The sequence below is a fragment of the Bos grunniens genome, chromosome 3, assembly GCF_055505025.1.
Source record: "Bos grunniens cultivar Pamir isolate PY7600 chromosome 3, Bosgru_T2T1.0, whole genome shotgun sequence".
Classification (NCBI taxonomy): domain Eukaryota; kingdom Metazoa; phylum Chordata; class Mammalia; order Artiodactyla; family Bovidae; genus Bos; species Bos grunniens.
The window spans coordinates 119,202,515-119,490,872 of NC_141167.1; the positions used below are offsets into that span (position 1 = coordinate 119,202,515).

At 43.4% G+C, this 288,358-nt stretch overlaps 3 protein-coding genes across 8 annotated transcripts; 2 read left to right on the forward strand and 1 right to left on the reverse strand.

Annotated features, from left to right (window-relative positions):
• Positions 1–24,657: 24,657 nt before the first annotated feature.
• FAM78B (family with sequence similarity 78 member B) lies at positions 24,658–118,673 on the reverse strand. Of its 3 annotated transcripts, XR_015161322.1 has the most exons (4): positions 118,044–118,673; positions 114,852–115,024; positions 96,139–105,623; positions 91,393–95,888 (listed from the first exon to the last, which is right to left on the reverse strand). XR_015161322.1 is itself a non-coding variant. In XM_086393860.1 (2 exons), the coding sequence occupies exons 1-2, from the start codon at positions 118,304–118,306 to the stop codon at positions 25,034–25,036; spliced, it is 786 nt and encodes a 261-aa protein (XP_086249986.1). In that variant the 5' UTR covers positions 118,307–118,673; the 3' UTR covers positions 24,658–25,033. The 3 variants fall into 3 exon arrangements, 1 of the variants encoding a protein (XP_086249986.1); XR_015161323.1 differs by lacking the exon at positions 114,852–115,024; XM_086393860.1 differs by lacking the exons at positions 91,393–95,888; positions 96,139–105,623; positions 114,852–115,024 and adding an exon at positions 24,658–25,556.
• On the forward strand, positions 117,980–211,318 carry LOC147377088 (uncharacterized). 4 transcript variants are annotated; one of them, XR_015161324.1, is made up of 7 exons: positions 117,980–118,112; positions 123,864–124,043; positions 124,486–124,602; positions 124,790–124,939; positions 125,516–125,634; positions 147,458–147,548; positions 162,046–162,236. XR_015161324.1 is itself a non-coding variant. In XM_086393862.1 (6 exons), exons 3-6 carry the CDS (start codon positions 124,564–124,566, stop codon positions 207,141–207,143), a joined length of 330 nt encoding a protein of 109 aa, XP_086249988.1. In that variant the 5' UTR covers positions 117,980–118,112; positions 123,864–124,043; positions 124,486–124,563; the 3' UTR covers positions 207,144–211,318. The 4 variants fall into 4 exon arrangements, 3 of the variants coding, with proteins under 3 accessions (XP_086249988.1, XP_086249987.1, XP_086249989.1); XM_086393862.1 differs by lacking the exons at positions 125,516–125,634; positions 162,046–162,236 and adding an exon at positions 207,094–211,318; XM_086393861.1 differs by lacking the exon at positions 125,516–125,634.
• A 59,985-nt stretch (positions 211,319–271,303) lies between these two features.
• Positions 271,304–272,510, forward strand: LOC147377089 (zinc finger protein 330-like). Its single transcript, XM_086394571.1, is given in 2 exon segments — positions 271,304–271,463; positions 271,534–272,510. Coding segments are annotated over 2 exon segments (972 nt in total). The 5' UTR covers positions 271,304–271,350; the 3' UTR covers positions 272,393–272,510.
• Positions 272,511–288,358: the final 15,848 nt, after the last annotated feature.

Consider the following 288,358-nt stretch of genomic DNA (forward strand, 5'->3'; position numbering starts at 1 on the left):
TTATCAACTTCGAGATTTTATACAGTGGAATGTACTTAGAAATCTCTGAATCTGGGAATGAGAGGAAACTGCAAGTCAGGGGGTATGTGAGACCTTAACCCTCTAGGAGCTAGTTCACTTCTCTCTCAGAATAAATGATAACTACAAATGGAAGGCAGCCCTGAAGTCACTCCTTATTTGACACTGAGGAGACATTTGAACACCGCTAAACACTCAAGAGAGTCAGATGACCTGAGGCCTCTTGACAACCTCAAATACAGCCTGGTCATGGGCACCCCAGAGTGCTTGGCTTTCCCCTGGGAGGTGGTTCTCCCACTGGAAGCAGGCTCTTTTAGAGAGCTGGCATTTGGGGCGTTCTTCAAGCCATCTGTTTACCACTGTGGTATTTGGAAGAAAGAGCCAGAGTCAACTCAGACTTGCCCAGAACAAACCCTCCAGTCTGCTGCATTTGCTGACGCTGTATGGACTCCTCTGTTTGGGATGGGAGAGGGATGTTAGGAAGAGAAGAAAAATTCTCCACCAGATATCACTTTTTACTCGCTCAGAATCTTAACAAGCTTCAGTTAGAGCCCATTTCTCTTTTTCTTTCCTCAGTGATAGGAAAATAATTGATCCCCATCATCTTCAATGTAGATAATCCCACTAGAGTGAACAGTTGCCACACCACAGATTGGGCTGTGGGGCTGAGGCAAAGTTTCCAGAATTTTGCAGATTGATTTGATGGACAGGGAGGCCTGGCATGCTGTGATTCATGGGGTCGCAAAGAGTCAGACGTGACTGAGCAACTGATCTGATCTGATCTGATCTGATGGTAGTTCTATTTCCAGATTTTTAAGGAATCTCCACACTGTTCTCCATAGTAGCTGTACTAGCTTGCATTCCCACCAACAGTGTAAGAGGGTTCCTTTTTCTCTGCACCCTCTCCAGCATTTATTGTTTGTAGACTTTTTGATAGCAGTCATTCTGACTAGCGTGAGATGGTGCCTCATTGTGGTTTTGATTTGCATTTCTCTGATAATGAGTGATGTTGAACACTTTTTCATGTGTTTGTTAGCCATTTGTATGCCTTCTTTGGAGAAATGTCTATTTAGTTCTTTGGTCCATTTTTTGATTGGGTCACTTATTTTTCTGGAATTGAGCTACAGGCATTGCTTGTATATTTTTGAGATTAATTCTTTGTCAGTTGCTTCATTTGCTGTTATTTTCTCCCATTCTGAAGGCTGTCTTTTCACCTTGCTTATAGTTTCCTTTGTTGTGCAAAGGCTTTTAAGTTTAATTAGGTCCTGTTTGTTTATTTTTTCTTTTATTTCCATTACTCTGGGAGGTGGGTCATAGAGGATCCTGTTGTGATTTATGTCAGAGAGTGTTTTGCCTATGTTTTCCTCTAGGAGGTTTATAGTTTCTGGTCTTACATTTAGATCTTTAATCCATTTTGAGTTTATTTTTGTGTATGGTGTTAGAAAGTGTTCTAGTTTCATTCTTTTACAAGTGGTTGACCAGTTTTCCCAGCACCACTTGTTAAAGAGATTGTCTTTTCTCCATTGTATATTCTTGCCTCCTTTGTCAAAGATAAGGTGTCCATATGTGTGTGGATTTATCTCTGGGCTTTCTATTTTGTTCCATTGATCTATATTTCTGTCTTTGTGCCAGTACCATACTGTCTTGATGACTGTAGCTTTGTAGTATAGCCTGAAGTCAGGCAGGTTGATCCCTCCAGTTCCATTGTTCTTTCTCAAGATTGCTTTGGCTATTTTTGTATTTCCATACAATGGCACCCAACTCCAGTACTCTTGCCTGGAAAATCCCATGGATGGAGGAGCCTGGTGGGCTGCAGTCCATGGGATCGTGAAGAGTCAGACACAACTGAGTGACTTCACTTTCACTTTTCACTCTCATGTGTTGGAGAAGGAAATGGCAACCCACTCCAGTGTTCTTGCCTGGAGAATCCCAGAGACAGAGGAGCCTGGTAGGCTGCCATCTCTGGGGTTGCACAGAATTGGACATGACTGAAGTGACTTAGCAGCAGTAGCAGTAGCATACAAATTGTGAAATTATTTGTTCTAGTTCTGTAAAAAATGCCATTGGTAGCTTGATAAGGATTGCACTGAATCTATAGATTGCTTTGGGTAGTATACTCATTTTCACTATATTGATTCTTCTGATCCATGAACACAGTATGTTTCTCCATCTATTTGTGTCATCTTTGATTTCTTTCATCAGTGTTTTATAGTTTTCTATATATAGGTCTTTTTTTTCTTTAGGTAGATATATTCCTAAGTATTTTATTCTTTTCATTGCAATGGTGAATGGAATTGTTTCCTTAATTTTGCTTTCTGTTTTCTCATTATTAGTGTCTATGAATGCAAGGGATTTATGCGTGTTAATTTTATATTTATTGATTAGCTCTAGTAATTTTCTGGTGGAGTCTTTAGGGTTTTCTATGTAGAGGATCACGTCATCTGCAAACAGTGAGAGTTTTACTTCTTCTTTTTCAATCTGGATTCCTTTTATTTCTTTTTCTGCTCTTATTGCTGTGGCCCAAACTTCCAAAATGCTGTTGAATAGCAGTGGTGAGAGTGGGCATCCTTGTCTTGTTCCTGACTTTAGGGGAAATGCTTTCAATTTTTCACCATTGAGGATAATGTTTGCTGTGGGTTTATTATATATGACTTTTATTATGTTGAGGTATATTCCTCTCATGCCTGCTTTCTGGAGGGTTTTTTTAAATCATAAATTGATGTTGAATTTTGTCAAAGGCTTTCTCTCCATCTATTGAGATAATTATGTGGTTTTTATCTTTTAGTTTGTTAATGTGGTGTATCACATTGATTGATTTGCAAATATTGAAGAATCCTTGCATCCCTGGGAAAAAGCCCACTTGGTCATGAAGTATGATCTTTTTAATATGTTGTTGGATTCTGTTTGCTAGAATTTTGTTAAGGATTTTTGCATCTATGTTCATCAGTGGTATTTGCCTGCAGTTTTCTTTTCTTTTTTTTTTGGTGGCATCTTTGTCTGGTTTTTGTATTAGGGTGATGATGACCTCATAGAATGAGTTTTGGAGTTTACCTTCCTCTGCAATTTTCTGGAAGCGTTTGAGTAGGATAGGTGTTAGCTCTTCTCTCAGTTTTTGGTGGAATTCAGCTGTGAAGCCGTCTGGTCCTGGGCTTTTGTTTGTTGGAAAGTTTCTGATTACAGTTTCAATTTCTGTGCTTGTGATGGGTCTGTTAAGATTTTCTATTTCTTCCTGGTTCAGTTTTGGAAAGTTATACTTTTCTAAGAATCTGTCCATTTCTTCCAAGTTGTCTATTTTATTGGCATATAGTTGCTGATAGTAGTCTTTTATGATCCTTTGTATTTCTGTGTTGTCTGTTGTGACCTCTCCATTTTCATTTCTAGTTTTGTTGATTTGATTCTTCTCCCTTTGTTTCTTGATGAGTCTGGCTAATGGTTTGTCAGTTTTATTTATCTTTTCAAGGAACCAGCTTTTAGCTTTGTTGATTTTTGCTATGGTCTCTTTTGCATTTATTTCTGCCCTAATTTTTGTTATTTCTTTCTTTCTACTAACCCTGGGAGTCTTCATTTCTTACTTTTCTAGTTGCTTTAAGTGTAGAGTTAGATTATTTATTTGATTTCTCTCCTGTTTCTTGACGTAGGCTTGTATTGGTATGAACCTTCCCCTTAGCACTGTTTTTACTGAATCCCACAGGTTTTGCATCCTTGTATTTTCATTTTCATTCATTTCTATGCATATTTTGATTTCTTCTGTGATTTGTTGGTTATTCAGAAGTGTGTTGTTTAGCCTTCATATGTTTGTATTTTAAATTTTTTTTTTTTTCCCTGCAGTTGACATCTAATCTTACCGCATTGTGATCAGAAAAGATGCTTGAGATGATTTCAATTTTTAAAAATTTACCAAGGTTAGATTTACAGCCCAGGATGTGATCTATCCTGGAGAAGGTTCCGTGTGCACTTGAGAAAAAGGTGAAAATCATTGTTTTAGGGTGAATTGTCCTATAGATATCAATTAGGTCTAACTGGTCCATTGTATCATTTAAAGTTTGTGTTTCCTTGCTAATTTTCTGTTTAGTTGATCTATCCATAGGTGTGAGTGGGGTATTAAAATCTCCCACTATTATTGTGTTATTGTTAATTTCCCCTTTCATATTTGTTAGCATTTGGGTTACATATTGTGGTGCTCCTATGTTCGGTGCATATATATTTATAATTGTTATATCTTCTTCTTGGATTGATCCTTTGACCATTATGTAGTGTCCTTCTTTGTGTCTTTTCACAGCCTTTATTTTAAAGTCTACTTTATCTGATATGAGTATTGCTACTCCTGCTTTCTTTTGGTCTCTATTTGCATGGATATCTTTTTCCAGCCCTTCACTTTCAGTCGTATGTGTCCCTTGTTTTGAGGTGGGTCTCTTGTAGACAGCATATATAAAAGTCTTGTTTCTACATCCATTCAACCAGTCTTTGTCTTTTGGTTGGGGCACTCAACCCATTTACATTTAAGGTAATTATTGATAAGCACGATCCCATTGCCATTTACTTTGTTGTTTTGGGTTTGAGTTTATAAACCTTTTCTGTCTTTCCTGTCTAGAGAAGATTCTTCAACATTTGTTGAAGAGTTGGTTTGGTGGTCTGGAATTCTCTGAGCTTTTGCTTGTCTGTAAAGCTTTTGATTTCTCCTTCATATTTGAATGAGATCCTGGCTGGATACAATGATCTGGGTTGTAAGTTTTTGTCTTTCATCAGTTTAAGTATGTCCTGCCATTCCCTTCAGGCTTGAAGAGTTTCTATCGAAAGATCAGATGTTATCCTTATGGGGATCCCCTTGTGGGTTATTTGTTGTTTTTCCCTTGCTGCTTTTAATATTTGGTCTTTGTTAAAATATTTTATCTTTGTTAATTTAATTAATATGTGTCTTGGGGTGTTTCACCTTGGATTTATCCTGTTTGGGACTCTCTGGGTTTCTTGGACTTGGGTGATTATTTCCTTCCCCATTTTAGGGAAGTTTTCAACTATTATCTCCTCAAGTATTTTCTCATGGCTTTTCTTTTTGTTTTCTTCTTCTGGGACTCCTATGATTCAAATGTTCGGGCATTTAACATTGTCCCAGAAGTCTCTGAGGTTGTCCTCATTTCTTTTAATTCTTTTTTCTTTTTCCCTCTCTGCTTCATTTATTTCTACCATTCCATCTTCTGCCTCACTTATCCTATCTTTTGTCTCAGTTATTCTACTGTTGGTTCCCTCCAGAGTGCTTTTAATCTCATTTATTGAATTATTCATCATTGATTGACTCTTTTTTATTTCTTCTAGGTCCTTGTTAAACTTTTCTTGCATCTTCTCAATCCTTGTCTCCAGACTATTTATCTGTAACTCCATTTTGTTTTCAAAATTTTGGATCATTTTTTACTATCATTATTCTGAATTTTTTTCATTTAGACTCCCTATCTCCTCCTCTTTTGTTTGGTTTGGTGGACTTTTATCATGTTCCTTTACTTGATGAATATTTCTCTTCTTTTTCATCTTGTTTAGGTTGCTGTGTTTCAGGTGCCTTTCTGTATGCTGGAAGTTTGTGGTTCCTCTTTATTGTGGAGGTTCCTCCCTGTTTGTGGGGTTGGACAAGTAGCTCGTCAAGGTTTCCTGGTTAGGGAAGATTGCATTGGTGTTCTGGTGGGTGGAGCTGGATCTCTTCTCTCTGGAGTGCAATGAAGTGTCCAGTGTGGGTTTTGAGGTGTCTATGGGTTTGGTGTGACTTTTGGCCACCTGTGTTTTAATGCTTAGGGTTATGTTCCTGCTTTGTTGGAGAATTAGCTTAGTATGTCTTGCTCTGAAACTTATTGGCTTTTGGGTGGAGCTTGGTTTCAGTGTAGGTATGGAGGCTTTTGGATGAGCTTTTTTGATTAATGGTCCCTGGAGTCAGTTTTCTGGTGTTCTCAAGTTTTGGATTTAGGCTTCCTGCCTCTGGCTTTCAGTCTTATTCTTACAGTAGCCTCAAGACTTCTCCATCCACACAGCACCAATGATAAAACATCTAGGTTAATGGTGAAAAGATTCTCCACAGTGAGGGACACCCAGAGAGGTTCACAGAGTTACATGAAGAAGAGAAGAGGGAGGAGGGAGATAGAGGTGACCAGGAGAAGAGGGGGAATCAAAAGGGGCGAGAGCAATCTAGTCAGGAATCAATTCCCTATTTGCTCTCCACAGTCTGGAACACTCAGAGAAGTTCACGGAGTTACAAAGAGAAGAGAAAAAGGGAGGAAGGAGATAGAGGTGACCAGGAGGAGAGGAGAGGGAGTCAAAAGGAGAGAGACCATTCTAGCCCATGGTCAGTTCCCTAAGTGTTCTCCACAGCCCAGAACACCCAAAGAGATTCACAGAGTTAAGTAGAGGAGAGAAGGGGGGAGGGAGGCGATAGAGGTGATCTGGGGGAGAAAAAGGAGAGTCAAAAGGGGAGACAGCAATCAAGCCAGTAATCACACTCCTAAGTAAAAATGAAGATTGGATTCTTAAAGGTACAGAATTGATAACAAATACTAAAAAGAAAAGATTAAAAATCTACAGTAGAGGTTAGACTCTCAAAAATACAATATTAAAAAAAAAACAAAATTGCAAAAGTTATTAAAAAAATATGAAATTTGCTTTAAAAATAGGGTCTTCTCCCCTCCATGGTAATAGGTTTTTGAAATGAAAATTTAAAAAGTAATAAAGAACTTTAAAAAATTTAAAAATGATAATAGTAAAATATATCTAGGAATTTCTCTGTAGCTCTTGAGGGTAGTGTGTGGTCAGTTCCATTTCAGATAGTTCCTTGTTCCATCTTATACTTCTTCTCAAGGTCTATAGGTCCCTTCCAATGTAGCCGGTGCTAACTACAGGGTTTTAATCTGTTGCACCTGCCACTTCCAGAGCCGTTCCCTCTTCTTTGTTTATTTTGGCTTCCTCTGTTTGCAAGTCTCTTCAGTATCTAACTTCTGCCCTGACACAAGGGGGCGAAGGTGGTCATTTATTTAGGCACACTTGTTCAATTGTACTGCGGGGAGGGAGGAACACTGCAAACAAATATCACTGGCGTGTGTGGGGAGTGCTTGCAGTGTCTGGGCCACAGTGGCTTTGCCCCTGCTCATGCTGTGTGTGCTTTCCTAGTTTACACTGCTCAGGCTCCAGTTTGCTCTGCTGGGGAACTGTCTGAGCTGGGCCCTGGGTTGCCTGCATTTCCCAGATCTATGCCGCTCAGGTTCAGGTTCTTGGGTACTCCACAAACGCACAGACTCGGTTGGACCTGTGGTTTGTGCCCTTCCCAGGTCTGAGCAGCTCAGGCGACCAGGTGCTTGGCAAGCACACTCTCCTCAGGTAGGCGGTACATCTTATCACCCTCCCGGTCCCAGCCGCTGGGTTTCCTGGGTGTACAGTGGGAGCGCCTTCTCAGGTGTGCCGTGTGTTTCCTCTGGAGAGCTGATCTCTGGCTGCGACCCTCCTGGCGGATGTCAACTGTCCAGGATCCCAGGAAGACTTGGTCAGGAACTGGAAGCCTGCTCACAGTTTGGTAGAGGATGCCGTCTCTGGGGCTGAGTTTGCCCCTTGCTTTCTGGCTCTGGCTGGCGCCCACCTGCCTTCCTGCCTCCAGTGGGGGATGGGCCGGTCTGCAGCTAGCTAGCTCTCCTCTGGTATTCGCTCAGTCCTCTGTTCTGTGAGCGGGCCCAGCAGTACCTTAGGTTGGAGTTTTTTTGTGGGGAAGTTCTTTCTCTCTCTCCTCTTTTTTTTCTCCTCTCTGGCTATCCCACAGTCTGGGTTGCTATCTTACATTGGCTCCCTCAGATTGCCCTTAGGGCATTCAGGCCCCGTCCCTACCCTAAGCAATGCAGCCCGCACCTCCTTATTCAGCCCCTGCTTGCTGGTGGTGGATGCGAGCATCTGGGCTACTTCTCCATTGGGAGTTGTTGTTAGGCACGTAATCTGCTTCTGCTAAGTCACTTCAGTCGTGTCTGACTCTGTGTGATCCCAGAGATGGCAGCCCACCAGGCTCCCCCGTCCCTGGGATTTTCCAGGCAAGAACACTGGAGTAGGTTGCCATTTCCTTCTCCAATGCATGAAGGTGAAAAGTGAAAGTGAAGTCGCTCAGTCATGTCCAACTCTTCATGACCCCATGGACTGTGGCCTACCAGGCTCCTCCATCCATGGGATTTTCCAGGGAAGAGTACTGGAGTGGGGTGCCATCGCCTTCTCTGACGTCATCTGTGGGTTTTGTTTATTTATTTTTTTCTCCTGGTTATGTTGCCCTCTGAGATTCCAAAACTCCCCCACAGTCCCGCTGGTAAGAGGGTTTCCTGGTGTTTGGAAACTTCTCTTCTTTTAAGACTCCCTTCCCAGGACGGGTATCCATCCCTACCTCTTTTGTCTCTATGTTTAATCTCTTATATTTCATCCTACTTCCTTTCAAAGACAATGGGCTGCCTTTCTGGGTGCCTGGTGTCCTCCGCCAGCGTTCAGAAGTTGTTCTGTGGTATTTGCTCAGCATTCAAATGATCTTTTGATGAATTTGTGGAGGAGAAAGTGGTCTCTCCATCCTATTCCTCCACCATCTTAGGACCGCCCCCACCCCCAACTTCTCTTGGAATCTTTATGGTAGGAGCAGCAGAAGTAGAGAACAGTTTTCATGCATCCTCCAAGCTGGCAGGGTGGATGAAGAGATTAGTCTTTCCTGGTTACTCAAGTCTCCTATACTGACCATGGGGAGAAGGGAGCAGACAACATTTGGCAGTTCTATAAACTGGAGAACTTTTAAATTTTTTCCCTGAAGGCAAGTATGTATGTCCCTTTATAGAAGCACAGGGATTGGACTGTTAGATTTAAGAACCATTTCAGAAAATAGAGTATGCCTCATGCATTAGTTTGGGCTGCTGTAACAAGAACACCATAAACTGGTCGCTTAGATAACAATGAAGATTTGTTTCTTACAATTCTGGAAGCTGGAAGCCCAAGATCAGGGTACTAGCATGATTGCATTTTAGTGAGGGCCCTCTTCTTGGTTTCTTCACATGGGGCAGGGGAGACGCCTGGGATCTTTTCATTAAAGGCACCAAACCCATTATTGAGGCTCCTCCCACACAGGCTTCCCTAGTGGCTCAGAGGGTAAAGAGTCTACCCACAATGCAAGAGACACTGGTTTGATTCCTGGGTTCAGGACAACCTCTTTCAAACCTAATTACCTCCCAAAGACTCCATGTCCAAATACTATCACTTTGAGGATTAAGGCTTCAACATATGAATTTGAGGAGTGTACAAACATTCAGTCCATAACACTTCTCCTCCTATAGTTTGTATCTTCTAAGCTTTCACGGAAACAAAATTCAGACTTATTTCTTAGCTTAGACTAGGAAATAGTACCAGACTAGGCTCAGTACAAGCTGCCTTTCATGTCAATGTGACATCTTTTTTTTTTTTTTAATTTACTGGTGGGGATTCCCCAATTGCTGAGATAACAAAGATAACAAAAATGATGAAGAGTCCTAGAAGAGAATAAGAAACACAACTAGTTGCTCACAGCCACAACTGTACCCTGGGATGTATCACAGGAATGTCTTTGTCTGCACTGATGCTCAGGAGCTCCTAACAAGGTCCACGTACCAGTGCTTCTTCAATACATTTAGTGTGATTATGCATGTGCAGTTACAGAACACCTTCAAAGCAGGCTTGCTTTGAGTCTCTTTGAATCAGATAATTAGTTTACAAACAGAAAATATTTACTGTTTTAATTTGTCCAACTTTAGTAAGAACTGCTTTGGGAGTTGTGTGCAGCGTGCTATAAAAATAACTCCTTTTAATTATATTTATTTTCTTAATGAATCACACAGATAGTAGGTGTGTGGAGTGTTGAGGCAGCCTGCAGAGTTGCCCCAAGGCATCATATTTGTACTGTGCCTTATGATTTATAATGTAATTTAAAATCTGGTCTTATCTTATGTTTGCAGGGAACTTTTCAAGGTTTCATACACCTAGTAAGACAATGCTGGGTCTCTGTTTTGGATTTTCTGGCTTCATATCTTGTGCTCTTTACAAATGCATTGAGAAAATCACACAGTGGAGTCAAGAGAGACTTATTGGAATTCTCACTGTGACACTTAGTAGCTATGTGACCTTGGGAAGGTCACTTAAACTCTCTCAGCTGCAATAAATTAAGTCCTCGTGGGTTAAGATAGGCGACAATAAACCTAAGACTGCTTTGGAATGTATAAACTGTAGATCTCAAGCTTTACATGGAAAAGGATGACTGTTAATGCGGAGATTAAATGGGGTATCTGGAGAGGCCATAATTATTTGTTGTTGTTATTAGTAAGTGCTTTTGACACTGTTTCTTGGTATATAGCCTACACAGAAAATCACCTGGAAGCAGATCTTCTAGAACTCTTGATCCCTCTTATCTATTCTTTTTCCCCCTCCCATAGTACTTCTTTCCATCTAACTACTGTACAATGTCCTTATTTATTGTATCTATTGTCTGTCTTTCCTCCTGCTAGAATGGAAGTACCAGGAGGGACAGATTTTCATCTGTTTGATTCACTGAGGAATGTTCAGCATCTAGAACAGAGCATCTGGCACATATTGGTCATTAATAAGTATCTGTTGAAATAAAAAATCTTTTTTTCTCTGGGGATCAATCCAGTGATCTCCTTCACTTATGCAAGAGCAGGCTTTCAGAGAGGGGGCATGGAAGAAACACATCAGCTTGCAAAGAGAACCTGGGCATTTACAAGGACTGAGAGCCAACTCCTCTACAGGCTAGAAGCTGAGATCTCTAAGGGGCCCCTACCCCGGCTCAGAGAAGGATGAGTTATGAGACTGCTGACCCAGGGAGGACAGGGCTCAGCTCCTTGACTTGGACATAAAGCAGAGGCATAGAGATTTGTGACTAGGGTGACTTTGGCATAAGGTAGGACTGATTCTGGAAGGTCACCTAGAGCAGTGAGAGTGGCCCTGCCAAGCTCCATCCCTAGGAACTAAGCTCTCAGCACCAAGCCTCCCTGGCTTTGAATTGTGTCTGTGAGCATCTGTGCTTTATCTAAATTTATTTGGTGCATCCGTTAGCAAGATGTGTCCTAAGGTACTTACTTCTTTGCTTTATGCCATTTTGATTAATGAAAGGTTTCATTGGATGCTCTGCTTTCGGATAGTGGGAGAGACCCTTATATATACATACATTCATACTTGGTGCATTCAGCCTTTGCCAGTGCATCGTTTATTTCTTAAAACGAATGATATAGAAAAACAGTGCAAATTGCCCTTTTTCAGAGACTATACCTCAGAATATGCTTTCTAGTGAAGAAGATGCAGAAATTCTTTCCTAAAATGTGTCCACAAAGCTGCTTCCCATGGAATTGAGGATGTGTGGCTTGGCTAACTTGTAAGGTTGTGGGGGGTTGTGTGTCTTTGATTAAGAATACATATGCTTAAAAATGTATTCCCCTCGCCTCGTGACATGTATGATAGAGAAATATTTTTTCCAGGAATGGAAACCACTATTTACTATTTTTATATCTGGGCTTCCTTTCTTGCTCTCCCTCTTTTGAGTGGTGGTGGTGGTGGTATGTGTGTATGTGTGTGTGTGTGTGAGAGAGACAGACACAGAGAGAGAGAGAGAGAGAGAGAGAGAGAAAGAATTAAAGAGAGATGGAACTAGTGACTCTTAGCCCTCTTAAAACTGCTGATCCCACAGAATGGTCACAGCTCATATTTAAAATAGCCACGACAGATTTAAATAAAAGTTGCAGTAGAGAGAAGAGCTGTTACTTGGATGACTCCAAGCTCTTACCATCCAGACACTGACTTCCAAAGCAGAAAAGCAGGTTCAGGGTTAGGTAATAGGGAGAGGCGGGGTGGGGCTGGGATCCTGATGGGCTGGGTCATCAATTCCTATTGTCTCCATTGGGTTTCAGAATCCAAGAGGTCCATCCCCACTACACCTTCCACTCTTGCCTAGCTGCCATCTGATCATCTGAAAATGCAATTCTGATGGAGAGAAGGCAATACCCCAGAAGGTTTAACTGCCTTCTTCCAAATATCTTGGTGTAGTCAGAACTTGAGTAGCAAGTGTTAAGCTAGAGGAAAATCATTTAGCAAAAGCAAAGCAGAAACTGGTCAAAGAGTGCTCCAGGGAAGTGAAGGTGGAGAGAGGATGGAAGAGCAAGGTTTGCCTTCTGTGTTTCTAGAATGTTCTCCTTCCCCTAATTTCATAGCACTGAGTCACAGACTAGGATAGAATATCATCAGGGAGAAGGATGAGGACACCTTTCTGTTCCTTATTCAATGTCATCCAGCTTCTTTCTCAACTGAGACTTGCCTTCTGGACCAATGATGGTCGCAGCACTCTGCCTTAGTCTGCCAGATCTCCTTGCTGAGCAGGGCATCTGCATCTGCCTCTGTATGTCCCAGGGTTGCTTATTCCTGGAGCCTTCCCTGGGCTTTATGGAAAACCCAGCACTGCATCTTTAAGGACCAAATTAAAGAGAAAAGATACGTTGTTGAATACATACTGTATTTAACATTTTTTTAATCCCAGAGAAGTGAAATGCAACATCTGTTTGAGTTTGTGTAACGTCCAAAGACTGACAATTCAGAATTTCCTAATTAAAGTCATTTTTAAGGCACTCTGCAGAGCCAGCTTTCATTCTCTTCCTTCATTGGGTTTTTCTCCAAACTGTAGCAGAATACCTGGGTTCTCTTTCTTCAAAGTGATACACACATGCTCATGCTTTGAACCTGCTCTTTGTCCTGACGACACAGAAAACAGCACAATTCCAATTGGGAAACAGGAAAGGAAGGAAATACATGTGGTGAGGTGGGTCAGAAGAACACAGAGAAGATGTACAAATCGATGAACTGACACAGTGGGAGCAGAAAAGAGAATGAGCAGAAGGGAAATGGGACAGGGCGGGGTGGGCCAGATGGCTGGCGGCCAGTGAAAAATAGGCTACATTTCCCAGTGAGGTTTCAATTAGTTTAGCTGGTTCCTTTTTTTAAGATGGGGCCAATATAAGGGAGGTGTCTCAAAATTATGGAAAGTGTGTACACAGTAAATGTGCCTGCTTGTGCTCATGCACTGAAGAGGGTTTGATTTTAGATACAGGTATGATTTAGGGGCTCTAAAAGGCCCCCTTCTGATAAAAAATAATATCCCTTACTGGCCCACCACTGTGCCTGAAATTCCCACCATGAGAGCCACGCTTTCAGATTAAGGCAAAATCTATAGCCCCTATTAAAACATAAGTGTCACCGGAGAGGGTAACACTCAACTCTTTAGCACCCACTGACTGAACTATCTGTCTCCTATCCAGAGTAGGACCCTGAGAGATGGGATGGAGGGGTGGGCACATTCTGACTGTTGGGGGAAGAAGGCTTGGTGATGTGGGATGCGGGAGGGGGACAGGTTGGGCAGCTGAGGGTGTGTGACATCGTATTAATAGTTACTCCAGGAAGTTACTCAGGGGCAAGAGAGTAACCCTTGAGGGATGGGGTAGCAAAAAAACCTCCTCCCACATCACAGGTTTCCTTAGTGTGTGTGTGTGTGGTATATCTAACAGTTTGTAAATATTACAACATTCTGGGTATATGCCCAATATATTGGGTTGGTCAAAAAAGTTCATTCAGGTTTTTCTGTAACATATTATGGAAAACCCAAATGAGCTTTTTGGCCAACCCAACAGAATTCACTTGGGCCTTTGAAGAACAGAACACATCTCTGTGCATCCCTATGGTGTGTATACAGTCTTTGCACATGTGTACACACACACCTGTCCTCATACTCCGCAGTAAGAGATCTTGTAAGCCATCTGGGATTTGGATGGGTCCAGTTCTTGGGGAAAGGACTGATTTGGGGCAACATGGCTCCTTTCTTCATTATCAGCAGATTTTCATTCAGTTCAGGTGGCTCTGCAGAAATGGCCTAAGGCTTGGGTTATAAACACTGGGCGTGGGCCTTTCCATCTGGACTGGGGTTTGGAGACATTCATGTGGACTTGGGGAGCCTGGGGGAGGGGCAAGTCGAGAGAGAATCTAGCAAAGGGTAGGTCTGAGATCAGCCCCCAGGCCGCGTGCATGAACCACTCTTGGGTACAGCGGGAAGGATCTGCCAGGTCTCCAGGGGTTTGCTCTGGTTGACTGACCTAATGGGGAAGAGTCAGAAATGGGGAAGGTTCAGAGCTGGAGGAGTGGGATGAGAACTCGTCAATCCTCAATGGCCTTTTCTTATTCTTGGCACAGAAGAAAACTTGGGAAATCACAGATGAAGAATGTGGGCGGGGGGAGGGGCAAAGGTGGGAAGACACTAGAAGAGCTTCTCAATCCTAGTCTTACATTAGGATCATCTGCATGACTTTCTAAAAACACCCATCCCAGGCCCCACCCCCAAAGATTCTGCTGGAATGAGTTGGGGCAGGGATCAGACATGGGTTTTCTGTAAGCTCCTTGGTGTCTCAAATGTACATGTGGCGTTAGTTGAGAAGACAGCACCAGAGCAAATGAGAAGTCTAGTTCTGAGAGGGCCAGGCTGGAGCTGACTGGTCAGGCCCCACCATCACATGAAGAAGGAGAAGAGATGGGTTGATATGAAGGGGGACAGTGGGGGACGGTTCTGAGAGCTTCTATTTGGACAGTCAAGCCTCTACTAGTTTGTTTGGCTTTACAGCCTGACTAGGTCTCTAACCCACTTCTGGTTTAAAATCTGTCTGAGGTGGAGGTGTCTGGGCACAGGGAGAGAAATTCCCCGCCCCCCCCCCCCCCCCCCGTTTCCTGTCACTTCAAAGAGGAATAATTCACTGTGCTGTATGGGGCCAAGAAGACAAATTCTGGGGCGAGATGGGAGTAGATTTTTCTGTTATATAATAAACACATGTTTCATAAATAAGTAAACAAACCAGTAAGCAAGGCAATAAACAAAAAAGTGCACACAGTTTTTGCTCTGTTAGAGTGATTCTCTCCTCATCCCATTGATCCTGGTGACATACACTTTGCCCTTGGTCACCTGAAGGTAACCAGCCCAGTGGTGTGGAGGAAGTAGGACTGCTTTGGCCCCGGCTCTGCAAGGATCAGAGAAATCTAGACAGAGTATTAACATCGGCCACCCATGTGGAGGAGGGAGAAAGAGAGGAGATATATATTCCCTCTTTTTTTCGCCCAAAAGTATAGGGAGGGAAGTTAGGGCTTGGGAACCAATGCTGGAACATTTTAAGTATCTGAAGTCCTTCATCCCAGCTTCACTTAGAGGTGTGGGAATGGACTTGAGATCTGGATGGACCCAATCTTTCCACACAAAAAGATACAGCAGGCACAACTCCCACTTCAACACAGCTCCCCAGGAGCCAACCAGCCAGCCTATGGAGAGTGCTGCATGGCATGTGGTGGGGTGGGAGGGGGGACAGGTCATGGGATGAGGGAATGGGAGGATGGCGAGGAGACAGATAGGATGGCACCCATTTTAATGGGAAGTCAGCTATCCAGGGCTTCAGCTTCTGGAGCCAGCAGCCATTGCTCACTTCCTCCTCTTTAGTCTCTGCCATGTGGTTCTGCTCCTGGGCGTGCCTTGTTCTACTAGGTGACCTGTATGTGGACATGGAGACATGTAAATAAAATGGGCATTAAGACAGTGGCCAAATAATGTTTTTCCTTAAAAGCAGATGTTTATAATCTGGGCTTCATAAATAGATTGCAAGGAGACAATGACCCTGAGATTTTTATGCAAAATTATGAGTACTTATTTACATATGCATTGCTCTGTCAAGACAGTCTATAGTATTTATGTGGTTTTTAAGCAAAAACAATATTAGATTCTAGATCGTCTATAAGTGTAACCCATTAGCAAGGCACAAAAGGGTCTACAGAAATGGGTGGGAATTCCAGACCCTCCATGGCTTTGGTTCTCAGCATCCAAAGGCACAAGGTAATTTGTAAGAATTGCTGATTCACCAGAACTCTATCTAGGGCCCTCCCAGTATACCTGTGCATGGGCATATATTCAAGCTCTGCTAAAACATTTTGAATGTGAATCTGTATTACTCAACTTAAAGTGTTGATCAATTTTTCTTTTTTTTTTTAAAGACTATTTTTGGGGAGTACTTGCATATATGGTAAGTTGTGGTCCTAAAGAAGAAGTGAACCGAATTTTTAAAATGAAAAGGGAATTTTTGAATGCATGAAAGGAGTTTCTTTGAGATAAATCCAAGCATTGGACATCCTCCTCTTGCTTTCCTGATCATTTGTTTATGCTTTGTATCATTGGATTGTTGATAGGCGGGGTTGGTTATAGCAATGTACTACTATAATGGCACAATGAGTTTTTGTGATTCCAAATGAACACTGTTGCATTCAGATTTTAGGCATGGTGTCAGTTTCAGAAAGAAAAAAAAAATCTCAAATTCTTATAGAGATGGTGCAATAAACCTGTTCCAACTGTTTGAAGTTTGCAGACAACCCCATTATATATACAAATAGGGACTTAATAGCCTAGAAGCCATTCTAGAAACTGTCCCTCCCTTCATCTTGTGCTCTGGAATAACTGCCATGCTCTAGCATCAATGAATGCCAGTTCCCCTTCCTGCAGTGAGAGACTGATTGTGCTGGGCTCTGCCAGCCTTTGATGTCACGCATGCCACAGAGTGACACATATGGTGCGTGATGGGGAAGAGTGGGGTACTGAGTGGATACAGGTGTGCAGAAGCTTGGAGACAACCTCAGAATCTGTCTACTGCTCATGGACCACAGTGGAGAGATACCTGTGTGTGAAAGTCACATCATCGTGATGACCACTTTATATGACTATTATATTTATTATCATATTCCTATTATAATAGTTATACAATAAGGATGCCTTTAGATTAGCATAATTTTTGCACAAAAATTTTTTTCAACTACATAGTTGAGTTTCATCTACCAATTTTCCCCAAGGCAAGGCACAAGAAGCTTAGAGTTCTCTGTCAATGTGCTCCCACAAACCTAAAAGCTTTAAAGGAGTGACTGTGGCACTGAGGACAGGTTTTCTTCCCATTTTATAGATGGAAAAGTGCAGGTGATCTGTATGAGAAGTCCTGCCTAATAAAGTCAATTCAATATCAGGCCAATGTCAGGTTTCTGCATCCAGAAGACCTCCTGAGCACTTGAAATAGGCTTGGGAAATGACTCTTTCTCTACTGAAGAGGAAAAGACAAGATTGTTCTGGCTGCAGAAAGTTTGGAATCCAACTGAGTTTAGAGTTGGTTATTCTCTCATACGGAGAAGGCAATGGCACCCCACTCCAGTGCTCTTGCCTGGAAAATCCAATGGACAGAGAAGCCTGGTGGGCTGCCGTCTCTGGGGTCACACAGAGCTGGACACGATTAAAGTGACTTAGCAGCATTCTCTCATAAGAAATGGCCCATTTCCTTTATGATAAACACACCCAAAGATAGCATTTCTCTTTGCTATTGTGAATGGCTTTTCAGAGGTGGTATTTTCTTGTTATTTCTTCAGGTGAGATAGTGAGTCTTTAGTCCCTGATGTGTGTGTGTGTGTGTGTGTGTGTGTGTGTGCATGTACGTACACTGTGTATATGAATAAGCACTGTGCATGGAGAGGTAGGTGGGATAGTGCCTTGGTCCCTGTTCATTGGATATGCACACACAGAGTCCTTCTTTCTTTCCTAATTAATTAGTAATAATAGCTTTCTATAGTTTCTGGTATGTGAGGGAATGAAGTGGGAAATAATCTAATTGGCTGTCTTGCTTTCTAAGCCCAGTTTAATGAAATAGTTCTCAGCCTGAAGTGCATGTATTATCTTTCCTGTTATTTTTCCAATTAATATTTCATTGGATCATGTCTGTGTGGAATATTCTAATTGGTTTGAAGAGGGGGGTGAGGGGATGAGAGCAGATGGAGAGATGACCAGCTGCTCCTCTCATCACCAGAGCCATGTATGCACTGATGCAGCTATAGGTTTTCCCCAATGCCTTTCCTTGGAAGAGCTCAAAGAGCTTGACAGAGTGCTGCCTTGTCACCTTAACCGTCCTCACCGATCTCTTGGGCCAGACAGACAAAGGGACCTCTTGCCAAGGTCCCTGGGTTTTCTGAGATGTGTGACTCCAAAGGGAAAATGAGTAGCTCCTAAAGTTTCCTGTGAATATTGTCTATCTGCAGACTCTGTTTAGCCTACAAGAGTGAACACCTCTTATAAATATTTGTTTTAAGAGTGAGTCTCCAGAAGGACCTCACAATACCTTCCCATATCTGCTCTTCCTGTGAAGAGAACAATGCATAGAAGAAGGCATGAAACAGGGCTGGGCCTGGGGTGAGCAATCGGGTGTCCAGGGCAGACACTGAAGGGGTCTCCCTCTCAGCAGATGCAGAACGAGTGTTTGCAAACAGGAGTGAGTGCCTTCTTAGATTTTCCAGGGCAGGCACCTTGGTTGGTTTATGTCTGGCCTGAAGCAAAGCATTCCATCCTCTCTCCTGTATCCTCCTTGCTCCCAGTGATGTGGGGTCTCAGCCAGTCTGAGCCCAGCCCCCATGCTTAGCCATCTCTCTATTCAGATGCTTCATGTGCACTATCAGAGCCCCTCACAATCCCCAGGGAGGTTTGCATGCAGCTAGGCTGTGTCTTGGCCTTCTCCCTTCTCCTATAAGTTGAACATCTATTTTCCCTTCTCTTGGGCATTTCTGACCCAGTATTCAGCTGTTTTAAGGGTCAGGCCACATTTTCTGGGTTAGTGAAGAACAGATAGGAGTGGGAGGCAAAGAAGAGCCTCCTTTGCATGGCCATGTGACCTGCTGCCCAAAGGCCTGACTTCATGTTTGTTTTGTTGAGAAAAGATAGTAGGTTCTCTTTGGGATCACTATCCAGCTGAGCAAAATTGCTTTTCATCCCAGAAATTCTGTGGTGCGGCCAACCTAGGAGTGAGGCACAGATTGGGATGTGGGAGCAGGGGGCCTTGGGAAGCAGCCCTGAAGCAAGCTCTGTGGCTGGTGCAGGGTGGGGCATGTGGAATAGGGCCTTAGCAGGCAGGGCAGGCAGAGAGAGGGGCCATAGCCAATTATATTTCCAGCATGGTGAGACAGCTTGGGGGTAGGGGGCAGTGTAGGAAGAAGCATTTCCTCCTTTTATGTGCACCCATGTGACCAAATCTGTAACGTTACAAACTTGGAGTCCCAGCCAAGATCTGGTGCATCTTGTAGAGATGGGAACTGTGTAGAGACAGACAGGCCAGTGAAGACCCACATAAAGATATGTATACATATAATAATAAGAATAATTTCCCCCTCTGTATTTGTTGCCTGAGCCCACGATAGGAAAAATGTAACTGTCCCTGGCTGGCTTCTGCAGGAGGTTTAAATAGGCAAATCATTTTGGGATTTCAAGTCTGGCCCAGATCTGATCAGCCTCTTTTCCTTTCTGAAAGATCTCTTTGAGTTCCAGCTATAAATTCTTCCCAGAGCTGCTTTCTACAGGGCTATGTAGAGACCTGCTTTCTTTCCTTGACTGCAAGGGTCCAGGCCTCACCAACAAGGTATCTGGGGGCAGGGTGAACTCGAGATCCCCACCATTCCCCACAAAGCCAGGCCTCCCCTGGCAGGGACAGTGGGCTTCTCTGAGATGGTCTTGGGCTTCCAATCTGATGGGGCTTGAGAGCCTGCAACTCTTCCTGGGCCCCATGATTCTACTGACACGACAAGACCTTACATCAGGCAGCACTTCAGACATTTTGGAGTGTTTCCAGACATCACATCACTGTGTCTTCCTGACTACGATGTTGGCTGGGCTGTGTTAGTGGCTCAGTTAGCAAAGGAGGAAACAGGCTGAGATGAATGACATGATTTGTTGACAGTCTAGTTCATCAGCTGGGTTTAGAAGATTTGGGTCATTCAGAGGTCCTGGGCTCTGGCCTCTGACCTCAGAGCACCCAAGTAGGCCTCCTTTCCAACAGGGAAGAAGAGAGAAGTCACTGAAAACACAGAGCCTAAGACCACTGAACCCAGATTCCTCAGGGGAGCTTACGCTGCTTGGTCAAAGTGCACCCAGAGATCAATTAGGGTGGCTGTGCACAGACTTCCCCTGCAAGTGAGTCACCCTTCCTGAGGAATAGCAGTGGAGAAAATGCTCCATGAGAGTGGAGGAAAGGTGAGGAGCCAGAAGACTGAAATTCAAATCTTAAGAGCATCATTGGTAGTAGTGTGACCTTGGATAGGCCACTTGACCTTCAAGTCTCTCATCTGTAAAAAGGGGATATAAATTAGACCGTACAAGATTGTTGAGAATCAAATCAAAAAGTATTTGTGTCTGTGTTATGCAAACTGCAACAAACTAATCAAATGGGAATTATTGTTGTTAATAAGAATATAAGGATTAGACCAATACTAAGAATTTCTATCTTGAATAGAGATGTTTTATACTCTATGTAAAGGGAAGAAAGCACCCTTTGTAAGCTGTAAAGTGCTGTAGACCTCAAAGGAATTGTTTGGAGGGCTGAGGTTAATTAGTAATGGGATCCATCATGGGAGGGAGCATGGCTAACCAAGGTAAGCAGCAGGACTCCATCTCTCCAGAGGCATTTTTATGAATGTTTAAAAATGGCCAAACAACCTTGGCTGTCCTCTAGTCACTGAGCTGGCAACTCTTCTGAAGGCCTTCCATAGGCAGATGTCCTAACTAAGAAACTGGAACCAGACGTACTCAAGATCTCAAAAGAAATTAATGGCAATAAGACTCTGGGGTAAAAATATCTCTGGGCACTGAGCTAGCTCACTCCACTCCCTTTCTATGTAAGGATCATTTAGGCTTAATTATAGAGTTCAGGCATTCATTGGGGTTTTGATTAATTTTCTTTTCAGCTTGAAGCATGTGTGAGTGTAGCAGGTCTGTGTGTGTGTGTGTGTGTGTGTGTTTACATCTTTTTTTGCAACTCAGTTGGGAGCTGGCTCTGGCAATGTTTAATTGTGCCCTCAGTTCTAACAAGAATAGTCAATGTGCCAACTGGAGCTTGGAAAGCCATTGTTTCCAGTGCCTCCGCCCCATGGGCTGCTCCTGCTGCATTGAGGGGTGGTGGGTGGCAGGGCCTTGCTCAGCTGCGACCTCAGCTGTGGGATGCTTGCTTTCCTTCCCCTTTTGTGCTCTTGGTGTTTCAGGGATTCTGAGACCAGGAGAGTAGATTTCCTACTCCACTGATTACCAGTACTGTGCTAAAAGCTGGTGAGTGACAGCCAGCTCACCCACACTGCAGCCCCTGGCAGGAATTTTTTCTGGGCAAATCTCCTTGTGGATTGCACAGTTTTCTGCATAAGAAAACAGTGTTACCTCTCTTAGTTTAATATGCCCACTTAGTTGACGGGTAGGGACTACATGACTGTGTAGGTGAAAGTGACCTGTTTTCTCCTTCCTTCTCTTCTGTGCTCTCCAGGCAGGGAACAACCCAGGAGGTGCCACAGTGTAGCGTCATGGTGAGAGATGTGGAGCCAAGTGGCTCAGTTTGAATCCCAACTCCCCACATTTTCTATTTGTGTGCCTATCCACTTAACCTCAGTGGATCTCAGTTTACTGTTACACTCCTAAGACTGTCTGGGGGTGAAAAAATGCATGTGGAAGCCTTTTGTAAACTACTTCATAAATCATAGTTCTTTTATTTTACTGCTCAGAATGACTGCTGAGAACATGATTTTGACCTGTGAGATATTCCTAGCTTCAGAAAAGAGAGAACTGCAAAAAGGCCCATGGAAAGGAAGACAGAGAAAGAACTAGCTTCCAACCTTCTTGGGTGCTGTGGACCAAAGCAACAAGCTGGGAATGTAAGATGCTGCAAAGACCCAGACTAAGAGTTCAAAACAGCTGGTATAGATAAAAGAGAATCAGGAACATTCATTTCTTGGACACAACTGTTCTTTAAAGGATGGATTTGATTGTCTCTAGTGCTAAGAGGGTGAATGGCTCAAGGACTGTGACAACGTTTTGCCTGGAGCCAAGAGGAGAACTACGGGTCTCAGGTAAGCGTGACCATGCTGTGATACGACATACAGGAACCCAGGTCTTCTCTTGGCTCTGCTGCTGATTATGACCCTGAGAATGATGTGACCCTGAATAGATGCGACCTCAATTTCCTTGAGATTATGGAATAAAAAAATCTCAAAGGAATCTATGAGGAATTTATGACTTAATAAAATGCTCTTTTCCACACAGGAATTAAGAACTCTTGTGCCACTAAGAGACTGTTGTGGTATGTATGTGTGTTTAGAATCCAAATATAGTACTAAGACTACCCAACTAAAACCTAATCGAGACACCGCACGAATCCCTTCAAACTGACAGCATCTGGTGTCAGACACAGGGACTGTCAGGGAAAGAAAGGCCTGGTGGGAGGATGGAGGTGACCCAAACAGAGATTTCAAGGTGAATTCACTCTTGTTGGAGAGCCTTTCCTTTGCCAAATCCGACTAAGCTGGAAGGTAATGACCTATGGATGACAGAAAAGACACTATTTCCTTGTAAAGCAACTCTAACTTCAAAATAATAGATTGCAGAGCAATAGAACATTCTGCCAGGTTGATTTCAGAACTGAGACACCCAACTAAGAGTTCACAGCACTATCACTGACAATAATCATAATGTATATTTGCACAGTACCTTTAATTTTATAAGTACCTTCCTATCTATTTCTCTCATTTTTGTTATTACCTAATTTTCCAGAAAACTTGCCCAGGGTAATTTCTTTTAAAACTCTAGAAAATGTGAGTTTTCAGTGGGAAAAACATCTAACTAAGTATGTAGCATTTATAAATACAGATATGCCCTGGAAAAAGTTATGCTATGTGTAAACATAATTGTGTAAATCATATCATATTCTCATGGGCAGAAATCTTGCGTAGCATTTTGTAATGTAAAAAAACCTTTCCTCTTTAACCTTCTGTTTGTTACAATTTTAGATTTTTAAATATCAGGTTTTCTTAAAGTAGGGCCATAAGGATTAGATTTCAGGATCAGTATCAACACTCCAGAATTCCATAAGGGTAACATCTAATTCAATCACAGGGACAGATTCCTATTTCTGATGTCAACATGGAAAATTAAGTAGCTTTGGAGCTACTTAAACCATGTTGCTCTTAAACTAAACCATGGAGCTCTCTCAGACTACTTCTCCCATAAAATAAGGAGAGATAGGAAAGGACAGGGAGATCCAAATGTAACAGTTGAACTGTTTCTAAATGGAATGTCTCCAGGTCTTCTGTGAGTCACTGATGTGTCATTAATGTGGTGTTATAAATAGCTCAGCTTGCCATCAATAACTAATCTATAAGAGAGGAGTTGGTGGTTAGGGTGTGAGGTTAAAATTTGGAGTGGATCTGTTAAACTTCTCATGTAAATAAGCACCTACTCCTGTGACCTGAAGTAACCTGAAGTAAATGAGACTACACTCCATTTTTAATAAAAGTAATAAACAAGTCTTCCTGCTTTTTATTCTCCATCTTCAAACTCAGATAAAAGATAGATCAGTGGAGCCAACCATGGGATTAGAATAATTGCACGAACCTTAACTCTCTCATCTCTGAAATCAGGCAATATCCACTCATAGAATCCACAATGGTATTGTGGGAGTTTTAGAATTATTTTGCATGGGGGGTTTTGAATGAGGATCTATCTATCTATCTATCAATCAAAATTAGCATTATCAAGAATAAAAGGAAAAGTTCTTTTGTAATGATTTAAAAGTTCTTTTTTGTGGTGATCCTTATGGCAAAGATTGGAAACCTTTAAAAACTTATATTGTGCTGACTAGAGGAAATATGGCCTCTCATCCTTATTGGTTGGATCTCACCAATACAGGTTTGTTTCCTGTGAGTAGCTAAGATTTTCATTAAGAGTCTGAAGTTAAGCATTATGAAGCACTTTCTCACAAATGCTCAAGCAGTTAAAGTTGAGCTTCTGTGAAACTGAGCTAAAATAAACATTCACAGATACACAGCATATGTACTGTGTGTGCATAAAGGCTATAAGCACACATGCAGATACAGCTAGAAGATTTGCTAGCAATCATGCTGGCATGTGTGTTTGCATGTGTGAATGTGTAACAGCAAAATACCATTCTTACTTGTTGAAATGGTCTCGAAACTCTGCATGGGTTCGTGCCTTAAAAACAATTATCTTTTTGTAAATTTAGGGCTGGTAATGGGAAGAGAAGCAGCAGCTGTAAACAAAATCACAATTTGGGTTTCAGTAAAAACATGGTGAAGGCCCCAAATATCACAGCTGTTGCAGAATTCAGAAACTATCTATCCAAATACTGTGACTGAGGATACTTTGAATAAACAGTTTTTGGAAAGATGTGGGTAGATGGAAATGCTGTCATCATCATCAACTAGAACCACCGTCAGCACCCTGGATAGTTCCTAGGAGGCTCTCCCTTGGAATGGAACCAACATATTTTGTTTTCTTAGCGTTTCTTTCATTTCAGTGAGTGTGTTGATGATCTGATGATTAACTAATACATGCACAGGTATTACTTTGCAGTAACAAAGTTATCCCCTCCTCTTTCCATTGCCCATTCACTTTCATTCCACCCCATTCCCCAGCACCCTCCAGTTAGACAATGGGACATATGTCTTACAAACACCTGATGTGGATGTTTTCACTCTCACTTCTAATTGGTTGGGAAGCAGCATTTGCCACAGGCACTGTTTAATTTTGTTTCCATCCCCTGCCTCTCACAGGAAAGAAATGGTCAATAGTTCAGATAAAAGAATCATCCTGGTCAGCTCCAAAATATGGCTACTTGCATGGTAATCACAGCAAGTCTTTCAGAGCAGCGATTTTCTTTATTCCTAAAAGGAAGGGACTTTCCCTAAGGATTATGGTTCTACCACCCAAGGAGCAGCTTTACTCTTCACAAGTGGCTGCAAAGGCTGGCAAACCATGAGGTCTGCTTTGGCTCAGAAATTCAGTTTGGCTCCTGCCACCCCTGGCAACCTCACTGCGTGTCTCAGTGGCATATGCTCCACACACAGTCAGGCCAGTCTGCTTCTACTTAGGAGGGATCACAACTAGAGGTGGCCCCCGCTTGGGCCTCCACATGAGGACCTGGGCATCGTTGGCATTGGGCTTCACTAGTGCGTTGGGGGGTATGGGTTCCATCCGGCTCAGGATCCGGGGCTGCTCCTGCTGAGTCCTGCCCACCAGCCGGGCTCGTTGCCCCAAAAGTTGAAGAGGGTCCACCTCAATGTCCACCCTCATCCTCCACTTGATGGTCTGCAGAATGATCTTCTCTTTTGTGGTTGTGTTCATGGCCACCAGCCAGGTAGTGAAACTTTGGTCCCTCTTGATCCGTGTGAGCAGCGGCACATTGCTGTCACTCACTGGCACCGCCCATGTCACACTGGGGTAGAAATTGTCATTCATGCTGACGGAGAACCTGGAGATCTTGTTGGTGGGGCCAACCAGGGTCACAGTTTCTGTGGTGTTCCCGTACCAAGGGTAGCTCACCCCATCTGAGTCACTGATGGCTTTTACTCTCCCTTCCCTCAAGTCAGGCAGTTCCCAGCTTGACCTGGCAAAGCAGAAGAGATGCACAAGAAAAGAAGAGGCTGAATGAATTTTTTAAAAGCTGGAGAGGTGCCCACCACTTACTAACAGTCAACTTGGGCAAAATGGGAAGTTTAGAGGGGGAATTCAGGTAAAAAATTTCTATGCTGTGCTGCTTCAGGATTAAATGAGAACAAATCAAAACAAAACAAAAATAAAATGCAACACCAGTACAAATTAAATTAAGCCATAAGTAGTTCAACAGAGAGCAAAAATCTCAAAGAAGCATTTGTGAGATCCACAAAGGCATCAACTTGCTGCAATAGTATAATCGTAATGAACTATCTAGGGGTATTCAACTGAATAAAAATACTTTCTCAGGAAGTGTGAGCTTATGTAAGGTTTGTTTGTTAAGAAAAGATGGTGGTTGAAATCTGACATACTTGTAAGGAAGTTGCAGGTGGAAAGGAGGGCAAAGAGAATTGGGGTTAAAGGTTATACTGATTTCATATGAAATCACAGTAGTAGAATTTCTACTCAACAAAGAAAAATGTTTAAATTCTAGTCATTGGCCAATCCAGTATTTAGAAAACCTGCACACAGAAACTTGTAACAGGAGATAAGGGTCACCTTTGGGAAACCACCTCAATGTGCAAGTTGTACCACAGACTGGCATACATAGTCTACTGTGCTGTTCTCCCATCACCTTTAAGTCCAGCCTGGAAGTTTAATTGCTTAGTTTAGCAAACACGCCATTCTGGGCATGTTGTTACTCCTCCTGGCTGCTTCTAACTTTGAACAGAAGGAAGGAGGAGATGATATGCCCATATTCTTAGCCCATGTTTCTCCCCCAATGCTATGGAATATTCTTCATCATCATCATAGCTGATACTTATTGAGTGCTTACTCTATTCCAGCCACTATGCTGAGTTTTTTATGTTATCTCAGTTAATGATCAAAATATCCCACAAGATAAATATATTTTTATTTCCATTTATACTTGAGAGGATGGACACTTAAAAATATTGAGGCACATGTCAAGAGTTCTACATGTTGTAAGGCATGGAGCTGGGAGTTGTCTGACTCCAAAGTCTATGCTTTTGACCACTAAGCAACAATGCCTTCTGAAGTGTCCTTGCATGATGCTGGAAGAAGCCAGAGTGGAGGGGATTCAGGCTGTCCCAGAGCAGCCATGGGAAGCTGGACTGGACCCTACTGGGGGCAGATATTTAGTCAGCAGAGTCTGGCTATGCAGCCTCCATATATCCTTTCTTGGGACCAAGAATAACTCAGTAATATTGTGTAAGAATTCAATAATTAAGGAAAGAAAGGAGACTGTGCCACTCATCAGCGAAGAGGTAGTCTTGTTTGATATAATGTTCTTCCTCTTATGAAGTGACAGAGATCCTGCAGGACTTTATACCAATGGCCTGAAAGGGAGCTATGTTGCCAGGTTAATACTGAACTGTCTCAGAATCCTTCATACAAGGATAACATAACTGCTGCCTCCTGCTGCCGCTGCCCCCTGCCCCAGCATTCCCTATGCTAGTCAGACCCAGCCTGAAGGTAAGGGAAGGCTGGATTGCCTGGAGAGGAGGTGAGCCCACAGCTTCAAGAACCTTTTATCTTGCCTCCATGCCCTTAATAACTGCTGGCAATAACTGCAGTGTATAATGGTTAGCAGAAACTAAGTAAGAGGAATTGACTTGATGCAGAAAGTTGGAGATTTTGTTACCATTTTGTTACCTGTGCTAGTTGTAGCTGGACCAAGAAGTAGCTGCCAGATAATTCTATAGCTGCTTCTTACTGTACAAAAGGGAATACGTGTTGTTTGAGTGGGATATAATCATACAAGGGTCAGGTCAAGTGAGAACTGAACTGCTTGCTGGGTTGATGAAACAACCACACTGGAGGTAGCTTTTTGTCCCAAGTCAAAGGATTGCTACAATTATTCAGTTGCAAGGCACTCATTTTCTGTGTTGCTCCAACCTGCTTCTTCACTGGTTACAGTGACCGGGCTCTGCTGGCCTGAGGTTTCCTCTGTGGGACTGGAGGACAAGTATTCTCAATAGTGTAAAACTGTACTTGCTCTCCTGTCCTAAACACTGGGCCGGCTGTGGTATGTTGTTTAGGGAATTTGGCTTGTTATAATGCTGTCCTTTTCTGGGCTGAATATCTTGTCATTAAATTATTTTTTTTCTATAGAGTATTTACAGTTCATACTTTGCCTCTATTTTCCTACACAAAATTATGTGAGCAGAGACTTGGGCCCAAAGCTTAGTTTGGTCCCAGATTTTCTGAAAACAGAGATAATAAAATAAAGTTGCACTCTTGTGCCTGTCTTGAAAGAGAAAAAAGATACCCTTGTCTTGGAAGATTCTCTGGAACAGAGAAATGAAACAGGCTTCTTAATCATCACAATGGTCATGAACTTGAGCAAATTCCAGGAGATAGTGAAAGACAGGAAGTCCAGAGTGCTGCAGTCCGTGGGTTCGCAAAGAGACATGACTTAGCAACTGAACAACAATCATCACATCAAAACAAAGGCATCTGGAACGTGTAGCCAGTGAATGTGGTGACCTTGGGAGGCTACACACTTGTTCATTCCACCCATTGCTGTGACTTTGCCCACTGCTCTATTGGAAATCCCTCAGGTCTGAGGTATGGTCTCTTTCACAGCCCCAGGTGCCCCAGGACTACAATGGTTAAGGAAGAGTTTGATTTTGGAAGCAGCCAAAACTCATTATGACTTAAGCCTAGTGATTGGGAGTAGGTTTCTTTTTGAAAAGTATCATATCATCTTTATTTCTTTTATGAAAAATAGCTATTAATGTGCATTCCAAGGTAGTGGATTTTTACAAAAAGAGTTATGCCTATAGAATACATAACTAGTTAATGCAGCTTTTGTAATAGTCTTCAAAGAGATCCCTGATAAGTTCCAAGAATAGGACCACTGGAGTCATTCTATAACTATTACAACTACTTTGAATGAGATGCCAGAATCACTTTAAATTCCACATGACCCAGACTAAATCCACCACATCCACCATAAACTTGGGCTTCCCTGATAGCTCAGTTGGTAAAATATCTGCCTGCAATGCAGGAGACCCCTGTTCAATTCCTGGGTTGGGAAGATCTGCTGGAGAAGGGCTAGGTTACTCACTCCAGTATTCTTGGGCTTCCCTTGCGGCTCAGCTGGTAAAGAATTCACCTGCAATGTGGGAGATGCCCTGGAGAAGGGAATGGCTACCCACTCCAGTATTCCAGCCTGGAGAATTTCATGAACAGTAAAGTCGATGGGGGTCACAAAGAGTTGGACACGACTGAGCAACCTTCACCATAAACTTGGTCCTTTCACCCTGTCTCTGCTGCAGGCATTGGTCCACTGCTCATCCCACCTTCCAGGCCAGAAGTGTGATCATTTTTGGCTCTTCCTCTGCCCTGTCCTAGACTGCTACAGCTACTGGTATTACTACATATTGTGAATTTTTTCCCATAAGTGATGCTTGACTTTATCTCCCTTTCTCCATCAAACTCTCACTGCCCTCATTTAATCCAAGCCCTCAGCATCTCTTACCTGGTCTACTATAATGGTCCACAACTGGTCTTTCTGCATCCAACTCTGATCCCTCTTAAATTCATCTTCCAGGCTGCACTGATGTTCAAATACGCAGATATGATTATGTCTTTTCTCTGCCTAAAACCCTTCATAGTCTCCTTTACATGGACATCACTGGTATCACCTACAGGAAAAGTTCAAGTTCCTTAACAGGACGTTTGTGGCCCTCTGTGGTCTGGCCTTCCTGTCCCTATAAACCATGCTGTTTCTCACCTCTGCCCTTTTGCTCATGCTGTGCCCTCTGCCTGCACTGCTCTTTCCTCTCCTAAAGTCTTACTGTGTGTAACTACCTAATATTTGAGAATCACTGCATGCACCATCTCCTCCAGGAAGCTTTCTTCTGCACTTCCATGGATATCTCCAGGTCTTTATAGGTCCTGGATTTTAATTATCAGGAAGGCTTGCCCCTTTGGCCCCATCATTCCTGGCAATCTTTCCTGATTGCCTGAATCTCAGTGCAATCTTTCCTGATCACCATATTTAAAATCAAAACTTCCTGCCCCAGCCCTCCCCATCCCCCATCTTTGCTTCATTTTTCTCTACAGCACTGTCTAATATAGTATATTAGATATATGCAGAGTACATATATTTAACTTATATGTTTATTTAACTTATACACAGGGTACATCATGCAAAATGCCAGTCTAGATGAATCAGAAGCTGGAATAAAGATAAGCAATAACCTCACATATGTAGATGACACTGCCCTAATGGCAGAAAGCAAAGAGGAACTAAAGAGACTCCTGATGAAGGTAAGAGAAGAGAGTGAAAAGGCTGGTTTAAAACTCAACATTAAGAAAACTAAGATCATGGCATCCAGTTCCATTGCTTCATGGCAAGTAGTTGGGGAAAAGATGGACAGTGACAGACTTTATTTTCTTGGGTTCCAAAATCACTATGGATGGTGACTGCAACCATGAAATTAAAAGATGTTTTCACCTTGGAAGAAAAGCTATGACAAACCTAGACAGTGTATTAAAAAGCAGAGACATCACTTTTCTGACAAAGGTCCATGTAGTCAAAGCTATGGTTTTTCCAGTGGTCATGTATGGATGTGAGAGTTAGAACATAAAGAAGACTGAGCGCTGAGGAATAGATGCTCTCAAAGGGTAGTGCTGGAGAAGACTCTTAAGAATCCCTTGGACTGCAAGGATATCAAACCAGTTAACTCTAAAGGAAATCAACCCTGAGTATTCACTGGAAGGACTGATGCTGAAGTTGAAGCTCCAATACTTGGGCTACCTGATGTGAAGAGCTGACTCATTGGAAAAGACCCTGATGCTGGGAAAGATTGAAAGTAAGAGAAGAAGGGGGTGAAAGAGGATGAGGTGGCTGGATGCCATCACTGACTCAATGGACATGAGTTTGAATAAACTCCAGAAGATAGGGAAGGACAGGGAAGCCTGGCATGGTGCAGTCCATGGGATTTCAAAGAGCCGGACATGACTTAGCGACTGAACAACAACAACAACAACAACAACATATTATATAACTTACTTATCCCTTGGAGAAGGGAATGGCAACCCACTCCAGTATTCTTGCCTGGAGAATCCTCTGGACAGAGGAACCTGGTGGGCTACAGTCCACAGGGTTGCAAAGAGTCAGACATGACTGAAGTGACTGAGCACAGCACAAGGAACAGAGATGGGACAGGGTTAGAGAGAAAGGAAACAAACAGCCACAGGACCCTTGCATGCGCAAGCACTTGGCAGCAACTCTAAGAGGCAGAGACGATTATGCGGTGTCCTTCCATGAGGAAAGGGGGAGGAAATGGCAAGCCACTCCAGTAGTTTTGCCTGGAACATCCCATGGGCAGAGGAGCCCGGGAGGTTACAGTCCACGTGGTCACAAAAGTGCTGGGCATGACTTAGCGACTGAGCATGGATAAGGAAAAGAGAATGATGCAAAGTCATATAGACGGGAAGGGGTGGCGCCAGGATTTAAAGCCGAATCTCCTTGACCTCAAACTCTGCCTTTTCTACTGCACCACACTTGTGGGAACAGCTCCTTTGAGTTTTATGTCTCACCTTTCCTTCCTTGAAGTCTTTGGTGTGATGGATGGAGGAAGCACCAGCACTGCCCTCAGGAGTCTTGGATGTCAGTCCCAAGGTGGCTGCTGGCTGACCTTAGCAAGTCAGCCTCAGGCTGCTCATGTGCAAAATGGGAAGAAAAATAAGCCCACCTCCTTAATCTCAGGGCTATTCCAAGGATCAGAAGAAGTGATGTGATGTGTGAACAACTGCTTTGTAAACTGTAACACACTAGGTCAGTGTTAATCCTTATCATCTCATTCCCCTCCTTCTCCAAAAACCCTTCTCTTCACTGTGATATACACAGTGTTTTTGTTTTAGACAATCAGCCATTGACCCGAAGCTCACAGCTAATGGACTCGCCAATGGAGCTGATAATGAAAACATCGATTACTGCAACCTTCATGCTTTCTGAATCCCGTTTCTAGAATAAAGAGGCAAATCTCAATCAAACAAGCTTATGTGAAGCATTTCATTCAAATAACCAGTCCCTGGGTTTAAGTACAGGCCTCCACCCAGACCCAGGCAGTTTTCCTGGTGTCCATGAGGGCCAGAGCAACCTCTCTGAAGGAGCCTTGCTTCGCTCTCATGGAAGCCCTGTGGTCACCAAGTGGATGTGGGCTGGGGCAGCAGCATTCTTGAAGGCAGGGAGTGGGCAGGTGTGCAGGGCATGGTTGATACTAACATCTTCTGATGGAGACTGGAATGGGAATCAGAGAGCCACACACGAGAGGACGGATGATTTCAAGCCTGTATAACTGCCAGGGAAGGCTCTGAGATCCTGGATGGTTCTACCCACCAAGCCTAGGTAAGAACAGCCCCTGCCTGGCCCTACACTTTAAAGAGACCCACTCTAGTATCTCCTGGCCATGCCTTTACATGGTGGGCAGGGAGTCTGTGGGGCCAAGAGGGCATGCCCACCTATAACCGGGGCCCCTCCTTCAAGATACTCCTCTGGGTATCTGCTCAGATGGCCCCAAACTTGCCTTCAAGATTTATATAGGCATTTTTCCTGGTCTATTTTCCTAAGGGTAGTCCACTCCACCTGTGCGTGTACCCCTGGAACCAAGGTGTTTGTACTCATGGAGTTTGGACATATATACACTAAATGTCCACATGCCTCTGTGTGATGATCCATATCTTGATGTGATACAGAGCGAGGGAAAGGAAGAGCCATGGAACTAGGTCCTGAGGGTTGGGTATGATACAGAGCAAGGGGAAGGAAGAGCCATGGAACTAGGTCCTGAGGGTTGGGTATGATACAGAGCAAGGGGAAGGAAGAGCCATGGAACTAGGTCCTGAGGGTCAGGCATGATACAGAGCAAGGGGAAGGAAGAGCCATGGAACTAGGTCCTGAGGGTCGAGTATGATACAGAGTGAGGGCAAGGAAGAGCCATGGAACTAGGTCCTGAGGGTCAAGTATGATACAAAGCCAGGGGAAGGAAGAGCCATGGAACTAGGTCCTGAGGGTCGGGTATGATACAGAGCGAGGGGAAGGAAGAACCATGGAACTAGGTCCTGAAGGTCAGTATGATACAGAGCCAGGGCAAGGAAGAGCCATGGAACTAGGTCCTGAGGGTTGAGTATGATACAGAGCCAGGGCAAGGAAGAGCCATGGAACTAGGTCCTAAGGGTCGGGTATGATACAGAGTGAGGGGAAGGAAGAGCCATGGAACTAGGTCCTGAAGGTTGGTATGATACAGAGTGAGGGGAAGGAAGAGCCATGGAACTAGGTCCTGAAGGTCGGTATGATACAGAGCCAGGGGAAGGAAGAGCCATGGAACTAGGTCCTGAGGGTCAAGTATGATACAGAGCCAGGGGAAGGAAGAGCCATGGAACTAGGTCCTGAAGGTCGGTATGATACAGAGCCAGGGGAAGGAAGAGCCATGGAACTAGGTCCTGAGGGTCGGGTATGATACAGAGCGAGGGGAAGGAAGAGCCATGGAACTAGGTCCACATAGGTACACCTATGTGGCTATATCTGGCACAGAATTTTGGGAGCTTAAATATTCTAAAGCTGAACCTGGCTCTCCAGGTTGTTAAAAAGATACCTCTGTTAAGGTCAGAGGATAGAAGTTAGCATTCTGTTAGTATGACTTTAACATTTAGCATTGTTAGTTTGACTTAAAATTAATATTCAAAAATATGGTATGTGGGCCTTCATGCTTCTCTTGGACCATGAAAATATTAGGGGTGGGTAGGAGGTGGGACTCATTGGAAAAGATCTTGATGCTGGGAAAGATTGAAGGCAGGAGGAGAAAGGGATGACAGAGGATGAGATGGTTGGATGGCATCATTGAATCAATGGACATGAGTTTGAGCAAACTCCAAGAGATGGACAGGGAAGCCTGGTGTGCTGCAGTCCACGGGGTCGCAAAGAGTTGAACAAGACCGAGTGACTGAACAACAACAACAAGAGGTGGGAGATCTCTATCCACAACTCTGGAACCATAAAGTGAAGTGAAGTCGCTCAGTCGTCTCCGACTCTTTGCAACTCTGTGGACTATAGTCCACCAGGCTCCTCCATCCATGGGATTCTCCAGGCAAGAGTACTGGAGTGGGTTGCCATTTCCTTCTCCAAGGAACCATGAAGAGTTCCAATTCTGAATTTTCTCTGGGTATGTGAGTTTTATTCACATCCACTTAGTCTTAACTCTTGGAAATAGCATTGCATCTACCTCTTATGTCGATTGCATGAGGTGGACATCATTCCACTTTCCATTATAATAATAAGAAACCCACTCAAGGTCATACAGCTAGTGCTGGGCAGAATTGAGTTGCGAACACAAGATCTTATTCTAAATTCCGTACACTGACTCTAGTATTAAATGAGTGCTCCAAAGGCTCTGAAAAATAACAGTCATGGATGATAATGGCTGGCACACACTGCTATCAGCATACCCCTTGTTAAAATATTAAAACATTTTTGAAACAATTACTAAACTGACTCCCCTCTCCCTAAGAGCACCCTCCCAGGCTACCCAGGTTCTTCCTTGGGCTCTGGTTCTGCCCAACAATTAAGTGTTAGCGTAGGCATGGCAGAGGACAAGTTCTGCCATCGAGTCTCAGTCCTGGTCATGTCACAGGCCCTGTTCTGAGAGTCTGTGGCCTAACCACCATCACAAGCCTGCTCTTAAAGGAAGTCTGACTGCTGTGTAAACTTTACTGCATTTAGATGGTGGAAAAGAGGCCCCTACCTTTTCTTTATGTCATGGTTTGAACCTATGCAGTTTCCACTCAGGAATGTGGAAAGTTTAAAGAGCACACCAGGTTTTCTGAGAATTCAGCTTTTCTTCTCCCGACTGTGTTAAGGGCCCTGTGCCCATGTCCCAGGAAACCTCCTGCTCTGCATCACTTCTGGCAGATGCAGCACCCAGCATCTTTCCTCCCCACAACCCACTGCAGAAGAGGCTCTGGAAGCAGCAGTCCAAGGCAGGTGGGGAGGTTGAGAGGGAGAAGATGGAGATACGCCCCTTTGGAAAGAGTTGGTGGGGATGGGGCTCACAACTGGGAGAGGGCTGAGGTGGGGGTGAAACCAACACCCTGTGTTCCCCAGGGGAGTTACGAAGTCCATGGCCCCTCGGCTCGCTCAGGCACCAGTCCCAGCCCGGGTGCTGGCACATGTCCTGATTCTCAGATGGTCTGCACCATGATTACAGACTAAGTCTTAAAATTAGGTTTTTCCTCATTCTGCTCTGTTTATGTCAGACTCTTGAGAAGCCTGTAAATACCACCCTCCCACCTCCCCCTCCGCCCTCTTCCTTCCTGACCACATCCTTTTCTTTCTGGCACACAGGGAGGCATTTTTTCCCCCACAGCAGAAAGGACAATTTCCAGTGTTTTTAGAGTCATCAGTGTTGGGCAAGACTCCATGTTTAAGTGAAAGGCTTCTTTGGTCAGTCACTCTCATGTTCTGTTTAGACTGGGTTTCTCTACCACTGGAGACACGTTTTAGTATGTACTTATCCATCACCACTTGGAGGTCAGTTACCATCTCGAAGCCCCTGTCTCAGAGGGCCTCTGCTGGGCTGTCTTATTTGATAGCCTTGAGGTCTTGGATCAGTGGCCAGTTTTCTGGGTCATGTCTGGGGATGGTTTGTCTCTGACTCCAGTTCTGAGTTTCTTGGAGCAAAGTCCTTCCCCCGCAGAGCGAGAGCGAGCTACAGGCTGGGGTAGATTTAGCCATGGAGCATCCTCATGTATGCCTGTGGGGTGGGAATGAGGAGCTATGTCTCCTACAGAGCTGACCAGGCCCTGGCACATGAGGGTCTATATCTACCCTCAGAGAGCTGAGGTGACAGACCACACCTCCTGATGAGTTGGAGACCAGAATTCACCTTTTCTCTTTGTGTGCGTGGCCCCCATCCTGTTCCTCATCACTTCTCCTCTCACTGGGATGCTGCAATGACCTCCTTGCTGGGCCCCAGATCTAAGCTTGCCCTACCCTCACAAGCCACAAACGAGGTTTTTAAGAAATGTAAGTCAGGTCATGCCTCACTTCTCTGAAAACTCCTATGATGGTTTCTCTTGCACTTAACATCCACAATGCATTATTTGTGGAGAACTCTGTCAGTTCTCCAGCCTCATCTCCACTGCCTCGCCCAGCTCCTTACACTCCACCAGCACTGGCCGTCTTCACCCTGGAACAAGACACCTTCCCACCTCTGGGCCTTGGGACTTTCTGTTCTCTTTGCCCAGAGCTCCCTTCTCCCAGTTCTTTCAATGCTTGACTCCTTTTCATCCTCAATTTGCAGTTACAATTTCACCTCCTGAGAGGGGCTGCCCAACAGCCTGTGAACTTCGGTGTGCTGCATCTGCAGCAGAGGGGATGAGATGAGGAAGGCTTTTCAAGAGACCAGGAAGACAGGCTGGATATGACAGCCAAAGGAATGCAAAGGGATTGGATGAAGACTCATTGGGACAAATGGCCTGGGGCTTCTGGCTTGGTGCTGAGTGCCCTCCTGACAGTGAGCACTGCCCATGGGCCCGGCTCCCCAGGCGGTGGGAGAGGCCATAGGAGACGGGTGGTGGGGGTGCACAATTCCGGCATGGCATCTCTTGAAGCAGACAGATAGTGGACAAAATAAGATGGAAAGTGGACATGTGTTTTTTTTTCTTCTTATTTTGGAATTCTGCTACTACAGGTAGAATCTTAGTTAAAATTTAAAAAAGATATTGTTGGGTGGAGACCATCAAAATGTTAAAAGTATGATGATAAGATTATGGGTATTCCCTTTTATTTTTATTTTGTATGTCTTCTCATATAAAAGGGAGCTTCCCTGGTAGCTCAGTTGGTAAAGAAACTGCCTGCAGTGCAGGAGACCTGGGTTTGATCCCTGGGTTGGCAAGATCCCCTGGAGAAGGAAATGGCAACCCACTCTAGTGTCCTTACCTGGAAAATCCCATGGATAGAGGAGTCTGGCAGGCTGCAGTCCATGGGTCGCAAAAAGTTGGGCATGACAGAGTGACTAACACTGGGTCACTGGGCTTACATAAAAAATAATTAATGTGTATCTATTCTGCAATCAAAAGTGATGAGATGCTTCACAGGATTGCATATCATGAGCATGATGCATTTGGGGAAAAAAAGAGGAAGAGGAGTGGCAACATAATGTAAGATGAATTGAGCTGGGTAGGCGAGTGGCAACTGGAGGTGACATGGGGAGGCAGCAGGTGCGGCTGACGCTGACCTGTGTGTAGCTCTGGACAGCGCTTCGTAACGCACCACACAGCCTTGGGCAAACAGCTAGGCTTCTCGGGTTTTCAGTTTCCAACAAGGATGGGAATAATAATAAAACCTATCTTACAGGTTGCTTTTAGAAATAAATGAGACAGCTTTGCAAAGCAATCTCTTTAGTGCCTGGCACAGAGTAGGTGCTTCATGAATGGGAACTGTTATTACAGACACAGCTCATTTAGGGAGAATGTTGACTGACTGGGACCCAAGCATCCTCAAAGGGTAAGAGGTATTTCCTCCTTTTATGCAGGTGATGTGGGTACCTGAGTATATCCCTTCCATCCCAGCTATGGTTTTTCCAGTAGTCATGTATGGATGTGAGAGTTGGACCATAAAGAAAGCCGTGAAAGTTGCTCAGTCATGTCCGACTCTTTGCAACCCCTCTTGGAATTCTCCAGGCCAGAATACTGGAGTGGGTAGCCTTTCCCTTCTCCAGGGGATCTTCCCAACCCAAGGATCAAATCCAGGTCTCCCACATTGCAGGAAGATGCTTTACCAGCTGAGCCACAAGAGAAGCCCAAGAATACTGGAGTGGGTAGCCTATCCCTTCTCCGGAGGATCTTCCCAACACAGGAATAAAACTGGGGTCTCCTGCGTTGCAGATCGATTCTTTACCAACTGAGCTATCAAAGAAAGCTGAGTGCTGAAGAATTGACGCGTTTGAACTGTGGTGTTTAAAAACTCTTGAGAGTCCTTTTGACAGCAAGGAGATCAAACCAGTCAGTCCTAAAGGAAATCAACCCTGAATATTCATTGGAAGGACTGATGCTGATGCTGAAGCTCTAATACTTTGGCCACTTGATGAGAAGAACTGACTCATTGGAAAAGACCCTGATGCTGTAAAGGATTGAAGGCAGGAGGAGAAGGGGACAACAGAGGATGAGATGGTTGTATGGCATCACCAACTCAGTGCATGAGTTTGAGACAGCTCCAGGAGCTGGTGAGGGACCGGGAAGCCTGATGTGCTGCAGTCCATGGGGTTGCAAAGTGTTGGACATGACTAAGCAACTGAACTGAATTGAACTTTCTTCTCAACATTGAGTCAGACTTTGTGGTTAACACAGAGGACCAAAGACACCACCACTGTCAAATTTTGCATACAATTTCATGGGAGAAGAGTTTTCAATTTTAAAATACCTCTTTTGGAAGCTACTAGCCTGGTGAGAGACTACCCTCTCATGCTCTTCTGGGATGACTTGTGGGGCTCCTACTCCAATACCAGCCCTTTCATCCTCAATTTCTTCATCTATAAAACTGAGAGAATGAAACAAACAGCTTCATAAATAAGGCCATGTTCAGCTCCTATGCTCTCTGACCAAAGACCTCAGTTCTTGTGCTAATGGCCAGTGGGGTTTGCAGGGCCACAGAGGAAGAAGCTCTGGTTTCAGAAGAGAAATGTCATGGGTACTCCCCAAGGACAGGGAAGAGCACTGTTCCAGAACACAAGATCCCACACAAATTGTTCTCCCTGAGGTCCAAGAACACTGGGGACTTACGGTGGCTTCCCTTCATTCACACTCCACTCCAGGGTCTGACATCATCCTGATTGAGGTTCCTGCACAGCCTGCAGCTGGGGAGCCACTGCAGTTCTTGAGCCCTGATGGGTATCTGACTTGCCAGTTGTCAGGCTTCTAACCTGCGCCTTGGTGGTGGAGGGAGACACCATACCTGCCTTCACATGGCCTGGATCCCAGCCCCAAGCCAGGCCTCCCCTACAGTTCCCAATGGAGCCTGGAATCTGGGAGCTTTGTGATGACGAAAAGCCTTTCACAGTGTGAATATCCAATCTCTTTCTTTATTTGCATTTTTCTTCTTGTTTCTTGTTCCTGACTGGGAGGAGGTGTGGTTTGCTTCTTTCTTTTTTTGTTATTAAAGTAGGATTCCTAGTATGGAATCTTCTGTTGATCCTAGGGGTGGACATGTTGAGGTCCTCCCATTTACTCCATCTCAGTGAGCTGACACCATCTGTCCCTGCGTGCTCTGCAGTCTCATTGACCCTTTTACCCCAGAATATATGCAGCTTTAACTGTTATTTATACAGATACGGCTAGTTTTCTGGGGGCTGAATCTGATGGTGGCACATATGTATGATGAAGGCAATAAGAGGAAGGTTGGATGGGAGCCCTGGGCAGCCCAGAGGAGACAGACACTCTGCCACCCCAGTCTGTCATCTGCACCTAACATGGAAGGGGGCTGAGGCCAGAACTCAGAAGTCTTCCTATCTGTTGGCCTGGGCAGGAGTTATTGTGATTTCTAGATTTCCATCTAATTTGAGGACTATTAAGGGGAAAAATTCTTCAAGATCAAGGAGGTATGGGTAATGACACAATTGTCAAGTCTTCCCAGAGATGAACAGGAAGTCCCTAGATATTTACCATCGGAGTGAATGAATGAACCAGAGCAGGACTCCTGGGCACAAGTCTCTGTGCAGGCTTGCAGGGCACCACCCACCCTCTGGTGTCAGGGAGCATCCTTACCTTTCTCCTGCTTCTGGTTACAGAGGTCTCAGGGACCAAGTGAGAAATGACCATGATTTGGACATGTCTGCTTGTCAACTTATTTAAACCTAGCTCCTTGGACCAGAGCTGCTCAAGGCTCATTGATCCCAGCCTGGGGAACAGGAAATGTTGCCCTTTTCCACTCTTGCCCACCCCATCAGCTGGCCCCGAGGAACATCCCACTGAGCTCTGGATGCTTTGGGGGACTAGAGTTAGGGAGGCAGGTAGAGAGGCTAACAGACTCTGGTCTGTGCCACTGAGCCAAGGCTTGGGCTCAAGAGTGGCCCAATGATTTGGGTACGAGGGGTGGGGGGGGCAATGCAGGATTTTGGGGGGTGGGCTCCTTAGCCTCAGTGGTCTAGAGGAGGTTAAAATCTGGAAGCTGGGAAACAAAGTCAAAGTTAAAAAGACATTAATTGGAGCAAGAACAAGACCAGGAGAATCAGACTGAGCAAAAGAGCCATGCTGACAAGGTCGAGAAGATCAAGGCAGACAGAGGGGAGACTCTCAGAAGTCAGGTATTATTAATACTGCTATTACTCATAAGAGCTGGAGGCTTACTGTGTGCCAAGCAAATCTACTAAATGCCTGACACATCAGCTTCAAAGGAGGCACTGCTACTCCCTCCACCTTTTTTCTCCCCACTTAAGGGAACTAAGGTTAAGTCACTTGGCAAAGTCACAAAGCAAGTAGGTGGCCGAGCTGCTGTGAACCTAACTCTCTAGCACCTGTGCCCATCTTTTGCCTGGAACCAAAGTTATTGACCACCGTTCCCTAACTTGATTGCTTGAGTAGCCCCCAAACACTGGTTCTCTGTACAGGTGACACTAGAGTGACACTGCAGGTCCCCAGGGGAGGCATGATGGCAGAAGGACAAGACTGCTGGCTGCTGCTGCTGGCTGCTGGCTGCTGGGACCAGTTCTCTCTCCCCAGTACTGGGCCAGGTGCAGCTGTGAGCCACATTGGCAGAATATGGATATGCCTGTTCTTCTCCCAGCTGCCAAATCCTTCCACTGCTTCTTCAGGGAGCTCCTATGTTCTGCCAAATAATGGCCAAGGTATTATTAGTAGCTGAGTTGGCAAAGAATCTGCCTGCAATGCAGGAGACCTAGGTTCAATCCCTGCATCAGAAAGATCCCCTGAAGAAGGCAATGGCAACCCACTCCAGTACTCTTGCCTGGAGAATTCCATGGACAGAGGAGTCTGGCAGGCTGCAATCAATGGGATCACAAAGAGCTGGACATGACTGTGTGACTTCCTTTCACTTTCAGTGGCAAAGGAGGCAGAGGGAAGGGTCAGGTTCACCAGGCTCAGCTGAGGAGACAGGCAGACACAGAGACCCAGAACGGACCAGGCTGAGGATGGAGGTGGAGGCGTGTAGCCGCACAGGCTTTGAAAATCACAGTTGACTGTTTTCATTAGCTTTCCACTGTGTGTTCATCCCAGGCCACATTTCACCACAGGCTGAGCAGGGCAGCAGATGTGGGGAGTTACTGGCAGCAGCTAAGCTGGGGGCAGACCATGAGGATGCTGGCAGCTCAGTGTGTGTTCTGGTGACAGAGCCATGAAGAGGACTCATTAGACAGGTGCCTGCTTAGCACATGGAAGGAGCACCCGTGTCCAGGGAGTTGAGATCTGCACATGCGTGGGCACAGAGGGCTCCATGCGGGGCATCTCAGTGTTTCCCAGTGCCACATGTCCAGGTGTGATGCCCCTCTGGGCTCCAGTGGAGGTAAGTGCTTCACACGCTTGTCCTCATTGCATCTGAATCACTACCAGGTGCTTTCTGTTGGGCTGACCAAAAAGTTCGTTTGGGCTTTTCTGTTAAATGTGACAGAAAAACCCCAACAAACTTTCTGGCCAACCCAATATTATTGCCATCCTATTTTGCAAAGGGGGAAACAGATGCAGAAAGATTAAGAGGTGCCCAGGATCACGTGAGTGGTAACCACGGGGCCAGGATTCACACCCAAGCAGTTCTCTCCATGGCCCATATTCAGGCACTTGGCTCTTCAGAGAGAGAGAAAAATATTTTTTCTTGAGCACCTGCTATGCTTCAGGCAGCATGCTAGGTCCTTGGTCAACTCATCCAAGCTTCATAACTGTCCTTGTGAAGGAGGCAAAGCCCTGACTTGGAAATGCAGCAACTTAGATTGACGGAAGTTGGTAACCTATCTACATTCTCCTGGCTAGTAACTGCAGAGCTGAGATTTAGCCCAAGAGCGATGCCTCGATGCCATGCTCTTTCCCCTAACATGGGAAAGAGCATGGTGTGCCTCCTACATGGCTGTATAGTGTTTCCAATTTTAAGAAGTTACACTACAACAGGCCCTTGGCATCCAAAGGTTCTGCATCCACAGATTCAACCAACAATGGATTGAAAATATTTGGGAAAATATTTCAGAAAGTTCCAAGAAGCAAACTTAAAATTGCCATTGTTGTTGTTCATCAGCCATGTCCAACTCTTTGCAACCCCATGGACTGCAGCATGCCAAGCTTCCCTGTCCTTAACCATTCCTGGAGTTTGCTCAAACTCATATCCATTGAGTCGGTGATGTCATCCAACCATCTTATCCTCAGTTGTCCCCATCTCCTCCTGCCAACTATTTACATAGCACTTGGAGAAGGAAATGGCAACCCACTCCAGTATTCTTGCCTGGAAAATTCCATGGACAGAGGAGCCTGGTAGGCTACAGTCCATGGGGTCGCAAAGAGTCGGACATGACTGAGCGACTTCATTTCACTTCTATATTGTATTTACAACTATTTACACATTTATATTGTGTTAGGTATTATACCTAGGTATAAATAAACTAGAGATGGTTTAAAGTATATAGTAAGACTTCCCTGGTAGTCCAGTGGTTAAGACTCCATGCTTCCAATGTAGGGGGCACAGGTTCAATCCCTAGTCGGGGGACTAAGATTCCACATGCCATGGAGTGTGGCCAAAAATAAAATAAAATAAACTATATGGGAGAATGTGTGTAGGGTATATGCAAATACTATGCCATTTATATAATGGACTTGGGCATTCCCAGATTCTGGTATACTCCGGGGGGCCTGGAACCAATATCCTGTGAATACAGAGGGACAGCTGTATTTATTGACAGTGCTTTGCTTGTTGATTGTTTAATTCCTTTAACATGTAATTTTTGAAGTCCTTCTGTGTCCAAGGCAATATGGGGGAGGGAACCAAAGCTGGCTGTAGTCTGGCTCCCAGTGGGTATGGTGACTGGGATCCGAGGAGGAAGGAGGAAGGTGACGAGTGTTGCTCAACCAGAGAACATTTTGGGGGTGTCGGGGATGGCAGAGGGCACTTATTCTTGATGCTACTGTAAATGGGATTGTTTCCTAATTTCCTGTTCAGATAGTTCATTATTAGTGTATGGAGATGCAGCTGACTCAGGGAGCACCTGAAACAGTGCGTCTGCCACTGTTCCCTTCTACACCCTGCGGAAGATGGCTCAGGAGTCAGCCTTCTCCAGTGTGAAGTCCAGGCTTACACACTTTGAACCCGTTCCCTTCAAGCCGTTGATCACCTCCATCAAATACTCATGGGACTGGCTCTTTCCCTTGGATGGATCATCTCTGCTCTGATGATTCTGGTGTCAGCCTGAGAGCCAGGAGGGGAGCTAGCTTTCAACAGAGGCCTCTGAAACCTCATGCTTTTTAAAGGGTGAGTTGAAAGCAGAGCTTTATGACTTTGGGAGCTACTGTGGATTCAGAAAGAACACCAGTATCACACCTGCATGGCCTGCAGCCCCACCATGTTCCACTTCACTCTCTTTCCAAGGGAATTTTCTTTCTTCTGCAGACCCTGCTGGGTGGGGCAGAAAAAACACTGGGAGGCAGAAGCTCCAGGTCCACATTCCCAGCTGTCAGCGGCTTGACTCTCATGAGTCACAATTTCCTAGGCCTCAGTTGTCTGAGCTGTAGAATGGAGATAATAATGCCCTCTTGTGGATCCACCATGTGAGTTACATGAGAAGTAAGTGAAATGCTAGGTTTTATGTCCATTACAACTTCTAGGCTTCACCGAGTAACTTTCAGCTACAGCCAAGTCATTTCCACCCTCTGAATCTCTGTGAAGGGCTTCTTGATTAGTCTAGCCCACTTGACTTCCAGAGGGCTGTGTGACTTCTTCCCAGATGTATGGGCACAGGAAGCAGACGCTGGATTAATCTGGGGTTTGGGTTTTGCTGGGCTGATGGCCTCCCCCGTCATAACACTTTAAAGGCTTCCTATCACAAGTAGAATAAAATGCAGAGCCCTAACTTGCTCCACATGGCCTTACCTACTCTGGTCTCTGACTCTCTCCCCAGCTTCACCTCACACTATACTCCCTAAGCTCTCAGCTCTCCATCCCCAGCAGCTTCCGTTATAGTTCTGAAACGTGCCTTCTCTTTCCTGACTCAGGGCCTTGGCGCACGCTGTTGAGAAACCACTTTTCCCACTGTTAATGTGGATAACTGAGTAATCTTAGCTGTCAGTACAAGTATTACTTCCTCTGGGATCCTCTCTGGTCTGCATGTGATCACTGAACTAAACTAGGTCTCTTATTGAGCCCAGATTCATAGAACATATCACTGCTTGCAATCACAGATGTGTGAATGCATTTGTGGCTTAATCTCTGTCTCTTCATGTTTGACTGGACACGTAGACTCTGATGACTGTTACAGACTCAGCACCTGCCAGAGTCTGGCTCATGGTGCTGTTTCATGAATTTGTGGAAGGGTGAATGTCTGCAGAAGAGGCAAGAGGATGGAGAGTGCTGCAAAATGAGTGATGATGATTATGCGCCTGAGAGGTGAGGAGGCAGGGAGAAAGCAGAGGGCTCCATGAGATGGAAGATGAGTCCAGTGGAAGACCTGAGAGTGAGTATTTGAATTTAAGATTTCATAGGAGCAGTTTTGAAAGATGGTCTGTTTTGAAGCTCCCAGAAGGGGTACGTGCTGCCTCCTGATTGGGTCTTGTGCAGTTGGGGCATCCAGAGGCCCTGGGAGCTAGGGAACAGACCAGGAAGTAGGAGTGAACTCCTGTGTTGTCATGACCCTGTGGGATGGGGCAGCCCTGCCTCCAGGTATCTGCGGGAGTTGGGATTTCACATGTATCCCTTGGACTCAGCAGGAGGGAGCTCTCTCTGGGAGGCAGTGGTTCTGTGAACATAACTGCAGTGGGAGTCAAGCAGCAGCTTTCCATCATGGTCTGGAGCTGTGTGGCCAAAAACGCTGCATGGACTCTGTGAGTCTCAGCTTTCACTGCCCCTGGGCCACACTGGGGCTCTTCATCCTCTTGGTGGCAATGATAAAGCTGAACAGCAGAGGATGGAGGGAAGGCCAGATAGGAAGCTGGTAATAGCCTCTTGCAGAAGCAGCTCTTCTGTAATACAAAGGTTCATACCAAGGGCAGTTAAACAACACTCGCCCTGTCCTGTCCAGGCCTACAATTCTTCTCAATGTCCACTTTCTGACCTGATGCTCTCATGTGGATTGAAAGATGTCAACATGAAAACTGGGAAACAGGAAGCCCTGTCCCGTGTGTCACTTTTCAGGGCTCTTAAGCATAAGCTGTGGGGGTAAATCTTCATTTTCCAAGCCAGGACCATGATAACCATCTGCTCATTCACAAGCCCTGCCCCTAGACAGACAGACCACATTCCAGAGCCACTGAAACTGACCCTCACGCAACAGGAAGACAGGCTGAAAAAGTAAAGGTCATCAGGAGAAGCAGGTGCCAGAAGCTGACCACTTTGATGATGACAATGGAGTCAGAGCCATACAAGATCATAGGTTAAGTCCATTCTTCCATGACTATGACTAGCTCTGCTGAAAGGAACGTTGTTCCAGTCAAAACTGATAGTAAAGAAAAACCACCCCATGGTGACAGATGGTAACTAGACATTGTGGTGGTCATTTTGTAAAGTACAGAGATATTAAGTTATGACCAACCTGGATAGCATATTCAAAAGCAGAGATATTACTTTGCTAACAAAGGTTCATCTAGTCAAGGCTATGGTTTTTCCTGTGGTCATGTATGGATGTGAGAGTTGGACTGTGAAGAAGGCTGAGCGCCGAAGAATTGATGCTTTTGAACTGTGGTGTTGGAGAAGACTCTTGAGAGTCCCTTGGACTGCAAGGAGATCCAACCAGTCCATTCTAAAGGAGATCAGTCCTGGGTGTTCTTTGGAAGAAATGATGCTAAAGCTGAAACTCCAGTACTTTGGCCACCTCATGCGAAGAGTTGACTCATTGGAAAAGACTCTGATGCTGGGAGGGATTGGGGGCAAGAGGAGAAGGGGACGACAGAGGATGAGATGGCTGGATGGCATCACTGACTCGATGGACATGAGTCTGGGTGAACTCCAGGAGTTGGTGATGGACAGGGAGGCCTGGTGTGCTGCGATTCATGGGGTCGCAAAGAGTCGGACATGACTGAGCGACTGATCTGATCTGATCTGATCTGATGTTGTACACCAGGAATTAACAGTGTGGTAGGTCAAATTATACTTCAGTTAAAAAAACAATCATGATCAAATGGATATGGAGGCAGGGAAGTTTGCCAAATTCCTTTCAGCAGCATCCTGCTTGCACACCTAATTAGATAAATCGTGGAAAGAAGTTACGCTGAAGTCCCACCCAACTGTAGAGTCTTCATTCCAGACCCGAAGCTCAGATGCCATTAGACAGGACAGAAGTCATCTACAGCGTACACTGAAATGTCATGTTATTTCTGAGAGTGGTGCTGAGGGTGATTTTGTTTTCTGCCTTATCTGCTTATGGATGAATTACCTGTATAATAAAAAATGGTATTAAAGAAAGAAAAACCACCACAGGGATATTTGAAGTCAGTTCCATGATTTCTTGAACCTGTACCATGTGCCTGGCTCTGTCTGGGCACAGAGAACATCAAGACTCATAAGACAGGGTCCCTGTCCTCAGACAATGTCAACATTATTTGGGGAGGACTTAGAGGCAGACCACTCCAACACAGTGTGGTACCTTTGGGGACAGAGACACATCGTCATGGGAGGAGCGCTTTTTCTGGAGAGAGGGTGGTGGTGGCAATATCGACGGCCAACGCTGATGCCGCATCTGCTCTGTGTGGGCATTGTTCATGGCCCTTCACATGTATTATCTGATTAATCTTCACAGTCACCCAGTAAGGCTGGAACTAGCCTTGTCCCCTGGGAGAAGGAAATGGCAACCCACTCCAGTGTTCTTGCCTGGAGAATCCCAGGGACAGAGGAGCCTGGTGGGCTGCCGTCTATGGGGTCACACAGAGCCGGACACGACTGAAGTGACTTAGCAGCAGCACCAGCCTTGTCCCCATTTTACTTATTTTTTTAATACTTACATTTATTTATTTGTTTGGTTGCTCTGTATATTAGTTGTCTCATGCAGAATCTGCAGTTATAGCATGTGGGATCTAGTTCCCTGACCAGGAATCAAACCTGGGACCCCTGCATTGGTAGTATGAAGTCTTAGCCACTGGCCCACCAGGGAAGTCCCAGCCTTGTCTCCATTTTAAGTGGGAAAAACTGAGGTTTGGAGAGGTGAAGAAACTAGTCTTAGGGTAATGCAGGATTTGAATGCAGGCCAGCTGCCTCCTGAGCAGAATCAGGAGAAAGAATGGGTGGCAGAAGAGGAAGCAGTGTGAGCAAGGCCTTGATGTGTGGGGTGGGCAGAAAAGGTAGAAGAAGTAATTTCTGTATCACCTGAACAGATGCTGGGCTAAAAACAAGAAGGACAAGGCTGGAGGGGAGGTAGTGGCCTTGACAACTACCCCAGGGCTGTCTGAGCAGGTTGGTACAGGGATGTAGGGTCTCAAGAACAGGACCCTGTGGTCCTGTTACGTCCTGCAGCCATGGAAATGCTCCACAGCGTTTGGTGACTGAACGAGAAAAAAATGACAGCCAAATATTGGCTTGTGCTGTACTAAGTTGCTTCAGTTTTGTCTGACTCTGGGTGATCCCATGGACAGAGGAGCCTGGCAGGCTACTGTCCATGGGATTCTCCAGGCAGGAATACTGGAATGGGTTGCCATGCCCTCCTACAGATGATCTTCTACACCCAGGGATTAAAATCCACAGGTCTTATGTCTCCTGCATTGGCAGGTGGGTTCTTTACCACTAGCGCCACCTGGGAAGCCCAACAAATATTGGCTTAGTATTCTACTTTTCACAACATTCTTAGCTTTTTCTTGGCCATGTCACGTAGTTTGTGGGATCTTAGTTCCATGACCCCGGTTCAGTTCCTGGGTCGGGAAGATCCCTTGGAGAAAGCACAGACTACCCATTCCAGTATTCTTGGGCTTCCCTAGTGGCTCAGAGGGTAATGAATCCACCTGCAATGCGGGAGACCTGGGTTCGATCCCTGGGTTGGGAAGATCCCTTGGAGGAGGGCATGGCAACCCACTCCAGTATTCTTGCCTGGAGAATCCCCATGGACAGAGGAGCCTGGCAGGCTACGGTCCATGGGGTCTCAAAAAGTTCGACACGACTTAGTGACTAAGCATAGCACAGTTCCCTGACAGGGGATCGAACCTGCATTCCTGACATTGGAAGTACAGGGTCTTAACCAGTGGATCACCAGGGAGGTCCCAAAACATACCCCTCTTATAAAGGATCTTGTTTAATCCTCATGATAATCTTACGAAATAGACAATATGTCCTCCATTTCATAGACAGGGAAACCGAAGCTCAGAAAAGCTAACTAATTTTTCTCAAGGATCAATAGTTAGTCAGCAATGGAGACAGGTCTTGAGCCCACATATACATTCTGTGTCTCCTGCCACACTCCCCACGGCCGTCACTGAGACAAGATGGAGGAAAATGTAGAAACACTGTTGTTGACACAGTTGAGCTGTCATTTTTCTGAAAGACAGAGGGATGGGAGCCTTATGTATCAAGCATCTATTTTTTCTGAAGAATTTTCCAGTACTTGACTCTCAGAAAGACGTGTCCAAGTTGTCCGTAACGCACTTGGTAAACATGAAGCAGAAATAATTAGCTAATAAGCTACCATCAGTGCTAATTATCTGTGCCCAAAGAGACAGGTACTGAGGGAGGAGGTAAAAAGTCACAGAAAACCGTCTCTTAGATGGTGGGGCCATGGCCCTGCTCCCCAGCTGGGGGTCCTGGGCTGGCCTGCCCCCCAAACCTGCCTAACGGTCCTGACCCTACTCTCTGTGGGGGCTTTGTTTAAAGTGACCCCTCCAGGTGGTCAGTGGTCCCAACCCCCCTCCTGCCTCCAGTTAGTCCTGCTCGTCGTCTTCTCTTCTGCAGACCTTTCACCTTGGATTCCATTCTGGTTCTCTACCTATTCTCTGCCTTCACGCTTCAGGCTTCCTTAGCCTGCTCTTGTCAATCAGGATGCAGACCTGGCTTCTCCTTTACTCCATGACCCTTAGTTACAAGTCAGCCTTGGCCACCCAGAACTCCAGTCCTGACACTTGGGAGCCATGGATATGGGCTCCCCAAAGTGAATTTTGTGTGCACAGCAGAGTTTTTATCTTAGGTCCAACCATCCCAAACATAGTCTCTTAAATTTGCTCACATCTGCCGGGTTCTTTTGTGTGAAACAGTAAAGGAGTCTCTCAGACATGCCATTATAAACCACATTTTTGATGAGTGAAGTGACAAGGAAATTGTTTAATACTCTCAACCATGTTCACTCTACAGATGAGCACGTAGGATCTTGAGGTCTTCTAACTTGCCACTAAGTGGCCAGGCTAGAATTAAACCTCCGCCTGTCTGAGCCCCAAGCCTATACTCTTAGATCCACTTGGAACTTCAGCAGTAGTTAAGGATATGTAAAGAGACAGATATACTGGGCAGCTGCTCCTTAAACGAGCTTGTCTGGGAAGCACTGTGGAACAGAAAAATCTTTATGTAATATAAATAAGCACCCTTTAGTTTTCTGGTTTTATAAGTTTCTCTAAATCTGTATGTCCAATTCCTTAAAGTGGGCGTGTCAGGTTGTGAGAAATGACCCAGAAAAAGTATTGGGCAGAAAGGGGTGGTGGGAAGACATGGCCAAGTCATGTCTCAAGTCTAGTCATGAATGGTGGTTGTGAATAGCAGGGCGAATACACAGCTGATCATGAATTCTAATTTTCAAGCAGCTATTCTAAGTCCCTGCCCTTCCTACTACTCTTACCAAGAAAAAAAGGGATCTTACAGAGACTTGTGGTTGTCAAGGGGGAGAGAGTTGGGGAAGATATGGATTGGAAGTTTGGGATTAGCAGATGCAAACTGGTACTTATAGAATGGATAAACAAGGTCCTATTGTATGGCACAGGGAACTATATTCAATATCCTATAATATAAACTGTAATGAAAAATAATATGAAAAAGAATTTATGTGTGTTATTCACTAAGTTGTGTCCAACTCTTTGAGACCCCACAGATTGTAGCCCGCCAGGCTCCTCTGTTCATGGGATTCTCCAGGCAAGGATATTGGAGTGGGTTGCCATTCCCTTCTCCAGGGGATCTTCCTGACTCAGGGACTGAACAGGATCTCCTGCACTGCCGGTAGATTCTTTACCATCTGAGCCACCAGGGAAGCAATGTATATATATGTACGACCGAATAACTTTGCTATACAGTAGAAATTAACACAACATTGTAAAACAACTACGGCCTTCTCTGGTGGCTCAACTGGTAAAGAACCCGCCTGCAGTGAGGGAGACCAGGGTTCTATCCCTGTGTTGGGAAGATCCACTTTACTTCAACACAAAGATTTTTTTTTAAAAAAGAATTCTTGACACAGGTGTGTAGTGGTGGGGAGGGGCATCTGTTGCTTTTTATTTCCCTTCTCTCTAGGCCAAAAGCAGAAGGAAAGAGGTTAATATGTCACTCCCTGCCAGGTGCTATGGGACCCAGAGCTCAGAGAACCCTTTTAAAAGCCCTCTTTGCTATCAAATATCTTCCTGGCCCTTCTCACAAGTACAGCCTCTAAAAACCTGTGCCACATGAACAGAGGACAAACTCATGAGAGAAAAGTGTGTCAGACCAATTCTTTGCAGAATAAAAGATTCCTGATCAGCAGAAGCTTTTCAGGGCCCTGGCAATGGCAGGCAAGCAGGTCATGCGAAAAGAGCGTTTTATTATTTATTTATTTATTTTTTTTTAAAAAGAAAGGGAGAGGATGAGCAGATGTAGATTAGGCACTGGAAGTAAGGCAGGCATTGATTTTTAGGGAAGATTTGATGCCTCCTGATTGGCTCGGATGATAGAATAGGGCTGCAAGGAAGAGACTGCGTATCTTGGGAACAATGTTTGCACAGGGGAGAGGCAGATGTGGATGTGGGGAGCAGGAGAGCGGGGCACGTGAGGAGTGTGAATCTGTGCGTATGTGTGTGTGTTCTGGAGTCCACATTCTACAGAGCCAGCGGGCCAGCAGAGGGAGGGGAAGCAGGAGGTCGGGATGCAGGGCTGATCTCAAACAGCAAACGCTGAATGCAGCCACACAGTAGAAGCCATTTGAGGGGGACTGTGCCTAGGGAAGCGCCCATACCCAAGAGAAACATGGAGGCAAATGAAGAGCAAACAGGGGTGGTGGGAATGAAAGTCGATGTGGTCCTGATGGAGTGTGAGGCTGCAGCCAGGAGGAGGGGATGGAAGTGGAAGGCCACCAGCTGCCTACAGAGGCAGGAAATGTGCTGCACTCCCTGTGGGATCAGCCTGCCAGCCTCTCTCCCGGAGGTGTGCGCCACGCTGACCTGTTCTCCATGAGAAGGCTGCGGCAGGCATTTTCCAGTCAAGGTGGACCCAGCGTTCGCTGCCCTTGGCCAGGCTGCACTGGGGCTGCAATGAGTCTGCGGATTCCTGCTGTTGTGTTCTGTCAGTGAACACTTCCCTCTGCTTCAAACGGTTTGTACTTTAGCTAGAAGGCTGACGGGGCAGGAATGTCCTGTAGATACGGGGACAGAACGTGCCTTAATTCTTCTGAAGTGAACATTCTGGCCCCGTATGGATGCTGCTATGAATTGAAATGGTCACATATTCTGGGAGGAGCCCTGAGAGGAGAGGAGGATGGTTGGGGCCACCTGAAGCTGAGAAGTGCAGGGGAGGGACAAGGGAAGGCTTCTGTTGCAGTGACAGTAATACGAGTGTACTCGTTACTGTGGTTTATGCACCTGTGACGTGCCAGAGGGTGAAGAGCATTTTATAGACGTTTCTTCCCTTAGTACTGAGAACCATGCTTCTGCACAGTGGGTATTGTTAGAGCCATTCAATATATAAGAACGCAAGCTCAAGGAGCTGGTGAGTCAGAGGTGGCCAAGCTGGTAGGCAAGATGCTTGCCCTCCTCATTACGCAGGAGACCTCTGTCCATCTGCACCTGCCCTTAGGACCCTGCAGGAGCAAGGCTGCCACACACCTGGGGGCTCGGGCGGCCGGGCCTCAGGTGGCTGTGTTTTCCCATTCTCCAAGGGCTTGCCAGGCCCTGTGGTGGCAGTTTCCTTTCCTTTGAGTGTGGCAAGCTCAGTGCACAGGCTTCTCCCTCTGTCTCAGCCCCTCTGCAGTGGCAGGCCAGGCCCGGAGGAGTGCAGAGGTGGAGACCAGGGTAATCGGGAAGCATCTGGACAGTTTAAATAAAAGCCAGAGAGGCAGGTAGAGGCGGCAGTCCAAGTGGCCAGTGGGCCTGGAGCCAGGCCAGGCAGGCAGGAGAGCTCGTGGAGAGGGAGGAGTCAGAACACACACAGAGGCTGGCCCCATGCTGGCCCGAGGTTCAGGCACATCGGGGGCATGGATGCACTTTACAGCTTCCTGATGGGGCAGCAGGGGCTGTCAGGAGATGGGAGGTAGGGACTTCATGGGAAGGAAGGCCACCACGAGCATTTTCAGTAGGAGAGGTACAGCTGGAGCCTCCAGCACAGACTGCTGAGCAAGGTCCTGGCAGAGAATCCTCACTCCCTGCCTCTGCCCCACAACTCCTCAGCCCCTGGGGACCCTGAGCAACCCCTAGTCATCCCTCTCGTCACCCCAGCCAAGACAGAGGCGGGGGGAAACAGGCAGCGCATTGCCCAAGTGATAGATACAGTTAGTGAGGCACAGACCCTCTCCAGAGAGGCCTCCGGGGCTGGAGCAGGGGAGGGAATCGGGAACCCTTGTGGGTGGAGACACTCCACTGGCAGAGAGGAGCAAGGCGCTGACTCCCGAGGACTGGTGATGGTTAGAAGAAGCACAGAGATGATCAGATCTTAAATGTACAAGCTGCAGACAGAAAGGTAATTCCCCAGCTGGCAATGACAACACCTAAAAATACTGAGCTGTGGTTCTCACAGGAATGCTTAACAGCCCACATTCAATCTAGAGCGGCTTCTGGATTATGGGTTAGAGTAAATAAAGAAGATCAGCTATGCAACATAACCATAGGCTTTTAGCTTAAAATGACGTCTGGTACCAGCAGTGTCTGTCTCTAAGAAACTCAAATTGCCAGTCATCCCAGGAGACTCTCTGCTGCTCTCAGCAAGTTTTTATCCTGACTTGTTCTGACTGGTGGGAAGAACATAAGTTTGGACCTCCAGCTTTCCTCTGGGTCCCTGTTGCTTGTTACCCAGGAGAGACTGCTGGGGATGACTGGCCACTGGCCAGCAGGTGGACTGGCAGGTCCGGCAGGGGCAGTGAGGTGGGTCTACTCCCACCTGTGGGCCAGAAGCTCACCCCACTGGCCAGCCCTAACAGCCCCCCATGCACCTCACTGTACACCTGTCTCTTCTCCAAGAGAAGCGACTGTAAGCACTCAGCTTCCTGATGGCTGCTCAGTGGCAGCATTTTCTTTGGAAACAAGGAAAAGTCACTCCATGATAGATCTAATTCCTGGTTCTACAGTGTCCTTCCCATGTGACCTAGGGCAGGTTACTTAGCTGCTTAGCTGGTTCAGTTTCATCATCCAAGATGAGGACTAAGGAGAAGAATATCTCCGGCTGCCCTGAAGTTACCAGAGAGGACTGCTCCAGTGTTCTCATCCTCTTTTCACCCAGTTGGCCTTCCTGTCCTGAACACCCATCACGGCAGGTCTTTCTGCATCTTACTGCACCCTGACCTCTGCCTCTGGAAGCCAGTCTAGTCACCAGGGAAACCAGGCTGGAGTCCTAGGATCAAGAGACAATGAAGAGCTGTCTTCAAAAGGAAAAGAGCAGGATTTTTCTCTGGCCCTGACCCTGGGTATCATGAAATCCTGACTTCACATCCTTCCTCAGCACAGCTGGGCACCTTTGAAGAGTCAGGCAGTAAGAGACTGTAACTGCTGTCTTACTTCTGCTGTTTTGGACGTTATTCATTATCTTTTCTTCCTGTGGCTGAGGCCAAGGTAAGCGGTGAGCAATGGCTGGCTTTTCCTCCCATGAGCGGCCAAATCCCAGCGAACAGTGACCTTCCCTGCTCCTTTCTTGCCTGCTGGTCACTGATGCTCTGAGCCCACCCTACGCACACTGGCTGCTGGCTAGGTGGGCATCAGGCACTTCAGATTCCACAAAGTTGTTGTGGCCCTCAACTATGAAAGATTCAGCTTCTGCTATCTTGTTGGGCAGAGCTCCAGGAAGCTGAGCACGCCTGGACTTGTGAGGAGCAAGGCAGAAGGTATGGGATGGCATGGCCTGGGACAGGCATCAGCTCTGAGCCTCCAGCTTCTTTGCTTACAATACTGAGAATTAAAAAGTTACAGTTGTGAGCTTGGGCTGGCACTATACCATCAGGCTTTGAGAGGTCCTGTGCCCTACAAGTGTCGACAGGAATGACCAAGAAACCTGAAAGGTCCCTGCTGAGCAAGCATGAAGAAGGACACCATAGCTGTGTGAAACCCAGTGACCAGGATGAGCTGTCTTTGATGATCACAGCTGGAGAGTGGAAAGAATTAAGCCTCTTCGTGAAGACAACAGATGGGATCACTGTCGATAAGGGTCTCCTGACCACCTTGAAAATGCTGGTCTGGACCTGACGCTTCTCTTTCATATGTCCCCTGGATCAAGCAACCGTGGGATTTAAGCGGCTGAGATCAGTCCAGAGAATGCGCCTTTCAGTGCATCTGCTCCTTCCATATTAGGAGGTTTGTTAAAAGTAGGTACTCTTTCCAGCACTTATGGGCAGAAATAGGAAGGATAAGATTATACTGGGTGTTACGTTTGTACTCTGCACCCCAGTAAATGGGCCTCTGCATTCAGAGCTTGATTGTCAAGTCAAGATGCCTGACATGATGATCTCATCAATGCAGACAGAAAACCAGAAGTCTCAGACAAGTACAGGACAACTTGTAACAGAGGCTAGAATAGCTGTCATCCAACAAGGACACACTGACTGTGGTTCACGTACAGTCTCTGATGTACCTACAGTTTGTTCTGGAAATGTAATCAGTCTCTTCCTGTAGTTACAAATAACTAGGAATTGCCGTCTTTTTGGCCACCCAAAGTGGGAGAAAAGCCAAACCACAAGGTCCCAGAATATGTCTTTATAACAGAAAATTGTCAAGTGCTTACTAAACCAGGATGCCTCCCGCATAGGGCCTTTAGAGGGGATCCAGTGAATGCAGGTTATTCGAAGTACAGTTCTTAATACATAGTAAGTATTTGGGAAATGCTCAATTATCTAATTTCCTACAATATTTAAAACATAACCAGCCAGAAAGTAGGGCTCCTGGTTTCCCAGAGGCTAATTCATTACCTGTGGCTTTCCAGTTTTTAATGCTCTCCGGCTAAATTTCTATCCAGGTCATAGTGATTTTGCCTAAGAGAATATAAATTGAATTCAGTAAGTTGCATGATCCTGGTTCTCAGAGACTTGATTAACATCAGGAATCATTACTCAGCACTATGAACTTCCCTGGTTATATTCTGTAATCTTGTTTCCAGAAGCAGCCAGGTCTCTGGCGTTGCTGCTTCTGTCTAAATTTGGGGTGTATCTCCCCACTGGCTCTGTCTACAATTCTCTTTCAGCGTAGTCATTCCTTCTCCAGAATAGACTTACTAGAGATTAACTTTCTTATTTATCACATTTCTATTACAATCATACTCACAACCCCAGTCCCTGGACAGACACAAAACAGAGAGAAAGGTCAAGGGAAAATACAGGCCCAAGCCCAGAGCAGGGTTCTATGGAGTCCAGCCTATTTCTTCTCTTTTGTTCTTCACCTCATTTGTGTGTGCTCATGTCCGACTCTTTGTGGCTATGGCCTGGGACCCGCCAGGCTCCTCTGTCCATGGGATTCTCCAGTCAAGAACACTAGAGTGGATTGTCATTTCCTCCTCTGGGGATCTTCTTGACCTAGGGATCGAACCTGTGTCTCCTGCATCAGCAGGTGGATTCTGTTACCACTGAGCCACCTCACCACTGAAGCCCAATCTTCACCTCACTTCACCCAGTTTATTTTTGTCTTTTCCATTATGGTTTATTACAAGATACTGAATAGAGTTCCCTGTGCTGTACAGTAGGACCTTGTTATTTATCCATCCTATATACAATAGTTTGCATCTGCTAATCCAAACTCCCAATCCATTTCCTCTCCCACATCCCTCCAACTTGGCAACCACAAATCTGTTCTCTATGTCTGTTAAGCACTAACCAGAGCTCTTGCTTAGGTCAACAATCTGAATTACCTTGGACAGAAACCTCTGGAACCCAAAAGGGTAGCTTCCCTCATAATCCTCCTTTAAATGTTGTCAGACCAAGCTCCCAGCCCTCAGCACGCACGGCACTGCCTCAGTGATGTACCTGAGGAAAAGCCCTGAGGGAGATGTTAATTCGTGGATTTCCCTGAAGAGCAGAGCACACACCAATGTCCCACTCCTCTGCAGATGGCTCACCGTTCAAGAAGCAGCTAAAATACAGTAGGTGCTCCGTCACCCCAAGAGGCAGGTATTGTTTGAGCTCCTTGATTCTTCAAATCAAGAAGGACGGGGATTTGACAACAAGGCCCTGGACCGTCTACCATTCTGGGAGTACTCCTATATGCCAGACCCCATGCTAAGAATTCTATATAGTCACCTCATTTCATCTTTGCAACAACACCAAAAAGCACAGACTAGGCTACCCCTATTTTATAGATGTGCAAAGTGAGGCCCAGACAGGGTATGTAATTTAACCAAAGTCACTAATGTGTGCCAGAGCCGAGACATGAAACCATTAGACTGCGTTCTTGGGAAGTCCACTCAAAGTACATCGTTAAATGTACATGGCTAAATTAGAGAGATGAGAGATTAAAAACAAACATGCTTCTTAATTAAAAAATAAGACTACAGAAACTTACTATCATTCATCAGGCTATTGAGCCCGAAGATAGTCACTGGCCCGCAGACGCTGCATGCCCTGTCCTGGTCCAGGTGTGGGGGTGGGTGTGGGCGGGTGGGCAGCAGAAGAGCAAGCTGACTCTCATGATGAGCCTCCGGACCGCTTTGCTGTACTCAGACAGGATTCCCCTTCTGTGGGCTCTGGACTCACAGCCCTTCCCCATCAGGGTCCTGCCCCCCAACAGGTTTCCTTGGAGACAGGAGACAAGTAGGGGTCGGGGAGGGGGAAGGGGAAAGCTGGATTTGAAATTCCATCTCTCCTATTTGTACCTATATGTTCAGATGACTTTAGCACTCCAGTTTTGGTGTCCTCAGCTGTGAAGCAGAGCTAGCTAATCGGTCCATCACAGTTGTGAAGATACATGAAATGTGTGGTGAGAGAACACAAGGAGAGCTTTGTAAATGTTAGCAGTTAAATATATAACAAGACTCATTTTCATCAGGGTGTGAATGACCATTAGGAGTTTTGCATTTTAAAGCGTACTTGCATTTTAAAAGAGGAATCTGACAAAACAAATCAGGCTGAAGCCCTGGGTTGTTGATGTGACACCAGGAATCCAAGAATCCCATTTATTTCCTCCAGCAGGCAGGCCCGCTGTCCTTGCTTCAGAAAGACTCTGGCCCTGCTGTGTTGTTCTAGCTGGTCTCTGTGCATTTATACTCAAGAGTGTTTCCTTGAACAGCCTGGTGCACCCACACTCAAGTGTGTTTCCGTGAACAGCCCAGCACAGAAATGAGCTGGTGTTTCCTGGTACAGAGGGGCTTCCAGGGGTGGGCAGTAGGGAGTGGGGCCTGCACACAGATGAGAGCCACTGTGAAACTTCAGCTCTGCCATGCAAGATGGGGAAGCTGGGGGAAGATGCTACCTCTGGCAGGAGCTGTGTCAGGATCCAAATGTATAATCCAAAGAAGGTCAAACAGGCCAAAAGGAGGCAGCCCATCGTAACCTGTAACACCCCCTACCGTCCCGAGATTCATCACCCTGAGGATGCTTGTTGGTGTGCAGACTCTTTATGTAACAAGATGCAGGGCAGTAAGTAAATCAAAGCGACATCGTTTATGCTCTTAATATTCAGGCAAAGGCCCACTCTGTGCTCACTCTATGTTGGGGACCATTGGGGAATAAGATATATGGTATAAAAAGGCATTTCTAATGCACATTAGAATTTTTGAGGTGCTCACACATGTGTTATCTAACTGAGTCCTTGAAACAAACTGCAGAACATAGTCTAATGCCCATTTAGAGGTTGGGACACTGAGGTTCAGAGAGGGTACCCTGAATCAAAGTAAATAACAGAGCTCAGGCCAAAGGCCATTTGTTCATTTATTCATCACTCACAAAGTGGCTGGGATTTTTCTTAATTGATTTTGGTGTAGATCTGTCATCTTTTAGAAAAGACTGACTGTTGAGGCCAGAGAATCCAGTGGCCTATGAGAGACAGAGATGTCTGTTTGGTTGATGTGGTCTTGCTAGGACAGTGGCTGCTCTCTTGAACACAGAGGGAGGAGTAACAGGTAGAAAACTGAACTTTTACCGACTTCAAACTGTGCCTCTCTTTTGCTCAGCTCCTATGGGTCCAGAGACCATGACACAGAGGACACAGGAAGCCCAGCATCACAAATCACACTGGGGGGCGGTCAGCTGCCATGTTACACACTCTTTTCATCTCCATAACATCTGTGGGAGGAGGTGTGAAAACCTCGCTTTCCAAAAGGGAAAAGCAGGACAGGGACAGGAGGCAGAGAGCTGCTGCATCCCCCCACTGCCCTGCAGGTTGCCAGGAGCACGGACCACTACAGGACTGCCCACCATCTTGCAAGTCCTCTCCTTCCTTCCATCCTCCTGCTGTCGTGGCTCTAGTTCACCCAGACCCTGATTTTGTCTCTCTTGTGCTACTGCAATCATTCCATCTGACATTTGTTAAAAAAAAAAATATGTGTACAGTTAGTGAGTAGCAGCAGTGTCCCAGGCTGTGTGCTGGACACTGGGATAGAACAAGACACATAAGTTAGTGTCTGCTGTTCTAGTGAGGGACACGACAGGAGAACAGGCAGCCCTACGTGAGGATGAGCGCTGTCACAGGGACAAGTCCAAGCGTAGCATGAGAGCCTGGCAGATGCACCTGGTCCAGCTGGTGGAGGCAAGGGAGGTGGAGCTCATGGTCAAGGGAGGCTGGGGACCTCCAAGACGAGTCCACGTCAGCCATCTTCCTAAGAATCCCCTTTGAGAGTCCTTTTGAAAATGAAAAACTAAGCAAAGCACTCCTCTTTTCAAAACACTTCAGTGGCTCCCTGTCAGCTACAGCATGAAGAACAGGCTCCTTAATGAGGCTCCCAAAGTTCTCCATGTTCTGACCTCATCTCCCACTGTGTCCCCATGAACCTACACGTCTGTCTCCTTCAGAGTGGAAACATCCTGGAGGCAGGGTCTATGTCCAGTTGTTCTTTGTACGCAGAACAGGGCTGCCATTTATTTAGGTGTGTGATGGACTTATTCAAATAATGCAGACATTCCTGAGGTCTGAGTTATTGTCCGCAGTAAGAATCTTTTCCATCTGAACCACCGGGGAAGCCCATTGTTCCCAAAGAAAAGGCCAATTCTGCTTTCCTCTGGGTCTCCAGATGGGAATGGCCCGGGCTCCCTGCAATTTTAGTCCCTGAGGGAAGAAAAGAAGTTTAAAAAGGAATGGGGCATGTGGCTCCTCTGGGATGTAGATCTGCACCTCAATTTCCTGACCTAAGCCTTACAGAGAGTTTTTCCCAGTCTTGACACAGAGGAATCCTGGGCCAGTTTACATGTCCCTGAGTCAGACCAGAGTCCACGGAAATTCCTTTGAGTGAATGCCCCTTGCCCACATCCTTGGCACCCTATCCCTAGGAGCCCAGGCCCCTGCACAGTGCTCAGCGCACACCAAGTGTTTAGGAAGTTCTGTGCGATACTGAACACTCGTGTCACCAGGACGAGGTTTGTAATGGAGACAAATTCTCCTGTACTAATTTTCAAGGAGAAAAGAAATGCACTTCAAGCAAGAAAATTGGACATCTGGGAAGGTTTCCAGGCAGGAGATTTCCAGTAGGACTTGAAAAAAAATGTAGTCCATCCCGCATTATAATAGAGTCGGGGTAGGGCCGTGGCCTTTACAGCCCCCGCCCCCGCTCCCAGCCCCAACTCCCAGCCCCGCACCTCCTTTCCCCAGCCCTGTGCTAGTCACCTCGGAGGACACAGAAGAGAAAGGCGTTTTGCCAGCTCAGGAGAGTATAACAACGTGGATTCCTTATTTTAAAAGAGGCAACAATGCAGCTTAGGTTCTTTGTGGGTTTTTTCCCCCCAAAACTCAGAAACTGTAACTGCGGCGGCCAATGTCTTAGCAATGTCAACTTCAGGGCTCCTGACTCCCAGGGAGACAGTCTAAGTGAAAGTCACTCAGTCGTGTCCGACTCTTTATGACCCCATAGACTATACAGCCCATGGAATTCTCCAGGCCAGAATACTGGAATGGGTAGCTGTTCCTTTCTCCAGGGTATCTTCCCAACCTAGGGCTCGAACCCAGGTCTCCCACATTTCAGGTGGATTCTTTACCAGTTGAGCCACCAGGGAAGCCCAAGAACACTGGAGTGGGTAGCTTATCCCTTCTCCAGTGGATTTTCCTGACCCAGGAATCTTCTGCACTGCAGGTGGATTCTTTACCAGGGAAGCCCTAGGAAGACAGTCTGGTCTTGTACAAGAGGTTACCTGTAGCATTCTCTAATTGCTAGCATGGAGATGGAGATTCTTCAATTTGGGGGGCAGGTCGGTAGGTGGAAGGGTGGAGGATGCAAATGAGGGATGAGGAGGGGCATGTGGTACCACTATGCTCTCCAGATGTAACAAGAAAGCAAATTTTGGTGCCTTAACATGGAACAGCATGACTTGTTCATTCATTTGAAAGATGTCTGCTGTTCTAAGTTCTCGGGTCACAGTAGCAAACAAAACAAAGCTCCTGCCCTCAGGGAGCTTATGTGGTAGGAGAAATAGATAATAAATAAACAAACAGGATAGAGGTAATGAGGAATGGGGCTGCTTTTTAAGACAGAAGTGCAAGGAAGGCTCTTTGGGAATGTGGTCCCATTGTCATTTTAAGCAAAAAACAGAATGAAGTGAGGAAGACAGCTGCTTGTATATGCAAAGGCAAAGGAGGGGATTCCAAGGCAAAGGCCCCGCAGTGGAAGCACTTCATGCATTTGAGGTCATCTTAGGGAAGGTAGGTAGAGGTTAGGTCATGGGGGCTGTGGATCCAAGGGTGAGGCAGATGTTATGGGCCCTAGAAGCCAGATTGAATGGACTCTGGTGCACCTGAGCGCATGATTCGGGATCTGCTGAGCATCTTCTCTGGGCCAGGCATGTCCTAGGACCTGGCGATACTCTGGTGAACAGTCGTGGCCCCCACTTTCATGCAGCTTATGGTCTAGGGAAGGGTGACAGACAAAGAGAGGGAGCCCAGGACCCCAGGGTCAGTGCTGAGGGGGCACTTGGAGGGGCCAAGGGCTCAGGAATGACCTTCCAGAGATGTCACTAGAGCCGGCAAGAATCCAGTGTTCTGTGTTCTAGATCCAGTTTTGCTCATTTGCTCTGTCAGTCCAATTCCTCTCTGAGCCTCTACTTTCTTATGCATAGATGGGAATAATAATACCTGTTCTTTAAAGAAAAAATTGGCAGAGGATGAGATGGTTGGAGAGCATCACCGACTCAATGGACATGAATTTGAGCAGACTTCAGGAGATAGAGAAGGACAGGGAAGCCTGGGGTGCTGCTGTCCGTGGGGCCACAAAGAGTTGGTCACGAATAAGCGATTGAATGACAACAACAACAAAAAAAACAGGGTCATAGATGTCAAAATGCTTTGAAAACTGTGAAGCCCCAAACAGATATAAAACACTGCTATTCTCTCATTGCATGGGTTTCTTTTCCTATGTATTAGGACTCTGTGTGAGTGCACAGGCTCCTGGCCTCTCTCCCTCCTCTGGAGCCCAACCAGAGCTGGTGGCTCAGTGTGTGAAGATCTAAGCCAAGCTTATCAACCAGAGGCCTGGTTGCATCCTGTAGACTCTTTACATACTGTGGGCACCAGTGGGGCTGGAAATGGCAACCCACTCCAGTATGCTTGTCTGGGAAATCCCATGAACAGAGGGGCCCTGGTGGGCTACAGTCCGTGTGATTACAAAGAGTTGGACACAACTGAGCAACTAACACACACCAGACTTGGTTCTGTCCAGAGAGGCAGTTCTCTGCAGTAAGAGGCACTCAGCCAGGGAAAGAGCAAGGCTGTTCTTTTTATAAAGAAGGTCCATCTTGGGAGCAAATTTTCATCAGCAGATTGGCAAGGTCATAGTTTAACACCAAACAATCCCCAATGAACTTAGAATGAAGTGCTTTCCACAAATCTTATTCCATGATTGAAAAGCTCTTTTTCCTATGTCCCTTTAGGAGGAAGAGAATTTCCTTTCAATTATCGTGGGCTTTATGCACCTCATGTTCCAGGGTATTTTCTTCAATCAGAGTTGTCCTATGGAAACCTCACCCTCCTCAACTGAAACACCCATTCTTGATTCATAGGGGAATACTGGCTGGGTTTAAGTACTGGTTCTATGACTCTGAGCACCTGGGCCTCAGTGACTGTCTGTGAAATGAGGGAATGAGACCAGATGACTCCAAGGTCACAGGACTCTTCATTTTCAATGATACCACCCTGCCATCTTGTCCTGTCTGAGAAGTCACCATGTCCCTTGATTTTACCTTGACTTTTGCCTTTCCATGGTCTCTTTCTGCATCTCGCCCCAGTTTAGGGAAAGACACAAGTTGCTGGAGGGGATTCCTGCCTAATATGATATTGTGTGGAGCATGTAGTTAACTGTTAGTGGTCAATAAACACAACAGCAATATAACCGACCCCCAAATAGCAAGTTTTTCTTTGCTCATTTAGACGTGCAGCCATTGCCACCTTGGTACCCTCAGAGCTGTGTCTCCTCATCAGCACAGCTCCTACTTCTCTGACAGGCTAATAACATAAGTGTCCATTTACTCCCACCCAAGAGTCAAAGTTCCTAGGGCTGCTGCTTCATTCCCAGTTTTAATGGCACTTATTTTCAATGGATATATGCTTTCATTAGCATAGATTTCTGTTGAAAAGGCAGTTAACTATTTTTTTTTTTCAAAGCAGGAATGGCTGAACTGTGGATTTATAGGTAGGCTAAAGACACTAGCTGGAAGAAGCACAAGCTGGAATCAAGATTGCCAGGAGAAATATCAGTAACCTCAGACATGCAGATGATACCACCATTATGGCAGAAAGTGAAGAGGAACTAAAAAGCCTCTTGAAGAAAGTGAAAGAGGAGAGTGAAAAAGTTGGCTTAAACCTCAACATTCAGAAAACAAAGATCATGGCATCTGGTCCCATCACTTCATGGCAAATAGGTGGGTAAACAGTGGAAACAGTGTCAGACTTTATTTTTTGGGGCTCCAAAATCACTGCAGATGGTGATTGCAGCCATGAAATTAAAAGACGCTTACTCTTTGGAAGGAAGTTATGACCAACCTAGACAGCATATTGAAAAGCAGAGATATTACCTTGCCAACAAAGGTCCATCTAGTCAAGGCTATGGTTTTTCCTGTGGTCATGTATGGATGTGAGAGTTGGACTGTGAAGAAAGCTGAGTGCCGAAGAATTGATGCTTCTGAACTGTGGTGTTGGAGAAGACTCTTGAGAGTCCCTTGGACTGCAAGGAGATCCAACCAGTCCATCCTAAAGGAGATCAATCCTAGGTGTTCATTGGAAGGACTGATGTTGAAGCTGAAACTCCAATAATTTGGCCACCTCATGCGAAGAGTTGACTCATTGGAAAAGACCCTGATGCTGGGAGGGATTGGGGGCAAGAGGAGAAGGGGACGACAGAGGATGAGATGGCTGGATGGCATCAATGACTTGATGGACATGAGTTTGGGTGAACTCCAGGAGTTGGTGATGAACAGGGAGGCCTGGTGTGCTGCAATTCATGTGGTCGCAACGAGTCGGACACAACTGAGCGACTGAACTGGACTGAACTGAAAGACACTAGGGAGTCTGCTTGGTCTGAAAAAGAGTGGACTTTAAATATCTAAAGAGTTATCATGTATTCTAAATGTTCCTGGATAACTGGGGCCCAGGGGCTATCCAGGAAGAGCTTCTGGATATCTGGGAAGGGCATAGGGGCTGAACCAAGTACGGTCTAAGAAGTAGAGTTGGGAGTGCAGCTGGAATGGAAAGTTAACATGCAGACCTTCTAGAGCAGGAGTGCTTCCCCCAACAGCCTGGACCTGGGTGAGCCAGCCTGACATGTGGCAGCTGGGAAGGTGTGAGGAGTCAGGGACAGTGGGCCAGCTTTCTACTGGAAGGACGGAGGCAGCATTGAAATGGTCCTTTGAGGCAAACCTCTTGGACTCGAAAGAGGATGTGCTACTCATCTGTGGGGGTTGAGGCCAGAAAGAGAAGGTAGAAGCAAGAAGCATGCATAAGTGGGACCAATTGGGTAGGTCACAGGGAAGCAGAGTCTGCCTTTGCTGAGAACTTACTGACAGCAGTAAGGGCCTGGATGGGCTGGGCTATCTCCTGAGATGAGAAGTTTAGAGCAAAGTACTGGTAAGCACGAATCAGGAACTCATGAGGGGCTTCCAGGGTGAAGCAGGTGGTGGTCCCCAAGACCCTTTAAGTTATGAGTCCACCATTCTATGAGATTTTTAAAAGTGCATACTAAGATAGTCATCTATGGCAAAACCAATACAATATTGTAAAGTAATTAGCCTCTAATTAAAATAAATAAATTTAAATAAAATAAATAAATACATATCTCAAAACAAGCAAAAAAAAAAAAAAAGATAGTCATCTAATGTGTAACTTAGCTAACCACATAGCAAATAAAATCACGAACAATTTCACATTCTAATGGGTTTGTGCTTTCACAGGATAAAACCTGTAACTTTATTATTAAGAAGAACCTTACTGGTAATGTTTATTACCTTGATTGAGGTGATGGCTTCATGGGTGGATGCATATGTCCAAACTCATCAAATTAAATATTAAATATGTGCAGTTTTTTTGTATATCAGTTATACTTCAATAAAGCTGTCAATTAAAAACTTGTAAATTAAAAAAACCAGGACCTTGTTGGTTATCTAATCCATGGTTGGTCAACTATGGCCTGCTGGCTGTTTTTACAAATAAAGTTTTATTAGAACAGTCATGCTCATTCACTTACATATTTTCTTTGACTATTTTCATGTTATAATGGCAAAACTGAGTAGTTCCAACAGTGACCAAATGGACTATGAAGCCTAAAATTCTTATTTTCTGGCCCTTTAGAGAAAAGGTTTGCCACCCTTCAATCTAATCCAGGACTTCCCTGATGGCCCAGACAGTAAAGAATCTGCCTACAGTGCAGAGGACTAGGGTTCTATCCTCTGGAGAAGGGAATGGCTACCCACCCCAGTATTCTTACCTGGAGAATTTCATGGACAGAGGAGCCTGGTGGTGTACGGTCCTCAGTCTAATCTAGTCCCCCATTTTATAGGTAAGAGAATGGAGGCTGGGTCTCCCTGGTGGGCCAGTGGTTAAGAATCTGCCTTGCAATGCAGGGGACACCAGTTTGATCCCTGGTATGGGAAGCTCCCACATGCCATAGGGCAATTAAGCCCATGCACCACAAGTGCTGAAGCCCACGTGCCCTAGAGCCTGTGCTCTGCAACAAGAGAAGCCAGTGCAATGAGAAGAATGCACATCAGAACTACAGAGTTGCCCCCACTCGCCGCAACTAGAGAAAGCCTGTGCACAGCAACCAAGACCCAGCACAGCCAAAACCTAAAAAAAAGAAAACAGACACTGACATCGTTCAATGACTTCCCTTTAGTCTGAGTTAGTTGGTGACTGAATTGGTTTAAGAATCACAGCATCTGACACTCAAGCCTGTGTTTCTCTACCTCATTCCATATTTCCCAACCCTGGCTGTTCTCTGTACAAGCACCTCTTCACGTCCTGCCACATTCATATTTTACAGACCCAGGGCCCCAGGGCGGAGGTGGACTGACTGGCCCATGGTCATTTGCAAGTTCTGACCCGACAGAGCTAGCTCCAAACTGCTCCTCCAGGAAGACTGAGGCCTTGGGAGGCAGTGCGAGCTTCTGAGAGCTTCTAAGACTAGCACTCATCTGGCTCCCTGAGTCCCTCTCAGCATTAACATTCACCTTCTGTTATTCAACAAAGGACACATTTACAACTGTCTTGAGTTCAGCCTGAAAACCCTTTTCACAGGTTTCCAGGGAAATTACTTCAAGCAGCCCTGATGGGCTGAAATGATTTTAACACACTCAGTTGCCTTCAATTTCTTTGGTGGCATCTGCTACAAACAGCAAAACATATGAGTACCTGATATTTACTTTCTTTTGAAATAACGGATCCCAAAGGAGACAGTGCAAAAGGAGAGGGGAAAAAACCCAAGCCCTATGTACCCACAATCATATTTAAAGGAACAAACAGGCAATCTGAGGCCCAAGTCAGGCCTCCACTTTCCCTGTGGGAGATTTCCCAGAGCGATGAGGATCAATCAGACCAATAGAACAATCTACATTTGTCCTAGAGAGTATAAGCTGAAAGCCAACCCCTACTTTGCCTCCCTAAGAGGGCTATTTTCCTCCTCCTTGCCATTTATAAACCTTTACATTTTCTGCATTTCCACTTCTATTACACATCTCTCTTAGACAGATAAGAAAGAATATTCATGCAGGAGATTAAAGTGCATCAGCAGCCCTGACATAAGTGGTCAAGAGAATAAATGATGAGGTTTGTAAGTGGCCACAGGAGACCCCGCAAGCCTTGCCAAGGCAATACATTTGACATGTGTGTGGTTCCCTGGGCCCACAGTACTCCTGCCCAATTCCAACTCAAGCTCGAATTTCAAGGATGACATTTTCTAGTCAAGGGAGGAAAGTCAATGATTGAGAGAGAAGATGGATCAACAGAGGCAGCTGTGCTTGGGGTTCAGCTGGTGGATCTGCTGTTACTTGTACCAGTTTGCTCCTCTCAGCAGAGTCAGCTCCTAATAGCTTAAAGAAGAGAACCCACATGTATTATGTCAGCCATTGGATGGGGTGCTGGGAATAAAAACTAAATAAGGTCACTGTCTTCACATTTATTGAGAATTTATCTGTGCTAGGTCCTACGCTAGGGGTGTTACATGTGCAGTTCTTTAAATCCTTGCACAGCCCTAAGGTCAGCATTGTTATCCTCATTTTATACATCTAGCACTCACAGCTCAGAGAAGTTAAGTAACTGGCCCAAAGATGCACAGGAATTAAGTGTTGGAGCTGGGCTTTGAACTCATGGTTGTGTGTGGGTGCTTCCAATCACTCTGTGCCACTTCTCACATCTGGGGACTTTCTTTCACTGCAGGTGCTGGCTGACTGTGCCTCACATACTTAGTGGGGTGCTCAGCAGCTGCAAGAACCTGGGTTGAGGAACCAAGGGCACTGAGTTACTCTATGTCATGTTGAAACCAGAGCTTCTGGAACTTTCAAAGGTCATTTGGAGAGGGAATGCGGAGAGTGAGGCAGGGAAGAACAAACTCAATCTATGTGGAAATACAATTGTTTATGTTGGCGTGAATCATGTGAATTATCTTGGCTGGTGAGAGAGCCAGATGTACAGACAATTGTGTGAAGTCAGACCCTAGGGCTCCTGAAGAGGGGTCCCTGAAGGCCTCTGCAGGGATGCCGAAGATAACAGAAACACAAGATTCCAGCTGGATCTGGAGTGAGGTGGGTAGAGAAAACAGGAGGAGCCGAAAGCTGCTTCCAAGAGAAGGGAGAGTGGGATCCCCACCGAGAGCTCCCAGTTAACCTGCGCAACCAGATAGATGTTTGCGGTGGGAGGGCTCGGCCTGCCTCGAGGAACCCTGCCACACCTACACACACTGTTTTGTTTGTTACTCCTAAGTTTCCAGCACCTCTGCCTTCTCTCCACTTGGCCAGTTAGCAGAGGGAGGAAGTGAGAAAGCAAATCAATACATCGCTGTCACTTCCAGGTGCTGGGCCCAGAGCATCAGCTCGGCAAACACTCTCCATTTCCCCCTTCACAACCAATATCAGCAGTGCATTCCCTCAACTCCCCTAAAAATTTCAGGGTCTGGGACAAGATTTTTTTTAAAGAAAAGCCCACATACAGTATGAGTAAGTATTTTAAAGTTATAGGTCAATCTTACAAATTGCTAAACAAAATATGTGCTCTTCTCTGACCCTGACAACTCTAAAGCTTCATGTCTGGAAGACTGGACCCAAATTTAGAATTATCAGACTCCACTGAGTTCTGCAGGACCATGGTGGCAGGACACAGCAGTCACATGGATGTGGACACTGCAGTCCATGAGGAGCACACCCACATCCCCAAGAGACATGAGGGGCCACAGACACACAGGTGCAGACCCTGTGGTCCACAGAGAGCTGATCACACCCAGGTGGGGACACCAAAGTCCACAGGTCCAGGTTCCATCCACACCATCATCTTCAGTTACATGGGGCCTCTGGGGTTTCCCAAGGCAGTGGAGTCCACCCACAAGAGGCAGATGTGGGGAAAAGGTCTACAGGAGTTCTAGAAGCAAATATGAGGCCGTTTCATGGAGATTCTGAAGTCGTGGTACCTGAAGCTTATGGTCTAGAAAGAGGAGTCTTGGACGTGTCTTCTTGGCCCTTTAGAACGTGATACATTGTGGGGTGCAGGGCTCTCTGAGGCATGGGGTCTAAGGACAAGGGTCTAAGAGTGATAATGATCTTCTCTGACACCCACTGAGCATCATGTAATAATAGTTGTCCTAAGCACTCTATGGGGCTTAACTTAGGTAATTCTCACAACTCCATGAGCTAGGTACCACTATCGCCATTTCTCAGACGAGGAACCTGAGACACAGAACTGACAAGCTACTTGCCCAGGGTTATATTTGATGGAGTGGGCTGTCTGGCTATAGGTCTTCACTCTTATCCATCACTCCAGGTCCCTCCTCACATGGTAAAGCCCACCTTCGGGGCACATAAGGCTCTTACCACTCTTAGACCCTTGTCCTTAGACCCCATGCCTTAGAGAGTCCTGCACCCCACAGTGTATGGAGTTCTGAAGGGCCAAGAAGACATGCCCAGGATCCTCCCTCCCAGAGGGATGCATGGCCCTCAAGATAACTTCCAATCAGGCACTATGGAGCACCTACAGGATACTTGCTGCCCATATGCCTGAATGTTTGGAATAACTTTTTGTCACATCCCTGCATCTCTGATGCCTTTGATGAATCACAGATTAATTCCCAGGTCTGTGTGGTAGACTTGCTGAAGGATCATTTTGAAGAGTTGGAAGTAACTTAGAAGATGGATTTTTTTTCTTGACTCAGCTGAGATAAGGAATTGAATCTTCCCTAAGGAAGGGGTAAGCATGGTTTGAGGGCCTGTGTGGTTTGATGCCATGGCTGATAACCAGAAAACAGTTGCTCTCCTCAGGACACAGATCTGCCTAAAATGTGAGAGGTGGAAAACACCCCAGATGAACGAGGTTTCTAGAAGCCAGCGATGGTACCTGCTTTGAAACTGGGGGAAAGTACAAACCAACAAAAAGAAAACTTCTGTACCTCAACTTGGTTCTTTAAAAAGTGCAACCCATCTCTACTTAAATCAGATAATTAAAGTGAAGAAAAACACCATCAGTTTGACATTATGTTTGTAAAGTTTATTATCCAGTGCTATGTCAACCAACTCACATCTTAGATAATTATAGTTGCTGGACTTAGATAATAGCAACCCACTCTAAAATGGTAAGAAAAAAAAAAAAAAAAAACCGTCTAAAGGTGAGAATGACCAAGGAGCTGGGCTCAAAACTTCATTTCTTTCCCTTAGCAGCTGCATGATGCTGTTTATGTTATTTGATTTTCCTGAACCTTGGCTTTCTCACCTGTAAAATGGTGTAGAAAGTATCTACCAAGGTATTGTGAGAATTAAATCAAATGATATTTGTAAAGTCTTTTGTATATATAATGAACTTTTTTCTTAATTTTTTTTTTAAATTTTAAAAACTTGAATGAAAGGTTCTTCAAATGCTATAGTGCTTTATGATTTTATAAGCTTTCACATACATGGTTTTATATAATCTCACAGTAACAATTTTTTCCTTTTTCTCTACTCCATACCCTCTCTCTACGGGAAACCACTAGTTTGTTCTCTATTTCTGTGAGCCTTATACTTTCTTATTATAGTCACTAGTTAGTTGTACTTTTTTGGTTCCACATATAAATGACATCATAATACAGTATTTGTCTTTTTCTGTCCAACTTCTTTCACATGGCCTAATGTCCTCCAAGTCCATCCATGTTGCTGTAAGTGAAAAACTTCAATCTTATTGACTAAACAGTATTCCATTTATAAATATATATATATAGCACCTTTCCTGTATTCACTTGTCTGTTGATGGATCCTTAAGTTCCTCCCATAGAATGTACTTTTAAAACGTGCTCTCCCCAACTCGTAAGCCATCTCCCCTTCCACTCCTCCCCTGGGCAAGCCTCTCTCTTGCCTCTTTTAGGCTCCTGTGGGGGGGGCTCTTCCCAGCTCCAGGAGGCCTCTTCCATGTAGGGGAAACATGGTCAGGCTGGGAGCCCCAGGAAGAAGGCACAAAGGCAGCAGAGAGCAGGGCCTACTTTTGATGAGGAATCACTCTAAGAAAGATGGGAAAATGGACAAACACATTTAAAAGAACCCCCTCGGCAGTGACAGATAACAGACCACTGGGGTGGACGGGGGGTGGAGGCAGACCCTCCATGGCCAGGTGACAGTGTGTCGAGCAGAAAGGCTTTGCTGCAAGGGGAGAACAGCATTTCTCCCTGTCTCTGCCACCACCTGGCCTTGACCTTCCAAGCCAGGCCACCTGCAGCTGGTCGAGAGGCCTCAGGCCCTGGGCTTCACGGGTGGGGACGTGGCTGATGGCCGGTCAGCTCCTGATCCCTCCCGCTCTGGGCCTCCTCAGGCACCTGCCTCCGTTTCTAGGATCTGCCTGTTATTCCCATTCCTACTTCAATTCTCTCAGGTCAGGCCCTCACCACTTCTCTCCTAGTTGAGGATGACAGCCTGTACCTGGTGTCCCCATCTGCAATCTTTCTCTCTAATTCATCCTCCACAGTGCTGTCAGGGAGATGTCTCTGAGAGGCCCAACTGACCCCAATTTAACACCCTTCAATAGCTCCTCACTCTCAGCAGATGAAATCCCAGCTCTTTGGCATGGTCTATTAGGCCTTTTTCATTTGCAAATGTCAGAAACTTCTTAGAAGAAGCTGAGATTCTATAAACAGGTTTGCTGGCAGGACAATGGGAAAGTTCACAGCACAGAAGGAAGGCCTGCAGGCACCTGGGCAGTCCCAGGACCTGAGAGGCCAGGACTGGGGACCACGTCACTGTGGGAAAGAGGCCTGTAGTTCCCCAGAACCACACTCCTCCAGCAATATGCCACGAGGGGCTGTGGGCTGGTCCTCCCAGGCCCCAGCGGAAATTCCCCAGGGACCATAATGATTGGCCAGCTTGGGGAACACACCGATCTCTCCAAAACTCTTGTAGCCAGTAGTACAGGGAAGGTGATGGCTACCTGGACCTAAAGGAAGTGAGAAGAGTGGGATCTGGGCTAACAGAATTCAGAAGAAGGTGCTGAGCTAATAAAACCCCCCATGATCTGATCTTGCTTCAGTCTCATCCCTTAGCATCCTGCCTCAAACCTCAACACAGAAGCAAAACTAGCCTCCGTGAAGTTCCTAACACACTCGGGTACGTCACACTCATGGTTTATCAACACCCCTTTCCTGCACCACCTTCCACCTTCTCAACTGGGGTAATGTCTACTTATCATTCCAGATTCAGGTCATTGTTACCTCTTTCAGGAATCTTCCCCAGAATAAAGTTTCTTTTTGGACTCCTAGAACCCCTGTGAATCTTTATAGCACTTACTACAGAATAACACTAAACAATGATAATGACAAGAAAAACAAACATTTACTATACGCCAGGCACTGTTCTAGGCACTTGACTTCCTTTGTAGCTTACAATAACCTGATGATATAGGCACTATTATTAGTCCTCATTCCCCAAGATCACAGAGCTAATAAGTGTGTGCTAAGTAGCTTCAGTTGTGTCTGACTTGTACGACCCTACGGACTGCAGCCCACCAGGATCCTCTATCTATGGGAGCCAGGTTCAAACCCAGGGTGGCTCTGGGTCTGTATTCCTAACTACTGTCTCTAGAAATGGCTTCAAGAGCCTTAGTTGGTAGTGTTGGGCTGGAAGCCCTGATTCAGGGACAGTGACAACCATCCTCACATGCTTAGTGATGGCTAAGCGGGCCTTCACAAAACACTACCAGACAGGACTCAACAGAACCTTCTCTGTTGGGAGACAAAAGGAGGAAGAAGGAAGGAGAAAAGGCTAATTGGGCCCCTGGGAGCTGGGTTTGCAGGGCCGAGGAAAGGACGGAATCAGAGGAGTCCAGTCTCACATCGCCTGTGCCCTGGCGGTCACAGGACTGGGTGGGGGCTGGGGCACGGGCACAGATACCACACAGGCTGGCTGGGCCCTGCTGCCCACCCGGCCATTTCTGGGGAATATCTCTGGTTGACTGGGCCACACTTTCTTTTTCTCCAATTTGTCTCCATATTCTTTAGGCAAATTTGGCTTCTCCTATGGTTTTCTGAGACTTGCCTAGTGGCACAAAAAAGGAAGGTTCTGCACTGAGCTCTGATGATTGCAGTTCTTTTCCACCCATAACTTGGTAAGGCCAGCGCTGGGGTGCACCGTCCTGAGGGGATTCTCTCCCAGGGCTGAGGCATTTCTCAGCGTATCTGCACCTTCCTTCCGTTGCTGGATGGCCACATAGGCAGGTATCTGACTCACCGTCTTTCCTTAAACAAGCTACCAAATGCTCCCTGACTTGGCTTCTCCAGCCCGAGTGGGTCACAGAGCTTCACAAAATGTTCTATCTGTGTCCATTAGGAAGGTGGGTAGCAACAGGGAACTTGCCTACAATGGATGAGCCTGTGGAACATACCCTGAGTTTCCCTCCAGTGGGACCTCAACCCAACAAATTAATCAACGTGAAGGTCAGATACAAGAGTAGCCTTTTATTGAGTCTTTGCTATGGGTCAGGCTTTGAGCTAAGTGATTAAGAAACACTCTCTAGTCCTCACAAATCTGTGTAAATCCTTTCAATGCTATGACCTGAGCATCTGTATATGCCAGGCTCTGTATTGGGCACCTGGGACACAGTAGTGAACAAAACAGTCAAAGACCTTTAACTTGCATACAGACAGCAAGCAATAAAGATAATAAACAAGTAGTAAACTACAAGGTCAATATGTAGTTGGTTAGGGAAAAATACTATGGATAAACCAGAAGCACAGATAAGAGGGACCGGGAGTGCTGGGGGATGGTCCTCATTGAGAAGATGATATCTGAGCAAAAATTTGTTGAAAGTAAAGGAATAGGCTGTGTGGATAGAGGAAGATCATTCTAGACAGAGAGAATGGCCAATGTGAAGGCTTGAAGGTGGGAATATGACAGGAGTGTTCAGAGAGTGGTGAGGAGGCCAGTAAGGCCGGAAAGAAGTGAGGTGGGAAAGGTGGGGATGAGAGGCTACGAGGGACCACGTGGGGTGGGGCTTTGTAGGCCACAAGATGAATACCACTATCATCTCCATTTTACAGATGAGCAAACCAAGGCAGAGAAAGTTTATGCCCAACACGCCACAATTTGTATTAGAGCCGGGAATTAACCAGCTTTAACCACAATCACAACCCATGTGCATATCCTAATACTATATACCCCCTCTCTCCACACATGGCAAACCAGGAAGTTTCTTGATACCCTCCCATGTCAACCAAGTTAGGCTGAGTGGGACCCAAGATTCAGAAGTTTCTGAACTTGCAAGGAACGCTAGAAATCTTCTCGTCCAATTCTGGTATTGTGGAAGGAACAATAGACTGTGTGGCTGAAGCCTGGGTGTTCCCTCTTGCTGGGTGACAGGTCATATGACATTTGACAGGTATCCTTACCTGTAAAATGGAAACAATCACTCCTGCCTCATATAGTTGTGCAGATTAAATGAAATGATGTATGTACCAGGGCTCTGAAAAATGCTTACAGTTCATCTTTTTTTTCTATCTTCTCCCCCAGCTTCTTGGAGCTGCAGTCAGTGACAATCCAATCTCAAAGTTCAACCCTGTCTCAAACAGAGACAGGATATATATTTAAAATTTTTTAATTGAAGTATAGTTGATTTATAATATTGTGTTAGTTTCAGATATACAGCAAAGTGATTCAACTATACATATATATGTATCCATTATTTTTCAGATTCTTTTCCCACATAGGTTATTACAGGATATTGGGTAGAGCTCCCTGTCTTATATAGTAGGTCCTTATTATTGATGGAGGAATGGATAAAGAAGACGTGGTACATACACACAATGGATTATTACTCGGCTATAAAGAATGAAATAATGACATTTGCCACAACACGGAGAGAAAGGATATGTATTAATAGCCTCCCTGCAATCATTGCCAATATAGTGGGGAGCTTGGACTTTCCCTGGGACTGTGGGGCACCGTCCCCCTTATCTGCCCCTGTGCATGGCGAGTCCACTGTCCTCCACCCTCATCTCCGGAGGTCCCCAGCCGTGAGTCTCCGCAGTTCCTCTCCTCTCAGCTGGGGCCCTACTGTATGCACTTGCAGCTCTGTTTAAAGTGACAGACATGTAGTAGGTACTTAATAAACGGTTGTCGCTATTACTAGTAGAAAGGGACCTCACTGCCACCAAAACTGTCTTGCCAATTTGAACAGACACTGGAAAGGGAAAACTTAATGATGGAAAGAGAAAGATAAATTTAGTTCACAAATCTGTCTGAACAGCCATTACATATGTGGGCAAGTCAGTGACACAGCTGCACCAAGATGCGAGAGCACAGACTGCCTGCTAGGGTTAACTCTCGGGCGGGTACCAAGATCACACCTCACCTGTGGCAGTCCTGGTCGGTCAGGCAGCCAATGGATGATCTGCACAGAACTACTGAGTATGCACCTGTGATTATCTTCAAAGTGACCAATATAAAACGTAGAGCCATCATATCGGACAAGGCATTTTTCTATGAGATAAAAACCACGTGTGAAGCTGGCCTCACTAGTATAAACTTTACTGTAGGAACCTCAGGAAACATGTATAAAACAAAAGCCCAGGACACAGGAGCTAAAGGAGATGGGTAAACAGAGAAATAGAAGAGTTCAGCCAACAAATATCGTTTTGACACCATAATTAGATCTATTCCCAGGAGCTAAACTTTGCTTCTTTGTACATCATATCCTTTCTTTATTTATTCCTCTAGTTAATTCATTCCTCATTCATTTATTTACACATTATTTATTCATCCCCAAGTCACTTATTTTATGTATTTATTTTTTTCCTCCCTTATTTGTTCCTCACTCCATGGCAGCCCTAATCAGCAATGGAATGGACCAGGGGAAGCCTGCAGCAGGAGAAAGGAAAGCAAAGATGATGGACTTGACAAAAGTCACCAGGGGGCAGGAGCCTGGACAGAGGACTGGGCTTCCGGCCCTTGCTCTGGCACAAAGTTGTGTGGCCCTGGGTGAGCCATGCACCTCTCTGCACCTCAGTCCCCTACAAAGCAGGGGCAACTTAATACCTATGCTAGTTTCCATCATGCCAGCTGGCTGGGCTAATGTGCATGAAAATTCTTGATCAATTATGAACAGGTATCCACAGGTAAGGTGTGGTTTTTTGATCATTGCTGGAGAACGGAGGGAAGAAGATTCACAGCTGGCTCCCACTGCCAACTTCTATAAACCAGAGCCAGAGGACTTGGTCCTTGGACCTCTCCTCCCACTCTCCCCCTGAGAGTGAACCCAGCATGGGGCTGTCAATGAGAGTGGCCGAGGCAGCATGGCCATCTTTCCCGTGACAGCCCCACATATGCAGGAAGCATCTCTTTGGCTGATTAGCAGATAAAAATTAATGACTAAACATGTATGTAGGGTGGAAGACGGATGAGTGTCCTGGGAGCCATCCCTTTGATTGTCCCTTCTTAGATGCATTTAAGAATCTCAACATCATAATTGCAGAGTACGTTGGAATAAAATAATACACAGGGTGAGGATAAAGAAAAAATAAACCAAAACCGTTATCACCTGCTGACAGGACAAGATGGGAACGTGACAGAGGAGTCCCTGGGAAAGGTGAAGCCTTTTGTGGCAACATAAGCATGGGGATACCTGCTCCAGCAGGTGGACCAATTCGAGCTCAGAGCCCCTGTTGTGGGTACACACTTGTGTATATTGATTTAGAGCGTCCCGGTGTACTGTTAGAATATTAGGAAAAAACAGCATATGGTATATACTCTGCATGCAATTCTGCTCCTACTGTTAACTTAGTTAATTCCAAACTCTGATTCTTTTTGCTTATAAAAGGTGCTTTGCACAGGGACTCAGGCCCTAAGCTGAGGTTTTTTTTCCTCCCACTTTTCACTGAATGTTAGGGACATAAGTAGTCCCTCAAAAGTAATAAATGGATTTGAGAAGCCCACCTGCATTGAAAAGACAAAGCATTGAGCAAACGACGGGGTGCCTTTTCCCACAGGAAGTGTGCTAGACTGAGTCATGCATGGATGTGGAAGGATTTGGGAAACACACACATTTAATGCTTTTCCCTGGCTCCTCTCCAGTGCCCAAAGTTCTTGGTTCCTGGTTCTGCCTCCATCTCCTCCTATTCTATTAATGGAAACCTCTTTCTCAGGGATCAGATTCAATGTCCTCTCTGCCTCCTTCCCTTCTTCCTTCACCTCCTACAAGTTCTGTTGTTTCTCCCCCTGCACCTTCTTCTCCACTTCCTCATCCCCCATTCCAACCACTATCACTCTAATCTGACCCCTCAGGCATCTTGTACTTGGCCCTTCCTCACTCAAATTCATCCCTGACACTACTGCCAACCCCCTTCAATACAGCTCTGACCCTGCCATCCCACTGCTTAGAAAATTTCCATGGTTCCCCCATCAAGCTAAAGACATTGTGCAAACATGGCATTTGGAGCCTCCGTGAACAGGCCATAGAGTCTTATCTCCTGCCGCCCTGTCATCTAATCCTATGTGCTTCTCTGCGCTTAATCACACTGCTTCCTACTGAAATCCCATTCAACCCTCAGGGCCTGTCCCAAAAAACGCCTCTTAGATGATTATTTTCTCTCTGCTACCTGAGTGCCTCTTTCTGGTCTTAGGTATGTATACTCTGCATTTCCAGTCATTTCTGTGTTTAAATATTCCTCCCACTGGAATTTATCATCCATGAAAATAGGCATGGCTACACATCTTTCTGGCTCTTCACCTAACACACAGTTGATATTAATATGTTGGAAAAAGGACTTCCCTGTGGCTCAGATGGTAAAGTGTCTGCCTACAATGCGGGATACCTGGGTTCAATCCCTGGGTCAGGAAGATCTCCTGGAGGAGGAAATGGCAACCCACTCCAGTATTCTTGCCTAGAAAATCCCTTGGACAGAGGAGCCTGGGAGGCTACAGTCCATGGGGTCACAAAGAGTGGGACAGACTGAGTGACTTCACTTTCACTTTCACTCATCTTCCTGGCTCTTCACCTAACACACAGTTGATATTGCTGCTACTGCTGCTGCTGCTAAGTCTCTTCAGTTGTGTCCGACTCTGTGCGACCCCACAGACAGCAGCCCACGAGGCTCCCCCGTCCCTGGGATTCTCCAGGCAAGAACACTGGAGTGGGTTGCCATTTCCTTTTCCAATGCATGAAAGTGAAAAGTGAAAGTCAAGACGTTCAGTCGTATCTGACTCTTAGCGACCCCATGGGCTGAAGCCTACCAGGCTCCTCTGTTCATGGATTGTTCCAGGCAAGAGTACTGGAGTGGGTTGCCGTTGCCGTCTCTGGCAGTGATTTTGGAGCCCCCAAAAATAAAGTCGGCCGCTGTTTCCCCATCTATTTGCCATGAAGTGATGGGATCGGATGCTATGATCTTAGTTTTCTGAATGTTGAGCTTTAAGCCAACTTTTAACTCTCCACTTTCACTTTCATCAAGAGGCTATTTAGTTCTTCTTCATTTTCTGCCATAAGGGTGGTGTCATCTGCATATCTGAGGTTATTGATATTTCTCCCGGCAATCTTGATTCCAGCTTGTGCTTCTTCCAGCCCAGCGTTTCTCATGATGTACTCTGCATAGAAGTTAAATAAACAGGGTGACAATATACAGCCTTGACATACTCCTTTTCCTATTTGGAACCAGTCTGTTGTTCCATGTCCAATTCTAACTGTTGCTTCCTGACCTGCATACAGGTTTCTCAAGAGGCAGGTCAGGTAGTCTGGTATTCCCATCTCTTTCAGAATTTTCCACAGTTTATTTTGATCCACACAGTCAAAGGCTTTGGCATAGTCAGTAAAGCAGAAATAGATGTTTTTCTGGAACTCTCTTGCCTTTTCAATGATCCAGTGGATGTTGGCAATTTGATCTCTGGTTCCTCTGCCTTTTCTAAAACCAGCTTGAACATCTGTAAGTTTACGGTTCATGTATTGCTGAAGCCTGGCTTGGAGAATTTTGAGCATTACTTTACTAGCATGTGAGATGAGTGCAATTGTGCAGTAGTTTGAGCATTCTTTGGCATTGCCTTTCTTTGGGATTGGAATGAAAACTGACCTTTTCCAGTCCTGTGCCCACTGCTGAGTTTTCCCAATTTGCTGGCATATTGAGTGCAGCACTTTCACAGCATCATCTTTTAGGATTTGAAATAGCTCAACTGGAATTCTAACACCTCCACTAGCTTTGTTCATAGTGATGAACTAGCTTTGTTCATAGTGATGAAGGCCCCCTTTACTTCACATTCCAGGATGTTTGGCTCTAGGTGAGTGTGAGTGATCACACCATCATGATTATCTGGGTCGTGAGGATCTTTTTTGTACAGTTCTTCTGTGTATTCTTGCCACCTCTTCTTAATATCTTCTGCTCCTGTTAGGTCCTTCATTCCTGTCCTTTACTGAGCCCATCTTTGCATGAAATGTTCCCTTGGTATCTCTAGTTTCCTTGAAGAGATCTCTAGTCTTTCCCATTCTATTGTTTTCCTCTATTTTTTTGCACTGATTGCTGAGGAAGGGTTTCTTATCTCTCCTTGCTATTCTTTGGAACTCTTCGTTCAGATGCTTATATCTGTCCTTTTCTCCTTTGCTTTTCACTTCTCTTCTTTTCACAGCTATTTGTAAGGCCTCCTCAGACAGCCATTTTGCTTTTTTGCATTGCTTTTTCTTGGGGATGGTCTTGATTCCTGTCTCTTGTACAATGTCATGAACCTCCGTCCATAGTTCATCAGGTACTCTATCAGATCTAGTCCCTTAAATCTATTTCTCACTTCCACTGTATAGTCATAAGGGATTTGATCTAGGTCATACCTGAATGGTCTAGTGGTTTTCCCTACTTTCTTCAATTTAAGTCTGAATTTGGCAATAAGGAGTTGATGATCTGAGCCACAGTCAGTTCCCGGTCTTGTTTTTGCTGACTGTATAGAGTGTCTCCATCTTTGGCTGCAAAGAATATAATCAATCTGATTTCAGTGTTGACCATCTGGTGATGTCCATGTGTAGAGTCTTCTCTTGTGTCATTGGAAGAGGGTGTTTCTGCTTCTACAGAATTATAGTCAAATCAGAGAACACTAAAATGTAAAAAGCATGATGATGTCAACTATGATGTCCTGTATTTGCACACATTGTTACTTCATGTATCCCGATAATCTTATGAGTTAATGCAGTGCTTCTCAACAGAGGGAAGTTTTTCCCACCTGGGGACACTTGGCAATGTCTAGAGACACTTCGGGCTGCCACAAGGTGGAAATGATACTGGCATCTGGGGAGCAGAGGCCTGGCCTTCTGTTATACATGCTGCGATTCCCAGGACAGTCCTCCACTCAGGCCCCTACCAAAGAATAATTTGGGCCAAAATATCAACACTGCTATTGTTGACAAACCCTAGATTAATGTAAAGCAGGCATATTAACCCCATAATTCAGATGAAGAACTGACAAGACAGATGATTTCCCCACAATAACACAGCAGTTTAAGTGACAGTAATTTTCCTCTGTCTAAACTCCAGGTTCCCTGTTTTCCAGCCCTACATTCTTTCTCTTAGATTATGCATCCATCTACAGAGCAGACACCATGGCAGGAACTCAGAGGCACCAGACCTGATGAAGATGCTATTATTAAGCCTGGTTGATGCCAAAACAACCACGCGGGTAGGCCCAGGTTGGACAACTTGGTCTACCACCCACCCGTGCTCCAGGATGCTCTTCTATAGATCCTCCAAATTGAACAAGATAGTATAAGGCAATGCCAGAGGGCAGTGGACCCCCATCCCAGGAGGTAGGGCCAGATTGCTCTGGGGTTGAACCAACTCCACTGTGCCATGTTGGGAAGGGTGTCAGAGAGAGGAAAACACGGGCCCTTCCCATCAATAGACAATTGAACCCTCCAGCAGATAGCGGCTTTGTGGAGATCGAATAGCATCAAGGTCAATTTTCCTTGCTCCAAGTGTTGTATGAAGTCTGGGAAGAGGCCCAAGGGGAGTCAATATCCAGTGATGAAAATGTCATGCTGGGAAACCCTACACCAAGGCTTGCTTACTGAATTCCTTGATTCAAGAGAGGCAGCATGCTGGCATGGAGGGCTTGACAGACACAGATACCACTTTTTCTTAGCATTTGGGCCCATGTCCTGAAACCTACCATCAGTAGGAGAGCAATAGGATGGAAAGGGGCTGAGGAAGACTGATGGGGAGCGCAGAGGCTTGGTGGGTATGACCGCTTCCTCAACAGCCATGTGGATCTCTGAGAAGGAATTATCTTGGGGGCTCTTGTGGGTAGAACTGAGATTCATGGACAGGATAAAATTTGACAGATTTGGGCCCAATATGAGAGAGAATAGAGACAACGTATATAACTGCATGAAGTTCCGTATCATTGGGATTCTGAGTAAGCTAGATGATCTCCAAGAGATGTTGAAGAAGTTCCCAATTAGATATCTCCCAAATCCTGTGTGCTTTATGAAAGAAAAAGCAAGGTTATGTGACAATGTGCCAATTGCAGGGTCTAAGCTTATGATTGGTCTGGGATGGAGATGTGACTTGAAAAAGCCCTGCCCCCACATAGCAGGAGACGTTCAGCTCAACTCAGAAGACCTAGGTCTTAAATTTTGCAGTGACAGTGACGAATATGCACTGCTTTCACTCTGATCAAAGCTGTTTCAGTTGAGAAAGACTTCCGCTTCAATTTGAGACTGAAAGTCAGGAAGGCCGTAAAAACTCGCTTAAGTACAGTTTTCTCCAATTTTTTAAATTTGTTAGCAGATGTCTCTATGGTAAGTGCCACAGGCTATGAAGAGTCCGCATGTATTGGTTACCATTATGAAAACTTGTAATAAAGTGGGTATGTTCAGTGGTATCTTATTACTTTTGTGTAACATGGGGGCTAAGTGGCTCAGTAAACAATTGAAAAGTGGTTTTTCTGTTCTCACTTTGTTACTGAGAGGGGTGGTGCCAGTTCTCTTCTCCCCCAACACTCACAGTATGAAGAGAACGATACACTGACGTTGACTGCCACTTCTTGAATTCAAAATCTGACACTGCAGCTTAACAGGTGACCTTAGGTAAGTCATGTAATTTTCACATTGTGGTTCCCTCATCTGTAAAATTGGGATAATACTACTACTTACCTTTATAGGGTGACTGCTGAGGATTAAACGAGATGTTCATACAGGGCACAGGAAGTGTGGTCACGTGGCTGCTGAATGTCAGCCGTCATTACAAAGGGCTTTCCCAAGTCATTTCCCTCTCCTTGTACTGCTGTAAGTCGCAGCAGAGGAAGAATCTGCTCTGCCTCCCTCCATTGCACAATTCTCCACCTAAGAGTTGTTCTTCTCACTGAATTATTCTGCCCAACTAGACAAAGATTCTCATGTTAAGATGAAGGCACCAAGTTAAAAAGCCACTCACTTCCAGTTGTTTGCTGTGAAGGAACAACTATAAAGTATAGTATAATTCATCAACTATGTGAACCAGGAAGGTCAGTTTTGTTGCTAATGGCCCCCAAGTATTATTAGATAAACAGTGACCTGAGTTATAACACTGGCTTATCAGTGTGATGAAACAATATTTCACAATATCTGCTGGCTTCTTAAGATGAAGCATGATGAAAGCAGGAAGAGCAGTTTGTAAGGATGTCCACTGTCCCGTGTGTCCCTTCAGGGATATGGGGACAATCTCTGGGCCAGTCCAATGTCATCAGCAGCACTGGGTATTTGCTGGGCCACTGTGCTTCCAATAATGTGGGAAGCGATGGGTTGTTTATTAAATTGGCAGGATCTTGGCAGGAAAGGGGTATTGCTGAATCTAAGAAGGACAAAGTGGCTTCCTTCTCATCTTTGAGAACAGTATTTCTGCTAGAGTCCAGACCCCAGTGTTCTCTTGGCATTTTTTATGGTGAACAAGGGCTGAGCTTTGCAGAGCTGAATGTCTCGATCCAGGAGCTGAAGGCAGTGCCTGAAACTCCTAATAAGGCCCTCTTTGTTTCTTTTTGAAGAGCAGGCTACATCTCAGGAAAAGATGATTGTTGTTCTTGTATAATAACTTTAGGTTTATCTTTCCTAAGGTACAATTTCTTGAAAGAACCTGCAATTTACATACTCTGCCAGTAGAGGACAATGATGTGAACCAAACAAGACATCTGCTTCTGTGGAGATCTCCCCCCAAACTCCACAAGTGTATAACTGTTATGTCCACTGATTTATTAAAACATGTACAACTTTTGAACAATATTATATGCAAGGCTGAGCAATTTTAAAGAAAAGAAAACATGGATATAATGTGGAACACTGAATCTGACTTTTACTGGTTAGGAATGTTTTCCGCTGCTAATTTCACGCCTAATTAATTGCAGAAGACTTTGTACAGCTGTGGACTGCAGGCTGCAACTTTTCCCAGGCTGCTTCCTTCAGCAGCACCAGCTTCTCCTTCCTTGAAGGCTACTAACGAGGAGCTTGCCATTATAACTGTTCTGTTTTGGAACACCTCTCTCTTTTCTCTAAACATTATGATTTACTGAGTACTGACTCTATACCAGAAACTGGACAGAACACTTTTTGCCACTAATTTCATTTCAGCCTCATTACAATGCCACAAGTTCCATTATTATTTCCATTTTACCATCGAAAGACTGGACTCTGCTGGTGACTGGGCCACATCTGAATTCAGATTTTGCCTCACTCTTACACACACTGTCTCACCCCTCTCTCTGTCTCACATCATCTACCAAATTCAAAGAAAAGGAAGTTATGAGCTTCCTGGTGCTGACACCAGCTTCCTTGCACCACCCTTATAACGTCCATTTCCTATCAGAAGGGGGAAATTCTCTACTTTATCCCTAGTGTAAAACAAGACAAAACAGCTCTTCCACCCCACTATTCTTTACTCTATGAATTACTTGAATGAATGTGCATAACATACTTATTTATAGATTCAGAGAATTTCACCACGAATGGGACCTCAGAGGGCATTTGATTGGACTCCCTTTCTTTGAGAAGAAAACCAGGCAGGACAAATGCAGTGACACTCCAGGGTCACGCACCTAGTTAGTGGCAGAGGCAGGGCTGGACTCAACGGCCCTGTCTTACGGTTGGACTGTAGTACCCTGTAAGATTTTTTTCTTTATTCCTACTTAGAATTTTTATGTTTTCTCCACTAATCCCCTGTAGGTTTTTCAGACCATTTCAGAGAATTCTGAAAAAGTGGCTGTTGAAACGATCAGAACATCATAATCATCAACAGCAGAAAGAAAGAAAAGAATGAAAAGGAAAGAAAAAACAAGAGGTTCAATTGGTTAAAATGGCTTAAAAGGAATGGAGTATGAGAATTTAAAACACCTCAGTGAGTCAGACCAACATTCACTCCACCCTATCCAGAGCCCCTGATGGTGGTGTCACCAAGGGTCGAGGGAAAATATGGGAGACTCATCTTTAATGTTAACTTAAGCATTTGGAAAATGTTGCCTAACTTATCGGGTTCCTTAGCTCAATTTATATTTGTCATCTATGACTCTAAAAGTTCATTCCTGGAATCTATTTATAATTTCAGTCCATACTGTTTCTAGGAGCAACGGTTTTCACACATTTACTACCTACAGTGTAAAGTACTACTTCCTTTTATTGGCCTAAAACTATCAAGCTCTCTAGCTGTGCTCAGCAGGTCAGGACGAGAAGCCATTAACATCTTTCACCTGAAGAATTATATTTAAAGCAGCTAATTAAGTCTACAATGAAAACAGGTATATTTACTACGCAAAAGCGTTAATTAGGCCAATTTTGAGGTTCCTACAAGTTTCCTGAAAGAGTGCAGTCCACCTACAGGACTTGATCTTCTCCAGATGTCTTCCAGGTAGAATCTACTTCAGTAGGAATTTTCTTTTCATGCCTGTGTGGGCATGGTTTGTGGCTTCCCCAGAAGAAAAATGAAAATAGGGAGTCTGAGGGGCAGGGATATATAATCTGTAACTAGAGTCTTATAGCAATGACATCGTGAAAATGCATTCTTTTGTTTTCAAAGTCCAAAACCAACAATAACTCCTTTCTGAACAAAGGTATGTTGGGAATGGTTAACTGACTCCCATAGCTAAAGCTGGGAGATGGGATAGTAGGAAACAGCATTTTGATGAAGATTCAGATTTCATCACCTGAATCCTTCCAGATCACGATTTAATGAAAGTATGCATTGCCACCCCCACCCCCGCCTCTGTTTCGCTAACAATAAGGAATAAGCTTCCGTTGTTTTCTATTCAGCCCATAGCATGAGACATGTTGGGTGAAGACATTTTCCCAGACTCAAAGAAAGAACAGCTAGATGGCACCCTCTGAGTCTCCTTTTGTGGTCAGGGCAGGAAAGGGATGGAGAGAAAACCGGGCCAGAGAGAATTCCAGATGGAGCAGTTTCCACTAAGGTGCAGGGTTCTGCGTTAGCAGCCCCAACCGACACAGGCACAGAGTGCTTCTAGTTCAGCACCATGGCGTCTGTCCAGAGGAGAGTGGAGGCTGGTGCCCAAATGTGCTTCTCTCTCCTCTAAATAGATTTACAATCTGTATGCATTCCACAGAGATAGTGCAAAGGTTAATAATCTGAGGTATTTTAGAATCAGTACAGACCAAACCCACTTTCCAAAAGCCGGTTTTCTATGTATTAAGAAGAGATCTAGTCTCCCAAGACCCAGGAAATCCCCAGGGGTTCATGCATTTGTAAGATGGAGCAGAAGGAATGTATAAACATAGCAAGCCTCAACACTAAATCTTTTCAAATAGCCCCTTTGAGGGGGACTTGTCAATCACCAGTATTTCAAGATGGGCTAAGTACAATGCCTTAACCAAACCCTGCTAGTAATTTGCTTGTCTATGAGACCAGCTGGGAACTAGCAAAGGACACGGGAGATGTAACAGAACAAGGCTCTAAGAATTCTAATGCATGGAGGGTGTCAGAGATTTAATGAGTTCAATCTATACCAATGTCTGAATTCACAGCATGGCTTATTCCAAGAAGTGCCAAGTGCTTTAAAGATGACATGTTAATCTTCCCAGAGCCTGGGTAATGGAAAGCCTGAGCCTTCAGGGACAGGGTGTAAGGTTGGGGAAGCAGACTTATAGCTGTGTGCTGGCCCCCCAGAGCAGATCAGTGATGTGGGTACCAAGACAGCCATATCCAGATGCCTCATCCTTCTGCCCTGATTGCTGCTGCCAGTGCTGACAGCTCTCATTGCCAGTGTTACTCCAAACTGTGACTCCTTACTTCTCACTTTCTTTATGGCAGCAGAACTTTATTAAGTAATAACCAAAAATAAGAGAGCCAAAGAGCAGATAAGTGAGTAAAGGGGGTAACAGAAAGATGTGCCAAAAGAAAAAAACAATGAGCACATGGTAAGTATGGGGTGGACAAATCTACCTCCTGCCTAAGGTCCCAGGCCACCCTGCCCATAGCTGGGAATGAATCTGCTCCAGAGAGGCTAGGCTCTCTGCCCTTGGGCAGGAAGAAGATCTAGTTGCCTGGTGGGGTGCTCTAGGTCCTGGCCTGGCCCAGTACAAATAAGCTCTACCCCACGTGTCAGTTCAGTGCCTGGCATACAACAGGTGCTCACCGAGTGTCTGTTAAGTGTCTGTACATGTACTGCATTCTATAGTTTAGTAAAGTGCTTGCTCACCTCATCCCCTCACTTCTCGTAACTACCATGGTGCTATTGAGCCTCAGATTAAACTCAAGAACACTACGACTCTAAAGGAGAGAGAAAGCGCCTGAACACAGATCATCTCATTCCATAACTTCTTCTAAATGTCTGTAGAAAAGGAATGTCCCAGGCTGACTTAGTAGAAACAGCATGAGTTGGAAGGGAGGAGGCCAGGTTTCTACGCCCCAGAATGTTAGGCTAGAAAAGAACTTGGCGAAATAGCTGGGGGATGACAAGCAGTTTCCTTCTATGTGCGAACTCTGATTCTCAGTGGTGGCTGCCGACCCCCTGGGAGCGTGGCACTGAGAACTCTGGGGCTGCCGAGGGGAGAAGTGTGCTGTGACCGATTAGCCATGTCTGCCACAGGTCTGGAAAGGGCGAACAGAACCAAGGATGTTATCTATTGTCATATTTCTTTTTCTAGTCTACCTATTTGTATTATAGATAATAAAGTCTATTAGAAAATTAATATATTCAAAGCCACACAGATGGACGGAAGGGAGGTGAAATCTGAAGCCAGGACTCTTGACTACTAGTCCAGTACACTTTCACTATTTCATAATAATATCCTGGCCCCAATACTTAGTTCTAGCTCTACAAATACAGATACAAATACAGTCCCCTGTGACTCTTGTTTCCTCACTTGCAGATTAGAGGAGATAAAACCCTGTTTTATCAGTCTCAGAATTACCCAAAACCAAATGAAATGCCAGAATTTCAGAACTTGAAGCTTCCAGGCCCACATTCTTGCTACTGCACCACGATGCTATCAATAGACATGAAAACACTGAAAGGCAAAAGCAGCCCTAAAAATGCAAAGCAGTATTATTGGAAGTGAGGAGTCTGGAGCCCTAGATTCTCTTCAGCTGCATCTGCTCCACACCTGCAGGTGCTCTGCAGGCTTTCTCTCTATAGCCAAATGGGCTCAGCTCAGGAACACTCAGGACGGGAGAGAAGCAAGACTAACAGAGAAGCAGTCCTCAGTCCCCTGGGAGGCAGTCGGTCTGTGTATGTTGCAGAGGAGAGCATGGGACTGGAGGTAGAAGCTTTGTCCTCTTATATCCCACTCATCCTTCTAGCCTACTTTCCAGAGTACATGTCCCAGACCTAGTCAATGAACATGAGTTGTGTGACTGGAATTCTGGACTGCAGGTAGCCTCCCCACTTGTCAGTATTAGGGCTTACAGGAGAGTGAGCTAGGATTTCTGGCTTTGCATTCAGGGGTTTTCTGTCTGTCTCTTACTTCTGCTCCCACCTCATTCTGCTCATCAAAGGCTCCATCTCTCAGGCTTGCTAATTCCTCCTCCTTCTGACTCACTCTTATTGGTTCTTCAACCGACTTGCATAGCTTCTGAAGTCCTCCTTCTTCAGCCTCAGTATCACAGTGATATCAAGAAAAAGCACCCACCCCTTGCCATGCATGTTTGTGAAGTATTGAGCTTGCATGCCTTTCATAAAAACAGCCACAGCATCTACCTTTTCTCCTAGAATGAAAGTCACCAGAGTAGAGGCCATGATTAAGCCTAGAGGTGTTAGAATACAGCCAGATCACTCATCTTAACTAGCCTTAGATTCATAACATTGCAGAGCTAAAAGGCATTAAGAAGCTCTAGTCTAACCAGCCACTGGAAACAAATCATAAATATTAAAATTAATGTATTTGAGGTCACACAGCTGGACTGTAGCAGAAGTGAAATCTGAAGCTAGGACTCCTGACAACTAGTCCAGTGCGTTTTCATTATGTCAGATATTCTGGTCCCAACACCTAGTTCCCCCGTGCTGCAGTCCATGGGGTCGCAAAGAGCTGGACACGACTGAGCAACTGAACTCAGTTTCAGCTCTATGAGTACAGATATATGAGTCCTTTGTGACTCATTTAGAAAAGTATCCCTGAACACAGCAAACACTAGCTCCCAGGCAGCCCATTTTGGGAGTCCAAGAAACTCCACCCAATACATTTATTTTATTTTTGGGTTGTCACTGCTCACTAGATGCAAACTCCATGAAGGTAAGGATTTTTGTCTCTTTTTTTCATTACTGCATCCCTATTGCCTAGAATAGGGCTTCCTTGGAGGCTCAGCAGTAAAGAATCCTCCTGCAACGTGGGAGATGCATGTTCAATCTCTGTGTCAGGAAGATCACCTGGGGAAGGAAATGGCAACCCACTCCAGTATGCTTGCCTGGGGAATCCCACAGATAGAGGACCTTGGTGGGCTATAGTCCATGGGGTCTCAAAAGAGTAGGACATGACTTAGCGACTAAACAACATTGCTTAGAATAGTGCCTGCATATGGAAGATGCTTAATAATTATTTGCTGAACAACAATTGGTCTTCTTTCTAGCCCTTAGGGCTTTTTGAGAGAGTCTGATTCTTTTTATCTTATATATTATAGCACCTCATATAATTCAAAACAACTGGTATATCCCTGAGTCTTTTTCCTCCATCCCTAAATACTGACAATCCCTTAAATATTATCTGAAGTTTATCCAGACCTTTTCCCATCTTGGGGTGTTCTCTGAACATGCTCCAGAATCACAAGACAGCAAGGGGGATAACTGATGTTTTCCGAGCTAATCCATGTTCTCACTTTAGACTCAAACTTGGAGACCCATAAAGGCACAGCAACTATGCTAGGAGGAGAGGCCTGGGCTCAAATCTTTATTAAGTAGCAGGTAGGCCAACATAAGGGCTTCCCAGGTGGCACTAGTGGTAAAGAACCCACCTGCCAATGCAGGAGATGCAGGAGATCCAGGTTCAATCCCTGGGTCAGGAAGATCCGCTGGAGGAGGGCATGGCAACCACTCCAGTATTCTTGCCTGGAGAATCCCATAGACAGAGGAGCTTGGCAGGCTACAGTCCATAGGGACGCAAAGAATTGGACACGACTGAAGCGATTTGGCATGCAGGCCAACATCAGACACAACTGATAAGCTCTATGATGCAGAAACTTCGTAGGTAAAACAAGTCCCAATGCATTTCCCAACTTTTTGATGCTATCCCTGTGAGTAGCATAAACAGGTGTCTCTAAAAGGAAACTAACGACTATGGCTCCCTATTTAGTCAGATTTTTTATTTCTTCAACGAGCATTGTTGACAAATCAGTGTGTGCTATGAACTGTGCTGGGCTTTGAGGCTACAAAGCTGAGGGGAAAACACTTGACACACTTCTATACACTTGACACTTAGACTTCTATATACTTGATACTTACAGTCTAGTGGAGAAACCCAAGCAGACAAAATGGCCACAGTGATACAGGGGCAGAGTTAATAGGAATAGAGAGAGAGGAGCCACTCAGTCAGTGTCAAGGAGGTGGGGTAGGCTTCTTGGAGAGGGAAGGAGCATTTGAGCACCAGTAAGCACCACCAAGACATGCCTGGTCTGGGTTTGCCACTGGTTTCAGGTTGAACCCTGATACATACAGATGTGTAGCTGGCAGAGGGGGTGCAGGGCTGGTCTTAACCATACTAGCAAATCCCATGGGCTACTCTTCCTGTGGACACCATCAGCCAGGCTTGTGTTGCCCCAGAAATACGTTCTTTCGGCCAAAGAGCTGAACAGCCTGCTGCCGTTGCTTTATTAGGCAAGTCCAAGTTGGGCTGTCCTACTTTGGGGATGAAGGTTAGAGGCTGAACTCTACTATGATGCAGAGCCAGGGTGGCAGCCTCACTACCACCATCAGCAGGGGACCCTCAAAGGCAGGATGTAATGATGGCCATACAGGATGTGGGGCAGGGTGGAGGGAGATTTCTCCAAACCTTTTTGGAGGACTGCTTTAAATGACCAGGAAAGAGAGCTGCAGAGCACAGGTGTTTCTGACACCACCCAGCAGGGCTGGACTCTTCTTAGCTAGGAGATAGCCTTTCTATTCCAGGAGCAGAACTGCTATCTACCCATCGCATCCCCCTCCCCACCAAGCCTTCAAATGTGCAGATTCCTTATTCATTCTTTCGTCCACCTCACAATCAACTGCCAACATACGACTCCTAAGAGTTGCCCCCATCCTGGAGAGAGGAGGCAAGAGCAGCAACCACAATTAGGTGACAGAACCAGCCCCAGCCAGACTGCGGCCTGGGGGATCTGGATTGGACAGTGAAAGTGAATATGCAAATTAGAATCCAGACATTGTTAGGGGCTAGAGACTGATTATAAATCTGGGAAGTCAGACAGCAGCATTACAGAGCACTGGGCCTTCAGAAAATGATCATTAGGGCAACTAATGAATCTGAGCCAGAGGAAAGAGGCACCCTCATCTCTGCTCTAGGGTGGGATGAGGAAACTGACCTGCAGAAGGCCTCCGTCCTTTTCTATTTTGCCAATGCAAAGTCATATGATGTGCCTCAGTTTCCCTTATTGCAAACAGTGGGCAAAGTTGCTGAATATAAGGAAACAGTGGACATTTCTAAGAAAACGCTTGATAAGAAAACTACAAAGAAGACTTAAAAAAAATTTTTTTTTTTTTCTCCATGGTTTGTATCAGTCTTGACCACTGGTTTATAGCAAGAGAGGAGGGGCAGTGCTCTGAAATTTACAAAATCTTCCTATTCCCATCATCTTATACACTCTCAGAACACTCCCATGAGGCTGGGATCTTACTATTAATGTCTGTTTTCTAGATGAAGAGACAATGATTGTTAGAAAAATCAGGCAACTTGCTCAGAGTTTATGACCAACCAATAGCAGAGCTGTGACTATAATCTGACCTTCGGACACTAAAGCCCAGGCTGCCTCTGTAAGTGAAAGTAGCTCAATTAGAGGGGCACTAAGTGTCCAAAAAGTGGACACCTTTATGTGTTTGCGATGCTCCCTTGATATTGAAGGCTGGGTCAGTGAGCAGGCAAAATGCGCATAAATGGCTCACCCGCCATGGGCCAACAAATCTGTATGATGTGCCCACTGGGGCAACAACATGTAAGGTGCAGAGACAGTCTCTGCCCCCATGGTCTCTAGTGCAACAAAGAGATAAGTCAACACACAGTTACATTATAGTCAGACAGATGACTAATGGGGCAAGTGCCCCACCACAAGAGGTTTGGAGACATGGAAATCTCTGTGGGTTTGACTCTAGTTACCGAATAAGACACTCTATTTCCCTGCATATTCTAAAAGCATCAAACAATTGAAGGAAAAGAGTTGGAATACTGCTACCTGTGTGTTTTTCCATGTTGTTTTGAAACCACTTTGTCTAAGACAGAATTTCTTAAAGCTATTACATTTGAGTGTTTACTATGTACCGGAAGCTGTGTCCCTAATAGGTACTTGAATATTTGTTAAACAAACAGCTATAGAATCTCCACAAACACTCTGCAAAGTAGGTATGTTTATTCCCATTTTACAGAAGAGAAAAGTGTGTTCCTACTAGAAGGTGACAGTTGGATATGCATGCGGGACCTGGTAAAGAGTGACCTATAGAAGAGTGGGCAACCCTCTGGCTGTCCAAGGTGCTTCTAGAGGCAGTCCCTGACAGCGTGCATTGCCTTTTAATCCACATCGAAGGATGCAAAGCTGTATAAGCCAGGGATAGACTGCAAGTGCCCCTGACTCTGTTAGAGGGAAACTGTTCTGGGCTGGATGAGGTAGAGAAGGCGAGGAGGCAGGCTGATAGGTAGTGAGCTGCTCTCGCAAAAATGTGGTGTTTCTTGCAATCCTGGCAAGATGTGCCAACTGTGAGAGGTCCTGGGTTTCCTTGTTCTGAGAATAGTTTCCCTGTGGTCAGACTGGCTACGGGGGTGACTTGACACAGTGGCAGGCAGCCCTGCTCTGCCCTAGGGCGTGTCTGCATGGATGGAGGCAGCTGCCTTGTAGAGTGTATTGTGCAATGGAAAACAACTGGTAACGAGTGGAGGGGTCAGGCTGTACTTATTGAGGCTCCAGTGTCCTGAACAACTTGGGTCTATTGCCGCTTGGGACTCTTGTGCCCAGAAATCCACTTCCAACCTGGAATCTCTCAGATGACCTTTATTACTCAGGCCTGGGAAGACTGCATAACCGAAGCTAGGACACAGTGCAGCTGCAGAAGTCTTAGGTTCACAGAGAAGCCCTTGCTGAGCACTGGGCGTGGAGCTGCAGTTCACTGGCTTGCTTTTCAAGGGACTTGGGATCTAGTGGGGACGAATGGGAGACTATTTTTACACAAGGACTTGTTATAAAACAAAGAAACTGATTTTGTTTGTGATTTGAGGAATCAATATCATTACTTTAGGCCTGCGTATAATGTTCTCTATCTCAACCAAATTATAAGTCTCCCAAGGGTGCAGCTGCATCTTCTATGTCTCTGACTCCAAAGTTTTAGCACATGAAGGCCTTCTAGACCTTTTTTTATGGAATGATGCAGGGGCAACTGGTGGCAAACTGGGTTAATCTTAAATCTACTGAGTGCCACAGACTTAGAACGATGGTTTGGTGGAAAGGTTACCTAAAAAGGAACCGTGCTTATACCCTGAGTGAGACAGTGTGATGGGCTCCAGGATCAAACATGCACAGCACAGGGCTTCTCAGGTCAAGGGGCTGGGACCAGAGAGGACTGTGGCTTGGCCGACAGCACTAGACGTGACAGAGCCCAGTGGTTACAAGTGTAGACTCTGGAGCCAAGTTCATTTGGATTCAAATCCCAGTTCCAAAGAGCTGTGAGATCTTGGGCAAATCAGTTAATTTCTCTGTGTCTCAATTTCCTCCTCTGTGAGTGGCCACAGTAACAGTGCCTAGTTCACAGGGTTGCTGTGAGGATTAAATGTTTTGTCGTTGTTGTTCAGTTGCTAACTCATGTCTGACTCTTTGTGACCCCATGAAATGCAGTATTCCAGGCTTCCCTGTCCTTCACCATCTCCTGGAGTTTGCTCGAATTCATGTCCATTCAGTCAGTGATGCTATCCAACCATCTCATTCTCTGTCATCCCCTTCTCCTCCTGCCCTCAATCTTTCCCAGCATCAGGGTCTTTCCCAATGAGTCAGCTTTTTGCATCAGGTGGTCAAAATACTGGAGCTTCGGTTTGAGCATCAGTCCTTCCAATGAATATTCAGGGTTGATTTTCTTTCGGATTGACTGGTTTGATCTCCTTACAGTCCAAAGGACTCTCAAGAGTATTCTCCAGCACTAAAATTTGAAAGCATCAATTCTTTGGTGCTCAGCCTTCTTTATGGTCCAACTCTCACATCTGTACATGGCTACTGGAAAAACCATAACTTTGACTAGACTGACCTTTGTCAGCAAAGTAATGTCTCTGCTTCTTGTGCTGTCCAGGGTGGTCATAACTTTCCTTCCAAGGAGCAAGCGTCTTTTAATTTCAGGACTGCAGTCACCATCTGCAGTGATTTGGAAGCCTAAGAAAATAAAATCTTTCACTGTTTCCACTTTTTACCCATCTATTTTCCATAAAGTAATGGGACTGGAGCCATGATCTTAATATTTTGAAAAAAAATTTTTTTTTTGAATGTTGAGGCCAGCTTTTTAACTCCTTTTTCACCCTCATCAAGAGGCTCTTTAGTTCCTCTTTGCTTTCTGCCATTAGTGTGGTGTCATCTGCATATCCGAGGTTGTTGATATTTCTCCTAGCAATCTTGATCCCAGTTTAAATGTGTTAAGATATATGAAGTATCTGGAAACACGTAAGTGCTAGTTATTAACACATAGAAGAGGCTGGGCTGGGGGAAGGGACACTGAATCCAAGCTGGGGGAAGGTGCCAGGGGGACTCTCTGGGGAGATGACACATCCTGGCTGGGAACTGCATGTAATGTGGTATGGCTCTGGCTGAGGGGGGCTTCCCTGGTGGTACTAGTGGTAAAGAATTCACTTGCCAATGTAGGAGACACAAGAGATGTGGATTTGATCCCTGGGTCAAGAAGATCCCCTGGAGAAGAAAATGGCAAACCACTCCAGTATCCTTGCCTGAAAAATTCCATGGACAGAGGAGCTTGGCAGGCTATAGTCCATGGGGCTGCAAAGAGTTGGACATGACTGACTGTGTCCATGAGACCTGGCGGAGGGACCACAGATGAGATGGTTAAGAGATGCCTCGGATTTTCTAAGTGGGGAAGGTCTGGCATTAGTTGCTAAGGAGTTTAAATTTTATCTTGAAGGGCATGCAGAACCTTAGGAGGGAGTGACCTGATCAGATTTATACTGTGAGATGCTCGTTCTGACCGTGATGCAGAGGATGGGTGGTAGAGGTGAAGAGTGTGGAGATGGGAGGCAGGGAGGCCAGTTAGGAGGCCATGGCAGTAAGGCAGATGAGATGCTGAGGCTGGCAGTAAAGAAGTGGGGACAGAGAGAAAAGGACAGACAGATCCCAGAAAGATTAGTTAAATAAGTCGTGTTAAACAACAAGACTGGCATATACTAAATTACCAACAATAATAACACATATGGAGCCCTCAACAACGGTCCAGGCCCTGGGCTTAATAGCCCGCATGGATCATCTCATTTAGTCCTTACTCCTACCTTACGAACTTCACAGGGGTGCGGTGGAGGGATGAGGGAAGGACAGATGCACTTAGGTACTAGAGGACAGATAAGACACTTCCTACTAACTGACCTTTGATAGAAATAAAAAAGGAAATTTTATCAAGGAGTAAGTAATCATGAGGCAGCCAAAACAGCTGACAAAAGGCACCAAAGAAATCCTGAACACAGATCAGTGGGCACAGTAACCAGGGCTCCCAAAGCATAAAGGAGTCGGTGGGTCTCTACTGCTAATGCTTCAGGAAATAAATATCAACATGTAAAACTGCCTGACAGTCTGCAGTCTGTCAAATGTGTGTGTGTGTGTGTGTGAGACAGAGAGAGAGAGACTATATTTTCACAAATTCATGCATGCTCCAGCATTTGGATGGGAAGAAAGAGCTGTGAGTAAGGGAGGGGTCTAGGAATGAGTCTGATTCTCCTTATGAATGATCGTGATGTGGGTGTCACTGGAATGAAATCAACAGATGGCAATAAATTTGTAGAAAATGAAAGAGACAGATTTAAATCCAGGATCACAGGAACCCTTAAACTGCTTCTATGCAAGGGAGGCATACGAACATTAAATATTTCCTGAAGGATAAGCTCAGTTCTGGAAGGTGGGAGGCAAGGACCGGGAAGAGGCGGCTGGCTGTCCCCATGATGGAGCAGGAAGAATTAGAGAGTAATGGGGCGGGCAGAGATGGGAGCAGAGTGAGGTCTCCCATTCATCTTCAGCTGTACTGGCTCTTGACAGACAGGGAGTGGGTGGCTGTTTATCTCTCAAACCTCAGCTATTTTCTTCAGTAACAAGGTGTAAACTAACTTCGCTCAGGGCAAGATCTTCTGCTGCAAAGGGAAAAAGCACACCAAAGGTACAGAGCCTATGGGTGAAGGACAAACCTTCCAGGGAAGCCCCCTCTATGTTCTCTACGGAGGTACCTCACCTGGAGGCTTCCTTAGGAATTCATTCATCTTTCCATAAGAAAAGCAACTCTCTTCCAACCTCCTGCCTGGGAAAGGGAGAACTTTGGGGTTTCTTTGAAAAAGCCAAAGATGGGGTGGGTATTGTGGGGACTCAGTACCTGCCAGACATGACCATCATTTGAAAGACACACATCTGCTCCCAGTTTCCTAGATCTCAAACTTTGTCAAAGAAGACAGGAGGCAGGGTGCCCTCAGGCTGGGTTGAGTCCATTATAGTTAAAGTGAAGAATGTGCCTGAGGACAAAAAAAGCTGAACCCTTGTGTGACATCCTCAGGAGGCCAAGGACTGCAGGCACAACCATCCTTGCTTCAGATTCTCATCTGTTCCATCAAGGTTGCCTCTGTCACGTTTGCCTCTCCAAGTTAGAGGTGCCTCCTAGACAAGGAACAGAGCCAAGATTTTACATTTTGCATGATTTCCCACATGCCTCACTCCCCTGCCCAACCTGTTTGGCAAAAAATATCATCCTGGAGCACATCTGGCATCCTGCCTCCAGGGCATCCTGCTGGTTGGCACCAGGTGCCATCATAGCATCAGCACTTTGCCTGTGCTTTAAAAGGAAAAGAGGGCTTCCTAATGGGCAGAGGGAATGTGTGGAAGGGCCTGCATGGTACAGGACACCCACCTGTTCTGGGCGGTGTGGAGGAGGGGGAGGAAGAGTCAGATGTTTCCCCCAATTCCGTTCCAGTTGCTTCACAAGTTTGAGAGACGCCACAAAGCATTATCTTAGAAAAAGTCAGCAGAATGTCCAGTCTTGGGTCTGTATATGATCAAAAACAATCTCCAGTCTGACACAGTTGTGGCACCCAAAGGGGCCCATCTAGGCAAGTTTTCCAAATGAAAGCGGACTGACTCTTTTTCTTGGTTGGTGGCACATTAAACTGTTTCTCAAATTCAGGACCCGAAAGGCTAGTAGGATGGTAAAGATACTTTAGTCTATCTGCACCTTCTGGCCTTGGACAAGTCACATAACTTCTGAGTCTTCATTTCTTCATTTGGAAGAGAAATGACACTTTCTCTACTTTTACTTTCATAGCTACTGTGAGAAGCAAAAGAAATGTTATAAGCAAAAGCACTTTGTAAGCTTTTATTACCAGGATGAAGGATGGTTAGTAGTAACATGGCTTGCAAGGGCCAGAATCTTCCCTGAGGACAATTCAGAGGTGTGCTTTAGGCCTTTAGTCCAACAGACTAATATCTCAGAGTTACTGCCACCACCATTTTGTTGAAAAGGCTTTTGACCTCAAGGGCCAATTTCTAACTTCTCCATTCAGGGTTTTATGGCATCTGGGACCACAAAACATTGGGTTTATTGAAGGTCCTGTCTGAGTCACCTTTTCTATCTCTGAATTAACCTTTTTGATTATTGGGCCAGGGGTGGCACATTATAAAGCCAACAGGATGTCAAAGTGGACCGAGAGCAGGGAACACGTCTTGGGGGACATTTCCTCCAACCTCTCAGCAGAGGCAAAGAGCCTCCTGAGCACTGGTATTCATTTCATTTGGGCTCACAGGACCTGGAGTTTTCCTGGGCTTCCTTCTGGTGAAGCATTAGTTCCTTAGCCTTCCCCAGTAGTCCGTGCTCAAGCTCAGTTTATGACTTTGTGATAATGACTTACGGTCCCTCTTTGCTGGTTTCACCCCCTGCCATCAGGGTTCCTAGAAATTCTGAGTTCATAACCTAATTCCAGGGCTTTGAGCTCTGGCTCTGGATCTCACCTGCCTGGTGTTTAAGGGAGACCATATCTAGGAGGAGATGAGCACAGAGATGTCCGGGAAGAACAAAGTGCAACTTTGCAAGCCAGCAATTGACACAAGGAAAGGAAATTTGTTCAAACCCAGGACAGGAAAGACCGGCTGTGTGTGAAGTGAGGACAGTCAGCAAAGTCCTAGGGGCTGTTGAAGGTAACAGCTGGTATCTCTTACTGGAATGCTATGGTTCCAGAGATAGGAAGCAGATACAACACTGGGAAAAATAACACCCAGATAGAAATCAGTAAACAGGAGGCCTGGGGAAGTCTCTCATGGCTGCTGCCTGCTCAGGCTAGATCTTCCCTGAGAACAGAGTCCAGGGATGAGCAAGTTAGACCCCACAAGGATACTCTAGGAAACTGGATACCTAGAAATTCTGCCTAGAAAAGCTGGATGAAAAGGTGAACTAATGGTGGATGTCAGCTGGTCTTTACACATCTACAGGGTTCTCCCTCCTCTGGGTGGGCCTCCTGGACCCAGCATGGTGCCAAGTACCAAGGTGCTGCACAGTACCACCAGGCTGATCCAGCAGGATAAAGGGTTCTTACACAACCACAGCAAGCTTTTCTTCACAGTATGAAATATTTCCCAGCACAGTTCCTGCCACATACCAGGTATTCAATAAATATTTGTCCATTTAATAATTTCTTCACCCATTTCAAAAAATGTAACAGAAACATATAATGCCTGTTACTCATCAGGCACTGTTCATTCAGTTCAGTTCAGTCGCTCAGTCATGTCCGACTCTTTGCGACCTCAGGGACTGAAGAACATTAAGCTTCCCTGTCCATCATCAGCTCCCTGAGCTTGCTCAAATTCATGTCCATCAAGTCAGTGATACCACCAACCATCTCATTCTCTGTCATCCCCTTCTCCTCCAGCCTTCAATCTTTCCCAGCATCAGGGTCTTTTCCAATGAGTCAGTTCTTTGCATCGCCTGGCCAAAGTATTGGAGCTTCAGCTTCAGCATCAGTTCTTTCAATGAATATTCAGGACCAATTTCCTTTAGGATTGGCTGGATTGATCTCCTTGCTCACCAAGGGACTCTTGAGAGTATTCTCCAGGACCGCAGCTCAAAAGCATCAATTCTTTGGTGCTCAGCCTTCTTTATGGTCCAACTCTCACAACCATCCATGACCACTGGAAAAATCATAGCTTTGACTAGATGGTCCTTTGTTGGCAAAGTAATGTCTCTGCTTTTTAATACACTGCCTAGGTTTGTCATAACTTTTCTTCCAAGGAGCAAGTGTCTTTTAATTTCATGACTGCAGTCACCATCTGCAGTGATTCTGGAGCCCAAGAAAATAAAGTCTGTCACTGTTTCCATTGTTTCCCCATCTATTTGCCATGAAGTGATGGGACTGGATGCCATGATCTTAGGTTTTTTAATGTTGAGTTTTAAGCCAGGTTTTTCACTCCCCTTTCACCTTCCTCAGGAGGCTCTTTAGTTCCTCTTCGCTTTCTGCCATAAGGGTGGTATCGTCTGCATATCTGAGGTTATTGATATTTCTCCCGTCAATCTTGATTTCAACTTGTGCTTCATCCAGTCCAGCATTTTAAATGATAAACTCTGCATATAGGTTAAATAAGCAGGGTGATGATATACACCCTTGACATACTCCTTTCCTGATTTGGAACCAGTCTGTTGTTCCACGTCCGGTTCTAACTGTTGCTTTTTGACCTGCATACAGATTTCTCAGGAGGCAGGTAAGGTGGTCTGGTATTTCCATCTCTTGAAATATTTTCCACAGTTTGCTGTGATCCACACAGTCAAAGGCTTTGGCAGAAGTAGATGTTTTTCTGGAATTCTCTTGCTTTTTCTGGCAATTTGATCTCTGGTTCCTCTGCCTTTTCTAAAACCAGCTTGAACATCTAGAATTCTTGGTTCACATACTGTTGAAGCCTAGCTTGGAGAATTATGAGCATAACTTTGCTAGCATGTGAGATGAGTGCAGTTGTGCTGTAGTTTGAACATTCTTTGGCATTGCCTTTCTTTGGGATTGGAATGAAAACTGACCTTTTCCTGTGGCCTGTGGCCACTGCACAGTTTTCCAGATTTGCTGGCAGACTGAGTGCAGAACTTTCACAGCATCATCTCTGAGGATACAAAGATGGAATTCCATCACCTCCACTAGCTTTGTTCGTAATAGTGCTTCCTAAGATCCACTTGACTGTGCACTCCAGGATGTCTGGCTCTAGGTAAGTGATCTTAGATTTTCTGTCGTTCTTCTGTGTATTCCTGCCATCTCTTCTTAGTATCTTCTGCCTCTATTAGGTCCATACAGTTTCTGTCCTTTATTGTGCCCATTTCTGCATGAAATGTTCCCTTGGTATCTCTGATTTTCTTGAAGAGATCTCTAGTCTTTGCCATTCTACTCTTTTCCTCTATTTCTTTGCACTGATCACTTAGGAAGCCTTTCTTATCTCTCCTTGCTATTCTTTGGAACTCTGCATTCAAATGGATATATCTTTCCTTTTCTTCTTTGCCTTTTGCTTCTCTTCTTTTCTCAGCTATTACTTTCATCACCAGTCACATCCACAACTGGTTTCACTTTGGCTCAGCCTCTTCATTCTTTCTGGAGCTATTTCTCCATTCTTCTTCAGTAGCATATTGAGCACCTACTGACCTAGGGAGTTCATCTTTCAGTGCCGTATCTTTTTGCCTTTTCATACTGCTCATTGGGTTCTCAAGGCAAGAATACTGAAGTGGTTTGCCATATCCTTCTCCAGTGGACCATGTTTTGTCAGAACTCTCCACCATGACCCGTCCGTCTTTGGTGGCCCTACATGGCATGGCTCGTAGTTTCATTGACTTAGACAAGCCTGTGGTCCATGTGATCAGTTTAGTTAGTTTTCTGTAATTGTGGTTTCCATTCTATTTTTTAAAATGTAACAAAAACATAATGCCTGCGACTCATCAGGCACCATACTAAGCACTTTATAAATGTGAATTCATTACATCTTCCTAATAACTTTATGATGTAGGAAATATTATTACCTCTCATTATGGATGGAGAAGCAGAGTTGTAGACAGGTTAGTTATGCTGCCTGAAGTTACTCGGCTAGTAAGTGGTGGAGGCAGGGAGGGGCTCCCGAGAAGCTCCGATGGTAAAGAACCTGCCGGCAATTCGGGAGACCCAGGTGTGATCCTGGGTCGGGAAGACCACCTGGAGAAGGGAATGGCAACCCACTCCAATATTCTTGTCTGAAGAATTCCACGGACAGAGAAGATGTCCATGGGGTCGCAAAGAGTCAGACATGACTGAGCAACTAACACACACACACAAGTGGTGGAGGCAGGATTTGAACCTGTGAACAGAGGCTGCAAGGTCAGTGCTTTTTAATGCTACAGTGCTTCCCGTCAGAGAGGAGTAAAGCACAATGCATTTTCAGTGACCAGTGGCTATGAACCCCATGCTCTTCTCCCTAGGGGCACACTCTACCTGTTCACCTATGGCTTTATCTTTAACAATAATAACTACAACAATGAGTCTCCAATGCTGTGGTCCACCTACACAGAAACCCCAGATGAATGCAAGGTAAGATGTAAGGGGTCTAGACAGCTGTTAACACAAAAAGAACTGAAATCTTTGATACTATTCTGTTAAGTCTGATTTTTTGGCTTAACAGATAAATCTTGAAATACCTTTCATATGCATGCAGTTTGGTAAGAATGTTTGCAATAGTTTTGTTATCAGATGTTCAAATTATTTGCTGTTCCCAGCATTCTCAACCACCGCCTGGAGTTTGAATTATTCTTTCAGATGAAGCAATAATATACTAATATTGGTGGTCAGAGCGTATGTTTGGAGTCCTTTGAACCTGGTGTTAAATTCTGGTTTTAGCACTGTTGAGTTTGGGCAAGTTACATGATCTTTCAAAAACCTCAGTTTCTTTATGTGTGAAACAGAGATAAGATGAATATAAATGAACTTTAAATGAGATGTAATTTGTGTACCTGCCTCCTGAGAAACCTATATAGGTTTCACAGATCAAGAAGCAACAGTTAGAATTGAACATGGAACAACGGACTTGTTCAAAATTGGGAAAGGAGATTCAAGATCGTATATTGTCACCCTGCTTATTTAACTTCTATGCAGAGTACATTACATGAAATGCTGCACTGGATGAAGCACAAGCTGGAATCAAGATTGACGGGAGAAATATCAATAACCTCAGATATGCAGATGACAGGACCCTTATGGCAGAAAGTGAAGAAGAACTATAGAGCCTCTTGATAAAGATCAAAGAGGACAGTGAAAAAGCTGGCTTAAAACTCAACATTCAAAAAACAGATCATGGCATCTGGTCCCATCATGTCATGGTATATAGGTGGGGATACAATGGAAACAGTGACAGACTTTATTTTATTGCACTCCAAAATCACCGCAGATGGTGACTGCAGCCGTGAAATCAAAAGACGCTTGCTCCTTGGAAGAAAAGCTATGACAAACCTAGGCAGCATATTAAAAAGCAGAGACATTACCCTGCCGGCAAGGGTTCATATAGTCAAAACTATGGTTTTTCCAGTAGTCATGTATGGATGTGAGAGTTGGATCATAAAAAGACTGAGCACTGAAGAACTGATGCTTTTGAACTGTGGTGTTGGAGAAAACTCTTGAAAGCCCCTTGGACTGCAAGGAGATCAAACCAGATTCCAAAGAAAATCAAATCATGAATATTCTTTGGAAGGACTGATGCTGAAGCTGAAGCTCCAATACTTTGGCCAAGTGATGCAAAGAAATGACTAATTGGAAAAGACCCTGATGCTGGGAAGGACTGAAGTGAGGAGGAGAAGGGGAAAACAGAGGATGAGATGCTTGGATGGCATCACCAACTCAATGGACAGGAGTTTGAGCAAGCTTCACAAGATGGTGAAGGACAGGGCAGCCTGGCGTGCTGCAGTCCGTGGGGTCGCAAAGAGTCAGACATGACTGAGCTACTGAACAACAACAATTTGTGTAAAACACCTAACATCTCCTGTTCGTCTTGTGCTTATCAGGTGATGAATCAGTAATAGATATCTGGGTTAGGAATGGACCTACACTGACAGCCAAGTGGGTTACACAGCTCAGACTTCTGATGGGTACTAAATGGATGTGAAGGAGGAGACAATTCATTCAACCAGTTAGGAGTCAGGAGGCCCAGCTGACAATTGTGGTCAGGAACTTTCTTACCAATATAGTTGTCTATTAGGCTAGGCCATTCCTGTAGACTATCATTACATTATGGAGTGTATTTCCCAAAGAAATGATAAGCTTTCATAAAAAATGAAATTCACTGAATTGATATGCTATCAGAAACACAAAGTTTTAAAATAAATGCAATCCTTTGAGGATTGCTAAGTGGTCTGCCATTTTACTTTTTATATGACCTTGGACAATTCCTTTTACCTCTTTTTATGTTTTTTTTTTTTTTTTTTCCCCTCTTCTTTTAACCTGCAAAAAATTTAAAGGAGTCAGAGCATGGAATTTCAACATCTTTTCAGCTTCCAAAGGTCTATCACTGTTTTTCCTTCCAATATCAGCTACCTAAAGGGAACAATCAACTTGGAATCAGATAGCAAGTGTTACCACTTCCTCACTTAACCTGACAAATCACTTACAACTTGCTTAGCCTTGGTTTTCCCCTTGTTATATGGACAATATCATCTCTAAGAGTGAGCATGAAGTTCAACAGAGGTAACATACTTGAAAGCATTTTTGTAAATGCTGACATGCTAGCTTTGTCTTTCTTTATCTAAGTTGAGCTTTATGTGGCCCCAACCACCTTGAGATCTACACAGCCCTAAATAGCTCAATACAGGGAATCTCCACCCCCTGCCCCTACCTCTGGAGAAAGTCAGCCTGCTGAGTGCCAGGGCCATGTATGCCAGGCATGTATGCCTTCTCAGGGGTCCCTGGATATGCCTTCCAAATAGCAGACAGCTTTGCCTCCCAGCTGCCCTCCCACCCTCCTTCCTCCTGTTGGTCCTTCTCAGAGCCATCTGGAACAGAAGGAGGTAAAACAAGCTCACCATTTGCCAGAAGCCAAATGCCAGTGCAAAGTGAGCCTTGGGGTGGGGGCGGGGGGTGGGGGTGGGGAAGGCCCAGGGAAGGACAGTGGGGAATTTTGGAGCCAACTCATGTCTCTGCCACTACAGAGAGTCACTGAGGATGCCTGTGTTTGAGTGGGGACTTGAGGTTTCTTAGGAAAGCAGCTTCTTCTCCAGCAGAACATTCTGTCCTGCCAAGGCTATCTCGGGGCCCTGAATTGTGTACAAATGGTTGGCAAATGCAGTTATCATTCAGCAGTCGCTTACCACATTGCAGAGGCGCTGGGTCCACTGAGGCAGTGGTTTGCACCTGTCATTCATGCCCAGTACAGAGCAGGGGTCTTGTTGGACACTCTTGTCCTGAGCTGTGGGCCCAAGATCCTTACAGTGCCTTAGCTCCTCTCTTCACCCTCAATGTCAGTGCTAAGAAACTTCAGCTCTTTTTATCAAAGCACCTTAGCACCTTTCCTAGATAGGCAGCTTGCTTTGAAAGGCATCCCTTCAAACTGGAAAAAGTAGCCACTAAAAGCTCTGTCTATAGTTGAGGAACAGAAGAATCTAGTACGCAAATCATAATTGTGGTAAACTAAATATCTTGAAAAACCCTCCGTTACAAATTTCTTACTGAATCCACAGTTCAGGTTGCAAAACAAATCCCCAGGAGTCAGCAATGAAGAGGAAACTGAAAATCAAACAGGTAAACAAGCTCAGGCTCAAAATGTATAAAACGACAGTGGACAGCCCTGCAGGAAGAGTCATGAATACACAAGCGAGAGAGAAATTTCAACACACTTTCTCAATCATTGATAGACTGAGCAGATAAAACTTGGCAAGAATATAGAACATTTCCGTAACACAGCTAACAAGCTTGAGCTTATGGACATAAGAAATAGTAAAAATACATTCATTTTAAGCATACATAGAAGCCCGTTGGGAATGTTTAGAAGTTAAATGGAGTGGCCTGGTACTGGAATTTTGAGCTCCTATGAAAAGTGATTTCTGTCAGGGAGACCCACCTCAGTTCTATCCTGGGTCATGTAAATATCCCACTGTTGACAAACAGGGATGCATCTGAAGAAAATGAACACTTGAGACTGGAAACAACTGCATGTAGACTTGAAACAGTTCAGGAGTTCGTTGCTACCTTGTAAACTGGTCTGCGCTCTTGAACTGTTGATATATACTTAGCCCTTGACCTGTCCCAGTGAAAACAGCCTGACCATCCCACCCACTTCTTTCTCTCTGGCTACTCTGCTTCCATTTAACCAGAGATATTTCTAGGAGAATACTTTTTCAATGTCTTTGTTCTTTCAAGATGGCATGACAACACTCCAAGGTGCTTTTCCTTCTCGTGGACGCAGACACTGGCATGTAACTCTAGATACCAATTCTGACAACCAGACGTTTCAGGAGGCACCAGATGCTGAGGGTAAATCTTGAAAAAAACCTCTTGGCATCCAAGTAGGGGATTTCTTTCTCAGAATAACCACACAAACATGCCTGTGTTCTCATCCAGAAGCACCCCCACTCTTCTCGGCTCAATAGTGGTTGTTTGTCCGATGGTAGGGGTACCTGGCCTGTGACTCCTCAATCCCAAGTCTGAAGGCATTGATACAGACTGCAGAAACTATGGCCTCTGTGAGTGGAGAGGAAACCATCTTCAATTCCAAGTAGATACAAACAATCCTCCATGAGGGCTGTACCCATGTCTCAGCCTTAATGTGGGATCCACGCCACTATTTGGTGAAAGACCATTGGCCACTTGGTGGAAAGGTAACTGGGCACAGATCCTAAGGTTGACAGTTTCCATGAAAACTTCTTCTCATGCGGACAAATTCTCTCCTTCCATTCGGCGGTGAGGCCTGGGGTTTCTGCAGGAGAGAGGGGCCCTTGGCACTACATCTGCAAGACCCCTCTCTGTCAGCCTTGCTCTGGGTCCAACTCTCCATCTAATTATGCATCAGGTCCATTTCTGAAAGTCTTTTCAACAGTGATTTAGCAACCCCACTAGTAGCCAGATGGTCTAGGTTCCCGGTGGGATTTAGGTCCTGAAAAGATGAACTCTTCCAGAGACATCTGAGAGGAGCCGGCACTGGCTCGGGCAGGAGGATGTTTGCCTTGGCTGCAGAGAGACCACTTTGGAGTTCCCGGCTCCGGTCCTCCCTTCCATCTCAGAAGCCTCTCAGCTCGACTACCCATGTGGAGAAAGTTTCCTGCGGGGGCTTTTCTGCAGGGAAGCCTCTGCGGGAGGTTGTTCTGTGGCATCGGCTGTGCGGTGGGGTGGGGTCCAAACAAGGATGGGCCAGTCCCCCCCACGTTCACACCTGGGAAGACAAAGCGTCCAGAGCTTATCTCGGCATGCTGGGCAGGAATGAGGCTGCCCATGGTTCCCCGGGACTCCATCTATCCCTGCCACTTGTCCTCTCTGTCTGAGGGTCTGCTCTGGACACCCAGGCCTTTCTGATGGCTGCTGGGAAGCCAAGGGCTGTAAAGCAGGTTCTGAACCTCCTTTTATGCTCCCTCTCCCTGCTCCAGACTGTGTGCTGCCTAGGCCTGAAGGCTTGTCACACTGATCTCCTCATCCCTGCCCCCACCTGCTCTGAGGCTGTCTCTGGTGCTCTGGTTCTAGCTCTTCCGGCTGCCTCATCAGACCTCCAGAACACTAGTTTAGTTGCCCATTTAAGGCACAAGCAGTTTTCTTTACAGAGATCATGCTCACTCAAGAGACGAAGGTGGAAGTTCAGGACAGGCTTGGAGGGTCCAAGGACAGAGGCGTGTGTGGACTTCTCTGGCAGCAGCTCCCTCTGCACTTGTGTCTCCCCATCAGAGGGACAGAGTAAGCCTGACAAGGAGGGCCAGGAGACAGGGCGCCTGGGAGCAGGCATCTGGCTAAAGCCCAACAGCTTGAAAGAGCGCCTGACCAGAAACAGGGTCAGAGGGCAAGCAGGGAGATACTGAGATGGACACGGAGACAGCACAAGTGTTGGACAGGGATAAAGGCAGGCAAAGCCTTCCCAAATATAGGCTGATTAGACAGGAGACCTAAAGGTGCCTCCTCCTCCACGGAGGCCTCTAGAGAATGCCAGAGGTAGGTCACTAGTACAGGTTTTGAAAGGGAGGGCTAACGCTGGAATGGGACCATGTGTAGAGAAAGCAGACTCCCTGACATCATGCTGAATTTCTAGCATCTTCCTCAGGAGAGGCAGCCTGGAGTGGTGCAAAGATCTTGGATTCAGCCAGATAGGCAGAGGTGACAGGCTGCTTGGAGGCACAAACTCAGCTCCCTCTTCCTCTAATCCATCCCTCAGATCCCAACAAGGACAAAGCAAACTGTGCTGTAGCCCAGCTTGCTCGCTCCTGCTCCTCCCCGCCCTCACCTCCTTTAGAGTAAGCAGACACAGCAAAACTGGATCAGAACCCGATGCTAAACTGTATTGAGTTCACAAAAAAAAAAAAAAGAAAAAAGGAGAAAACCCAACTAAAAGCCACAATAGAAACAGTCTCCAGGCTTCCAGGATCTCCCTTTCAGACTCCCCATCTGCTCCCGCTCCACAGGGGCCACCCAGCTGAGCCCTGCTGTCAGGGGAGGGCCCTGGCCCCCTCACAATCTGCCATCTCTGACATCACTTGGATCTCATTTCTTCTGGAGCTGCCAGGGGCCCTGGAGCTACCCTGCTGCCTGTGGGCAGGGGACCAGGGGCCCGGGGATGGCCTCGGCACCTGGGCTGGGGATGGGGAGCATTGAGGGGCGGAGGAAATGGATTCTGGGTTGTTGGGCATCCAGGCCGAATCTCAATTTTCAATTTTTCCATGCATGCCTCCTCCCCTGGCTGCCAAGCCCTCCCGTTTCCTGCCATCTGTGCCGGGCGTCTCCGGGGAGCCCCTCTCCTTTCTGGTTTGCTAATCACTGCCTATGGACACTGGGAAGAGGCTGGTCTCTGTGCTCCTGGCACCTGGGTAGCTGTTCCCCAGGGCCCATCTGACTTCCTCTCTGTGCAGAAGGGCTGTGCTTTGGCCTCCCTTGGGTGGCCCACAGACTCGGACCCTCAACAAACGAGAAATAGGTGGCGCTGACCCCTGATGACTGCATTACAGACCGGGGTGCACCAGCCTTGACTCATGGAGTGAGCTACCTGCTCCCCGTCAGGCCCAGTGCAGCCTGGTGGTGAAGAACGTTGGCTGTGGAGTCAGAGAGACCCGGGTCTCTTCCCGGCTCCAGCACTCACTCGCTGTGTCAGTGCACCTCTCTGGGGCTCACTGTCCCCGTCTGTAATGTGAGCGGCTGGGCTACACGATTTCTCACATGGCCCTAACACCCCCAAGTCAAGGGTGACTCTGTTGACTCGCATTTTCCCGGCTGTGCCTCTGCCCTGTAACCTAGAGTCTGCTATGACTGGTACCTGGAAGCAGTCTTGTGGGAGGCAGCTGGAAGGGCAGAGAGTGCTGACCTGGGTGCTGGGAGGGTCCCCTGGGTCTGACCCCAAGACCCTGATCTCATTAACATGCCTGGACCAGCTGAGCAAACCAGCTGGGAGGCGACGAGACTGGCTGCTTCCAAAGTGATTTAAACGCTTTGTTCCCTGAGTCTCCACAGCAAGGACAAAGGCAAGCACTCAAGGCATTATATTGAACGCTCTCTGCTCACCCATGTGTTCATCCATTCACTCTACCATTTGGCCTTAATGCAGCAGTGAAACATCGTAAGGAGTCACTGGAATTCTGGGTTCCGATCCTAGCTCTGTTGCTTGTGAGCTGGTTAATGCTAGGGAAGTTACCCACTCTCTCTGGGCCTTGGTTTTGTCATCTCTAATGTGGGGATAGTATGGTACCTGGCTCTCAGAGCATACGAAGTATCTAGCACCGGCGAAGTCTTCAGTAAACGGTGGCTGTGATCATCATTAAGTTGAATACATTGTTTACAGCCTCGTGGGAGACAGACAATAGCCTAATGCCTGCCCATTTCTTAAAGTGTACATGTGTCCCAGGAAGACAAGCTCCCTGGCTCCAAGGGTCAGGAAGACATCTTCAACAGGAATTTGGGTTTAGTTCTTTAGCACAAATCTCTTATCCTTCCTCAAAAAACAAAAACAAACAAACAAAAAAAAACAGTGAAGTTTATTTATGGAAATTTGAAAGAGCCTCAGATATTCGAGTCAGTTAAAGCCTGGTCTTGAAGCGAGTTGCCCAGGCTTTGGTGTGAAGGCTGTCATTTGCCATTTTGGAATGGAGGCTCAGCTGGTGGTTCTTGGGAGGAGGAGGAGGGAGAAAGCCACTTCTCATTCTTCATCCTTCCCTCCCGACACATGCCAGATCCTGACTCACTCCCCTTACCCATGCCCAGGGCAAAGGAACATTTCCTTTGCCTGTTTCTGGCAGTTTCCAGCCTTGCCAAAGGCTGTCCCTGTCACCACTCGTGCCCACAAACCGTGACCTCCCTGGCCTGCCTGTCCCTTCAGGATGCTGCTGAGCTTGCTGACTGAGGATGCCGATTTATTGCTTCCCATTAGCCAGACTCCTGACAGCCTCTAGGCACCCTGGCCTGACATAGCCCACACGCCAGCTTGGAAAGGTCAGGTCTCCAGAGAGTCAGTCAGCCAGAGGCTTTTTGAGACAGGCTTGTCACAGTAACCCCACCGAGGCGCCGTCAGGTGACACACGGCCTTATTTATTTTGCTTAATTGGACAGCCTGAAAATTTCTGTTTGCCTTTTTGGAACACATTTGGATGTTCCTATCTGCCCACTCTTATCTTCAGAGACCATAAATGATGCCCTCCAAAATGCCTGTGCACCGACTGCCCCTGGGGCTCCATGTACACAACCCCGGGGATGACCTCTCTCATCCCCACCTCCTGTACAGGGTTGGCACAGACCATGCACTTGGCACAGGAGGGCATGAGGCAGCCCTGATTCTACCAGTGCCTGCCACAGTGAGTGACCTTGAGTACATTAGTTATTTAATCAGCTTGCTTATCTAAAATAGGAAAAATGGCTGTCCTACATAGGTCTCATGATTTCAGGATTACGTGAGGTTGCCTTCTAAAGGGACAAATTCATGAAAGTATAAGTTAAAGATCTACTATAAGATGTATCAGGAAGAATGTATTAGAAATAGTTTTGGACACAAATTATTTCAGGTGTGGGTCTCACTGCCCACTCAGGCTGGAAACTCCAGACCTTCCTGAAAAGGGACAGCACAGTATCACTCCAGCCCCAAGTCCCTGACTTCTCATCTGGGGCCTAACTGACACTGACATCAGGGGGTCTGGGGGCAGGGCTGGCAGTCCCCATGAGGACCTGGCTGAGATGCAGGCATGGCGCCAAGGACTGGGAGCGGCAGGGTCCTGGCTGCTGCCCAGAGTCCACAGCTCAGAGCAGATCTGGGAGGGCAACCTCTGGGTGGGACAAAAGGTAGCAGCTACCCCCTTCCTCTGAGTATGAATGAAAAACAGCCCTGGATCTGAAGTATAAAGTGAGCCTTTCTCCTCCCCTCTGACTCTGAGTGGCACTTGGGGGAGTGTGGCTGATGCACGAGGGACCCTTCCCCAGAGTGTGAATGCTTCTCTCTGTGCGGGAAGCCACAACCTCCCTGTTCCTTGAGGCTGATCCAGAGTCACCCTCTAGTAACAACAGCCATGTTGCTGTTTAGTTGCTCTGTCATGTCTGACTCTTTGCGAACCCATGGACTGGAGCCCATCAGGCTCCTCCACCTATGGAATTCTCCAGGCAAGAATACTGGAGTGGGTTGCCCTTTCCTTCTCCAGAGGATCTTTCCAACCCAGGGATTGACCCCACATCTCCTGCATTGGCAGGTAGATTTTTTACTGCTGAGCCACGTGGGAAGCCCAACAAGAGTCATGCGCTATAAAAAAAACAAAACAAAAAAACACGTGCACAATACACCAGTCTGGAGAGCACTTTCACGGTTTTCATCTCACTTGATTCCTGACCCCCAGCCAAGTAGACAGCACAGGACTTTTTGCTGTCTATTTACATGAATGCGAACTAGACACTAGATTGATTGTTAAGGAATTTGCCAAAGGTCATATGGCTCAGAATCAAATCCAAGGTCTTCTGACTCAAATCCCTGTGCTGGAAAGAGAGCTGGTATACCCTCAACTGGCATAGTGGACAGTTCCAACTGGCTTGTGTCAGAGCTGCTGAGGGAGTGGGGTCCACACAGCTAACACAGCGCACACAGTCCACACAGCTAGGCCTGAGTGAACCTTGCAATAATAGTATAAGAATTCCTAGGAGCCAGCGGAAAGTCCGATGAGTGAGGGTAGAGCCAGGGGTCCTTCCCACTACCAGAAGGGGGTCCTCTTTTTTCCTCTTAATCATCTGTCCAAACAGCAATTGTGTGGAGAGTTTGAGGGATGAAAGGGCTCACAAGTACAATAACTGAGGGGTCTGGGGTCCAGGGCTGCCCATTTGGGCTGACATGTGAGCCCAAGGGAAGATCCTGGAGGAGACAGCACAGGACTAAAACCTGCAGTCCTGGCCAGCTTGGGTCCCTGAGAGGTGAGGAGGTGTCCCCCTGCTCCCAGGGAATGAGCTCAGCAATGGATGGACCTGGTATCTTACCCTCCTGGCCCTACCCTCTCACAAAGATTCAGCTCAGCCACCAACTAGATGCATGATCTCAGGCAAGTCCTCTGACTCCCTGAGCCTTAGTTTTCTCAACAGATATAATCAGAGCATCTAGCTCCCAGGGTCATAATAGGGAGGATGAGACAAGATCGCAGCACTCCACAAATCAGAGGGAAGGGGATGTTTGGGATCTTGCATCTTACACTAGATTCTGCATTTCCTGACTCAACTGGCAGCCTCCTTTAACCTGGATCATGAAGCATGTGCAGACCTCACCCCACAAACAGTATCTGCCACTGCTGTCATGGGGAAGGTTGCTGACACCCTGCAGTCCCGCACCTCCCAGCTCACCTGTCCTGCTTTCTCCACCCAGCGCAGCTGTGTTTCAGCATCCCATGCTACACAAGCCACATTTTGTTTTTAACTCCCACGTACTGCTCCCCTTCTTTTTCTGAATCATGTTTCCTTGCCTGTTCCTCTAACCCCCTCCAACTCCAGAGTTGTGCTTTATCTCCAGTGAGATTAATGCTTCCTGATAAGACCAGCTAATCTGCTGCTGCTCCTCTTTTGCCGAGATGGAGAAGATTAGAGGCAAAGGGTTAGGCTGCCTCCCTTTCAAGGGCACTCAGGACTTTAATAAGGGAATTGCATCCTGCTTTCCCATCTGATGCTCTGGGACAGGGGTCCCCATCATTTCTGGTGAGGATCTGCCTTCACTACTTCCAGATAATAAGGCCCCTGACTGGGGGCGTCATGGGAATGGGGGAGGGGTGTCGGTTCTGGTCTCCACAGGGAGACTGAGAACGTGGCCGCCAGCTGCTGAGGGGCACTGGGCCTGGTGGGACACTGCACCTCACGCTCATCTGGCTCCTGGGACGCAAGAGCAAAGTGCCTGAAGGAGGCATCTCGATGACCAGTGAGGGCCACGCTCAAAGCTATGCTGCACGTGCTGCCCTGAACAAGGGGGGCAATCGCCCTACTCGGCCTGGCTAGGACCATCACCTCCAGAAGTCCCGGAGTTCAGGCTATGAGTTGATGATGTAGGTGGAGCTGTGCTAGGACACGGCTTCCATGTCCCAGCTCCTTGGGCATGGGACATGGCATTCAGCTGAATGCCAGTCTGCAGCAGGCAACGTGACAGGCAGGCCTCAGTGTTTACTGAACCCCACTCCTGGTGTGCAGAAGACCGCAGGGAAACAGGGGGAGCGGCATACACGTGCCCTGGGTTGAGGAGCAGGGAATCTCATGGGACGATGCAGCTCAAAATGACACAGAAGCACGGTGGAGTTCAACTGCTCGTGTGTCAAGTGACTGCTGGAGTGTCGGGAGTTGGAGAGATTTGTGGAATTAGCACTAGGTTTTACATGAAAGGCTAATTTTCCAGAGAGACATGATTTTTTGAAAGGGACACAGACTATTTGAGGTTAGAAAAAGGGCTCCTTTATTTTGATCAAATGTTTAACACCTGTTATGGGCCAAGCACTATTCACAGAGAAATAAAATGTATATAATACCTGCTTTAATGGGGCTTACAGTCTTGTAGATAAATCAGAAGTTACATAAACATATAAATACTGGCTTATTAACGGTAACAACTAAAAGAATAGCGTGTTATTCAAGAGAACAGGACAACCCTAATATAAACTATGAACTCAGGGTTGCCTCTCTGAGGTAACGGCTGAGACCTGAATGAGGAGTAGGAATTTGCTAGAAAAGGGTAGGTGTGTAGAGCATTTCAGACAGAGAGCAGCACATGGAGAAGTTCTGAATCAGGATGAAGCTAGTTTCTCTGAAGAAATGAAAAAAGGTTGAAGAGGCTTAAGAACAGACATTCAGAGTGGGAAGAGATTTGCAAATTTCATCCTGGGATTGTAAAGGGAAGCCATTAAAGGGTTTAAGCAAGAAAGCAACAGTATTTACATTTCTAAAATGTCACTTGACTATCATATGGGGGATAGGCTGGAACATATGGGGGAGGGCAAGAACAGAAGTGGCAAGTTTGGTCAGAAATCCTCTGTCGGAGCAAGTGATAGGGGATGGTGACATGTCCTACACTGGAAGAGGTGGGCATAGAAAGTGGTGGCTGGATTAGTTATCTGCGGGATGGGATCAGCAGGATTTGATAATGGAATGAATGTCGGGGGAAATATCTACAGTGACAAACGGATTTTCAGCTGAAGCAACCCAGGGACTGAAGGTGTTACTAAGATGGGAAAGAACGGCAGAGGTGCAGCTTTTGGGTGGGAGCTACAGCGGAGATCGAGAGCACAGGTTTGGATACGCTGAGCTTGAGATTTCTTCCAGCCAGCCAAGTGGACACTGTGTAGACACATACGCCTGTACTGCAGGTGACTCTGTCCCAGAGGCCATCTGGTGCCCTTGGGATGGATGAAATAACTATCCATCCAGTACAGAATGAGAAGTGTCCCAGTGAACTGCACTTTGAGGTCAGATAGAGGAACAGCCAGAAAAACAGCAGGAGGGCTAAATGATGGAAGTGACTCAAGACACAGGAAAGCTGTCATGCGGAATATTGATGAAAAGGTAAGTGTCCGCTGGATCTGGAAATATGGAAAGCCCAGACGAGCTGAGCAAGCGCAAATTTGGAACTGAGAGAAACCAGCTTGGAATAAACTGAAACGGTAACAGAGGTGGGTGGGGATAGTCAAACCCTCAGTAATGTTGGCTCTGCGGGAGGAGGAGAGAGACAGGCAGGAGCTGTCTCCTGAAGGTGAGGCGTAAGCTCCCAGCTCCTCAAACTGCACCCAGGCCAAGGCTCTCCAAGCCCTACACTGTCAGCCCTAAGCTGACCACAGCTGACCCTTACAGCTCTAGAAGACACCACACCTAGGCGCGGAGGGAGCGGGAAGGGCCTTCAGCCGCTGCCGGCTCTCCCCCTGACCTCAGCTTTGCCTGCATCTTTGGCACATGAACCCCACTCCTTACTCTTGGGTATTGTACTCTAGCATTCAAAACTTCCATCATGGGGTGGGGGGAGGGATGGATTGGGAGTCTGAGATTAGCAGATGCAAACTATCACACATACAACAGATAAACAACAAGGGCCTACCGTGCTGTACAGGAACTGCGCTCTATCCTGTGATAAACCGTAACAGAAAAGAATGTGTGTGTGTGTGTGTGTGTGTGTACACATATATGTACTTGTGCTTAGTCCTCCAAGTCATGTCTGACTCTTTGTGACCCCATGGGCTGTAGCCTGCCAGTCTCCTCTGTCCATGGGATTCTCTAGACAAGAATACGGGGGTGGGTTGCCATGCCCAGCTCCAGGGGATCTTCCCAACCCAGGGATTGAACCCAGTCTCCCACATTGCTGGTGGATTCTTTATGGGCTGAGCCCCCCCAAATAACAGATCAGATCAGATCAGTCGCTCAGTCGTGTCCAACTCTTTGTGACCCCATGAATCACAGCATGCCAGGCCTCCCTGTCCATATGTAGGCTGAATCACTCCACTGTACAGCAGAAATTGGCACAACACTGTAAGTCAACTATATCAATAAATTAGAAAATAAAACAAACCCTGTTCTATCATAAAGGTCTTAAGTCTCTACTGAAAAGCTCCTGTATGCCCAAGAGGCACTGAAAGGGTATGAAGCGCTTCCTCATACTCCTTTGGTTAAGAAGATCTGATCTCAAGCTTCCCTTTTCCAGATCTACTCTTCCAGGCCTTCCCAGCAGACCCTTTCTGACCTTATCGCCCACTGTTCTTCACCTTGAAAGCTCCTCTACTGCCTCTGTGCGCCCCCTTATATTTGCCTACTCCATGTATTTGCTGGTTTTGCCCTTTAGAACTAGCCCCTCCTCCTTGCCTGGCTGAATCTCACCAGTCCCTTGCATCCAGCTTGAGTCTTTACATATCGAGAATACCTGGCCTGGTCCCTTTCTCTGGCATTTCTCCTATATTACTTGGGAGCACTGGCCTTTTCTGCCTGTGCCCCTACTTACCTCCTGCACTGAGGAACACTGAAGCTGCCTGCTTATTCCTTTGTTTTCTTTGCTGGCACTGGTACATCAGAGGCAGTTGGTAAAATAAACATTTGTTTATTGATGGGTTGATTGAGAAAATCCAGTGGTTCTTCCTCCCTGAAGGATGAAGCCTTGCAGCAGTCTTGGCAGGGCTGCAGGAGCAGGTTCATCAGGGCCAAATGAGAAAGAAATGGGGGCCACAAGCATTAATAGCCTGCTTCCTACAGAATCACTAGAGGGAGTTTCAAGTCACTTGAGTTAAAGTTCAAATTAAGCTCTGGCCATCCTGACCATCAGCTACTTCAAATGCTCTTGTAGAAGCCTTTTCTTTCTTGGAAATGTGGAGAAATTTAAACCATGAAAGCTCATGTTTTCTTTAAACCTATAGATAAATTTTCTTGGCATTTTAAGTTGCAGGTTTCCTCTGGCATAGTCCCTTTTAAATGTTGAAAAAGGCAGTTTTATAACCTATAGTCTCTCATCATACCATACTTCATGTAACAAGAGCATTACACAGAGGGGAGAATTCAGCCTGTGGTGTTTTCTCCACTCAAGGTACTGGCTAAAATGGACATAATAACTAATAGGCTGCAGTGACTTTCATGCAATATGGGTTTCTATCAGAAAGTTTACATTGGCCAAGTTTTCAGGGCTCAAACATTTCGTGGAAATTGGTTCAATCAAATGCAGGCTCCAAAGAGGCCTTAAACACACACAGCCATTATTGCAGCCACAAAGACAGGAGGCCCCTGGACACAAATCTAAAATAATATGTTTTACGATTTCTTGGGGACTATTTTTGTCCCCCGCCAACAACAACATGAAAAGCAAGAATCTTAAAATACTGAAAGTGGTAGTTTAAAGGCAGAACTTTTTTTCCCCTCCAAATCCCAAAGGCAAGAACTCAGCAAGGAAGGGTCAGGGAGAATGTGTCCCTCTGAGCGGACACCAACTCACACCCTAAAGTGGGTTCCCATGTAGACACATCTCATAGAGTCAAGGAAGTTCAACTACCATGTCTGTTTATACCTCACCTTGGCTTCTCCTGAGGTGGAATATATTCTCTTTTATGAAAGAATGATTTATTTACTTTCAGATTACTAATTTACAGGAGATGTGAGGCAGCAGAGACTCTTGGCTGTGCAGTCTTGGGAAAAATAAGACTTTCGGCTCAGTCCCACCTTGTGTCTCCCAGAGTGGCCCCAGGCTGCAATTACTGCCCCCAACCAATGCTGCACACTGCCATCAGGGCCAGGCCAAGAGAACAAACGTGAGGGTGCCCTTGCCCTGTCTGGGGCTTTCTCTGATTTAGCTGGAAATAATGAGTTTCTTAAAAAAAAAAATCTTTAAAAGACACACATGTTCAGATATAATAATTCTTTTGAGGGGCTGTATGTTTTTAAATGGCATGTGTGTTAGTTGCTCAGTTGTGTCCGACTCTTTGAGACTGTAGCCCACCAGGCTCCTCTGTCCATGTGATTCTTCAGGCAAGAATACTGGAGTAGGTAGCCATTTCCTTCTCCAGGGGATCTTCCCAACCCAGGGACTGAACTAGGATCTCTTGAATTGCAGGCAGATTCTTTACCATCTGAGCCACCAGAATTCACCCCAAATAAGATTTCCCCTATTTCTCACATCCAGCTGCCTTCCAGAAAGACAAGAACACTCCGGGTGCAGAGACGGAGTAAACCGGGCTGTCACACATCTTCCCTAGGAAGGAGCTTTCTCCAGAATTGTATTTTTATGATTAGAGAGGAAAGTTCAGACTCTCTGGGGTGGGGAAAAGGGTGGGAGTGGAAGCCGGGAGAGACAAAGCAACCTGTCAGAATTCCTTTTAGCACCTATGACTAGTGTTAACTTACATGCTCCCAAAGTGCAATAAAAAGCCTGCAAACTGCTGTTAAAAAGATAGTTTGACCTTTTAAAATGGAAACTCTCCCACCTTATATCCATATTCAAAAGATGAACCTTGGGAACTCTGGAGTTTTAGATTACTAATGAAATGAGGCTGACTTTTCAGAAGAGGGTTTCCCTACGGGCTGCAAGCTAATTAGGGTGTTTAGACCTACGTTGTAACAGCAGGCAAAATGCAGGCCCCAAACCTTTTAGCCATTGTAGTTGCCAACTGTGTAGAGTGTACTTCTGAAAGGAGTCTGGCAGGGAGTTATGAAAATTTAGTTAATAAAAAAGTCCTGGACGCGACTGTCAGCAGCCTGCGGTTCCGGGGCAGGCTGTCGGCCCCTGGCGGCAGAGGAGTCGCCGCGATCCCGGGTCTCCACCGCAGCTGCGGAGCCAGGCGCGCGCCGAGCGGCGCTGCTGAAAGAAGTTGGAGAGCTCCCACCTCTCCGACAGAATTCGGCGGTGGGCGCTGGGGAATCCCTCCCAGCGCCGGAGAATAAAGTTTGGAGTAAGTAAAGACCCTAGACCGACATGAGACCCATACTTTCACTGAGCAAAGACACGTATCGCACCACGCCAATCAGAGGCTGCTCGCACAAGGCCATCAGCCTCGCTCCGCTGGGACGCGCCCGGAGCCTTCCCACTCCCACCACCTCCAGTACTCTTCAGGAGGGCGCTGAGCCAGAGAGGTGGCTGTCGGGTGTGCGGTTCCGGATGGAAACGCCTCCAGGCTTTCCGGTTCGGGGTACAAGAACTCGAAGTCAACAGTCGAAGGAACAAGGGCAGACCAAGTCCAGGCTGGACGCCTGGGACCTTCCTCTCCAAACCGGCTCGGGTTTCTCCAAAGCACGCGCGGTACAGCCCACGCGCCCCCAACACTCCACTACTCTCTACAGGTCCCCCCAAACTCTTCCCCAGAAGCCCTGCAAACCACAGACGGCGCCCCGAAACTCCCAGGGCACTAGCCAGCCACCCCCACCTCCGTCTCTTGAACCCTCCTCAGAGCGTTCTTCCCGCCCCGCACCGTGCTCCTAGCATTCATAGGGAATCAGAAGCAAACTACGAGAAAATGCCTTCGCGAGGAGCCTCCCTACACACATCAGCCCTGTCACTGAGACAAAAGCGTAGGGAGGAGGGAGATGGAAAAGGAGGCGGGAGGAAGGTTTATAAAAAGGATGGGGAGAGCAGTAAGAAGGAGCTGGGGAGGAGGGTCGGGGTGGGGAGAGACCCTGCCTCGAAGCCCGCTCCTACTCCGCGCGGCCGGTCGCTTACATGCCCAGGTCGCTGTAGGTGTTGAAGAACTCCATCTGGTTGCACGCCTGGATCCAGCCCACCACCCAGGTCTCGTGGCGGGGGATGGGGGGCATGACCACGCGGGCTGAAGCTTTGAAGTAGGGGGTCTTGTAGCGCAGGACGATGGGCGAGGTCTCCTCGATGCGCGTGGGGCACTGGTCGATGGTGGCGCACACATCGTACACGACGATGTTCTCGCGCCGGATCCGCGCCTTGCAGGTAATGCTTTGGATACAGCCCATCCTGCCGCCCGGCGCCGGCGCGGCGCGGCGTGGGGCAGCGCCGGGGACCGCGCGGGCAGCCGGGGGCGCCCGTCACACCGGCATGGCGACGCGCCGCCCGCTCTGGGTCCGGCTCAGCTCGCGCCCAAGAGCGGGGAGCCGCCGCCGGGCATCCTCCGAGGCAGCCCCCTCCTCTCGCCGCCTTGCGGGGTCCCGGCTGCCCCGACGCCCGCCCGCCCCCGCCCACGCCCGCCCCCTCTCTCCCGCAGGGCGCGCGGAGAGCGTGCGCTCCTAGAAGGCAGCGGGCGCCCCCGCTAGCTCCAGGGCCCTAGCGGAGGGCAGGGAGGGGAGCGGCGCTGCGAGGAGTGGTGCCCACCCCGGGCCGGAGCCCCCCGCCCCTCGCCGGAGAGGAGGAGGCGGCAGCGGTGGCGGCATGGAGCCGGGGGAGGGCGGCGGCGGCGGCAGCGCCCGGTCTGTCTGCCTCCGCGGCGGCAGCGGCAGCAGCCGCCGCCGCCGCCGCCGCCGCCGCCGCCGCTGCATGAACCTCTGCACCGCGGCGGCCCCCCGCGTGCAGCGCACCCAGCGGCGGGCGAGCGGGCGGCCTGAGCAGCAGGCGGAGGCAGCCGTGGCAGCGGCGGAGACCTGCTCTCCCGCCGGCCCAGCCCTGCAGCTGGGCCGCTGCGACACTCCTCTGCCGGGCCGCCGCGGGCTCGGGGCCGCAAGGGGCTGTGACCCAGGGTGGAAGGCCCCACGGGCAGGGCAGTCCGGGACGAGATCCGCGGAGGAAGCTGGCTGAACGCCATGAGTTTTGTCCCTCTCCGGCTGCCGTTCGGGTCGGGGTTGGGGGGGGTACTGTGTAAGGGTGGGGGTGTTTAAAGGGCCGCCAGCGCTGGGGTGGGGCCCGACACGTGGGTCTCGGGAGGGGCGGGGCTGCAGTGGGTGGTTCTCCAGGGGTGGGCTTGGGGGTTGCGGGGACCCCTTCTGGGGTGAGTGGGTGGGACCGAGAAGGGCGGGGCGCTGTCCAGAGTCTGGGTGGGAACCCGGCAGTGAACCTATGGGGCAGCCTAAGGGTTAGGGGAGCAGCTATATCTGAGATTGGCCCGTCATTTATAATGTAGTTTGTTAAGAATTAGGCTTGAGCTCCCCTAGTATTTTACCCTGAAGAAGGCCGAAGTCTGGGCTCCAGTATGGTGCTAAATGCAGTGAATTTACGTCTTTCCCTGACTGGGTTTGCCCTGGAAGCTTTTCTTTGCACCACTCTACATGGTGAGGGTATCCAGAGAATTCATCCGTGCCCTAACACGCCAAGAGTTTTGGTTGAAGTTCGAACTCAGCTTCACTCATCATCTGTCTTCATCCAAATCTTTTCCTTCTTAGAAAACCGACTTTCAGCAAACCCCTACCCACTGGGAGATTAGAACAGTAGTGAACGTACCCTAAACGCTGCATTTTGAATGTAGCTGTGTCCCAAGACGGGTTATGCCTTGCGTTACAGACTGGCTGCATTAGAATGCTTAGCAGCCTTCTTGAGGTTACCCAAGGTGACCTGTGACCTGTTAAGTACAAGGAGAACTTGAGAACATTTTTGGAACCGGGCTGGATTTAAATAGTAACTGCTTAATGATACAAGTCCAGGGCCATTTGTAGTAATCCATCTGTCCTGTAGAAATCCTGGATCTCAGGGACCTGTTGTTTCCTTTACTTGTGCTTTGGTGACTGGCCCGCAGTAGCTGCACAGCAGTTTCTGTGAGTGAATGAATGAGTGAACAAAAAACAGCATCGCAGTAACTGTTTAGTGGAGACTGCCACCACAGATGTTGGACATTGTGTACAGTGTGATGCCCTGTGTCTGATATTGTGCTCTAAAATACCAAACAGGGGAAAAAAAAAAAAAGCAAATGGTTTTACTGGGCATTTTTTTCCCATTTGTATTTTTAAAGCCAGTACCTTCTTTTTAAGTACTTCTTCCATGGTCATTGAGCATTTGTTGGATCCAGTGTCCAAGTATGAAATATTCTGACTTAGGCTGCACAGGACGCTGGTTAGAGTTAGTCTTTAGCTAAGGACAGATGTGATGAGTAATTTAAAAGTCAGTTGAGATCTAAAAGTACCCTATCCTTATTTTAACTTTCCTGGCACCTTGATTCAGTTTAGAGTTAACAAAAAATGTAGTTTTTGCCCTTTGATAACATGCTTCTCTCATTTTACCATGTAACCACCAATCTCAATCGCTGGTCCTTCCATTCAGCAAACACTGACTGCGTGGCAGGAGCCAAGCATCGTGCTAAATACTAGGATTCAAAGACAAGAGCTTGTGGATCACAGGAGAAGAACCACGTTCTTGCTGTGAACTGTGACACGTGCTTTAATAGCATGTTTTCAGGGCCACAGGAGCCCAGATAGAGGAGCCACTGAGAGATTCACACGTGGCTTTCCTGAAGCAGTGGCATTTGAATTGAATCTACAAGGTCTGGTAGAAATTCGCTAAGAGTACAGGAGTGAAAAGGCCAGGCAGCACAAGAATTGGATAAATACAAAAATGCATAGAGGTATGAAAGAACACCGCATAATTAGGAAAATAAACAGCTCACAGTCAATGCAATTCTCAAAGTGTTATGTGTAGACCCATGGGCATCAGACTCACTGGCCAGGAACCAGTTATTGATGGAACCATATTTTTATCTTCAGTGGAAACTAATGAATGCAAGATTTGCATTTTGAGAAAAATTACTCTCTATCAACTTGGGGGATAGAGGAAGGACAGGTTAGAGGCACTGTGTCAGAATATTGTGATGCCAGATGATTTGGGTCTGAGCTAGGGCAGTGCCAGGGGACTGGAGAGGCCCGATTGCTTTTGAGAGTCATTTAAGAGGTAACATCGATTTACTTGGTAACTGATTAGATGTTAAGAGAAGAGTCTGGCCAGTTCTAAGTTTTCCAGCTTCAGCAATTAAATACATGTGATCCTAATAGCCAAAACAAGGTGACAAGTGGAAGCAGATTGAGGTTGTGTGTTGTCATGTTAAGTTTGAGGTATTTTGGGGAGGGGGCCAGATTGAAGTTTCAGTGGTTATTAAGTTACAGGAAATAGACTAAGGGAAAAGCATTCAGTTGGGGGAATTTAGTTATCTATGTTGATTTGTCAGGCTGCAATTTTGTGGATAAATATTATTCTTTGTCTTCTGGTAATACATACTGAGCCTTTATAAACAGGGAAGGGCAATAGTAGTCTTCTCCAAATTATAAGAAAATCATATAATAGAGAATATATCTTATTTTTCCAATTTAAAATGAGAGTGTGTTATATCCAGTAGAGTGCCAATAAAATAAAATTCATTATTCACAGACGTGGACCCCTGACATTCTCAAAGGGTTCATCCATGACCTTACCAGAATCATGAATATCACCATGACTTATAATTTCCACTATAAAAAGCAGTAAAGTGTAACTGAAAAATGTAAGGGATCTTTTTTAGACTCTTAATGGTTCTATAAATATGGGGCCAAGGTAATTTCTAAAGCTTCTTAAATAAATTTTGCCATTAAAATAAACTCTTTACTTCATTACATCTGTACCTTATTAACTCCATGTTTCTCTGACTCTGCAAAGGAAAAAAAGTTAATCACAGGGTGAGAATTACTACATAGATGCCAATGAGAAAAGAAGAGGTAAGCTGTGCTGGGGCACAAATGCCAGGTGTGGGGTGTGATCCATTCACTAGTAAATGGCTGGCAAGTACACTCTGGCCTCCTAGCAGACCATTCAAATTTGTGTCTCAGCAAAGTATCTAACTACAGGGATGTTTCAGGTCACTCAGTAGAGACTATTTTTGTTCATTAACACTCAGTCTGCAAAGAGCAATGGGCTGCTGCATGTAGCTCAAACCAGAGTCCTCAGAAGTGTGACGATGCCTCTCTGCTGCTCTTGTAAGTTTCTCTTTCTCTCTTGGTGAAGTCTCCCCTGCCTCTGTGAGCATCATGTACCTGCCTCTATTAGCATCTTTCCTGCTGTTTCATGGTTGTTTGCTCACTCTTGTCTCCCTCAGCAGGCTGTACACTTCTCAAGGGGATGTGTCGTCTGCCCTGTTGCCCAGCCTAGTGCCTGGCACCTAGGAGCTGCTCCATAAATGTTTGAATCACTAAATTTATTTTTTTAATCTGATAAAATACTATTTCCCATAACTTAACTATGAGCACTGTCTCTTTACTTACATTAAGCATATATTTTTATATATTTTTAATTAATTTTATTTATTTATTTTTGGCTATGCTGGATCTTCGTTGCTGCATGAGGGCTTTTCACTAGTTGCGGTGTGTGGGCTTCTCATTGTGGTGGCGTCTTTTGTGGAGCACGGTTCCAGCGCGTCAGGCTCAGTAGTTGTGTCTCAGTAGTTTTGGTGCATGAGCTTTGTTGCTCCATGGCATGTGGGATCTTCCTGGACCAGGATTTGAACCCATACCTTTGGCACTGGCAGGCGGATTCTTTACCACTGAGCCATCAGGGAAGCCCAATGAGCATATATTTTTTAATCTACTTCTTTCTGCATGGCACCTCTTTGTCCCCCACCCACTTTGTCTCTCTCTCTAGCATCCCTGCTGCTGCTGCTGCTGCTAAGTTGCTTCAGTCATGTCAGACTCTGTGCGACCCTATAGACAGCAGCCCACCAGGCTCCCCTGTCCCTGGGATTCTCCAGGCAAGAACACTGGAGTGGGTTGCCATTTCCTTCTCCAATGAATGAAAGTGAAAAGTGAAAGTGAAGACGCTCAGTCGTCTCCGACTGTTAGCGACCCCATGGACTGCAGCCTACCAGGCTCCTCCATCCATGGGATTTTCCAGGCAAGAGTACTGGAGTGGGGTGTCATTGCCTTCTTCGATTAGCATCCCTACTTGATGTCAAATTGACATCCTTTGTCTTGAGCACTATTATCTCCTCTCAAAGGTTATCAGTTCTGAACACCAAGAAATGGAAAAGCTTTAATGACAGGACCTCGGAGACAATCATTCCTTGTGAATAACTTCATTCGAGTTTATTCTCAGGGCACACACAATTCCTCCTTTGTACTTCATGCTTCTGATGTTCTTGTGCATGACAGAGCCTCTCAGTTCCCCGAGTGAGAGCCCTAGCGCGCACTCTCCAGGACGCTGGCCTCTGTATCCCCTTTACAACCGCCTCCCTCAGCCTCCAGTGACCCCACACTCCATGTTTCTAGAAGCTGGTCAATCTCTGACTTTATTTTTCCTATCAGTTGACTCATTACTCAATTTGTTAAGTGAGCTTTTTGGAAACTCTGGGTCACAAAGGCCTATTTTCTAGTTGATCTTGGTAAGAGTTTTCAGAGACTGTAACAGACCACCAAAAATTGTTGAGGAATTACCCCTGGAATTTCTTAAAAGGGAGATAATTTCTATTTGACTTAGATGGTCCGAAGGCAAGCAAGGGGTTAACTGAATCCTCAAGGTCTTAGAGAATATGATTAAAGAAACGACTCTTCCCTGCAGGGGCGGTGGGGGGGCGGGGGCGGTGGGTAAAGCTCTCCTACCGCCACTTCAAGTCAGAGTAACCAGTTTCCTTTCCAGGCTCGGCTAAGAAGCCTTACAGGAAACAGGAAGTGGACCCTGGCAATGGACTCAGGCTGCTTTGCTGAATGTGTTCAGTCCAAGGTGCAGCAGCTTCTTCAAGTGGCCAATATTCATCAAGTTTTTCTAGTAGCCTCGCATTAAAATAGGCTGCAGAGACTACCAAGGATGGCCTAGTTGGTGAGCTGTCTTGTTGAATGTCACTTGTGCCTGTCTTTGCCACAAAATCCTTTTCTCAGTCCTTATATGCAGGGCTTGATGCTCTTCTTCTTTTTTAAATACACACAGCATGTGCTTTTAAAAAAAATGTTTATTTGGCTGCACTGGATCTTAGTTGCAGCATGTGGGATCTAGTTACCTGACAAGGGATTGAACCTGGGCCCCCTGCATTGGGAATACAGAGTCTTAGCCACTCGACAACTAAGGATATCCCTTGAAGGCTTTCTTTTAATTCCAGGATTCTGCAAATCCCAGTTCTCTTGGCTTCTCTGACTCCTCTTACTTCCTGCCTTCCCCCAGGGTATATTTCCTAAGGAGCCCTCCTCCCCAGCCTGAACTCCCTCAAGGCATTTACTCATGTTTCTGGTTTTAACTATTATTTTCAAAATTATTTATTATTCAGTGATGTCTGTGTGCCAAGTTCTTCCCTCCAGCCCAAACATTTCCTGAACTCAACACCAGCTTGTCCATCTGCCTCTAGATGTTTCTGTGTGGATATACTGCCAACTTGTTCATCTCGGTGAGTTGACACCTCTCTTCCTGCAAGCCAGGGTCTCCTCTTGATGACCTTGTTTCTAGGTGAAGCTTCCTCCCTCTCCATTTTTGCCATTCTCCTCCCACACATCAAGGCAGAGCAAATTTTGATCCTAATCCCGCCTATTCTAGAAATTTCGGGTATTTTTTGTTATTATTTGAATTCACCACAGGTTTTTGAGTTGGTGTTGAAGTGCTCCATTGACGGAACTCCAAGCAGTGCTTCTAGCCCTTTTTCTCTACTTCTACTATACCCTGGATTTCAAGCCAAGCAGATGGCTCACCCGTCCCTCAAGAGGTCGCCATTCTTTCCTCTTCTCTTTGTAAGTTATGTTGTTGACTGAATGTTCATATCCCACCCTGCTCCACACAATCATAATAATAGCAATGGTGTATGTCTCATTGATTCCTCCTCTAGGTCTGTGAGGCAATATCATTATCCTGTCTTACAGACAGTGGTGCAAAGAGAGTAGGAACCTGCCCCAGGATCAAATAGCAAGTGGCTGTGTCAAGATTCAGATCTCTGTCTGACCACACAATCTGACCCCCTGACTCATGAGAACTTCTGCAAGCACTTCAGCTAGATATGATCTTTTCAACCCCTGAACTCCTGCTCAGAGCATACATTGGACACTGAATAGCTCATACATGAATGAATAGAATAATAGCAATTTTAATAGCTTTATAAGATTAAAGGAGAAGAAAGCATTAAGGATAAATCCAGATTTCTGGGCTAATTTGAGAGAAGGAGAGTTTGGTGGGTTGAGGGTTGCAGTGATCTTGATATCGGGATATAACCGCGCATCCAAATGAAGCTACCCCATGGGGAAGTCATTGATGAGTGTCTTGTCTGAGTTGTCATTTTAGAAATTGCAGTTTATTTTGTTTATGCATTTTAGACCGCACAGCGTGGCTTGTGGGATCTTAGTTCCCTGACCAGAGGTTGAACCCGTGCCCCCTGCAGTGGAAGTGCAAAGTCCTACCCACTGGACTACCAGAGAATTTCCTGGAAATTACAGTTTAGTGCAATTCCTTCTATCATTTTTCCTTCCTTCCTTTTATGTCTTTTGTCTTCTCTTCTTTATTTTCCTTCAGAAATATCATTGAACCTTTTTTTAGTATCTGATATTATGATGGTGCTTAGAATTGGATATGTAAGATACTACATCCTGTTCTTATGTTGTTCATAGCACTCACCCTTTTAAAAATACTATTTATTATATATCTTTCTCATGAATACATTATCATCTTAAGTTTGTGCCTCATATTTAATTTGATTTTGTGTCTTTAGTTCTAAACACAGTGCCTGGCAAATAGTAAATGCTCAAATGATATTGAGTAAAAAGTCGTATGGTGCAGAACAAAGGAAAGGATATTTCGGGTTGAGATCAGTGCTCCTTAAATTGTAATGCATGTATAAATCCCCTGGGGATCTTGTTAAAAGATTCTGATTCAGTAGGTCTGGGGCGGGGGCATGGAGGGGCCCAGAAATGAGATTCTGCCTTTGTAGTCAGTTTCTAGGTCCTTGTTATTCAAAATGTGGTTTGTGGACTCATAGCATTGGCAGACAAGTTGAGAAGCATGATGGAGAGGATGGTGTGTAAGGGAGAAGTAGGAAATTTAGTGCGGCAGAGAATAGCCCCTGAAAGGGCAGGCATGGGGATTGATGAGCCCAGAAAGGAGGTTAGGACCAGAGGCCATGGCTCCCAGTCATGTCTGACTCTTTGCAACCCCATGGACTGGAGTCCACCAGGCTTCTTTGTCCATGAGGATTCTCCAGGCAAGAGTACTGGAGTGGTTGCCATGCTCTCCCCCAGGGAATCTTCCAGGGGGATTGAACCCAGGTCTCCGACATTGCAGGCAGATTCTTTACCAGCTGAACTACCCAGAAAGCCCAGAGTCAGACATACTTGAGTTCTAATCTCAGTTTGGAGAAGTACTGGTGGTACAATGTCATTGCTCCTAATTCTCACTTTCCTTGTTTACACATGAGAACAGGGAAAGCAAAATGTCTCCTTCACAAGGCTGCTATGAGCATTAACTTGATGTAAATTTTCTAGGTCAATGCCTGGCCCATGGTGGGCACTCAATAAATGGTAGTGATCATCATTACCAGGGTAGGTGATGGACAGTGTGAGTCTGGGCAGATAGAGAAAATATCATTTCTGCCTATAGGGATTTCTAGAGTGGATGAATCATCCATGTGTTAGGCCTTCTGGCTATTGCCTCTCCCTTCTCTATTTCGGTCATACTTCCCTGGTGGCTCAGATGGTAAACGCGTCTGCCTACAATGAGGGAGACCAGGGTTCAATCCCTGGGTCAGGAAGATCCCCTGGAGAAGGAAATGGCAACCCACTCCAGTACTCTTGCCTGGAAAATCCCACGGACAGAGGAGCTTAGTAGGCTACAGTCCATGGGGTTGCAAAGAGTCGGACACGACTGAGAGACTTCACTTCTTTAGAAGCTTCTCTATTTTGGCTTCATGACTCAAGGGGATAAACTGTAAACTGATTTCACGGCGTGAGGCCCCAGGTGAGATTTCTACTCACAGTAGATCAGGTCAGGAAACACCCTTAGCAGAAGGCAGGCACCTGGATTTGCTTTGCTGTCAACCACATTTCTTTTAGACAACTTCCCTTTTCTCTTCTTACTTCAGTCTCAGGTTATCCTGCCAAATTCCAACTAATCTTGGAAGAGATGTGTCTGACCAAATTCTTTCATGTGGGTCAGACAATAGAATTTGTTGGAGCAACAATTCGGTGCCATTGTCTATCCACACATGATTATTTTTCATTAGTTGCTGTCCAGCTCTTGTGCTGTGTGGGAAGCAGACCCCTACTTGTCCTCAAACACACCCTTCTCCAACTCCTTTGTCTCTATTTGTGTTCAGTCCTCATCATCCAGAGCACTAGTCTCCAGGACAGTCTCCACTGGAGGAGAGGAAGAAAATAATAAAATTCCTATTTTATTTGTGTTTTATTAATGACTATACAGTATCAGTGTTGTGGTGCTGATGGATACAATTTATAATCAAACAGGCAAACCCATATGGCAACTACTGATCTTTTATCTTTGCAATTGTCTAATTGCAATTCCTTCTAACTGGTCTTGGCTCAATCCCATCTTGTATATTACACTGAGGATTATCTCTTTTTTTTCAATCTCTTTTTAAAAGTTGAAATTTTGTTAATTTACAATGTGGGTTAGCTTCAGGTGTACAGAAAAGTGATCTGAAAAAGAATATATATATTCTTTTCAATTTTTTTTCCTTTATAGGTTATTACAAAACATTGCATATAGTTCCCTGTGCTATACAGTAGGTCCTTGTTGTTTATCTATATTGTGTGTATATGTTTATCTATATTGGGTATACTATGGTAGTATATATACATTAACCCTAAGCTCCTAATTTATCTGCCTTATACCAAAGATTCTCTTTCTGAAATGTATTTCTCATTGTTCACTGGCCTGTCTAAAGTCATTCATTCATTCATGTGCTGAGCAGCTGCCACCGGTCAGGCACTATTGTACTCTAGACTTACAAAGATGAGTGAGATGCCGCCCTTGCCTTTACAGAATCCAGGGAAGTAGGCTCCTTGTGATTTCCTGTTCCACCACGTGATGAAAGATTTTGTAATCTGCAACCTAATTTCCAAACTCTCCTGTTTAAATTTAGTCACACCGAGGTGATTAGCATTGCCTAATTTTCACCCATGTGCTCTCCACTTTCACATTCTGCAAAAATGTAAGCTCCATAAGGGCAGGGATCTTTGTATTCCAAATGCCAGTATATAGTGGGTGCTTAATAAATACTTATTGACTGCAGGACTACTTAGTGTGTGTTGATTCCCTTCCTCATTAAGATCTTTTCTCTCTGTCACATATCTTTCACATAGCCAACTCATCCTTCAGATCTCAGCGTAAATGCCACTCCTTCAGCAATGCTTTTGACTTCCCGGACTCAGTGAGGGCTCACTATTGTGCATCCTTAAATCCCTCTGTACCTTTTCCTCACACCATGTATCATATTATTAATAATCATTTCTGGGATTATTTAATTATTCTCTGTCTTCATCTCTAGATTATAGACTCCGTAAGGGTAGGGACTATGTTTAATTTTGTCATTGCTGTTTTCTCCAGCCTTCAAAACAATGCCCAATGCATAGTGGTTGTTCACAAAATGTCAAATGAGGGTGATGTAACCTGCCCAGTTTCCCAGTCCTTCTGACAGGAGGGAAAGGGACAGGGCACAACCTTTAAAAGAGTGACCTAGGCCAAGGACATGACTCAAACTGATTAGAACAAAATAGGCCCAAGATGGCTGATGGGTTGGCTTCCACTGGACCTTGTGTACCTCAGCGTACGCTCATTTTGACACATCAGCAAGCTAAATGACATACCCACCAATCCCATGACAGTTCAAAGGTTGACCATAAAGGTAAAAAAGTGAGCAGTGGCCCAATTCTTAGAAATCCCCATCCCTTCCCTCAAATAGCTGGAATACTTCAGCCACTCGTTAGCCTAGGAAATTACCCATGCCTATAAAAACATCTACTTCTGATTCATTGATTACAATAAAGCATTTGATTGTATGCATCATAACAAACTGTGGAAAATTCTTAAAGAAAAGGGTTTACCAGACCACCTTACCTGTCTTCTGAGAAACCTGTATGTGGGTCAAGAAGAAACAGAACCTTCAGTTCAGTTCAGTTCAGTCGCTCAGTTGCATCCGACTCTTTGCAACCCCATGAATCACAGCATGCCAGGCCTCCCTGTCCATCACCAACTCCTGAAGTTTACCCAGACTCACGTCCATTGAGTCCGTGATGCCATCCAGCCATCTCATCCTCTGTCGTCCCCTTCTCCTCCTGCCCCCAATCCCTCACAGCATCAGAGTCTTTTCCAATGAGTTAACTCTTTGCATGAGGTGGCCAAAGTACTGGAGTTCCAGCTTTAGCATCATACCTTCCAAAGAAAAACCAGGGCTGATCTCCTTCAGAATGGACTGGTTGGATCTCCTTGCAGTCCAAGGGACTCTCAAGAGTCTTCTCCAACACCACAGTTCAAAAGCATCAATTCTTCAGCACTCAGCTTTCTTCACAGTCCCACTCTCATATCCATACATGACCACTGGAAAAACCATAGCCTTGACTAGATGGACCTTTGTTGGCAAAGTAATGTCTCTGCTTTTGAATATGCTATCTAGGTTGGTCATAACTTTCCTTCCAAGGAGTAAGCGTCTTTTAATTTCATGGCTGCACTCACCATCTGCAGTGATTTTGGAGCCCAGAAAAATAAAGTCTGACACTGTTTCCACTATTTCCCCATCTATTTCCCATGAAGTGATGGGACCAGATGCCATGATCTTCATTTTCTGAATGTTGAGCTTTAAGCCAACTTTCTCACTCTCCTCTTTCACTTTCATCAAGAAGCTTTTTACTTCCTCTTCACTTTCTGCTGTACGAGTGCTGTCATCTGCATATCTGAGGTTGTTGATATTTCTCCTGGCAATCTTGATTACAGCTTGTGCTTCATCCAGCCCAGCATTTCTCATGATGTACTCTGCATATACATTAAATAAGCAGGGTGACAATATACCGTGTTGACGTACTCCTTTTCCTATTTGGAACCAGTCTGTTGTTCCATGTCCAGTTCTAACTGTTGCTTCCTGACACGCATACAGGTTTCTCAAGAGGCAGGTCAGGTGGTCTGGTATTCCCATCTATTTCAGAATTTTCCACAGTTTATTGTGATCCACACAGTCAAAGGCTTTGGCATAGTCAATAAAAGCAGAAATAGATGTTTTTTTGGAGCTCTTTTGGTTTTTCGATGATCCAGTAGATGTTGGCAATTTGATCTCTGGTTCCTCTGCCTTTTCTAAAACCATCTTGAACATCAGGAAGTTCACGGTTCACGTATTGCTGAAGCCTGGCTTGGAGAATTTTGAGCATCACTTTACTAGCATGTGAGATGAGTGCAATTGTGTGGTAGTTTGAGCATTCTTTGGCATTGCCTTCCTTTGGGATTGGAATGAAAACTGACCTTTTCTAGTCCTGTGGCCACTGCTGAGTTTTCCAAATTTGCTGGCATATTGAGTGCAGCACTTTCACAGCATCATCTTTCAGAATTTGAAACAGCTCAACTGGAATTCCATCACCTCCACTAGCTTTGTTCATAGTGATGCTTTCTAAGGCTTGACTTAGAAAATGTGACTTGACTTCACATTCTAGGATGTCTGGGTCTAAATGAGTGATCACACCATTGTGATTATCTTGGTCGTGAAGCTCTTTTGTATACAGTTCTTCTGTGTATTCTTGCCACCTCTTCTTAATATCTTCTGCTTCTGTTAGGTCCCTACCATTTCTGTCCTTTATTGAGCCCTTCTTTGCATGAAATGTTCCTTTGGTATCTCTGATTTTCTTGAAGAGATCTCTAGTGTTTCCCATTCTATTGTTTTTCTCTATTTCTTTGCATTGATCCCTGAGGAAGGCTTTCTTATCTCTCCTTGATTTTCTTTGGAACTCTGTATTCAAATGGGTATATCTTTCCTTTTCTCTTTTGCTTTTCACTTCCCGTCTTTTCACAGCTATTTGTAAGGCCTCCTCAGACAGCCATTTTGCTTTTTTTGCCTTTCTTTTTCTTGGGGATGATCTTGAATCTTGTCTCCTGTACAATGTCACAAACTTCCGCCCATATATCTTCAGGCATTCTGTCTATCAGATCTAGTCCCTTAAATCTATTTCTCACTTCCACTGTATAATCATAAGGGATTTGATTTAGGTCATACATGAATGGTCTAGTGGTTTTCTCCACTCTCTTCAATTTGAGTCTGAATTCAGCAATAAGGAGTTCATGATCCAAGCCACAGTCAGCTCCCCGTCTTGTTTTTGCTGACTGTATAGGGCTTCTCCATCTTTGGCTGCAAAGAATATAATCAATCTGATTTTGGTGTCGACCATCTGGTGATGTCCATGTGTAGTCTTCTCTTTTATTGGTGGAAGTGGGTGTTTGCTATAACCAGTGTGTTCTCTTGGCAAAACTCTATTAGCCTTTGCCCTGCTTCATTCCATACTCCAAGGCAAAATTTGCCTGTTACTCCAGGTGTTTCTTGACTTCCTACTTTTGCATTCCAGTCCCCTATAATGAAAAAGACATCTTTTTTGGGTGTTAGTTCTAAAAGGTCTTGTAGGTCTTCATAGAACCGTTCAACTTCAGCTTCTTCAGTATTACTTGTTGGGGCATAGGCTTGGATTACCATGATATTGAATGGTTTGCCTTGGAAATGAACAAAGATCATTCTGTCATTTTTGAGGTTGCATCCAAGTACTGTATTTTGGACTCTTTTGTTGACCATGATGGCTACTCCATTTCTTCCAAGGGATTCCTGCCCACAGTAGAAGATATAATGGTCATCTGAGTTAAATTCACCCATTCCAGTCCATTTTAGTTCACTGATTCCTAGAATGTTGACTTTCATTCTTGCCATCTCCTGTTTGACCACTTCCAATTTGCCTTGATTCATGGACCTAACATTCCATGTTCCTGTGCAATATTGCTCTTTACAGCATCAGAACTTGACTCTATCACCAGTTACATCCACAACTGGGTGTTGTTTTTGCTTTGGCTCCATCCCTTCATTTTTTCTGGAGTTATTTCTCCATTAATCTCCAGTAGCATATTGGGCACTTACTGACCTGGGGAATTCCTCTTTCAGTATCTTATCATTTTTGCCTTTTCATACTGTTCATGGGGTTCTCAAGGCAAGAATACTGAAGTGGTTTGCCATTCCCTTCTCCAGTGGACCACATTCTGTCAGACCTCTCAGTTGACTGGTTCAAAATTGGGAAAGGAGTATGACAAGGCTATAAATTGTCAATCTACTTATTTAACTTATATTCAGAGTACATCATGTGTAATCTTGGGCTGAATGAATCACAAGCTGGAATCAAAATGTCTTGGAGAAATATCAACAACCTCAGATATGCAGATGACACCACCCTTATGGCCAAAAGTGAAGAGAAACTAAAGAACCTCTTGATGAGGGTGAAAGAGAAGAGTGAAAAATCTGGCTTAAAACTCAGCATTCCAAAAAACTAAGAAAATGGCATCCGGTTCCATCACTTCATGGCAAATAAGAAGGGGAAAAAGTGGAACCGGTGACAGATTTTATTTTCTTGGGCTCCAAAATCACTGCTGATGGTGTCTGTGGCCATGAAATTAAAAGACACTTGCTCCTTGGAAGAAAAACTATGACAAACCTAGACAGCATACTAAAAAGCAAAGATATCACTTTGCCAACAAAGTGGTCTATCTAGTCAAAGCTATGGTTTTTCCAGTAGTCATGTATGGGTGTGAGAATTGGACCATTAAGAAGGCTAAGCACTCCCAGCGCTGGGTCCCTGCCCTTACCTGAGTTCCCTCTTCTCAGTCTCTCCCCATCCGGCCTTCTTGCTGTCTCTGCCTCCTCCCTCTGTCTCGCTCCTGTTTCTCTTCATCTCAGCCTCTCCCTCTTCCTCTGTGTCTCTGTCTCTCCCTCCATCTATATCTCTCCCCTCTGTCTCTCCCTCTCTCTGGCTCTCGTCTCTGCTTCTCCCTGCCTTTCCCCATCTTTCTGGCTAGGTTGGTCCTTATCTCTTTTTCTCCCTGCCTCCAGTCTCATTCTCTATGTCGGCTGGCTTGTTGTTTGTTTGTTTAAGCTGTAAAGGTATTTATTTATTTATAACTAATATTTATTTCTTTATTTGGCTGCACTGGGTCTTAGCTGCAACATGCGGGATCTAGTTCCCTGACCAGGGATCAAACCCACGCCACCTGCACTGCAGACAAAGCCCCGCGTCTTAGCCATTGGACGGCTAGAGAAGTCCTTAATGTCAGTTGATTTTCTATCTTTCCTCCTCTCTTCCTTTCTGGTGGCCCCTGTCTCCTTGTCTCCATTGTCTTTTATATCTTTTTTAGATACCTACCTCTCTTTCCTATGAGATTCTTCTCTGTCCCCCCTGCCTTCTCTCTTTATGTCTTTATGTCTCTCCTTCCCTCACCCTTTTTGTCTCTCCTTTGGTCGCATCCATCCATCCATCCACCGTTTTTCATGCTGCTCAAGTGCAAAGAACACAGACATCCTCAGCCACCACCACGTCAGGGACACGCCCCACCCTGTGGTCCCAGCCCCTGTCCGGGGGCAGAGCTGGTCTCTCTCCATCTTTTTTCTCCCACCTCATTGCCCCTCCGCCCCTTCTCACCCGAGATGCCTCCACTTCTCCAAACTCCACCCATCACCCAGGGTCTGCTCTCTGCTCACGTCCCCAAACTCCCCTATTCCTTTCCTCCAACTCCTCCCCACCCCACCCCACCCCCCCAAAAAATAAGAAGGCTAAGCACTAAAGAATTGATGTTTTCACACTTTGGTGCTGGAGAAGATTCTTGAGAGTCCGTTGGACTGCAAGGAGATCACACCTGTCAATCCTAAAAGAAATCAACCTTGAATATCCCTTGGAAGGACTTATGCTGAAGGTGAAACTCCAATAGTTTGGTTACCTGATGCTAAGAGCCGACTCACTGGAAAAGACTCTGATGCTGGGCAAGATTGAAGGTAAAAGGAGAAGAAGGCAGCAGCGGATGAGATGGTTAGATAGCATCACTGACTCCATGGACATGAATTTGAGCAAATTCTGGGATATAGTGAAGGACAGGGAGGCCTTGTGTGCTGCAGTCCATGGGGTCACAAAGGGTTGGACAAAACTTGGGAACTGAGCAGCAACAACAATAAAAACTGACAACTCCCTACCCTGGTGCCTCTCTCGCCTTCTGAGATAATCTGCACTCTATCCGTGAAGTGTGCTTCTTTTTAAATAAATCCACTTACCTGTCAATTTTTCTCTCACTGAATTCTTTATGCGATGAGATGTCAAGAGCTTAAGCTTCATTAAGTCTTGGGACCAGGTGCGATCTCAGTTAAAAGACCATGGGTTCGAGTCCCAATCTGAGTTGCGTGGTTTCAGGACTAGACACATTTCTCTCAGTGCCAGCTTTGGGATCTCCTCCTTAGTTTCAAGTCCTACCCCTCCTGGACTTCCTCATCCAAATTGTGTTGGGGACATGTATCTGGAGATAGCACAAGAGGTTGTGATGAGATGGTGTGTGGATTCCCAGGTACTGATTGTGTGGAGTGCTTTAATGTGGGTTGTATTTACTCATAAAATTCAACCTGGGGCTTGGTCCAGGCTAAAGAAATACAGTCTAGGGTAGAACTCTTAGTGAGGGTTTACCATTTGAAAAAAGTATTTATTTTTTTATTTTTTTTTTTATTACTGTTGGGAAATAGTGATTGATGGAAAACAAGACCAAATCACATTATAATAAAAGGAATGAGTAGTATATGAACACAATACAAAAGGGAAGGAGAAAAACAGAGAAGATCTTTAAATTGGGTTTTTACTGAAACAGAAACTAATTTTATTGGTATTGCTCAGTAAGTATCACACACAGTAGAAGCAAAATAACATTAGTGTTTTCACTTCCTGAGGCAACACCCACAATTCTGTACCAACATGAGACAAGTATCAAGTAGGTCACGCATTTTATTTCATAAACACCTCATGGAGCTGGGTGGAGAATGCCATGCTCTCTCCCCAAAATGTTTGAAGCACAATTGATTACATCTTAAAATAGGCCCAAAGCCTGGCACTGGGAGCTTTATTAGAAAGTTATGTCTCTGAGGCTTTTTTTTTTTTTTTAATTTAAATTTATTTATTTTAATTGGCTTTTAGAGGATTGAAAATGATATCAACTCTCTAGTCCCAGGAAGTCACAGAAAGATTTTGAGCCTCTTGTTTAGATTTGTAATTCAAAAAGATGATCTTCATGGTTATCTCCAGATTTCCTCTTGTTTTTGTTTTTGGAAAAAACTTTGCTTGGGGCAAAAGATGAGAATTTGACAACAGGAACTTGAGACCTGGTTAAAAACCTGGTAGTTGCTTCTCCCATAGAACTTGGGGGATGGGAAGAGAATGTAGCACAGGGAAGAGAGAGGAAAGAGGTGAGAGCAGGTGGCCTGCTCTCTGGGTAGGAAGATTAGAACAGGGATATCTAATTTCCAGTATAGAAGTTCTGTATTATTTTTTCGTGTAAAAAACCCACTCCTCTTTGTTCCCAAACCTTTAATACAACCTTCCTTATTTACAAAGGCATTGGGTGTATGTGTGTGTTTGTAAATTAAAGAATAGGACTGAGTTCCACCCATGTCTGGGTCAATTAAAGGGCAAACAACTGTATGAATTAGAATAAGAACAAGAGTTGAGAAGTGACATGAAGTTAGAGTCAAAAGAGCCTATGGAGACATAAACTTCCTGGAGTTGACAGAAACCTTGGAAAAGTGAATAAATTTTCTGAGGGCATGCTGCTGCTGCTGCTAAGTCGCTTTAGTCGTGTCAACTCTGTGCGACCCCATAGATGGCAGCCCACCAGGCTCCCCCGTCCCTGGGATTCTCCAGGCAAGAACACTGGAGTGGGTTGCCATTTCCTTCTCCAATGCATGAAAGTGAAAAGTGAAGGTGAAGTCAGTCAGTGGTTTTCTACTCTTAGCGACCCCATGGACTGCAGCCTACCAGGCTCCTCTGTCCATGGGATTTTCCAGGCAAGAGTACTGGGGTGGGTTGCCATTGCCTTCTCCTCTGAGGGCATAGATAAGAAGAATTTGAGCCAAGCCAATCCTTCTTTCTGAAGGAGAAGGCAGGCCCAAATACACCAGGTCACATTCAAAATGGCAAAAACACAAAAGCAGAAACCTTTGTGAGCACATACCACTGGAATAAGTAATTCCTTTTATTATTGCTGGAAACTGCCCTGCCCTGCTTACCTTATATGGTTGTTAAAGGTTGACGGGGGCCATCAGGTGGATAGTGTATGTATGTGAAAGTTTATCACTTAGTCAGATATTGTTATTACTGTTACTATTTTATGCAGCTTAAAGCGCTCTCTTCTTGTGTCCTCAGACTTGATAACTCAATTTTCATACTGGAAAGCATTACACAAAGGTTATTGTTTGTTCTTCTTGGTTGTTGGAGACCAAAGGCCACTCTGTAGAGATAGCATCTTTCTAAGCAAGCTATCTATGGTAATAACTAAAATAAATGCAAAACTGAGAAATGTTGCAAAGGTATAAAGAAATTGAGCAATTTCCTCCTCAAAGAAGAAGAAATTAAAATATGACATTAAACAAATGAAAAAATGATCAATGGAAGGGAATTCAGCTCCTTTTCCAGATGACAGAGAGTAATGGCATCTGAAAAGAGGCAATCTAAAGGAAATTTTCAAGGTAAGGAGTAGAGGCAAAAGCAAAAGCGATTTTACCTACTTTATCCAAGTTTCAGGGGGATGTGGAGACAACTGAGCAGAATGTGTAAAGAAGATATATAAGCAGAAATGATAAAAACCAAAAGGCAGACCGAGGAAATTAGTGTGATAAGATACATGGCAAATAGGCATAAAGGGATTACCTGCAGGCACATTAGCTTGGGGCAGTGACCCCTGACTCCCCCAGGGTGGAAGGCAGCACTGTCCTGGAGCTGGTAGGGTGTGTCTGGGAGATTAGATGATTTCTAAGATGTGAAATGGGAAAGACTCAGTGGGCTGTTAACCTACTATGTGGGTTTACCTATTAAGCTTCAGTTCAAACATTCTTTTTTCTGTTGTTACTAGTATTTTGAGGAGAGAAGTAAGGGGAGCTGAGCACTTTGTTGGAGGTAAAAGCAATGCCTAGAAGGTCTACAGGTAAGAGTAGCATGGTACAGGGCTGGGAAGACTTCTAACACCTTGACCTGTGGTGGAAGTCATCCAAAGGATGGGCAATTCAGAAATCAGATGCGATACATACAGGCCAGCACAAAGGCTCGATTAATTTTTACTTTCTTGAAACGGGGGTTTGACAACTGTGGCATTTGCTCAAAAGAAGTCAGAGTAGGGAACTGTCAGCCAGGTTGGAAGTAGACTTTGTGCTCATCTACTATCTCATACTACAACCTTGGGTGAATAATTTATCCTTTCTGAGCTTCAGTTTCTTCATCAGAAAAGTAGAATTAGTCACACCTTCCTCATTGCCTCCAAATAGAATATTATATGTATAAATACTTGGACATAGTGGGACTATGAATGCGTAAGTCAGATGATGACATTTTGAGTGGAAAAGATGTGTTTGTTTCTGGAACTCTTGTAAGCCCCTCTGAGGATCTTTTCTTCGTTTTGGATTAATGTCCTCTTTCTGTAAAGCACTAGACTGTATCTCAAGTGACTGTCAACTATTCTCTGCTAAGGTGTTTATTGACTGATAATTTATGAAAAATCTCCCACATGCCAGACAATATGCTAGCCATTGAAGATTCAAAGGTAAATACTATTCTTGCCCTGGTAGAACTCACAGTCTAGGAAGAAAGAAATTAATATAAAAGACAGTGAAGTTCTATAATAGAAGTTTTAAGTTGTGGGAGAGATAGGAGAGATAGGGAAGAGAAGCTTGAGGCAGAGGGGGAAGTCTTCTCAGAACAGAAGATAGATGTTCTAGGATCTGAAGGATGAATAAGCATTCCCCATTGAGAGGGCCATTGTGGGGTGGTGTTTGCAGGGGAATGGCGTGGGCAAAGGTATGAGCATATGGAAGTATTTTAAGTATTTAGGAAATGGAGAGAAGACTGATGCAGATAAATTCTAATTTAGGGGTGGAATGGGGAAAGATGGAAGACAATATAGGATGGGTTGCTGGAGGCTAGGTCTTTTCAATGAATTTGGAGCAGGTTGGAAAAACAATAGAGTATTACCATAATAGTTTTCCTTGGTTAAACTCCATTTGGTCATGGTGAATCATCTTCTTTATATACTGATAGACTGGGTTTGCTAAAATGTGGTAATGACATTTAGTGTTTATATTCTGTGGTTTCTTTATTGTAATATCATTGTCTGGTTTTTCTATCAAAGTAGTGCAGGCATCATAGAATAAGTTGTAAGTGGTCCTTCTTTATCATATCAGTTTTTTATTGCTGCTCAACAAAGTAACACAGATTTTGTGGCTTAACACAACAAAAATCTATTATCATACAGTTCTGGAGATCAGAAGTCCAAGATGAATTTTACTGAGGTAAAATCAAGGTATTGATAGGGCTGACTTCCTTCTGGAGGCCCTAGGACAGAATCAGTTTCCTTGCCTTTTCTGGCTTCTGGAGGCTACCTGCATTCCTTGGCTCATATCATCTTCCTTTATCTTCAAAGCCAGAAGTGTAGCATCTTTTTTGATCTCTCATTTCAAGTCTCCTGACTCTCTCTGAAGTGAAAGGACTCTTGTGATTACATCGGGTCCATCAGGATAATGCAGATTAGTCTCTCCATCCTAAGGTCCTTAAGTTTAATTACTTCTACAAAGTCCCCTTTGCCATATAAGGTAACATGTTCTGTTCTTCCTTCCTACTTTTACTCAATTTTTTAAAGGAAAAATTTGTGTAGAATTAGTATTATTTCTTCCTTAAATGTTTGGTAGAACTTGCTGGTGAAGTCATCTGGGCCTGGAGACTTCTTCATGGAAAGATTTTTAGCTACAGATGAAATTTCTTTAATAGGCTTAACACTATTCAGATTATATACTTCTTTTTAAGAGAGCTTCAGTAGATAATGCCTTTAAACATAATTTTTAACATTTCATCTAAGTTGCTGAATTTATTAGCATAAAGTTGGTTATAATATTCCTTTGTTATTTTTTTTTAGTCCCATAGGATATATTGTGAAATCCAATCTCTTGTTCTAATTGGTTATTAGTGTCATTTCTCTTTTTTGGTCATGAACAATCTGTGTAGAAGTTTATGAGTTTTATTGATATTCTCAAAGAAAAAGCTTTTGTTTCACTGATTTTATCTATTGTTATTCTCTTTTTATTTTATTGGTTTAGATTGTTATTATTTGCTTTCTTCTTACACTAGATTTATTTCAGTCCAAAATACTTTATATGGACCCTTGTGATTTCTTCTTTGACCCATGGTTTAGTTATATATGTGTTGTTTAATGTTTAAATATTTACGGAATTCTAGGTTGATGGTTTTCTTCTTTAAGCATTTTAAAGATGTTGCTCCACTTTCTTGGGCCTTATATTGTACTCAAAGAGAAATCTCCTGTGATTCTTACCCTGTCCCTCTACATGTGATATGTTTTTTTGCTTTTTAGTCTCCATTTAAAAAAGATTTTTGCTTTATCATGGGTTTTGAGCAATCTGATTTTGATATGCCTTGGTATACTTTTTGTAATGTTTCTTCTTTTGAACTTCTTGGGTCTGTGTCTATAGTTTTCACCAAATTTTGAAAAAAAATTTTTTCTTCAAAATTTTTTTACATCTTCTTCCTCTTTCCGTTTCCTTTCATTTATGGCCATCAATTATACATATATTAGACTACTTAAAGTTCTTCCACAGCTCATTGGTACTTTGGTAATTTTTTTCAATAATTTTTCTCTCTGTAGTTTATTTAGAATACTCTATCATTATTCTTATTATTATTTACTGAACTTTTCTTCTACAGTGCTCTTAACATTTTTTATTATATTTTTTCATATTAGGAGTATTTTTCATCTATAAAAATTCAATTTGGATCTTTAAAAAATATCTTTTATATATCTCCTTAACATGTCCATGGTTTCCACTATCTTCTTGAGTATATGGAATGTACTTGTATATCTAATAGTTGTTTTAAGGTCTTTGTTTAATAGTTCTTTTATCTGATCCTTTTGAGGTTTGTTTTTAAACTTTGGTAAGTGGGACCAGGCAATCTTTTCAGTTCAGTTCAGTTCAGTCGCTCAGTCATGTCTGACTCTTTGTGACCCCATGGACTGCAGCACGCCAGGCCTCACTGTCCATCACCAACTCCCACAGTTTATTCAAACTCATCTCCATTGAGTCAGTGATGTCATCCAACCATCTCATCCTCTGTCGTCCCCTTCTTCTCCTGCCCTCAATCTTTCCCAGCATCAGAGTCTTTTCAAATGAGTCAGCTCTTCCTAATAGGTGGCCAAAGTATTGGAGTTTCAGCTTCAACATCAGTCCTTCCAATGAACACTCAATGAACACTTCAATGAACACTTCCAATGATCTCCTTTAGGATGGACTGGTTGGATCTCCTTGCAGTCCAAGGGACTCTCAAGAGTCTTCTCCAACACCACAGTTCAAAAGTATCAATTCTTTGGCGCTCAGTTTTCTTCATAGTCCAACTCTCACATCCATACATGAGTACTGGAAAAACCATAGCCTTGACTAGATGGACCTTTGTTGGCAAAGTAATGTCTCTGCTTTTTAATATGCTGTCTAGGTTGGCCATAACTTTCCTTCTAAGGAGTAAGCGTCTTTTAATTTCATGGCTGCAGTCACCATCTGCAGTGATTTTGGAGCCCCTAAAAATAAAGCCTGCCACTGTTTCCACTTCTATTTGCCATGAAGTGATGGGACTAGAAGCCATATTCTTAGTTTTCTGAATGTTGAACTTTAAGCCAACTTTTTCACTCTCCTCTTTCACTTTTATCAACAGGCTCTTTAGTTCTTCACTTCCTGCCATAAGGGTGGTGTCATCTGCATATCTGAGATTATTGATATTTCTCCCAGCAATCTTGATTCCAGCTTGTGCTTCATCCAGCCCAGCGTTTCTCATGATGTACTCTGCATATAAGTTAAATAAGCAGGGTGACAATATACAGCCTTGACATACCCCTTTTCCTATTTGGAACCAGTCTGTTGTTCCATGTCCAGTTCTAACTGTTGCTTCCTGACCTGCATACAGATTTCTCAAGAGACAGGTCAGGCAATCTTTTACATGGGGCTAATTTGGCAATACTCTTTGGAATCCTATTCCTGAAAACCCAACCTATTCCACTCTAATTTTGGGAACATAAACTATTCCCAGCCCTGTATAGCTTTGAGAGTTGTTTATTCTGCTCTTTTCCAGTGGTTCTTCCTCCTACCTAAGCTACTTTCCTCATATGTTTGTCAGTCACTCAGTTGTGTCCACCTCTGTGTGACCCCCATGGACTGTAACATGCCAGGTTCCTCTGTCCAAGGAATTCTCTAGGCAGGAATACTGGAGTGGGTTGCCATTCCCTTCTCCAGGGGATCTTCCCAATGCAGGGGCAGAATCCAAGTCTCCTGCATTGCAGGCAGATTCTTTACTGTCAGGGCCGCTGGGGAAGCCCAGTTTCCTCATACATAAGCAGTAATCAGTATTCAGCCAAAGTATCAAAGTGAACCCTCTGCAGAGCTCTGGAGCCCTTTCTGTATGCAAGTCTATTTCTCTGATACTTCACTCTGTGAACTCTAGCTGCCTTGGGCTTCCCAAACTCCCAACTCTATCTCCTCAACTCAACTTACCCTGGACTCCTCTCTCTGTTCTTTGCCTAGGAAACACTTCCTAGGCATCAGTCTGGGACAACCATAGGGCTTCCTTTGCTTGTTTCTTCTTTTGTCAGGGGACTCTGTCTTTTACTGCTTATTCCCAATGTCTAAAATCATATATTTTGTATTTTAATTGTCTAAGGAGAGAGGGTAACTTTAGGCATTTTCAATTCATCTTTGTTGAAAGTAGACATAAACATGAAAATAGCTCAAGATGAGATTGCTTAAAGATTTGATTTCAAGATGCTTTAGATCCAAAAAAATAATGCCATGGTCACAAAAACCTAGAGCATGGAAATCTATGACATAATAGGGAGCAAGTGACTAATATTAGTATGCCTAAAGTTGATATAATCAGTTCCACCCTGTTTCAGATCAAAAGCACACACTAGACCCTGCTGAAAACTGCTGGAGCAGGGCATCTAAACCCTCATCATCATGGGTAAGGGGCATTACTGTATTCTTGGTTCTAGGAAACCCAGCTGCCCCAATCTGCAGGAAGTTGATGAAGTCATCAGACAGGGTTGGGCCTGGGTCCCTGGTCACAGTAGATTTTCCAGGCTTCCTTGAAGATTATTTCTGCCTGTGTTTCTAGGGAAACAAGCTTGAGCCCATGGGACCTCCTAACACCTCAGCACTGGAACTGAAGAGCGAGAAGTGAAGCCATCCTCTAGTGCCTCAATTCTGCCCACTGGAGTCATGATTAACTTTGTGGCAACAGAGTTTTGATAAACTACCTTCTTTCCTTAATAGTAATTCAGATTTCCTGGGTGGATCAGCTCTGCTGGGTTAAGAAATAAGTGTTGGGCCATTCCCTATGCTGCAGGGGAACTGGTGGCCTGGATGGTTGAGCATCCCTGATGACTACCTTCTGGGGATAGGCAGATAGGGAAGGAGTTACCTATAGGCTAAGCCTCCCAGGTCTAGGATCCTTATTTTAAAGAATCTGGCTAGGACTTCTCTGGTGGTCCAGTGGTTAAGAACTCTTTACCTGCCAATGCAGGGGACATGGGTTTAATCCCTCATCTGGGAAGATCCCATGTGCCCAGAGGTATATAAACCCACAAGCCACAACTACTGAGCCTGTGTGCTGCAACTACTGAAGTCTGCATACCTAGAGCTTATGCTCTGCAACAAGAGAAGCCATGGCAATGAGAAGCTCATGCAATTGCAGCTAGAGAGTAGTCCCTACTCACCACAGCTAGAGAAAGCCCTGCAGCAGTGAATACCCAGTGCAGCCAACAATAAATAAATACAAAAACATCTTTAAGAAAGAAAAAAAAAAAAACAGTCTGGCTAAATAGCCTAGAAGATCCTTACTTTATATCTTCCTGAAACAGTATCATTTCCCATTTAGTTTCTTTTTATTGAGGCAGAGTCCATAGAAGCCAATGCCGAGGAAATGCAGCCAGTGGAGGGAAGTACAAGCAAAGCCATCACCTCCTTGAATGACTAGGAAGGGCTCTTCCTAAGGGCCAGTTGTGATGACTCATACAATGATGATAGGTTATCATAGTGATAACAAATGCCAGGCATTGTCTCTGTGCACTTTGCTTAGAAAGCATTGTTGACTGTAAGCATAAGCATATGTGTGTCCAAAATGTCTGCTGAATCACTGAAATGCCTGATGTAGGTCAGGACACACAGTAGGCACACAGGAAATGCTCACTGAATGAATAAGCAGAGAGAGTTCTATAGTTGCCATGGGCTTGGAGATGGATGCATTTATTGAGCTCTTCCTGGGTGTGTGGCAGCAACCTTGTGGTACACGAAACTAAAAATGACACCTCATCTGCCATAGTGAGTTTTGCAGTCTGGGGCAAAGAACTGTAGTACAAAATAAAAAAGTTGTAATGTCTACAAAAGCAGTGACTCACAAAACCCAGGAGAAAGAGAACCCTTAATTCAAGCTTCTTCTTAAAACAGTAGCCCTCTGAAGCTAGTGCGTATCTGTTTTCTAACCACATGTTATAAAACCCTTCCTATATTTGGGATAGTTTCTGCATTACAAGTCTCGCCCACCCCCAGGGGAAAAGTAGACACTCACTTTTCCAGTTGTCCTTGCAGTTGGGTTATGTATATTCACAGATCCGAGTTCTGCCAATCAGATATGCTGATGGGAAACTCTGATTAGGAAAAGAGTAGAGTGAAGAAGCAGGGGCCCAGTTGATGACGAGGAAGACGGTGGGGCACTTGGCTGTTGGGAGCAGCAGAGGCAGGGTTTTAGGCTTCCAGGTCCCAGTGTCAGCAGTGTGAAATCTGTGCTGTGTCAAGTCCTTCAGTGGGATCTCCAAGGAAGACATCAGTATGGTCCAAATATTATACCTTATCATGTCACCTCCAAGGCTGGCTTTCTGACCCTTCTAGAGATTTTCTGAGCTAACCCTCCAATTTTAATTTTTTTTAATATTTATTTATTTATTTGACTGGGTCGGATCTTAGTTTTGGCTGGCAGGCTTAACTTGTTCTGAGGCATGTGGGATCTTAATTTCCTGAGCAGGGATCGAACCTGAGTCCCATGTATTATACGGTGGATTCTTACTCACTGGATCACCAAGGAAATTCCCCAAAATCTTTAATAAATTATTTTTCTGCTTAAGGTAGCTAGAGGAAGTCCTGTTATGTGTAACTGAGAACCTGACTGAAAAAACTCTCCTTTGTTGACTGGTAAGACTTCCTTTTCAAGTGCTTCCTTTTTAAGCAAACATGAAGAGATGTCATTTGTTTGTTTTTTTGATTAAAGGTGCAGCCTTTTAAGAGCTGCTGGGTCAGAATGAGCGAGTAGGTCCCAAACTGTTCTTGAAGAAGTGAGCATACTTCTCACTTCTGAAAGTTTCCTTGCAATTTCTGCACTTTAAATATACTGGACATGAGTGTTCTTCTGCCTGCATCCTCCTTTTTCATTAGTATCCTTGGATGCCCAGCCTGAGGTGTGCAGTCATCCCAGACCGTTCCTCTCCCTCATTTACCAGTGACAAACTTTCAGAATTTGACCTTGATATTATTGCTTAAACTATTGCTCTTCTTCCCATCTCCACTGGTACTCCCTTAGCTTAGTCCTCTGTCTGTTGTATTTGTCTCCTAGTTCAGCCCCTGTCTCCAGCCTCTTCATGTTTCAGGCCATCTTCCATGCCACTGAATTTAATCAAGCTACCCTTCCTTTGAAGATAAAACCCTCCAATGGTTACCTATTTCTAGTAGAAAAATGTCCAAGCTCTTTTGTAATCTTGCTCCAGAAAATCATTCTAGATACACTTCCTGCTGTGCCCTCATCACCTCTCTTGTCTAGCCACCCACCAGTCTCCAAGTACCTGGCTTTCAGAGCTGCATCTCATTGTGCACTATTCCCTTTTCTTGAAATGTCCTTTGTCATATTATGAATTTGGCATACTCCTACTCATCCTTCAAGATTTAGTGATAATGCCACCCAACTCTGGGAAATGGTTTCTGCCATTTCCATCAATGTGTAGCAATTCTTTTTCTGTGCTCCCAGCCTTTTCCCTTCCTTCTAATATAGCACTCACCACATTATTGTGTTTATTGACTCTTACGTGTTTATCTTCTCACTGGACAGTGAAGTTGTAAAGAGTGGGGGCAAAGTTCTTTTCACCTCTGCATCCTCAGGTTCAAGGACAGTGCCTGGCACTTAGTACAAACTCAGATGATGCTTGTGAAATTAACAAATTAGTTAATAATAAAAACACTTGCAGGAAAGAATCTTGAAACTAGTTGAAAACACTGGCAACTCGGCAACCTGAATTCCCGAATAGAGGCTGTTATTAAAATAGTAAGATTCTAGTCACTCTGGCCACAGCTGTCCCATCTCCAGTGAACCATGTGCATCCCCTAAGGGGAATCTTTTTGCATAGACAGCCTCAGCAGACCCAGAAAAGGCAATGAAACACCTGCTAATTTACAAACACCTAGGTATTTTGAATAATAATTAGCACAGAGCTCACTAATAGTTAGGGAGTAATTAATAGGTAAATGTTGGCATTTAACAAAATGTTTTCCCCTTTTTCTACCCAAGCAGTGATTTTAAATTGAGGATGCTCAAAATGGCATGAAAGGGGAGGAAATCATTCCAGACATCACGTGTATTTAAAAGACAGTGCTGCTGGTGGGTGTCCTTCATTACCATCGTTAACCACAATGGCAACAGCCAGTGTTCACCGAGCCCCTGCCAGCTGAGGCAGAGGTGCAGAATTGAAGGCAGCAGGCCTGCTTTCATAAAAAACTCTCATATGAAAATAAATTACACTCGTGAAGCAAATGAATTTGGAGAGAGGCAGGTGATAACTCACAATCCAAAGAGACCCTGTTCTAAACAAAAGGATCTCCCACAGGGCTCCTTTAAATAGGAAACTGCTAAGGAGCAGTTAAAATATCATTGAGTTTATAAGGAATCGATTAAGAATCAATTCTTTCAGAAACCGATCTATTGCACAAGGGGGATGTGACTATCTTTAGAATTGCCGCTCCAACCTTTGCTTTGCCACCAGCCTTTGCCAGCAACCATTACACAGCAACAGTGAATAAAGGGAAATGTATAGAGAGGGTCAGGAGAGCCAGATTTGAATCTGGCTTTTGGCCATTCTGGTTCAGCCTGGAACAGGGGCCAACAGTCTTAGGGGGGCAAGTATTAAAAAAGAAAATGAGCTTGAAATAGCCCATGACATGGGTGGTTGTTCACTGGTGTATTAGTTTGCTAGGACAGCTATAACAAAGTACCACAAACCAAGCTGCTTAAAGAGCAGAAATTTGTCTCATAGTTCTGAAGCCCAGAAGTCCAAGGTGTGGTGAGGTCAGTTCCTTCTGAACTTTGTCGCCATGCCTCTCTCCGAGCTTCTGCTGCTTTGCTGCCAGTCTTTGGTGTTTCTTGTCTTCTGCTGCATCACACCAATCTGGTTTTATCATCATACAGCATGTTCTCTGTGTGAATGTCCACTATGACCCCATCCTAACTAATTACATCTGCAATATTCTTGTTTCCAAATAAGGTGACATTCTGAGATACTGAGGATTAAAACTTTAACATATGAATTTTGAGAGAGCACAATTTAATCTGTAACAACTCATTATTGCTCTGGCCTTAAGTCACTGGAATGACAGACATGCTGTGTTTTTTCATGGTAGATATTTTGCTTTTCTTGGCTAAGATGTTGCCAAGTGAAAGGCATTTTTATAGAAATAACAGCAAGCCACAAAGAGAAGATCTTGAACATAGAAATCAAGACAAAAGGGAAACTTCTAGGAGAGAGTAGACCAGGAAGTAGCTTCAATAGCAGTTTTCTTCTCCCTGACAGCCTTTTATTTCTTCCCTCTTAGGAAAAGGGATGTATTCACCAGGGATTTGGTCACATTCTCCTTTCCACATGAGGAGTACGAAGGAGGTCTGGCACTCTATTCTTATCATGACTCATTTTTCTTTTTACAGGAAGAAGATTCCTCACACCCAGAAAAACCATCCTTCTGTCAGATGGAGAAGGCTCTGCCTCCAGGGTTCTGCCAAACCATCCACAAGAGCAGTGAGTTGGTCATTTCCTCCCAAGCATGGCTTTCAATAAACTAAAACACACACACACACACACACACACACACACACAAGAAACAACCAACTGATGCTGTTGTCTCATAGATTATATCAGTATTACCATGGGATTGCTGCACGTATGGAAGTCAGAAACTGGAAGAAATTATTTGAGGCACTTTAATATCTAGGATACACTTGTTCTGTGTTCTGGTCTCCACCCAGTGACTCTTGGATATTGGGGTAGATTAATTGTAGTAATGACTGAATTTGTTCCCACCGCCTGTATCCAGGCATTTGATAATGCCCCCCTGTGCTGACTTTTGGCATAGTCACGTGTCTTGATTTGGCCAAGGGAGCAGCCCGAAAAGCACCTGTATATTGGGGCTGGTCCTCTTGCTGGCCTTGCAACCACTGCTGCTGCCACCAAATGATCAAGCACAAGCTTGCTTCCTGGAGGAGATACCACATGATCAGAGATAAGCCATCCCAGTTGAGCCATCATAGACTAGCCCATTGCCAGTCAACTCTACAGCTGATTATAGATGTATGAGTGCCCAGCTGTTATTAGCAGAGTATGGTCCCAAGCTGCAAGAACCACTCAGGCACAAGAGGCCTACACTACAACTTATCAAAATTGTGAGCCAAAGTAATGTCTTTGTTTCCCCTTTTTCTTTTTGTTGTTGTTGTAGGCCACCTGGTTTTGAAGTGTTTTGTTATGTAGCAAAAGTTAACTGACACAGATATTTCTCTAAGGGTTCTCCTGGAGCCCAGTGCCACTGGTGGGATCATATGGCTGGGATTTTAGGGACATTTTCTACTGTGCCAAGTGTAATGTGGGTGAACTGGTCTAGCAGGGGGGCTCTGTTACCAGTCATGCTCTGTGCTGTTTGGGAGCACAGGCTTTGGAGTCAAACTGGCCTTGATTCCAATCATGGCATTATGTCAGTGTGGAAGTAATGGCTATAAAATCTCAATGGTATAAAAACATAAAAATCTCAATGGCTTCACACCATAAAGGTGTATTTCTTTCCTATGTCACTGCTCATCTATATATTTATGTATTTGGTGCCCTATACATATGCAGTGGGATTCCCTGATGGCTCAGATGGTAAAGAATCTGCCTACAATGCAGGAGATCAGGTTTGATCTTTGAGTCAGGAAGATGCCCTGGAGAAGGAAGTGGGAACCCACTCCAGTATTCATGCCTAGAGAATTCCATGGACAGAGGAGCCTGGTGGGCTACAGTCCATGGGATTGCAAAGAGTTGGACATGGTTGAGCAACTAACACACTTCACTCACATCTGTGATGATCTGCATAGCTGGCTGGCTGGCAGGTCTAAGAGGGCTCAGTTGGGATGGTATCTTGTCCTCCAGCTGGCTAACTTGTGCATGATCACACTCATGTATAGTCATGTAGAGATTCAGGGACCAAGGATCCTTCCACCTAGTGTGTTCTTTGAGTCCTCCACTGGATCTTCTGCAACTAGCCAGGAGACAAGAAAAGAGAAAGAACATGGAGAGTCTGGTTGGTTTAAGGGCTGTAAATGCCAGAAGTTAATTCCTGCCTCATTCCATTGATAGAACTAGTCAAATGGCCCCATCTAGATGTAAAGGGACTGGGAACATGATCCAGTAGTGTGCCAAGGAAAGAGAGAAAATACATATTGGTGAGACACAGAAATCTGTCTCATTTAGCAATTCATTAACTAGGCAATTAGGCAAGTTACTTGATTTCTTTGATAGTTAAATAGTCCTGTGTGGATTGTACAATCATGCAGAAGTGACCTCATGCCAATCTGTCTTTTCATTCTGGTCTGTGTCCATTCATACTAAGAACTGAGGCTGTTTAATGCGACATTGCTATGCTATTTCTGAGAATCAGGCCCTATCTGGCATACCAAGGAAGAAGCACATGAATGGTTTTCCCTGCGTGCAGGAAATGAGTGGGTGCATTTTTTACAAGGAAATTTTTAAAATTATAAACCATCTGTGAGTTGGTCTTTTTTTTATTATTGTCATATGCCAATAAATAATAATAAAATACACCTTCCTAAAAGAAAAACCTAGAGCCAGACATCCTGGAATGTGAAGTCCAGTAGGCCTTAGAAAGCATGACTATGAACAAAGCTAGTGGAGGTGATGGAATTCCAGTTGAGCTGTTTCAAATCCTGAAAGATGATGCTGTGAAAGTGCTGCACTCAATATGCCAGCAAATTTGGAAAACTCAGCAGTGGCCACAGGACTGGAAAAGGTCAGTTTTAATACCAATCCCAAAGAAAGGCAATGCCAAAGAATGCTCAAACTACCACACAATTGCACTCATCTCACATGCTAGTAAAGTAATGCTCAAAATTCTCCAAGCCAGGCTTCAGTAATACGTGAACCATGAACTTCCTGATGTTCAAGCTGGTTTTAGAAAAGGAAGAGGAACCAGAGATCAAATTGCCAACATCTGCTGGATCATGGAAAAAGCAAGAGAGTTCCAGAAAAACATCTATTTCTGCTTTATTGACTATGCCAAAGCCTTTGATTGTGTGGATCACAATAAACTATGGAAAATTCTGAAAGAGATGGGAATACCAGACCACCTGACCTGTCTCTTGAGAAATCTGTATGCAGGTCAGGAAACAACAGTGAGAACTGGACATGGAACAACAGACTGGTTCCAAATAGGAAAAGGAGTACATTAAGGTTGTATATTGTCACCCTGCTTATTTAACTTCTATGCAGAGTACATCATGAGAAACGCTGGACTGGAAGAAACACAAGCTGGACTCAAGATTGCTGGGAGAAATATCAATAACCTCAGATTGCAGATGACACCACCCTTATGGCAGAAAGTGAAGAGGAACTAAAAAGCCTCTTGAGGAAAGTGAAAGTGGAGAGTGAAAATGTTGGCTTAAAGCTCAACATTCAGAAAACGAAGATCATGGCATCTGGTCCCATCATGTCATGGGAAATAGATGGGGAAATAGTGGAAACAGTGTCAGACTTTATTTTTCTGGGCTCCAAAATCATTGCAGATGGTGACTGCAGCCATGAAATTAAAAGACGCTTACTCCTTGGAAGGAAAGTTATTTCCAACCTAGATAGCATATTCAAAAGCAGAGACATTACTTTGCCAACAAAGGTCCGTCTAGTCAAGGCTATGGTTTTTCCTGTGGTCATGTATGGATGTGAGAGTTGGACTGTGAAGAAGGCTGAGCACTGAAGAATTGATACTTTTGAACTGTGGTGTTGGAGAAGACTCTTGAGAGTCCCTTGGACTGCAAGGAGATACAGCCAGCCCATTCTGAAGGAGATCAGCCCTGGGATTTCTTTGGAGGGAATGATGCTAAAGCTGAAGCTCCAGTACTTTGGCCACCTCATGTGAAGAGTTGACTCATTGGAAAAGACTCTGATGCTGGAGGGATTGGGGGCAGGAGGAGAAGGGGACGACAGAGGATGAGATGGCTGGATGACATCACTGACTCGATGGACGTGAGTCTGAGTGAATTCCGGGAGTTGGTGATGGACAGGTTGGCCTGGCATGCTGCGATTCATGGGGTCACAAAGAGTTGGACATGACTGAGCGACTGAACTGAACTGAACTGAAAAGAAAAACTGTTATCTAACTGTGGAAAATTCTGAAAGAGATGGGAATAACAGACCACCTGACCTGTCTCTTGAGAAATCTGTATGCAGGTCAAGAAGCAACAGTTAGAACTGGACATGGAACAACAGACTGGTTCCAAACAGGAAAAGGAGTACATCAAGGCTGTATATTGTCACCCTGCTTATTTAACTTCTATGCAGAATACATCATGAGAAATGCTGGGCTGGAAGAAGTACAAGCTGGAATCAAGATTGCTGGGAGAAATATCAATAACTTCAGATATGCAGATGACACCACCCTTATGGCAGAAAGTGAAGAACTAAAATGCCTCTTGATGAAAGTGAAAGAGGAGAGTGAAAAAGTTGGCCTAAAGTTCAACATTCAGAAAACTAAGATCATGGCATCTGGTCCCATCACTTCATGGCAAATAGATGGGGAAACAGTGGCAGGCTTTATTTTATGGGGGCTCCAAAATCACTGCAGATGGTGAGTGCAGCCATGAAATTGAAAGATGCTTACTCCTTGGAAGGAAAATTATGACCAACCTAGACAGCATATTAAAAAGCAGAGACAACACTTTGCCAACAAAAGTCCATCTAGTCAAGGCTATGGTTTTTCCAGTGGTCATGTATGTATGTGAGAGTTGGACTATAAAGAAAGCTGAGAGCCGAAGAATTGATGCTTTTGAACTGTGGTGTTGGAGAAGACTCTTGAGAGTCCCTTGGACTGCAAGGAGGTCCAACCAGTTTATCCTAAAGGAGATCAGTCCTGAGTGTTCATTGGAAGGACTGATATTGAAACTGAAACTCCAATACTTTGGTCACCTGGTGCGAAGAACTGACTCATTTGAAAAGACCTTGATGCTGGGAAAGATTGAAGGCAAGAGGAAAGGGGGATGACAGAGGATGAAATGTTTGGATGGCATCACCGACTCAATGGAGATGAGTTTGAGTAAACTCTGGGTGTTGCTGATGGACTGCCTGGTGTGCTGCAGGCCATGGGGTCGCAAAGAGTCGGACACTGAGTGACTGAACTGAACTGAACTGAACTGAAGACTTAAAGACTTACTGCAATACTATTGATATTTAATGGTATTATGTAGCTAGAATGGGCCCTTAAAACACAAGGGCCCAACCCCACACTTGAAGAGTACGTTGGAGAGGTATTTGGATTTCAGATTCATTTGAGCATATTTTCAAATAATCACCCTGGTCACTCTGTTTCACTGTTTTATTTATTTACTTAAATTAAATAATTTAATTGGGGAATAATTACTTTACAATATTGTGATGGATTTGCCATATATCAACATGAATCAGCCACAGGTATTCATGTTACCCCCTGCCCCATCCTGAACGCCCCTCCCACACCCCTCCCCACCCTGTCTCTCTGGTTGTCCCAGAGCACAGGCTTTGGATTCCCTGCTTCATGCATTGAATTTGCACTGGTTATCTATTTTACATATGGTAATTTACATGTTTCAGTGCTATTCTCTCAAATCATCAGTGGGAGAAGGCAAGGGTGGGAGGTTTCATTGTTTTAAGCTTTTAAACACAAATAGAAAGCATGTGGTCACATAGAATGTTAGAACTAAAGGAACTCAGGTTCTGTTTCATCATCTTCACAAGCATTGTTTATTTTTGCTTTACAGCTTAAATTCAAGAATATCTAGTACCGCAGGTGTTGGAGACACAAACTGATCCCAAAGGGAGCTTTTGTTGTTTTTCAGTTGCTAAGTCATGTCCAACTCTTTGCAACCCCATGGACAGCAGCATGTCAGTCTTCCCTGTCTTTCACTATCTCCGAGTTTGCTCAAATTCATGCCCATTGAGTCGATGATGCCATCCAACCATCTCATCCTCTGTCACCCCCTTCCCCTCCTGCCCTCAGTCTTTCCCAGCATCAGGGTCTTTTCCAATGAATTGGCTCTTCATATCAGGTGCCTGAAGTTTTGGAGCTTCAGCTTCAACATCAGTCCTTCCAATGAGTATTCAGGGTTGATTTCTTTTAGGATTGACTGGGTTGGTCTCCTTGCTGTCCAAGGGATTGTCAAGAGTCTTTTCCAGTTATGCTAAACCATTATGAATTTATTGGAAGCTCACTGAATTCACTTCCATATAGAATATCGTATCTACTTAAAGGATAAGTGTTTTAGTCAGCATCAGATCAGATCAGATCAGATCAGTCGCTCAGTCGTGTCTGACTCTTTTCGACCCCATGAATTGCTGCACACCAGGCCTCCCTGTCCATCACCAACTCCCGGAGTTCACTCAGACTCACGTCCATTGAGACAGTGATGCGATCCAGCCATCTCATCCTCTGTCGTCCCCTTCTCCTCCTGCCCCCAATCCCTCCCAGCATCAGAGTCTTTTCCAATGAGTCAACTCTTCACATGAGGTGGCCAAAGTACTGGAGTTTCAGCTTTAGCATCATTCCTTCCAAAGAAACCCCAGGAATGATCTCCTTCAGGATGGACTGGTTGGATCTCCTTGCAGTCCAAGGGACTCTCAAGAGTCTTCTCCAATACCACAGTTCAAAAGTATCAATTCTTCGGTGCTCAGCCTTCTTCACAGTCCAACTCTCACATCCATACATGACCACAGGAAAAACCATAGCCTTGACTAGACGGACCTTTGTTGGCAAAGTAATGTCTCTGCTTTTGAATATGCTATCTAGGTTGGAAATAACTTTCCTTCCAAGGAGTAAGCATCTTTTAATTTCATGGCTGCACTAACCATCTGCAGTGATTTTGGAGCCCAGAAAAATAAAGTCTGACACTGTTTCCACTATTTCCCCATCTATTTCCCATGACGTGATGGGAACAGATGCCGTGATCTTCGTTTTCTGAATGTTGAGCTTTAAGCCAACATTTTCACTCTCCACTTTCACTTTCTTCAAGAGGCTTTTTAGTTCCTCTTCACCTTCTGCCATATGGGTGGTGTCATCTGCATATCTGAGGTTATTGATATTTCTCCCAGCAATCTTGGGTCCAGCTTGTGTTTCTTCCAGTCCAGCGTTTCTCATGATGTACTCTGCATAGAAGTTAAATAAGCAGGGTGAGAATATATAGCTTTGATGTACTCCTTTTCTTATTTGGAACCAGTCTGTTGTTCCATGTCCCGTTCTAACTGTTGCTTCCTGAGATGGGTCTGGTATTCCCATCTCCTTCAGAATTTTCCACAGTTTATTGTGATCCACACAGTCAAAGGCTTTGGCATAGTCAATAAAGCAGAAATAGATGTTTTTCTGGAACTCTTTTGCTTTTTCCATGATGCAGCGGTTGTTGGCAATTTGATCTCTGGTTCCTCTTCCTTTTCTAAAACCAGCTTGAACATCAGGAAGTTCATGGTTCACCTATTGCTGAAGCCTAGCTTAAAAAATTTTGAGCATAACTTTACTAGTGTGTGAAATGAGTGCAATTGTGTGGTAGTTTGAGAATTCTTTGGCATTGCCTTTCTTTGGGATTGGAATGAAAACTGACCTTTTCCAGTCCAGTGGCCACTGCTGCGTTTTCCAAATTTGCTGGCATATTGAGTGCAGCACTTTCACGGCATCATCTTTCAGGATTTGGAATAGCTCAACTGGAATTCCATCACCTCCACTAGCTTTGTTCGTAGTGATACTTTCTAAGGCCCACTTGACTTCATATTCCAGGATGTCTGGCTCTAGGTGAGTGATCACACCATTGTGATTACCTGGGTAGTGAAGATCTTTTTTGTACAATTCTTCTGTGTATTCTTGCCATTTCTTCTTAATATCTTCTGCTTCTGTTAGGTCCATACTATTTCTGTCCTTTTTTGAGCCCATCTTTGCATGAAATGTTCCTTTGGTATCTCTGATTTTCTTGAGGAGATCTCTAGTCTTTCCCATTCTATTGTTTTCCTCTATTTCTTTGCATTGATCGCTGAAGAAGGCTTTCTTATCTCTTCTTGCTATTCTTTGGAACTCTGCATTCAGATGTTTATATAGTTCCTTTTTTTCCTTTGCTTTTCATGTCTCTTCTTTTCACAGCTATTTGTAAGGCCTCCCCAGAGAGCCATTTTGCTTTTTTCATTTCTTTTCCATGGGGATGTTCTTGATCCCTGTCTCCTGTACAATGTCACGAGCCTCATTCCATAGTTCATCAGGCACTCTATCTATCTGATCTAGGCCCTTAAATCTATTTCTCACTTCCACTGTATAATCATAAGGGATTTGATTTAGGTCATACCTGAATGGTCTAGTGGTTTTCCCTACTTTCTTCATGGTCTGCTATAAAACATACTGGCTGGCCTAAAGAACAACATTTGTTTCTCACAGTTCTGGAGGCTGGTAAGTCCTGGGTGAAGACGCTGGCCAGTTTGGTTCTTGGTAAGGGCTCTCTTCCTGGCTTGCAAATGGCTGCCTTGTTGCTGTATCCACACATGGTAGAGAAAGGAAACTCTGATGTCTACTCCTCTTCTTATAAGGGCACTAGTCCCACCATGGGGGTTCCACCTTTATGAAATCATCTAAATTTAATCACATCCCCAAAGCCCTACCTTCTAATGCTTAGGGTTAGTTCAATTCAGTTCACTTGCTCAGTTGTGTCCGACTCTTTGTGACCCCATGAATTGCAGCACACCAGGCCTCCCTGTCCATCACCAACTCCCGGAGTTCACTCAGACTCACGTCCATTGAGTCAGTGATGCCATCCAGCCATCTCATCCTCTGTCGTCCCCTTCTCCTCCTGCCCCCAATCCCTCCCAGCATCAGAGTCTTTTCCAATGAGTCAACTCTCCGCATGCGGTGGCCAAAGTACTGGAGTTTCAGCTTTAGCATCATTCCTTCCAAAGAAATCCCAGGGCTGATCTCTTTCAGAATGGACTGGTTGGATCTCCTTGCAGTCCAAGGACTCTCAAGAGTCTTCTCCAACACCACAGTTCAAAATGCTTAGGGTTAGGGCTTCAACAAATAAATTTGAGGTGAGACACAAACATTCAGTCCAAAACAATCAGTAATGAAATTGTACCACTTTGAAGATAATTTTGAGGGAGAAGTCAGAAAATGATATGCTTTGGGCTCAAATTTTGCTAGCTTTGTCACTGGCTGCTCCACAGAGGCCTGGTCTTTGATATCTGCTCCCTGCTAGCACTCAGCCCCCCACTGTGTTTCCTGGATCCTCCCACATGAAGTAGGATCTTCATTAGAAGCAGGATGACTGATAGGTCTGCAGAATTCCAGGTCTCAGATCTAGACACTGTGGACTAGACCACACGGTTCACTGGCTGGTGCAGCAAAGCCATGTTGAATCCAAGGGTGTAAGTGTAGAAGCAGATCATCATCTCCTGAATCCTTGTCTTTCTTTCTCTCACCTGTAGTCTGCTGCCCTCGTCTTTTTGCTTGTTTGTTTTGTTTTTAAGTTAACTAAATACCAGCTGCCTATCAGATAGCTCTTTTCAATTGTCCTCTTATCCAAATGATTAAATCCAAATCTGTACAGATCTGTTCTTCCCATTCATGACTCCTTTTCCAAGTGTCCCACATTTTCCTTTAGTTGTTGTCACCATTATTCTCCTAGCCTCTATAATCTTGGACATGTTCTCTTTTACTCTTTCAACAAAATTTCAAGATCTGTAATCAAGTTCTTTCCTCTTCCATTTACCCTGGTTTCAAGCCAGATCAACTTGCATCTAAGATTGTGCCTCACTAACCCTGCCACTAACCCTGTTTTCTGCTGCCAAATGAACCTTTCCAAATACCATTTCCATCATGTCACTCTTCCCCCAAGAGTTTGCAATAGTTTCCTGTTGCTAATGTATTGAAATTATCTCCCCTGAGGCCTGAGGAGGCTGGAGCAAATGATAGATGAAAATTTTTTTCAACTAAACATTTCAATTTTCAATTAAAGATGTTTTTCCATACGCCTAAATCTTTCTTTTATACATAAGAAGGATGTGTTGACTGATGTAGGGGCTTAGTAAATATTTCTTGAAGAGAGAAAAGAACTTTATGGATAGTATGTGAAACTGTAACTCCCCTAAATAGGATACTTTGTCCATATTCATTTATGGATACTGTTTTATTTATCTATAGCTGCATTAATAAGCTATTGAAAAACTTGGTGGCTTAGAACAATGATTTTATTATCTTTCATATTTCTGTGGGATGCCTAGGGTCATCAGGGCAGTTCTTCTGCTGATCACTCTTGAGTTTTCTTATGCAGTTGTAGTTAGATGGAGGCTTGGCTGAGATGCCAGGATAGCTGCTCCTCTTTCCCACTTTAAGTGGCCTCCTCTGTCTCTCCGGGTGGCCTCTCCATGCCTTCTCTCAATGTGGTCTTTCCAGAATGAGAGCCAGACTTCTTATGTAAAGGCTCAAGGTTTCCAAAACTAAAAAAGTGGAAGCTGCCAGGCCTATAAAACTTAGGCTCTAGCTGGTATAGTGTCAGTTCTGCCGTATTCTGTCATTTAAATCAAGTCCCAGGAAAGCCCAACTTCAATGAGGGAGGGGTCTACACATGGTGTAAATTCAAGGAGATGTGGTTCATTGGGAGCCATCTTTGGAGACTAGGTACCATCCTTTGGTTCTTACTGATTCATGGCCTTTCTACATGAAAAATATTATCTCTGCAAATCTCATCCTAATATTGTATCAGTTTAAATTCCAGGATATTGTCAACAAAATCAGGTGCTGGTATGGATGTGACTGCTAGGAGGCATCTTCCCATATGCACTTCCTCAGGTGCAGAGACCAGTGAAGATGAGCAGGTTATCCACCCACCCCCAACCCATCTCTTTCATGTAATGGTGAAAGAGACAGAAAAACTTCAGCAGACTCCCTTGTTCAAAAAAAGGAGAAAAGGGAGACATGAGCATTTCCTAATTTATAGCAACTCTAAAATCCAGCCTGGTGCATATCCCAATTTCTCTAACTCAAGGCAGAGGATAGTCCTTGATTAAGATACAATTTTGCTTTTTAGGAATGGTTTCCCTCTGCTCTTGGTTTTATCCTCTGGGTTCTGGCTCTGAGTCATTCTTCCATTTTCATTAAAATGGGCTATGTTTGTAGCTGCATAACTCTAAACCTGTTTCCTATCTCTTTGGAAGTTAAGGGCCCAAAGTGAAGGCAAACTGGCGTGGCTAGTCTATGAAAATGCCCCAGTGAATCACATCTCTGGTTCATATTCTTATGTGGTTCCCCTACTCATTGAATCTGGGCTGGCCCAGTGATCTATTTTAACCAATGGACAATGGTTAAGAAGCCCTGGTAGTTTTCTGATTTTGTACTTGTTTCCCTGTTGCAAAGAACACATGTAGAGTCTACATAAAGAGGAAGAAACTTGAGACTATGGAGAGGGAGAGAGACCATGTCATCCCAGCATCCTGGTTGAGCCTCCAGATAAATCCATGCTAAGTTGTCATCTGACTGCAAGCAAATGAGAGAACCCAACTGAAACCACCAGAAGAACTTCCCACTGAGCCTAGTCAACCTTTTGAACTGTGAAAGCTAAAGTCATTTTAAGCCATTGAATTGGAGTGGTTTGTTATGCAGCAGTAGAAAACCACACATAATCCATTCACTGAAAGTTACTGAACTGTCCATCTGTGCCTGACTCTGCATTAGGCGAGGTGAATGCAAGACTAAATAAAGCATTGATTCTGAACTCTACCTCATTTATATGTTTGTTAATGAAAGATTTTTGTCAAAGGAAATGTTTCAATTTTTTTTTAAGGGTGAAAGATTTCTAAAAGCTTTTGCACAACAAAGGAAACTATAAACAAGGTGAAAAGACAGCCTTAAGAATGAGAGAAAATAATAGCAAACAAAGTAACTGACAAAGGATTAATCTCAAGAATATACAAGCAACTCCTGCAGCTCAATTCCAGAAAAATAAATGGCCCAATCAAAAATTGGGCCAAAGAACTAAATAGACATTTCTCCAAAGAAGACATATAGATGGCTAACAAACACATGAAAAGATGCTCAACACTGCTCATTATTAGAGAAATGCAAATCAAAACCACAATGAGGTACCATTTCACACCAGTCAGAATGGTTGCTATCAAAAGTCTACAAGCAATAAATGCTGCAGAGGGTGTGGAGAAAAGGGAACCCTCCTACACTGTTGGTAGGAATGCAAACTAGTACAGCCACTATGGAGAACAGTGTGGAGATTCCTTAAAAAACTGGAAATAGAACTGCCATACGACCCAGCAATCCCACTGCTGGGCATACACACTGAGGAAACCAGAATGGAAAGAGACATGTGTATCCCAATGTTCATTGCAGCACTGTTTATAATAGCCAGGACATGGAAGCAACCTAGATGTCCATCAGCAGAGGAATGGATAAGAAAGCTGTGGTACATATACACAATGGAGTATTACTCAGCCATTAAAAAGAATACATTTGAATCAGTTCTAATGAGGTGGATGAAACTGGAGCCGATTATACAGAGTGAAGTAAGCCAGAAAGAGAAACACCAATACAGTATGCTGCTGCTGCTGCTGCTGCTAAGTCGCTTCAGTCATGTCCAACTCTGTGCGACTCCAAAGACCACCAGGCTCCCCCGTCCCTGGGATTCTCCAGGCAAGAACACTGGAGCGGGTTGCCATTTCCTTGTCCAATCCATGAAAGTGAAAAGTGAAAGTGAAGTCGCTCAGTCGTGTCTGACTCCTAGCGACCCCATGGACTGCAGCCTACCAGGCTCCTCCATCCATGGGATTTTCCAGGCAAGAGTACTGGAGTGGGGTGCCATTGTCTTCTTCACCACTACAGTATACTAACACATATATATGGAATTTAGAAAGACGGTAATGATAACCCTGTATGCAAGACAGCAAAAGAGACACAGATGTATAGAATAGTCTTTTGGACTCTGTGGGAGAGGGTGAGGGTGGGATGGTTTTGGAGAATGACATTGAAACATGTATATTATCATATGTGAAATGGATTGCCAGTCCAGATTTGATGCATGATACAGGGTGCTCAGGGCTGGTGCACTGGGATGACCCTGAGACTTGCGATGGGGAGGAAGGTGGGAGGAGGGTTCAGGATGGGGAACACATGTACACCCGTGGTGGATTCATGTCAATGTATGACAAAACCACTACAATATTGTAAAGTAATTAGCATCCAAAAATAAATAAATAAATAAAGTGGGAAAAAAAAAAAAGAAACAAAATATACCGGCAATGAATTCTTTTGGAAAAAGAAATAATCTTTCTGAGATTTTTTTCAAATTTTTAATTTTTTTCACATTAAATTTTTTAAATAGTGAAGCATACCAGAGTTTTTAATAACAGAATTTGTTTCAGCAAATATTATCTGATCCTTTGCTACATGTTTCCTCAGTATATTTAAAAAATCTGCATGAAATTCAGGTGCTGTTTTCCACCTGATATCTACTAGCTTGCATGGGCCTTGTTAAGTTATTTGGGGGATCCTATTTTGTCTATTAGCATGTGTTCTTGTTATTATCATGCATCCCATGGCTGTTTTCTTATTGCTTCAGCAAGAATTACATTCAGTTGTTCAGTTTCTAAACGACCTAATTAGCAGCAGTTTTTCCATTTTTTTTTTTCTTTAGAATTTTCTTAGTCTACAGTTGGACTCCTTCTCCATTACTCTCTTTTCCTCCCTGAGTTTTACTCAACAGTCTGCTAATGAGTTCACATTCCACTCTTGTCCCTCTATGGATTGCTGCCCATGCATTTGGAGACTTCCTTGTCTTAATTATTGGGGGAAAAAAAAAATTTCTTCTTGGTCTTTCTGTACTAGACATTGCTGGCTCTGAGTTTCTACCTCTTACTTCTGATGTGTCTTTGTTTTTCACATAAATAGAGATCATAAAGCAGAGAGAAGCCCTGAAGACCATATAATTTTATGGATGATCAAACTTTCGCCAGAGAGCCAAGTGACTTATTCAAAGAACTACAGTTAGTGGCAGAATCAGGGCCAGAACCCATATCTCCAAACCAAGAAGTTCTGGTTTCACTATAGTAATGAATTCACTCTCAGACCACATCAAACTAATGCAGACAGACTAACTGATGCTTGATCAACCAGTTCTATTTACAGTTAATTAATACATTTTAATTATATCTCAATTAGATTCTCAGTCTTGGACTACAACTGGGGGAAAATAAGTGGAAAAAAGAGAAGTAGAGTGAGTTCATAAGCTGTAAGGTGTGCAGCAGCAGTTCATAATATTTTTTATTGCTTAGGATTTTGATGAATGTTCTCAAGCCTCTCATTACTTTATTCAATAAATATTTATTGAGTATCTACTCTATGCATATCTGTGTGCATGTGTGAACACATATACACATAAACACAATTTCCTTACATCTTCTTTTAAGGAGACACTGTATGAATGGTGTCAATATCCTCATAAATATCTTATAATACATACAAGTTTCATGCCCATAGCAATAGACCAAAAATTAGTTGCTTTTTTGGGGAAATGCACACTGTGATTCTTTATAGATAGTTTACCTTTATAATTATTCCCATGTCTCCAATTCTTAGAATCATCTAATTCTTGTATTTGATAGTGGAGGACCTCAAACTCAAATACCTTCAAGGGCCATGTAGTTAAGATAAATGAGTGAAGTAGGTGGAGTACTGAAGACAGTGGTGGCGTTGAGACTACAAGTCCTATTTGAAGGGGGCAGCTGCCACTCCATGTCAGGTGATTTTTGTCATGTGGGAACTCAAGGGCTAATATTTCTAGAACTTCTGTATTTCTAAGAGAGGCTGGAAATGTTTGTTTAAATGAAATCTTCTGATTTTTAAAATGTTGGTGATTAATCAAAAACATGTAAAACCTCTGCATTGGCCAAATGAAACATGTGTACCTGATTAAAATCCTGGACATACAGTTTGTGTGCTATGCTAATCCTACCACCATTTGTGTGCTTTCTCCATTTGCAGAGACAAATGGCAAGACCCAAGACTCCAAGCCACAGGACTCTCTCATTTCTAAGAATTCTGAAAGTGAGGGCTCAAGGGAAATAGTCCGAACTCACTGACCTCTGGAGTAGTCAAACAACCCACCCTTTGATTTGCTTGGTCAGTTCCCACTTAATGCCATTGAGAAAATAAAAATCCCTTTCTAGAGGAAATGAAGGGAAAAGTGTTGTTCCTTTTGCAGAGATCAAAATAAGGGCTGTCTTGCTTTTATTCAAGCTATATCAACTATTCTAGAGATTAAAATGTAGTATTGGCATGCGTGACACCCAATGAGTGTGTGTGATGTTTGGTCCTACATGGGTCGTGCGAACAAAAATCTATACATGGCATCTTGAATCCTATTTCTCCAAACTCAATAATTAGTGTCTGATATTAGCTCCAACTGCTCAGTTCAAGGTCCTCACTAGTCTCCTAAACCTCAAATCTAATTGCCTGTTCTCATTGCATGTCTTATTTCATTTTCCCATTTGTCAAATATTTATAGGCTGCCTCCTACGTGTCAGGTATGTTTTAAACACTAAATATACATGACAGTTAATCACATCAGTTCAGTTCAGTTCGGTCACTCAGTCATGTCCTACTCTTTGCAACCCCATGAATCGAGACATATCAGGCCTCCCTGTCCGTCACCAACTCCCGGAGTTCACTCAAACTCATGTCCATCGAGTTGGTGATGCTATCCATCCTGTCGTCCCCTTCTCCTCCTGCCCCCAATCTCTCCCAGCATCAGGGTCTTTTCCAATGAGTCAGCTCTTTGCATCAGGTGGCCAAAGTATTGGCGTTTCAGCTTTAGCATCATTCCTTCCAATGAACACCCAGGACTGATCTCCTTTAGGATGGACTGGTTGGAATTCCTTGCAGTCCAAGGGACTCTCAAGAGTCTTCTCCAACGCCACAGTTCAAAAGCATCAATTCTTCGGCACTCAGCTTTCTTCACAGTCTGACTCTCACATCCATACATGACCACTGGAAAAATATCCTTAACTAGATGGAACTTTGTTGGCAAAGTAATGTCTCTGCTTTTGAATATGCTATCTAGGTTGGTCATAACCTTCCTTCCAAGGAGTAAGCGTCTTTTAATTTCATGGCTGCAGTCACCATCTATAGTGATTTTGGAGCCCCCCAAAATAAAGTCTGACACTATTTCCACTGTTTTCCCATCTATTTGCTATGAAGTGATGGGACTGGATGCCATGATCTTAGTTTTCTGAATATTGAGCTTTAAGTCAACTTTTTCATTCTCCTTTCACTTTCATCAAGAGGCTTTACAGTTCCTCTTCACTTTCTGCCATAAGGGTGGTGTCATCTGCATATCTGAGGTTATTGATACTTCTCCCAGTAACCTTGATTCCAGCTTGTGCTTCTTCCAGCCCAGCATTTCTCATGATGTACTCTGCATAGAAGTTAAATAAGCAGGGTGACAATACACAGCCTTGATGTACTCCTTTTCCTATTTGGACCCAGTCTGTTGTTCCATGTCCAGTTATAACTATTGCTTCCTGACCTGCATACAGGTTTCTCAAGAGGCAGGTCAGGTGGTCTGGTATTCCCATCTCCTTCAGAATTTTCCACAGTTCATTGTGATCCACACAGTCAAAGGCTTTGGCATAGTCAATAAAAGCAGAAATAGATGTTTTTCTGGAACTCTCTTTCTTTTACGATGATCCAGCAGATGTTGGCAATTTGATCTCTGGTTCCTCTGCCTTTTCTAAAACCAGCTTGAACATCTGGAAGTTCACAGTTCACGTATTGCTGAAGCCTGGCTTGGAGAATTTTGAGCATTACTTTACTAGTGTGTGAGATGAGTGCAGTTGTGTGGTAGTTTGAGCATTCTTTGGCATTGCCTTTCTTTGGGATTGGAATGAAAACTGACCTTTTCCAGTCCAGTGGCCACTGCTGAGTTTTCCAAATTTGCTGGCATATTCAGTGCAGCACTTTCACAGCATCATTTTTCAGGATTTGAAAGAACTCAACTGGAATTCCATCACCTCCACTAGCTTTGTTCGTAGTGATGCTTTCTAAGGGCCACTTGACTTCACATTCCAGGATGTCTGCCTCTAGGTGAGTGACCACACCATCGTGATTATATGGGTTGTGAAGCTTTTTTATACAGTTCTCCTGTGTATTCTTGCCACTTTTTCTTAATATCTTCTGTTTCTGTTGGGTCCATACCATTTCTGTCCTTAATCAAGCCCATCTTTGCATGAAATGTTCCCTTGGTATATCTAATTTTCTTGAAGAGATCTCTAATCTGTCCCATTCTGTTGTTTTCCTCTATTTCTTTTCATTAATCTCTGAGGAAGGCTTTCTTATCTCTCCTTGCTATTCTTTGGAACTCTTCATTCAGATGCTTATATAGTTCCTTTTCTCCTTTGCTTTTCACTTCTTTTCTGTTCACAGCTATTTGTAAGGCCTCCTCAGACAGGCATTTTACTTTTTTGCATTTCTTTTCCATGGGGATGGTCTTGATCCCTGTCTCCTGCACAATGTCACGAACCTCCATCCATAGTTCTTCAGGCACTCTATCTATCAGATCTAGGCCCTTAAATCTATTTCTCACTTCCACTGTATAATCATAAGGGATTTGATTTAGATCGTACCTGAATGGTCTAGTGGTTTCCCCTACTTTCTTCAATTTAAGTCTGAATTTGGCAATAAGGAGTTGATGATCTGAGCCATAGTCAGCTCCTGGTCTTGTTTTTGCTGACTGTATAGAACTTCTCCATCTTTGGCTGCAAAGAAGATAATCAATCTGATTTCGGTATTGACCATCTGGTGGTTTCCATGTATAGAGTCTTCTCTTGTGTTGTTGGAAGAAGGTGTTTGCTATGACCAGTGTGTTTTCTTGGCAAAACTCTATTAGCCTTTCCCCTGCTTCATTCCATACTCCAGGCCAAATTTGCCTGTTACTCCAGGTGTTTTTTGACTTCTTACTTTTGCATTCCAGTCCCCTATAATGAAAAAGACATCTTTTTGGGGGTGTTAGTTCTAAAAGGTTTTTTAGGTCTTCATAGAACCGTTCAACTTCAGCTTCTTCAGTATCTGGTTGGGGCATAGGCTTGGATTACTGTGATATTGAATGTTTTGCCTTGGAAATGAACAGTGATCATTCTGTCTTTTTTGAGATTGCATCCAAGTACTGCATTTCAGACTGTTTTGTTGACCATGATGGCTACTCCATTTCTTCTAAGGGATTCCTGCCCATAATAGTAGATATAATGGTCATCTGAGTTAAATTCACCCATTCCAGTCCATTTTAGTTTGCTGATTCCTAGAATGTTGACATTCATTCTTGCCATCTCCTGTTTGACCACTTCTAATTTGCCTTGATTCATGGACCTGACATTCCATGTTCTTATGCAGTATTGCTCTTTACAGCATTGGACCTTGCTTCTATCACCAGTCACATTCACAACTGGGTGTTGTTTTTGCTTTGGCTCCATCCCTTCATTCTTTCTGGAGTTATTTCTCCACCGATCTCCACTAACATATTGGGCACCTACCGACCTGGGGAGTTCCTCTTTCAGTATACTATCATTTTGCCTTTTCATACTGTTCTTGGGGTTCTGAAGGCAAGAATACTGAAGTAGTTTGCCATTCCCTTCTCCGGTGGACCACATTCTGTCAGACCTCTCCACCATGACCCGCCTGTCCTGGGTAGCCCCACACAGCATGGCTTTGTTTCATTGGGTTAGACAAGGCTGTGGTCCATGTGATCAGATGGGCTAGTTTTCTGTGATTATGGTTTCAGGGTGTCTGCCCTCTTTGTTAATCACATAGGCATGGTCCATTCACCCACAAAGCTTACTCTCTGTGAAGCCTAGGGAGACAATAGTCATGTAAACAAATGAATAAATAACACAGTTTCAAGCAGTGATGATTGTTATTAAGAAAGTAAAATGGGGAAATGGGATAGGAGTGATTGAGGAAAGGCTGTACTGCACAGTCATTTGGATTGAGACCGGAATGGTGAGAAGGTGACAGCAATGCAAAGATATGGGGGAAGAGGGTTGCTATCAAGGGAAACATCTGGTGCAAAACCTGTCACAGGACTGGACTTGAAGCATTTAAGGATGAGAAAGACAACTTGTGGCTGGAAAAGTCTAACCTGACTTCTTTCCAGTATTTGCATGTTTATAATCCTGGTTTTGACAGAACTTGGCTAGTTCTACTTATCAGCTACCTTTGTTGGTTCTCGGAGAAGGCAATGGCACCCCACTCCAGTACTCTTGCCTGGAAAATCCCGTGGATGGAGGAGCCTGGTGGGCTGCAGTCCATGGGGTCGCTAAGAGTCGGACACGACTGAGCGACTTCACTTTCATTTTCACTTTCATGCCTTGGAGAAGGAAATGGCAACCCACTCCAGTGTTCTTGCCTGGAGAATCCCAGGGACGGGGGAGCCTGGTGGGCTGCCGTCTATGGGGTCGCACAGAGTCGGACACGACTGAAGCGACTTAGCAGCAGCAGTTTGTTGGTTCTGTCCAAGGTCCTGATGAAAGATTGTGTCCTTCTTTGGAGACTTTATCCACTACTAAAGTCTTATTTATTACCTCAGTGTTGTCTTCACCTGAGTATACATACTAACTTATGAATTCAAGTAAGTTTTATATGCATGGAAATGACAAGAAGAGTTACCATATTTACAGATTTCTTCTCTCTGGAACCCAGAAACCATATGAAGTAGTCCAGAAAGATAATGCCCTGAACTAAAGCAGTGGCTGAGACAGTCATCAGTACTTGATAGCCTCTTAGACATGTATGTGTAGATGTGGGTCTATGTGATGGGAGTGAGGGGACACACTAGGGGAGAATGACTCCAAAGTGTCAGACTTTAATCAAAGGCTAGATGACAAGTGCCACTCACTGAGACTCAGAAAACAGGAGAAGTAGGCTTTCTTTGGATGAAGGTGGGGAGGTGAATACAGGTAATGGAAGGCAAGAAAGAGTGGAGAATTACGAATGAATTCCCAAATCTGAACAGCAGGCAATCTCTTTCTGCCATCTTAGACTGGAACTTCAAATAAATGTTGCCAAGTAAGAATGATTACAATGGGAAAACAGGTCTGTAATACTATTGAATGCCATTACTTTTCTATATTCAGATAAAGTAATTTTACAAGGAGTACATCAAAGCTGTATATTGTCACCTGCTTATTTAGCTTATATGCAGAATACATCATGCAAAATGCTGGGCTGGATGAAGCACAAGCTGGAATCAGGATTGACAGAAGAAATATCAATAATCTCAAATATGCAGATGACACCACCCTTATGGCAGAAAGCGAAGAGAAACTAAAAAGCCTCCTGATGAAAGTGAAAGGGGAGAGTGAAAAGCAGGCTTAAAACTCAACATTCAAAAACCTAAGATCATGGCATCTGGTCCCATCACTTTATGGCAAGTAGATGGGGAAACAGTGGAAACAAGGACAGACTTTTATTTTTTGAGGCTCCAAAATCACTGAAGATGGTGACTGCAGCCATGAAATTAAAAGGCTCTTACTTCTTGGGAGGAAAGTTATGACCAACCTAGATAGCATATTCAAAAGCAGAGACCTACTTTGCCAACAAAGGTCCATCTAGTCAAAGCTATGGTTTTTCCTGTAGTCATATATGGATGTGAGTTGGACCATAAAGAAAGCTGGGTGCCAAAGAATTGATGCTTTTGTTTTGTTTTGTTTTCTTTTTAAATTTATTTATTTTAATTAGAGGCTAATTACTTTACAATATTGTATTGGTTTTGCCAAACATCAACATGAATCTGCCATGGGTGTACACGTGTTCCCAATCCTGAACCCCCCTCCCACCTCCCTCCCTGTACCATCCCTCTGGGTCATCTCAGTGCACCAGCCCCAAGCATCCTGTATCCTGCATCGAACCTGGACTGCCGATTCATTTCTTATATGATATTATACATGTTTCAGTGCCATTCTCCCAAATCATCCCCTTCCCTCCCTCTCCCACAGAGTCCAAAAGACTGTTCTATACATCTGGGTCTCTTTTGCTGTCTCACATACAAGGTTATCGTTACCATCTTTCTAAATTCCATATATATACGTTAGTATACTGTATTGGTGTTTCTCTTTCTGGCTTACTTCACTCTGTATAATCAGCTCCAGTTTCATCCACCTCATTAGAACTGATTCAAATGTATTCTTTTTAATGGCTGAGTAATACTCCATTGTGTATATGTATCACAGCTTTCTTATCCATTCGTCTGCTGATGGACATCTAGGTTGCTTCCATGTCCTGGCTATTATAAACAGTGCTGCGATGAACATTGGGATACACATGTCTCTTTCAATTCTGGTTTCCTCAGTGTGTATGCCCAGCAGTGGGATTGCTGGGTCATATAGCAGTTCTATTTCCAGTTTTTTAAGGAATCTCCACACTGTTCTCCATAGTGGCTGTACTAGTTTGCATTCCTACCAACAGTGTAAGAGGGTTCCCTTTTCTCCACATCTTCTCCAGCATTTATTGCTTGTAGACTTTTGGATCGCAGCCATTCTGACTGGCGTGAAATGGTACCTCATTGTGGTTTTGATTTGCATTTCTCTGATAGTGAGTGATGTTGAGAATCTTTTCATGTGTTTGTTAGCCATCTATATGTCTTCTTTGGAGAAATGTCTGTTTAGTTCTTGGGCCCATTTTTTGACTGGGTCGTTTATTTTTCTGGAATTGAGCTGCAGGAGTTGGTTGTATATTTTTGAGATTAGTTGTTTGTCAGTTGCTTCATTTGCTATTATTTTCTCCCATTCTGAAGGCTGTCTTTTCACCTTGTTTATAGTTTCTTTTTGTTGTGCAGAAGGTTTTAATTGATGCTTTTGAACTGTGGTGTACAGGAAGACTCTTGAGAGTCCCTTGGACTGCAAGAAGATCCAACCAGTCCATCCTAAAGGAAATCAGTCCTGAATATTCATTGGAAGGACTGATGCTGAAGCTGAAACTCCAATTCTTTGGTCACCTGATGCAAGGAACTGACTCATTTGAAAAGACCCTGATTCTGGGAAAAATTGAAGGCAAGAGGAGAAGGGGATGACAGAGATGAGATAGTTGGATGGCACCACTGACTCTATGGACATGAGTTTGAGTAAGCTCTGGGAGTTGGTGATGGACAGGGAAGCCTGGCGTGCTGTAGTCCATGGTGCTGCAAACAGCTGGACATGATTGAATAACTGAACTGACTGAATTTTACAAGTTGATCTAGAAACTCATCCATTAATAATGGGATTGCTTCCATTAAATCAGAATGCTAAAAACCATGTAAGTTAAAAGTTGAGGCAATTCCCTAGGAAATTCAGGCTAGAATTTTTTGATGTCAATCCAGTGTTCCCTTCATCCAACTAAGTATATCTGATTAACATAATCCTAAACATATGCAGACTAACTTATATGTAGAGTAAATCCTAACTTATATGCAGAGTACATCATAAGAAACGCTGGGCTGGATGAAGCACAAGCTGGAATCAAGATTGCCAGGAGAAATATCAATAACCTCAGATATGCAGATGACACCACCCTTATGGCAGAAAGTGAAGAAGAACTAAAGAGCCTCTTGATGAAAGTGAAAGAGGAAAGTAAAAATGTTGGCTTAAAGCTCAACATTCAGAAAACTAAGATCATGGCATCTGGTCCCATCATTTCATGGCAAATAGATGGGGAAACAGTGGCTGACCTTTTTGAGGGGTGCTCCAAAATCACTGCAATGGTGATTGCAGCCATAAAATTAAAAGACAGTTACTCCTTGGAAGGAAAGTTATGACCAACCTAGATAGCACATTAAAAAGCAGAGACATTACTTTGCTAACAAAGGTCCTTCTAGTCAAGGCTATGATTTCTCCAGTAGTCATGTATGGACGTGAGAGTTAGACTATAAAGAAATCTGAGCGCCGAAGAATTGATGCTTTTGAACTGTGGTGTTGGAGAAGAGTCTTGAGAGTCCCTTGGAATGCAAGGAGATCCAACCAGTCCATCCTAAAGGAGATCAGTCCTGGGTGTTCATTGGAATGACTGATGGTGAAGCTGAAACTCCAATACTTTGGCCATCTGATGCGAAGAGCTGACTCATTGGAAAAGACCCTGATACTGGGAAAGATTGAGGGCCGGAGGAGAAAGGGACGACAGAGGATGAGATGGGTAGATGGCATCATCGACTCGATGGACATGGGTTTGGGTGGATTCCGGGAGTTGGTGATGGATAGGGAGGCCTGGCGTGCTGCAATTCATGGGGTTGCAAAGAGTCGGATATGACTGAGTGACTGAACTGAACTGAATCATAAATATATTCCTTAGTTTTAGAGAATTGGAGCAAAGTGGCAGACATGGCATCATTATGTCCTGGCTAATAGTCAAGGCTATGGTTTTTCCAGTAGTCATGTATGGATGTGAGAGTTGGATTGTGAAGAAAGCTGAGCACTGAAGAATTGATGTTTTTGAACTGTGGTGTTGGAGAAGACTCTTGAGAGTCCCTTGGACTGCAAGGAGATCCAACCACTCCATTCTAAAGGAGATTAGTCCTGGGTGTTCTTTGGAAAGACTGATGCTAAAGCTAAAACTCCAATACTTTGGCCACCTCATGTGAAGAGTTGACTCATTGGGAAAGACTGATGCTGGGAGGGATTGGGGGCAGGAGGAAAAGGGGACGACAGAGGATGAGATGGCTGGATGGCATCACTGACTCGATGGATGTGAGTTTGAGTGAACTCCGGGAGTTGGTGTTGGACAGGGAGGCCTGGCGTGCTGCGATTCACGGGGTCGCAGAGTCAGACACGACTGAGTGACTGAACTGAACTGAACTGAACATTCATTAATCACTAAACAAAACTTATTGGGCACTAACAATATGCTAGACATTATGCTGGGTGCTGGGGATGCAAAGATGAATAAGACATAGCTCTTGCACAAAAATTATCAACAAACCATACCTAGGCTGACCTTTGTTCTTCACACTAAAGACTGATGTATAACTGATGGATACTGTCTTTTAAGTGGTATGTTATGCATCAAGGCTATATGGGTCCAATTTGTACTTACTCTTTTATTCTTAAAGCTAATTGCAAATTCTCATCTCAGCACAGAGCCCTATGATGGCAAGAGACTCACTGTAGTTCACTTGGAAGAGGAAAGAATTCTTGTAGTGGTCAAGATCTGCTGCATTTATTATTTTAAGAGTTTGTTCCACTTAGAAATAGTTTTCCTAGTTATTATTTATGAATCCTCTCACCTGGTCTTCTGATAAAGCTGCTTGAGGGCCTACATTTTGGCATTTTGATGGAATGGTTTTATTTTCTTTACCCTGGACACCAGGTGCGACTGGCTAAAAACAGCAAAGGACTGAATCTCTTCTCTTAAGGGTCCTGGCAGCTCTGTGGCAAATTTGGCCACTGAGCTATCTAGGCTCTGTTAGTTCCGTTCTAATGGGCTTCCCTCCCTAATGGTGTGTGTATGTGTGTATGTGTGTGTACAAGAGAGAGGTGGGAGCAGAGGACAGAGAGAGAATGTGTTTCATTATCCCTATTCTCAAATGGAGTTGATGTTCTCAGTTGTCTTCAGCATTTCCTGGAAATAAAATGAAACAGGACAAAAATATGACTATGCCTAGAAAAAATGAGTTGTGATATTTAAAAATATGACTAACTAATTGTGATATTAAATCAGTATGACTCTACATTCTTGTGAGAGATGGGATAATCTAGTGGTTAAAATCCACGGTTTTTTAATTTGGCTTTTGCTGATGTGATTTCAGGCGAATTACTAAATCTCTTTGAGCTACAATTTCTTTGTCTATGAAAGGATAATAACTTTATCTGCTTCATATGTTGCTGTGAGGGTTGAATAACTTATTTAGGTAAAGCACTTAGCCTGGTGTCTGTCAAATGGAAAATGTTAACTTAATCAAGTATTTACTTTCCTTATCCCTTCCCTGCCCAAGAAGACTTTATAGCTCTTTACAAGTGCAGTTGTACAGAAATGACCACCTTCATCCTCCCATGACCCACTGAAATCAGAAACAGTTGCAAAATGGAGAGACCTCATGTGCCCAAGAAAACAAGCTGTTGAAAGACCAGGATTTTAATTCTGATGCTTTGGTCAGTTGGCTGGATGACCTTGGACAGTTTTTGTTTACAGTTATATTAACATTTCTGCAATATTTGGATGAAGAATCTGAGACCTGACTCACCCCTCCCAGGTAATAGAAATGCACATGTCTCCCCCATGCCCTTTAAAATCAACCAGTCAATCAATATCCATCCAAACATTTCAATAAATGACTTTCTCTTTTTGGTCATAGTCAACCTTCCTAAAAGGTTATCTGCGTTAATTTTTCTCCACCTTTCCATTGCAGTTGTTTCTTAACAAGGCATGGCAATCTGCCCTTGGCCTCCTAACTATCATTACACCAGCTCTGGTTAAAACTACCTCTTCATTAACAAAAACAAATGGTTACCTTTTGATCTTTATCTTCCTTAACTCTTGACCACAAGGAGAAGAAGGCAAATGACCTTAAGGTGTGGGAAATACATTTTTAAGTTTGAGTCCAGACAAACTGAGTCTCAAAACTGAAATCAAAATTGCCATTTAAAGGGCCTTTGTTCTGCGGAAAACATCCCATATTCAGAATCAAAATGTGAATTATTCAAGTTATCAAGGAAACTGGGTCTACTAAAATACCTTACCATGACATCAGGCACCAAAAGTGAAATCTGATGACAGGGAAATGATTAGAGCACAAAGCAATCTTTTGCTTTGTTCTGATTTGAAATGATGATGGTAAAGTAGGCACCTGCTGCTATTTGTACCTGATGGGTCCTAATACAGTTCAGACCACTGTCTAATCATTCTACCATGTCCAATCACAATGTATTTATCTGGTGTCATATACCATTAAGACCTTCTTCTTTGTTAAGGAGCCTCTCTAGAGATCCAAGCAAGCTGTTACAGATAATAATTTGCATTACAGCAGACATTGTCAATGTTTAATTTCAGGCACACAGGCATGTGGGTGTGGGCAATATTTTTGGTTAGGAGAAACTTTTCCAGGCCCTCTGGACCACCACCCCCCTCCCTTTTTTTTCACCTCCCCTTGGAGTTCACTGCATTTTAATGGGGCATTTGGTGAAGCTGCTACCCTGAGCTGAGTCAGATTGTTGCAGAGAAAGTTTATCATTTTCAGGATTGCTGTCAGGATGATTAAATAGGGCTGTTGTGCAATAGGTCCCAATGCACAGCAGCAATGGAGGGGAGTAAACACTGAACTGGGAATCAGGGGAACTGGTTTAAGCTGGTTCTGTGACTCTGGGCAAGTCTCTTCAACTCTGTTAGCCTGGGTAGTGTCACCTATAAAAGGGGGGCTGACCTAGATAACTTCTAAGGTTATGTCCCATTCACTGATTCTAAAGTCAGATTTAAAAATTTCTCTCTCAACTCTATAGTTGTCCGAGTTTCTTTAAACCGGTTTTACCTTGCTTGATTTTACCACTACTTTGCAAAGTGATGACTTATCTTTCATCTCTTCACTTACTTTTTGTCTAGTTCACCCACAGATAACCACAGGAAATATGCATCTCACAAGCAAATCATTTTCTCCTTTGGAGACAGTGTATCTCTGTGCTGTGTTCACTGTGGAGCAATTACATGGTGAATTTGGGATGTGTCCAGAGTATTCACTCTTATAAAACAAGGCTCTTCAGCCTGAACTTTTGATTGTTCACTGATACTTGTATGAAATGCTAGTTGGGTGGCAAGTTTTGAAACCAGACAACTCTACTAGACAACCAGGCTTTGTATGAAATAGGTTATAGTCATTTCGTGCTTCCACTCTGATAATTACTCTAAAGATTTTCAAACCCTAAGACTGATGAAACTTTTTACATTTTTTTTTTCTTGTTCCTGTTCCGCAGACACAAGCTGATAGACAGCCAGAGCATGGAAGCGATGGTGACTCATCATTTAAACATTATTATGTCAATAATAGGAGAAGGCAAGGGCACCCCACTCCAGTACTCTTGCCTGGAAAATCCCATGGACGGAAGAGCCTGGTGGGCTGCAGTCCATGGGGTCGCACAGAGTTGGACACGAATGAGCGACTTCACTTTCACTTTTCACTTTCATGCATTGGAGAAGGAAATGGCAACCCACTCCAGTGTTCTTGCCTGGAGAATCCCAGGGACAGAGGAGCCTGTTGGGCTGCGGTCTATGGGGTTGTGCAGAGTCGGACATGACTGAAGCGACTTAGCAGCAGCAGCAGCAGCATGTCAATAATAATCATACTCTCTTTCTTGGGGCTCAAGCACTAATATAAAGAGTTTTGTTTTTTTTTTTAAAGACTCACAACCAGAAATACTGTGAAATTTCAGAATGTTAAGGATAAAAGAATATCCTAAAAGTGTGCCAAAAGTGTTAACGTAAAATATAGGACAGCTAGTTAACGTTGAAGTTCAAATAGACAATAAGTAATTTTTTTTATTTCTAGAATTTCCTTGTTTATCTGAAATGCAAACTTAGTTGGATATCCTATATTTTTACTTGCTAGATGTGGCAATCCTGTTTTTCAGAGTAAAACCAGATCACCCAAACATCCCATCAATTAGCCCATCAATAGGCAATTTGACTGATGTTTTCAAAATTCAGAGACATTAAAAATTTCAACCTTGAGTCCAATACCTACCCAAGTCATCAATGAAGGGATAAATGAAAACTTTTTAAGACATTCAAGGGCCTAGAAAAAAATTACCTCTCAGAATGTTATCCAGTATGCATCCCAGTAAAACTGGCAAGTAAACCAAAGAAGACATAGAGTACATAAAAGCGTGACTCAGGTTCAGAAAGGCAGTGAAGGGAGCTCCTATGATGTCAGGTATACAGCAGAACTAAAGTAACTGGTGAGATTCTTTGCAAGTAAAGAAATATCCAACTCAAGTTGGCTTAAATAAAATGTGAAGATAGGGAGGTCTCCCAAATTGATTTAATGGTTCATAGATCAACAAAGATCCAGTCTTTTTTTTTTACCATCTTTCTGCTCTGTCATTCCTGGTATTACCTTCATCCTAAAGCTAGGGGGCTTCCCAGGTGGCACTAGTGGTAAAGAGCCTGCCTGCCAATGCAGAAGACATAAGAGATGCATGTTCAATCTCTGGGTCGGGAAGATCCCCTGGAGGAGGGCATGGCAACCCACTCCAATATTCTTGCCTGGAGAACCCCATGTAGAGAGGAGCCTGGTGGGCTACAGTTCATGGGTCACAAAGAGTCGGACACGACTGTAGGAACTTAGCACAAAGATGCTTTTCCTCCTGATGATACCTGGCTGCCTGAAGCAACTTGATCAAATGCTTCTTTTTTCATTTCTAGTGGGAAAAGGACTGGTTTTTCTTTTCCAGCAAGTATCCCCTCACAATTCATTAGCCCAAACTGGTCTATGGGGGTTGCCCTTTGCTGAAAGAGTTCTAGCAAGGAAGATGGAGTTATTTTGATTCTTTCATTTAGCTCATTTCATTTGATTCTTTCATTAGACAGGCACTATTTTCAGCACTAGGAAAAAATATTAATAGAAAATAAAGGAAATAGAAATGGAATGGAATGCCATTTCCTGCCTTCATAGAGCTTGCATTCAGGTGAAGAGATGAGAAGAAACTATGCTATAAAGTGATATGTGTTGGCGCGATAAATAAAGTAGAGGAGGGAATAGGAAGTGTTGTAGACTGCTGGAACTTTGGGAAGGGTGTTTGGGAACATCCTCACTGAGGATGTGTGCTCAGTCTAGTGAGGGACGTGACTGTCTCCTCAGTCGTTGTCTGCGATGGAATGGATTTGGGGAATCAGCCACAGTGTCCACTGTACCTGGAGAACGTACAATCCCGGTCAAAGCAGGAGGACAAATGGCTCTGGGAGAGAGGTCTCCTGAGACAAAAGGAGACGTTGTAGAATATCTGTTGTCATGGAAAATTTAAAAATAGTGTGAGAATTAGAAGAAACTAAAACAAGTATAAGGAGAAAGTTAACTTCACAGAATACCACTTGACTCCTCCGTGAATAATGCTCACAAAGTCACAATAATGTATAACGTTGTTATTAGTCTTCAAATTTTAAAATGAACTGATAGAGAAAGCATGGAAGATTTAATTTTAATTACAGAACTGAATGTAAATGTTGTCACCTGGAATGCCCTATGATTGGAATGCCAGAAAAGGTAGACAGCAGAGCTATAAAGATAAGTCTAAGAGCATCAGTGTTCTCTTTATACTCAAGGGGATTTTAAGAGACAGATTATATTTGGTATATGTTTACTGCCTAAAATTTCAAAGATAGCCAAACAATAGAGAACTAAATATGTGTTATAATTACACTGGGAACTTGGGGAAGATCGATGTGAGGTGATATAAGTGAGCTAAATCTTATAGCAGCAACTTGAATATCTAAAATGGACAAATTCAGACATTGTATATAAACTCACATATACTGTAGAATCATAGAAGAAATACAGAATTTTGATGTAACTACAGAATAACCAAGATATAGAGTTAGTGGGTTGACTTTGGGGAATTAAGACAGGGTGAGAGTGAAGAACAGAGTATTAATTTCATTATTAGTCATTTGGGACAAATTTGACTTTTGAACAATGTGTGTGCATTACACTGAATTTTAAAATATCTGGTTTCCACTCTACAAAAATTTCTTTCTGTACTCCTGAAAGTGATATGTTTTCATTATGGAAAATCTAGAAACTATAGAAAACTTCTTCAGGATTTAGAGGTAACTCTTAAAATATTGGCTCATTTTCTTCCAGTCTTTTGAAATCAATTACATTTACATACATTTGTGATTATGTGGAGTAAGGATAAAACTTGATTTATTAAAATTTGTGAAGCTAGGGAGACTTCCCTGATAGCCCAGTGGTTAAGATTCCCACTTCCGATGCAGGAGGCCTGGGTTCAATCCCTGGTCAGGGAACTAGATCCCACATGCTGTGACTAAGATCCCACACTCAGCAACAAAAATCCTGTGTGCTGCAACTAAGATCTGCTGCAGCCAAAAAATAAAAAATTAAAAAACAAACAAACAAACAAACAAAAATTTGTGAAGCTAAACTGATTAACTTAGATTCCATAGGTAATTGGTAACATTTAAAATCTCCTTTACAATTTCAAATGAAACCAAAACAAACATGATATTAAAATCTTTCTGCAAAGAGACCTTGGCATTAAACAGTAGCAATAAAATTAGCCTATTTACCAAGATGACTAGACCCCAACAAACTAAGGTCAAGTTCATTCTGATGTTAATCAGGCAGTGAGAGCTATGACTTGCCTGACAAAATTAAATGACAGATTTGTTTCATAACTGGACAGTTACATCAGTTCAGTTCAGTTCAGTCACTCAGTCATGTCCAATTCTTAGTGACCCCATGGACCACAGCATGCCAGGCCTCCCTGTCCATCACCACTCCTGGAGTTTACCCAAGCTCACGTTCATTGAGTTGGTGATGCCATCCAACCATCTTATCCTTGGACATCCCCCTCACCTCCTGCCTTCAATCTTTCCCAGCATCAGGGTCTTTTCCAATGAGTCAGTTCTTCACATCAGGTGGCCAAAGTATTGGAATTTCAGCTTCAACATCAGTCCTTCCAATGAACACTCAGGACTGATCTCCTTTAGGATGGACTGGTTGGATCTCCTTGCAGTCCAAGGGATTCTCAAGAGTCTTCTCCAACACAACAGTTCAAAAGCATCAATTCTTTGGTGCTCAGTTTTCTTTATAGTCCAACTCTTACATACATACATAACTACTGGAAAAACCATAGCCTTGACTAGATGGACCTTTGTTGACAAAGTGATGTCTCTGCTTTTAAATATGCTATCTAGGTTTGTTATAACATTCCTTCCAAGGAGTAAGCGTCTTTTAATTTCATGGCTACAGTCACCATCTGCAGTGATTTTGGAGCCCCCCCACCAAAAGTCAGCCACTGTTTTCACTGTTTCCCCATCTATTTGCCATGAAGTGATGGGACCAGATACCATGATCTTAGTTTTCTGAATGTTGAGCTTTAAGCCAACTTTTTCACTCTCCTCTTTCATTTTCATGAAGAAGCTCTTTAATTCTTCTTCACTTAAAGGTGGTGTCATGTGCATATCTGAAGTTATTGATATTTCTCCTGGCAATCTTGATTCCAGCTTGTGCTTCTTCCAGCCCAGCGTTTCTCATGACATATTCTGCATATAAGTTAAATAAGCAGGGTGACAATATACAGCCTAGACGTACTCCTTTTCTTATTTGGAACCAGTCTGTTGTTCCATGTCCAGTTCTAACTGTTGCTTCCTGACCTGCATATAGGTTTCTTAAGAAGCAGATCAGAGGGTCTGGTATTCCTGTCTCTTTCAGAGTTTTCCACAGTTTATTGTGATCTACACAGTCAAAGGCTTTGGCATAGTCAATAAAGCAAAAATAGATGTTTTTCTGGAACTCTTGTTGCTTTTTCAATGATCCAGCAGATGTTGGCAATTTGATCTCTGGTTCCTCTTCCTTTTCTAAAACCAGCTTGAACATCACGAAGTTCACGGTTCACATATTGCTGAAGCCTGGCTTGGAGAATTTTGAGCATCACTTTACTAGCGTGTGAGATGAGTGCAATTGTGTAGTAGTTTGAGCATTCTTTGGCATTGCCTTTCTTTGGGATTGGAATGAAAACTGACCTTTTCCAGTCCTGTGGCCACTGCTGAGTTTTCCAAATTTGCTGGCATATTGAGTGCAGCACTTTCACAGCATCATCTTTTAGGTTTTGAAAGAGCTCAACTGGAATTCCATCACCTCCACTAGCTTTGTAGTGATGCTTCCTAAGTCCAACTTGAATTCACATTCCAGGATGTCTGGCTCTAGGTGAGTGGTCACACCATCGTGATTATCTGGGTCATGAACATCTTTTTTGTACAATTCTTCTGTGTATTTTCACCACCTCTTCTTAATATCTTCTGCTTCTGTTAGGTCCATACCATTTCTGTCCTTTATTAAGCTCATTTTTGCACGAAACTTTCCCTTGGTATGTCTAATTTTCTTGAAGAGATTTTTAGTCTTTCCCATTCTATTGTTTTCCTCTATTTCTTTGCACCAATCACTGAGGAAGGCTTTCTTAACTCTCCTTGCTATTCTTTGGAACTCTGCATTCAGATGGGTATATCTTTCCTGTTCTCCTTTGCTTTTCTTTTCTCTTCTTTTCACAGCTATTAGTAAGCCCTCCTCAGACAGCCATTTTGCCTTTTTGCATTTCTTTTTCTTGAGGATGGTCTTAATCCCTGTCTTCTGTATAATGTCATGAAGCTCTGTCCATAGCTCATCAGGCACTCTATCAGATCTAGGCCCTTAAATCTATTTATCACTTCCACTGTATAATCATAAGGGATTTGATTTAGATCATACCTGAATGGTCTAGTTGTTTCCCTACTTTCTTCAATTTAAGTCTGAATTTGGCAATAAGGAATTCATGATCCGAACCACAGTCAGCTCCTAGTCTTGTTTTTGCTGACTGTATAGATCTTCTCCATCTTTGGCTGCAAAGAACATAATCAATCTGATTTCGGTGTCGACCATCTGGTGATGTCCATGTGTAGAGTCTTGTGTTGTTGGAAGGGGTGTTTTGCTATGACCAGTGCATTCACTTGGCAAAACTCTATTAGCCTTTGCCCTGCTTCATTCTGTACTCCAAGGTCAAATTTGCCTGTTACTCCGGGTGTTTCTTGACTTCCTATTTTTTCATTCCAGTCCTCTATAATGAAGAGGACATCTTTTTTTGAGTGTTAGTTCTAAAAGGTCTTGTAGGTTTTCATAGAACCATTCAACTTCAGCTTCTTTAGTGTTACTGGTCAGGACATAGACTTGGATTACCGTGATATTGAATGGTTTGCCTTGGAAACAAACAGAGATCGTTCTGTCTTTTTTGAGATTGCATCCAAGTACTGTATTTCAGACTCTTTTGCTGACTATGATGGCTAGTCCATCTCTTCTAAGGGACTCTTGCCCACAGTAGTAGATAAAATGGTCATCTGAGTTAAATTCACCCATTCAAGTCCATTTTACTTCACTGAATCCTAAAATGTTGGTGTTCACTCTTGCCATCTCCTGTTTGACCACTTCCAATTCATGGACCTAACATTCAAAGTTCCTATGCAATATTGTTCTTTACAGCATTGGACCTTGATTCTATCACCAGTCACAACCACAACTGGGCATTGTTTTCACTTTGGCTCCGTCTCTTCATTCTTTCTGGAGTTATTTTTCCATTGATCTCCTGTAGCATTTTGGGCACCTACTGACCTGGGCTATGTAGGTTGGTCATTGACCAACCTAGATAGCATATTCAAAAGCAGAGACATCACTTTGTCAAAAAGGTCCATCTAGTCAAGGCTATGGTTTTTCCAGTGGTCATGTATGCATGTGAGAGTTGGACTGTGAAGAAAGCTGAGTGCCGAAGAATTGATGCTTTTGAACTGTGGTGTTGGAGAAGACTCTTGAGAGTCCCCTGGACTGCAAGGAGATCCAACCAGTCCATCCTAAAGGAGATCAGTCCTGAGTGTTCTTTGGAAGGACTGATGCTACAGCTGAAACTCCAATACTTTGGCCACCTCATGAGAAGAACTGACTCATTGAAAAAGACTCTGATGCTGGGAGGGATTGAGGGCAGGAGGAGAAGGGAACGACAGAGGATGAGATGGCTGGATGGCATCACCAACTCAATAGACATGAATCTGAGTGAACTCCAGGAGTTGGTGATGGATAGGGAGGCCTGGAGTGCTGCGATTCAGACACGATTGAGCGACTGAACTGAACTGACCTGACCTGGGCAGCTCATCTTTCAGTGTCCTATCTTTTTGCCTTTTCATACTGTTCATGGGGTTCTCAAGGCAAGAATATTGAAGTGGTTTGCCCTTCCCTTCTCCAGTGGACCACATTTTGTCAGAACTCTCCAGCATGACCAGTGTGTCTTGGGTGGCCCCACACAGCATGGCTTAATTTCATTAAGTTAGACAAGGCTGTGGTCCATGTGATCAGATTGGTTCATTTTCTATGGTTGTGGTTTCAGGCTGTCTGCCCTCTGATGCCTTCTCTCAGTGCCTACCATCTTCCTGGGGTTTCTCTTACATTGGGCGTGGGGTATCTCCTCTTGGCCACTCGCTGCTCCAGCACTGCCACTGCTTGCCACTCATAGATGCCTTATATAATAAGGCATGGTATTCAGACCCTGCCTTCCTCACTGGCCTTGCCTTCCATTCTCCCCAGTCTTTGCTCATGCCAAGCCCCTTGGATCTAGGTCTCCATCACAGAATGTGCCAGGCTTCTCTTCCCGCTTTGTGCTTGTGCATGCTGTTCCCTTACATGGAGTGCTCTTTGCAAGCTATTCAGCCTGAAAAAGTGTTACAAGTCCATTAGGTCTCAGCCTAGGTCCTCTCTCCCCTGTGATGCTTACCTAATTTCTTCATGGATATCATACAGCCTCTTCCCTTGTGCAACATTCAAACTTTCTCTATATGCTATAACTAATGTGTTCATATGGAGTATGAGTTACAGAGCTAAAAGAATGTGTTGTGTTGTTAGACTGCCTGAGCTTGGCTCTCAGCTCCACCTCTAACTGGGCAAGTCACTAAAATAACTGGAGCCTCAGTTTATTGTTGTAAGTTGCTAAGTCATCTGACTCTTTGTGACCCCATGGACTGGAGCATGCCAGGCTCCTCTAAGTAATGGAATTTGCTCAAAGTCATGACATGATACTTAACCATCTCATCCTCTGCTGCCTCCTTCTCCTTTTGCCTTCAATTTTTCCCAGCATTGGAGTTTTTTTCCAGTGAGTTGGCTCTTTGCAAAAGGTGGCCAAGGAATTGGAGCTATAGCTTCAGCATCAGTCCTTCCAATGAATATTCAGGGTTGATTTCCTTTAGGATTGATGGGTTTGATATCCTTGCAGTCCAAGGGACTCTTAAGAGTCTTCTCCAGCACCACAGTTCAAAAGCATCAGATCTTTGATGCCTAGTGTTTTTAATGGACCAACTCTCACATCCATACCTGACTACTGGAAAAACCATAACTTTGACTAGATGGACCTTTGCCAGCAAAGTGATATTTCTTTTTAATACCTGTCTAGGTTTGTCATAGCTTTTCTTCCAAGTGGCAAGGATCTTTTAATTTCATGGCTGCAGTCACCATCCACAGTGATTTTGGAGCCCAAGAAATTAAAATCTGTTACTGCTTCTACTTTTTCCCTTCTCAGGGCTCAGTTTACTCATCTATAAAATGGTTTTATTAATAATATCTACCTCATTGGCTGTGGGAAAGATTAAAAACTACAAAGAAGGCACTTGGCACAGTGCCTGGACTATGGTAAGTGCTCAAAAACATCTGGCATTATTTGTTGTTAATGTTGTAATGATTGACTTGCATGTCTAGCCACTGAATTAAGGGACTATAATTTTCATCTTTACATACTCTGCACCATTGTCGAACTTGGCATCATGTCCTTGTAAGTTTATTGACTAAATGAATGGACAAATGAATGCTTTAGACAGTAAATTCAGTTACCTTTTTATAATTATCATTTTTCAAGATAGTAGTTCCAAGAATGGGCCTCAAAATCATGCAAAAAGCTAATGAGTATTAATTCAAGGAGCCAATATTTTTCTTATTAAAATAAAGAGCCACTTCCTGAATGCATTTATTGTATTATCAGCCCTGAGAAAGATTAATCTAAAAACTATGAGGTTTCTCAGCAATGCAGGACCTTGTCTGTTTCCTATAAGATTTCTCACCATAATAGAGATGACAGTACTTCTGATCTACAGAGATTGAGGACTAATGGGATAATGCATTTCATGAAGGATTCCTAACCACAATATGAGTGGGAGCAACATTAAAGCACATTTTAATTATCTTGTGAAATATTATCTTGTGAACTCATGTTTTCTATTTGATTGCTCTCCTCCCCCTCAAGAGAGTTATCGTTCCATTCAAGCCCAGGTATATTTAATGCCTTTGGAGTCGTGTAGTGCTGACTCATGTCCTCGGGGACTGTAAGTACTAAGGGTGATTCTGGTCCATGCATTAGCCCAGAACCAAGACTCCACCATCAGAATGAGATGATGTCTTACTCTACCTGCAAGAGAATGGGGTTCTGTTGGCATTTTGCAGGTCTGAGTCCAAACCAGACACTCTGGCAGTTATTTGGGAGAATAATATTTGTCCTGCTTATCTGCAAAAGCTGCTGGAAGACTCTAGTGAGCAATTTTATAAAGTACAAAGTGATCTACAAATACAAGCATTTTTATTATTATTAAAAACACATCTCATCTTCCACTGGAACCTCTAGATAAAGTAATATTGGTATGATAAAGAGCTGGAGCTAAAGGGGGAGAAACGCTAAAATCCTAATTACCAAATATGGCACTAAGAGAGTAATTACTTGATTAATTAATGACAGAGGCCCTATGTTTAAAGTCTTTCAGTTATACTGGCATCAACCATCTTTGCCTATCAGGATTGGCTTATTTCTGCCGACAAAAAACTACCGAACCACTGAGGCCTAACTGACATGTGATTAATTTGGGCTCTGTTAATTGTATGGTTGAATTTTATGCATGAAGCTGTATCCTTGATTTTTCTCCTTTAATTTCCTTCTGTTTAATTGTTGGTTGTAAAACAGTTTTAAATATATCTGCTGAGCATGAGTGCAAGTTTTGCAACTTGAAAAGTGCCTGAGTCAGTTTGGGCATTTCATGTAGTAAAACAGACTTGGGGGAACTCATGGGCTGTGAGATGGATTGCCACTAGGTTTCCACTTCCAACCCTGCTGGCTCTTTTCTGCAGCTGTTCACTGGCACTGAATCTCATCTGTTATCATTAAGCACATGCATGGCATCAATAGTGGCAAAAGGCTTAATCACTTTCTTTTTGCCAGCCTCTTTCTGGACAGATGGAGATGATGACAGCTGCCAGTCTAGTCTTCTCAGCAATCATTTACCCTTTTTGTTAATGGAACCTGATTTTCTTTTGGGACCTACCCTTTCTCCTACACTTTGCCTGCTTATATTCCGTGTGGTTCAAGTAGAGCTGATCTCATTTCCCATGCTCCAGGGCAGGTCTTACACAATTAGAATCTCAATGATTGGTTTAAGGATGGTCATGTGACCCAAGCTGAGCCAGTGAGAGGCAACCCTGGGACCTAGGTGGGACTAGTGGTAAAGAACCCACCTGCCAAAGCAGGAGATGCAAGAGACACAGGTTCTATCCCTGGCTTGGACAGATCCCCTGTAGGAGGAAATGGCAACCAACTCCAGTATTCTTGCCTGGAAGATCCCACAGACAGAGAAGCCTGGTGGGCCATAGTCCATAGGGTCACAAAAAGTCGAGCACGACTGAAGCGTCTTAACACACACACACATGGGGAAAGAACAGCTCTCTCTTTTTATTAAGCCTAGAGTTTCTGGTCTCTTCGTCACAAACAAAGGAGAGTTCAGCCAAGAATACAGACAGAGGGAAGGACAGCCAAACTCTGCTGGCCTTGTTTGAATATGTGGGTTTAGTCATACCTGACAACAAACCCGATGCTGTGCTTTGCCATTATATGAACCAGTTTGAATAGATTTTTGTCACTTGTAACATAGACTCTTGACTCAAATGATGCTGCTGATCCCCATACCTTCTGCCTCAGCATTTATGTACAGATCCTTAAGAAAAATGAGACTGAGACAGAAAGAAGTCAGTCAGCAGGAAATAAGAATCAGTGTTTTAGAGATACTTATACTTTCTTTTTGGCCATGCTGTGAGGCATGTGAGATCTTAGGTCTCTGGCCAGAGATTGAAACTGTGACCCCCTGCAGTGAAAGTGCAGAGTTCTGACCACTGCACCACCATGAAAGTCCCAGAAATATATATACATTTAAAAAATATATTTCCTCCCCTGGAAAAAGTGCTTGGGTCCATCTGACACTTTCCCTTATTTTATTGGACTGGTCTGATTAAAGTGATTCTGTGACATCTTGCTGGTAGGAGAATGGCTTCATTCACTGGAGGAGACCCTGCAGTTCATTCATTCATTCAGTGATGGGTATCTACTTGTGCGAGGTGATAAAGATGTGTCAGGTGAACAAGATATGTGTTTACCTAACAGAGATTATAATCTAATAGATTTTAGTGAATCAAGAATCTAGGATACATAAATATAGAGAAAAATCAACAGATTTTGATAATACCCTTTATTGATGGGTAGTACCACCTGAGGATAGATCCTATGACTTTGAAGGTGTGTTCATAATATAATTACAGAAATATTCAGGCTTTGATATTTGTTTTACTCTATAATGACCCTCAGGTCTTTTAGTTTTTATTCTTAAAAAGGAAATTTTTTCTTAAAAAGGAAATTGAGGCAGCTCAGTGATAAGAAGATTGGAAGGACTGAAAAATACACCCCCTCCCCCAAAACCCCATTAATCCTATTACTCTAAAACAATGGACTTTTTTGGGGGCTACTAAGATTTTTGTAGATTTTGGGCACCTTTACTCCAGTGAGCTGTAAACACTTTATGTGGTTGAATGCATTTTATTTTCCCCAGCTCTGCTGATTGTATCAGAGGCCAGAGTTATATTCCCCAATTCACAGAGGGAATAACCAATGGAGAGAAGGCTAGAGTTGTCTGAGGTATCACAGTTGGAGGTTGAGACAGATACTGATCCGCTTTGGTCCTTATGAGGTCTTTCAATGACCCTCTCTCCACTCTCAGCCCTGATTCACCATTCCCAAAATATGCCTTCTACTTTTCCATGCTTTATTACCGCTGATCTTTATCCTGGACTGTTTGTGCCTCTGTGTCTCCTCCTTTCCGAATTTTCACGTCTAGTTGTCCTTCCAGACCTCAGGAAAAAGCCTTCTGTTTTCATAAAGCTCTCTGAGATCTTTCCTAGATAGAAGCAATTTCCTTATATTCTTTTCTCATTATATTTGATTTATTCCTGCAGCTTTTTTTTCAAACTTAGTCCGATATTTATTTACATACCTATCTCTCCTGATGGCACGTAAACTCATTAGGACAAGGAAAGCTGCCTGGCTCTTCCTTGTGACTCTGATTGGATGTGCTGCTTTGAAAGAGAATTAAATAAGCACCTGCTGAATGAATGACGTGTGGGTTCTTTCACAGATTAAAAATGAGGCTAAATACCTCGTCCTTTCTCTCACCTCTGAGTCTTGCACAGGCTATTCCCTTTCCAGGATCTGGGCTTCCATTCTCCTTACTTCTGCCACTGTCTAGTTTACAGCCCACACTAAGAAATACATTTTATAGTCAACTCATTATAAACATCAGAGAAAGTGATGGCACCCCACTCCAGTATTCTTGCCTGGAAAATCCCATGGACAGAGGAGCCTGGTAGGCTGCAGTCCATGGGGTCGCTAAGAGTCAGACACGACTGAGCGACTTCACTTTCCCTTTTCACTTTCATGCATTGGAGAAGGAAATGGCAACCCACTCCAGTGTTCTTGCCTGGAGAATCTCAGGGATGGGGGAGCCTGGTGGGCTGCTATCTATGGGACTGCACAAAGTCAGACATGACTGAAGCGACTTAGCAGCAGCAGCAGCAGCATTATAAACATATCATGAAATATTAACCTTTGCTACCTGAATCGTGTTCCGATCTATACTCTATTCTATTTCCTTCCATTATTTTCGCTTCTACTGTACTATTGTCCAGTCTATTATTTCGTTTCAAAAGACGTTGGTTGTAACACAGTAATTAATTTCCTTAACCTGATAAGAGTTTACAAGAAGCATTGGCCTAGTTGATTCCTACTTATCTTTCAGATCTCCGTTCACAAGTTGCTTTTTTGGGAAAGTCTCCTGATCTCCCAGGCTAGATTGAGCCTCTGCTAGATCCCCCTCTTCTTCATAGAATTTAACTATGTCTTGCATAATGGTTTGGCATCTTTTTTCCCCATTAAACTCCAAGCTTATGAGGGTGGGTCTTCTTTATTTTTTTATCATCATATTCTCAGTCCCTGGTACAGTGCCTGGGACCCATCTGTGCACATTAAATCTTTGTTGAATAAATTACCTGGATATTTTTAATTTGACGGATGAGGGACTGTCATAGTCAGATTTGTGCTTTAAGTAGATCTCTTAGGCTACACGCATTTCATTGTTCAAAGGACAGATGATGTCGGGGAGGTGTTGAAGGGGAGAAGGCTTCGAGGCCGAGAAGCAGGGAGATCAGTTTGGGAGCCAGTATAGGGGGGATCTGAACTAAGGGACAATCAGTGGTGTTGAAGAACTAAGAACAGGTCCCTGAGATTGTTTGAAGGGAAAACTGAGGGAACATAATGATCTATTTTGGGGGTGAATCCAGTGCTTGGGAATTTTTTCCCGTCATGGTCAGACAGCAGGAAGTCACCCTTCTGGCTCTGGGTGCCTCCCAGGCTGAAGGTCTTCCTCGTCTGGGGTTTTCAGCCCTGGAGGGATGCGATAAAGGTATCACAGCCTCTGTTGGATCTACTGCTTTCTTGGTCCTCACAGCACCATTCCAGGGACTAATTATATCCTGGCTCTCTTTGTTTTCTCCATTGATGTCAGTTTTAAACCAGTTAAGATGGGGAGGGATTTCAAGCAAGATTGTGTCTTTATAGATCAATTTTACACTAAAACCTTAGTTCTTAATTAAGGGAGTCCAAAGCTCTTGTCTACAGACATAAAGCCTCCTGAGGTGACTTAACGCACAGAAGAGGAAGGGCAGGCTCCCGTGGCATTCAGTTTAGAGATGCAACTGTGGCATGGCCTCTTAGCTCCCAGCACCAGCTCTGGACTGGACTGTGTTTTCTGGCAATAGCTCTGGAGCCCAAGGCTGTGTCTATGCAGTGTAACTGAGACTTCTCTCGGTACTAGATTTGGTATCTGTGCTTGTCATTAGGGCACATTGCCCAGCTATGGTTCAGACTGTCTGTGATTGTTCTAATTTGGTTATTTAAACAGCCAAAATAATGACTAATGCAACTGACAAAAATATTTTTGGTGCACAATGACATCAACCACTTGACCACTGACCTCTGTTAGAGTTGGAAATTTTAAATCAAGCACAAAACAAGCAGTCCATAGGATGAGGAGATATTTATCAGAGGGCATCCCATCTCCTTTTCCTAGGGTCATGCTGTGTAGCACAGGGACACTCTGGCTGTATTTCTGCCAGTACCCTTTCCTCTCTCTGTTCATTATCTCTACCTCCCTGAGATACACACTTTTCCCCTTCTGGATTGACTATGCATTGAACTGTTTCTTCTTAGATAAACTATTTTTCTCCCCAAATAAATCTCATTTTATTATGTGCTGTCCATATTTCTAATCCACTAAGTCCATTTATATTATCACTTGGCCTTGCCCGATGCTTGGCCTACTTCTCATTTCAGTGTTGCCATGACTCCAGAGTTGCCACAGAACAAGCAAGGAGCACACTTCCTTCCATTACAGGAAAAAGGAGGGGAGAAGAGGAAGAAAAATCAATGAGAAGAAAAATGATTATCTGTTTACTTTCTGTATAGGACCAGCTGTGGTTTTATACAAAATGTGCAGAAAGAACCAGCCATATAGAAAGTAATGATAACAAGTACCATTTGAATGTTTTATATATATATTAACTTTCTCAATTCTTACAGCCACTCTCTGGAGAATGTGCTGTGATCATCTCCTTTCAGCTGAGGAAACTGAGGCACAGAGAGTTTACACATAATATGCCCCAAATAAGTGTGCTAATGTAACTACCAAGTGATTGAGACTGGATCCTGTGAAGCTAACATATAATTTATACAGATTCTAAATTTTAGTAGCTTTTAAATTTTCCCTTTTAAAAAAATGTTTATTTATTTATTTATTATTTATTTATTTGGGTTTCCCAGGTGGCTCACATGTGAAAAATCTATCTGCTAGTGCAGGAGATGCCAATTTGATCCCTGGATGACAAAGACCCCCTGGAGGATGAAATGGCAACCCACTCCAGTACTCTTGCCTAGGAAATCCATGGCCAGAGAAGCCTGGCAGGCTACAGCCCACGGAGTCACAAAGAGTCGGACATGACTGAGCGTGCACTCACACGCACACTGTAACTTGTTTGTTTGGCTGTGCCGGGTCTTAGTTGCAACATGCAAACTCATAGTTGCATCATGTGGGATCTAGTTCCCTGAAATCGGAAGTGAAGTCGCTCAGTCGTGTCTGACTCTTTCCGACCCTATGGACTGTAGCCTACTAGGCTCCTCCGTCCATGGGATTTTCCAGGCAAGAGTACCGGAGTGGGTTGCTTTTTCCTTCTCCAGGGGATCTTCCCAACCCAGGGATCGAACCCAGGTCTCCCGCATTGCGGGCAGACACTTTACCCTCTGAGCCACAAGGGAAGCCCTCAGGTATCAAACCTGCCCCCACGCCGCCCCACCCTGCAATGGGAGCACAGAGTCTTAATTGCTGGACCATGGGAAAAGTCCCTAAATTTTTCAGTTTTTAAGCTCAGGTGTCAGACATAAGTGATCTCAACTGTTACACACTCATTATTTACAAAATGGGCGAGAGAGCCTGATCACGCCATCTTGGCTCATTTGCTCTCTCCCCACCAACAGACTCACAGATATAGAGAACAAACTTGTGGTTACCAATAGGGAGTGGAGGTGGGATGGATTGGCAGTTTGGGATTAGCAGATGCAAGCTTTTATGTACAGAATGGATAAGCAACAAGATCCTATATATAGCACAGGGAACTATATTCAATATCCTATAATAAACCATAATGGAAAAGAAATTTTAAAAGAATATATATATGTGTATTATGTATAACTGAATCATTTTTCTGTAAAGCGGAAATTCACACAACATGGTAAATCAATTATCCTTCAATAAAATAAAAATTTTAAAAGCAAAATAATTATGATGTACATGAATTTGAGTCCCTGTTTTCAATTCTGCTTCTCTAGAGAAAAACTTGACTAATATATAGCATATATATGCTATATTAGTCACGAAGGTATTTCTAATTTCCAGAAGTTAAGATTTTCTTTTGATTACTTTTTAATTATTCATTTTTTTTATTGGCTGAAAAACTTTCTTTTTTTATTGACTATTAATTTAATCCTTAATTTTTTCCAAATAATATGTTCTTTGTGGACAAATGCATAGTTGGTTTTCATAAATATTCCAGGGACATAAGAAAAAAATGAGTAGTTCTTGTTTGGTGGATTTGGGATTGAAACATACCTATAATTTTATTGTTCATTTCCTCAATCTCCATGTGAGAGAGTTAATTTAGGTAGGTTGATAAGAAGTTCAGAGCCCTCAAGGAGGAAAGGGTCCAGGTCCTTGAGAAGGATAAAAGTGTCCTGGGCTCTCAAGGAGGAGAAAAGGACAAACTTTTTTTTTTTCCTACATTCCTTTGTCTTAGTCACATAAAACACTTTTTCTTTAAGACCAGAAATCACTGCAGATGGTGATGGAGGCCATGAAATTAAAAGACGCTTACTCCTTGGAAGGCAAGTTATGACCAACCTAGATAGCATATTCAAAAGCAGAGACACTACTTTGCGAAAAAAGGTCTGTCTAGTCAAGGCTATGGTTTTTCCTGTGGTCATGTATGGATGTTAGAGTTGGACTGTGAAGAAAGCTGAGTGCCGAAGAATTGATGCTTTTGCAGTGTGGTGTTGGAGAAGACTCTTGAGAGTCCCTTGGACTGCAAGGAAATCCAACCAGTCCATTCTGAAGGAGATTAGTCCTGGGTGTTCTTTGGAAGGACTGATGCTAAAGCTGAAACTCCAATACTTGGGCCACCTCATACGAAGAGTTGACTCATTGGAAAAGGCTCTAATGCTGGGAGGGATTGGGGGCAGGAGGAGAATGGGACGACAGAGGATGAGATGGCTGGATGCCATCACTGATTCGATGGACATGAGTTTGGGTGAACCGCAGGAGATAGTGATGGACAGGGAGGCCTGGCGTGCTGCGATTCATGGGGTCGCAAAGAGACATGACTGAGCTACTGAACTGAACTGAATGGCTCAAGGGTATGTTTTTCCTTAAAGCGAAGTGAAGTCGCTCAGTTGTGTCGGACTCTTTTCGACTCTGTTTTTCCTTAAGCTCTGTACCAATGATTATCTAACAACAATGTATCCTGCTTGAGGACTTGTTTTTCCTTCTTAAGAACCTTCTGACTAATTCTGTCATCTTAAAATGTATATTGTGGGAGTAGGTCTGGTAAGACCTTTCTATTGTTAGTTCTCAGTTCAGCTCAGTTCAGTCTCTCAGTCTTGTCCGACTCTTTGTGACCCCAGGGACTGCAGCACGCCAGGCTTCACTGTTCATCACCAACTCCTGGAGCTTGCTCAAACTCATGTCCATCAAGTCAGTGATGCCATCCAACTGTCTCATCCTCTGTAGTCCCCTTCTCCTTGTGCCCTCAATCCCTCCCAGCATTAGGGTCTTTTCAAATGAGTCAGTTCTTCACATAAGGTGGCCAAAGAATTGGAGTTTCAGCTTCAACATCAGTCCTTCCAATGAATATTCAGGACTGATTTCCTTTAGGATGGACTGGTTTGATCTCCTTGCAGTCCAAGGGACTCTCAAGAGTCTCCTCCAACACCACAGTTCAAAAACATCAATTCTTTGGTGCTCAGCTTTCTTTATGGTCCAACTCTCACATCCATACCTGATTACTGGAAAAAACAGAGCTTTGACTAGATGGACCTTTGTTGGCAAAGTGATGTCTCTGCTTTTTAATATGCTGTCTAGGTTGGTCATAGCTTTTCTTCCAAGGAGGAAGCATCTTTTAATTTCATGCCTGCAGTCACCATCTGCAGTGATTTTGGAGGTCCCCAAAATAAAGTCTACCTTTAAAATAATGAATTGAAAAGAGTTCTTTTTGTATTCTGGATAGATGTCATTTATCAGATACATGAATTGTGGATACTCTCTCCCTTTTTATGGGTTGTCTTTTTATTTTCTTGATGGTGTCATTTTAACCACAAACATTTTAAATTTCAATGAGTCCAATATTTCTAATATTTTTATCGGTTGCTTGTGATTTAGTGACATAGCTTAGAAATCATTGCTTTACCCAAAGTCATGAAGATTTACTCCTATGTTTTCTTCTCGGAGTTTTAGCTATTGTATTTAGGTCTATGTTCCACTTTGGGTTGTTTTTTGTATAGTGTTAAGTAGGAGTCCCACTTTGTTGTTTTGCATATGGATATCCTCCCTAGATTCTTTTCCTAAGGTGTGGATACACTCTCCAATTTCTGGCATGTTCCTATACATTTTCCATTCATTCTAATACATGAATAATCTTGACTGGGAGTAGAATCTTGGTTGCAATCTCACAGTGTCTGTGGCTGCTATTTAAATGTTTTTCAACTTCTATGGTGGCAGTAAAGAAATCTGTTGCCATTCTGATTATTTTTCCCTTACAGAGCTTGTGTTCTTCTTCTTTTTTTAAAAAATATTTTTAATTGAAGGATAATTGCTTTACAATATTGTGTTAGTTTCTACCATATATCAGCATGGATCAGCCATAGGTATAAGTATGTCCCCTTCCTCTTGAACCTCCCTCCCACCTCACACCCCAACCCACCCTTTTAGGTTGTCACAGAGCACACGACTTGAGTTCCCTGCATCATATACAGCAAATTTCCACTGGCTATTTAATTTTACATATGGCAGTGTTTCAATGCTATTCTCTCAATTTGTCCCACCGTCTCCTTCCTGCATTGTCTCTACAAGTCTGAGCTTACATTATTTTTATTTGAATGCTTTTGTCTTTACCCAAAGTTTGGAATATTACCAAGATGTTTCTTCATGTGTCTCTTTACTCTATAGTCCTGACAGAACTCAAAGAGTCTTATGTCTTATAACTCTTCTTTGCTTCTTCTGGAACACCCATGGTTCACATATTGGGTCTTCTGGATATATTCTCCATGGGCTCTTAAGTTTTCCTTCATGATTTACATCTCTTCACATTTTTCCTTTGTGCTTTGAAATATTTCTTATAATTTGATCTTCCAGGCCACTAATTTGGGTCTCAACAATGACCACTCTCTATTTTGATTTCTTTCCTGAATCTCTTAGTTGAGATTTTTTTAGACTCCAGTAAGGCTATCTTGTTGTTGTGTGTTTTGTACTTGAGTCTCCATAAGTACTTGTTATTTTATATTTTATTTTATTTTTAATTTATCTTTTTAGGCCATGCTTTGTAGCATGTGGGATCTTATTTCCCCAACCAGGGACTGAGCACATGTCCCCTGCATTGAGAGAATGGAGTCTTAACCACTGGACCACCAGGGAAGTCCCCAAGTACTCATTATTTTTATTTAAAAAGTGTTGACATTCTTCTTCAGCAGCTCTATTTCACTGTACATACATTCTGTGTCTTATGGATATTTCCGTGTCAGCAGAAACTCATATCACCCACATCTTCACTAGAGCCTGCTGTCCAAAGACCCCAGAAGCCATTAGAAGTGGGAGAGGTAGAGAGATTGAATGCGTGCCTGAGAGAGCAAAGGAGTTCAGATCATTATCTTCCAAGGACTCTTGCAACAGGTTATACCACTTCAGTTTCAATTTCTGATCTAATTCTCTGCCTTTTCCAGCAGAATGTGTCCTCTTAGGCCTGGGCCTGAATCCTATTTGTTTTTGCACACTTAACACTTGGCCCAGTGCATGGGGCATAATGGACTTTCATTAGCTATACTTGAAATGCATGAATGCAAATATGAAACTCCAATGAATAATTTTTTTTTTTTTTTTGGGAGATCTCTTCCAATTTTATTTTATTTTTAAACTTTACATAATTGTATTAGTTTTGCCAAATATCAAAATGAATCCGCCACAGGTATACATGTGTTCCCCATCCCGAACCCTCCTCCCTCCTCCCTCCCCATACCATCCCTCTGGGCCGTCCCAGTGCACCAGCCCCAAGCATCCAGCATCATGCATCGAACCTGGACTGGCAACTCGTTTCCTACATGATATTTTACATGTTTCATTGCCATTCTCCCAAATCTTCCCACCCTCTCCCTCTCCCACAGAGTCCATAAGACTGTTCTATACATCAGTGTCTCTTTTGTTGTCTCATACACCGGGTTATTGTTACCATCTTTCTAAATTCCATATATATGCGTTAGTATATTTGATCAGGACTCAGGAAATTCATCTAGACTCTTGCATTGCCCACAGAGTCTTTGACTCTGATAATTTAAACAAAGGAGATTTTATTGGAATGATATTGAGATAGTCCAAGAATTGAGAAAACAGAGAACTAGGCCTGGAAATGGGCAGGAGGCAAGGCACCCCTTGAGGGCCAGGAAACTAGAAGTCAGGGTTAACCAAGCAGTAGAAACACTATGATCAGTGTTACATTCCTGAGGAAATGTCCCCCAGTCTTTTTTAAAAAATTGCCCACTCAATATTTAAAGCCCTGGAGAGACTCTATCAGCTGTGCAGCTATACAACAAGCATGGCAGGAAGGATTTGATCTACTGGCTTCTGGAGTGGGAGCCAGGCATCTAGATTTCCCACCCCCAAAGGCTAACCCACAAAATAAAGGGTAATTCTGTTAAGGGACAGGAGTGTGCTAGGGAGGGGAGGGCATAGTGCTGGGTGACCACAAACAACACGTTTCCAAAAAAGGAGCATTCTAAAAGAGAGGTGTCTGATTTCCAAAGTGGTGCAAACGTTCCCTCTCTGGAGCCTGCCTTTTCTCCCTCCCGTGGCCCCTACTGCTAATGCGGAGTGAGGGAGGGGAGAGGTAAGGGTTAATGACATGCTATCAGACTCCTAATGGCCCCGCGTCTTCCAAGACCTGCTCTTCTGAAGTGGGACCTGTTCCCTTGGGAGCCAGGGGAATTCTCAAAACTGGTTTTATGGAGAGGCAGGTGGGCTCCTGGCATCCTACAGTCAACTCATCTCTCATAAAAGCAGTGTAGGAGATGACATTTAGGTTTTTAGATTAAACAGGCTTTTGTGGGTTGGATTGAGATGTTAATACTGAACAGTGTTACTAGTTTCCAAAGGACCTTCCTTTTCCCCTCTCTTCTTTTCTCTACAAATGTTTATTGAATGTCAGTCATTGGAAACCAAAACAGCCCCTTTTTAAGCTCCAGTACTTTGACCACCCGATGTGAAGAGCTGACTCACTGGAAAAGACCCTGATGCTGGGAAAGATCGAAGACAAAAGAAGAAGGTGGTGACAGAAGATGAGATGGTTAGATAGCATCACTTATTCAATAGACATGAATTTGAGCAGATTCTGGGAGATAGTAGAGGATGGGGAGCCTGGCGTGCTGCAGTACATGGGGTCAAAAAGAGTCAGACATGACTTAGCAGCTGAACAGCAACAACATGGAACTTACAGTCTAGTGGGAGAAAACAGATATGAAACAAAAAACCACACAACTAAGCACGTATTTGTAAACGTGTTCTGTACTATATATAATAAGTAGTGTCATGACAGAGATATATTTCAGATGGGGGAGATATGAAAAGGTCTCTTTGAGGAAGTGACACATTAACTGAAGACTCGAATGCCTTAGGCAAATTGCTTCATTCCTCGATTTCCATCTCGTGGCAAAAAGTTCTAAGTCTTGGAGTTCTCAACCCTGGGTAGTGTTCAGGTGTGTCATTTCGTTGTTGCTGTTGTCATCACAAAGATTCAGGGAGTATAACTGAAAGTTTGTGTACAGAAGCACCAATACTAAATGCTAATGATGGTTCTGCATAACAAAGAAGAGTCCTGCTTGAAATGCCAAAACGTCTTCATTTGAGAAGCCCATAGGCAGCCAACTGCATCAGGAGAACTGCCCCTCAGTGTTTGTTGCTCTGGAAGTGAGGGGACGGAATCAGATTGGCACAGCTTGAGTCCCCTGTCCACTCCTGAACCAAACACAGTGACTCAGAGTGGCAAGGGGTGGAACTACCAAGGCAAATAGTGGTGCTGAACTTCTGTTGGGCTGGCAGAGAAGCTGATGACCATTACATGGGTGAGAAGGGCAGTGGTGCAAGATGAGGCTGGATAGGGAGGCAGGGCCGATCACTCAGGGCCTTGTCAAAGATGCTGGATTCCTCCTGAGTGCACTGGGAGACCACAGACAGGTTTTAAGCAAGGGATTAGGATGGCATAATTTGTGCCAAAATTCAGAGCGTGTACACTAAGTTTAGTGGAGACGCGACTGAGCATGCACGCACATATGGGCTTCTTGCCTAGACTTTCCTCTGTGGAAGAAACACTGTATCTCCTCTGCCTCTCTTACCTTCTCCTTTCTTATATCTTTTTAATGAATAGATTCCATTGTCTTCTTTGCTAAGTCACTTCAGTTGTGTCCAACTCTGTGAGACCCCATAGACGGCAGCCCACCAGGCTCCCCCATCCCTGGGATCCTCCAGGCAAGAACACTGGAGTGGGTTGCCATTTCCTTCTCCAAGGCATGAAAGTGAAAAGGGAAAGTGAAGTCGCTCAGTCGTGTCTGACCCTTAGCGACCCCATGGACTGCAGCCTACCAGGCTCCTCTGTCCATGGGATTCTCCAGGCAAGAGTACTGGAGTGGGGTGCCATTGAGAGATAAAGGACAAAGGCAGAATTGTGCTCTGGGAAAGCACTATTCTTTCATAGGCCTCTATCAAGTATGGTTTTCTGATCTGCATCACATTTCAAAATTTGCTTTCTGCTCTGGAGATGAGAGTTGGAAATGAGCAAGTGTTCTTATCCCAGGAAGTCATTGGTTTAATCTAATTAACTACCTAGTGGAAAATCTCTCCATCCCAGCAATGCTTATGCTGTGATGGCCAAGTCCAGGGCATCGCCAAGATATCTTTGCAAATTTCATTAGCAGTGGCTATTTCCGTTTTCTTCTAGGTCATTAATGAGTTTGTTAAATAAGGTCAGTTCCAGCACCAGCCTCTGACATGCCCTAGTGGACCTTTTGCTTCCAACCACACGTACTTCCCATTTATCCCTGATTACGTAGTATTTTCACCCTGCCAGCAATCCATTTAGATGACAGCATTCAAAAACAGGCCAATTTAACTGGAGCACAACTTTTATGGAAGTAGTTGTCAAATGCACTTCTGATGCCCACCTAATGTTACTGTACTCCTGTCACCTGCTCACTCTTCTGTTCTATCTCTTTTATACTTCTTCCTATTGCTTTTTGCCAAACAAGTTTTTTCAATTGTAATAAAATGCACATAACATAAAATTTACTACCTTAGCCATTTTAAGTGTACAGTTCAGTAGTATTAAGTATATTCATACTCTTGTGCAAGTAATCCCCAGAACATTTTTATCTTGCAAAATTAAACTCTATACCCATTGAACAACCGCTCTCATTTTTCTCTTCCTCTAAGCCCCTGGAACACTCTACTTTCTTTTTTTACAAATTTGGTTACTCTGGATACCCTGTGTGAGTAGAATCATAGAGTATTTATCTTTTTGTGACTTACTTATTTCACTTAGCATAATGTCCTCAAGGTTCATTCACATTGAAGCATGTGTCAGAATTTCTTTCCCTTTAAGACTAAATAATATTCCATTATATATATATATATGTATATTCCATTATATATATCTACATATATATCTACACTAAATTTTGATTATCGATACATCTGTTAATGGACAATTGGGTTGCTTCTACCTTTCAGTTATTGTGAATATTGCAGGGTGTACATTTCTTTTGATTCTTTTATTTATATACCCAGAAGTGAAATTGCAGAATCATATGGAAATTCTATTTTTAATAGAATTTGTTTGAGAGACTGTTATACTATTTTCCACAGTGGGTCACCATTTAACATTCCTAACAGTGCACCAAATTTTCAGTTTCTCTATATCTTTCCCAGCATTTGTTACTCCTATCTTTTTGGTTGTACCCAACCTAATGGGTATACAGTGATACTTCATGGTGGTTTTGGTCTTCCCAGTAGCTCAGATGGTGAAGAATCTGCCTGCAGTGCTGGAGACTTGGGTTCGATGCTAAGTTGGGAAAGTCTCCTGGAGGACGGCATGGCAACCCAGTCCAGTATTCTTGCCTGGAGAATCCCCATGGACAGAGGAGCCTGGTGGAATACAGTCCATGGGGTCACAGTCAGACACGACTGAGTGACTAAGCACACACAGCACGGCCCTGGTGGTTCTGGTCTGCATTTCTATAATGAGTAGTGATGCTGAGCATCTTTTCATAGCTTGGTAGCCGTTTGTATATCTTCTTTGGAGAAATATCTATTTAAGTTCTTTGCTCATTTTTCAGTCAGGTTTTTTGTGTTGTCATAGGAGTTCTTTATATATTCTAGATATTAATCTTTTTATCAGATATGACTTGCATTTCCCTTATTCCATAAGCTGCTTTTTCATTCTGTTGATTGTGTTTTTCGATGCACAGAAGTTTTAAATTCTGACTTAATCTCCTAATGAGTTTTGTGATTTTAGAAATTACCATTTTTTCCTGTAGAAATTACCATTCTGTGTATTTGCCACACTTTTTTTTCTCTGTTATCCAATTCTGATACTTCACCTTCTTTAGGGTTAGCAATTCTGAATCATAACTGTTGGCATCAATTTCCACAATATGAAAGAAATCTTAGTAATGTCTTGGAATAAGAAAAATAAGAAGATGGGATAGGTAGTTTGTTGCTTCATTTGGAAAAATTAAGAAGTGACCGGGGTGAGTGAAGATTAATAATGATCTTTAACACTGCGTAGCATTCTATGGCCAATTGTGTCTTTTTTCCAATGATCCTGCATAAAAGACATTGTAATTCCCACTTTACAGGTGAGAAAACTGAGATGAAAGAGAGGTATCTTGTTCAGTTTCACAAATGCTACAAACATTCTTCTGTTCTGTGCAAAACCTCCAAGGAGATGTTTGGAAACCCTTCTGAAAATAAGTGAATAACCTCTTACCTCATTCCTCCCATTTGAGCCTGCCCTGTGCTACAGAGCTGAGACTTGCTCACCTATCAGATGCAGGCATTGTGCTGTAAACTTCACATGCCTTAGTTCATGGATCCACCTTAGTGTGCAAGGCAGTCTGAGGCTCAGAGAAGTTAAAGAATTTTGCTCAAAATCACACTTCCAAAAAGTGGTAGAGAAAGAATTTGTACCCAAGCCAGTCTGATTCCAGAGTTGCTTTATCCCAAGTTTAGATCATGAAAGAGAACTTGAGTCAGAACATACTCTGCTTAGACTATCCTTATTATAAAGTACTTCAAAGACCCTTTATTGATCAAATTATTTTGCTTAGACTTTCAGTCCCCTTTCATTTGCTGTTTGTTATAGAAAGGAGATATAGTCTCAGATCTCTGCTCTGCAATGAACTAGCTGTGAAACTGTAGATAAGTAGTGGACTCCTCCTGGCCTTGATTTTTTTTTTAATTCTTTTTTTTTTTTAAACTTTACAATATGGTATTGGTTTTGCCGTATATCAACATGAATCCGCCACAGGTATACATGTGTTCCCCATCCTGAACCCTCCTCCCTCCTGCCTCCCCGTATCATCCCTCTGAGTCGTCCCAGTGCACCAGCCATCTGAAAACTATCATTATATCACGTACTTCATGTGGTTGGCTTGAGTAGTAAATGAAATAATATATGCACAAATGCTTAGGCGATAGCCTAGCCTACAGTAAGCACCCAGTAAATTTTAGCTATTTTTATTAATTTTATAAATTTAAAAATAAATTTTATGAATTTTTAAACAAATTTGACCCATATGGTATATCAGTTCAGTTCAGTTCAGTCGCTCAGTCATGTCCGACCCCTTGCAACCCCATGAATTGCAGCACGCCAGGCCTCCCTGTCCATCACCAATTCCCGGAGTTCACTGAGACTCACATCCATCGAGTCAGTGATGCCATCCAGCCATCTCATCCTCTGTCGTCCCCTTCTCCTCCTGCCCCCAATCCCTCCCAGCATCAGAGTCTTTCCAGTGAGTCAACTCTTTGCATGAGGTGGCCAGAGTACTGGAGTTTCAGCTTTAGCATCATTCCTTCAAAGAAATCCCAGGGCTGATCTTCAGAATGGACTGGTTGGATCTCCTTGCAGTCCAAGGGACTCCAAGAGTCTTCTCCAACACCACAGTTTAAAAACATCAATTCTTCGGTGCTCAGCCTTCTTCACAGTCCAACTCTCACATCCATACATGACCACTGGAAAAACCGTAGCCTTGACTAGATGGACCTTTGTTGGCAAAGCAATGTCTCTGCTTTTCAATATGCTATCTAGGTTGGTCATAACTTTTCTTCCAAGGAATAAGTTTTAATTTCATGGCTGCAGTCACCATCTGCAGTGATTTTGGAGCCCCCCAAAATAAAGTCTGACACTGTTTCCACTGTTTCCCCATCTATTTCCCATGAAGTGATGGGACCGGATGCCATGATCTTCGTTTTCTGAATGTTGAGCTTTCAGCCAACTTTTTCACTCTCCACTTAGCATATACTATATGTCCTTATCTTAGTCCTTCATGATTTTTCCTTGTTAAACAGAGTACATAAAAGGAGGCTTACAGTGAAATCTTTTGCTGGAAAAGTTAACCACAGGTAGCTTCTGTGTCAGGACTTGATATTGCTGTAAATTACTAAAAAACCTAAGCAACATTATAGACACACAGTACTTATTCTCTCACATAAAAGCAATCCAGAAGTAGGAAATTCAGAACTGGTATGGCAGCACCATGAAGTCATTCAGACACAGGTTCTATCTTTTTGGTTTCACTATCTCTAGACCATAGTCTTTAACTTCACAGTAACCTAATGGTTCAATGTGGCTGCAGAAGCTCAGCCATCATGCCCATATTTAAGAAAGCAGAAAGGAGGAAAAACAGAAGAATAGACAAGGCACAGCTTTCAGTTCTAAGGAGTCTTTCTGGGAATCTCATATAACACTCTCATTTATATATCATTGGCCAGTCTTTAATCAGTACTGGCTTACTGGCTTTATGTAGCAGCAAGACAGGCTTGGAAATGTCATCTTTTAATTGGTTTCATTTCCACCCTTATTAGAATCTGGTTACTAAGAAATAAGAGGAAAGGGTTACTGGGATGGTAATTTGCAGTCTCTGCCTCAGAGGCAAAAATTGGTGTGGATTGAGGTTTTAGAGCAACTGTATCTAGGGTTGCTCCTGAGGCTGGAGAGAGTCTGGGGAAAGGACAGACTCAGGGATCTCTGTTTATGTGTATAAGATATTGGAGTGGCATAGAAAGTTTATTTTGCTAAAACTGTTCTACTGCCTACAGTAATTCTACAAAACACTATTAGAAAGCAAGGATGACACCAGTCCATTCAGAATTAAAGAAAGGTGAAGTCTCTTTCTCTTATTCATGTGGCTGTACCCATATTTGATGCTGGATCTGAACTCATGTTAGTTATTTTGGGTTTAACTTCATGTGTGCAGAACCAATTAAATGTTTTAACCAATGATTCCACTGGCCTTTCAAGTCTTATTGTGGGTAAGCAAATGTTTTGGTTTTTCAGAGGTATTCAAATTTCCTGTTCCAGCAGATTCACGGGGACCGCTCTGCTTGTCAGATCATGTGTTCTGATTTCTGGTACTCTGTGCTCTGCCAAAGGACTGATTCACTCTTGCCCACATGTTCCTCAGGCCTAGTGTATCAGTAGATATTTGATAAATGTTTGTTGACAGTAATTGCTACTAATTATGCAATGCAATTGAGTTTTAAAATGGACAGGCCCTCACTTTAGAACTGTCTTCAGAATCTGTGTGGTAAGATCACGTAATAATGAGGTCAGGGTTTTTTTCCTTCAGTGGCTAAATTATTTTTGAAGGATGCAATATTGAGCCTTCAGATGTTGAAGTCCATTCCAAAGAAAACAGGACTTGGAGGAGGACCCAGGAGAGGGAAACCCGCAATGAGAACTTGCTTGACAAAAAGCTTGTCCTCATGCTAGGACTGGCCTTCCCATCCTCTTGATGGATTGGTCCTCATGGGGGCCCAGGTGCTGCTACCAGAATGATCTGAGGCTATGACCTTCCTCCTCTCCATCAGGGTGCCTCTCTCTTAAGCCCAGTGAACACATTTTCCCTCTCTCAGTTCAGAGTCTTGACCCTGCAAAAGAAACCTCTGCCTGGGCCCTCTCCATGAAGATACTCCTTTTTGCATCCCTACCGCATTGGTGGCCTACTCCCTATTTCTTTGGAGGGTTCCCTTTCTGACATCTTTCTCAGTAGCTACCAGACCTCTGGGCTTCCTTTGTTACCATATACAAAGGTATCTTCCCCTCCTGCCACCAGATCCCCAGAAAAGAGGTTAGGCTCTTATTGCCTGACCTCAGAGAGAAATTGGAAGCCCCAATTTCCTCAACCTTCTCCTCCTGCCACCAGACCCCCAGAAAGGAGGTTAGGCTCTTATTGCCTGACCTCAGAGAAAAATTGGAAGCCCCAATTTCCAGTGGGCTTCCTCCCACTGGAAGCCCCAGTGTGAACTGTTGTAAATACTTTCCCACGAAATCACCTTGCAAAGACCTACAAATCTTTGGAGCACTCTGAGCCCACATGGATCTCTAGTCCTTATTCTTTGGGGAAAGCTGCACCCTCCCTTTAACATATTTTTGAAACCCACAGGGTTCAGAAGTTGAGGATTGCTTGTGTTTCTGGGACACCATGTTATTAGGAAGACGAGAGTAGAAAAGGGATTAGGAAAAGAGTCCTTTTCCTGTGGGCGTGACTTGGTAGCTTAATTCTAAAGCCTTTGTGGTGTAAGGCAGTGCTTCAAAACCTGACTACAGGTCAGAATCACCTGGGAAGCTTGTTAAAAGTGTGGCCTCTTGGCTCTCACCCTAGGATACTCTGATTCAGAGACACTGATATGCAGACCAGACAGCTGTACTTTTGACAAGTTCCTTAGGTGGTCCTGAGGCAGTCACTGGTTAGGGGATACACACAGAGAGAGCAGCTTCGCATGGATAGAGGGGCGCACACCCATCGTGACTCTGGATGGCGCCGCGTGCTGGCTCCCTCTGCACTTGCAGAGTGTGCTTGGCTCCTCAATGGGAAACTGGAGGCCTTGGGGAGGCCAGACTTCCAAGCTAATCTAGGTTATGCAGGGAATGAGACCATCCCCAAAGGACAGAATAGATCAAAAAGGGGTAAACTAGAACCGAAAGGAGGAAGAAGTTTTGCTAGAGCACTTGGGAAAATGGAACTGGGGATCTTTGTGGAGCTGTGGGAGGATTTTAGGAGGAAAGATGGGTGAAAAGGAGTTTCTGCTGTATGTTTTTCCATGTGATATGAGGACCTCAGGCCTGCAGAGAGGGAGAACTTATAACTGTGATAAATTGTTATAATTTTTATTAAGTGTTTAAAGATGTGGTCATTATTTATAGAGCAACTCTAAAAGTTATGCCAACATAAACCTTCTTAACAGATAGAGCACAAAGTATAAAATGCCAGTGCTAAAATTTTCCTAAGGGTCCCCTAGTTCAGATTGCTTATTTTACTAATGAGGAAACTAGGAATATACTTTATTCTGTCTACTGCTGAGTCACAGCCTGTAGGTGAGTGTATCTAAGAAAGATTTGAGGTAGGAGACTGGTAAATGATAGTCTTGAGTATTTTTTTCCAGAATGGTGTTGATAAACTGCTGCTCAAATATATTTCCTTTCCTTCCTTGACTGCCTGGTTTTATTTGACCACATAGCTACAAGTCAAGTGAAATAAGGAAAGGCAAAAAATGTATAGACATAACATATGTCTATACATGGACAAAGGATATGTGTATAAGTTAGGATGCATTTAAAGGCAAAGTGACATGATGCCTTACAATGGCTTAAGCAATAAAGATGTAAAACTATCCTTGTAGCAAGAAATCTAGAGATAGAGGAGTCCAGATTTGATGCGTAGGCTCCATTTGTCATTGGAAACCCAGGTGTGTTTTTTTTTTTTTTTTTTTTCCTATTCTGCCAACCTCAGTATGTTGGGTTTTTTGTCCATAGGCTGACAAGCCTAAAATACTTGTTTCAATGTTTAGAACTAGTCTGTGTGCTTGGTTGCTCAGTCGTGTTTGACTCTGCAACCCCATGGACTGGCCCACCAGGGTCTTCTGTCCATGGGGATTCTTCAGGCAAGAATACTGGAGTGGGCTGTCTTGCCCTCCTCCAGGAGCATCAGGTTTTATACATATTCAAAAAAGGAGAAATATAGAGGACTCTCAATTTATTTATTTATCATGGACCAAAACTTTCCCCAGGCACCTCTGACAGAATTTTGCTGGGTCTCATGACTGGATCTGTGTCACATGTCCACTAATTTCCAGTAAAGAAAAAAGAAATTGTTCTGCATGGCCCAAACCAATCATAATTCCCCTCCTAGGTCTGAAGAAGGATCCTTCTTTGAGATGTTGCTTCTTTGACAATACAAAATTCCGTAAACTACAGACAAGGATAACATAGTTATTGGGAAAGGAAAAGAGGTATATTCCCTATTACACATCATGAGATTCGTAGATCTTGAATTTTTTTTTGGAATAAGACTTTGTAAGGTTACTTTCTAGATAGAATAGTACTTACACTAGAGTTTTTTTTTTTAAATTAATTTATTTTAATTGGAGAATAGTTGCTTTATAATATTGTGTTGCTTTCATCATACATCAATATGAATCAGTCACAGGTATACATGTGTACCACCCATCGTGAACCCCCTCCCGTCTCCTCCCCCACGTTATCCCTCTGGGTTGTCCCAGAGCACCAGCTTTCAGTGCCTTGCTTCATGCTTTGCACTGGTCATCTATTTTACATATGGTAATGTACATGCTTCAATGGTATTCTCTCAAATTATCCCACACTCACCTTCTCCTGATGAGTCCAACAGTCTGTTCTTTACATCTCTGTCTCCTTTGCTGCCCTGCATGTAATATCATTGGTACTATCTCTAAATCCCATATATATGCGTTAATATACAGTATTTGTCTTTCTCTCTCTGACTTACTTCACTCTGTATAATAGGTTCCAGGTTCATCCACCTCTTTAGAACTGACTCAAATGAGTTCCTTTTTATAGCTGAGTAATATTCCATCATGTATACATACCATAATTTCCTTATTCATTCATCTGCTGATGGACATCTAGGTTGCTTCCATGTTCTAGCTATTGTAAATAGTGCTGCAGTGAACACTGGGGTACATGTATCTCTCTCAGTTTGGTTTTCCCTGAGGTGTATGCCCAGCAGTGGGATTGTTGGGTCATATGGAAGTTCTAGGGCTTCCCTGGTAGCTCAGCCAGTAAAGAATCTGCCTGCAAGGCAGGAAACCCCGGTTCAATTCCTGGGTTAGGAAGATCTCCTGGAGAAGGGATAGGCTACCCACTTGGGCTTCCCTGGTGGCTCAGATGGTAAAGAATCCTCCTGCAATGAGGGAGACCTGGGTTCAGTCCTTGACTTGGGAAGATCCCCTGGAAGAGGGGATGGCCACCCACTCCAGTATTCTTGCCTGAAGACTTCCTTGGACAGGGAAAGCTGGCATGCTAGAGTCCATGGGGTCACAAAGAGTTGGACACAACTGAGCAACTAAGCACACACACATGGCAGTTCAATTTCCAGTTTTTGAAGGAGTCTCCACAATGTTCTCCCTAGTGACTGTACCGGTTTGCATCCCCACCAATAGTGTAAGAGGGTTCCCTTTACTCCACACCCTCTACAGCATTTATTGTTTGTAGACTTTTTGATGATGGCCATTCTGACCAGTGTGAGATGATACCTCATGTGTTGATTTGCATTTCTCTAATAATGAATGATGTTGAGCATATTTTCATGTGTTTATTAGCCATCTGTATATCTTCCTTGGAGAAATGTCTCTTTAGTTCCTTTGCCCACCCTTTGGGTTGTTCATTTTTCTGGTATTGAGCTGCTTGTATATTTTGGAGATTAATTCTTTGTCAGTTGTTTCACTTGCTATTGTTTTCTCCCATTCTGAGGCCTGTCTTTTCACATTGCTTATAGTTTCCTTCGATGTGAAAAAGCTTTTAAGTTTAATTAGGTCCATTTGTTTATTTTTGGTTTTATTTCCATTACTCTGGGAGGTGGGACATAGAGGATCTTGCTGTGATTTATGTCAGAGAGTGTTCTGCTTATGTGTTCCTCTAAGAGTTTTACAGTTTCTGGTCTTACTTTTAGGTCTTTAATCCATTTTGAGTTTATTTTTGCAAGTGGTGTTAGAAAGTGTTCTAGTTTCTTTTTTTTTTTTTTTACACATAGTTGACCAGTTTTCCCAACATGATTTGTTGAAGAGACTGGAGTCAGAAATCCGAGATTTAAATCTTGGCACTAGCACATATAAGCTGTCATTTAGTTTTCTCATATGTAAATTAGGGATAGTAATACTACCTATTTCATAGTTTTGGGGGATTGTTATTATTATTTTAAAAATAAAGACTTGGTAATATTGTATAGTTCTTAAGTACTTGAAACACTGTCAAGCATCTAGGAAGTTCTCAATACTCTTTGGTGGCTTTTATTTTGGAAACGTTGGCTCTATACATTTAAGTTATGTTTGAGTGAAAGTCACTCAGTTTTGTCCAACTCTTTGTGACCCCATGGACTATACAGTCCATGAATTCTCCAGGCCAGAATACTGGAGTGGATAACCTTTCTCTTTTATATGGGATCTTCCCAACCCAGGGATCTAATCTAGGTATCCCACATTGCAGGCAGATTATTTAGCATCTGAGCCACCAGGGAAGCCCAAGAATACTGGAGTGGGTAGTCTATCCCTTCTCCAGCAGATCTTCCTGACCCAGGAATCAAGCCAGGGTCTCCTATATTGTAGGTGGATTCTTAATCAGCTGAGTTTGGCCTCATTCAAATCAAAATTGTATAATACTCTTCCCTATTCCCTAAGCCTGTGGCTGTATTTTTCTAAATGTAAAACAATATCTAGTATGGATGTGTCCTCTTATTGGGTGGGGTGAGAGTGGGGCTTCTCTTTTTTAGCCCAGGAAGTTTAGGCAGGATTTTGCTGATGCATCTTTCTGATTTTCAGATCCCAGATATGCAGATGACCACCCTTGTGGCAGAAAGCAAAGAACTTAAGAGCCTCTTGATGAAAGTAAAAGAGGAGAGTGAAAAGGCTGGCTTTTTCAACATTCAGGAAACCAAAATCATGGCATCTGGTCCCATCACTTCACGGCAAATAGATGGGGAAACACTGGAAAGTGATAGACTTTATTTTCCTGGGCTCCAAAATGATGGCAGATGGTGACTGAAGCCATGAAATTAAAAGACGCTTGGTCCTTGGAAGAAAAGCTATGACCAACCTAGACAGAATATTAAAAAGCAGAGATGTTACTTTGCCAACAAAGGTCCACAGAGTCAAAGTACAGTTTTCCAGTAGTCATGTATGGATGTGAGAGTTGGACCATAAAGAAAGCTGAGTGCCAAAGAATTGATGTTTCTGAACTGTAGTGTTGGAGAAGACTCTTGAGATTCCCTTGGACTGCAAGGAGATCCAACCAGTTCATCCTAAAGGAGATCAGTTCTGGGTGTTCATTGGAAGGACTGATGTTGAAGCTGAAGCTCCAATACTTTGGCCACCTGATGTGAAGAGCTGACTCATTGGAAAAGACCCTGATGTTGGGAAGGGTTGAAGGCAGGAGGAGAAGGGGACAACAGAGGATGAGATTGTTGGACAGCATCACCGGCTCAATGGACATGGGTTTGAGCAAGCTCTGGGAGTTGGTGATGGACAGGGAAGCCTGGCCTGCTGCAGTCCACAGGGTCACAGTCAGACACAACTGAGCTACTGAACTGAACTGAGCTAGAGTGAATCCTATCTAAAAAGCTTACTCATTAAAAAAAAAAAAAAAGCATACTCAGGCCTAGAATCCATTTATTTGATTTCAAATTGGATGTTTGCCTCTCAGGTCCAAACCAAAACAGCAATGCAATTTACCTTATCTACATTATATTTCCGGCTGCCAGGGTGAGATCTGGCAGCACCACAGCTCCCAGGAGGCCAGGACACACAGTGCAGTGAGCTTTCTTTCCTAGGCCCAGGAAACTGAGCAGGTCTGGAAAATTTGTAAATTTTCAGAGGACTAGCAGATCATTGCCTCCATTAAGTTAGAATATTGATGGGAGGGTGTATTTACTCAGAATCCAATCACCACTGTTGTATTTGTGTCTGACAGGAAGTGGAGCTGGTGTCAGAGGAAGGGCTATAGTCACTCTCGTTGTTTACAAGACAGCAGTTGGGAAGATCTGTTCAAGGTCCTTTTGCCCATGGTGTCATTTACAATCTTTGGCATAATTGACTGGATTTTACTGCTACTCTTCTGTTTATTTCTGATAGTCTCCCTGAGAATTCTATAAATAACCAAGATGTCCCTTGTAAGGGACTCAGTGCTAGGAATTGATGGTCTGAAGGTAGATGCTTCCTGCACTGGGGGCTTCAGATGATAATGAGCAAATATCTGGCTTCCTACTGGTGGGAAAAGGAACACTTGCCTCTCCTCACATACAGATTCCCACAGGAACTCTGCTGTGTCTTACATACAGGTGTTTTTACTGACCTTGAGAAAGGTCAGAAAACTGGTAAACTTGGGTGTTGGGTGATCATCTTAGAAAACGGAAAAATTCAGTAAATACATTAAAATTTTTCCTGTATATTCTTCCTTGATTTCTCCTCTTTTTAGTTTTAATTTTTCTACTATTTATCTTTTTCCTTTCTGTTAAGATCAGTTCAGTTGCATAGTCATGTTCAACTCTTTGTGACCCCATGGATTGCAGCACATCAGGCTTCCCTGTCCATCACCAACTCCTGGAGCTTGCTCAAACTCATGTCCATCGAATCGGTGATGCCACCCAACCATCACATCCTCTGTCGTCCCTTTCTCCTTCTGCCTTCAATCTTTCCCAGCATCAGGGTCTTTTCCAATGAGTCTCAGTTCTTCACATCAGGTGGCCAAAGTATTGGAGTTTCAGCTTCAACATCAGTCCTTCCAATGTATATTCAGGAATGATTTCCTTTAGGATGAACTGGTTGGATCTCTTCACAGTCCAAGGGACTCTCAAGAGTCTCCTCCAACACCACAGTTTGGTGCTCAGCTTTCTTTATAGTCCAACTCTCACATCCATTCACGACTACTGGAAAAACTATAGCTTTGACTAGATGGACCTTTGTGGACAAAGTAATGTCTCTGCTTTTTATACGCTGTCAAGTTGGTCATAGCTTTTCTTCCAAGGAGCAAGCGTCTTTTAATTTCATGGGTGAAATCAACATCTGCAGTGATTTTGGAGCCCCCCAAAATAAAGTCTCTCACTGTTTCCATTGTTTCCCCATCTATTTGCTTTGAAGTGATGGTACCATGACCTTAGTTTTCTGAATGTTGAGTTTTAAGCCAATTTTTTCACTTCCTCTTTCACTTTCATCAAGAGGCTCTTTAATTCCTCACTTTATGCCATAAGGGTGGTGTCATCTGCATACCTGAGGTTATTGATATTTCTCCCAGCAATCTTGATTCCAGCTTGTGCTTCATCCAGCCCAGCATTTCTTATGATGTACTCTGCATATAAGTTAAATAAGCAGGGTGACAATATACAGCCTTGACATACTCCTTTTCTTATTTGGAACCAGTCTGCTGTTCCATGTCCAGCTCTAACTGTTGCTTCTTGACCCACATACAGATTTCTCAAGAGGCAGGTCAGGTGGCCTGGTATTCCTATCTCTTGAAGAATTTTCCATGGTTTGTTGTGATCTATACAGTCAAAGGTTTTGGTGTAGCCGATGAAGCAGAAGTAAATGTTTTTCTGCTAGTTAGGAAAATAGAAATTATATTTGTGCCCTTTTGGTGGGTATTCATGAAAGATGGCTGTGGCCTTGTCTTGCTATGATACTGTTTCATTTATGTCCTCTGATCACAGAACCTTGCATATGCCATAACCCCCAGAAACAACTTGTGGTAGCTTTTCTCAGTTTCCTTTCAAGGGTAGTTAAACCTTGGTTCAAGAAGTGACCTCAGTTCTGGTTGCTCTGATTCACATGATGAACTTTACCTTTTAAGAGCTGACACGGGGTCACCTTGCCTTCTTCTGGCCCTGCCCCAACAGGTGTGCTTTAAGTTTCCTTCATCACCTCGAATTTCTTTTCTATATCTGGCACAAATAAATGTTCTTCTTCTCCACCTCCCCTTTCCCTTTTCTATCTCTTTCTTTTTCTCTCTCATTCTGTTCTTGCTGCATGTTGATGACCAAAAATATAGTCTTCCAGTGTCATCCTTACTGAAAGTCGTTGACTTGTAATAGAAGACATAAGTCACAGCCCATCACTCACATCAGTAAACAGACTGCCAGCCTGCTAGGTAAGATGACAGGGCAAGCCATCAGATACTGGTTCACTTTATCAGATACAGTGGTCTCAAACTTGAATTCCCTCACAATCCAGAGTGGGGGACTTATTGAAAAGCACTCACCCCAGCTAAAGCTGCTACTCAGCATCAGCTGATTATTGCAATGAAGGAAAAAACAAACAAATAAGCAATGTATGGTGGAAATATCCAATTTTCATATTTTTAACATTTAGAGAAACTATGTGGACTCTGAATGGAAATCCCCTGAATTCTGAAAGCTGCCCGTTGATTCTCTGTAAACAGATGAGAACGCACGTGGTGGTTGGTGTGGACCAGGTGCCCCTGATGTGTCCCAGCTGATGTGTGTGCTGTGCCTTCATCTACTGTGGTCACATCTGGACTCCCAAGCTGTATGGTGCTTGCCTTATACAACTAACTGACATTTTCCATCCTGTATGGTCTTTATGAAAGAAGGACAGTATAACTTGTGAATCACAAATAAAAAATCATGGGCTCTTCTGTTTGTACTGTTTGCAAGCATTTATGTGCTGTCTAGTGTATGGAGCACTGTCAAGGGAGAGGAAGCATATTCAGTATGAAACCTGGCCATTGAGCGTCAAGCTCATGGTTAGACAGCTTTGGGTTTAAATGCTGGCTCCTCTATTTTCTAGACATTTGACCTTGGGCAAATTCCTTAACCTGTCTAAATCTCATCTATCGTAGGTGGAAAACAATGCCTCCTTCCCATGGCCCCGCTGTGGGTTACCTGAGATGCTCTGCACAGGGCAGAGTGCCCTGCACAGAGGAAGTTTCAGTGGTGGCAGCTGTTATTATTAGTAGTTCATTTCCATGCTTCTAAAGTACTGGACTCATTTGTGGCAAAATAAACCTGAGCTAATAAAAAGATGATTATAATCTGTATGTATCCCACTTGGTGTGAATTTTTACAAGTTTCACTGAAAAAATATTAATGTGTTTGATTATAGGTGCTACCCCAGAACCTCTATTATTTTTCTAAAATTTGAAAAGTTTTGAATTCTACAATGCATCTGATTTTACAGGTTTCGGATAAAAGTCAAAGACTCTGTAGTTGCAATGACATATCAACAAGTGGAGAATGACACAATCAAAACTGAACACATAACCCATAATATTGCTAGAAGGTGACCGAGTAATATAAATGATTAGAGCTAGGAGAGTGGGGAGGTAAATTTGGAAGAGCTTCTTGAAGGGAGTGGTCTTTTGAGCCTGATCCCAGGAGAAATGAAGGAATTGCATTTGGTGATGAGGTGGCAAGTTCCAGGGAGAATGCATAAGATTGTTGAGTGTCTTTCAAAGGTCCCTAGCAATCCAAACTGCTTTCAGGTCTGTGCATTGTCATGGAGAGTACACAATCACCTTTAGAAAGATGCAGCTGGGCAACTGACAGGGAAAAAAGTTGCTGGTAGGGAGGAGTATAAAGAATGGGATGAGAGGACCCACTTTATGATGAAGCGCTGTTGGAGAGAAAGCATATTTTGAATGGCCCCTGAGAAGCCCTTTGCCTCTCTAGGCTGAGGACCTAGTTTTGCACTGACAGCTCTCTTTGTATGACTTCTGCATATGGCAGCAAGCTATTGCTGCCTTTAAGGAAACTCTCCTGGAGTTGGGACCATGGCACGCCAACATTTCTAAATTGCACATCCCAAATCATCCCCCACTTGGCTTGTCTTTTTTAATGACCCAAAGATGATGCTGAGGAGATGATCTGGCTGAGCAAGGGAGTGATGAAACTTGGTTATGTTTCAGAAAAAGCACTCTTCCACCGTGTGGGTTGGAGATGGGCAGTACGGGACACAGAAAAAATACATGAGTCTTGTTCATCACTCTCTTCCCAGCACTTAGGACAGGGCCTGACACATGCTTGTTCAACTGATTTAGTAACAAACTTAATGCCCATCTTGGCACAGTCTCCTCCTCAGCCTGGAAACTAGAACACGTGATGACCCCCTGAAAAGTGGCCCTAGACCAACACTTCCTTCGTTCTGTGGGAACAGCAATGGTTGGAAGACAAGGAGTCTCTTCAATAATGTTTTGTAACAGGAACAACTGAACTACTCACATGCTACTTCTGTTGTCTACAACTGTAAGAAGAGGACTAAGAGGAACCTCAGGGAACAGAAAAACACTCAGCACCTCCTGGAACACACAATGTGAGGGGTCAGCTTCTACTACTGGTAGCAGCTCTGGTCTCTGAGTCTAGTACAGAATCCCTAGGTCTCTCTAGTGAGATGATACTTTTGTTTTTCTCAAAGTCTTCTACTTCCTGAAAGGGACTGTGATTCCAAGCACATGTACTGATGACATGAGTTGTATATGGATTGAGAGGTTGAATCTGAGGGTTGGACAGGATGCAGTAAAGGCACATTGTGAAGGAGCCCAGGGAGAATTCTGTAGACTTTGGAGAGGGAGGGGCAGAGTCACTTGTCTACTTAGAAGTGGTAATTTGCTGACTGGAAATCACTGATTTGGAAGACATATTAAATTATTCTGGCTTATCTATTGTGTGTCTGAACTTCACATCTTCAGGACTGAGGATCACAATTCTTTCCAATTCCATGTATGTTAGTGAGGACTGCTTTCCTGCCATGTTAGGCATATGACTGCCCAGCTGCTCTACATTTCCGTCTCTTTGTCTTGATCTTGGACTTCTAGCCTCCAAAATGATGAGAAATAAATGTTTATTTATTTTACAAGCCCTCAGTCTGTGAAATTCTGTTATATCAGCCCAAATTGACTAAGACACTCTGACTCCTAATTCTTGGCCTCTTGGATCTATGGATGTTCCTACTTCACAGAGTTTGTTTGAAGACCCCTTTAGAATCATTGTCTGAGCCTTTTCTGATAGACTGAAGGTCACAGGAATCCTGGCCTGGGGGGCCAAGAGTTAGTGAATAACTGTCCTGGTTTTTGCAGGACCGAGTGGTTTCCTGAGGCTTTGGATCCTCAGTGCTAATACTGGGAGTGTCCTAGATAATTAGGATGGTCAGTCATTCTACTGACAGGACATGTGCAGAACCATAATGTTCCTGCTCCAAGAAATGGCCCAGGGTAATTGAAGAAATTATTCTGGGGAATTATAATCACTGGAGCAAAGGGAGATTACCAGGCTAAATTGAGTTTCCCCAGGATCTCATGTTTTTTGTTTTCCTGAATGTAGAGTGGAAGGTAAGAAAGCTGAAATGATTATTGACACAGCTGTGATCCTCACAATTGCCCTCTCTTTTCATTTCTCTACACAGATTCCTAAAGTCTAGTCTCTTAAATGACCATATATAATCCAGAGATATCCAAGTCTAGGCTATCGACTCATTTATTTCCAGCGGTACTTGAGACAATGAAGTTCTAACACAATCAGCAAATCTGGGCTGTCCCTTAGGAGGAAATGGCCTAGGACTTGACCTGTTTCACCAAGTTCGGCCAAGATCAATTATTCCTTCTTGGGATTGATTCCATGCTTTGCCTGGGGGAGAAATCTGCTGTAATTGCTGGAGAGGCATTTATGCCATTCTTTCTTTCTTTGGGGCCGGAAAGAGTAACTAAATAGTGGAAGGAAGAATAACATGTATACAGGCCTGATATGTGCTGGAGTTAGCTTGTACTGGCTCAAAAGAGCAAATTTGTAAATTTCCAGGAGACTTGAGAGCCTATTGTTAAAAATTAAATCCAACAGTTAGTAAAACTACATCATGCACATTTATAATTATGTTACCTTAAAACAAAGGTATCTTCAAGTTAGGCTTCAGCACATACTTAAAACTCATCACTTCCTAATCATTTTCCTATTATGTATATTCTCAAGATTATATATATTTAGCATATCTGTATGGAAGCCTATGCCTGTATTCAGACAAAGCCTTCTAATTCTTTTCATTAGAATGTCCCTGTGTACCTCTTCCCAAATCTGTCTTTGCTGGTGTCAGGTTGGTAGCTGAAATCAGCCATGATGGAGACACCAGAATGCCTGACAGATCACCTCCTGCCTTCTGAGAATCAGTTATTAAACATATGCCAGTGTGCCTCTTAGTAAAGTTGTCATTCACTGAAGGCTTGTTATGTGCTAGGCATAATTCCAAGAAGTTTTTAAATATCTATTATTCACTCAGCCAATACTGAGTCATTGCCTGCAGTATACCAGGTTCCATTATTATTAGTAGTAGTATTTACTGAATACCTACTGTGTGCCTAGCACTCTTCTAAGTGTAATAATACAAGAAGGGAGGCTCTATTTTTATTTTTTTTAATATATATTTTTTACTGAATTATGGAGAAGGCAATGACACCCCACTCTAGCACTCTTGCCTGGAAAATCCCATGGATGGAGGAGCCTGGAAGGCTGCAGTACATGGGGTCGCTAAGAGTCGGACATAACTGAGCGACTTCACTTTCACTTTTCACCTTCATGCATTGGAGAAGGGAATGGCAACCCACTCCAGTGTTCTTACCTGGAGAATCCCAGGGATAGGGGAGCCTGGTGGGCTGCCATCTATGGGGTCGCACAGAGTCAGACACGACTGACTGAAGTGTAGTTGACTTACAATGTTTCAAGTGCACAGCAAGGTGATTCAGTTGTACATATACACATATATAATTTTTGAAATTATTTTCCATTATAGGTTATTCAAGATATTGACTATAGTTCCCCATGCTATACAATAGACCTTTGCTGCTTTTTGCATATTTTTAAATTAGAAATATAGAATTCTATTTATACTAAATCAAACAAGTAGAATCAAAATAAATTTCATAAATTTTTTAATTGGTCAAAAATTCATAACTTTTCTAAAATACACATATTATGCATATTATTTGAGATTGCATCCAAGTACTGCATTTCAGACTGTTTTGTTGACCATGATGGCTACTCCATTTCTTCTAAGGGATTCCTGCCCACAGTAGTAGATATAATGATCTCTGTTCATTTCCAAGGCAAACCATTCAATATCACAGTAATCCAAGTCTAGCCCCAACCAGTAACAGTGAAGAAGCTGAAGTTGAATGGTTCTATGAAGACCTACAAGACCTTTTAGAACTAACACCCACGAAGATGTCCTTTTCATTATAGGGGACTAGAATGCAAAAGTAGGAAGTTAAGAAACACCTGGGGTAACAGGCAAATTTGGCCTTGGAGTATGGAAGGAAGCAGGGCAAAGGCTAATAGAGTTTTGCCAAGAGAACGCACTGGTCATAGCAAACACCCTCTTCCAACAACACAAGAGAAGACTCTATACATGGACATCACCAGATGGTCAACACCGAAATCAGATTGATTATATTCTTTGCAGCCAAAGATGGAGAAGCTCTATACAGTCAGCAAAAACGAGACTGGGAGCTGACTGGCTCAGATCATGAACTCCTTATTGCCAAATTCAGACTTAAACTGAAGAAAGTAGGGAAAACCACTAGACCATTCAGGTATGACCTAAATCAAATCCCTTGTGATTATACAGTGGAAGTGAGAAATAGATATAAGGGACTAGATCTGATACAGTGCGTGATGAACTATGGATGGAGGTTCATGACATTATACATGAGACAGGGATCAAGACCTTCCCCATGGAAAAGAAATGCAAAAATGGCTGTCTGAGGAGGCCTTACAAATAGCTGTGAAAAGAAGAGAAGCGAAAAGCAAAGGAGAAAAGGAAAGATATTCCCATCTGAATGCAGAGTTCCAAAGAATATGAAGGAGAGATAAGAAAGCCTTCCTCAGAGATCAATGCAGAGAAATAGAGGAAAACAACAGAATGGGAAAGATTAGAGATCTTTTCAAGAAAATTAGAGATACCAAGGGAACATTTCATGTGAAGATGGGCTCGATAAAGGACAGCAATGGTATGGACCTAACAGAAGCAGAAAATATTAAGAAGAGGTGGCAAGAATACACAGAAGAACTATAACAAAAAGATCTTCACTACCCAGATAATCACGATGGTGTAATCACTCACCTAGACCCAGACATCCTGGAATGTGAAGTCAAGTGGGCCTTAGAAAGCTAGTGGAGGTGATGGAATTCCAGTTGAGCTATTTCAAATCCTGGAAGTTGATGCTGTGAAAGTGCTGCACTTAATATGTCAGCAAATTTGGAAAACTCAGCAGTGGCCATAGGACTGGAAAAGGTCAGTTTTCATTCAAATCCCAAAGAAAAGCAATGCCAAAGAATGCTCAAACTACCACACAACTGCACTCATCTCACACACTAGTAAAGTAATGCTCCAAATTATCCAAGCCAGGCTTTAGCAGTATGTGAACCATGAACTTCCAGATGTTCAAGCTGGCTTTAGAAAAGGCAGAAGAACCAGAAATCAAATTGCCAACATCCGTTGGATCATTGAAAAACCAAGAGAGTTCCAGAAAAACATCTATTTCTGTTTTATTGACTATGCCATAGCCTTTGACTGTGTGGATCACAATAAACTGTGGAAAATTCTGAAAGAGGATGGGAATACCAGACCACCTGACCTGCCTCTTGAGAAACCTGTATGCAGGTCAGGAAGCAACAGTTAGAACTGGACATGGAACAACAGACTGGTTCCAAATAGGAAAAGGAGTACATCAAGGCTGTATATTGTCATCCTGTTTATTTAACTTCTATGCAGAGTACCTCATGAGAGATGCTGGGCTGGAAGAAGCACAAGCTGGAATCAAGATTGCCGGGAGAAATATCAATAACCTCAAATATGCAGATGACCCCACCCTTATGGCAGAAAGTGAAGAGGAACTAAAAAGCCTCTTGATGAAAGTGAAAGAGGAGAGTGAAAAAGTTGGCTTAAAGCTCAACATTCAGAAAACAAAGATCATGGCATCTGGTCCCATCCACTTCATGGGAAATAGATGGGTAAACAGTGGAAACAGTGTCAGACTTTATCTTTTTGGGCTCCAAAATCACTGCAGATGGTGATTGCAGCCATGAAATTAAAAGAGGCTTACTCCTTGGAAGGTAAGTTATGACCAACCTAGATAGCATATTCAAAAGCAGAGATATTACCTTGCCAACAAAGGTCCGTCTAGTCAAGGCTATGGTTTTGCCAGTGGTCATGTATGGATGTGAGATTCGGACTGTGAAGAAAGCTGAGCACTGAAGAATTGATGCTTTTGAACTGTGGTGTTGGAGAAGACTCTTGAGAGTCCCTTGGACTGCAAGGAGATCCAACCAGTCCATTCTAAAGGAGATCAGTCCTGAGTGTTCATTGGAAGGACTGATGCTGAAGCTGAAACTCCAATACTTTGGTCACCTCATGCAAAGAGTTGACTCATTGGAAAAGACCTTGATGCTGGGAGGGATTGGGGGCAGGCGGAGAAGGGGATGACAGAGGATGAGATGGCTGGATGGCATCACTGACTCGATGGACATGAGTTTGGGTAAACTTCAGAAGTTGGTGATGGACAGGGAGGCCTAGTGTGCTGTGATTCATGGGGTCGCAAAGAGTCAGACACTACTGAGTGACTGAATTGAACTGAATTGAACCTTCCATGTAAATAGGTTCATAAGTATATTTTTCTAGATTCTATATATATGAGTTAATATATGATATTTTTTTTCTCTAACTCAACTTCACTCTGTACAACAGGTTCTAGGTTCATCTATCTCACTACAATTGTCTCAAATTCATTCCTTTTTATGACTGAGTAATATTCTATTATATAAATGTGCTATATATTCTCTATTCATTCTCTTGTCAATGAATATCTAGCTTGCTTCCACATCCTTTCTGTTGTAAATAGTGCTGCAACGAACATTAGGGTACTTGTGTCTTTTAGATTTGTGGTTTTCTCAGAGTATGCCCAGTAGTGGGATTGCTGGGTCACATGGTAGTTTTAGGGGCTTCCCAGGTGGCACTAATGATAAAGAACCTGCCTGCCAATGCAGGAGACATAAGAGACACAGGTTCGATCCCTGGGTCAGGAAGATCCCCTAGAGGAGGGCATCTTCCTCCTCTAAGGGATCTTCTATTTTTGCCTGGAGAATGCCATGGACAGAAGAACCTGGTGGGATGCAGTCCATAGGATCAGAAAGAGTGGGACATGACCAAAGCGACTTGGCCCGCACGTATGCAAGGTAGTTTATTCCTAGTTTTTAAAGGAATCTCCATACTGTTCTCCATAGTAGCTGTATCAATTTACATTCCCACCAATAGTGCAGTAGTATTCCCTTGGAAAGTTTTATTATTGTCCTCATTTTAAAGATGGGAAAGCTGAGGAATTGAGAAGTTGAGTAATTGTCCCAGGTTCACACAGCTAGCTATTTGCAGTCCATATTGAAACCTCAGAAACCTGGTTCTGGAGCTGTTGCTCTTAACCACTAAGCTCTCCTGCCTCTTGTTGCCTCCAAGTTAGTCACTTAGCCATGTCCGACACTTTGTGACCCAATGGACTGTAGCCTACCAGGCTCACCCATGGAATTCTCCAGGCAAGAATGCTGGAGTGGGTTTCCATTTCCTTCTCCAGGGGATCTTCCTGACCTAGGGTCAAACCCAGGTCTCCCACACTGTGGGCGGACTCTTTATCGACTAAGTCACCAGGGAAGATTATTGCCTTGTTGCCTCTAGGCCAACCAAAGTAAACAAGCAAAGTTCCTGACGTCATGGAACTTACATTCTGGTTGATAGGGAGATAGATATTAAATAATAAACAAGTAAGAGTAACAAGTAAACTGTACAAATAAAGAGTAAGAATAATAGAAAACAATGAAGGAGGGAGTGTTCATTTCTTCATTTATCTTACTTTTACTCTAATACTATCTCATTTTCAGTTCAGTTCAGTTCAGTCACTCAGTCGTGTTTGACTCTTTGCTACCCCATGTATTGCAACATGCCAAGCTTCCCTGTCCATCACCAACTCCTGGAGTTTACTCAAACTCTTGTCCATTGAGTTGGTGATGCCATCCAACCATTATCTGTGGTCCCCTTCTCCTCCTGCCTTCAATCTTTCCTAGTCTTCAAGTGAGTCAGCTCATCAGGTGGCCAAAGTATTGGAGTTTCAGCTTCAGCATCAGTCCTTCCAATGAATATTCAGGACTGATTTCTTGGATCTCCTTGCAGTCCTAGGGACTCTCAAGAGTCTTCTCCAACACCACAGTTCAAAAAATCAGTTCCTTGGTATTCAACTTTCTTTATAGGCCAACACTCACACCCATAGATTACTACTGGAAAAACCATAGCTTTGACTAGACGGGTCTGTAATGTCTCTGCTTTTTAATATGTTGTCTAGGTTGGCCATAGCTTTTCTTCCAAGGAATAAGAGTCTTCTAATTTCATGGCTTCAGTCACCATTTGCAGTGATTTTTGAACCCAAGAAAATAAAGTCTCTCACTGTTTCCATTGTTTCCCCATCTATTTGCCATGAAGTGATGGGACCAGATGCCATGATCCTAGTTTTCTGAATGTTGAGTTTTAAGCCAACTTTTTCATTCTTCACTTTCATCAAGAGGCTCTTTAGTTCTTTTGCTTTCTGCCAAAAGGTTGGTGTCATCTGCATATCTGAGGTTACTGATATTTCTCCCAGCAATCTTGATTCCAGCTTGTGCTTCATCTAGTCCAGCATTTCGCATGACGTACTCTACAGATAAGTTAAATAAGCAGGGTGACAATATATAGCCTTGACATACTTCTTTACCAATTTGGAACCAGTCTGTTGTTCCATGTCCAGTTCTAGCTGTTGTTTCTTGATCTGCATATAGATATCTCAGGAGGCAGGTCAGGTGGTCTGGTATTCCCATCTCTTTAAGAATTTTTCACAGTTTGTTGTGATCCACACAGTCAAAGTCAAAGTAGTCAATGAAACAGAAATAGATGCTTTTCTGTAACTATCTTGCTTCTTCGATGGTCCAATGGATGTTGGCAATTTGATCTCTTCTTTCTCTGCCTTTTCTAAATCCAGCTTGAACATCTGGAAGTTTATGGTTCATGTACTGTTGAAGCCTGGCTTGAAAAATTTTGAGCATTACTTTGCTAGCATATGAGATGAGTGCAATTGTGTGGTAGTCTGAGCATTCTTTGGCATTGCCTTTCTTTGGGATTGAAATGAACACTAACCTTTTCCAGTCCTGTGGCCACTGCTGAGTTTTCCAAATTTGCTGGTATATTGAGTGCAGGACTTTCACAGCATCATCTTTGAAGACTCGAAATAGCTCAGCTGGAATTCCATCACCTCCACCAGGTTTGTTCATAGTGATGCTTTCTTAGGCCCACTTGACTTCACATTCTAGGATGTCTGGCTCTAGGTGAGTGATCACACCATCGTGATTATCTGGGTAGTGAAGATCTTTTTGTTATAGTTCTTCCGTGTATTCTTGCCACCTCTTCTTAATATCTTCTGCTTCTGTTAGGTCCATACTATTTCTGTCCTTTATTGTGCCCATCTTTGCATGAAATGTTCCCTTGGTATCTCTAATTTTCTTGAAGAGATCTCTAGTCTTTCCCATTCTGTTGTTTTCCTCTATTTCTCTGCATTGATCTCTGAGGAAGGCTTTCTTATCTCTCCTTGCTATTCTTTGGAACTCTGCATTCAGATGCTTATATCTTTCCTTTTCTCCTTTGCCTTTCGCTTCTCTTCTTTTCAAGGCAAGAATACTGAAGTGGTTTGCCATTTCCTTCTCCAGTGGATCACATTTTGTCAGAACTCTCCACCATGACCCATCCATCTTGGGTGGCTACACAGCATGGCCCATAGTTTCACTGAGTTAGACAAGGCTGTGGTCCGTGTGATCAGATTGGTTAGTTTTTTGTGATTGTGATTTTCAGTCTGTCTGCCCTCTGATGGAGACGGATAAGAGGCTTATGGAAGCTTCCTGATGGGAGAGACTGACTGAAGGAGAAACTGGGGCTTGTTCTGATGGGCAGGGCCATGCTCAGTAAATCCTTAATCCAATTTTTTGTTGATAGGCGAGGCTGTGTTCTGTCCCTGTTATTTGACTTGAGGCCAAACTATGGTGGAGCTAATGAAGATAATGGTGAGCTCCAGTATTCTTGCCTGGAAAATTCCATGGATGGAGTAGCCTGGTGGGCTACAGTCCATGGGGTCGCAAAGAGTTGGACACGACTGAGCAAGTTCACTTCACTTCCTTCAAAAGGTTCCATGTATGCACTGCTACACTCAGGGCCCCCAACCCTGTAGCAGGCCACCACCGATGCATGCCTCTGCCAGAGACTCCTGGACCCTCACGGGCAAGTCTGTGTCAGTCTCTTGTGGGGTCACTTCTCCTTTCTCCTGGGTCCTAGTGCATACAAGGTTCTGTTTGTGCCCTCCCAGAGTCTGTTTTCCCAGTCCTATATAAGTTCTGGCAGTTCTGTGGTGGGGTTAATGGCGACCTCCTCCAAGAGGGCTTATGCCATACCCAGGTCTACTGCACCCAGACCCCCTGCCCCTGCAGCAGTCCACTGCTGACCTGTACCTCCTCAGGAGGTATTCAAACACAGTTCTGTCTCAGTCTCTGTAGGGTCTCTGATTCCTTATGGGCACAAGGTATGTTTGAGCCCTCTGAGCATCTCTGATGGGCATGGGGTTTGATTCTAAATGTGATTTCACCCTTCCTACCATCTTGCTGGGGCTTCTCCTTTGCCCTTGGGTGTGGGGTATCTCCTCATTATTTTACAGATGAGGAAACTGAGGATCAAAGTGGTTAAAACTATAAATAAGGATGAGTTTGTGCTAAGTCACTTCAGTTGTGTCCTATTCTTTGTGACATTATAGACTGGAGCCTCCCAGGCTTCTCTGTCCGTGGGATTCTCCAGGCAATAATGCCAGAGTAGGTTGACACGTCCTCCTCCAGAGGATCTTCCCAGCCTGTGATTGAACCTGTGTCTTTTGGGTCTTTTCCATTGGCAGGGGGTTCTTTACCACTAGTGCCACCTGGGAAGCCAACATCTAAGGATGTTAGTCATTCATCCATGTCCAACTCTTTGCAATCCCGTGGACTGTAGCCCACCAGGCCCCTCTGTCCATGGGATTCTCCAGGCAAGTATACTGGGGTGGGTTGCCATTTCCTCCTTCAGGGGAACTTCCCAACCCAGGGACTGAACCCAAGTCTGCATTGCAGGCAGATTCTTTATCGTCTGAGCTACCAGGCTAAGAATACACAGCTATTAAGTGGTGGATCTGGGATTCATACCTATAGCAGTCTAGTACCCAAGTCTGTGCATATTTCCTGTATAAGCTTTCCTCCTTCTGCTTCTTGAGGCTCCCAGGTTACCAGACCCTTAATTCAAGCTTGAGTTTCCAAACTCAACTCAGCTGTAATCTGCCCTATGTCCATCTTCCTTTATTTCTCTGTCCCCCAAAGCCACATGAAGGGATAAATCGGGGTTGAGTTCGTAGTGATCCTGAAAGCTGGCAGTGCCAGGGGCCCCTGAGAAGCCTGCATGGATGAATGCAACATCTGCTATGTGGAATCAGCCACATGGTTCTTCTCCACGTTGGTCACCAAGGGGGCTTTGTCTGTGAAAACAGACTTATTGTGGCTAATGAAAGGTTGTTGTTGAATCACGCGAATACACCGGGATTCTTGGCCCCCGGAGGAGAAGAATTCAATCCGGGGCCAGAGACGAGGCTTGATCACTCAGAGCTTTTGTGTAATAAAGTTTTATTGAAGTATAAAGGAGATAGAGAAAGCTTCTGACATAGGCATCAGAAGGGGGCAGAAAGAGTACCCCCCTGCTAGTCTTTAGCTGGATGTTATATAGTCACTAGCAGTCTGTTAATTAAAGAAAGGAGTATCTTAAAATTCAGAATGGCACCAGGCCCCTCACCCATAAGATGCATTTTGGGATAAAAGGTTTATCCTGGGCCATAAAATGATTAACTTGAATCTTGAAGAAGGGCAGACCACCATACAAATAGTTTCATTTACATAGATTAGGGGAACAATATCCATACTGGTTTGTCAAGTAGGTTCTGGGCCAAGAGGCGGAACCGACTTGGAGACAGAGTTTGGGGTAAAGGCATAGTACATTAGCATAGCTTAAGACAAACATTTCCATAAGAAAAAGGCATTGGTTATCTCTAGACTCGAGAATAGCTAACTTCAGGCGAAGCCGGGTGTCATTATGGCAACACAATATTTTAAGAGAAACCTCCCTTTAAATTTGTATAGAGAAGGAAAAAATATTGCTAGTTTGTTTCCTCCTGCTGCTTAAGAGAGATAAAAATGTCTGACACTTGCAGGCTATTTCCTCTATTTGGAGACCCCTGGCCTTCCTGCCTGTTACCCTCTCATTCCCCCCTTTTCTTTTAGGAGAATTATGTTGCCTAGGGAAAAGGGGCGTCGTTCTCATTCCATAACTACTTCCGAGCTGACAAGGGGCGTTGTCCCTAAATTGGTGAGGCAACATATTCTCCTAATCCTCATATTGAGGATATCTGATCCAGGGGCCCCAAATAGTAGCTGGAGGAAGCTACAGTAGAAGCAGGAGTTTGAGCAACCATTTGTAACTTAAAAGCTTTTATGCGGCTAGAAACAAATCCAGTTATACAATTACAGATGCAGGGAGCAAACAGCAAGAACAAAACAACCAGAATTATTGTAATTAAGATAGTTGTCCACCATGGGGAATTAGTTAACGTTTTCCAAAGTGAAGCAATTGAGGCTTCAGGAGTGTCCATGGCCCTAATCATCTTGTTCATGTGGTTAGTAAAATGAGTAACATTCGTGCTCATATCAGGTATATATGTACAGCATTGGGTATGAATAATGGCACAAGTTCCTCCTTGTGCAGCTGTCAGAATATCTAGAGCCAGTCTGTTTTGTAAAACCACCTTTCTAATTTGTGCTTGTTCAGCATTAAGAGCTGAAATAGCCTTTTGAGAATCCTGTAATGCCTGTTGAGTAAAATTAGTCAAAGCATCCACTCGTAACATAACATCTGTAGTTCCCAAAGAGGGAACAAACGCTGCAGCCAAATAATCATACCAATAAAATACAGACCTTGCCCACCGAGTTCTAAGGTGGGGTAAATTAGCAGGCTTTTCTGGAAGCTCTGAAAATATAAAGCCATGAGTAAAGGCTAGACCCAGGGTGCATCTCCCTATCCGACCAGGGGGGAGCCATGCCCATAGGTAAGAGCCACATATCCAATAAGTCCCGTTTGGAGCAAGCCAGCGCGACTGAGATATCCAGTCCCAGTTTGTGCCTGGCCAGACAAAGGGAGAACCTGAACTGGGATTGGAAAACACGGGAATGATTACATTGCATGTTTCCTGAGACAAATATCCCATTTGTTTCCAATCATTGTAATTAAGTTGTTGGCTAACTTTTGGGGACGGCTCTGTTTGTTCCCAGCATATAGAGGCAGTAGATATTAAACGTCCTTTTTCAGGAGTTAGCCATGTAACCTCATCCCATATTTGATAAACGTCAGGTAAAAAGCCATTAGATCTAGACCTATTTACCTTATATGTAGCAAAATAGTCATTGAACCGAGACAATGTATAATCAAAATTAAAAGTCACATTATGTCCATAGTTAGAGTACAAAGTGTTGCACCAGTCCATTTTAGGGTTGGTAGATGTCATCAGATGACGAAGAGGCATCCCATGTGATTGCTGTCGAAGGTATTCACAGACTTGGAGAAAGTCTTTTCCTTGAAGTGGGGATGTCCACCACGGGAAGCCTTCCACTGACGAAGAGGGGAGCGCTCCGCAGACCCAGCAGTTAGACCGATTGTGGAATGCAGCATAGGAGTGAGCCCAGGACAGGAAGACATTGTCTTGAGGATCCAACGGCAGACTTAGGATATTTGGAGTCAGCAGAAGTAGACTCACATAGATTATCAGGCCCATCCGCTGCCCTTTGCTTAACTCTAGAGCTCGGGTCAGGGCCACAAGCTCCGCTAACTGAGCACTAGTTTCCTGGGGGAGAGATTTTGCTTCTAAAACCTGTTCAGCAGTCACCACGGCGTAACCTGCTTTACGCTTTCCATCCTGAACAAAAGAACTGCCATCTGTAAATATTTCCATGTCAGGATTGTCTAATGGGATATCCTTTAGATCCTCCCGAGCTGCATAGTTTAAGGTTAGGAATTGAGAACAATCGTGATCAGGTGTTTCATTTTCCTTCTCAGGAAGGAAAGTGGCAGGATTTAAATTTCCACAAACTTTAAGCTTAGTTACTGGTCCTTCTAACAACAATGACTGATACTTAAGAAGCCTACTGTCTGTCATCCAAATATTAACCTTAGAATTTAAGATTCCACTCACATCATGAGAAGTCAGTACAGTAAGGTTTCATCCATTAATTATTTTTAAAGCTTCAGGTGCTAATAAAGCCGTTGTCCCAATTACTCTTAGGCAGTGGGGCCACCCACATGTAACTACATCTAATTCTCTGCTTAGATAAGCAATAGGTTGTTGGTGAGGCCCTCGTGGTTGTGTCAAAACTCCCAATGCCACACCTTTTCTTTCAGTGACAAACAAATTAAATTCTGACCCTGTGGGCAAGCTCAGAGCTGGAGCTTGCAGGAGAGCAGTCTGAAGAACCTTAAAAGCCTTTTGAGTTTCTGGAGACCAAACCAGTTTGTCAGTTTGGGCCTGCTGAGTTTCAGCTATAAGTTTATATAAAGGCCGGGCAAGTTCCCCATAACCCGGAATCCAAATGCGACAGTAACCTGTGATTCCCAAAAATCCTCTCAATTGTCTTAAAGTCATAGGTAGGGGGTGATTTAGTATAGGTTTAATTCTCTCAGGGCCTATGGCCCTAGTCCCTTCTGATATGATTAGGCCCAGATATCTAACCGATTGTTGACAAAGCTGAGCCTTTTCTCTTGATGCCTTGTAACCACAGCCTGCCAGAAAGTTTAAGAAATCTTCTGAGGCTCGCGAACAAGCTTCCTCTGTCTCAGCACAGAGCAAAATATCATCTACATATTGTAACACCACTGCTTCAGAGCTGTTAAAGTTTTGTAAATCCCGTGACAAACTTTGTCCGAATAAGTGAGGACTGTCACGAAATCCCTGGGGCAAAACTGTCCAGGTTAACTGAGAAGCTGGCTGAGTAGGGTCTTCAAATTGACTTTCTTCCGCCAAAGGCACTGAATAGAAGGCATCCTTTAAATCAATTACTGAGAAATATTTGTCCCGTTCAGGAATTTCAGACAATAGAGTATAAGGATTAGGCACCACGGGGTGTAAAGGAACTACAGCCTCATTTATTATTCGTAAATCTTGAACTAGTCTCCATTTACCATTTGATTTCTTTATACCCAAAATGGGAGTGTTGTAAGGACTGTTACAGGGAATTAATAGTCCCTGTTCCTTTAAATTTTCGATGATGGGTTTTAACCCTTCTTTAACTTCAGGTTTCAGTGGATCCTGCTTCTTATGTGGAAATACGTGTGGGTCTTTGAGCTTAACAACTACAGGAATAGCATTTTGTGCTCGACCCACAGATTTTCCATCAGCCCATACTCTAGGATTTACATTTTGTTCAACTAAAGGGAGAGAAAGGGAGGGCTCCATATTCATGAAAACAGAGGCATGGACCTTGCTCAGTATATCCCTTCCCAAAAGGGGTGAGGGAGATTCTGGCACAATCAGAAACTCGTGTGAAAACAGCACAGAATCCCAGTTGCAAGATAAAGAATAACTGAAATAATACCTTTTGGCTCGTCCAGACAGTCCCATTACGGAAGCGGATCGGGAAGAAAGTGGGCCAGGGGCTTCAGTAAGCACAGAATAAGTTGCCCCAGTATCTAAAAGGAAATCGACGGATTGGCCCCCCACAACTATTAATACCCGGGGTTCCTCAGGTGTAATTAGGACGGGAGCTTGTGTGGGGACCCCCGGGCACCTTCAGTCCTGATTGTCTGGAGAGTCCGACCCGGGAGACCTACGCCTCTGGGGGCAGTCTCTCTTCCAGTGTGGTCCTTTGCAGACTGGACATGGAGCCAGGGGCGGCTTAGATGCCTGAGGGCAATCCCGCTTGAGGTGCCCCTCCTTTCCACAGCAGTAGCAAGCCCATCCCTTTTCACCTGGGTCCCTCTGGGCATTTTTCTCAGGCTGTTTAAGAACATTTTTCATAGCCATGGCGAAGGCTTCCGCCTTTTCCTTTGTCTTTTTTTGCCTTTCTTTCTTTTCCTCATATTCCCTACCATAATAGACTGTCTGAGCCAGTTGTAACAGAGTATCTAAAGACTGATTTGGTCCATACGCCTGTTTTAATAGCTTACGGTGGATATCTGAAGCCGACTGAGTAAGAAATCTATCTTTTAAGATCACTTTTCCCTCTTCACTTTCGGGATCAATCTCAGTGAATCTGCGAAGGCCTTCTCTCAGTCTATCTAGGAATTTACCAGGAGCTTCTTTCTCTTCCTGTTCTATATCTGCCAATTTGCCATAGTTTAAAGGCTTAGAACGCGCCTGCCTAAGTCCTTCAAGAATACATCTAACAAAATGACTCTGATCCCATCTTCCTTTAGCTGTGTTGTAGTCCCAGTCTGGTTCTGTAGTTGGGACCGCCTGATTCCCAGTGGGGAGGGCCACTATCTCGTTCTCCCTCTTCCCTACTGATTCATTACCAAGCCACTCATCTCCATAAGCAACCGCTTTTCCCAAAACTCGAGTCTTTGACTCAGGAGTCAGCGTTTGTCCCAAGATATACATCACATCCTTCCAAGTGAGATCATAAAGCAAAGTAACACCTTTAAAAGCTCTGATATATTTTTCTGGGTCCTCTAAATAGTCCCCCAGATCCTCCTTGATTCTTTGTATTTCTTGATAAGAAAAAGGCTTATTAACTCTCACAGACTGATTATTTCTCCCGGTGGGTGTTTCATAAAGAGGCAACAGCTTGTGTGGCTGTTCCTCAGTCTCTCTGGCTACTCTGCGCATATGATCCCAGGGATAGATTGGAGAAACCTGTTTTTCCTCTTCTCTTTTTCTCCTGTCCTCCATCTCATCGCTTACTTCGATGGTCTGAGTTTCTACTGAAACCAGAGTAGTCTGAGGTCGTACTGAGACAGGAGTTGTTTGGACCTCCATGTGGGCAGTTTGAATCCCAGTTTGGAGTCCCAGGTACGGGGGCAAAGTAAGAGGATAGGGAGGAGCTGAAGGTTTCACACCCAAATCTATACCCTTAGGACATAAGTCTGGCATATTTCGCAGAGAGAAAAAGGGCAACACATATGCTACTTCTACCCATTTCCCTTGTTCCTTACAGAACCGGTCTAATTGTAGAACAGTATTATACTTAAGAGCCCCTCCAACTGGCCACCTTTTGCCATCCTCCAATGGATACCGTGGCCATGCAGTATCACATAGGAAGACCAGGTGTGTCTTCTTTAAGCCCTGGGGATCAAATCTATCCCAGTTTTTCAGGATACAGTTCAAAGGAGTGAGGCTGGAATTGTTAGCTCCCATCTGTAAGAGAGAAAAAAAGCCACCAGCGCCATTTTTTCTACCGGAGGCGTCCCTCCCTGCTCTAGATGGGGGTGTAGACAGACGTTACACCAAAAGCTTTTCCTTCCTGGTCGGACTTAGTCTGTCCCTTACCGACGCAGGGGCCGTACTCGTCCCTCCCGGTTCTACCACCGAGACGGGGTGGGGATGTACCAGGGGTAGACTTGATAGCATCCCTACTTGACGTCCAGCTCTTCACCCTTAACCTTGCCTGCTTCTGATGTCACCCGGGGTGAATCAGAGTAACCTTCCGGAATGCCTCCCAAGCTAAGACCATTGTGGAAACATTCGTCACCTGAGTGCCTGTGCACGACCCTGAGTATTTCCTGACCACAATAAGACCGACGTGAACATAAAACTGAGATGTTCTTTCCAAGCATCACCACACCAGTATAACAGCCTCCTCTGATCCACTAAGAGCCGGCATTACCAAAGGAAAAAAAACCCATCGCAGTCCCAATCTGAGTAACCTTTAACCTCAGAGATGTTCTGGGAGCTAGAGCTCCATCTAGCTTCCGAACTTTCAATTCCTAGCGAGGCTAGACACTTTCTTGACTACCAATCCGAGTTTGGGACCTAAGCCACAGTACACAGTAACAGTATAGATCACAAGTCCCTTGAAAGTCTATGATCCGATAGATTAGGTTAGTACTTCTAATTCCCAAGGCGTTATGAAATGGTCAAAGAGACCGAAAAGTTTGACCGAGAAAGGAGAGTTCGGTCCACATGCTTTGCCCATTTCTGGTCGGTTCCCGAAGGAGACATTGGGTGCCTCTTGGCATTGGCAGGTCGGTATAACGCCCCGACAGGTTTCTGCCATAAGCCGTATGAGATCACCGTGGAACCGCAGAGCAGGGCTCCTTACTTGTTTTACGCAGGGCATGTCATTCATTCACACAAGCACACGGTTGAGTTAGTAAAGCACAGCAGAAAACGTGTTCGCTAAGAGAACAAAGAACTAAAGCTCCAAGCATCCTTACCTTGTCCTGAAGGATTCCGGACGAGCCCCCAAGATGAAAGGTTGTTGTTGAATCACGCGAATACACCGGGATTCTTGGCCCCCGGAGGAGAAGAATTCAATCCGGGGCCAGAGACGAGGCTTGATCACTCAGAGCTTTTGTGTAATAAAGTTTTATTGAAGTATAAAGGAGATAGAGAAAGCTTCTGACATAGGCATCAGAAGGGGGCAGAAAGAGTACCCCCCTGCTAGTCTTTAGCTGGATGTTATATAGTCACTAGCAGTCTGTTAATTAAAGAAAGGAATATCTTAAAATTCAGAATGGCACCAGGCCCCTCACCCATAAGATGCATTTTGGGATAAAAGGTTTATCCTGGGCCATAAAATGATTAACTTGAATCTTGAAGAAGGGCAGACCACCATACAAATAGTTTCATTTACATAGATTAGGGGAACAATATCCATACTGGTTTGTCAAGTAGGTTCTGGGCCAAGAGGCGGAACCGACTTGGAGACAGAGTTTGGGGTAAAGGCATAGTACATTAGCATAGCTTAAGACAAACATTTCCATAAGAAAAAGGCATTGGTTATCTCTAGACTCGAGAATAGCTAACTTCAGGCGAAGCCGGGTGTCATTATGGCAACACAATATTTTAAGAGAAACCTCCCTTTAAATTTGTATAGAGAAGGAAAAAATATTGCTAGTTTGTTTCCTCCTGCCGCTTAAGAGAGATAAAAATGTCTGACACTTGCAGGCTATTTCCTCTATTTGGAGACCCCTGGCCTTCCTGCCTGTTACCCTCTCACTAATATACATCGCAAGTGGAAAGGCCGGGGATGGACAGAGTTTCACTGGATTCCATTAGCACTTGTAACAAGCGCAGAGAATAGGCATTGTAGGGACTTGTTGGAACTGCTCTTTCAAGCACCCTCCATTGCCCCACCGAAAATACTATATTTAATGTCAATTTAGTTTGACCTTTAATTTTGGTGGCATTTACTAATTCTATGAAAACCATCATTTTTCACTTCCCCTGAAGCTTAATAGAAAATCAAACTATTAGTTAGACATAGCACAGTTTATGCAAAGGGGAAAGTCTCTCTCAAATATTTCCCCCACAAACTGAAAAAAGATATAGAACAACTTCTATTATTTTGGTTAATTTAAATTTCTAACACAAGGGGAATTGAAAATGGTATTCTAACCGTAGTTCAAAGTACCAGTTTGATGTCTTTGGGAAGCCAAGAGAAGCCAGATCTCTCAAAGTGGGCCTGATTCTTGGGTTGGAGAAAAGCATACTTGTTCCAAAGATTTCAGGGTCCCCGATCATTCAGTGACAGATAACTACTGAGTGTATTCGTTTTTCATTGCTGTCATAACAAATTATCACAAACTTAGCAGCTTAAAATAACACCCATTTATTATCTCACAGTTCAAGGAAGTTCAACTGGATTCTCTACTCAAGGGTTCACAGTGCCAAAATCAAGGTTTTGTTGGCTGGGCTCTTGTGGAAGACTCTGAGGGGGAATCTGCTTCCAGGCTTACTCAGACCATTTGCAGAATTTAGTTTCTCAGTATTCTTCCTGACTCTTAGACGGAAGTTGCTCTCATTTCTAGAGACCACCTGTGTTCCCTGATTCTTGGATATCTGTTCCCACATGCTCATCACAGCATCGCTCACAATAGCCAACATACAGAAACAACCTAGGTGTCTGTCAACAGATAAGTGGATAAACAGACAGGATATATATATACACACACACACACACACACACACACACACACTAGACACACACAATGAAATATTACTCAGCCATGTAAAAAAGTCTTGCCATTTGTAACAATATGGATGGATCTAGAGTGTGTTATACTCAGTGAAATAAGCCACACAATAAAGAAATATGTGATGATCTCATTTACATGCTATTGTTGTTTAGTTACTAAGTCATGTCCAATTCTTTGCAACCTTTTGCCAAGCTCCTCTGTCCATGGGATTTCCCAGGAAAGAATACTGAAGTGGGTTGCCATTCCCTTCTCCAGCGTATCTTCCCCACCCAGGGATCAAACCCGTATCTCCTGCATTGCAGGCAGATTCTTTACTGCTAAGCCAGGAAGCAGGCAGATTCTTTACTGTTGAGCCAGGAAGCCCCATTTACATGTAGCTTTTTAAAAAGTTGAATTCATAGTAACAGAGAGTAGAAGAATGGCTACCAGGGCCTGGGGGGAGGGTGGGAGAAATGGGGAGATGTTGGTCAAAGAATACAAACTTGAAGTTATAAGATGAATGAGTTCTAGGCATCTAATGCATAGCATCATGATTATAGTTAACAACACTGAATACTAAATACTTGAAGTTGTTCAGAGAGTATATCTTCAATGTTCCTATCACAAAAATGCAGTGGTAAGTATATGACATGATGAAGGTGTTAGCTACTGCTAAGGCGGTGATTATTTTGCAAGGTATAACAAATCAACATGTTGTGCACCTTCAGTTCAGTTCAGTTCAGTTCAGTCACTCAGTCGTGTCCGACTCTTTGCGACCCCATGAATCACAGCACATCAGGCCTCCCTGTCCATCACCAACTCCCGGAGTTCACTCAGGCTCATGTCCATCGAGTCAATGATGCCATCCAGCCATCTCATCCTCTGTCTTCCCCTTCTCCTCCTGCCCCCAATCCCTCCCAGCATCAGGGTCTTTTCCAATGAGTCAACCCTTCACATGAGGTGGCCAAAGTACTGGAGTTTCAGCTTTAGCATCATTTCTTCCAAAGAAATCCCAGGGCTGATCTCCTTCAGAATGGACTGGTTGGATCTCCTTGCAGTCAAAGAGACTCTCAAGTGTCTTCTCCAACACCACAGTTCAAAAGCATCAATTCTTCGGCGCTCAGCCATCTTCACAGTCCAACTCTCATATCCATACATGACTACTGGGAAAACCATAGCCTTGACTAGACGGACCTTTGTTAGCAAAGTAATGTCTCTGCTTTTGAATATGCTATCTAGGTTGGTCATAACTTTTCTTCCAAGGAGTAAGCACCTTAAACTTACACAAATTTTTCTGTCAGTTATATCTCAGTAAAACTGGGGGAAAGCCAATAATGGCAGGTCAAGAGTCTTTCTCACATTTCAAATTTTGTGATCTTTCTGCCAAATCTCTTCTGCTTCTAGCTGGAGGAAGTTCTCTGTTTTTAAGTGCTCATGTGATTAGATTGGGTCTAGCTGAATAATCAGGCTAACCTCCCTATAATAGGGTTTGTAACCTTAATTACACCTGCAAAGTCCCTTTTGCTGAACATTGTAACATATTCACAGGTTTTGGGGATTAGGATGCGGACATCTTTGGGGGTGCATTTTATTTGTCATACAAGGTATCCCCTTGACTTCTGTGGGACTCAGATACCTGGCTTAGAGGATCCTGGAGACAATGCAGTGAAGGTGCTTTGGGAGCTGACTGTACCATACAGCTTTGAGGCTTGAGGCCTCAGAGGTGCAAATAAACAGATGTGTAACTAGAAATCAAGTTCACCTATTTGTACAAAAATAGATATTTCCAATTATGATTTTCTGCCCCTTAATTTTATGATAGCTCCTGTAAGGACATTCATGCATTCATTTTCACAAGCATTTCCTTGAGCACTTACTATGTGCTTGGTTCAATTCCAATTTTGGAGAATATGGCAGTACAGACAGATAAAAATTCCTGCACTCAGGAAACCTATGTTCCAGTATTGAAGAGCACAAAATAAACCCAGTAAATAATTTATATGAGGTACTAGAAGGTAAAAAAACTATAAAGAAAAAAGAAAGTAAGAGAGAGGGATGGGGGAGCAGTCTAGTGAGATGAGGGTAGGTTCCAGATTTAAATAAGGGTGGTTGGGTACAGCCTCACTGGAAAGGTGACATTTGAGCAGATACCTGCAGGAGCATGTAGATTCCTCATCTATAAGTAACTACTTTCTTATATTTGCATCATGATTGAATTAAAAATACCTATCAGCAGTTATTGAATATCTTTGTGTTATTGAATAGAAAGGAATAATATAAAAGATATATAATGATACTTGTCTTGATGGGGGTGTTTGTGGAGACTGGAGAACTGTGTGCTTCAGGAGATAGGTTACACACCAACAGATCTTGTATTGGAATCACTTCTGTCCTGCAAAATCACTTGAGACATTGGCTCAAAATCAGTTGATCTGCTTTGGTTCCTAAATTCCAAGTTTTTTGTTTAATTTCCTCATGTCTTTGCCTACTGCTCAGCTGACTGCATCTTTCTGTTGGTCAGTAGTCTATCTAATCCATTTAGTTACAAAAAAACCCTCTAGTTTCATTTAGTACAGCATCTTTCAGTAGAGTTTACCATTTTCCACCTATAGACCCATTTTGACTCAAATGCTCAGGGATCCTTTTCCCTATTAATTCCATGATTCACCTCATTTGTACTTCCTTTACCTTTAAAGAAAGCCAACACCAAAAGAGTGTCTTCCCAACACCTCAGTGGTAACCAATATAAAATAAGTAATGCTTATAATTGAAGTAAAAGGCAAAGGAGAAAAGGAAGGATATACACTTCTGAATGCAGAGTTCCAAAGAATAGCAAGGAGAGATAAGAAAGCCTTCCTAAGTGAAAAAATGCAAAGAAATAGAGGAAACAACAGAATGGGAAAGACTAGAGACCTCTTCAAGAAAATTAGAGATACCAAGGGAACATTTCATGCAAAGATGGGCATAATAAAGGACAGAAATGGTATGGACCTAACCGAAGCAGAAGATATTTAGACTAAGTGGCAAGAATACACAGAAAAATTATGCAGAAAATATCTCAATGACCCAGATAACCATGATGGTGTGATCAATCACCTAGAGCCAGATATCTTGGAGTGCGAAGTCAAGTGGGCCTTAAGAAGGATTACTGTGAACAAAGTAGTGGAGATGAAGGAATTCCAGCTAAGCTATTAAAAATCCTCAAAGATTATGCTGTGAAAGTGATCCATTTAATATGCTAGCAAATCTGGAACATTCAGCAGTGGCCACAAGACTGGAAAAGGTCAGTTTTCATTGCAGTACCAAAGAAGGGCAATGGCAAAGAATTTTCAAACTACCACATAACTGCACTGATTTCACAAGCTAGCAAAGTAATGGTCAAAATTCTCCAAGCCAGGCTTCAACAGTATGTGAACCAAGAACTTCCAGATGTTCAAGCTGGATTTAGAAAAGGCAGAGGAACCAGAGATCAAATTGCCAACATCTATTGGATCATAGAAAAAGCAAGAGAGTTCCAGAAAAACATCTACTTCTCCTTCATTGACTACACTAAAGACTTTGTCTGTGTGGGTCACAACAAACTGTGGAAAATTCTTAAAGAGATGGGAATATCAGACCACCTTACCTACCTCCTGAGAAACCTGCATGCATGTCAAGAAGCAACAGTTAGAACCAAACATGGAACAATGGATTGGTCCAAAATTGGGAAAGGAGTATGTCATGGCTATATATTGTCACCCTGCTTATTTAACTTTTATGCAGAGTACATCATGCGAAATGGAAGAATGGATGAAGCACAAGCTGGAATCAAGACTGATGGGAGAAATATCAATAACCTCAGATATGCAGATGGCACCACCCTTATGGCAGAAAGTTAAGAAGAACTAAAGAGCCTCTTGATGAGAATTGTTTTAAAACTCAACATTCAGAAAACTAAGATCATGGTATCTGGTCCCATCACTTCATGGCAAATAGATGTAGAAACAGTGGAAACAGTGGCTGACTTTATTTTTCTGGGCTCCAAAATCACTGCAGATGGTAATTGCAGCCATGAAATTAAAAGATGCTTACTCCTTGTAAGAAAAGCTATGACAAACCTAGATAGCATATTAAAAAGCAGAGATATTACTTTGACAACAAATGTCCATTTAGTCAAATCTATGGTTTTTCCAATAGTCAGGTATGGATGTGAGAGTTGGACCATAAAGAAGGCCGAATGCTTTTGAGATTAATGCTTTTGAACTGTGGTGTTGGAGAAGCCTCTTGGGAGTCTCTTGGCCTGCAAGGAGATCAAACCAGCCAATCAATTCTGAATATTCTAAAGGAAATTCTAAAGGAATATTCTAAAGGAAATCAATTCTGAATATTCATTGGAAGAACTGATGCTGCAAGCTGAAGCTCCATTACTTTGGCCACCTGATGTGAAGAGCTGACTCATTAGAAAAGACCCTGATGCTGGGAAAGATTGAGGATAGGAGGAGAAGGGAATGACAGAGGACAAGATGGTTGGATGGCATCACTGACTCAATGGACAACAGTTTGAGTAAGCTCCAGGAGTTGGTGAAGGACAGGGAACCCTGGCGTGCTGCAGTCCATGAGGTTGCAAAGAGTTGGACATGACTGAGTGACTGAACAACAACAGTCACCCTCCCACTCACATCCAAAAGTGGACACAAGGCAGTCTGCATAAATTGTGCCTGGCAGAGTTGAGTGCATTTGTCATTCTGAATCTTGCTCTGTTCAGGTTCAGCTCAGGAACAGAATGTTGGAGTATGCAATGAGTTGCCTCAAGAATGTGGCAGATGAGGTCATCATCCAAGAGACAAACCAGGAAGACTCAGCAAACAGTGGATACACTTGGCCAGGTCAGGTGGAGTCTACTCTGAGAAGAGCTTTGTAAACATGCTGCTGATGGAAACTTAGGAAATATTCAAGTGCAGCTGAGGATATGACCTCAGGCTTGGATCTCACCGCAGGAAATATTTAATAATCCTTTGGAAGAGTGGTTTGCAAAATGATCAGGCTGCATTGGATCTGGGAATAAGGAATTGGGCTGTCAAATCTCATCAAAACCAACCTTGCAGCCATGACAATGTGGGTCCTCAGAAAGGTTTTATTTTGATACAGATTCCCCATAGCCCAACAAGAGCATTCTCTCACTTGAAAACCTCTCATTTGGGGGTGATTTTTCCCCAGGAAATACTTTTCAATATTCTCTAGTATCCAGTGTTCTGGAAGAGTGTATTTTGACCTGAGAAAGAGTAGAGCATGTTCTTGGCACATTTCCTCTTAAACTTCCTAAGTTCCTGACCCCTCCATTTGAATTGTTGGAGTGCCATGGTCAGAAAGAAACAACAAAACCTTTAGAAAGGAATGAATAAAGGGTGATGGGGGTGGGTACAAAAGTGATACAAAGAATGCAGCCAAAAATAAATAAATCTTTAAAAGAAAAGGTACACATTTCCCTTCTCTAGTTTTGGAGACAGGAAGTCTGAAATCAGTTTCACTGGGTCAACATCAAGGTGCCAAGAGGGTGGTTCATTCTGGAGACTCTAGAATAGAATCCATTTCTTTGCCTTTTCTAGCCTCTGGAGGCCACTTGCACTTCTTGACTAATGACCTCTTCCTTGAGTCAATCTTACCTCTGGCTTTTGTTGCACATCTCCTTATTCTTCTTTCATAGTCAAATCTTCTCTGCCTTTCTTTTATAAGAAGTCTTGTGATGACATTTAAGGTTCACCTCATCTAGAATAATCTCCCCATTTCAAGATCCTTAACTCGGTCACATCCACAAAGTCCTCCTTCTTTTTTTTTTTTTTGCTATATAAGGTAACATGGTAAAAGATGCCAGGAATTACAACCTGGATATCATTGGGAGTCATTATAAAGTCTACTACAATTATAGAATGAGGAAAAGAGCATTAGGACTGGGCCTTGAGGAATGAATGAGTTCTCGCATTATTCTAGCTGAAGGGATATAATGTGGAAAACCTCACCTGCTTAGGAAATATAAAAATCTTTCAAGTAACTAGAATATAAGCTGTATGATGAAGGAAGACAGAAGTTGAAGCTGGTGAGGAGAACAAGGCCAACTCACAAAGAGCCTTGAATACTAAACCAAGAAGTTTGGATCTGGCCTTCTTAAAAACAGAGCTGTTAAACAACAGATGGAATGGGCTGTTGACACAGTCAAGTGCAAAGATGACGAGGTCTGAATGAAGGCAGACACTGCATTCATCAACTACTAAATAACAAAGCTGTTCCTGCTGGAGGTGGGTAGGAATGCTGAATATTCTTAACTTCTGTCCCCGTTACTATGTTGTGGTTTAGCGCTGCCATCTCTCACTTGGACTGTTATGAAAGCCTCCTAGATCCTCCAGTTTTGCTGCTATCAGTATCTAATCAATCTCTCAGTCTGTAGTCAGAGTGAGGAGAAGGCAATGGCACCCCACTCCAGCACTCTTGCCTGGAGAATCCCAGGGATGGAGGAGCCTGATAGGCTGTAGTCCATGCAGTCTCGAAGAGTCGGATACGACTGAGCGACTTCACTTTCACTTTTTACTTTCATGCATTGGAGAAGGAAATGGCAACCCACTCTGGTGTTCTTGCCTGGAGAATCCCAGGGACGGGGGAGCCTGGTGGGCTGCCGTCTCTGGGGTCACACAGAGTCAGACACGACTGAAGCAACTTAGCAGCAGCAGCAGCAGTCAGAGTGATCTTCTAGAACATAAGGCTGACCACACCACTATCCACCTAGTTACCAATGGCATCCAGTTATCTTTAGGACACATAAAACGCTTCAGCATCTGGATTCTTCTCACCTTTCCACTCTTCTAATACACTTTGCTTGGTCATTGTTCCTAAGTAAATCCCAGTACAGCCTCAGCTAATTACTGAGCCCAAAACAGCTCTCCCAGGAGCCTTTAAACCTTCATGTCACCATTCCCAACCTCTTCTTGTGGGAGTGCTTCTCAGTTTGACCTTGATCAGAATCACTTGAATCCTCCTCAATATGAGTTAGTAATTTTGAATCTCAGGGTAAAGGATGGAGTTCTAGGAAGTATCCCAAGGTGTCTCTCAAGCTTTTTCTGAGTCTCACCCGCCTCATGACCAACCCTAGATAGATGCCTTAAATAATCCTTTCTCCTTTGTCAGGGAGAGGGGAATCTGTGGATATGATAGGGTATCACTTTCATGACTAGTGATCAAAAAAAGATAGATTTTTCAACAAAAGACAAATTTTTCAACAAAAGACAGATTTCCCTGAGTGGGTCTGATCTCATCAGAAGAGCCTTTAAAAGAAGTTAGAAACCTGTGCTCCTGCTGACCTTAGGGAAGAAGAAGATACACTAAGTGTGAGAGGGTCAGTGGAGCTGACTGCAGGTGGGGGAGGATATGACAAGGACTGCAGTAAAATTCTGGAAGCTGAGAGCAGCCCAAGTCACCAACCAGCAAGAGGATAGGGGCTTCAGTCCTAGAATCTCAACAAATTGAATTCTTCCTACAACTGCCTGTGTTTGGAAGAGGACCCGGAGCTCTAAGAAGGAAGACAGCCTTGCGTAGTCCTTGACTTTAGCCCCTCAGGCAGAAAATCTTGCTCAGCAGTATGCAGATTTCTTTACAGAAAACAGATAATCAGCGGATGTTGTTTGTCACTAAATTTGAGTCCCTTCCCACCCAGCAGACCACCCAGGCTAGTTATGCAAATACATTCATTCCCTTCCCAGGGCTCTGCAAAGCAAGAGGACCCAGGAAGACATCAGGCCACAAAGTCCTTTTCCATCTTTCTCTCCTGGATGCCTTCTGGTTTTAGAGTTACATGACCGAGAGTGCCATCACAAAGATTCTTCTCTAATAAAGTTCTGTGTTCAAAGGACTTGCTGGCTCTACCTACACGGAGAAGCAATGCTGAGCTGTCTGCTTCGAACTGTATCATGCATGGCTAAGAGTGAGGAAAGGAGGAGAAGGAGGAGTTCTAAGGAGATGGTTGTAAGTGGTTTGAGCAGTGTGGTCCTTAAAGCAGCAGCAGGAGCAGCATCTGGGAACTTGATAGAAATGTGAATTCTCAGACCTCACTCAGATCTTCTGAATCAGAAACTATTTTAACAAGTCCTTCAGGTGATTCTGGTGCATAGTAAACTTTGAAACCACTGACTAAGACAAGCCATTTCTGATTGTATTAACTAGGTATAGTAGCATTTCCTTTAAGTCATTTTTTATCAGTGTACAGTTGATTTACAATGTTGTCTTCATTTCTGTTGTACAACAAAGTGATTCAGTCATAAATATATCCACTCTTTTAAAAATTCTTTTCCTATATAGGCCATTCAGAGTATTGAGTAGAGTTCCCTGTGTGGCACAGTAGGTCCTTGTTAGTTATTTACTTTATATGCTATTAATGTGTGTATCTCATTTCAATTTCCCATATTATCCCTCCCCATCTTTATCCTCTGGTAAAGATGATGCTGTGAAAGTGCTGCACTCAATATGCCAGCAAATTTGGAAAACTCAGCAGTGGCCACAGGACTGGAAAAGGTCAGTTTTCATTCCAATTCCAAAGAAAGGCAATGCCAAAGAATGCTCAAACTACTGCACAGTTGCACTCATCTCCCATGCTAGAAAAGTAATGCTCAAAATTCTCCAAGCCAGGCTTCAGCAATACATGAACCATGAACTTCCTGTCAAGCTGGTTTTAGAAAAGGCAGAAGAACCAGAGATCAAATTGCCAACATCCTCTGGATCATGGAAAAAGCAAGAGAGTTCCAGAAAAATGTCTACTTCTGTTCTATTGACTATGCCAAAGACTTTGACTGTGTGGATAACAATAAACTGTGGAAAATTCTGAAAGAGATGGGAATACCAGACCACCTGACCTGCCTCTTGAGAAATCTGTATGCAGGTCAGGAAGCAACAGTTAGAACTGGACATGGAACAACAGACTGGTTCCAAATAGGAAAAGGAGTACGTCAAGGCTGTATATTGTCACCCTGCTTATTTAACTTATATGCAGAGTACATCATGAGAAACGCTGGGCTGGAAGAAGCACAAGCTGGAATCAAGATTGCCAGGAGAAACATCAGTAACCTCAGCTATGCAGATGACCCCACCCTTATGGCAGAAAGTGTAGAGGAACTAAAAAGCTTCTTGATGAAAGTGAAAGTGGAGAGTGAAAATGTTGGCTTAAAGCTCAACATTCAGAAAACGAAGATCATGGCATCCGGCCCATCACTTCATGGGGAATAGATGGGGAAACAGTGGAGACAGTGTCAGACTTTATTTTTTTGGGCTCCAAAATCTCTGCAGATGGTGACTGCAGCCATGAGATTAAAAGACGCTCACTCCTTGGAAGAAAAGTTATGACCAATCTAGATAGCATGTTCAAAAGCAGAGACATTACTTTGCCAACAAAGGTCCGTCTTGTCAAGGCTATGGTTTTTCCTGTGGTCATGTATGGATGTGAGAGTTGGATTGTGAAGATGGCTGAACACCAAAGAATTGATGCTTTTGAACTGTGGTGTTGGAGAAGACTCTTGAGAGTCCCTTGGACTGCAAGAAGATCCAACCAGTCCATTCTGAAGGAGATCAGCCCTGGGATTTCTTTGGAAGGAATGATGCTAAAGCTGAAACTCCAGTACTTTGGCCACCTTATGGAAAGTGTTGACTCATTGGAAAAGACTCTGATGCTGGGAGGGATTGGGGGCAGGAGGAGAAGAGGACGACAGAGGATGAGATGGCTGGATGGCATCACTGACTCGATGGACGTGAGTCTGAGTAAACTCCGGGAGTTGGTGAAGGACAGGGAGGCCTGGTGTGCTGTGAGTCATGGGGTTGCAAAGAGTCAGACACGACTGAGCGACTGAACTGAACTGAACTGAAGCATAAGTTTGCCTTCTACGTCTGTGCCTCTATTTCAAAAAACACATGTTTTGTAAATAGGTTCATTTGTACCATTTTTTAAGATTCCACATATAAGTGATATCATATGATATTTGTTTATAGCAGTGTTTTTTAAGCAGCCCCCTCTAAAGACTATCAGAATAACAAAAGAGGTAGAGCATGCACAAGGCTCAAACACGCCCACACCAGCCACAGATTGACCAGCCCGTCTCAGTCTCTCATAGACTCTGATTACAGGACAGAGAGAAGCTGTGATGTTAGGTGTCAGGGTCAGCTTAGGATTTAACCCCTGCCTGCAATTTAACCTTCTCATGAAGCCTGCTGCACAGTTGATGCTCAATAAACACATGTAAGATGCATAAATAAAATAATCCTTTCTGGTGGAACCAGAGAGACCAAATCCCTTACTCAGGCCCTGGGGTTAGAGTCCTCTTCCCAGGTTAACTCAGGGATAAATTCACCTCATTAAGAGAGAAGACAGTCCCCTAATCTGGCCTCATTTTTGAATCTTTCTGAAAAACCAGGAGTGTGGTACATTGTGAATCCTGCTAAGTCACTTTAGTCGTTTCCGACTCTGTGTGACCCCATAGACGGCAGCCTACCAGGCTCCCCCGTCCCTGGGGTTCTCCAGGCAAGAACACTGGAGTGGGTTGCCATTTCCTTCTCCAATACATGAAAGTGAAAAGTGAAAGTGAAGTCCCTCAGTCGTGTCTGACTCTTAGCGACCCCATGGACTGCAGCCCACCAGGCTCCTCCATCCATGGGATTTTCCAGGCAAGAGTACTGGAGTGGGGTGCCATTGCCTTCTCTGACGTGGTGAATAGTGCCTTGGTATTCAGAAAGAAGCCAAACAGCAGAACAAAGTACCATTCAAGAAACTGCAGAGCCCATCTCTGCCCATTTTGACCTCCAATTCAGGTTATTGGAAAGGGTGTAGCAACCTGTGCTCACCTCAGTCAAAGCCCTTGACTGCTGTTCCTTTACAGAGTGCCTTAGACAGAAAATCCTATACCTCTTCTTGTCATATTGAAATGAAGAAGAAACCAATTTGCATTAATGTACACAACCAATAGATGGGAAATTGAATGACTCTCTCTGGGTAGCAAAGGTGTTCCCGGGACACTCAAGAGCAGAAGGTATTTTTTAGTCTGGTCAGTTCAGTTCAGTCAGTCATGTCCGATTCTTTGCGACCCCAAGACCATAGCACGCTAGGCCTCACTGTCCATCACCAACTCCCAGAGTTTACCCAAGCTCATGTCCATTGAGTTTGTGATGCCATCTAACCATCTCATTCTCTGTCATCCCCTTTTCCTCCTGCCTTCAATCTTTCCCAGCATCAGGGTCTTTTCAAATGAGTCAGCTCTTTGCATCAGGTGGCCAAAGTATTGGAGTTTCAGCTTCAACATCAGTACTTCCAATGAACACTCAGTACTGATCTCTTTTAGGATGGACTGGTTGGATCTCCTTGCAGTCCAAGGGACTCTCAAGAGTCTTCTCCAACACCACAGTTCAAAAGCATCAAGTCTTTGGTGTTCAGTTTTCTTTATAGTCCAACTCTCACATCCAAACATGACTACTGGAAAAACCATAGCCCTGACTAGATGAAGCTTTGTTGGCAAAGTAATGTTTCTGCTTTTTAATATGCCATCTAGGTTGGTCATAACTTTCCTTCCAAAGAGCAAGCGTCTTTTAATTTCATGGCTTCAGTCATCATCTGCAGTGATTTTGGAGCCCCTCAAAATAAAGTCTGACACTGTTTCCACTGTTTCCCCTTCTATTTGCCATAAAGTGATGGGACTAGATGCCATGATCTTAGTTTTCTGAATGTTGAGCTTTAAGCCAACCTTTTCACTCTCCTCTTTCACTTTCATCAAGAGGCTTTTTAGTTTCTCTTCACTTTCTGCCATAAGGGTGGTGTCATTTGCATATCTGAGGTTATTGATAATTCTCCTGGCAATCGTGATCCCAGCTTGTGCTTCATCCAGTCCATCAGTTCTCATGATGTACTCTGCATATAAATAAGCAGGGTGACAATATACAGCCTTGATGTACTCCTTCAGTTCAGTTCAGTTGCTCAGTTGTGTCCGACTCTTTGCAATCCCATGAACCGCAGCATGCCAGGCCTCCCTGTCCATCACCAACTCCCAGAGTTCACCCAAACCCATGTCCATTGAGTTGGTGATGCCATCAAACCATCTCATCCTCTGTCGTTTCCTTCTCCTCCTGCCCTCAATCTTTCCCAGCATCAGGATCTTTTCAAATGAGTCAGCTCTTTGCATCAGGTGGCCAAAGTATTGGAGTTTCAGCTTCAGCATCAGTCCTTCTAATGAATATTCAGGACTGATTTCCTTTAGGATGGCCTGGTTGGATCTCTTTGAAGTCCAAAGGATTCTCAAGAGTCTTCTCCAATACCACATTTCAAAAGTATCAATTTTTCGGTGCTCAGCTTTCTTTATAATCCAACTTTCACATCCATACATGACTACTGGAAAAACCATAGCCTTGACTAGACAGACCTTTGTTGACAAAATAATGTCTCTGCTTTTTAATATGCTGTCTAGGTTGGTCATAACTTTCCTTCCAAGGAGTAAGCATCTTTTAATTTCATGGCTGTAATCACCATCTGCAGTGATTTTTAGTTCAGTTCAGTCACTCAGTCGTGTCCGACTCTTTGCGACCCCATGAATTGCAGCACACCAGGCCTCTCTGTCCATCACCAATTCCTGGAGTTCACTCAAACTCACGTCCATTGATGTACTCCTTACCAGACTTTAATTCCTTCTAAACCATGCATTATTATGTGATTCCTGTTGCCTTGGAAAGCTCAGACGATTAAAAGAGTTTATATTTGCCACTTTCAAAAACTCCTTTTGAATTTAAATGATTCATGCATCTAAGTTTTACAAAGAGGAAAACAACCTCATTGTTATTTGCTCTGTTAAAGCCCTCAAGTGTTTAGCTTATTATTTTGTTATCTGGTAAAAAGGTGGAGTTTAATTCTCTAATCTTTTCTGTGGGAAATTCTTAACAGGATGATAAAAATCCCTTATTTAACTAGCAGTGAAATAGCTGCTGCTCTCATCTTTTCTCCTTTTTTTGGGGAGGGTGGAAGAGAGATACTGTTGGTTACATGCTAGTATTCTCATGCCATGTAGCAAATTTCAGAAGAAGAAATGGACAGAAGTGAGGTCAGAGTGATAAGAGTATTCCTCTATCTCTCATCTTTGCACCAGAACAATAACACAGTTATGGAGACTGCTTACTGTTCCCTAGCAATCATCTCCTCCTTCTTCTTTTTTACAGATTGAGTTTTAATTGTCCTCATTGGTGTGCTTGTTATTTTATCCCCTGTGTAGGTTTTTGTGTCCGTCATCACAGTCAAGATGGAGAGTGATTCTGTCATCACGGTGGTCCTTAGTGTTGCCTTTTTATAAACACACCTATCTTCCTCCTGTTCCTCCCCTCCTCTCCCCACCAACCCCTGGCCCTCCACTAGTGTCTTTATCCCTTGAAACTGTGATCTATTCCATTTCTATAATTTTGGCACTTCAACGATGTGTAATGGAATCCTACAGTATGCAACATGTTGGGATTGACTTTTTCTCCAGCATAATTCCCCTGAGATTCATACAAGATGTTTCTTGTTATCAGTAATTGGCTTTTAAAAGACATAGAAACACAGATGTAGAGAATAAATGTGAGAACACCAAGGGGAAAAGGAGAAAGCGGGATAAATTGGGCAAGGCTAACCTGAGCTATCGGAGAAGGCAATGGCACCCCACTCCAGTACTCTCGCCTGGAAAATCCCATGGATGGAGGAGCCTGGTGGGCTACAGTCCATGGGGTCGCTAAGAGTTGGACACGACTGAGCGACTTCACTTTCACTTTTCACTTTCATGCATTGGAGAAGGAAATGGCAACCCATTCCAGTATTCTTGCCTGGAGAATCCCAGGGACGGGGGAGCCTGGTGGGCTGCCATCTATGGGATCGCACAGAGTCGGACACGACTGAAGCGACTTAGCAGCAGCAACCTGAGCTATACAGTAGGCTCACATTAGTTATTTATTTTTTACATAGTATCAGTAGTGATACATACACAGGGAACTCTCCTCAGGGCTCTGTAGTGACCTAAACAGGATGGGGAAGCCTGGTGTGCTGCAGTCCATGGAGTCGCAAAGAGTTGAACACGACTGAGTGACTGAACAACAAATGGGAAGGTAATAAAAAAAAGAAAGGATAGCCGATTCACTTTGCTGTACAGTAGAAACTAACACAACATTGTAAAACAACTATACGTCAATAAAAATTAATTTAAAAATTGTTTTTCTATTGTCGAGTAATATTCAAGGTGTGGGTGCATCAGTTTTCTAACCATTCAGCCATTTAGGAATACATAATTGTTTCCAGCTTTTGGCTATGAACATCTGATAACAGGTTTTTTAATCAACAGTGTCACTCCTCTGGGATAAATGCCCAAGAGTGAAATTGTTAGTGGCATGTTTAGCTCTGTAAGAAACTCCCAGTGCCTTGTACCATTTCGCATTCCTACCAGCTGTGTATGAGCCATCCAGTTTCTCCACATCCTCACCAGCATTTGGTGTCACTGTTTTTTGTTTTGGTCATTTTGATAGATCTGTAGTATCTCCTTGAGGCTTTAATTTGCATTTTTCTAATGGTTAATGATGTGGAATGTCTTTTGTGGGCTTGTTTGCCATCTGTATATCTTCCTCAGTGAAATTTCTGTTCATATCTTTTGCTCATTTTCTAATTAGATTGCTCATTTGGGGGATATTTAAACATTATTTGTTAAGTTTTGAGAGTCCTTTGTATGTTCCAGATACTGATCCTCTGTTAGATATGTGGTTTGCAGTCCTTTCTCTTAATAAATAAACTTTTGGGGTTTAAGCTGGGCATCTGGCTACTTTTCCCAACCTCTCTTGCAGCTAGGTGTGGCCATCTGGCAAAGTTCAGAGCAATGAGATAAAAGTAAAAATCCTACATGCTGTGTCTGAGTCATGTCCAAGAAAAATAAAAACTACGTATTCTGAATTTCCATCTTCTCTCCCTTCATGCAACATGCATCTTGCAGCCACCCAGCTTCAGCCATGTCTATGAAAACTGTGCCTTAGGGCAAGATGGGCAGACTTTTTTTTGAGGGACAGATATTTTGGGCTTGTGGGCCTTATGGTCTCCATACATGCTCTTCAACTCTGCTGTTGTAAGAGAAGCAGCTGTTGTCACAGAAGCAGCTGCAACAGTATGCAGTCAAGTAGGCATGGCTGTGTTTACATAAAATTCATTTTGAAAAACAGGTGGTCTGCTCATGGACTTCAGTTTGCTGACTCTCCTTTAGGAGTCTATATAACACAAAACCACAGACAGCAGGAATGGGATCTCTGAAGTCACATGGAACCATTCCATCAGCCTGGACTGCTACCCTCTAGATTAATTCCTGACAAAGAAATAAACTTGTCTTATTTAAGTCACTTTCTTTTAGAGGCTCTTTGGTAGCATCTCAGCCTATGCCTATCTAAGAGCAATAAACTTGGCTTTCACAAAGCACTTGCTCTGCTTGATGTACAAAGATGATTCCAAGGTGTATATCTATATTCATTGCCCAGAGAGAGTTTGCAGTGTGGTGTGAGAGAATATCCCAGTACTGTAGATTGAGCTATAACCTAATTATAAAAAAAAATGTGCTCTGTAAATAGCATGGGGATGACTGGGGAGATGGAAAGAAACATTGAGTGCCTAACATATGGCAGGCATTTTAGTGTTATTATGTGGCTGAAGTTTCAGACACATCTATGAAATATGTTGTATTTTCATTTTAGAGAGAAAACAAATGAGTCTCCCAAAAATATTGAACTTTCCCTGTAGCAGAGATGAACCTTTGAAAAGTGTCCACTTCCATCATGGATTTACTCATTGCTGACATTCACAGACTGACCTGAGTCCCCTCCTTTCCCTCCAAGTTCTCTCTGGCAGGCAGAGCCTTCATCATCACATTCGGTTAAAGTTAGCTCAACAAGCTTTTACTATGCACCTTCTATCTGCCTGGAACCAAAACCAGGAAATACAAAGGGATGCAGTAAAAGGCCTGAAAACTATTTCATTTTTTTCCCCACCTTTTGGCTATGAGAGTCTTTGTCACTACTCATGGGCTTTCTCTAGCTGTAGCGAGAAGGTGCTACCCTCTGGCTGTGAGGAGAGGGTTTCTCATTGCAGTGGCCTCTCTAGTTGTCCAGCACAGGCTCTAAGGTGTGCAGGCTTCAGTAGTTGTGACCTGAGGGCTCTAGAATGTGGGTTGAGTAGTTGTGGTGCCGGGGCTTTGCTGCCCCGCAGCATGCGGAATCTTCCCTGACCAGGAATGGAATCTGTGTCCCCTGCCTTGACAGGTGGATTTTTAACCACTGGACCACCAGGTAAGTCCAGGAGTTCATCTTTAAAAGAACAAATCTTTTGACAGTGTTGCATTTTATCTGAGCCCTGCACTCCTGGAAGCTTTTGTGTTCTTCAACTTGTTAACAACAAAGGAGGTCCTTGTATATATATTCTGAGATAAGATCTGTCTCCAGCTTTACCCAGGACTCACATGAGGCTCCTAAGGAGTCATTTGTTTACCTGCCTCTATAAATCCCAGGTCCCCTTATTTTTTGTGAGATGTTCCTCATTAATTACCATTTTCCCTATTGCAATAGTATAAGTAAAATAATATCCTTAATTGTCCGATGCATTTTGCCTTCACAGTTTCGGTGCTGTGACTTAAATAAGATTGGACCTCATCTTTGAATCTGCATTTACTCTATCCACATACTGAAGCTTCTCAGCCTCAGTTGTGCTCCCTTCTTGACTTCTAACCGGGGCCCCCACAGTGCCCCTGACTCCTGGCTGGTATTCTGGGCTCTGGTCTATTAGTAGCTGAGTAAGAATTTGATGCTGATTCTTTCTGAGTACTCACTTGTATTCCAGTCCTGGCTTTTCTTGGTTTTATTGTCTGACGAATTGGTGTTCTCTGTTGTAACAGATGTAATGTCATGAAAAAGTTCTTTTCTCTACTGGATGGAAGATAGCACAGAATCAGAATTGTTAGTCTTTCCTGTTTGTCTTTTGTTTGTTTTGAATTCAAATCAACTAAGAATTTATATCTGACTCTCTGCAACCCCATGAACTACACAGTCCATGGAATTCTTCAGGCCAGAATACTGGAGTGAGTAGCCTTTCCCTTCTCCAGGGGATCTTCCCGACCCAGGGATCAAACCCAGGTCTCCCACACTGCAGGGAGATTCTTTACCAGCTGAGCCACCAGGGATGAGGAAGGGAAGAATTCCTTGATACAGACCAGCGAGTCTTGTATTTCTGTGTTTATGCTTGACTTATAGCTGAAATTTTAAACTTGAAGCTATTTCTCTCTGTATGTATCTGTATTTATATATATATGTGATTCAAAAAGACCTTCACCTTTCCTTTGTGTGACTGTGTAATGTTTTCCTATTTCTGAATTGTATTACTAAATTAGATTATAAATCTCTTTATAGGAGCTCTATTCTGATTACCTTAGAGGTAAATAAGGGCTTATATAAATGGAATATTCCCAAAATTCCAAGAAATTAAGGAAATCTATGGTGTTGGAGAAGACTCTTGAGAGTCCCTTGGATTGCAAGGACATCCAACCAGTCCATCCTAAGGGAGATCAGTCCTGGGTGTTCATTGGAAGGACTGATGTTGAAGCTGAAACTCCAGTATTTTGGCCACCTGATGCAAAGAGCTGACTCATTTGAAAGGACCCTGATGTTGGGAAAGAAAAAGGGGACAACAGAGGATGAGATGGTTGGATGGCATCACAGACTCGATAGACATGGGTTTGGGTGGACTCCAGGAGTTGGTGATGGACAGGGAGGCCTGGCGTGCTGCAGTTTATGGGGTTGCCAAGAGTCGGACACGACTGAGCGACTGAACTGAACTGAACTGAACTGAAATCCCAAATATTTTCAAGGTGAAAAAGATATATTCCTATGTAAACAAACTCAGAAATGTTTTAAGAATTCAAGTTAATGTAATTTAGGTAAATCTTTCACAAAGAAGACTTGCATAATTTTGGTTTAATAAAAACAGCTGTTTTTCTGAGTTATTGACAGTAAGTATAAAAATAGCATATATTTTGTTGTACTTTATGGGTTTTCTAAATATATACATGTTCACTTATTAGATAGTTAATGTTACTTTTACTTAATGTTTAAGATTATGAACAACATAAATTTATATTTCACCAAATAGAATCATTATTCTGAAAAGTTTATTTCAACAGTAATTATGTTTTGTAGTATGTAAGCTTGAAGGTAATTTCCCAGAATATTAGGTGACTTAAAACTTTAGACTTCTACTAATCACCTCCAAGTAAGACAGAGTACTAAAACATTAATTACTAATCAGAATTTAAAGTTTGAATACACTTGCCTCTTATTTTTATATGCTGCTGAGAGGCTTTCTCTTTTGGGTTGTTAATGAGCAGGTTTAATTTTTGCCACTTTGAGACACTGTATTGTAAGGGACATGTATGGTTATAGGAAATTGTAAGCTCTGCTAATCTGTTGCAAAATGCTGGTGTGTGGCAGATTGTTCAGTTATCAGCCTCTTCATTTTCTCTGTGGAATAGAAGTTACTGTGGTTAAAAGTTATAATCAATGTATGTGAAGGAGATGCCAGAGAGGACCGACTCCATATGCAAGGTAGGCAAGATGTGCTTTTGTTAATGAAGCAAGAGAGTGGTTTGGTTCTAAATTATAATGACTGGTTGCTGCAGAATGAGAAAGAGAAGAGAGGAAGGCCGAACCTAAATGGATGTAAAACCTAATAGAAATTTGTGAAAAGGAAATTTTATTTGTTGTGGTCAGTGCTAGCTCAGGTTTGATAGCTTTCTTTATAAGATTTCAAAAAGCGCTTCTAGTGTCAAATACTGGTGGTGGTTTAGTTGCTAAGTCATGTTTGACTCTTGCAACCCCAAGGACTGTAACCTGCCAGGCTCCTGTGTCCCTGGGATTTCCAGAATACTGGAGGCGGTTGCCATTTCCTTCTCCAGGATCAGGAGAAAGGATCCTGATCTTCCTGGATCAGGGATCAAACCCCAGTATCCTGCATTGAGGGCAGATTCTATACCATTTGAGCCACCAGAGAAGCCCTAGTGTCAAATATTATGCTGATGCAAAATTGTGATTGTTTTTATCTCTGTTAAAATGGCAAAATGTTCTTGGTCCACTTAGCATGAAATTTTAAAATATTATTCTTTGTCTTCTGCATAATGTTTTAGTTCACAGAAGTTGTGTCTTAACAGAATAATCTTCTATGGTTTAATGTTGATTTTAATGTATCTTTGATGATTTAAAAAAATAAAAGCTTATCACTTAGGAAAAAGCACGTTACCTTCAGTGTTTATTTTTGAATGCTTCATTGTCACTTTAAAACAAGAAGCAAAATGTCTCAGGCACTCATGATCCAATTCTATCTTAGATGTTCAAATCTCATAGCAACTTTTGATTTTTGTATTTCCAAAATCCAGTTATAAATGATATCTTTACACCTAAAAGTGTCTTTGAGATTTCCCAGAGGGCCCCTAGAAACTCAGAGAATTTGTTCTTTCACCTTGTAAAAAGAGAGGTGCTGCTGCTGCTAAGTCGCTTCAGTCGTGTCCGACTCTGTGTGACCCCATAGACGGCAGCCCACCAGGCTCGCCCGCCCCTAGGATTCTCCAGGCAAGAACACTGGAGTGGGTTGCCATTTCCTTCTCCAATGCAGGAAAGGAGAAAGTGAAAGTGAAGTCGGTCAGTCGTGTCTGACTCTTAGCGACCCCATGGACTGCAGCCCACCAGGCTCCTCTGTCCATGGGATTTTCCAGGCAAGAGTACTGGAGTGGGGTGTCATTGCCTTCTCTGAGAGAGGTGCTAGAAATAATAAAATTTATTTCCTATGTTACTATTGATGAAAAGCAAAAAGTTGTCAAATCAGAAGAGATGCTTAGCCTTCCCTAGGTAAATTTGTATTGGTGATGTTATTAATACAAATATTTTATATTGTATGTCATAGAGGAAATTCCTAGAGATTTTTTGGTGCCCTTGCTGTCTGTAATATATTTCTATTTATCAGATTCCTGGTTCTTCATTGCCTTATATTAGATAACAACAGTGTAGTATTAGTCATATTTTCAGTATTTAAAAAAATTTTAACTTTGTTGCAACTTTATTTCTTTACTTTAAATCTAGTAACTTCTAGAACTGAAACCTGACTGCCTAGATCCCTATTAGGATACTAGATTGCCTTGTAGCTGGTCCTATTTCCCAAGATCTGAAAAGGCCCTGCAAGCTGAAGCCCAACAACTTGCCATAAACTTCCAAGGGCTGACCACTACAGCAGAATTCTCCCTGGACAAGCTGTGTTTGGATCACTAAGCAAGTGCAGTGAAACATTCAGGTCACAGGTGCTCTTTTACAAGATGTAATCAAGATAGTGGACAACATCACCAAGAACAGCAACATCCAGACTGGAAAATTTTAAGAAATAGAGTACTGCCGAACAACCTTCTCCAACCTCTCGGAGTCCGTTGGACTAGCTGCCCTCAGAACTCAGCTTCTGGCTCTTTACCTTAATATAACACTCAATGCTAATATTTACCTTTTTAACTTTAGGCATCCCTCTTTCAAGATGCATGATCTCCAGTACCCTAAAATGACTGATCTTTGCTACCACTTCTCAACAGATGGTTCAACAGGTTTTACAAGAATAGCATTAACAAGAATCCCTGTATTGCAGGAAGAGGGACCTTGAGAGTTGATTCTTGTCTAACACTTGGAAATGAATTCATACCTCCTTTTGACCTTTCCCAGGTTCTTCTATTAATCATTGCTGGTGGCTTGTTAGTTCCATGTTCCTTACCAGGACCTCTTGTCATAAAATAACGCGTGCAAATGGTTACTGTGGTGGCTGGTCGGGGTGGGCGGTTTCAGTCAGTGTTTTCTCTAACAACTACCTTCCTGCAACACCTGGGAGACTGTTTCTTAGATCCTACTTTTCCCTCTCAAGAGGTTTATATTACCTCTGAGTTGTTCAGCCATGAATGATGCTTGTCTGGGAAAAAGGGTTCTGACAATGTTGAATTATTTTCTGAAACTTGTGCTGTCAGAAAGTTGCAATAGTTAGGAAATCCCTACACTACTATATATAAAATAAACAAGGCCCTACTGTGTAGCACAGGAAACTATATCCAATACCTTGTGATAGCCTATAATGGAAGAGAAATTGAAAACAAATTCAGTTATGCATATGTGTGTGTATAACTGAATCACTTTGCTGTACACCAGAAAATAACACAGCACTGTAAATCAACTATATTTCAATAAAATAAGATAAAAATGAATGCCAAAAGCCCAAACTCCAAAACCAACCAACCAAACAAAAAAGAAACCTGCCCCCTCATCCTTCCTTTGTATACTTCAAGATGCATTTCCATCCTTTCTCCTGACTCCCATAAGACATGTAGATTACTTTCTTATTTATCTGCTCTACAAAACCCAGGTTCTCTTCCTTTTTATGAGATGCTCTTCATTAATGAATGTTGTCCTTGTTGCAATAGCCTGAACAAAATCATATCCTTAATTATCTGATACAATTTGTCACACTCTCATTTCTATGGTTGAGTTCTCTCAATTTCTTCACTTCTCTGAGCCTCAGTTTCCCCATCTGTAAAGGACCATTGTGTCCACCTCCAAAAAGATGTGAAGGTTGAGGCAATACACAAGAAAGAACAAGCTAGTCTAATAGCAAGTGGTCAATAAGTAATAGTCCTTCTCCCTAGAGGAAAACAGTCTCAATGCAATTGGTAGCCAGAGTGGGAACTGTGGTGACTCAAGATTGAAAGAGCAGATACAACCAAGGAGGGTCTTGGAATGCAGGAACAGAAAAACTCGACCCTTATTGTCCTTCCCTCCCCTATGTTGTAACTATTAATGGATTTCAGGTCCTCCTGAGCAGCGTAAACTGTCTCCCTCCTAACCCATAGGGAGAAGGTATTTGCCTTATTCTTCCCCCCACCGAGTATATGTGCTTCATCCAATCAGCAAATGACCCACAAGACCCCTATCCCACTCCTTGTACCCTGGGTATAAAAGTGGACTGAGGACCCCTGTTCAACGTCACTTCTCCCTTGAGCTGGCCAGCTTTTCTAATAGTGTCTCCCACTCTAATAAACTTTATTTCCCTCTCATTTTGTCTCATGTCTGGAAATTCTTTTCCTACCCATGCCAGGACCATGACAATTTTGGTGGCCCATATGGGGACTTGGGGTGTCTTCCCCACCTCCTCATTTCTTCTTTCTCAAAGGAACCTTCTGCAAACAGGCAAGTGCTGTGGGAGAAACTGAGGAACTCTGGCCAGGGTTATCCTTTGGTATCTTCCAAAGGCTTCACTGCTCACTGTGCCCCAGTAGCTGCTGCTCAAATGGGTGAGGGTCTCTCCTTTGTCTTCTTTCCAACTGAGGATTAAGTCAACCAATATTGTGTGGGCATGGGTCAGGCACTTAAAAGCCATTTAACACCTGCCACGTGAAGACTCGCATGTGAGGATAAGGGGGAGATGGAATGAATCAGGCCACAAGGGCATCCACCCCAGCAAGACAATTTCCATGCATCGTGTCAGGCACATAATGGCTGAAGCAAAACAGAGACCATTGTCCCCTGGCCACTGCCTCCCCAGTAGGCTTGTAAGGCAGATTCCTCAGCCTTCTTCCCTGTCGCTTTCCCTTCTTTCCCTTTCAGTTCGGATTGATTTACAGGAGCCTAGGTGTTGCCTCTGAGCCATCCCAAGAGTGCCTTCCATGTTTTAGGGAATCTCCAAACAGTGAGTCACCCTGCTGCTCCCGGGAATCTCTGTCTTTCTCTACCCGGGTCACATGCTGCCTTAGCTGCACGGTTCTCAGGGGTCACCTCTCACTGTTGGACATGACTGTTGGGAAGGTCAGCCATTTTTATGCCATTAGTGGCACGGAGAGATCACTGGGACAAAGGGAGGCCTTTCTGTCAGCCGGTGACTCTCACTACCCCCATTCTACGGCAGGTAGGCTAAGAGTGGGTTCTAGTATGTACTGGGAGCCTCTCTCAGACTCACCCCTTGGCTACATTCTCAGAAACAGGAAAGTTTTTACCTTGTAAAAGGCCTGGCCTCAGTACAAACTAGGGGACCCCCCCCCAAAATGGCCTCTGAATGGCACACTCAGATCAGATCAGTCACTCAGTCGCGTCTGACTCTTTGTGACCCCATGAATCGCAGCACGCCAGGCCTCCCTGTCCATCACCAACTCCCGGAGTTCACTCAGACTCATGTCCATCGAGTCAGTGATGCCATCCAGCCATCTCATCCTCTGTCGTCCCCTTCTCCTCTTGCCCCCAATCCCTCCCAGCATCAGAGTCTTTTCCAATGAGTCAACTCTTCGCATGAGGTGGCCAAAATACTGGAGCTTCAGCTTTAGCATCATTCCTTCCAAAGAAATCCCAGGGCTGATCTCCTTTAGAATGGACTGGTTGGATCTCCTTGCAGTCCAAAGGACTCTCAAGAGTTTTCTCCAACACCACGGTTCAAAAGCATCAACTCTTCAGCACTCAGCCTTCTTCACAGTCCAACACTCCCATCCATACATGACCATTGGAAAAACTGTAGCCTTGACTAGACGGACCTTTGTTGGCAAAGTAATGTCTCTGCTTTTCAATATGCTATCTAGGTTGGTCATAACTTTCCTTCCAAAGAGTAAGCGTCTTTTAATTTCATGGCTGCAGTCACCATCTGCAGTGATTTTGGAGCCCCCCAAAATAAAGTCTGACACTGTTTCCACTGTTTCCCCATCTATTTCCCATGAAGTGATGGGACCAGATGCCATGATCTTCATTTTCTGAATGTTGAGCTTTAAGCCAACTTTTTCACTCTCCACTTTCACTTTCATCAAGAGGCTTTTGAGTTCCTCTTCACTTTCTGCCATAAGGGTGGTGTCATCTGCATATCTGAGGTTATTGATATTTCTCCCAGCAATCTTGATTCCAGCTTGTGTTTCTTCCAGTCCAGCGTTTCTCATGATGTACTCTGCAGGTAAGTTAAATAAACAGGGTGACAATATACAGCCTTGACGTACTCCTTTTCCTAGCTTTTGCCAAAAGCAAGGAAAGGACTCAGAGCTTCCTTACATTCAGTCCTTCATGGCCCTCAGTCAGAATCCAGATTTCAGGGACTCAGGCCTCATGTGTCTTTCTGTTGCTTCCTTACCTCCTGTCTACCTCTGACTCTCTCCATCAGATTTCCTGCTGCTGCTACTGCTGCTGCTGAGTTGCTTCAGTTGTGTCCGACTCTGTGCGACCCCATAGATGGCAGCCCACCAGGCTCCTCCACCCCTGGGATTCTCCAGGCAAAAATACTGGAGTAGGTTGCCATTTCCTTCTCCAATGAATGAAAGTGAAAGTGCATCGCTCAGTCATGTCCGACTCTTCGAGACCCCATGGACTGCAGCCTACCAGGCTCCTCCGTCCATGGGATTTTCTAGGCAAGAGTACTGGAGTGGGTTACCATTGCCTTCTCCCAATCAGATTTTCTAGATGACCCCTACTTGACCTTTCATATCTGCAAGACGTCTAGGAAAGGATTCTGAGGTTCCCTTTGGTCCAGGTTTTTCTCCTATATTCAAAAGCCTGAAGGATTAAAAACTCTCCTAACATTCTAAAGGATGTTCTAACTGTGCTTATCTCATGGGTGTGGAGAGAACCAAGCTTTCCCCACTCCTGAACATCCTAAAGAATTCCCTTCTAACTATTCCTGTTTCTCAGGGTAGAGAAGGACCAAGCTTCCCCTACTCCTGCAAACTCCCTTAACCCTTCAGATTCTTCTGATGGGACAAAGACCTCACTTCCCAATAGAGGGACAATCCAAGATTTTATCAGCTGATATCACCTGATATCAGAGTCAATTTGAGCACTATTTGGTCTATATTTTAGCTATAAAGCTATGACTGCAGAAAGGAGATATGACTTTTTGACACAGGATGGCCATGATATTCTTTAGACTTTGGAGAAATCTGGTTAAAATTAAAAAAAATTTTTTTCTTGGAAATTGCAAAGCCAATTCTTTTTGCATATGCAATTAAAGAAAACTAGCTTCTTAAAGGCCTGCCTAGAGAAAAGCTTGAAGTTAACCCCTTCAATGCCCTTGAAACACACAACCAACTGACTAGACCTCAACCTTGGCCAAATTAGAACTGCAAGCCAAAAAAAAAAAAAAAAGGTGTGTGTGTGTGTGTGTGTGTGTGTGTGAAAGAGCCATTTTAAATCTCAAGCGGAAAACTATGAGATCTCTGTCTGTCTGGATTTATGTATGTCTCAGTGTATGTCTTTTGGATTTTTTTTAAAAATAATATTGCTGAAGATGTAAATGAGTTCTAATTTAATTGACCTAAAGAAAAGTAAGCACTTAGAAATCAGACAATTCTAAATACAAGAGAAATTAACTTAAATGAATTTCAGATTCATGTGAACTGGGAAATATTCAGTATTAAGTATCTAGTATTAATGTTTATTTGCTAATCTTATATAGACGTGTCTAAGTATCATTAACATTAAGCATAATATTTTCATTGTGCTTTGATTTCTTATAAGTTAAGTATTGTTATATCTGTTACAAGTTTTTTAGCAAGGAAAGTTCCTCTAGAAAAAGAAAAATATTCCTAAAAATGTAAATTAGATATGAGCTTTTAGATATACTATTAAGAATAATTATACTTTAGAAATGTCTATCTAAAATTGTCTCTCCAGATTTTGGTAACCTGAATTTCTAGGGTTGTGCTAAACTAAGTGATGGAAGTTATTGAATAATTAGGTCATTTCCAAATAAGATAAGATTCTGAAACATTCATTACTGAACACTAACTTCCTGTTACAGAGAAACTAGAGATTTTGGGCTATTAATGAATGTTTGGTGCTATCCTGAGATGTTTTCTAGAAATTTTTTAAAGAAATTATCACTGGTGTATATGTACACTTTCACTGTATAGAATGCTAGTGTAAAGGTCAGTTCTTGGTTGTTTAAGGAAAGTAGGATGTGTATTTTCAGTAAAGAGGGTATGAGGAATGAAATTACATTTTGTGAAGGGAAAAGAAGGTAGGTCTGGCTTACAAGTGGCTGTTTCAGGATGGGAGAACAAAGTAATGGGTACAGATAGTGATAAGAAGGTTTTATGGAAAGTGGACCCCAAGGGAAGAGTTTTGTGCCTAAATACACATTTTCTTGAGATGTTGAATTGCCTTTGATAATAGATTTTAAGTTTCTTTACCTCTGAAGTGATATGGTCTATGTTTACCTTTGAAATCTTCTTTAACACTTTGGCTAAGTGAATATATTGTTTCACAGTGATCTATATGATTCTATCTGACTGTTATAAACCCTTTCGATATTTATCGACAAAACTTCCTAAATAACTTAACTTCTAGCTAACTTTGGGATGCTTCAGAGGGCCCTGAGACACTCAAAAGAGCTATTAACATTGGACATATTATCCCACTGCTGGGCATACACACTGAGGAAACCAGAAGGGAAAGAGACACGTGTACCCCAATGTTCATCGCAGCACTGTTTATAATAGCCAGGACATGGAAGCAACCTAGATGCCCATCAGCAGATGAATGGATAAGAAAGCTATGGTACATATACACAATGGAGTATTACTCAGCCATTAAAAAGAATACATTTGAATCAGTTCTAATGAGATGGATAAAACTGGAACCTATTATACAGAGTGAAGTAAGCCAGAAAGAAAAACACCAATACAGTATACTAACACATATATAGGGAATTTAGAAAGATGGTAACAATAACCCTGTGTACGAGACAGCAAAAGAGACACTGATGTATAGATCAGTCTTATGGACTCTGTGGGAGAGGGAGAGGGTGGGGGGATTTGGGAGAATAGCATTGAAACATGTATAATATCATGTATGAAAGGAGTCGCCAGTCCAGGTTCGATGCAAGGTTCTGGATGCTTGGGGCTCGTGCACTGGGACGGCCCAGAGGGAGGGTAGGGGAGGGAGGAGGGTTCAGGATGGGGAACATGGGTATACCTGTGGTGGATTCATTTTGATATTTGGCAAAACTAATACAATATTGTAAAGTTTAAAAATAAAATAAAATTTAAAAAAATAAAATAAAATAAAATGCTATTTTGGCCTTGAAAAAAAGAAAAAAAAACATGGGACATATTAAAGTACATGGGAAGTACTGTTGAAGGGGTGATAAATCTTAACAGTTTATATTGTATGTATGATGTTACTAATATAGACATCCTAGAAATTATGTGAAATTCATAAAAATCTTATATGTCCTGGTAAAATGTTGTCAGTTATAATTCTAGTTATCATGTTAAAGTGTTACTAGTCACAGCAATGACCAGGTTACTTTGTCAATTACAATTTAATCAAGTTTAAAACATGCCTTCTATGATTTCACTCTGATGACTTTGCAAGAATACTGCTACTTCAAGATTTATGGAAAAGACTTTTCTAAGATTAACCAATAAACAAATTTTCTTTGTTATCTGATAAGCTGGTACCAGACCGGAACTTAGTCTATTCTCTATGTTAAGAGAACAAAGTTTTATTAGAATGCAGCTTTTGATAACAGGTTATGAATTTTTTTGCCTTTAACTGATTTATATTTGTTTTAAAAATCTTTTGTTACTTTGATAAAGTAAATAAGCATCATTTAGGATTATGGTACATGTAGACAAAGCTCATTCTGCTTCTACAAAAAATAAGCCCTCACTGCTAGACTTTTGCTATCCTGATGTTCTTAAAACTTGGCAATAGTCTACTTCTAAATCAAGGAATTAAAAATGGCTGAACAGCTGCTATGAATCAAAATGTCAGGGCTATGGGAAATCAAAGATGGCCGCTTGGCTTTCCTGGCTCCCTGGCAAACCTCATTTTTACTTAATGGGTTAAAACTTTCCCTGGCTACAGGGTTAATGCCCTCACAATGACAAAAAATTATATTTCACTTAATATTAAGTTTTAGTTTTGTTAATTAAGGTTTGTGTTTACTATGACTTACTTCTGAGATAGTTCCTTGTTGTTATATTACTAAAAGGTTTAATTAAGTTATTAGAAAGGAGAATCTAATTTGTTTCTAAAGCTTATCTCAATAACCAGTCTTTGTATAAAAGTCAGATGCTTCATGATGTACAACCAGGGACCTGGCTATAATCATTTAACTAAGTCAGATGACCTGGGGTATACTGGGCTATACCTAATGAAAGTTCTTGACTTAAATTCATGCTTATGACCTTACTAATACTTGCTAGCTATATTATTTTCTATGTCACTTGTTACAAAAGAGTGTTTCTGATGTTACTAAATGTGTGCCTGAGCCTGTGATAAACTGCTGATATGCAGTTCTATATGAAATCAATGATTGTAAGAATGTAACTCTAGATATGGGAAGAAGCAACAAGAGGGAATATTTTCCTGGACCAAGAGGCTAGTAAGACAGGTATGGTCCAGAGACTCTTCTTGCTACTCGCAAGGCCTGGTCCAATAACAGCACACTGAATGGCCTCTCAATGGGATCTTCCCGAGATCTGGGAATGAGCCTTCCCAGCACCGTGGGACACAATAGCCATGAAATGCCCCCCAAACATGGTCAAATATGTGGCTATGAAGGGACCCTGCTGACTGGAAATTGGCACTTGCCAGCTATCTCTACAAAGATTACATCACGACCACTGAAAGCTGTTGACCTTCAATGCCCCTTGAAAGAAATTCAGGATGGAGATCAGAAATAAGGCACTCCATGCTCTGGGAAAAGCCCAGAAGAATCAGCCTTCAGAGTGTCAGATGCTTTCAGGTAAAGGTTTTTCTGAGTGCAAATTCTTGCATCTTCTCATACCTAGAGAAGCACTAATGTCACAAACTCATCTGGTCCTGGTTCTCCTGGCTAGCCCCTCAGAAGCTTTTCTACTTCTGTTAGTCTTTGGGCGATGTGCCTTTAACTTTCTCGTTAAGTTGGTTTCTTCTAGAATATAACAAATCTCCAAATGGCAGTATGACAAGAATATTCCCTGAACAACACCTAGACAATGCTGAAACAAGTCACTTTATTATTCTATGGACTCTCATCTCCCTCCATAAACGCACCCTGACAGAGAGCAGGCAATGAGAACCCAGAGCCCCATGGTGCCCCTACAGCCTGAAGAAACCAGAGTGGTCATCGCCCCTTTTCCTTTGAGACTGGGTTCCAAAACACCTGCAAAGGGAAATAGATAGATAGTTAGACATGAGCAGAGTATCGACAGGGGCCAAAGAATTGGTCCTATAAGTAAAGAGAGGGAGGAACATGGTGACCCAAGGACGAAAGAGCAGATGAAACCAAGGAGGGTCTTGGAATGCAGGAACAGAAAAACCTGACCCTTAATGTCCTTCCCTCCCCTATGTTGTAACTATTAATGGATTTCAGGTCCTCCTGAGCAGCATAAGCTGTCTCCCTCTTAACCCATGGGGAGAAGGTATTTGCTTTACTCTTTGCCCCACTGAGTATATGTGCCTCATCCAATCAGCAAATGACCCACAAGACCCCTAACCCACTCCTTGTACTCTGGGTATAAAAGTGAGCTGAGGACCCTTGTTCAGTGGTGCTTCTCCCTTGAGCTGGCCTGCTGTTCTAACAGCTGCTGCTGCTGCTGCTAAGTCACTTCAGTCGTGTCTGACTCTGTGCGACCCCATAGACAGCAGCCCACCAGGCCCCGCCGTCCCTGGGATTCTCCAGGCAAGAACACTGGAGTGGGTTGCCATTTCCTCCTTCAATGCATGAAAGTGAAAAGTGAAAGTGAAGTCGCTCAGTCGTGTCCGACTCTTAGCGACCCTATTAGGCTCCTCCGTCCATGGGATTTTCCAGGCAAGATTACTGGAGTGGGGTGCCATTGCCTTCTCCCGTTCTAACAGCATCTCCCATTCAAATAAATTTTATTTCCCTCTCATTCTGTCTCATGTCTGGAAATTCTTTTCCAACCCAGGCCTGGACCACCACAGGAACCACTTCCAGTTCCTTCCATGGACAGGCCTCCCCCCTGCTTTAGCTCCTTTCTGAAGTACCCAGATAATAGTGTCAACTACAAATTGGCACTTACCAAGAGCATTGCCAAGGACTGAACATCAAGGGCATTTGCCATCTGACCCTATGGAGACTGACCCCCATGTTGCTATAGCTGTTGACCTTCAACACCCACTGAGGGACTTAAGGGTGGAGTGAGGCGTTCTGTGCTCCAGGAAATCTGGTGGGACAAGTCTTTAGATAGTTGGATGTTTTTAGGAACAGATTTTATGATCTCCATGTTTGCATCTCCTCATATCTAGAGAAGCACTAAATCCCTTCAGGGTTACATCAGATACTCATGACTGACAAAAAAACTTTTGTAAAATGAGTACTTCATGATATTGAACTCCTCCTTCACCAAAACTTTATATATTGACCTTCCCCCACTGCTGCTTTGGAGCAGTCTTTCAGAGCTATCTGAGATGCTCCCTCCCAGGCTGCAGTCCTCATTTTGCCCCCAAATAAAACAACTCATGACTCTGAAGTTGTACATCTTTTTTAGCTAACAATAGTATTTGATGGAAATTTCCTGAGAAGTTCTGTGGTTGTCATCCCCACCACCACCAAATGGAAGATGTTAAGTATTTGATGACCATGAGAGCATATTAGCCCCAGGCCTCCTGGAGCCTAAGGACTGATAAAGTTAACCTCTGTGACACCACCTTGTTCCCTCATCATGAGTCAATCAGAGAATGGTGCCTAATCTGATTACATATCCTGTGATCCCACTCTCCACCCCACCTGACTTTTAAAATGTTTTACTGAAACCCTTCAGGGAGTTTGAGGATTTTTAGGGCAAGTGCAACCTTGTCTCCTTGAATGGAGACAATAAACCTTTCTCCACTCCAAACTCTGATGTTTCACTGCATTGGGCACCTGAACTTGCATTAACAAAGAAAAGGGATAAGTGTAAACTTGTCATCACAAATGGGAAAACAGTTCAGAACAAGGGCGTTAACATTGAAGCAAACAACACAAAGCAAGAGCACTATTTCATATAGGGCAGAAACTATAGCACTAATGTATGCTGGAAGCATGTCTTCCTTCCTTCTAGAAAGTAGATAGTTTGTTGCAATTGCATTTGCAATTGAGGGATAGCCTGGAGCATACTGACACTGAGATTGTTAGAAAAACAGTTTACCTTCACAACCCAATGGCAGGAGCATCTCGAACGGCAGCCTTCTTAATTTGGACTGGCTGCCTGGGTAAGCGCCCACCTTGTAGGTTTTCTAAATATTTCCAGGGAAGTCCTGGTGATTCTGTCTGACAGGGAAGGGTACCAGCTGTGTTGGTTGTGTTCGTGTCTCTGGCCAGAAGAACACAGGTCAGGAGATACGTTTAGAGTGGAATTCCTGGTGGTGCTATGAAGGTTTTCCATAATTCTTCCAGGTATTTGTGGAGTCCCCTCCAGATTGGCTGAGAGGAACACTTCTACACACATTTTGGGATTACAGGGAAGCAGAAAAACAGAGGAAACTACAAACATTATGTAGAAGTTTGAAAGTGAGAGAACAAAATCGCCACTTGACAATTCAATTTGGAAACCCAAATTGTAGCAGTTAATATTCATGAAATTCCAGTTCTAGACACACAAATGCAAATAATCAGAAAAACATTTGCTCCTGAAAATGATCACCTTGGTGCTTTTTGTAATCAGCCTGAAGGTAAAATGAGCAAATTCTGAAGACCTAGAGACTTTAACCTCTAAGAAAGTGAGACTGCTTTTGAGGACCTTATAGAATTTGGCTAGCTCATTTGCTGCTTTCTCTAACTCATCGCTGTTTGATTCTCAGTGATGGTTTTTTTTTTTTTGAATTTCCAATTCTTTCCTCCCTGCTGTTGCTTTTAAAAGTTCTAACCCCATTTGAGCCAAATTATCTAGTAAGCACAATGGGCACAGTGCAAGGCTCCCCAAAACTGTGTTCATCTCTCTGAAAATCAGGGAGGAAAAAAAAAACTTTTTTAGGTCAGAGGAAATGTTTTAATATATTCATCTTTATTCTAATTCATAAATATAATTAAAAAAATTTTATGGAGAATGGGGCCTACAGAATACAGCCCCAAGCAGTTGGATTTGCTCATAATTTATAAGTACTCTTAAGCCCATAGGGACACAGATACTTGCTTTTTCCAACAGTAAAGCCAGGATGGACCAAGACTGCCACAAGCCGTGGGTTGGGTACAATTGCCATTTGCAAGCAGCATCTTGCAGCTTACAGTTTCAGAAGTTTCCCTCCTGGGTCCAGGCAGACATGGGCTCTTGTGTCAATAACCACATTCTAAGGTCTTTGGAAACTGGTGACTTTCTGGTGTCAGTGACCATTAGGGACTCTGATTTGTGTTTTGTCAACTGAAAATAAAATGAATATAAAAGTTAAGTTTTTGGGGGGGGGGCAAAATGAGACAGCATTTTATATAGCTCTGAGGTACCAGCTCTGAAGAGGTAGGGGGAGAGATCAGCATGTACATGATTTTAGTGAAGCAGAGTACGTGCATGTATTCTGGCACTTGCTGCTAGTCATGAGAAGCAGATGTCATCATTAGTGACTTTAGAGCTTTTCTAGATAGGAGAAGATGCAAGAATTTGGGCTTATAAAATCTGAAAATTTCTATCTGAAGGTCTGTTCTGCCAGATTTTCCCAGAGTACAGAGTACCTAATTCCTGATCTCCACCCTGAACTCCTTTCATGGTGTGTTGAAGGTCAGTGGCTGCAGTGCCTTGTGACTTAATCCTTGTAGAAGCAGATAGTTGGCAGGTGACAATTTTTAGTTGGCAGTATGACTCAGTGGTAAAGAATCCAATTGCAATGCAGGAGATGCAGGTTAGATCCCTGGGTCAGGAAGATCCCCTGGAGAAGGAAATGACAACCCACTCCAGTAGTTTTGCCAGGGAAATCCTATGAACAGAGGAACTTGGTGGGTTACTGTTCATGGGGTCACAAAAGAGTTGGACATGACTTAGTGACTTAACAGCCTTATAGAGAAACCAGAGTTATGATTAAATTTACTATTGTTCAAAGCAAAAATCAAGGCACATTGTCTGATATGGAATTCCCTCCTCCATTTTCATGAAATTAAATTTTAAAATTTATGTAATAGAAACTCTAAAAAACAGTCACATAATTCACAAACGACTTTTATGACAATAATAAAATGATGTGAAAATAAATAACAAAACCGGCAAGTAGAGCCTATTTACCAATCCAATGTTTGAATATTTATTGCCCATGCGGCCTAGAAGACCCAGGACACAGGAGCACGGTCCCCTTCCTTCATGAGAACAGGGCCAGAAGTCATGTGGAGAGCCTGGTTTCTCAGCCCTATCTTTTTTTCCCCCCTGAATTTTAAAATTGGAATTTAATAGCTTTACAATGTTGTGTTTGTTTCTGCTATACAATATAATGAATCAGCCATATGTGTTGCAGGAAGAGGGACCCCTTCCAGAGCCCAAAGGTGGGCTCTTGTCTAACACTCAGAAGTAAATTATCTGAGGAGACACATGTGCTGACAAAGCAAGAGACTTTATTAGGAAGGGGGACCCAGGTGGAGAGCAGTAGGGTAAGGGAACCCAGCAGAACTGCTCTGCCACATGGCTCAAAGCCTTGTGTTTTTATGGTGATGGGATTAGTTTGGGGGTTGTCTTTGGCCAGTCATTCTGACTTAGAGTCCTTGCTGGTGGTGCACGCATTGCTCAGCCAAGATGAATGCTGGTAAGAAGGATTCTGGAAGGTGGTTGGACATATGGTGTCTCCTTTTGACCTTTCTTGAACTCTTCCCTTTAGTGGTGGCTTATTTGTTCGGTGTTCCTTACCAGGGCATCCTACTGTAAAATAACTCATGCACATGGTTACTGTGGTGCCTGGCCAGGGGTGTGGGTGGGTGGTTTGTCATTGTGCTTCCTCTAACATGTACATACCCATGTCCCCTCCCTCTTGACCCTCCCCCCCACCCCCATCACTCCATCTCATCCCTGTAGGTTATTGAAGACCAAACTGAGCTTCCTGCTAGTTGAGGACCATAGTAACCTGGCCCAAGGGTAATAGCAACTACCATTTGGGAGCACCTACTATGTGTCATAGCCTTTTCATAAATTATATCTGAACAATATAAATGCAAACTAGATATTAAAGTTTTCATTTTATAAACCAGAAAAAAATGGATAACTGGTCAGTGACATAGAGGGTGCAACAGGGAATTCTGATTCCAGCTCATCCTGACTAGAAAGGCTTGGGGGTCTCAGATGTTTACTAGGAGTTGTAAATCACTGGGACACTCAGATTCAGAATGAAAATGAGTGTTCCAGGTAGAGGAGGCATAGAGGTCTTGACAGGTGAGCCCCATGTAGGCCCCTGAGAGACTCTCTCAAAGGTTTCTCCTTTACAGATGGTCCCATCAGGCCAGTCCATCCCAGACTCTGAAGGCTGGTTCACACAGCTCACTTGCCTCAACTGCCCTTCCTTGGCTTCTCTCTTTAGCTTGTGAGTTCAGCTCAAATCCCCACCCTTTCCCAATCTTCCACAAGGACCCAACCAGCCTGGCCTTTCCCTCTCCAAATCCCTGCTATACTTCTGCAAGTGGAGTGCCTTGTGATTTGTGTTACATGGAAAGAAAGATCAAATTCACAGCCTCATGGGTTTCCCTTCTGAGATTCAAAGGAACAGTAGGAAGGCATAAACTCTTCCTGACCATTACTCCCCCCATTGTTGATATCCTCACTTGCAGTCAACTTTTCACCCCTGAGGTGGCCTCTGGACATCACTGACCAACTGAACCCCCCAGCACACTGAGAGACAATGCAATTCCTCTCAGAGGGCTTAAGTCTCCTCTTTTCTCTCTGAGTTTCAAGAGAACACAGAGCTCTGTTTGAAAACCGTTTTGCAGCCTACGGAAGGTTATTTAATACAGGCTCATTGGTGCCAAACTCCTTGACATTCTTCCAGCAGAGACTGAATGTTTGGAAATCCATTGAACGTGGATGTGTGAAGTCAATTAATAATCAAGTGTAGATGTATGTCTTCTCTGGTTCTTTTCCTGTGTGTGCTTTTGGTCTTACCAACTAGATTTGTAAGCTCCTGGTGGGCAGAAATGAGTCTTACATTTGTTTTGTGTCATGGTCCTCCTCTCTTTTACCTGCCAGTGTTCAACATGTGCTTAGTAAGGATTTTATGCAGTGGATGAAAGGATGAACTTATTTTTACAGCTTCTGCAATACCACTTAAGAGTATAACTTCTTTTGATTGGAGATACAAACAAAAAATTTATCTAGGAGAACCTATTCCTAGTGGATTTAGTTGCTCTAATCCAGAGATTAGAATCCGGTGGAGGCTAAGGGAGTGTGGCCACATGGCATCCTCTAGAGCACTTTCTCTGTGCCTGCAAGTCTTTGTATATTCTCTTCATTGGAGCTGCTAGCAGTTCTGAAGGAACAACAACAACAAAAATGTTAGGAGTACTGAAGATTACATTCGATCACAATTTAAAAAATGCATTGGGTGCTAATAACATGAGAATAAAAGCAGAGGCTATTTTAAGAAAATTTCCCACCCATTCCAACCAGATTCTTATCCAATCTCCTTCTGATCATTAATGAGGTTATTAAGATTGACCGATCTGTCAGGGCCTGCATGAAGTCTCTGGTACCTTGCACTAGATTCTGTTTCATTAAGCCCCAAATAAGCTTAGGGCAAAATGGCAAATTAAATTTCAGGAGACAATGGATTTTGAAACCAACAAAATCCAATGTAATCATGTTTACTGCCCCAGAAAAAGGACATTGCTTTAGTCTTCATGTGTGGACTTGTTTCCTTTAATCCCTTTAAGGATGGTTTAGATCAGCAAGAGGGGTGAAAAATGGGGTGGCAGACTCTTCCCCTGTCAGGGTGAGGCAGTCTGTTGATCATTCTCACAAGAAAGCTTCTGAGTTGGTAGTTGGTCTGCAATAGGTCCTTGAACCTCCTGTTTTTTGGCATTCCCTCCTAAACTCTTGAGTTAGGTCTCATTTCCATAGATCCTTGGTACCAACAGAGTCAGTGATCCTCAGACAGCCTCAGACAGCCTCAGAACTGATGGGGCTTGAGTTAAAGACCCACGAAACTGACCAAGTGGCACGTCCCAAAGCTATACAGGACTGATTTTTAAATCCTCAAGAATCAGAGAAATGGATCTTGTACCATAGTTGGGAGAGAGCTATAGTAAGTTATTCTAAGTCATTTTGTTTATAACTCAAATCCCCTAGTGAGCTTTTATATCATTTTCTCTCTAACATTTAGTCATTTATTTTTAAATAAATGATATGAGTATGGTACAAAAGCAAAAATACAAAAAAGGTTGATAGTAAAAGGCAGGATTGTCTTCCATTCTTGTACCTCCTACCTAGTTTTCTTCTCAAAAGGCAACTGCTATTATCAATTTCTTTTGTATTCTGCCAGTTGAATTCCATGCATAGGCGAAAGTGTGTGTACATATTTTCTATTATTTAAAAAAGCAGATTTTGGCATTCTGAACTGACTTGTCTACACTGATCTTTTTTATTTAACATGAATACCAGACCACCTGTGACGTGCCGTTGGTCCTCCCAGCGGCCGCCCCTGGTCTCGGGCCTGGGGTTGCTCCTCCCAGCCACTGCCCCTGGCCTCGGGTGTGGGGGCGTGGGGTAGCTCCTCTCGGCCTCCACCCCTGACCTCGGACGCAGGGTAGCTCCTATCGGCCGCCTCCCCTGACCTCGGACTTGGGTAGGTCTTCTCGACCGTTCCTGTGCCGTCGTGGCCTGGCACTCCCGGCCACTGCCCCTGACCTCGGACGTGGGGTAACGCCTCTTGGCTGCCGCCCTTCCGGCATGGGGTCCTCCCAGCTTCTGCCCCTGACCTTGGACGTGAGGTAGCTCCTCTCAGCCACGCTTAGTGCGCCGGTCGCAGCCGCCCGTGCTTAGTGCCCACGTCCAAGGAGCTGTAGCTGCATGGGCACAGGAGGGCCTAGAGGAGCTATCCCATGTTGAAGGTCAGGAAGGGTGGCAGTGAGGAGATACCCCTCGTCCAAGGTAAGGAGCAGCGGCTGCGCTTTGCTGGAGCAGCCGTGAAGAAATATCCCACTGCCAGGGTAAGAAAACCCAAGTAAGATGGTAGGTGTTGCAAGAGGGCATCAGAGGGCAGACACACTGAAACCATACTCACAGAAAACTAGTCAATCTAATCACACTAGGACCACAGCCTTGTCTAACTCAATGAAACTAAGCCATGCCCATGGGGCAACCCAAGATGGGTGGGTCATGATGGAGAGATCTGACAGAATGTGGTCCACTGGAGAAGGGAATGGCAAACCACTTCAGTATTCTTGCCTTGAGAACCCCATGAACAGTATGAAAAGGCAAAATGATAGGATACTGAAAGAGGAACTCCCCAGGTCAGTAGGTGCCCAATATGCTACTGGAGATCAGTGGAGAAATAACACCAGAAAGAATGAAGGGATGGAGGCAAAGCAAAAACAATACCCAGCTGTGGATGTGACTGGTGATAGAAGCAAGGTCCGATGCTGTAAAAAGCAATATTGCATAGGAACCTGGAATGTCAGGTCCATGAATCAAGGCAAATTGGAAGTGATCAAACAAGAGATGGCAAGAGTGAATGTCGACATTCTAGGAATCAGCAAACTAAAATGGACTGGAATGGGTGAATTTAACTCAGACGACCATTATATCTACTACTGTGGGCAGGAATCCCTCAGAAGAAATGGAGTAGCCATCGTGGTCAACAATAGAGTCCGAAATGCAGTACTTGGATGCAATCTCAAAAATGACAGAATGATTTCTGTTCGTTTCCAAGGCAAACCATTCAATATTGCAGTAAAGCAAGTCTATGCCCCAACCAGTAATGCTGAAGAAGCTGAAGTTGAATGGTTCTATGAAGACCTACAAGACCTTTTAGAACTAACACCCAAAAAAGATGTCCTTTTCATTATAGGGGACTGGAATGCAAAAGTAGGAAGTCAAGAAACACCTGGAGTAACAGGCAAATTTGGCCTTGGAATACGGAATGAAGCAGGGCAAAGACTATAGAGTTTTGCCAAGAAAATGCACTGGTCATAGCAAACACCCTCTTCCAACAACAAAAGAGAAGACTCTACACATGGACATCACCAGATGGTCAACACCAAAATCAGATTGATTATATTCTTTGCAGCTAAAGGTGGAGAAGCTCTATACAGTCAACAAAAACAAGACCAGGAGCTGACTGTGGCTCAGATCATGAACTCCTTATTACCAAATTCAGACTTAAATTGAAGAAAGTAGGGAAAACCACTAGACCATTCAGATCAGATCAGTTGCTCAACGTGTCCAACTCTTTGCGACCCCATGAATTGCAGCATGCCAGGCCTCCCTGTCCATCAGCAACTCCTGGAGTTCACTGACTCATGTCCATCGAGTCAGTGATGCCATCCAGCCATCTCATCCTCTGTCATCCCCTTCTCCTCCTGCCCCCAATCCCTCCCAGAATCAGAGTCTTTTCTAATGAGTCAACTCTTTCCATGAGGTGGCCAAAGTACTGGAGTTTCAGCTTCAGCATCATTCCCTCCAAAGAAATCCCAGGACTGATCTCCTTTAGAATGGACTGGTTGGATCTCCTTGCAGTCCAAAGGACTCTCAAGAGTCTTCTCCAGCACCACAGTTCAAAAGCATCAATTCTTCGGTGCTCAGCTTTCTTCGCAGTCCAACTCTCACATCCATACATGACCACAGGAAAAACCATAGCCTTGACTAGATGGACCTTTCTTGGCAAAGTAATGTCTCTGCTTTTGAATATGCTGTCTAGGTTGGTCATAACTTTCCTTCCAAGGAGCAAGCGTCTTTTAATTTCATGGCTGCAGTCACCATCTGCAGTGATTTTGGAGCCCAAAAAGATATAGTCTGACACTGTTTCCACTGTTTCCCCATCTATTTTCCATGAAGTGATGGGACCAGATGCCATGATCTTCGTTTTCTGAATGTTGAGCTTTAAGTCAACCTTTTCACTCTCCACTTTCAGCTTCATCAAGAGGCTTTTTAGTTCCTCTTCACTTTCTGCCATAACGGTGGGGTCATCTGCATATCTGAGGTTACTGATATTTCTCCTGGCAATCTTGATTCCAGCTTGTGTTTCTTCCAGTCCAGCGTTTCTCATGATGTACTCTGCCTGTAAGTTAAATAAACAGGGTGACAATATACAGCCTTGACGTACTCCTTTTCCTATTTGGAACCAGTCTGTTGTTCCATGTCCAGTTCTAACTGTTGCTTCCTGACCTGCATACAGATGTCTCAGGAGGCAGATCAGGTGGACTGGTACTCCCATCTCTTTCAGAATTTTCCACAGTTCATTGTGATCCACACAGTCAAAGGCTTTGGCATAGTCAATAAAGCAGAAATAGGTGTTTTTCTGGAACTCTCTAGCTTTTTCCATGATGCAGCAGATGTTGGCAATTTGATCTCTGGTTCTTCTGCCTTTTCTAAAACCAGCTTGAACATCAGGACGTTCACTGTTCACATATTGCTGAAGCCTGGCTTGGACCTAGACCATTCAGATATGACCTAAATCAAATTCCTTATGATTATACAGTGGAAGTGAGAAATAGATTTAAGGGACTAGATCTGATAGATTGAGTGCCTGATGAACTATGGAAGGAGGTTCCTGACATTCTACAGGAGACAGGGATCAAGACCATCCCCATGGGGTGATGTCAAAGGACGTCCGGTCCGGCTCCCAGTATCTAAAGAAGGGAAAATGCCTAAAAAAAAGACTGGTGCAAGGAAGAAGGCAGAGAACCGCCGGGAACGGGAAAAACAACTAAGAGCATCAAGAAGCACCATAGATTTAGCTAAACATCCATGCAATGCGTCAATGGGTCATTTCTAGAGAAGAGAAGGAAGACAAAGGAAGACAGGACTCATCCATAAATATATGCAGTGAGGGCTAGACTTTGGAATGTGACAAGTGTCAGAGGCGGCAGAAGAATAAAGCATTTTGCTACTTTTGTAATTCTGTACAGAAGTTACCAATTTGTGCACAGTGTGGGAAAACAAAGTGCATGATGAAGTCTTTAGACTGTGTCATAAAGCATGCTGGTGTCTACAGTACTGGCCTTGCCATGGTGGGTGCAATATGTGACTTTTGCGAAGCTTGGGTCTGTCATGGTAGGAAGTGTCTCAGCACACACGCCTGTGCCTGCCCGCTTACCAATGCTGAGTGTGTGGAATGTGAACGGGGTGTGTGGGACCACGGAGGCAGAATTTTCAGTTGTTCTTTTTGCCATAACTTTCTCTGTGAAGATGATCAGTTTGAACATCAAGCCAGCTGCCAGGTTTTAGAAGCAGAAACATTTAAATGTGTTTCATGTAATAGGCTTGGTCAGCATTCCTGTCTCTGTTGTAAGGCTTGTTTCTGTGATGATCATACAAGGAGCAAGGTGTTTAAGCAAGAAAAAGGAAAACAGCCTCCCTGCCCTAAATGTGGACATGAAACTCAGGAAACTAAGGATCTTAGCATGTCAACACGTTCCCTGAAATTTGGCATGCAAACTGGAGGTGAAGAGGGAGATGGAGCTTCTGGGTATGATGCCTATTGGAAGAACCTTGCATCTGATAAACATGCTGGTGCTACCTACCATGATGAAGAAGAAGATGAGTACGAAACAGAGGATGACGAAGAGGAAGAAGATGAAGGTGGAAAAGATTCAGATGCTGACTCATCAGATTTGTTTACTAATTTGAATTTAGGAAAGACCTATGCCAGTGGCTATGCTCACTATGAGGAACAAGAGAACTAGGAGAGCTGCTTGCCCTTTGATGACCTTGTCTTAGGAGCTGGGATCTGTGTGCTTGATGAATCATGTGTGAATGTTCAAGAGTATTATACACATTGTTACTTAGCCTTGTGCAGAGACTAGTCACATTTACTGGGACAAGGAGTAGGGCATAGCATTTTAATGGGAACTGATAATCAGGCTTCTAACATAAGAACAATTAATTGCAAATGTAATATGATTGATCTAAGCAACTGAAGCATCATGGATTGGATTTTTACTGATTTCTGTAATCTAGTAGGTTTGCCAATTAAATACATATAGAGAATAAAGGAATAGGATGATAATATATTGGTTTGAAATAAAATTGCTGTTTTTATTAAAAAACTGCTTATAAAATCATTTTGTCTGATTTTGTAGAATGTAATGGGTAAAAGAATTATTGTATTTTTTTCTTATTTGTCCATAGGATAAAAGTCAGATGTTATATGCTAAATTTTCATTAAATAGTCATGTTATCTTAAGTCATTAAAAAAAAAAAAAAATCCCCATGGAAAAGAAATGCAAAAAAGCAAAATGTCTGTCTGGGGAGGCCTTACAAATAGCTGTGAAAAAAAGAGAAGCGAAAAGCAAAGGAGAAAAGGAAAGATATAAACATCTGAATGCAGAGTTCCAAAGAATAGCAAGAAGAGATAAGAAAGCCTTCCTCAGCGATCAATGAAAGAAATAGAAGAAAACAACAGAATGGGAAAGTCTAAAGATCTCTTCAAGAAAATTAGAGATACCAAGGGAACATTTCATGCAAAGATGGGCTCGATAAAGGACAGAAATAGTATGGACCTAACAGAAGCAGAAGATATTAAGAAGAGGTGGCAAGAATACACAGAAGAACTGTACAAAAAGATCTTCATGACCCAGATAATCACGGTGGTGTGATCACTGACCTAGAGCCAGACATCCTGGAATGTGAAGTCAAGTGAGCCTTAGAAAGCATCACTACGAACAAAACTAGTGGAGGTGATGGAATTCCAGTTGAGCTGTTTCAAATCCTGAAAGATGATGCTGTGAAAGTGCTGCATTCAATATGCCAGCAAATTTGGAAAACTCAGCAGTGGCCACAGGACTGGAAAAGGTCAGTTTTCATTCCAATCCCAAAGAAAAGCAATGCCAAAGAATGCTCAAACTACCACACAATTGCACTCATCTCACACACTAGTAAAGTAATGCTCAAAGTTCTCCAAGTCAGGCTTCAGCAATATGTGAACAGTGAACTTCCTGATGTTCAAGCTGGTTTTAGAAAAGGCAGAGGAACCAGAGATCAAATTGCCAACATCCGCCGGATCATGGAAAAAGCAAGAGTTTCAGAAAAACACCTATTTCTGCTTTATTGACTATGCCAAAGCCTTTGACTGTGTGGATCACAATAAACTGTGGAAAATTCTGAAAGAGATGGGAGTACCAGTCCACCTGACCTGCCTCTTGAGACATCTGTATGCAGGTCAGGAAGCAACAGTTAGAACTGGACATGGAACAACATACTGGTTCCAAATAGGAAAAGGAGTACGTCAAGGCTGTATGTTGTCACCCTGCTTATTTAACTTACAGGCAGAGTACATCATGAGAAATCCTGGACTGGAAGAAACACAAGCTGGAATCAAGATTGCCAGGAGAAACATCAGTAACCTCAGATATGCAGATGACCCCACCCTTATGGCAGAAAGTGAAGAGGAACTAAAAAGCTTCTTGATGAAAGTGAAAGAGGAGAGTGAAAAAGTTGGCTTAAAGCTCGACATTCAGAAAACGAAGATCATGGGATCTGGTCCCATCACTTCATGGGAAATAGATGGGGAAACAGTGGAAACAGTGTCAGACTTTATTTTTTGGGGGTCCAAAATCACTGCAGATGGTAACTGCAGCCATGAAATTAAAAGATGCTTACTCCTTGGAAGGAAAGTTATGACCAACCTAGATAGCATATTCAAAAGCAGAGACATTACTTTGCCAACAAAGGTCCATCTAGTCAAGGCTATGGTTTTTCCTGTGGTCATGTATAGATGCGAGAAGGCAATGGCACCCCACTCCAGTACTCTTGCCTGGGGAGTCCCATGGAGGGAGGAGCTTGGTGGGCTGCAGTCCATGGGGTCGCTAAGAGTCGGACACGACTGAGCGACTTCACTTTCACTTTTTCACTTTCATGCATTGGAGAAGGAAATGGCAACCCACTCCAGTGTTCTTGCCTGGAGAATCCCAGGGACGGGGGAGCCTGGTGGGCTGACGTCTATGGAGTCACACATAGTCGGACACGACTGAAGTGACTTAGCAGCAGCAGCAGCAGCATGTATGGATGTGAGAGTTGGATTGTGAAGAAGGCTGAGCGCCGAAGAATTGATGCTTTTGAACTGTGGTGTTGGAGAAGACTCTTGAGAGTCCCTTGGACTGCAAGGAGATCCAACCAGTCCATTCTGAAGGAGATCAGCCCTGGGATTTCTTTGGAAGGAATGATGCTAAAGCTGAAACGCCAGTACTTTGGCCACCTCATGTGAAGTGTTGACTCATTGGAAAAGACTCTGATTCTGGGAGGGATTGGGGGCAGGAGGAGAAGGGGACGACAGAGGATGAGATGGCTGGATGGCATCACTGACTCGATGGACTTGAGTCTGAGTGATCTCTGGGAGTTGGTGATGGACAGGGAGGCCTGGCGTGCTGGGATTCATGGGTTCGCAAAGAGTCGGACACGACTGAGTGACTAAACTGAACTGAGCTGAACTGAATATCTTCTTTGGTGGCTCAGTGATAAAGAATCTGCATGTAGTGCATGAGACACAAGTTGACCCCTGATCTGGGAAGAGCTCCTGGAGAAGGAAATGGCAACCTACTCCAGTACTCTTACCTTTCTGGGAAAGCTCATGGACAGAGGATCCTGGCAGGTTACAGTTCATGGCTCACAAAGAGTTGGAGACAATTTTGTGACTGAACAACAATATAATATCTTGGAGGTTAAACCATTTTAATTTGTACTGAATAGTCTTATCCTTTTTAAAATAGCTGTATACTATTGAATTATAAGAATGTATCATATTTTTTAAAGTTCCCTATTGTTAAATAGTTTTCAACAGATTGCTTTTATAAACAATGCTGTAGTGAATAATTGTATACATAACATTAATATGTATGCTGATATATATGTGAGCTGAAGACCTAAGAGCAGAATCACTGGGTAAAAGAATAGATGTTTTAGAATTTCATGGATGTTGCCAAATTACTTTCAACAGACTATCAATTTGTCTCACTACTTACTATGTGAGGAGAGTGACTGGTACCCTACATTATTGCTGACATACTGTTTCCAAACATTTGATTTTATATTATCTGGCTGGTAAAAAGAAGATAACATTATCATTTTACTTTTCAATTCTTATATAAATGAGATCAAACATCTCTTTACTTTTGAGTCCTTCATAATTCATTTTCCTCCTCATTTTCAATTTTTAAAAAATTGGGTTGTTGACCTCCTATTGATTAATAGGTATTCTTTAGATTTTAGTTAACTTCTGTGATTTGAGTTGGACTTTATATTTTTTTTTACTAGTTTGTCAATTGCCTTTGACCTTTTATGGTATGGGGAGGGAGGTGGGTAGGGGGTTCAGGATTGGGAACACATGTACACCCGTGGCAGATGCATTTGATGTATGGCAAAACCAATACAATATTCTAAAGTAAAAAATAAATAAATAAATAACAATAAAAATTTAATTTATTTTTTAACTGAAGGATAACTGCTTTACAGAAATTTCTTATTTTATGCCAAATATCAGCATGAATCAGCCACATGTATGCCTTTGACTTTTAAAGTAGTATCTTTTTTTTCTGACACAGTTTTATGTAGAATTTATCAGTTTTTTAAAAAAAAAACTTATAGGTTTTCTTTTTACTTAGGAATGTCTTTTCTACATCTTTCTACTTTTTAAATGTTAGCTGATGTGTTGGATTTTATTTTAGTTTTATCATTATTCTGTTTTCCAAATTATGAATTTTTATTTTCATTTATAATATTTTGTTTCTTTGCTTTATAGACATTTTATTGATTATTTTTATTCGTGCATATTTATTAATGTTAATATTGTTCAACCATTAAGTCATGTCCAACTCTTTGCAACTCCATGGACTGCAGCATGCCAGTCTGTCCTGTCCTTAACTATCTCCTGGTTTGCTCAAACTCATGTCTATCAAGTTGGTGATGCCACCCAATCATCTCATCCTCTTTTTCCCTCTTCTCCTACTACCCTCAACTTATAATCATTAATGTAAGTTTATTTAAAGTATATTTTCTTATTTATTTAAAATATATGGAAACATAAGCTTTTCCTTGTTCATTAATGTAAATGTACATTTTTGAGCACTGCTCATAGATTATGACATTGTTTTAATTACTGTTATTTTGTTGATGAAATGCAACTCCACTTTTCTTATTCAAACTAATTGTTGTATAAAGAGAGGTTTTCTTAGTTTTTCTAGCTTTATCTCTTTCTATATTTTGGAATGCATTGACTTTCTTTGGGCTTAATTGCAAAGGATTTTTGAGATCTTGTAAAAAATTATGATCAATTTTACCACAGGGTAGAGTTGTGCATATTTTAGAACTACATATTATATATAATTCATATGACCCTAAAATTTTACACACACACATCTTACTGTTGAGTTAGTCAGAGTTCTCAGGGGAAATAAGGAAGATATTTATTTTAAGAAGATATTAGGAAATTTACAGTGTAAATATGAAATAACTAACAAAGTTTACAAGGGTAAGTGATGACAAATGGTGAAGATAAGGTATTATGATTTTATCTTTTATGGCTAGGCAAAAATACACTATTTAAAGCTGCTAAACAAAACCTTAAGTGCCGGGGTCCAGCCCCAGCTGATCCAGGGTATTCGAAGGAGAGACGGCATTGGCAACCTATTTATTTAAATATTCATCAAAGATATAAAGAGTAATAGAACGAGGATAGCTCAGTGAAGAAATTCAGTGGAGAAAAGTGGCTGAAATAAGGATAGCTCAGTGAGGAAATTCAGTGGAGAAAAGAGGCTGAATAATTCAGCCAGAAGGTGAGAGAAAGAATGACATGGGGAGACCAAGTTTCGGTGAACAAGGCCCGCACTTTATTTTCCAAAGTAGTTTTTAATACCTTAAGTTATGCATAGAGGATAATGGGGGAAGGGGTAGAGCCATGCAGTAAGCCAGGCTTTCTTCCTGCAAACTTATCATATGCAAAAGTTTAGGTGATTTACATCATCTTCTGGCCCAGAGGCCTGTTAACATTTTAAGACACTTTCTACAGAAAACTTATTTTTCTCTAAAGGTGACTAGTCAGGCGCCACCCTCCAAAAGCATTAAAGTTGCGTTCCTAAAGGGCAAAGGTGTGGTGGGCTACAACAAGAAAAAGAATTAACTCAAGGGTCCAAGGTTACAAACATTAAAACTACTACTTACACCAATCATATTAATCAATACACTGCCAGGGACACAGCAGGTAAGGGATATGGAAACTTAGCAGCAAACATTGGCCCAACAAGTGAAAAACCCTTCACCAATACAATTTCTAATCAATCTTTTAACTGCTCAAAGGAATCTGTATTTAGACAGTTTAGAACATCTCCTGCCTCTCACAGTTGGGAGGCTCTGAACAATCACATGTGGCCGGAAAAACCTATTCAGGCAGGCTAGAGGATTTCCAAAGGAGTTTGTAGGTTGAAACACTGTCACATCAAGGAATTATTAACTGGAGCTGTAAGCTAACTCTTTTTTCAGAGAGAGGTAGTGGGGGACAGCCCCCCATAAAGTCAGAGGTGTAGGTGAAAGCACAAAGCAGAAAGTAAGCAGACTCTGGTTTGGGGGGTAGATGCTCGAGAATTTCCAGGGGAACTCCTGGGGCTCGATCCTGCCTTTGCGTATGCCAAGCCTCCTTCTTCATGACCTTTGCCACGGGCGGAGCTCACTCCCAGCACATAAGTATATAAATGCATAGGAAAAACAGGACATTTAACTTAAAAAATTATATATGAAGTAGAAATTGAATGGTTTAGAAAAGAGAGGATAAGAGGAAAAAGAAGAAATACACTAAAGTTATTTCCTCATCGAAGATAATCAAGATGCTACCTGCAGAATTAGAAGATTGGGGTAGTCTGTCCACATCTAGTTGAGACAGTGACTTAACTTTAAGGATTCAGTGCTCATTGCTGTCTTTTGCTGCAGTTTCTCCATTTATTACTTCTCCAGGCCAGAATACTGGAGTAGATAGCCATTTCTTCTCCAAGGGATCTTCCCAACCCAGGAATTGAAGCCAGGTCTTCCACATTGCAGGTGGATTCTTTACCAGCTGAGCTACCAGTGAAGACATTATTTTTTAGTTGACTAAACTGTGTCCTCATACTTTCTCCAAGAATAATTTATGTACGTATTCTCTGAGTTCTATTAATAGCATGTTCAGTAGAGATTTTCATGCAGTCTTTATATTTGAACTAATTTTTTCAGGGTATACAATTTTTGAGTCATATCTTTCCTCAAGGACTTTGGAAGCATTAATTATTTAACTGTTTTGTTTTTCATTGCTTAGCCATTTATCACTGCTTATTATTTAGCTTTTTTCCCCCTCTTTCTTAGTGACTTAAGAGTTTTCAACTAGCTGCCCCAAAGATTCTTTATCTTTTGAAGTCCTGTGATATTATGAGATTATCTCCATGAAATTAAAAGATGCTTACTCCTTGGAAGAAAAGCTTTGACAAATCTAGAGAGCATATTTGAACTTTTGAACTGTGGTGTTGGAGAAGACTCTTGAGAGTCTCTTGGACTGCAAGGAGATCAAACCATATCAATTCCTAAAAGAAATCAGTCCTGAATTTTCACTGGAAGGACTGATGCTGAAGCTGAAGCTCCAATACTTTGGCCACCTGATGTGAAGAACTGACTCATTGGAAAAGACCCTGATGCTGGGAAAGACTGAAGGCAGGAGGAGAAGGGGATGACAGAGGATGAGATGTTTGGATGACATCACTGACTCAATGGACATAAGTTTGAGCAAGCTCTGGGAGTTAGTGATGAACAGGGAAGCCTGGAATGCTGCAGTCCATGGGGTTGCAAAGAATCAGACATGACTGAGCAACTGAACTAAACTGAACTGAGTGTATTAAAAAGCAGAGCTATCACTTTGCCAACAAATATCCATATAGTCAAAGCTAAGATTTTTCCAGTAGTCATATATGGATGTGTGAGTTGGACCATAAAGAAGGCTGAATGCCTAAGAATTAATGCTTTTAAACTGTGATGCTGGAGAAGACTCTGAGTCCCTTGGACAGCAAGGAGATCAGACCAGTCAATGCTAAAGGAAATCAACCCTGAATATTCACTGGAAGGACTGATGTTGAAGCTGAATCTCCAGTATTTTGGCCACATGATGTGAAGAACTGATTCATTAGAAAAGACTCTGATTCTGGGAAAGATTAAGGGTAAGAAAAGTGTAAGATAAGGGGGTGACAGAGGATGAGATGATTGGATGGCATCACCAACTCAATGGATATGGGTTTGAGCAAACTCTAAGAGGTAGTGAGAGACAGGGAATCCTGGCAGGCTGCAGTCCACAAGGTCACAAAGAGTCAGACATAACTTGCTGAACAACAAGAACACCTCTGCTGTTAATTATAGGACAGTTTGTCTTTTCAATAGAGCCAAATTTTCTTTAATTATTGTAAGGTTTTATAGCTAGTAATAATGTGTTTGTCCCTTTATTTGGATTATATTTTTGAAGTCACTAATAATGTATTGTTTTTATATTTCTTTGTTTTCCCTAATCTTCTTTAAACATTTACTTACTTTTATTTCATTAAAAAAAATGTTCATCCCATTTTCTTTGCTGTTTCTCTATCCTATTCTTCACATTCTTGCTATGTTTTCAACAGTGTCACTTCAAATTTGTGGTGCTTTCAATTGGTGTTTTTGTCATAGTTTTTACTCTTCTTTTTAACTGACTCATATTTTATCCACTTTTATTGTCTTATCATGTTTTCTCTGAACTCTTTGATCTCTAGTCTAATGAGTTATTTTCATGGAGGTAATTACTTCATTATTATTATTTTTTTAATGTGATAAAGTTTGGTCAAATTTTCCATCTGCTCTGTTACACAAGTTTTCTTGTGCACATGTTTTCAACTGCTTTCACTTTTCCTATTGTTTTTCTTCTGTTTTTATCTTATAATTACCTTACAGTCTTGCACTTATTTAAGCAACCACCTTTGAATGAACTGTATCTTTTCTGGACCAGTTATTTGTACAACATGTGTGTCTGAGAGGGCCAGAGCTCTACCCAGGCCGACAGGAAGCTTCCATATGATGACACTGTCTGCTTGAGTGGAGTGCTTTTCTCTAGTGTTCCTTTATCCCCAGCCAACCCGGGTTGGCACAGCAGAAGATGCCCAGTTTAGAGCCTCTCTCTTTCCTCCTGCCATCCTGATAGACTGCTTCTTGCAAACATAGCTTGTCTGTGTGATTCCTCATTTAGCCCTACCTTCTCAACTTCCCTAGGTTTTTACCAAAAAGAAATGATGGAAAATCTTACTACCCTACCATGGTTTTGTTGCCAATGCTATGCCCATGTTTTCAGAATTCTTTTCTGTCAGCTTTGTCTAAACTCTAAAGCCATAGGCATTGTCTCCTGTCCCTTTGAGTACCCCTATGAAACCTGCCCTGTAATCTGGAGACTCTCCTTTATATTGTAGTTTGGGTTACAGATGTTTCTGAATTTTTATCAAAAAAGCAAAAATTATCTTTCTTGTTTTCTCTTTGAAGATGTATTGAGAAGAGAAGGGGGCCACATCAAGTCAGAAGTGTTCTCAGACTTGCAGGTTTGACTAACCAGACTCTGGGATGGTTCCAATTTTCCTTCCTGCTAGCTCTGGTCCTCACAGTTAGTATAATTCCATTTTTGAGTGTGGCAGGACCAGTGACTTGTTCCCTACCAATAGAATATTGCAAAGACAATAAGATATTTTCAAGATTACTTTGCATAAGATCATACACTGTCATTCTGGGAGATCCTTGATGTGTTTGATGTAGCAAGAGGCCATGTGGTGGAGGCCCATGTGTCAAGGAGCTGTGAATGGCTTCTGGACAAAACCATCTAGGAATTGGGAGAAGACTTGGGTCAACTGCTGGCAAGAAACAGAAGCCCTCAATCCTCTAGCCTGAAGGGCCTGAATCCTGTCAACCACCATGTGAACTTGGAAGGGGCTCTTTCCCCAAACTTTGAGATGGGAGATTGCTTAATTGCAGGCTTGCAGAGGATCCAGACAATAAGTATCTGGATTTTTGACCCACAGGAACTGTGGAATAATAAATGTGTTTTGTTTTAGCTCCTAAGTTTGTGATGATGCTGTCACACATAAATAGATAACTAGTACAGCATTTCAGGGCTATGTTGGAAACAGATCATGGTTCTGTAGGTTCTGGAAGTACACCTCCATGTCTTAAGTGTTGAAGAACATTGGTTTTGCAATCAAATGGATTTGTGTTCAAGTATCAGGTCCAGCTTGGGTCATGTTGTTCTCAGATCACTTAGTTGCCATGTGGCCTAGGATGAGTTGTTTAATCTGAGGTTGTTTATCAGTTTCCTCACTTTTATAATACAAGTGTTAATTAGACTTATATCCTAGCACTGAGAAGGTGGCTTAACAAGAATAATAAAATAAAATGCTTTATGTAGTCCCTGATAGAAAGTAAGTGCTTACTGATAATCAAGCTTACTGTCCCAGAAGTGCTGTGAGATGCAGGTTCCTGGTTACAGTACCACCAGCAGATTCAAGGGTTTGAGCTTTTTTCCTCAGAAAAGGCTGCTATAGCATAAGGAACCCCGGAGTGAGAGTCAGAAGTCTTAGTTTTAACACTTTCTATGTCACCAGTAAAACTAGGTGACATTGGCAAGTCATTTAATCCTTCTGAGTCTATTTTCTAATCTGAAATTCATAGTGTTTGCATCTGCCTATGTCATAAGTGTCTGAGGAATAGGTGTATATCAAATGCATTGTAAGCAGTAACAGGGTACAAAGATATGAGCATTTTTACTGCTAATAAAATACCATATTATAAAAAGATAATTAAAATCTTGGGAAGCCTTTAGAATGAACATTCATAGCTGAACCAGGAGGGTAGCTAACTCTGACCACTCCAGAGGTGGCCTGGCCATGGCACGCTGGTTAAAAGCCTGGGCTCCAGAGAAGGACTACCTGGATTTAAAACTCCTGGGAAGCTATCTACTTCTCTGTGCCTCAATCTCATCAGGTATAAATTGAGGGAAACAGTCACCATTCTCCTCAGAGTAGTTTTGAGCATTAAATGTAATGATGTGGTTGTTGTTCAGTCTCCCAGTCGTGTCTGACTCTTTGCAACCCCATGGACTGCAGCATGCCAGACCTCCCAGTCCCTCACCATATCCTGGAGTTTGCCCAAGTTCATGTCCATTGCATCAGTGATGCCATCCAGCCATCTCATTCTCTGATGCCCTCTTCTCCTTCTGACCTCATATTTCCCAGCATCAGGGATTTTTCCAATGAGTTAGCTGTTTGTATCAGGTGACCAAAATTCAGGAGCTTCAGCTTCAACATCAGTTCTTTCAGTGAGTTTTCAGGGTTGATTTCCCTTAAGATTGACTGGTTTGATCTCCTTGCTTGTCTGAGGGACTCTAAGGAGTCTTCTCCAGCACCACAGTTTGAAAGCATCAATTCTTTGGTGTTCTGTCTTCTTATGGTCCAGCTCTGACAAGAATACAGGACCACTGAGAAGACCACAGCTTTGACTATACAGACCTTTGTTGGCAGAGTGATGTTTCTGCTTTTCAACACACTGTCTACATTTATCATACCTTTCCTGCCAAGAATAGTCATCTTCTGATTTCATGGCTGCAGTCAAATTCACAGTGATTTTAGTGATTTTCCAGGAAGAGGAAATCTGTCACTGCTTCCACCATTTCCCCTTCTATTTGTCATGAAGTAAAAGGTCCTTCTAGTCAAGGCTATGGTTTTTCCAGTGGTCATGTATGGATGTGAGAGTTGGACTGTGAAGAAAGCTGAGTGCCAAAGAATTGATGCTTTTGAACTGTGGCATTGGAGAAGACTCTTGAGAGTCCCTTGGACTACAAGGAGATTCAACCAGTCCATTCTAAAGATCAGCCCTGGGTGTTCTTTGGAAGGAATGATGCTAAAGCTGAAACTCCAATACTTTGGCCACCTCATGCGAAGAGTTGACTCATTGAAAAAGATTCTGATGCTGGAAGGGATTGGGGGCAAGAGGAGAAGGGGACGACAGAGGATGAGATGGCTGGATGGCATCACCAACTCGATGGACGTGAGTTTGAGTGAACTCCGGGAGTTGGTGATGGACAGGGAGGCCTGGCGTGCTGCGATTCATGGGGTCGCAAAGAGTTGGACATGACTGAGCGACTGAACTGAACTGAACTGAATGGGGCCAGATGCCACGATCTTAGATTTTTTAATATTTAGTTTTAAGCCAGCTTTTTCATTAAATGTAATGATACATTTGAGCAATATGAACTTTTTCTTCTTTTTTAAAAATTTACTGAAGTATAGTTGAATTACAATGTTGTGTTAATTACTGCTAAACAGCAAAATGACTCAGTTATACATACATGTATTCTTTTTCATATTATTTTCCATTATGGTTTGTCACAGAATATTGAATATGGTTCCCTGTGTTATACAGTAGGGACTTGTTGTTTATACATTCTAAATATACCAATTTGTATCTGTTAATTCCTAGTAACTCAGCTGGGAAAGAATACGCCTGCAATATATGAGACTCCAGTTCGATTCTTGGCTTGGGAAGATCCCCTGGAGAAGGGAACAGCTATCCACTCCAGTATTCTGGCCTGGAGAATTCCATGGACTCTATAGTCCATGGGGTCATGAAGAGTTGGAGACAACTGAGTGACTTTCACTCTAACTCTCACTTTCAATCCCACATCTTAGCAAAACATCAGTATCAGTGCTCAGTAAACATCAACTGAAATTATTCTTTTTTCAGACCATTGTATCATTAGGAAATGGAAGATGTTAATCTTGGTTACTATTTCCTTCATTTTTACATTTTTGGTTGGGGAATGAAGTTTGAGTTTTGTTCCAATTCAGCCATCTGGCAGTTCCTATTTGTCTCCCTATGAGGATTTTGCAATAATTGATTAAAAGGAGGACTGATTTTGACCAAATCAAGTATTATAAAGAACACCAAGAAACTATTTAAATTCAATTTATGTTTTAATCTGCTTCCTTGAAGTAAATTATAGCTAATAAAGGATTTAAAATTGGTATGAGAGAGAAATTATAAAGATAAAAGTTGGCTGCAGCTAAAAATATGTAAATTCACTGTCTTAGGACAAAACAGAATAATTTCCCCAAATATTTCCTTTGCATGACAGCACTTCTTTTATTGAAAATGATTGAGTAATGCAATGTTTTACCTCATTGAAAACAGATTCCTTTTGAAAGATAATTTCCTCATTATCCTCAGAGTCTCTGGAATCTGCTATTAGATTCAGAATTCAACTCTGAGTGACAAGGGAATAAAACCTTTATAACGTTTCTTTTTAAAGTGTGGAGTATCAAAGTCTGAATGCACCTTTAAAGCAATTTATTATTACAGAGGAGTTAAGATGGTGGAGGAAAAGGACAGGGAGACCACTTTCTCCCCCACAAATTCATCAAAAGAACATTTAAATGCCGAGTAAATTCCACAAAACAAATTCTGAAAGCTGGCAGAGGACATCAGGCACCCAGAAAAGCAGCCCATTGTGTTTGAAAGGATATAGGGAAAAAATATAAAAGACAAAAAAAGAGACAAAAGAGGGAGGGATGGAATTCCATCCCGGGAAGGGAGTCTTAAAAAGAGAGAAGTTTCCAAACACCAGGAAACACTCTCACTGCCGAGTCTGTGGCGAGCCTTGGAAGCACAGAGGGCAACATAACAGGGAGGAAAAATAAATAAACAATTAAAACCCACAGATTACTAGCCCAATGGTAACTCCCCCAGCTGAGAAGTAGTGCAGATGCCTGCACCCGCCACTAGCAAGTGGGGGCTGGGCAGGGAGGAGCGGGCTGCATCGCTTAGAGTAAGGATCTGGCCTGAATGCCCTGAGCGCTATCTGAGCGAACTAACTTGGGCTAGCAAACCAGACTGTGGGATAACTACCACGCGAAAAGCCAGGCCTAACCTAAGACACCGCCAGGCCCACGTACAAAACAAAGGACTGAACAGAGATAGCCGGCTGCAGACAATCCCCCTCTGGTGACAGGCAGCCAGAGCTGGAAGGGGGCAATCGCAGCCCCAGAGAGACATTATCTACAAAACTGTAAGCAGGATTCTTTCCTAACTAAGACTTCTTGGGGTTCTGGATGGTCAACATCCACCTGAGAAGGTGCACTAGTTGTACACCCAGACAACCGAGCGGCGGGGAGGTGATAAGTTGCAGTGACCGTGCTCGCCAAACACCTCATCACCTGAGCTGCTCGGACCTGGGAAGGGCACAAAACGCAGGCCCATTCAAGTCTGTGCCTCTGAGGACTACCACGATAACACTGACACAAGTTTCCCTAACCAAGAAACCTTGACAAGCCACCTGTACAAACCCACACACAGCGAGGAAACTCCAAAAAAAAGAGAACTCCACAAACTGCCAGAATACAGAAGTGACACCCCAAACTCAGCAATATAAACAAGATGAAGAGACAGTGGAATACCCAGCAGGTAAAGGAACAGGATAAATGCCCCACCAAACCAAACAAAAGAGGAAGAGATAGGGAAATGCCTGATAAAGAATTCTGAATAATGATAGTGAAAATGATCCAAAATCTTGAAATCAAAATGGAATCACAGATAAATAGCCTGGAGACAAGGACTGAGAAGATACAAGAAAGGTTTAACAAACCTAGAAGAAATAAAAAAGAGTCAATACATAATGAATAATGCAATAGATGAGATCAAAAACACTCTGGAGGCAACAAATAGTAGAATAACAGAGGCAGAAGATAGGATAAGTGAATTAGAAGATAGAATGGTAAAAATAAATGAATCAGGGAGGAAAAAAGAAAAATGAATTAAAAGAAATGAGGACAATCTCAGAGACCTCCAGGACAATATTAAATGTTACAACATTCGAATCATAGGAGTCCCAGAAGAAGAAGACAAAAATAAAGACCATGAGAAAATACTTTAGGAGATAATAGTTAAAAACTTCCCTAAAATGGGGAAGGAAATACTCACCCAAGTCCAAGAAACCCAGAGAGTCCCAAACAGGATAAACCCAAGGCGAAACACCCCAAGACACATATTAATCAAATTAACAAAGATCAAACACAAAGAACAAGTATTAAAAGCAGCAAGGGAAAAACAACAAATACAACTCAAGGGAATTCCCATAAGGATAACAGCTGATCTTTAAATAGAAACTCTTCAAGCCAGAAGGGAATGGCAAGACATACTTAAAGTGATGACAAAAAATAACCTACAGCCCAGATTACTGTACCCAGCAAGGATCTCATTCAAATATGAAGGAGAAATCAAAAGCTTTACAGACAAGCATAAGCTGAGAGAATTCAGCACCACCAAACCAGCTCTCCAACAAATACTAAAGGATATTCTCTAGACAAGAAACACAAAAAGGGTGTATAAACTCGACCCCAAAACAATAAAGTAAATGGCAACGGGATCATACTTATCGATAATTACTTTAAATGTAATTGGGTTGAATGTCTCAACCAAAAGACAAAGACTGGCTGAATGGATCCAAAAACAAGACCCCTATATATGTTGTCTACAAAAGACCCACCTCAAAAAAGGGGACACATACAGATTGAAAGTGAAGGGCTGGAAAAAGATTTTCCATGCAAATAGAGACCAAAAGAAAGCAGGAGTAGCAATACTCATATCAGATAAAATAGACTTTAAAACAAAGGCTGTGAAAAGAGACAAAGAAGGTCACTACATAATGATCAAAGGTTCAATCCAAGAAGAAAATATAACAATTACAAATATATACGCACCCAACATAGGAGCACCACAATATGTAAGACAAATGCTAACAAGTATGAAAGGGGAAATTAACAATAACACAATAATTGTGGGAGACTTTAATACCCCACTCACACCTATGGATAGATGAACTAAACAGAAAATTAACAAAGAAACACAAACTTTAAATGATACAATAGACCAGTTAGACCTAATTGATATCTATAGGACATTTCACCCCAAAACAATGAATTTCACCTTTTTCTCAAGCACACACGGAACCTTCTCCAGGATAGATCACATCCTGGGCCATAAATCTAGCCCTGGTAAATTCAAAAAAATTGAAATCATTCCAAGCATCTTTTCTGACCACAATGCAGTAAAATTAGATCTCAATTACAGGAGAAAAACTATTAAAAATTCCAACATATGGAGGCTGAACAACACGCTGCTGAATAACCAACAAATCACAGAAGAAATCAAAAAAGAAATCAAAATTTGCATAGAAATGAATGAAAATGAAAACACAACAACCCAAAACCCGTGGGACACTGTAAAAGCAGTGCTAAGGGGAAAGTTCATAGCAATACAGGCATACCTCAAGAAACAAGAAACAGTCAAATAAATAACTTAACTCTACATCTAAAGCAACTAGAAAAGGAAGAAATGAAGACTCCTAGGGTTAGTAGAAGGAAAGAAATCTTAAAAATTAGAGCATAAATAAATGCAAAAGAAACAAAAGAGACCATAGCAAAAATCAACAAAGCCAAAAGCTGGTTCTTTGAAAGGATAAATAAAATTGACAAACCATTAGCCAGACCCATCAAGAAACAAAGGGAGAAAAATCAAATCAATAAAAATAGAAATGAAAATGGATAGATCACAACAGACAACACAGAAATACAAAGGATCATAAGAGACTACTA

Coding starts and splice junctions, on each gene's coding strand:
- LOC147377088 (XM_086393861.1), top strand. CDS start 124,564: ATGTTTCTGTGTGGATATACTGCCAACTTGTTCATCTCG. Junction 124,603..124,789: donor CTGCCAACTTGTTCATCTCG/GTGAGTTGACAC, acceptor AATTCACCACAG/GTTTTTGAGTTGGTGTTGAA. Junction 147,549..162,045: donor CCAAACCATCCACAAGAGCA/GTGAGTTGGTCA, acceptor CTCCATTTGCAG/AGACAAATGGCAAGACCCAA.
- FAM78B (XM_086393860.1), bottom strand. CDS start 118,306: ATGGGCTGTATCCAAAGCATTACCTGCAAGGCGCGGATCCGGCGCGAG. Junction 25,557..118,043: donor ACCTACAGCGACCTGGGCAT/GTAAGCGACCGG, acceptor CTGCTTTGCCAG/GTCAAGCTGGGAACTGCCTG.